This window comes from Pelmatolapia mariae, linkage group LG3_W (assembly GCF_036321145.2).
Source record: "Pelmatolapia mariae isolate MD_Pm_ZW linkage group LG3_W, Pm_UMD_F_2, whole genome shotgun sequence".
Classification (NCBI taxonomy): domain Eukaryota; kingdom Metazoa; phylum Chordata; class Actinopteri; order Cichliformes; family Cichlidae; genus Pelmatolapia; species Pelmatolapia mariae.
The window spans coordinates 76,902,185-77,190,542 of NC_086229.1; the positions used below are offsets into that span (position 1 = coordinate 76,902,185).

At 41.7% G+C, this 288,358-nt stretch overlaps 8 protein-coding genes across 11 annotated transcripts; 5 read left to right on the plus strand and 3 right to left on the minus strand.

Moving 5' to 3' along the window:
- Nucleotides 1-12,535: 12,535 nt before the first annotated feature.
- Nucleotides 12,536-17,133, plus strand: si:dkey-19b23.8 (uncharacterized). Its single transcript, XM_063469928.1, has 3 exons — nt 12,536-12,747; nt 14,395-15,105; nt 15,322-17,133. The coding sequence occupies exons 1-3, from the start codon at nt 12,732-12,734 to the stop codon at nt 15,405-15,407; spliced, it is 813 nt and encodes a 270-aa protein (XP_063325998.1). The 5' UTR covers nt 12,536-12,731; the 3' UTR covers nt 15,408-17,133.
- Nucleotides 17,134-17,239: 106 nt separating this feature from the next.
- On the minus strand, nt 17,240-21,371 carry si:dkey-19b23.7 (uncharacterized). Its single transcript, XM_063469927.1, has 8 exons — nt 21,165-21,371; nt 20,773-20,844; nt 20,623-20,694; nt 19,336-19,529; nt 19,029-19,098; nt 18,748-18,913; nt 18,285-18,482; nt 17,240-18,109 (listed from the first exon to the last, which is right to left on the minus strand). Exons 1-8 carry the CDS (start codon nt 21,177-21,179, stop codon nt 17,994-17,996), a joined length of 903 nt encoding a protein of 300 aa, XP_063325997.1. The 5' UTR covers nt 21,180-21,371; the 3' UTR covers nt 17,240-17,993.
- Nucleotides 21,372-21,934: 563 nt separating this feature from the next.
- Nucleotides 21,935-28,597, minus strand: man2b2 (mannosidase, alpha, class 2B, member 2). Of its 2 annotated transcripts, none has more exons than XM_063469921.1 (19): nt 28,374-28,597; nt 28,133-28,279; nt 27,889-27,994; nt 27,542-27,714; nt 27,335-27,450; nt 27,054-27,231; nt 26,303-26,501; nt 25,983-26,173; nt 25,661-25,832; nt 25,368-25,504; nt 24,256-24,509; nt 23,958-24,149; nt 23,574-23,817; nt 23,384-23,494; nt 23,104-23,296; nt 22,734-22,880; nt 22,532-22,644; nt 22,301-22,418; nt 21,935-22,204 (listed from the first exon to the last, which is right to left on the minus strand). In XM_063469921.1, the coding sequence occupies exons 1-19, from the start codon at nt 28,506-28,508 to the stop codon at nt 22,104-22,106; spliced, it is 3,027 nt and encodes a 1,008-aa protein (XP_063325991.1). In that variant the 5' UTR covers nt 28,509-28,597; the 3' UTR covers nt 21,935-22,103. The 2 variants fall into 2 exon arrangements, with proteins under 2 accessions (XP_063325991.1, XP_063325992.1); XM_063469922.1 differs by having other exon boundaries at nt 25,368-25,507.
- Nucleotides 28,598-28,634: 37 nt separating this feature from the next.
- smim20 (small integral membrane protein 20) lies at nt 28,635-30,235 on the plus strand. Its single transcript, XM_063469930.1, has 3 exons — nt 28,635-28,845; nt 29,377-29,433; nt 30,049-30,235. Exons 1-3 carry the CDS (start codon nt 28,737-28,739, stop codon nt 30,090-30,092), a joined length of 210 nt encoding a protein of 69 aa, XP_063326000.1. The 5' UTR covers nt 28,635-28,736; the 3' UTR covers nt 30,093-30,235.
- A 26,904-nt stretch (nt 30,236-57,139) lies between these two features.
- On the plus strand, nt 57,140-122,167 carry rbpjb (recombination signal binding protein for immunoglobulin kappa J region b). 2 transcript variants are annotated; one of them, XM_063469923.2, is made up of 11 exons: nt 57,140-57,207; nt 99,002-99,040; nt 107,147-107,242; nt 111,516-111,681; nt 111,940-112,114; nt 113,559-113,696; nt 113,986-114,098; nt 115,380-115,520; nt 115,765-115,920; nt 116,022-116,125; nt 117,772-122,167. In XM_063469923.2, exons 1-11 carry the CDS (start codon nt 57,170-57,172, stop codon nt 118,094-118,096), a joined length of 1,491 nt encoding a protein of 496 aa, XP_063325993.1. In that variant the 5' UTR covers nt 57,140-57,169; the 3' UTR covers nt 118,097-122,167. The 2 variants fall into 2 exon arrangements, with proteins under 2 accessions (XP_063325993.1, XP_063325996.1); XM_063469926.1 differs by lacking the exon at nt 57,140-57,207 and adding an exon at nt 69,341-69,554.
- Nucleotides 122,168-124,615: 2,448 nt separating this feature from the next.
- Nucleotides 124,616-131,599, minus strand: cckar (cholecystokinin A receptor). Of its 2 annotated transcripts, none has more exons than XM_063469934.1 (6): nt 131,484-131,599; nt 131,215-131,354; nt 130,380-130,631; nt 127,230-127,491; nt 126,652-126,779; nt 124,616-126,396 (listed from the first exon to the last, which is right to left on the minus strand). In XM_063469934.1, exons 2-6 carry the CDS (start codon nt 131,339-131,341, stop codon nt 125,807-125,809), a joined length of 1,359 nt encoding a protein of 452 aa, XP_063326004.1. In that variant the 5' UTR covers nt 131,342-131,354; nt 131,484-131,599; the 3' UTR covers nt 124,616-125,806. The 2 variants fall into 2 exon arrangements, with proteins under 2 accessions (XP_063326004.1, XP_063326002.1); XM_063469932.1 differs by having other exon boundaries at nt 131,215-131,403.
- Nucleotides 131,600-133,941: 2,342 nt separating this feature from the next.
- On the plus strand, nt 133,942-162,761 carry tbc1d19 (TBC1 domain family, member 19). Its single transcript, XM_063469931.1, has 21 exons — nt 133,942-134,134; nt 134,269-134,341; nt 134,452-134,497; nt 139,804-139,879; nt 140,000-140,074; nt 140,443-140,506; nt 141,282-141,328; nt 141,418-141,528; nt 143,839-143,911; nt 144,557-144,595; nt 148,357-148,469; nt 151,193-151,267; nt 151,357-151,419; nt 154,101-154,185; nt 154,600-154,644; nt 156,209-156,241; nt 156,347-156,456; nt 156,552-156,643; nt 160,273-160,388; nt 160,497-160,567; nt 161,680-162,761. The coding sequence occupies exons 1-21, from the start codon at nt 134,039-134,041 to the stop codon at nt 161,752-161,754; spliced, it is 1,578 nt and encodes a 525-aa protein (XP_063326001.1). The 5' UTR covers nt 133,942-134,038; the 3' UTR covers nt 161,755-162,761.
- A 2,453-nt stretch (nt 162,762-165,214) lies between these two features.
- On the plus strand, nt 165,215-224,475 carry stim2b (stromal interaction molecule 2b). The gene is made up of 12 exons (XM_063469935.1): nt 165,215-166,464; nt 190,954-191,084; nt 209,429-209,540; nt 211,759-211,870; nt 214,207-214,322; nt 214,433-214,610; nt 215,939-216,116; nt 216,781-216,942; nt 218,531-218,631; nt 219,339-219,577; nt 219,677-219,866; nt 222,142-224,475. Exons 1-12 carry the CDS (start codon nt 166,332-166,334, stop codon nt 222,755-222,757), a joined length of 2,268 nt encoding a protein of 755 aa, XP_063326005.1. The 5' UTR covers nt 165,215-166,331; the 3' UTR covers nt 222,758-224,475.
- Nucleotides 224,476-288,358: the final 63,883 nt, after the last annotated feature.

Consider the following 288,358-nt stretch of genomic DNA (forward strand, 5'->3'; position numbering starts at 1 on the left):
TGTTTTGGTTGCTAGCAGACTGCCACAGCCGACCTGACTAGCCTGCAAAAAACTCTCCATTTGCTCACTGAGCTGTAGTGAAACTTGAAAAAGTCTTTAGTCTTTATTTACGGTTCATATCGCACTTTTCACAGTGTCAGTACTGCTTACTGAATAGTTTGTGAACATTTGGACACCAATCGGTGTATTTCATGTAAGCTACATGTGGCTGTGGCAATCTGCCACCAAAGCAGATTGCGGCAGCACCTCCTTGCAACTAATTTCATGGAGGCAACAGCAAACAGTTGTGAAATATACACTTTTTCCTAGTGACCAGCGTTTAGTCGGGGCTCCCTGACCACCTGTAGGCCTGTTGACTGAGGCTTTAGCAATGTATAGCACACAAACGCTTGCTAACTGCAAGGAGGATGCTAGATGGTTGCTGTCTGGTCTCTAGGCCTGAGTGACATCTCTTAAACTCCACTGGTGGCATGAACACCATTTTTCCAAAAACAAATCCCCTCATTAGGTTTACATAACAGTGACTCACAGCTTGTCCTGCTCATTAAACCATTTAACTCTTTGTCGTCCTTGAAGAGGCTGCTCACATCGAAATGACGTTTGTCATCATAAGACAAGGATGATCACTCAGACCAACTGTATGTGGTAACGTGCTTCCCTGTAAGGAGATAAGTGAAAACAATCTGCTAAAAGTACCACCCCACCCCACAGCATAACACAGTCACAAGATACCCTCGCTGCAGGAGTCAGGCTGTTTTTTTTAATTTGTAGCTGTCAATGCAGACATTTGAAACATTTTCCATTTTCACTTCACCTCCTTCAAGCTCAAAGTCAAGCAAATCTAAATATGATGTCATACAATAACTATAACAAAGGTCAATCAAAAAAAAGGAACAAAAAGAGGAACATTTTTGGTTATGACCAGTGAATGACCAGTAAAAAAAACAAAACAAAAAAACAGGGGCTGCACAGAATTTCATAACTGATCTGCTGATGGATCATCAAAGGGATGTAATGCACTAATACACAATGAGCACTCACTGAAAGCTCCTTCCTCTTCAACGAAATCCTTCTACTGACATATTACTGCCATATTGTGTTACATTGTGCCACATTATGCCAAACAGTCCTTTCCAAACAATGACATAAGTAGAGATGGTTGCATTGATTTTGCAGATATTTTTAGATAAAGTGTCAAAGACATATTTCCGGGAAGTTGTTTAATTTGGGCGATATCCAGAACATGTCTATCATAATAGCTGGCGCCAAGCTACAATAAGGGTTTGATCTCTTATGACCTCATTTTAAACAAGTGATGCTGAGGTACAATTTCATATGGGAACAATGTAATTATTATATTGGTTTATGCTAAAATTTGAATAAAATGTATCCATTTGTTTTCCACTTTATTGATTTATACATTATAGCTATTCTTTAACATCTTCGTGTGTTGGGGGTAAAACTATTTATGCATTCACTCATGATAATCCTAAACTGAACCTAACTTTATATATGTTGTTTAAGAAAACAAAGTAAATAGGCTTTGATGTCTGTAAGAATCATTATTTTCTTTGATGCCAGATTGGCAGGACGTGGAGGAATCACTTAAAAACTAGTATTACAAACTCTGATTGCACAGGGTAGAGTTGGTATCATCATCAATGATGACTTTGACCTCACAGAACTAATCTGGAGGTCTTGTTGAAGCTATTTTTATTGTCTGTCTACAGAAAAGAAACAAGGGAAGGTAAGTATTTAACAGCAGTTATAGTGCATCCAGCATCCGTCTGGCCACTCTACCATACAGGGTTGATTGTTGGAGTGCTGCAGACATGGTTGTCCTTCTGGAAGGTTCTCCTATCTCCACAGAGCAACGCTGGCGCTCTGTCAGAGTGACCACTGGGTTCTTAGTCACCTCTCTGACTAAGAGCCTTCTACCTCGATGCTCAGATTGGCTGAGTGGTGGTTCCAAACATCTTCCACCGAGGCCACGGTGCTAATTGGCCACCTTCAGTGCTGCAGAAACGTTTCTCTACACTTCCACAGATCTGTGCCTCAATACAATCCTGTCTTGGAGATCCACAGACAATCCCTTGGACTTCATGGCTCGACTTCATGTGCTCTAACATTCACTGTCAGCTATGAGACCTTGTATAGACAGATGTTTGCCTTTTTAAATCATTTCCAAACATTAGAATTTATTACAGGTTGACTCTAATCAAGATGTAGAAACATCTGACAGATGATGAGGGGAAACAGGAAGCCCCTGAGCTCACTTCTGTGTGCCATGCCAAAGGCTGTGGATACTTATGTACATGTTATATCTTGTTTTATACTTTTAATACATTTACAAGAATATTATGCCAACTTTTATCACATTATGGGGTATTGTGTGTAAAATTCTGAGGTGAAAAATTTATTTAATCCATTGTTGAATAAGTCTGTAACAAGTGAATGCTATACTATACTTTCCTGATGCGCTGTATCTACTTCTCCAAGGTGATTACTGTGGAAAAGTACCACCTTTTATGGCAAATACACCTTTTGAGAAAGTTAAAAACGGTCATTCTTTTTAACTGGTAAAATTGTACCATTTTTAATAGGGACATGATGCAAAGTGATGGTGTTAACCGTCACTCGCTGTCATCCAGCAGTCGCAAGCACTAGAAGAACCCAAGGTCTTCTGTTTAGAATAATGAATAGAAGACGTCTTACATAACACTGACATTATTCACACCCCTGAATAAAAAGAAAATTGATGGCATTTTTATGCCAACTTCAGAAGGTCAATATGGAAAAAGCTTTACAGTCAAGTTCTGTTAGCGTCATTACACAACCGTTTTAAGAGGAAGGGAAGCATTAAAAATGGTTTCTAATGGGGCATTAAATATGTTGTAAGTTGTTTAAAGATGTCATGAACTCAGACAGTATCCTGTTCAGGGTGTAACAACACCTTTCAGTGATAGTAGCCAGGACAGGCTACAGCTACAAATCTAGAAGCAGGTGGGTTTTGACAGAAACTATTCTTGGCTTTGAGGTAAGCGACTGAAGCAATGAGGGTGCAGGATACAGGAGGGTTATTGACATATGACATGGTAGTACTTTGCTAGGGTTACCTAGGCAACTGGAACTTGCATATCTGCTAGTGTCCAGCCATCAGCTTTAAAGATAAACGCAACAAATGAATCGTTCGCTGTGTAGATGTGTCTTTAAGGGCAAAAGTATGTTAAGGCAGTGTGTGATAATCCCATCTTCATTCTCACCAGATTCATCCCTGTCTTACTGATATTTTGAGAAATCAGACTGTGACTCGTGAGGTTCAATTATTTTAGCGCACTGCTTCTGCATTTTGGTTTAGCTTTGGTTAAATTCTGTCACGTTTTGTTCCTCTGACTTTATATTGACCTAATTTCAGGATCAGACGATTTTTTTTAAATAAAACCTTATAACTGAAGGAGGTTGTACTTTCTTTTTTCCATGACTGTATACGTATAAGGCTTTAAGCCTCAACGAGTTGTGATAAACATGGTAACTTTTTAAAAACATCATCGGTCTTATGGTCTAGAATTCAAAACGGTTATCACAAAGATAGCTGGATGTGTTTTTCTATAAATGTGTTCATATTTTGTTTCCTGTTTCCGGTGACCGATGACTTCATTGCTCACTCATGTGGTTTGGATGGGTGGATCTTGAGAAAAGGGCAAAGAGTTCTTCCTGCATAAGAGAAAATTTTGGTCAGGCCCAATCTCTCTCACACACACACACACACACACACACACACACACACACACACACGCACACACACACACACACACGCACACAGGCCTTATGAACTAAACATCATGATTGCCTGTCAATACTAGCTGTTTCCCCCGTCCTCCCCCATCTTCATATCTGGGACTTCAGATCTGGAATTGATCTTTTAATCCAGCTCTAAGGAAGGAAGTGAAGCTCGTTCAAAAATGTTTACTTTAACAGTTCAAACGTGGGTCTTAACCATGTGACCTGGATTACTTTTGATTTAATTTAGCCATTGTTTCAAACAGTAAGACAAACAATAGCTTGATGAAATCAAATTGTCCCAGTACACTGGAATTCAGTTACAGTCCACTCACAAATAACGGTAGCCAGCACAGGAAGCCACCTCCTCTTCCTGTTTAGTCTAAATTCTGATTGGTCCCTGAGTTTAAGAGCATTTCCATAACAAAGCAGTCAACACCATATTCATCAAGTTCTAAAAAAGAGAAAAATAAGCAACGGACGCGGCTGAAATAAAGACAAAACAAAAGAGGAACCAGAGATTAAACCTGCCTCCTTCAGCTTCCATAAACTCCATTTTTGGACTTTTTGTGTGTGTGTTTTCAAAATAAGTGCCCTCAATAATAAGCTCATGAGAAGGAAAGCAAAGCCCAGTTCAGGGAAGGTACTGTGATAAAACCTATTCAAGTGGCTCTGTGTCTTTGTGGTGCTTATCATGAATAGGTCACTGAGAAGTGTCTAAAAAGACTCAAGTTTTATTTTTTCTGGGATGTTACATAACTGGCTAATCTCTCTTTTTGGTATAAAGTTTCATGGTGGACCAAAATGCACAAGAAAGTCTTGAAAATACACCTCATGATATGAGGAATTCCCCCAGACAAACCCATCTTCCTGTCTGACCTAGGGGAGTTAAGCTTAATCTGCATGAGTTTTTTCAGACTGAGCAGGGAAGAAAAAGGAAATGACATCATCAGCAGACTGATGTAACCCTCATGTAAAAGATTACTAGGTGAGTAAAAAGCAGACATGGTGTCATTTCTTCTGCTCCACACGGGCCCATTAAAATGCCTTATTAGGACATCTGTGTCGGAGCGGTCAGCTGGCAGATGTTGGTTTTTGTTGTCACTTGTTTTTTTTCGGTCTGCCTATCTTTCATAACATCCCTCACACAGCCCTGAGTCATGTGATTCCTGTGAAGGTCAGGCCACTTGGCTACTTTCTCGCCGTGGGACTCAGGCCTAGTGGGATGTTCGGTAGAAGATTAAACAATAGCCCTGCAGGTTCATTTTCGGGAAATGATAAATAGACAACTAGCTTTCCTGTAAATCAGAGAAAGAAAGGGATTTATTACTCTGGCATGCCTCCATGCCGCTGTCCAGGTACAGTAAGATGCAATTATAGCTCCGGGTTTCACATGGTAAGCTGCTGGCAAACCCTAAATCTGTGCTGTTAGTCTGGGATAAATTACAGCTTTCAGTCCCAACACAAACAACTAAGTGTTATTTATAGACCTGAGTCTCATATGTCTAGTCCAGTGATAACTCTCCTTTAAACCTCCCAGCTTCCCTTTCTGATTCCAGGTCTGTCAAGAGGTACATTTCCTCTCACCCTTTCAGCCTTAATTAAAGGTCAAAACCGAGGTCAACAGAGTTTACAGTCAGCAGCAGCATACGTATAAATGTGTTGCTAATGTAAACATGCTTCAAGTATTGAGACTATTCCAACTGGCCCTGCTGTCAAAATGTTAAGCAGTCTCTCATGTTTGCACACAAAGGTAAACCTGATAAGACTTTGAAACAACAAACTCTCAGAATTTGTTTGTTGTTGCTAATTTATGCAGCTTTTACAGTGCACTAAAAATGCCCACGAATACAAATATAACACGCCACAGCATTTGAACCACTTGCCTGAAATTGTGTAAGCCCCTGCCTCTTTTTTTTAAAGGCTTGATGCTTTTTTAAGACGTTTACACAGGACTCCCAGGTCTAACATTTAAAATTAGCATGTCATGTTAGCATTTGTCTCAAAGCACTACTGTGTTTTCAGGTGAGAGTGTAGCCCTACATATAGGCACAGTTCTCACAATGAAAGAGTTAAGATACTGATATTTAGCAATAATGTTTACCGTTTCTAACTATCTTAGTTATGTTTGTTAGCATGCTAACATTTGCTAAATAGCACAAGTGCTACATCACAGAGTAGCATGTAGTGGAATAAGATGATTTTGGAGCTTGGATTTAATAATGAAACGGCTAGATTTAATGGTTTTGAAGCATCTGTACATCTTTATTATCAATGACTATGTGAGATATATGACTTGGTTATTGGATAAACAAGCTGCAGTAAGTTAATAAATTTCAATCTGGCTTTTATAGAGCTCACTGCAATGAACCAGCTCTTCTTATAGTCTCCAATCAGCTCTGCTGATATTAGACTGGACCCCAGCATTTGATACTGTTGATCATTAAACTGTGCTCAATTGGCTGACGTACTGGGTGTATGAGGGTCAGCTTTTGAGTGGTTCTAATCATATCTGTCTCACAATTTTTTCCTGTAGCTGCTCCTAAGTTCTCTTCCACTTCTCTTGTCTATGGTGTGCCACAAGCTTCTGTTTTGGGGCTTCTACTCTCTCTGTTACATCTGCTCCTTCTTCAGCATATTTGGAGCGCTTTTAAAGACATTTTTTATCACTGCTGTGCAGATGACATTCGATTGTATATCTTTTTTAAGTCCCCAGATGTGCTTAGACTCTATTACAAGTTATAACTATCTCCTGCTTAATAAAGAGAAAACAGAAGTCATTGTTTGTGATCCCAAATGAATTATGCCTTAATCTTGTTCTCCTTGCTACATTTGCTAAATCTTCTTTAAGAAATTTGGGATAACCACTATTGCTTGAGTTCTATTGTATCTTGCTCTGAAATGGAAAAACTGTTATTCGTGCCTTTATTTTGCCATTCTTCATATTGTAATTTATTGCTCACCTGTCTTAACAAAGCTTCCTTGGAATGTCTGCAGGTTATAAAAGTCCTTTTAGAAACAAGTTTTGCCACATTGGTAGCCATCTTGGTAATGTCTTTATGTTATTTGGGCAGCTCTTTTTAATTCTTATTTAAATTTCATTGGTTAGTAGGACAGGGAACAACTTGTAGAGACTGACCAGTCAAATCTGACCCATACATTGCTGGCACTGTCCCAAAATAAGATTTTAAGAAGACCTTTCCTCCTGGGTGTTATAATGCCATGTGAGTCTTTAGAAATTTCTCTGATGTTATGCTACATAAAAACTATATTTAATTGCATTGTGGCATTAACCTAGCAAACACCCTGCTATTTTCACAGACTACAAACAGTAAAAATCAGCTCCATAAACATCCTGCATTTCCATTAAAGCTTGCATGAGGCATATCTTAACTACAAACACACTGACTTACATAAGCTAAGTAACATCCTGAGGACATTACCTCTCCCTTAAAACCTAGAGTATGGGTGTTCGCTTCAGGCCACAAAAAAAAAGGAAGAACTAAACAAAGAAAAAGGATTTGTGTGAGATTAAATAGATTTTCAACTGGCTATACAACAAATATACAGTATTTTAGCCTCCTCAGACTATACATTTGTGGTGTCTCAATCCTTGTCATATGCTGAAACACCCCATTTCTTCTCTTCCTTCTTCTTAAACCATTTCCTTTAGTTTTGGTTAAATAACAGTAAAACCTGACTGTGAAGCCAGACTGTAAAACAAAGCCCCACCAGTAACTTCTTTTGAAATACAGAGCCACTTCCTTCTGAAACCAGAGGCCTGTTTCACTTGTCCAGGAAGGTGTGACCTGAAGCAGATAAAGGATTTGTACCTCTTGATTAAATCACTCTGAGTGAAAGAGCGCCTCTCGTCATTTGATTTTGTCAAACCCATAAAAGTATGTAAATAACTGTTGGACTAATTTCTTCACTTTTATTGCGCCACAGAAATGCTGTGTTATTTATATTTTTCATGAGTAAAGTTAGGCCATATTACTGATACTAATTACCTTTCCAAATATGTGATCACTGTAGTTTTGTAATAAAAAAATGTATTTAATATTTGTATTGAATTTATGGTTTTGTTTTTGTTGTCGTTATTGCATTAGGACGTTGTGACCTACATAGGTTTTAGGTTTGTATCTTTTACGTTATATTAATCTTTTATGGTTTAATTTTATACCAACCAGGACTTCTGACTCAGGCTCTTTTCATAATTTTGTTTCAGTAGCAAAACATAAGGGGACAACTGGTCGTGCTGTTTATGTATTAGCCTATCAAAGCACATGTCCGAGCTAACAGTACATTTACACATATAATAATGTAAAAGAACGGTGTGTGTGACGGTGTGCATGAAGAAATCTGAAATAATCACGGTTATTTACAAATGTCGTCTTATCAGTGTCTACAAATTGCTGATCATGTCTTAACGTGCCAGTATTAATGTCTAGTCATGCTTGTTGCAGTCAGTTCTCACCAAATGAGCAAAGGTTAGAACCAACACCTCACCTTTCCATACCTAGCTTTAGTTTTGTTATTGTTTGCTTTTAGAAAAATATGTTTTATTGTTATTGGCTCCATGTACAGAAAGTACGAGATAATTGAAATTCAGCTTCTCTCTCACCTTAATATAAAAAGAAGACTGAAGAAAAAATAAATGACGCTTAAGGGAATATATAAAAATCAAACCTATGTACAATAGTGTCAGTAGTGCAAGTGCAGTAGCAGACATGTGCATGGACAGTAGTGGAAACGACCAACAGCAGCAGGAATGGCAGTGATGCAAATGGTTGCAGTAAAGTGCCAAAGACAGTCGGCAGCGTTAAAAGATTTGAATGTGTTGATTCCTTATGGAGTCCATAATGTACAAGCATACTCGCTATAACCCTCCACTTCACAGGCACATCATTTAGAGCAGCTATTCTAACATCAAAGAATACAAGCTATTGTTTTCTCCGTGCCATGACCCAGCCCATTCTCAAAACAACTCAAGAATGACAAAGTTATGTAAGGCGTCTCTGATGCAATTACAAAACATCACTGTGCCTTACTTGATCACACTCGTCAAACGGGACACTTGTCATACCATACATGGACAAAAAATCTACCCCTATCATGTTGTCTATTGTAGCTGATGTTTCGCAACACAACAGACCGACCCATAAATCTACAGTTACCATTTCTGTTTTCATAACTCCACACCTCAACCAACTTCCCCTTACAGGTGAACTCGTTTATCACTGAACACAGTTTACCAATGCGTGTGCCGCTCGAGTAAGAAAGCGGGCAGAAAAAGGCACTGCTGTCACACTCTGACATGATGCTTGCATTTGGATAAAATGGATTTGGGAGATTTTTTGGAAGCATACAATGCGATTCCTGGTCAAGGACTTAGCAACAAGTTGCAAACGACAAATGTGATACAAAGTAACAGACACAAGATACAATATATTTCCTTAAATGTAAGTATAATGTAAATACAGAAGCTCTAAGTTAAATGTATTAATGCCATTGAAATTTTGTCTTATATAGACTTTTGTAACAACCAAATAAATAAATAAACAAATAATTTGGTAGGCTAATTAAAATTCTCTGCAACCATATTTTGAATTACTCCCCCAGTAAAAAGATGTCAGTGGTACCTTTTGTGCTCTATGCTACTATTGATTGCTTTAGTGAAGTATTTTTAAGAAGACTTAGAGTCTACCACCATAATAATGGCTCTGTGGGCCTTCATAGGAGTATTAAATGCAAATGTTAGCATGTTAACATCCCACCAGTGGCAATACCACTAATATTTTGCATTTACAGAATATATTTTAGAAGTCATACTGAACACATTCATTTTGCAATTACTGAATTAAAAATTCTTCCCTCCTAAATAATCCTCAATCAACTCAAAGTGGTATTACTGCAAACTGGAAGTGTTTACGAACCACAACAACTCAACCAAGTGTCGTTTATGTCAAGGTGAGATGCATAATGCATAAAAGTTGCCAATGCTCTGCTGAGTCAGCACTCCAAACCCGCTCTGGGATTAACATCAGCATTAAAGGTGAGCACCGGGGGATTCTTGTTGTGGGTTTTCATGCCTGAGTAGTTCTTGTATTTGTAATTTGCAGGTGGCCCAGTGATTTTGTCCATATCCTCCACATGAACTTGAAGGTACTAAATAAAAAGCTGTCTTCAGTAAATTTCACAGAAATCTATTCAGCAGCTTTATGGATTTATTAAAGAGAGTTAGAGTATCAAAACTTGGAACACTGAGTCACTGAGCATTATATTTCATATCTCTGGGTCATGTCAGCGCATTATTTTGTTTCAGTATATCTTGTACCTGGAGGGTTTCAGCCTTGACGCCAGACTAACAGGTAGGTTACATCAGGCCAGTGTGATGCTCAGCATCTGACAAGGATCGTTTTAAGGTAAAAGTTCACAGCATTCTTTTTAGCGTTCTTTTTATAGTGCTTGCTGCGATAGAGGCTGGAGGAACCACTATCGCTTCAATGGGACTCACAGATAGCAAACTGGAATGCAGCCTTCATTGTTGACCGCTGCAGATAGGCATCAATAAATGGCATTTGATTTAGAGCACTTGGAAAAAGGAGAACTGGCCATAACACAGCTCTACCATGAATGGATTCAGGTTTACAGTGTAATTTTACTTCCTTAAAAATGTTCTGTTTACCGAGTTTCCAACTACAGAGATGGTCTATCTATCGTCTTTATGAGGCTGCATGACAACCAGGACAGAGGTTACAAACAATCCTGTAAATAAGAGGGCAACTCTCATAACAATTTGTTCCCAGTGACCACAGAAACCTGTTCTTTGGAACGAAGCCTGATTTTGAGTTTCAGGTTCACTGGAACTGGAATGGCCTTCAGGTCTGGGTCACTCATTATCCATTTCTATAGTTTCTTTTTCCCCCCCCTTCTCTGCAACTTGTCTGTCTTGTCTTATTGGAAGTGCAAATTCCTGAATCCTGTCTTGGCTCAGCTGTGAAGAGTGCTGACTTTGACCATTCGAGCAGCTGCTTTGTTAATGAAGTGTTGCAGTATCTTGGACTGCCCGTTCTCCTGAGGATGCCTTTGTTTGCCAACAATGACTTATAATTACCCCTTCAAAGACTCGCTAATTGGTTTCAGTCACAAGTAGGAGTCGGGGGATTTGAAATAAGAGGCGCCAACTGGTTTCTGAATAACTGGGTGTGCCTGTATCCGCCAGAGCCGCTGGTAATCATGTGGCTAATTGTAAAATCTAAAGAATAATTTGTCTTTGACTGCTGGGGATTGTCATGCTTTGTGTGGTGCCCCAGCCTCTCAACTGGAGGACCAAAGAAGCAGTCTCTCCAATGCAACATGGTGCAACATGCCTTTACATGCTCAAGGACTGCAGCTGCACCCCTTCCTACAGGACGTCTTGGATGGATGCTGAGTCTGTTCTCCCGGTGTAACATACGTAGGTGGGTGGGTGCATGTCTGAGATGATCCATTATGTCACCAGAGCCCTAAGAATAGTTTCAGTGTGTCCCGCTAAGGTACTGAGGCAAGTGTGACGTCCAGAACTTAGCTGTTGTTGGGCCAAACCCAGCAGAAACAGAGGCCTACTGTTTCACAGCGTCAGGCACACCCAGCCGCACACACACACAAATGTACGGACACATGGAACCGTTTAAAGTTTTCCTCTGCCACTGTTCGAAATGCCCCCAGAATAAACACCCAGAGCAGATCTGAACCAGCGAGGCCAACGATCCTCATTAGAGAGAGGCTGTGACGCAATGCGATGGTAATGAAAGGTAGTGGGTTTCAGATGTTTGCTCAGTGTGGTATTGCACATGTGGTTAAATAAAGAAATGTGAAACTGCTGGAGGAGCACGGTGACATGAAATATCACAACTTTTTCTTTTTTTAGTTTCACAAGTCCCTATTTTTGGAGTGAGGAAATGACAAGAAATAAAGCAAGTCTTCATCTTCTTCTTCTCCTTGGATCATCTAGCTCCATATCAACCTCTGTCACACCAGCTGTCTGCGTGTCCTCATTCACCTCTTCTAGATTTCAGCAAATGAAAAAAGCAAGACTGACAAAAATAAAATAAAAGTTTTAAAAAAAAACTTGCTAGAACAAGCTGTGTGAAATACCTATTTCAAACTGAATATCTATGCATGTTTGACCTTTACTTGGACAAAATGAGCTCTCTAAAAGTGAGAACCTGGACCAAAAAGGGAAATTTAGATCATCAGATCATTAATTTCCACATTTCGTTACTAAATGTGCAGGATTATGTTTGCATGATAACCAACTGGGTCAGTAGATCAGGTTGCCTGGTTAAATAACGCTGGTTTTGATTAGTCTGTGAACTGTAGAGCTTTTTTATTATTATTGTTTTCACCCATATTCTAAATACTGTGAAAATATTATTATTTCTGGGGAAGCGTGTGTAAAAATGACAATACTTCCCGTTGTGAGAAAATATAAAAGAAAATCCAGGGTACTTGAACGCCCTGATACTACAGTGAAAATGTAAATAAGTCATAAATTAAGACAACAGTTCCAGTAAGTGAAACCGGGTCTATTGTTGCCCGCCCCGTCTTGCCTGTAAATCCCTCTCTCTTATAAATCATCGCTACTGCCCTCTAGCCCAGCACCCCCGCTCTAATGCTCGGACGCAAACGCTCGTCCGCGTGTGACGTGCTCGCGCCTGCGCTGTTTAAAAACGGCCGTCCCACGGGCGCTCGCCTCATCCAACGTTTCAGAGAGCAGAGAAGAGAGGTGTGAGTCAGTCAGCCAGCCAGCCAGTTCTCTAACCGCACAGAGTTCACGCAGAAAGGAGCTTCGGAGTTGCTTTGCGGTTACAGACAGCCGCACAGTTCTGTGCAGGATTGCGGAGTTCCACCTGCCCGAGATCACGGGACGCTACGGTTCACCTGAGCAGCGCCAAAACGTCGTTTGCATGAAACTGAAGCCAGGTAAGTTTCACGTCCTAACAAGTAATTTGGTTGTCTAATAGCGCTCTAAACGATATATAAAAACAACAATTTGATAAGTGTTGAAACTCTGCTGGGAATATCTGCTGAGCAAATATGGGAGGGTTTTCTCACAGCGTTTAGCAAGTTTTTAGCCCAAGTTTGGAGACACGTCGGGTGTAGCCGAACCCCGCTGCAAAATCAGGGCTTTTAGAGTTATTTCGTTTTTCTAATAATATTCGCCTCGCTGGCTAACTTTGAGTTATTTTCAATCATCTTTGTATTTTGGTTGTTAATTCGGCTTGGATGTATTGAGCGAACAACTGAAGCAATTGCTTACTCAGTCTTTTGTACAAAATAAGGAAAAATGCAAGCATCACAAAGCCTACGTGCCCTTTATTTTGAATGGAAAGTTATTCCGGGCATCTATGAACGTGTTCTGCGTGAAATAACCAGGCTCACATGCTCAGGGTAAATGTAAACAAAATGTTCTGTCCACTTCCAGAGATATTTGCATGAGCTATTTTTATATTTGCGTGCACGAGAAAACGACAGTGTATTCTGATGCACATGAAGTGCTACCTGGATGGAAATTTGGGATTACATTTCTCTGATTGTGCGTCAGAGACTTCGGTTAAATGCAAAACTGCCTGTCCTGCCTGTGAGTGTCTCGTGTGTGTGTGTGTGTGTGTGTGTGTGTGTGTGTGTGTGTGTGTGTGTGTGTGTGTGTGTGTTGACCCACACAATTAACTGTACCTGTCCATGTGTGCACTGGTCATATGTAACTGTACCAAAACCTGCAGGTTTGGGCTCTACCCTGGCTGTACTGTAGGCTGAACCTGCAGCTCTTTCATGAGATGACACACTTTCATAAGCATTTCATTGTGTTGCGGGAAAAGTGCTTAGGTGGGGGGGATGCAAAGCTGTTTCCTGCGCAGGGGTTTGAGCAACAATGGCCACCACCTTAGAACAGTCGGCGGTTCTCTGTGCGAGTCACTTCTGAGGAGGGAGCTAGGATGTTGAAAGAATGGCCAAGAAAAGGGAGAGGAAAAAATATAAGAAGCAACACAATGGAGAGCAGGCAGCTCTGTCGGTTTGTAGGATAGGAGAGACAATGGGTGGCCAGATGTGGTTGCATAAGACTTTTTTATTTTTTATTTTTCTGCAAGGTCACAAAAGCCTTTAAGTCCTCCCAGAAGTGGTGAAATTAAGTTTGCAATGCAGAGTTCGTTTTGAACATGGCCCTAGTGTTTGCCTATGTCACTTTAGCTTTTTTACAGTAATCTTCCATTCGTTCTGGCACGTTTCCAGTTCCATCATTGTGTTTGTTTGTTTCTTAAGAGTACAGTGACAGCAAAGCCCAAGGCAAACCTGTCTGTAAATATTTAATGGGTGCTGTCTGTCTGTAGGGACTGAATACTTCACTGACTGTGCAACTTCTGTAACCAAACCTGTTTGGTGACTTTGTCTGTTTCCCATTTGCGAGTTGTGATGACTTGTCTTTTTTTGCATCATAAGTGTAACCTTGTTTTTGTTACTTAATTTATTAGAAAGTACATAGCCTCTCATTTTGCCTGATTTATCCCCTACTCTGCTTATCGGTCGTCTCTGGATCTGCTAACGTCACCGTCTTCGTCTGCCTCATTTCAGATAAAAGCAGTGGATGCAGCCACGCTCCATTTAAAGGAGGGTGGAAGATTGGGAGACGCGCTGACGAGAACCCGATTACGACTAAAAGTTCCAAGCCCAGCCTGAAACGCATCATGTCCCTCAGCACCTTCCACCTCATGCAGACCCTGAAGAACTCCCCCGCCGAGCTGCGGCGCAGATTCCGCCGCGACCGGACGGAGTCCTTGTCCCACGGCGACCCTCTGTTCAAAGTGCACTACCTGGGGACGGAGAAGATCTTTTCTCTGGACCGGGAGCAAGCAGAGGAGGCCATTTCTCACTTGCTGGAGGGTATAGCGAACGGGAAGAAGCTCAGGAAGGATCACGCCCTTGTCGTGCGGCCCAGATACGTCGAGGTCAAGGAGCTGAGCACGGGTCGGCAGCTCACAAAGACCTACCTGCAGGACATTGCGTACTGTGCCGCCGATACCAACCGACCCAACGTCTTCTTGTACATCTGCAAGCACCGCGGGCAGCAGCTGCAGTGTCGGGTATTCTGGTGCAGCCGTGCGGAGCGGGCGCGGGACATGACCGCCTGTCTGGGACTTTCCTTCCAGCGGGCGATGAGCGACTGGCAGCAGACCGGCGTGGCCACAATGCCATCGGGAGAGGTGAAAGGAAAACTTGCAGAAGACTCATCCAATTCTACAGTCAAAGCAAAGAGCTCCACGCTGCCAGCCGGTTTGGGAAAAGGTGAGAATTCAACACTGCCACATAAAGTTGAACCAGGAAGACTTTAAACTCAAGCTAGCCTTATTTGGTGCCAACTTACCCAAACAATCACACAATGTGCTACTCTCAGATAATGACAACCTAGGCCTGTCTAGAGGTTGGCTTTCACTGTTAATAATTCAGCTGCAGTAGCCAAGCCAACATCCCTGACTCTCTCCTTTTCCTTTTCCTTCACAGTTCGCTGGAAGAAGAGAGGCTCTGTATCCCGCAGCCCCATGAGAGCAATCACCAGGAGAGGATCGTCCTCCGACAGTTTGAACTGAAACCTGTTCTTTTTTTACATTTTTTTTGTTTCAAGTCTGTCAGATGTGGGACCACTTTATTAACCCGATGACAACCTCGTTGAAGGGAAGAGACTGAAAAATACAATGAAGACCACAGTGGATGTTAATGAGACATGAGAAAGGTTCATATTTGGATATAAGGACTGGTCATGGGTGGATGCTGCCGTAATCAGTGAGGACCTGGAGATAGAAGATTGTTTTTCTTTTTGACTCGGCAGAGTTGCCTTTGGACTTTTGCAAGTGCAGAGTCCAACACGGCACAAGATACTGAACTGTGACTGGCCGCAAGGCTGTTTGAGGACTAGACTGGGACATACCCAAACTGTCTGTAATGGGTTTTTAATTTTGTTTTTGGGCTTGTTTGAAGTTCTGTTTGATGCTGAAGCCACCAAAGACTTTGATCTGCTGGAAAGAGACAGTTAAACTAACCAAGTACCTGCTCTTGGCTAAACAGTCCACCAGCAAAACTGGAAAAACACCACGAGAATCTGGAAGTCTCTTTTTTTTCTTTTTCAAGATTTATTTATATTTAAGTGACACATGTGACAGAGTCATGAAGTAGTGTTATTTTCTTTTTCAGCCTGTTCCATTAATGAGCTTCTGTTTTTTTTTTTGTTTTTTTTCTACTTTTGTAGTTGGATGAACAAATTTAAGACGACAAAGACAATGCGGGCATGTCATACCAAAGAAAAGTTGCTTTTTTTTTTTTCTTTCTTTCTTTCTTTCCCCCACCAAGTCTGTGATATGCATAATTAGTCTGAGCACATTCTAGTCCTTTTTAAGATGATCTCACTCAGGAAATTGAAGTTTTATTGATATGAGGTCAGTTTTCAGTGTAATGCATGCTGGAGGGAAAATGGACATTATCAGAATAGAGGTGTTAATAATAATAATAATAATAATAATTAAAAAAAAAAAAAGTCTCTGCTTAACCTGCAAAACAAAAAAAGGTCCTAATTGTCTTTAGCAATAAATAATTTGCATTTATGTGAGGGGCGGGGAAGCCTCAGCAGTGACTTGCGGGTTTGTTTGTGTCCCACACTGGGAACACTGTGTTCCTGTGTGAAGCCTGCGTGAGGAATGCCGGGCCATGCACCTGCATTCCAAATGGGGGGGAAACTTGAGATGAGGGGTGGCGGCGCCTTTCTTTCCTAGAAAAACCCCAAATTCTTCTTGTCCATCCGTGACTTTGCATATTGAGCAGCCTTGTCGGTAAACAGCACGGCGTGCTTTTTTTAAATTGCTCCTTCACATTAATAAAAGCCATAAAAGGTGCCAGAGTCCATTTAGAGTGACCGTTCTGGTCACACACGTGTGCCGTGTTGCATAACTTGTGCCATGGTGGTAATTTCTATCTCTAGGTTTACAAACATGAGAGACAGGAGGATAGTTGGTGAAGCCAGAGGTTACTGTTAACTCCATTTTCTGTTTTCTGACCAAAACTAAGCTACAAATGTCTTTTCTTTTTAAATAGGGAAGGTATTATTATTATATTTTTTTTTCCTGACTGATGTGCCACCAGGTTGTTATCAGTTAATTTTAACATGATGTACCTGACTTTTTAACTACAAACGGCACAAGCCTCATCTCAGAAAAGGCGTCGATGTGCCCGCTTTTAAGATGTATTTAACAAGTGTTCTGTTTTTATGTTGTCGTACATATTTAAATATGTATTTTATGGAATATTAAAAGTTTTTATAAAGCATTTGTTTGCCTGTGCATTTTGTACTCGTACTACTCTGACCCTCGATTAATCATTCTGTTTCCAGGCTTCCAGTTTTAAAATGCTATATTTGGTCTGAAGAAAACAGATTTAAGTATGTGGGGGTGGGTGGAGAGGAAGAGATCGAAGGTTTTAGGGGTTACGGGGCAGCACATTTGGAGGTCCTGGGATTTATTTAGAATTTTAGTCATGTGACTCATTTCCCAGGGTTTCTCTATTTCTCTAGTTCTTTCACATTGTTAAAGTCTGACACCTGCAACCAAAGGTGATTAATCTCCATCTGCATGGGTTACTGCAGCGTGTGAGCACTTCATGCCTCACTTTGGGGGGGGGGAAAAGTGAAGAAGTCCATATATTTTGGACTTAACTGTAATGTTTTAAACATTTTCCTAATGATACAGAGCTCCCCGATAGCCTGCTTCTGCTTCCTTCCTATTTTGTACCATGGCATGATTTACAGTTCAAAATTATCCTTATTTCTCTCATACTAGGCTTCGTGCAGCCCCTCAGCTCATCGTCTGTACCAACAAAATACTTTAGCCCCTCCCCCTTTAAGCCATCTTTCTCTTGATTGGCTGCCCCATGCAAACAGAAGCACCAAGCACTTAGAGCACTCTGATTTCTGAGCGTTTGGCTCACAAGGATTACTAGTCCATAAGGTGGTCTCCTCATCTGAAGGATGTTTAGCATGAGCATCCACCAGTGTAACAGTGTCTGTGTAAACATAAGCATCAAAGACTCCCTTTAGACCTATCTGCTGTATTTTTGTTCCTACATTAATAAAAGGCCAGCTAGGGGGATTTTATCTTGATGTAGCTCACAGTGTATACAAACAATCAGAATCACTCTTCTGCAGAAGAGCCGTGCACCGCGGCGCTGCCGGAGCTCTCTCTAAGTCGCTGTAACTCGAGCAGGGAGTGTACATGAAGACGCCTGAGAGGCTTCACCTCTTCCACCACTGAAAGGAAGAAAAAAAAAAAAAACATCATCACGGACACTCAGCAATGCTCTTAAATGATTATGTATCCAAGCTAAGTATGTTAGGAGAAAGGCTTCAGGTTTCATGCCTTTAAAATATAGCTAAACAGCACCACCTGCTGGTATAGTAAACCAAGCGTGATAAAGGTTCGCACCTTTATCATAATGCAACTCGTCCCGGTTGCCGTAAACCACGTACATCTCCAGGAAGTTAAGGAGAGCTCCCGTGACGAGAAAGCGTTCGGCGAGAGGAAGACTTTTGATGTAACGCATGTCCAGGGCGAACGGGTTGGACGGACAGGGAACGGTGCAGAGACACACCAGCTCACTGACAATGTCCCACACACGAATTGCTGACAAAGGACAAAAGAAAGAAAAGTTTTATGTTTTTATTGTAAGATGTCATGCACTGCACATAAACATATATGCATTAACCAAAGCACTAGCAGCCTTTTTCCACGGCCCTAATCCACCGTGAATACTAATCTCCGCGAGGCTCGAGCTGCAGCACAGACACATCTGCATCTGATTTAGCTCATGGAAAATGGTGTAATTATTGAATCAGTGCACTGAAACAATAACTTTCTCCTGTTAGGATTCCACACATTGTTTCCATACCTCGCGTCTGCCAGTCTGCAATGGACTTGAGTTTCATGGGCGTGTCTTTGACCATCGAATCTGTGCCGCCGATGTTGACTAGGCGCTCGTGATTGGAGCGTATCCACGCGTAGGGGCGTCCGTATTTGACGTAGCCGGCCAATAGAAACAGAGTGCAGTTCACCTCCTGTTAGAGGGGGACAAAGTGTGGGCTGCAAGGCTGAGTGAGCAATTTAAATAACAGAGGCAAGAGAAGAACGCTTATACTGGCTTCTGCACATCGCCTCCTTGCAGGTACTTACGGGTACTGCTATCTCCCTTTCACTGGGAGATGCTGGGAGAAGATGCTCCTCGATGCAGGCCTCCCCCTGACTGCAGAAAGAGCTTGAATGATTTATCAGTTTCATGCAAACTTGGAGAGCCAGTAGGAAGTTCCTACACATACTTCCACATCTAAATCCTCTTACATGTATTATCTTTTACCCAGTTAGGAGGAGATTACTTTCCACAATGCACAATAAAAAATACTGCAATTCTTAAAATGCCTCAAACAACCCAAGCACATACGTGTTACTATCCACACGCACACACAAACTTGCAGTCAATCACCTGGCAGTCTGTGGCTGTGTCTTGGTATGTGACTGGGAGCCTCGTGGGCCCGGAGGCTCCCCGGGCAGGGGGGAGCTGCTACGGCTGGCCAGACTGGGAGAGCTGCTGCTGGGAGAGACATCACTGCTGTTACAGCTGCTGGTAGAGGAGTAGGAGGAGGCTCTGGACACCATAAAGCCTGGGGAACGCCAACCCTGCGAACGAAAATAAAGGGAAGGGGAGAGAAAGCTGCTGTAGAAGTCATAGATGTGCCCTAGATAAGACAGTGAGATTGGGAGGTGTGTGAATGTTTCACTTGGACTGTACTGCCAAAAGTATTTACTCACCCATCCAAACCATTGAATTTTGTAAAAATCGAGCACCTAGACATGCAGACTGCTTCTATAAACATCTGTGAAAGAATGGGTCACTCTCAGATCAGCGAATTCCAGCTTTGTACTGTGATAGGATGTCACCTGTGCAACCAGGCCAATTGTGATATTTCCACACTACTAAATATTCCACAGTCAAGTGTTAGTGGTATTATAACAAAGTGGAAGTGGAAGAGCGGGTTCAACGAGTGACCTCCGCACATAGTCAACAACTTTCTGCAGAGTTAAGATGTGTTCTGTGGAGTGGCGATTCACGCTTCTCCGTCTGGCAATCTGATGGAAGAGTCTGAGGTTGGCGATTGCCAGGAGATGGTACTCGATGGTGTCTGACTGCACTGTGCCAAATGTAAAATTTGGTGTAGGGGATTATGGTGTGGGCTCGGCCCCTTAGTTCCAGTGAAAGGAACTCTTAATGCTTCAGCATACCAAGATATTTTGGACAATTTCATGCTTCCAACTTTGTGGGAACAGTTTGAGGATGGCCCCTTCATGTCCCAACATGACTGCACACCAGTGCATGAAGCAAGGTCCATAAAGACATGGATGAGAGAGTTTGGTGTGGAAGAACTTGACTGGCCTGCACAGAGTCCTGACCTTAACCCGACAGAATACCGTTGGGGTTAATCAGAGCGGAGACTGTGAGCCAGGCCTTTTCCTCCAACATCAGTGTCTGACCTCACAAATGTGCATCAGGAAGAACGGTCAAAAATTCCCATAAACACTCCTGAACCTTGTGGAAAGCCTTCCCAGAAGAGTTGAAGGTGTTATAGCTGCAAAGGGTGGGTTGACATCATTTTAAATGCTAGGGCTTAAGAATGGGATGTCACTCAAGTTCATATGCGTGTGAAGACAGATGAGCAAATACCTTTTGGCAGTATAGTGTATATAATCACCCAGTTTCTCTACAGAAACTCACCAGATCCTCATTAACAACTGTCAGCAGCAACTCCTCTTTCCCCCTGAGCCATGGCTGGAAGTATTTAAAACCCTGCAAAGGAAGCAACGTGATTTTGTGATTTTGCGAGAGATGAGCAGAGCGTGCACGCACATGCTGGTGTGGCCAAACCTGCAAGGATCCGAGCAAAGCAAGGTCACCGAGGAAGTGCTGCAGTTTCCTCTTCTGCTCCCTCTCTCGTTTCTGTTCACACATGCACACAGACAGCACAGCGATCTGAACATAACGATAAAAATGACGGCACCACTCCAGCGGGCATCAGCACCCTCTCCCTGCCTAGTATCATAGCAACACTTGCAACGCCTCCTCCTCATCCTGCAGGAGCACCCTGCACCCCCATCAATAACAGTGACAATAAACCCTCCGTTTGTGAAATGAGTCAAAGCACGGACACACGCTGAGAACAAAGAGTGGCATGCTGATATAAAAATGGATCGGGCTGCTCTAAAATCGCACTGATTCACAAACCCCTCACAGCTCATCATGAGGTAAACGGTACTCACACCGGAGCTGCTCATCTTAGGCCAAACTGCGGGCGTCGTCGTCTCCCTCACAGGCGCGCATGCTGTGTTTCTATAAGCTGCTGCATGTCAGCATTGAGCCGTGTATTCTGCTGCTTAACGCCACTTCGTTTCTGGATGAACGCTTACAGACTCGCACAAAGAGCCTCGGCTTTCAGCGGGTGTTGCCTTTATTGGTCCGTCAGTAGCATCAAGTTGGGGGTAAATGGGGGAACTGAAGCCCCTAGCGGCCGTATCGCCGTACTGCAAGTAAGCTATAACTTTATAGAACTGATGCTTGAAACACAAAAATAAATAAATATGAAGAAAATGTTTTTGACTTAGCTCAGTGGTCAGTTCATTAGGTACACCCTTTCGACTGCTTGTTAATATATATATATAAGTATCTAATTAGCCAATCACATGGCAGCAACAGAATACATTTAGACATGCAGTTATGGTCATGGTGAGCTGCTGAAGTTCAAACTGAGAATCTAAAGGGGATTTAAGTGACTCTAAACATGCCACGGTTGTTGGTCAGAACTGCTGATCTGTAGAGGCCTGAAAAGCACTGGACATTTTCTCTGGAAGGAAATATTTTGTTGATGCCAGAAGTCAGAGGAAAACACACAACAGCAGGCTACAGGACTTAATGTGTGTGCCTATAATGAATGAATGAATTAGAGTATATGATGGGCCTGGGAGGCAAAGAAGTCACCATCAGGTGACTTTATGTAAGAGTGAAGTCAGACATTTGAATCAAAACCATCATTTTATTCCGATTCAACAGGCACAGCAAATTCACATCTGATCAACAAATCAACACATGTGCAAAAAGAGCATTAGTGAACAGTGCAGCAAAGGATAAAGAGGCTTTATATTGTGCTGCTGTGATTTATCTAAAGCTTGGTGATCTTCACAGAAGACAAAGGAAAGCTGAGCCTAAAAGTTCCTGGAGACAAAGTGAACAAAGAAGGTCCTGATCTCTTTGGGGGAGATGGTCACAGTGAAATCATCATCTTGTCTCCGCTGCTGTTTGTTGTCTAAAGGAGAGAGAAAGTAAAAATGGGTAAAGGGATTATTTTTGTTTTGTTTTTCATAAAAACTGAATCAGTTCAGATATAATCTGTGTTTCTCACCTTTTTCCAAGTTATCTGCAGTTTTCCACTTCCACCTCTGCAGACTGGCGATATCCCAGGTCCCTGTCAGAGAACGCTCCTCCACACCCTTCACTTCGCCCATGCCTTGCAGAGCTTCCTGTTCACCATTGTAAAAAAACAAAATAAACAAGAGTCAAAAAAAGAAAAAAGAAAAAAAGGAAAATCCCAACTTTTTCATTTGTCAGTATGAAGTTTTCCTTTTATCTGCACCTTTAAGTTTATGGTGACTGGCTTCGAAAGCTCGGGGTCCTCTCCCTCTTCGAAGAGATGCATAATTCTCAACAGGATCCGATCATAGTCTGGCTGCGAGTGCAAATCTTTACCTGGATGTAGGCCACACGGAAATTAAATCAAACAGTGGAAATCTGTAAAATAGTAAATAAAAACTAGCCCACAGTTTCTCACAGCTGACCTGACTGTATGTGGCTGAGGTGAACGCTGTGATTGGAGCAGTAGTTCCACCCGGGGATGCTGAGGCTGAGCAGGTGGAGGTTGGGCGGCAGAACAACCGAACGCAACGGAGAACCACGCTTGGGCTCCTTCACCTGCCAGGGCTTCTCTGTGTGTACAAGAGTTAGAGAAGTGGTGTGAAAGGTTGAAATTAAGCTGCTTGTATGGACATTTTACTGATGTGACAATGAAAACCACAGATGAGGATGATGACTCGCAGGGTTGTAGTAGTGGTCAGATGTTTATATCCACTCATCATAGGCATGAATGTCATGGTAATTTGGGAATTAGCATGACATTCAGGCCCACCACTGTATGTGGTAAACACTTACGAGGCTGGTCTATGGGCATGACGACAGGTCTGTGCTGCAGCTGCACTGCCTCCCTTTGGTACAGCTTCGAGGTGGCGCTCACAGAGCCCAGCATCATCCACAGCGTGGGCCTCACAACAGAGCTGTCATTTAGAGTCAGGTTGTACCCGAGGTTCCACTGCAAGTTGTTCCAAAGCCGGCGATGGAGCATAACCTGGAGCAGAAGACGAGATGTTAGGTTGCCTTCTGGGTGAAGGGGCTGCACAGCCAGCTTGTTTGCACGTCTTTTTGTTTTCTATACCTCCAGTTGTCCGTCAGTTTGGCTCGACACACCGTGAGCTCTGTCGCTGACGAGCACCAGCCTGCTGAGGTCATCCTCAATGTAAGCCGTGCGCACCATAGGGAAGTAGTTCTGCAAAACGTGTCATATATAGATTATTTGACATGTTGCACTAAAATGTCTCAAGAAAGGCATTCCTGAAAACACCCACTCGTGCTAAAGTGTTGTTTGTGAATTTCCTGTATGTCCTCTTCATCATCTGATAGCCATTGTCGTCCGAGTACAGAGTCCTGTTGTTCTTCACTGAGGTGCTGGTCCTGAGTACAACCTCTGTGTTGAGGCTGAGTGGGCCCAGAGAGTAGGTCTGCTCCAGCCTGTGACACGGTAGCTTGGTCCCAAAGCATTCTGGGACACGAGTGGTAATTGAGTAGGCGTAGTCTTTATCACTCTCCTCTCTAGAACATGGAAGATTTCAAAATGTGAGCATGATCATAACAACTAGTGGTAGTTTTAGCAGTAAGAGAAGAGCAAGATAACTCCCATAACAAAAAATATAACCTAAATGGATGATAAACTACTTGTCACTGCTGCTCACCTGTAGAAGTACTGCCTGATCTCAGTGACAATCTTCCCTGGGATTATCTCCATTTCCACAGCCTTGTAAGCCCGCACAGCTGAACCATTAGCGCTGAAGATATAGTTATCAGAAATTGGCCCTGCTTTTACGTCTCCATTGGCATCATATTCCCAGAAATCCTGTGTGATCATTACTCTCCTTTTCTCCTCACTGCCGTGGATGAAAAGAGTTGCAGAAACGCGTGAAAACAACTTCTGTTCATTGAAGTATGACAGCTGAACAAGAGGAATGGACTGATGGAGGCTTAAACTCTTACAGATAGGTGATGCTGTGCAGTAGATTGGTGTCCTGGTCGAACAGGAGTTCGTAACATTGGCTGAAAACAGGAAGTAGTCGCCTCCCTGCTTTCGCCCGGTCCTTCACACCGCGTCTCTCAAATGAAACGGCTTTAGCTTCATAAGCCTTGGAATTCTCTGGGAATTTAATTAAGTATTTACTGTACTGAAGGCCTCCAAGTTCCACCACGATGAAAAGGTCGTAGGTCGCATTGGAGTGTGCTGACCCCTGGATCTGAAAGAGAGAGGGGAAGAGTTGAGATTAATACGTACAAATGCAGATAAAACTGCTCATTTAGGAAAAATGAATCACTTGACTCTTAGTTGGTCTGATATAATTAAAGAGGACTTGATGGCTAATGCTACCAACTTTAGCTATGTAGATGCTTCTATACTTGCTGATACACTGTGCTTTAGCATTGTTTACTATCAAGATATGGTACTGTACAAAAGTGTTGAGTCATCCCTCTTTTTTTTTTCTTTTTTTTTTTTAAATAGATACATTGTATCTGACAATTTTCACACCAATGCTTGTTTATTAAGCCACTGACCTATAAATCATTTCAGCATAAAAGACATCTAACTTAGCGAATGAAACAGTGTTTCGTCTGCACATAACAGACAATTTAGCACAGAACCAGCAGCCTGTCAGAAAAAACACATAATTTTTTTCCCCATTTTTTTAGCTGAGTCCATGATAAATGCCAAAGATAACACATAAAGTAGTATTTTTGCATCAACAAGATGATCCCAAAGAGATATTAGCAGAAAACCTATCTCAGCATGATATCTCAGTACATCCTTAAAGAACTTGAGGAAACTGAATAAATGCAGGATAAAGGCCTTAAAAGCTATAAGCAGCAGATGAAGAGTATCTGAGAATCATAACCTTAAGAAATATGCAAAACCCCCAGTAAAGACCTTTTAGAGCACCTGAGAGATCAGGACCAGCAGGTACTCCATCTATTATAAAAGTGATGATACTCCCCATCATATACTGCATTTTCATGCATGTTTGCACATTTCTGTAAATCTCTGCATATATTTCCCATTCACCTATCAACATATAAAGAAACCATCAAAACAACAGTACCTGCGCAGGGACGGGCTGTCCATCATCATCAAACACGGCTGCGCTCGGCTGCGTCACGGTTACGTTGACGATTGTGGTGATGTTCCACGCCAAAGGGTTATAAACGATGACATGCTGCTCCAAAGCCTGATCAACATCTGCTACAGAGCAAATCGATGAGCAGTTTACTTCCTTCTTGACTTTTACATGCGAAGACATGCACTGGCTAAAGTGCTCTGTTTAGCTCAGTTAATTATTATAAAAACAATTTTTGTTAAAGTGAAAGCACTGCAGAAATATCAGATTATTGAAACCTTTTGTAGGGTAGCGCTCGCCAAGGATGCTGGGACTCTCGAGGTTGTGGGGCAGCAGAAAGAGAGCAGCTAGGAGCTCCTCTGCTCCCATCATGGCCTGCAGGAGATGCTGCAGGTACATGTCAGCCACTTTGGGAGACTCCGTGCCAGTGATGCCATCATGATGCTGCACCTGGAATACCACACCACTCCAAACTGAATGTTCGAACTTAATTACAGAGAAGTATTTAGCATGATGATTGCTTTGCCTTCTAATCCGTATATATTTATTGGACCTTCAATGTTATGCAGTATTTGTTATTTCACTATTTTTCAGGAGTACCTCAGAAACAGCCCAGCGCAGCGCTCTGAGTTTGTCCAGGGCCCAGTCCTTGGCCACAGGTCCATCTGGGAAGCTGATTCGGTAGCGGGTGAAGAGGGTCTCTGCTGCGTACAGCCTGGAGCTGGCCTGTCGTGCCACGCCTTTGAGGACGTTTCTGGAGGCGTAAAACCCCGTCCACGCCTGGTAGGGCTCTAAAAAGTGCGACACATTTCCAATTTACATGAAGTTTGTACGAGACAGCGTGTCGTGTGTTCAAATACACAGTACTCTATATGAAGAGCACCTCTTCACGGTTTTGTGTTAGGATATCGATTTCTTACCAGTTGAATATGGCAGGAAGTCTTCACTCCCACGCACCTCCCAGGTTAGATTTGATTGGTAGATGGCCTGGAAGTATTCACTCAGAGTGGCGTACTGGACTGTTACCCCAAACTCTTTGCTGTTCTGGTTGATGTACTTCATCAGAGGGTCCATGTTGTTAAACTGTACTGATGAGTTGTAGAACTGCTTGTCACAGCCCTAAAACATAACGGTCGCACATGTGACTGGGCTGTTTCACAAAACTATCACCCAAACCTTAGATACGTTTACCATAGACTGTATATAAAAGATGGACACTTCCACAGTAGAGTCCTACTTTGAAACTTTGTTTTGAAGTTTCCCATTTTTTCTTTGTAACAGATCATTATTTGGAAAAGAGAGTGAAGCGGTAAGTCATCAGCTAACAATTTCTAGCTTGATTAGGGTCATAGTCTCTCTGAACAAATAAAAGATTGCTTCTTTTATGGTTTATTGGTGCAGATACCCACACCAAGCAACATTATTTCTCAGATAACATCTTTAAAAACAACAAAAGAAGTTCTTTAGTTTTGTATTGCAAGCTTTAAATATGCTTCTAATCCAAAGTTTGACATTTCTACAAAGAGGTTTGTAAGAATTTACTCACTTTTTGGAGCTCGCCTTTTTGGGGGTTTTTGGGGAACTGCATTTCATTCATCCCTTAAGGTTGTTACTTGGATTTGATACAAGATGGATGGATGGGTGGATGATTTACAGTTCTTTTTGACTTACCCATGGCCAAAGCACATGATTAGTTCTAAACCACGCTGCTCTCTGCTTGATGTTCTCCACCATGGTCTTGGCGTAAGCATGGACTGTCTCCTTGGTCACAGGTAGGCTCATGTTGGGGTAAATTCCATCTTTAGGTGGGTCCGGAAACAAGGCAACTCCATTCCAATAGAAACCAGACCTGAGACATGAGAGGAAGAACAAGAATAGTTATTAAAGATATACCGTATTAATGACGACCACAAATGTAACATAAAGCAGCAGAGAAGCTAAAAATGAAGCACCGGTTGGAGAATGGCAGGTAGGATGGAGTGCAATAGCTGAACTGGTCCATGGTGTGAGTGAAGATCTCTTGCTGTGATTTCAAAGAGGGAGAGCCTCGCCATACAAACTGCAGTTTCTGTGTTAGAAAACATAAAACTAGATTAGCTATAAATATTTGGACCACAGATTGAGACGACCATGTGACTGTTGTTCTTATGTTGCGCTACCTTGTTTTTCTGCATGGTATCCTTAAGGTCATAGTCAATGCGAGAGATGAGATGTGCATTGAATCCAGCCAGGGCAAACAGTACAGGGGTGGTGGCAGAGGCTCCGAAAGGATCCACATGCCATGAGAACTGAGGACGCACCCCAAAGGTCTCATACAGGAAGCCGTGACCCTCTGAAACATCAGGGAGGTTCTCGGTTACTATATACTGTGGATTTTTCCTTCCCGCTGTCACCAAGCGCTTACTTATATGCTGTCACTTGATCATTGGTTTGTTCACATTTTTAGAACCACTGTAAGTTATTGCTGCAGCTGTGGACTGAAGGAGCAGGAAGTGTGTGGCATTACCCATCATCTGCAAGATGTCATCGTCCAGGTCAGTTACAGCCTCATCGTGCATCACTTGACCTCCGATGATGAACTCAAGACGACCTTCTTTGATAAGCTGTCGTACCTGGAGAGAAAGAGAGATGTGTTTGCACAAAAAAACCCACAGCAGGGTTAATTTGAGAGAAAACAGCTTGGATGTTTAATTTCTGGGGCGTTATCGTGTGCCTTCCATTGTCACGTAGCCGTGAATACATGTCCTCACCTGTTTCTTTTGTGTGACCGAGGCCACGGTGTCCCACCAGAGACGGAAAAACTCCTGCTCCACAGCGATGAACCTGCGCTCTTTAACCTTTGACAGCTCCTCAGTCACACTGCTGTACACATTAGCTGCATAGGCGTGCATACTCTCCTGCACTCACATTTATAAACACATTTACCCAGATTAAAGCCGAATCTGCGCGTTATATGCATCTCAAGTTTTTAGCCGGGTTAAAGACACCTACCTGGATAGTGTACACCCAGCCAACATCCATGTGACTGTGAGGGATCACAAATGTCTGAATCGGCTCTTCTTGCCCTGCCACTCCATGCGAGAACCAGCAGCAAACAGCAAACACGACAGCCGCTACAAATCCCATCTTTGAATCCCATACGAGAGAAGACGGCTTAGATAACTTGGCTGACTTCCTTATTATTGTTGTGCTGCGGCATGTGACTCTGACGACGGAAGCCCAGACACGCCAAACCGCCGACTTGTCGTGTCGCCTTTTTTTAAAGGCACCAGTGACCTTTTCACCGGAAGCAGTCAGTGTAAACAGTGCGCACGTTTGGAGGTGAGAGCGATATTTTTCTACCCAGCAGAGAAAATGTCTAAAAACACGAGAATAATGTTGGTGTTTGGAGGGTTTGTGACGGCGGTTGCTGCCGCGTTTTACCCCATATTTTTTTACCCCCTCACACACAAAGACGAGTACAGTAAGTAGGCTTTCTTTGCTTTCATTTAGTTACACAATTAGTTTAGAAAGCCTGGCCTAATGTCGTTTATAATTCTCCTTAGTTACGGCTGAGCTAAATGTCATTGTACTCCACAAATGATAAGCAGTCCGTGTAGGTTTGTTTAGCTTAGCTAGCATAAAGAGTGCCATTGAGGTAACTCATTTAATCTAACCCATATATTCAGTTAGAGCGCCTGTTAGAGTCAAAGGTGATCATGAACATTATTTGACTTGAATAAATCCAGCTACTACGTTTATTACTACTACATTTCTTCCCTGTTTTAAAAGGAGTTATGTCAGCTAAGACAAACATAGTCCTTATCAGGTACATGGAGAGCTGTCGTCTTGACATACATGGGACATGAAGACAGTACAGACTGGTAATAACCAGCTGTAGTGTTTAAAAAAAAAAAAAAAAAGGAAATTGTTTATATCAATGACTTTAGCTGCAAGTTGGTGGTTTTTTTCCCATACATTTACCTAAATTGCTCTGTTATTCTGTCCTTGCTAGGAGAAGTCCAAAAGGTGAATCGGGCAGGGATCAACCAGGCAGATGTGCAGCCGGCAGGTAAGTGTGCTTTGTAGATTTGATCTGTTATTAGCTTGTTTGTACAGCTTGCATACTGTACATACAAATTCATGAATTACAACATATATCTTAAGGGTAAAGGGGATTGCTATTGTTATATTTGCTCCTCATTTCTTTATATTTTGCAACAAAAATGGGAAATGTCTTCAGTAAGTCATTGTGCAAACGTACATGATAGTACAGTATATAAAGGCAAAAACAAAGTTTGTACAATCCTACTGAGTTCGAAAGTCACTATTTGGTATGACCACCTTTATTCTTCATCAAAGCCTGAACTCTCTTAAGGAATACAGTTTTATTTATATAGCACTAAATCACAACAGCAGTCGCCTCAAGTTAGCTTTCTTGTCATTTCTTTAAGTAGTCTTCAGGAATAGTTCTCCAGGCTTCTTGAAGGACATTTAAAGCTCTTCTTTGGATGTTTCTGCCTTTTGTTCTGTTGTCTGTTAAGATGATCTCACACTGCTTCAGCAATGTTGAGGTCCAGCGTCTGGGGAGGCCAATCCATGACTGATAGACTGATACAGTCTATATATGTGTGTGATTATTATTAATGAGAGCTCTCTGTCTCTGTGTCTCTTTTTTTGTCTGAAGGTATGAAGATATGGTCTGATCCATTCAAGCCTGCGAGCAAATGATGACCACAGTGACCCCTTCACTGAGACGCTGCTGCAGACTCTGAGTACAGAGTGTCTTTTTGATATGTGTTTGGTGTGTGTGAGTGAATGACTGTTGAGTGATAAGTTACCTGTTAAATAAACTATAATCGACTACTTAAGAACCCAAACGTGGATATCTTTTTATTATATTGTGTTTAGACGGAGGACGGCTAGCTACACAGAAGCACAGATACAAAACAATGGCTGTTTTGTTTTTACCCTAAATTCAACCTAGAGCCACCTGCTGGTCTCCTGTTGCCCACATGAGGGCGCACCACTCCTGTGTGTTCCCGCTAAAGGCAGTGGACTGTGTAATGTCTTGTTTGTGCATCTGAGATATTTTGGAAAAACCATTGTATTTCCAAAAAAGCTTTGCTCTGGTATGAAGCCTGTAGGAAATTATAATAAAATGCAGTGGTTTGTTTACCCATCTCATTCACAGGAATCCCTTTTGACATTTTATTTTGATTTAGTTGATGTGAGAGTCATTAAATCGGTTCAGCAGATGAGGGACAATGTCCAGCAATGTGCGGTATCATCTTCCAAAATGGAAACAGTAGAGACAGAGTTATTCCAGGACACATCACACTGTATTATCATTTCCCTGTCACGCAGGCGGGGTTTAACTGTTGCTGTTTAAATGACATGTGACTGGCTATGTTTTGCCCATAGGCTGAAAGGACAGGGCACAGCTCCACGATCGTCTTGTTCAAATCCTACTCGATGTGATCCAGACTGGCTTTACGAGTCAACGGGTGCTGTAAAAGCAGAGAATTCCAAAACTACCATTTTTTTCCCCCTCCTGTACTTTTGTGGTTTCCTGACATTGACCAGCATCCCCCTTTCAGAGTTTGGTCCATCAAAGTCCTTCTGGAAGAAAGATAGATTAAGAAAGAACTAAAGCATGTGTTTATGGTCCTTCAGAGATGGGGCATATTTAAAGTTGCCCTTAAATCTTTCACAGTCCTCGATGTAGCCTGTACTTTCGAGCTTTTAGGGCCATTCGCGAGGCCCGCTGCCAGCAAAACTGACAGCGCAGGCCAGCAACGGCCACTCTCCTTCACAACCCCCAAATCAACAAGCCCCATTGTTTATGAGAGGTTGTTATTGTTGGGCTGCATTCAGAAACAAGAGAAAACTCAAGAGCCCGGCTGTGCAGAGGCGTCCAAAGTAAAGAGAGCGAAAGGAGTGAGGGGGTGGTTAAGGAAAAACGAAAAGCAGAAATTCCTCTCATTCCCCACTGGTGTTTTCCAGATTCCTCAAGCGACAGCTCCTCGGCTGTGCGAGTGAAGTAAGCAGGCAGAGGGGGAAATTGAAGCAAACGGCGAGAGGAAGAGAACCACATTCTTGAGGGGACGCGTCACCTACACGCAGAATAGAAAGACACTCGATCTCTGTTTCTCGCCTGGCAGTGTGTAACAGGTTGTGCAGCATGGCCCTCAGCTCTTTCAGCCTTGCCTTTCCATGAATCAGATTTCATTTCAGTTGCTCCTGAGGTCTCCTTTTTTTTTCTGTAGAGGCCCTCAGAGTCTGTACCAGGCTTTTATGGCTGCTTGTTGTGGAGTCCTCTTTATGCTGCCCTTATCCCATGATAGACACCCTTCTCTATAAAACGTTCAGCAGGGTCACAGCGCACTATTAACCAACATGAACTCAACAATGTCGCCTCTGCAGTGCTTTTACTATCCCGCTATTAACCCATCACACAAATCTCTCTCGGCTATTGAGGGGGTTTAGGAAAGTGGTGGCACGCCGTCGGCCGCTCTGAGCACTTTGTTAAGCCTGAGTTTGAGAGCGACCGATAATTGGCCAAGGTTTCTAACTAACTGCCATGGGAACAAGGGTCGACAGACAGGTCAAGGGGTTGCAGAAGCAGCAGCAGCAGTGTTTGGGAAAGGGTGGAGAAGTATGTAAAATACGAGCAGCGAACACCTCGTACTATATCGAGTGTGGAAAACCGGAGCAAGAACATCAGAAAGCTCTCAGAGCCTTGCGATGGCATATATGACGACACGACTGGTATTTGTTTCTCTTTCAGGAAGTGTGACATTTTGGGAAGACGACTCCTGTTAAATGTTTCTCGGTTAATGCAATACACGAGTAAACAAAGACGCTTACAACTCAGTCGAACCTCCTTGCAACTAGGAAAAATCGATGGTTGCACAGTGATTGCCTGAATTTGTTTAGATTCGGCAAATTGCAAATAGCTGCAGCACCCAACTGACTGCCCAAAGGTTGAGCATGCAACAGCCTCAACCTCTGGATGACCATTTTTGGAAGAGGTCAACTGGTGGGAGGCAACCTGTCTCCAGACAATTGGAGTCCAAGTTGGACTGACTGTTATCACTCTCAGACAGACTGGTAAATGATTGCCAGTAATTGCTTTTTAATTCATAAATACAGATTGCCAACACATTGCGATCAGTCTGAGTTTGTCTGCAACAAGTCTCTCTGCAACAGGGGACTTGACTTGATTAGTTAGCAACTGGTCGTATTCTGATTATATTCCTATATGAAAGCATGTTTGGAGCAACAACTCTCTATCTGAGAAGGAACTGCTTAATGACTGTTTCAGTTCTACGAGGTTCTGGTTGGAATCTGAAGTAGACAACAACAGATTTGTGGTTTTCACCTATTTTCCTCAGTTAATTGTTTTATTATCACAAACAGATTGCATGTAATTGTCAACTTGATCCCATTCAGTCTCACACTGAAGGCAGACCGGCTCCATTTTTATCACCATTTTGACACGGGTCACTTTGAAGATGGCAGCTGACTGCGAGAGGTTGCAGACCTGGTTGGCATCTTCAAAGCAACTATTTCAATGGCAACTCTCAAGTTCATTGCACATGGTCGCAGTAATTTTGGTCGTACCAAGGTGTCCGCTACCTGATTTGCCTAGTATGACTGTAACAAGTTACACATTCTGTGAAACTGTACCATGGATTTCTTTTGAATACCCTTTGATAGCTTTTGCAAACTATGTTCTTATTAATTATTGTGAGCAAATTCTGAGTTGAAGTGCTGCTGTACAGCTCAGGCTGGAATATATCAACTGGTTTCTGTATTAACACAGTAACTAAACTTATGGCAAGTTATTTCTTTCATTTAAGACCCATTCAGTTACAGTCACACCAAGTTAGCATTGCACTCCTTTTGTTGCATTCACAATTTATTGTGAACAAAAACAAAAACCAGCCATGTTGATTAAACAGATGAATGATCTTCACCAGGGTGTGGAGAATTTGGTGACTTTGGTGGTGCTAATGTAGCTTCAAAAACTCAAGCAGGGATGATTAGCAGGCTGCAGAGGTCTGATAAATTTAAAGAAAAAATGCCTTCAGCTGCAGCTGCATTACACAAAGCATTTAATGAGCAGCTAACAAACTTCTCGCTCATATATACAGTTGTACACCCAAACTGGAACATCAGGGATCAAAGAAATAACAATGGCTTGAGGCTGCCTCTGAAAGTAAAGGGTTCTCCGTGGACTTCCATGTTAAATGCCCCAAATTTCTATTAGAAACAAGCGTATTTACAGCCTGGTGGAAATATTGGTTTTGATTCACTAGCTATTTTTGGTTGAGTCCAAAAAATAAAAAAATTAATTTGTTAGCTAAGTTTTAGCAAGCTAGCTTTAGCCACAGTCCTCCATCTTTTCATCCAACACCCACAGGGAATGAGTCCAACCTATTGCCAGCTATGCGGACCAAGCTCTTGAAACAGTTGTATAAGGATCAAATGGGTCATAGCAACAGGCCAGACACCCCATACTCCTACAGAACACTCCAAGTCTACAAAACACATGTAGACTGGTTGGGAAAACTCCCATGGACCCTCAAGTATCCTTCAGAGGGTAAGGAGCTGGTCCAGTGTTCTGTAACTTTAGATACTCCTGTATATGAGGTTTGACTAACGGACAGACTCTCTTTTCCAGCACGGTGGCATAGACTTTCCCAGAGAGGCTTAAGAGTCTGATCCCCCTATAGTTGGAGCACACCTTCCGGTCCCTCTTCTTGAAGACGGGAACCACCACCCCAGTCTGCCAATCCTTACGTGACTGCTATTTCCCATGGCAAACTGGTCCGTCACCCAGGACCAATTTGCCATGGGAGACCCTACCAGGGGGCAAGAAGCTCCCCAACAGCATAGCCCCTGGCACGCATCCTCCCTGGGACACACAATGAAGTTTTCCTTTATTGCCCAAATCCCTCCAGGACAGAAATGTGGCACTTTCCATATGTAGGTAATGGTAGTGTACACTGCACCCAGATCAGTTGAGCAGTTACTAAATTTCACCAAAGATGGCGCCAAATGTGAAAGGACAAGAATCTCCTTGTCAGATTATCACTTAAAAATAAATGTAACACACACTGGTACAAAAATACCCCCACAGTTAGCTTTATCGCACAAAATAAACAGCATCTACATTTCACATACGCCGCTAAGCCTCGTAAAACAATGTACCCGAGTGCTGTCTGCATTCTTGGGTCAGCAGGCGCACGGCTGTGGAAACAGATAGTAAGTCTGAAGCAACGTCTAGGAGAAAAGACGCAGGCCCGGCCCACAGCAGGCCGGCAGAGCAAACTGTCCCATGGACCCCAAGACCTGTGAGCTAGTGTTACGTTTATTGTATGCAGGAGTGTATATGTATGTGTGTGCATGCATCTTTCAAGAAAGAAAGCGAAGAAGTTCAGCTAAGAGGAACCCAGAATCCCCCTGAGACTAAACTGTGGTTGTGGAACTTACTGGAACTCCAAACATCGTGTGTGTGCTTTTGTATTATGTTCTTTTTTGCCCCAAGCAGGACCACAAATAGATAATTATGGTTTGTTTTAGGTTGCATCCCCTTTGCCCAGTCGTGAAGGCATTGCAGTTCATTGCTGCGGTGTGTCAGTTCTTAGTTAAAAGGGGAAGGTGGGGTTGTGCGCAGAGAGCCAATGGTAAAATAGAGATGATGCAAAGATGCATTGTCTTTGCATCATGTGTGCTTCTTGTTTCCTGCTGCAATCTTACAGGAACTGGTTATCAACAGACTGCATGGCCGTTTGGCCACCCAGCAGTGCACGTGTGAAAACATGTTCTGTGGTTTTTGCCACTTGCAGTCTGTTATTAGCCGAACTCATTACAAACATTCATGTAGTAATTAGTAACAGTTACATTTTGTGGCATGGTAATTTTCACATTATTCAGAGTAGTCATTAGCACAATTCATGTTTTCAACTTAAACGGCACTTCAGTCATCCTGAGCTTTTTTTTTTAACATAATGACGAGTTTTAGCCATGTTTAAAAACAGTGTGTGCCTCCAACCTGACCCCTCCTTAGAAAGACACCATTTTTAACTTCAGTATATTTAATGAACCCATGCACAATTTAATCTTTGTATCAGTGACAGCCCTGAAAAGTACATAAGGGTTGGTGGAAATCTGGTGCTTTTGATTTGTCTTATTGTTTCCAGCAGTTTTTGAGGCCCCGTAAAGTGAGTGTTGAGGCATGACATTTTCAGAGCTCACAGTTTCTCAGCTCTGCTACAAACTGCAACCAAATCAATTTTACATCCACTTTAACTGTCACAGTCCAAAGCAAAAAATCTTGTTTGTTTTTTTTTCAGAACTTTTATTTATTTTTCTGTAATCAGCAAGAAGGTCGTGGGTTTGAATCCACTATCTTCACGTGTAATTTCTATGTGGAGTTTGCATATTTTCCCTGTGTTTGTGTGGGTTTTCTCCGGGTACTCCAGCTTCCTCTCACAGTACAGTTAGTAGGGTTAGGTTAATTTGTGATTCTAAATTGCCAATAGGTGTGAATGTGTTGTGTGTTAGTCCTGCAACAGACTGGTGACCTCTCCAGGGTGTACCCCGCTTCTCAGCCCATTGTATAAGTGGAAGAAACTGGCTCGATGGATGGGTGGACCAGCTTTGAGCATCCGTATCATTGGATGAATAACAGTTTCAATGGCAAAACTGCACTAATTCAATATCAGGGATGATCTCTTATCCAATAATTCACCAGTGACAACTTCAAAAAGCATTTTGGAGCAAAGCTTCGAGGGTACATTTCACCATGTGGGGATAGCTGACTTGTCTAAACAACGCTCCCTAGAGTATGAATCTGCATAAACCTGTGATCCATCCACCCATTTATTTTCTTAACTGCTTATGAGATTTAGGGTTCACAAAGAATTTGCAAACATAAACTGACATTACTGTGAATTATCTTCATGCCACTTTTATACCACATGTTACATTAAACAAGCTCATGAAGATGGTAATATGGTGGTAATAAAGGCTGCTTTACTGCTGTAATTTAATGTAACATGGTCAGCAGCGATACTCAGGGAGGCCGCGTTGTTTAAACGCTCAGTTGGCACTAAGAGGTCTAAAGTGTGCCAAGAAAATATCCCCCACACCATCACACTACCAGCAGCCTGAACTGTTGATACAAGGCAGCATGGATCCAAGTTTTCATGTTGTTTATCTGACTCTACCATCTGAATGTTGCGGCAGAAATCGAGACTCATCAGACCAGGCAACGTTTTTCCAATCTTCTGTTGTCCAGTGTTGGTCATCCTGTTTGAACTGTAGCTTTAGTTTCCTGTTCTGAGCTGACAGGACTGGTACCCAGTGTGGTCCTCTGCTTCTGTAGCTCGTCTGCTTCAAGGTTCAATGTGCTGTGCGTTCAGAGATGCTCTTCTGCATACCTTGATTGCAATGAGTGGTTTATTGGGTGGCTGTAGCTCAGGTGGCAGAGCAGGTCAGCCACTAACCAGAAGGTCGGTGGTTCGATCCCAGGCTGCTCCAGGCTGCATGCCAAATAACCTTGGGCAAGATACTAACCCCATGTTTGCCTACTGGTGGTGGTCAGAGGGCCCGGTGGCGCCAGTGTCCGGCAGCCTCGCCTCTGTCAGTGCGCCCCAGGGCAGCTGTGGCTACAATGTAGCTTGCCATCACCAGTGAATGGGTGAATGACTGAATGTAGTGTGAAGCGCTTTGGGGTCCTTAGGGACTGAGTAAAGCGCTATACAAATGCAGGCCATTTACTATTTATTTAGTTACTGCTGCCTTCCTATTCCTAGTCTGTCCATTCTCCTTTGATCAGCATTTTAACTGCCCCGCACTGGATATTTTCTCTTTTTCAGATGATTCTGTGTAAACATGTACATGTGGGAAAATCCCTGCAGATCAGCAGTTTCTGAAATACTTACAGTAACAACCATGCTACGTTTAAATTCACTTAAATTATGCTTCTTCCCCATTCTGATGTTTAGTTTGAACTTCAGCAGGTTTTCTTGACCATGTCTCCCTGCCTGCCCTGAGTTTCTGCCATGTGATTGGCTGATTAGATAGTTGCATAAACAAGCAGTTGAACAGCTGTACTTAATAAAGTGACTGTGAATGTACAGTTTTGTTTTATTGGCTAATATCCCCTGTTGCAAGTGTATGCAAGTCCAGTCGTATACAATTAGCTGATGTTTTGCTTGTTTTTGGATGTGTAAAACTGTAAAAATGACAAAACACGAAAGCCTGCAAAGATTGCTGACTTACTGTGGGTCTCCGGGGGTTAAAGAAACACCAGTTGAACTTCGTAATCCTCATAGTTTAACTCATTTGGGTCTTCTTTCTTCATGGCTCTTCAGACAGGCAGTGGATGTGATTAAGCAACACCTCTGAAATGAGGTAAGTAGGAAATTCTCAAATGCGGCTCGAAGAGTGCCAAAAGCCCGCCGCTTTGGCTCCTGTTAACATATGGATCAGTGGAGGAAATGTTTAAGCAATTAATTATAAGTTTAAGGTTGGAAAAAATAAGCAAATTTCTTTTATAACATCTCTTTTTTTTTCAGAGGAGAGGAAAATCTTTGTTATGGACAGACCTCATCATCGCAGGCCATCTTTTCCTCTTTTGTAGCCCCATGTTCCGTCTGTTGATGTGGAAGCAAAATGCTGAAAACCACAATTACATTTAAATCAGTCAAACTGTCTGATTAACAGAAAACCGCACACACGCACACACCGCTTGAAATGTTACTGTCACCCATCCTAAACACACACCATTACGGCATCGCAGTCTGAGCCCGTGTGAGGCTCGGCCGTCAATCAAAGCATATAGCAGGTTTCCGTCTTCGAGTCCCAAATATGATCTTCAGTATTTCTTATGCAGTAAAGCAGCGGGCCCACTGTTGACTTAGGCAAGGTTACTGACAAAGAGGGCCAGAGCTGTAAGCAATCATGCTGTTCTTCCAAGCCTCTCGGAAAGGTTCGGAAAAGAGAAAAGAGGGAGGGTGATTTATAAGGAACCTCAATATTTGACACACTCGTTTGTGAAAATAAGTCTGCAGCCTATCAAAGCCATCGCTTACATTAAAAAACCCATGGAAAGCTCTTTTGAAACTACTTTGTTTTTTTTTAACTGGGCAGGCCAGTTTTCATTCATATTTCCTGGCACGGCACTTTACTCCCTCTCCATCTGAGGGACTATATCAAAATAAACAGCTTAACCCCGAGACGGCATTTAAAAATTATATTGTGAACAATACAGAAGGTATGCCGTTTCACAGAGCCCGCTTAACAGCATGTAATGCAATAAAGCTCGATTAAAAATGTGTAATATTATGATCTAATATAACACACTGAGTCTTGTTTTAGTTGGAGATGCCGTGCAACGGGACCGAGTGACTCATAGTGCTGAAAATATTCACAATACCCTCTTATTTTTTCTTAATATTCAGCTATAGGAACTGGGTCTTATTATTAGTGGTTTACACACAATGTTAATTAATTCAAGGAGTCAAACTTCTATGCATACGAGTCACTGTATTAAAGTGAATTAAATCGTTTTAATGGATATTAAATAACCGCAGGGGCGTGCGGTGAGTCATATTTGGAGTGTATTTTCATTTTAGTGTAAATGGTGTGTGGGTGAGCAGACAAGATCCTGCCCCTGTGCTCCCCGTGGGTTTTCATTAGGGCCTTGTGGATGACAACAGAATATATGACTTGGCTTCGTATGGGAATCCTGGGAAAGTCATGGAATTTTGGACATCTTGACGGAACACAGGCACTCCGGTCTTGGCCCATTCCCCCGTGGAGATGGAGGAAAGAGGAGGAATCCTTCTGCAGTGTGCGTTTGCGTCCTTGTGCGCATATACGGTGGCCCTTAAGGAGATCCTTATGGAGCTGACCCAGAATAATGACAGGTTTACAGCACAGCACCAAGCAGCAGGCCCACATGTGGCTGATATCAAACAAAGAGCAGGAACGCGCTGACGCAACCAAGTCGATCATCCCGATGATGATTAGAAAGGCCGGTGATCTGTATTACTGCCCAGGTACAGGATCTACTGTGTCTGTTTAATGCATTTATCTTCCTTTAGTCACAAAAATCTGCAAGCCTCGTAAAAAGACAATCTTCCATCTCTAAGGATTCACTCAGTCTCTTAAATTTTGGAACAACCATGATTTAGATTTTTAACTACTTCAATTTTCCAAGTCAAGTCACATTTTATTTATACGGTGCATTTTAAAAGAGTGGTTTACAGGGACACTCATTTGTAAATCAAGGTGACCAAGAACCCAATTACAAATATGGGATTCACATAAAGAGACAACATAATACAAATAACATTTGAAAAGATATAAAAATAAAAACACAGCTAAAGTCTAATAATGATTAGAAAACAGTCAAACCACGAGGGACCTCAGACCTAACTCTTTACCCCTTGAAAGCCTACTAGGAATAACTCTTGAATCTCTGTTCTGACATGAGTGGTTTCTATCATATTTCAGTCCTGCTGTCAGAACAAAGTAAATGTGTTTGCATCACTAGTTAATGAGAGTGGTCTCTGCCCATGCAGCTACACTTGGAAACACCTTGATAGATACTGAGGTGTCAAAACTGTGTAAACCACAGAGGAGATCGCTGAATGCAGTTAGGTCCTTAGAGCTGTTTTAAAGTCGTCAATCCACTGAGTGCGTGTCCTAATTTGTGCCCAGTTGTCATTCTGGCACGCCATGAAATAAGTTTCTAAATGTCATTGTTGCACATTCTGCCATGTGGTGACACGGAAACTTCTGTAGCACCTCCTTTTGCATCTTTCACTTCACAACTAAAAATAAAGTGTGACTTTAAGTTTCACATCTGTGCTTGTAGGGCTTTAGACCTGAAAGTTCATTTGATAAGTCAAACTGAAGTCACAAAACTAAGGACATTTCAGCTGAGTGCTGTGAAAGTCCTTCTATTGTACTTAAAGCCCAAAGGCTGGAGACTATGTCTTGCATTAACATGTCTTTTCCAGGAACTCTATGCCTTAAGAACCAGTGTAGTTTTTTGCCAGGTTTTCAGAGTTATTTGTTACGTATTGATCCCAGTATGATTCTGTGTTATTGGTGAGATATCGTGCGTTATAATCATGATGGGCAGAATCTGTGGGCTGCATCTGCGAATACTCGTCTGTCCCGTCGTAGCCCCTCCCGGAGCCACTGATGTCATCAGTTTCCAGCAAATTTGCGGCGTGTGCTGGCGGTTTGGCATCGGCGTCTTCAGCGGAAAGGCATTTAACAGCTTTCAGGTTCTGCAGCGCTACAGCTTTTCTAGAAAAGAGGAAGATGAGACTCATCTCGGACCCGTCTTTAATTGCGGTGACTTGATGTGAACGCATCTGTCGGGACTTGAAAGCCTTGAAACTCGACTTGAGTGTTGCCATTGCAAGAGCTGCAGCTTGAATGATTTTGTCATCGGGGATTCGCGATGTAAAAGCAGAAAGATTATTGCTAGGTTTGATGCTCGTTTCAAACTCTTCATGAGTAACTTTAGCTTCAGCTCATCCCAAATCGTTTTTAAATTGAATAAGACTTGTTCTTGGCCGCAACCACCTATGACTTGATGCGGTTCATAAGAATTTGAGACTGCAAAGAAGTGATTCATAACATAGATATGACTTGAGGCTTGTCTTGGACAGTCTTGAAGTCAGTCTTCTACTTAAGACTGACTTCACAAAACTAGACACCTCACTTGGACTTATCTCAGATGAGTCCAGACAGTACTTGAAGGCTTTTTTTAATAAAGAGCTCTCTTAGGATGTGCTATTAGAAGAGACCTTCAGAGAGACTCTGCATGTTATGCTTTCCCAATAGTCAAGCCACCAAGGACAGGTTCATAAATTTTAATTCAAGCCTGTGGAAATCCTATTATTGGATCCTTTCAAATCACTTTAAAGCCTTGGAAAGGCTTCACTTTCCACAACTGCCGAAGAACTTCATTATTTCCTTCATTTGTTCGCCTGTACGTGCAACGGAGGGTCAAAAATAAACCATGGTCATGTCATGTGCATAACCCTAAACCCAACCACAAGATTAAATAGCACCCATATGTCCTGATGTCAGTAGGAAATTTGCAAAAACGATTGAATTGCATGTGTAAACCTCATCCTCATATTCTGTCCAAAGGGTATACTTCTGCTATTTAATGCCATCCACAGAAGAAAGCCACCCTGACATGAAAGCAGAATCATATCCCACCTGAGCTACAAATGATCTCTCCCTTTGGGCTATGAGCTTACTTTGTGGTCTCCCATTTCCCTGCTCCCTGTTCTCGTCATCCATCCATGCCTCCGTCTGAGCTCCATTCAGAGAGAGAAGCAAACCACATGTTTCAGGGAGGAATCCTCAACGGGCAGCATCCCAGGCCAAAGTACCTCCAGTTCTCCTGCCCCCTGGCATCACTTAATTCTACCCTGTCATTAAGGACAAGGCTGGATGATTTGTGTTGGAACGCAGCCCTTTATTAGAGCAGGATGGGTGCAGAGAGGGGGAACAGAGGAATGATGTCACCTCAGGTCGGGGCTGGAAGTGGGTCGAGACCTGCGGCGGCAGGATCGGTGTTGTCTTTGGGCTCCATTGCAGGAAAAGATGCCGCATTTGTCTGCGTGGATGGAGATGGAATGATGTGGAATATGGAGAACAAGACTGTGTAATTTGATATGTGTGTATTTGATCTGTATCTGAGTGAATGTGTGTCTTTTTCTGTATTGCGGGCACGCAAGTGTGTGCATGTTGTGTGCGTGTGTGTGTTTTTGCTACTCTGTGTGTGCAAAAGCATGTGGTTGGAAAAGTATAGGCTGTTTTATGTTGCGTTCGTTCTTTGTTTCAGTGTTTCTTTAGTGGGCGGATGGTTGAATGAATCATTTGGACAGAGGCTGAGGTATCAGAAAGTGTGGTTTGGCTCTGGGGGAGAAAGGGGGAGACAAGAGAGAAGGAAAACCAACTTGTACTTGTGGCTTCTGGAGTCCTAATGTGCACTACTGCACAGTGATGTGTGTCTGCCTCCCGCTACCTACTGCATGTCGTGTGGAACGTATCACACAAACCACAGACAGCAAAGACTGAAACTAATTATGCAAAGCATTTCTGTGCAAGTATAATGGTTAGAACTGTTGGCCAATGTTAACTTTATATGAAACTTGTTACGTTAGAGGCAATCTATTGCGTTAGTGCGTTACTGGGAGAAGTACCTCAGTAGAGTACTTTTTTAATTAACAAAAATGAACATCTCCTATCCAGTTAGCCATCATATGTTAGTTACAGTTAAGGCGAAAAGTTTACACCCACCGATCGTGAATGGTAATTTGGGGTTTTTAAAGATTTTTTTTGAATTGTTCTTTTTCCAGGGTGGAATGATTGTACGACATACATCTTTAATGACTTTAAAAAACAAGAATTGAGTGCACAAATTTGAATATATTCTGGATTTTCTCCAATCCACACAAGCTCAAGGATATACATACACCCCCACTAATATTTGTTCCACTTTCGGTAGTCATCGACAAGCTTCAGGAATAATTCTGGCGGGATATTTGACCACTCTTCCTGGCAGAATTGGTAGAGTTCATTTTAATTGGTTGGTTTTCTGGCACAGATCAAGATTATAAGCATAATCCACAATTTCTTTAATAGGTTTTAGGTCGGGGCTTTGGGAAGACCATTCCAGAGGTTTAATAGCCCATTTCTAAAGAACTGCAGATTCAGACCGCAAGCAAGACTCCTCGCCTTCAAAGTAAAAGCTCCGCTTTTTGAAATGTGTTGGTTGCAGCAGTAAGCCAAAACTTTTACTTTGACCTTGAATGTTGTAAGTTTCTGGTTTGCATGACACGTTTTGCTTTTTTCCCCTCAAGTTTGACTATTGCATAGAGATCAAATGCAGAGTGTTTGAAGACAAGTCGGCGCCTTCCATGTAAGCTATGGGTGGCCGCAACAATCTGCTAGCGACTTAAGCGATCACAAGGAGGTTTTTGGTACAGCACCCTCTTTGCCACCAATTTAATCGAGAGTCAGCCAGTGATCACTCACAACGGCTTGGGGAATACACATTTTTCCCTTGTGACCAATGGTGCCATGATGGTTGCTAACCAGGCCTGTGCAGCTAAGGCCTTAATAGAACTAAAATCTAGTCAATTATATTTTCGAGCTGTAGCACTGGCATCAGTCCGCTTCTCAATAGGCATAGCTTCAAAATTTCACCTGACAGACGCTGATGGACACTTAATATTACCCTGGAATGAAAAAGTACAAATGTTTTCAGGCTGACATCTATTCAAACATGAACAACGGGGATGTAAGTTCTTTCTCTATTCTTTTTTTTTTTTTTTACTATTCTACCAAAACTCTTGATATAGTGCTAACACTTAGCCTTGCATATCCACCATTTTTTTTCTCTAGGCGACCTCCAACTCTGAACACAGTCAGTTTTTACTTTTCGATTATAAATTTTGAATTCATCTTTTGCCAAGCCAAGAACTCTGAATTTGATTATTTTAGAGTAAAGTCTGTGGGCCAAAAACAGTTTGAGTCATGCCCCATCCCCCAGGAAAGTGTTTCATTCAAGTGGAATTGCAACATTCATGGATGCAACAGTTCAATCAGCCTCTTTCTGTTAGGTCTGAATCCACGGGCACACTCTTCATACGACTGTAACATATTTACTAGAGTCTGCTCGACATTTAAAAAATGTAAGACCAATACCGTTCAGACTTATGTCTGAAAGCCTTATGTTTATTTATACAATACCAATGGACTTGCACATAGCTAATATTCGTCCACGGCTAAGGTCTACTATCTATACATATAGCACTGTTATTTGTGGTTTTAATTTATCCGCCATTATAAATGCAGATAAATATGGAAGCGTAGTTCCACCACTGGAAAAATAAATCCAAATTTCAAGTTATTTTAAATATTTTTACTCAAAATTTCAAAATATTTCTAAGTAAGCCGAAATTCTCTGTATGTGTGTTTCCTAACTCTTCCTAGACACATTAATCAGTCTTGATGACACTCAGTATATAAACTGCCTAGGGTACAAGGATTATTAACATCTTTGTAGCTTTTAGGCTCTATATTTATATATTTAATGTAGAAACAGATCTGAAAATGGATTTATCTACGTTACATATGCGAACGTTGTTGACATTATTTGTATCATAAGTGTACGTTGTTGACGTGGCGCCTACCTTACATGTATATGTACATTGTGAACGTTACACCTGCGATACGTCTACGTTACGTGCATGTTGTTAACATTACATGTATGTTACGTGTACATTGTTTGTAAATAAGTTTTGCTAAACACGTTAAGCCCCTGCAGGCTAGTTTTTCTGTGAAATAAATCAAATGACTATCCTCTTTTCCCCAGCAGTAGACTTATCTGTTCACCTTTGTTGTTGCTACAGTTGTCAGTTGCTTTTGCAGGGAAACCACGTCATTGCTGCATAAGGATGATGCATCTTTTGACTCTGAGCCATCTTTCAGAGCGAGCAATCAGATTAACCGTAAATGGAGCACAGACAATTTAACGTCAAGGCCAACTTGATGGCTCTTTTAATGGCCTAGAGATGAAACACATCCTTACTGTGAAGCGCACTTTTGTTGGCCAGCTTTACCGGTACTCACAGCCAACTGTGGCTTTTGAACCAGGAACTTCACTTTTACACGAACATTTTTAAGCCGCTCCACTGAGCCAGCGGTTACATATGTACCCCTCTCGTATTAGCACATTCATTTCAAATGTAAACTGCTAAGGAAGTGGACTTGCTGTGCACTCTCAGTGTTATTTCACATATTTATTGCAACTTTTTATTATCTCTGCCTCCAATAATATTTAGATGGAAGGGGACTGATAGGAGCAGAGTTCCAATAACAGAGATTAAGTGCTCTGGGGGTGATTGTGCAGCGTTTTTGAGGAGAGAGCCGTCTGCCTAAGTAAACTCAGCCCAACACTGAGGAACTGCGCTCTGGAACGTGGTGGTGTAACCCGAGCACTGGTTTGGGAATAGCCCAAGGGAACTAGGCTCACTTTTCCAAAAGCCTCTATCTCCTGCGATATGTAGCGTGATTTGAGGAGAAGTGAGCAGTGTGTGTGTGTGCATGCATGTGTAACAGGGGAGGTGGATGGAGGGCTTACGGAACGGCTAAGTCAGGAAAACAAGCCTCAGGAAACCTTATACTGCACTCTGGCACCGACACAGACGTTCTTTCTTTCTCTCTCTCGCTGTCTCACGCTTTCTTTCTGTCTCTCCGTCAGCCTGCCTGTCTTGCTGAACCTCTTCTCTGCCATTTTCTGCACTACAGGAAAGCAGGGTGAGAGCAACAGCAGAGAGACAACAAATATTTGACACTTGGTGCTGTTGAAACCTTTGTCATATGTCAGCTTTTTCTTTTGCCCTTTACTTTTTCTTACATCGATATGGAGTCTTTGGGAAGAAGAAAAATAAAAGTTCAATCAAAACATGAGATAATTCCCAACGTAGCATAAGGTAGAGATCATATGGACACGTGATGGATAAGCAGTCATCCTTCTTATGCTTTATTCAATTTTACTTGAAGAATAGTAGCAGTAGGTGTGCATAGTTGCCAAAAAAAACTGGCATATGGATGTCCAACAAGCCTTGTATTCATGTCTGACAGTGAAATTTTACAAGGAAGTCGAGCATCAGTTCAATTCAACTGAATTTTATCTATATAGCAACAAATCTGAACAGTAGTCGCCTTAAGGTGGTTTAACTTGTAAGGTAAAGACCCTACAACAATACAGCAAAAACCCCAACAATCAGATGACCCCCTACGAGCAAGCGCTTGGCGACAATGCGAAGAAAAAACTCCCTTTTAACAGGAAGAAACCGACTAACCTCATTTTGTGCATTTGTGTCTCCCCATCGGGGACTCTCACATTGACTTTTATCGAACGGAAAAAGTTGACGCTCATCCTCCATCTTCAGTTTGCTAATGTGTTTCTATTAACCTAAATATAGCTCTTTAGCTAGCAAACAGCTAACATGCTATATGCCAGCTGGCCTAACTTCAGTAATCTTTCAGACACTGCTGCTGTTTAGCTCTCCGTCTTCATTTATGTCCAAAGTCATAGCCTAGCTCAACATTTTAGTTTTTTAGAAACTCCTCAGTCAGAATATGGTATCTCGTCTTTCAACAGAAACTAGCAAGCTAACTTCAAGCTCGTAAATCCTTTTTTTCGTGGATAGCATGACGTTAAATTTTATCCTAACAACTGGGATAGCATCCACACCAAACATTTTAACTCCCAGTGATTTGGTTGAGTGTTAAAATAGGAGAAGAAGTTAAACGTGAAAATGACGTCAAACTTAAAAATGTTTTTTTAGGGCTTTTTGTCAGCGTAAAAAAAAAACAGGGCTAAAAGACATTAAAACCTGAAGTTAAGGAGTAGTGCAGGCTTGCTCGATTGATTAATTGGTGTTAAAAAAAATAATAACATTAAAAATTTAAAGAACCTGCAAGTTTTTACAAAGTGTTTCCCTCTGGATCTAATGGGTTTGTTATTTCTGTGCTTATCTTTTCCCAGCCTTTTATCCTTCTCAAATTTCCTGCTTTATCTCTTCCTCTCGCCCTCTTGTCATCTCTCTATTGCCTCAATTAAAAAATACTTTGTATGTTATCAAACCACTAATGTAAACCACATTAGCTACCTCTCTTTCCCTCTTTGTCTCAGTCTGTTGTCCTCTCGGCCTCTCAAGCACACACGCACACTTCTCCCTCCTGTGCTCCTTTATCTTATCCCTTTTCCACTATGCTTAAAGCACTTGTCTGTGTCTGTCACACCCCCCCCCCCCCCCCCACACACACACACACACCCCTTCCTCTTTCCACTGCTTTTCCATTCCTTTCTCTATCTTTTCTCTCTATTCCTCCCCTTTCTCTATCTCTGGAACCCTCACTCCACCTCCCACTACAACAAGCACACCAATGTATAACCCACCCACACCTCCCCTTTCCTTTCTTTCCATGTGTTTGCTGCCATCTTTTTTCCTTACCCCAAACCTTCTCGACACATCATTCTCCCCGTCTTTCTGTTTCCTCCTGTCGTTATCAGCCTCTGTTTTTCTGTGTCTCTCTCCGTCTCCACCTTATCAGCTTGTCCTCTCTCTGCTCTATACAGCTCTTCCCTCCGTTTCCCCCTTTTTTTTTTATCCTTCCCTCTCCAGCTCTCTCACTGTTTTCCTCAGTGTGTCTGTGGGGGCAGCGAGTGGTCAGGCCTGCCCGCAGGCATCAACAGCACAGGGCCACAGCCTCGAGCGATGTGTGTGTGTGTGTGTGTCTGCGAGGATGATTGGCACTCTGCCCAGACCCACCTCCTGTGGTGAAACTCTTTTTCTTTGCAGTCTGGACTGCTGCCCAGATTGACCCTCACAAGCTCACGCACACATACAGACATGCAAACACATTCACAGATAAGCTGAGTGGCACACAGATGTGGGACCTTATTTCACACTGTGACACACACACACACACACATTGACTGTAGAGCAAGAAGCTAAAGGTTTATAGTTTATCACTAAGAAAACCTCAATCAAGATCGCACTGACATTTTTTAACATTTTATATTAAAAACTACAGAATTGCACAAAAGTCTCGCGCTAGCTCACATTTCTTTATATGCTAGGAAAATGTAACAAAAGGTGCAGTGATCTACTGAAAAGCATGTGCAAACATAGACGAAATACAGTATATCAAGGCAAAAACTGAGTTTCTAGAAATCCAAGGAGCTTGAAAGTCAATATTTGGTGTGACCGCCTTTATTCTCCAACACAGCCTGAACTCTGTTAGTCAAGCTTTCTTGTCATTTCTTTAAGCAGTCTTCGGGAATAGTTCTCCAGGAAGGACATTCAAAGATCTTCTTTGGATGTTTCTGCCTTTTGTTCTGTTCTCTGTCAAGATGAGACTCTGCTTTAATAATGTTAAGGTCTGCGATGGCCAATCCATGACTGACAGAGTTACACTGTGTGTTTTTCTATCAGGGTATGTTTTTACTGCACTGATATTCAAGCTAAAACGCAAAAGACACTGTTGCCAATCTAATAATTTCAAGATGGTATTACATAGTGGATCAAAATCTAATGGTACTTTTCTCCATTTATAATTCCATCAGTTTTAACAGAGCCTCCACTATGCTTTGCTGCGACTGATTTTCAGTCCAGTTCTTGTGTGATTTGACATACCCTGTTTCCCTTCCTTGGGAGTGGCTTTTTGACAGCCATGCATACACTGAGACCATTTCTGATGAGGCTTCAGTGAACAGTAGAGTCAACTGAAGGGCCAGATCCTTTTTCCTGTTTCTTAAGGACATGACTTTCGGATACTGTTCATCTGCTGTAAATAGTTTTTAGGCCTGACACTTCTTTTTTACTCCACTTGTCCAGTTTCCTCAAATTTTTTAAGGACACATGGCATATCTCAGCAAGGTGTACAAAATTTTAGCTGAGATATGCCATGCTGATAGTACTTAGGGAATATTTGCAAAAAAATCATTTTATGACTGTCAAACTGTGCTATCTTTGGCAGCGTTCATGAATTCAGCTAAAGAAATGAGAACAAATAATGCAGTTTTGTGAAAGTCTGCTAGTGACAAAGTACCGAAAGATACAAATATGTCTTTGCTAAGTTAGGGAGCCTTTTTGTGCCTGAATGATTCATTTGTTGGTGTTAACTGGCTTAACAGACAAAAAATCATTCCTGTGAAAAAGGTCAGGTACAGGGACTGGACTGGAAATGAGAGAAAAGGAAACTAGTATCCAAACAAAAACTTCGAAAGACCTCCAGAAAAGCAGAACTATTGCTCAAGAGCACTTTAAAATATTACAAGAAAGCCTGGCTCCTTGGAATCAATATCAAAAGAAATGAGCGGTGACTCAAGATTTTTGCACATTACTGTAAAAATGGAGCCTTTGAACAGAGTTTTCCTCAAAGGTAAGAAGTGTGGCTTACTTTACATGTTTACACAGGGTGTGGTTCAACATTTACATTATTCATATGTGCATGTTTGAGAGTTTTCTTGACAGCCAGTGTTTGTTTCCATGCTGCATACAAGGTGCGGCCAAGGTATTGTCAGAAACCAAACTTCATTTAAATTTGGCCACAATCCTCAGCACTCCCTGTGTATTTTGATGCGCACTGGATCCCTGCCACTGCGTCATGTTGTAACTCACACGCGTTTTGTCTTTGTTAAAGATGACCAAGTCAATTCCAGGAGTCAAGTTTAATGAGCAAGGAGGGTGGGAGTGATGATTTTGTTGGTGTGGCCAAAAAAGTCCTGCCTTTTCATTGACACACACATGCACACTGTTTAACTGGTTTGCGGTAAATGTTCTGGCAAAGGTTACAGCAGAAGTCAGCATTTCAAGTCTGGCCCTAGGTGGTTGTTCATGTTCGTGTTTCATGTTGCACAGCCAAGAAGGAAAAAACCCCAACAAGCACACTGCCAGCCTGATGCACCAGAACCTTTTGATTATATCTTTTATAATAATTTTATGGTGTTTGAATTAAATTGCATTGTATCTGCAAAAAAGTGAAAAGCTCTTCTTTATAAGTAAGAATTCCACCCTCAAATAAATACCATTCATCTGAAACCACCAGTGATTTCCCAAGTGTTACTGTCCAGTTAAGGATTCTTCCAAAGATTTCAATTGCTGTTTTCTGAGTGAACGTCTTGGCCTTATTTGTGGTAAAAACTAAGGTTCAAAATGCTTTATGTGCCTTGGAAATTGCTAACTTTAAAAATAATCGCCTACATTTTCCTGAATGCATTTAAAACCCAAAGTGAGAGGGCATAACAAGAGCAAATGTGTTAAAAGCAACTTTCTGGTTTGAAGTTTTCCAGTTATGTTTGCATATTGGATTCTGTTATATTGCCAGTTCTACCAATTCTTAAAAGAAAAAAAAAAACCCTTCCATTTACTATATAGGTGGATAAATGACTAAATATCAAAGATGCCCTCTTTGTATTCATTTAAAACCATCTCATCTGTCTTCATTTGTGTCATCTAAGGATTTAAATATAGCTTACAACATGCAGTCATATAAAAAAGAAAGTACCTTATTTTTTGGATCATAAGGCACACTAAGCGAAACAGAACAGTCAGATAAGTCAAACTTTACTCAACTCATTCTTCTTGCTTCCTCCACTTCTGTACCATTGATTCATTAATGTTGAATTCTCTCGCAGCTGCTCTATTCCCGTGTTGTTGCAGTATATTAATGACTAACCTCGTATTGTGGATGGATTACCTCAGTTGTTCTCCTGACTGAAGTTTGGTCCGTTTACAGCATCCTGCCATGCGATTGCATTTGTCCCTAACCATCAGGAAACCTCACGTTAACTTTTGTCGAGTCGAAAAAAGTTAGCACTCATCCTCCAGCTTCACTGTGTTTATGTTATGCTAACATAGCTGTGTCGCTAGCGATCACGTAGCACATCGTTATATACCAGCTAGGCCAACTTCAGTAACCCTACAAATGTCACTGCTGTTTAGTTTTCTGTCTTCATTTATGTTGGAAGCGATGGCAGAGCTGTACGTTTTAATTTTTTCAGAAATCTCTCAGTCAGAACATGCTATATCAGGTTTAGGTAGAAACTAGCGAGCTAACTTCATGCTAACTTCTAACTCCGTTACAGCCGTAGCCTTAATGCTCCGACAATCCATTAAGCGGTGCAGCTTCGTAGCTTACCAAAGTTGTACTAAAACATTTTTTGCCAGAATTTTGAGCGCCATGTACTACATAAAATCGGTTCGAGGTCAGTAAGCATAACCAGAATTCATTCATAACGTGCACCGGATTATAAGGCACACTGTCGATTTTTGACAAAATTAAAGGATTTTAAGTGTGCCTTATAGTCAGAAAAATACGGTACACCTCTTTCAGTCCTGCATATACAGTGTTGGGAAGGTTACTTTTAAAATGTATTCCATTACAGATTACAGAATACATGCCCCAAAATGTATTCTGTAACGTATTCCGTTACGTTACTCAATGAGAGTAACGTATTCTGAATACTTTGGATTACTTAATATATTATCATGCTTTTTACAACTACATGAATGTACTATTGCTGTGATTTATTACTGTTACTGAAGGTCCACGGCTCCGAACCGTAGTAAAGGGACCTCTGGCTAAAACGTCGGGTTCGTGTCGGGCTCGTAGCTGAAAACGAGCTTTACTTTGTTGTCTGGGTCGACTTTGCTTGCGAGAGACAGAGAGAGGCGTTGAAAGGCTGCTCCAACGGAACTTATTGTTTCGGAGGAAAACACGAACACAGTGTACAGTCGAGTCTTAATAGCTTACTTACAACTGGGCTCGTCAGGCACTCTTCTTGGCTGCAGTGATTATTATTATATTTACATGCTTCCAGCTCCCGTTTTTGCTCGATGACAACTCGTACTTTTCCTTTTTCTCCCTCCTCGCGCTCACAGACACATAACGGGTATGGCAGTCCATTCTCCCTGCAGCACCGACTACACTGCCCATGAGGCTACATTCTGTAGCATTCTTAGCACAACAACAACAACAAAAAGGCGCTCTCTCACCCAGGAAACACGCAGAGAGAGAGCGTCACCCTGTAACCATGGCAACCGTAACGCTGCCGCCTGGAACAACAGAACATAGCTGTCAAACAAACCCAAACAGTCCTGACCCGCGAGAATATGAAACAGGAAAGTACCGCCGTGTAATCCATTTATTTCAACAAAGTAACTGTATTCTGAATACCACCTTTTTAAACGGTAACTGTAACGGAATACAGTTACTCATATTTTGTATTTTAAATACGTAACGGCGGTACATGTATTCCATTACTCCCCAACACTGTGCATATATTACACCATGTCTATACTTATTTAACATGAGCTGAGACAACATGCAGAATCAGTGTGTGGAAAAACTACATACAGCCTTACTGCTACTTACCCTCTTCCAAATAAGTAAGTATAAGTAGCAGCCAGTTGCTGCTAATCAAATTCACTTAATTAACTGATAATCAATAAGTATGCTTGCCTGTGTAAATGCAGAGGTTTTGAAAGTTTTCTGGTCTGGAGCATTCGGGTTTGTGTTAACACAAAGACAAGAAGGAAAAACATCAGCAATGATGTTGCAACAGTGTCTGCCCATCAATCCAGGAAGGGCTGTAAGGTCTTTTTCAAACACTTTGAAGTCCATCATTCTGAAGTCGAAAACATTCATGACAGCAGCGAATCTTCTCGGGAGTGGACATCCCAGCAAATTCACGTCAAGGTCAGAGAAACAAAAGCTACATCTGAGACTACAGGCCTCAGTTAGCACGTTAAATATTGAAGTTCATGACAGCACACTTCAAAAAAGCCTGAACAAATATGGCTTTTTGGAAGGGTTTCAGGATAAAACCTCTTCTCTTTAAAAAGAACATGGCAGCACAGACTAGGTTTGCAAACCACAAGACTTCTGGAGCAATGTGCTTTGGTAGACAGGACCAAAGTATAGATGTTTGCACCAGCAAAACACAGCACAAATACCTCATAACAACTGTCAGTGAGGATTTTGGGCTTGTTTTGCACCCACAGGACCTGGGCACCTTTGAGTCGACCATGAATCCTCTGTATACCAAAGTATTCGAAAGGCCTTGGCTGAAAGTGGGTCATGCAACAGGACAATGATCCCAATCAATGACTGAAAAAGGAAAGAACTGAGGTGCTGCAATGGTCCAGTAAATGTCCAGACCTCATCCTGACTGAAATCCTGTTATGGGACCTGAGTTTTATATGCAGTAAAAAATAAAATGTGTCTGCTATCAACCTTCATCACAGTAAGTTCTCTACGGTTTTTCAATATCGACCCCTTAAGTGAAAAAAAAGGTTTTCTGTCAAACATCACACTAACTAAACTTGAAGCATTGCGATGTGATATTGATTTTCTGTGTGTAAACAGGAAATTCACTAAACCGCACTACAATATAAGCGTTACTAAATTCTTCTTAACGTGTCAGAGTCGATTCTTTTTTCTTCAGCATAAAAGTTAACAGAGCAACGCCTCCAAGCAGAAATCATACGAGGAGAAGCTTGTATTTTATCAGTCCTCTGGCACATGTTGCACAGCTGTGTCACTCTTTCCGTGTCACGGTCAGATAGCATGTGGCTGCTGGCCTCCACTCTCCTGTAGCTGCTGCTCGAGGCCTTCGAGGCAGACTCTAAAACGCAAAAAGCAGTTCTGTTTAGTCTTTCTGTCTGCTGCAGCCTTGGCGCTGCTTTCTATTTCGTCCCAGTCGCTCTTTTCGTTGCTCCGTATTCGTTCGCATTAGTTAATACTCGTTACACTTGTTTACACATAGAAAGATGGAGAGATAGACTGAGAGCTCCTGCAACTTATCCCAGATGCTTTCCCCAGCTGTAGTGCAAACGAAGGCCGGCGTCAGGCCACTAGCAACCTCGGCTGCTTGTTCCCTGACACTTGGATGCCAGCTCCTCTGTGGTTTCAGCCAATGAGCTCACCCCTCTTGAAAATAACAACAGTGACATCACCGTTTTGGCTCATCACAGCTCCCACCCAGTGAGGAGTCCAAGGTAACCCACAGCGCAGGGAGCAAGAGACTGAAAATGAATGGAAAGGGAAAAAAAGAGGGGGAAATGTTTTTTTTTATTTAAAGGTAATAAGGTTGGTTTTATAGGCAGAAGAAAGGGAAGGAAAAGGGAGAGGCCAGACTGAGGACAGACAACGGAGATATATAAATAGATACACATTTCTCTGGTGACCTAAAATGATGTTTTGGTTCACTCCTTGTCTGCTTGTATTAACATTACATTTTTCTTGGAGAGGGTTTATTTCCAGATCATCTAGACTTTTACTTGCCTGTCGTTCTGTCTTCTTTCCTCCCTTTTTTTTAAAATTGCTAGCATAATATGCACACAGCAGCTGCTGTTCACGACTCTTTCTGAAGCTGATCTTTTGACCTTTCAACATTGACCTAAGCTGGAGTCCCCATCCCCCCCCCCCCCACACACTTTCATTGTTATAGCAGTAAGCCTCAGTCAGACCACCTGACCCACATTTAAAAGGACACTGATCCGAAGTGTGTAAGCAAAGTTACATTGTGCAATAGAAATGTAAGGATTAAATTGCGAAAGGGTAAAACTGGGCTTCATAAGGGGTTAGACCACACTACACTCCATCTATCAATGACTGTATGTGAGTTGTCAATAAAGGAACCAATAAATGATTTAATATCTGACAAGAAAATCTTACTGGTTTATCATGTGTGCAGATGAGCCATCTAAGGCCCCGCTCACTAAGACCTAGACAGTATGAGTATTTTCCCTAATTAGCTGGCGGCTGCTTGCCGGAAATCAAAGTGAAATCGATCCCTAAAGCCACGGTCATGTAGGCCTAGTGACTGGTCAGTGATTCCCACCCCTACTCCCCAGGCAACCGCAGTTCCCTAGGGTGTAGTCCCCAACTAGTTGGCAAGTGGTTGCTGGAGGTTGCTAGGTAGAATTACTCATACTCAGCAAAGAGGTCAAGGTATCTGAGAGTGAAGTAAGCAAAGCACTAAAAATGAATGGTGCTGCTCTGGTCGCTAGCAGATATCCAGAGTTGCCCCGAGTTTGTACAGAAGATGTTGACTTACCTGCAAACACTTTTCAGCTACTACAAAACGCAGCCTTTCAAAATGTGTTGGTTGCAGTGGTAAAGAGGCAGTTTGCAAAGAAAACGCCAACGTCTCACCAAGCAGTTGCAAAACTGTGAAAAGCGCAACACAAACCGTAAATGGAGCCGGTTAACCTTCAAAGTCAACCTTTTGAAACATTGTGGTTTCCGGTTTAGGCACAACTTTTAGTTTGAAGGTGAACATTCTCGGTTTCTGGTTTACGTTGCAATTTTCCAAGTTTCACCACAGTTCGGTGGTCTGTAATATTTCACGCAAATCGGAATCTTTCATGCAAACACGCTGAGAGAACAAGAAACCACTCGCTGAATGGATGAGTAATGCACATTTTTCCTGTTCAATTTCATATAAATGTAAATTAATTTAAACAGCAACAAATCACAATTAACAGTCATCAGGCTGCCAGGTGTTTGTGAACCAGCGTGTTTCAGGAGTTGTGTCCCTTTGTAGAGGTATTTGCTTACTGGGTGGGTGGGGGGTTCAAACATGCTCCTGTGTAGTCCTCTAAAGTCCCAACTGCTTGATGTTGTTGATGCTGTATCAGTTGAATGCTGCCAAGTTGGCTGGAATACTGAAATAACCTCACAAAGTGGCTGTAGTGGACACTTTTCATTGTTTTTAACACTCGGTTTCACTTCAGCTTTTTGTACATTATAACTTTGGTCTTCTCAGCAGCTTGCTGATGGACCAGTAAGCAAGAGTAACCCACACAGCGGTTGTACCAGATGCTTTTGACACAGCCCCCAACTGACAATATATGCTGTCTGCAAGCAGACGGGCAGTCCAAAGCTACCCACGGAGGAACAGCTTTACAGATTTAGCCTGAGGGATGAATAAGATGCAATATCATAGACCAGTAGAGTGCACAGTGGAAGGAGGTCTGAGCAAATGGATGAATCAACAAAACATTGGACTTTGACACAAGAGACCACTGTTTGTTTCTTGTCTCAAACCAACAGTCAGTGCTCGTTATGAAAACTGAGCACCATACATCGGTGTAACCCTAACATGCTTGTTTAAATACAGGCCAGAATATTTCCCTTTCCCATGTCTTTTTTTTTTTTTTTTTGTGGCTAAACCAGTTTGGACCATAGAAAAATATAAAAGTCTCATCTTTCGACAGCCATTTGCAGTGGTTTTAGAGTTCACGAACAAATGTTGTGGCTATATATACATATATGTATATATAGTGGAGTGTGTAGACAAATTAGGTATATTGTCAAATTTAGCTTAACATCCATCTAAACCAGGAAACTGCAGTGTTACTATCTGAACAAAATATTTAAAGATGCTAATATCAGATGCTTCAATCAGAAAAAGGTTAACTGTTGCCTTTTTTTTAGACTGTGCCTTTTAACGCTAACAGCTACTACATATCAAAACCACATACATCGAAGCATATTCTCCCAGTCCGTTGGCCTCAGCCCATACTTGATTATGTTGCAGGCTTCACAAAGGAAGTCAAGTGGGACCATATTCGATCTTGGTAAAGCTTGAGGATTTCTCCAAGATGCCCGCCAACGTGATTTGAATCACCAACCTTGCAGTCACAACCTCACTTCATTAACCTTGAGAGGGTTAATGTCACCCTCTCCACGCAGTGATGTCATGTTCGGTGATGGGGGCGTGGGTGGCAGGGCGCTCTAGAGGGGATCTGTGTGTGCGTGTGTGTGTTTGAACTTAGTAGTAGAGGAAAGGAGGAGGAGGGGGATCCTATTTGTTTGTTTTGCCCTCCAGACGTGTCCGAGAGCAGATTAAAGGATTTAGCTTTGGGGGGTGGCAGGAGGGTTTTAAACCCCCCACTATCTACATGCATTGGCTGATGAACACTCACACACCCCGAGGAGGTCAAAGAAATCAGGAAGTTTTCTTTTGTTTGAGATAAAAGCATCAGAGGCCGGAGATGGATAGCTGGATAGATGCACGGTTAGGGTAGATGAAAATGGTTAGGAGATGAGGTGCTAGAGTTTCATCGCCATCTGATCTTCTCTTATTTAACCCCAAACCCATCTTTAAGCACCAACAGAATTAGGATCCCAAAGTCTTGTAGTTCTGCACGCTCTCGTATGCGATGGCTTTGTTGGTGAATGGGAACTCCCGTGACAGCAGGTAAATATTGTCTTCTTATTACTTCATATATTTTAATTTTACTTTAGACTGCTGTTTAAAGGACTATAATTTGTTATGCTCGCTCTAAAATGTCTTTCTGAGAGCTGTAGTCACATATAGTCTATTTAGGCCAGCTGATTAATTGACTAATAACTGCCACCACACATATGTTGCAGGCTTTGTCCTTACTGTAAAATGAATGCAAAGCACCTCACCACCACCGCCACCTCCACGCAGCGCCAGCCTGCCACGCGCACATGCAGGCTGTGTATGTAATTTTCTGTGGGCTTCAGAGGAAGGGGGTGTGGTTGGGAAGGGAGAGGCGACGAAGGGGGGGCGCAAAGGGCAAACAAACGAATGAACGCCAAGCTCAAATTCAACCGCAGGTTGGCGAGGCTGAGCCCGGGGACTACCATGGTGTGGCTCTTTTGTAATGTATATCAAGTTCACCAAGGGCCTTTTCATCTGACAGGCCATTGTTAAGGAGCACTAGCCAGCGTTCCACTCCCCTCTTAACCCCACCCACCCGACACGGGAGCAGGTTGGCTTGCAATTGTTTTATGGAAATGCACGCGGGCCTGGCCGGGTGTCTGTCAGGCGAGGACGGCAAGGGTGGGGTGGGGTTTGATTTTGTGTCTGTGGATGTGTGTGTGTGTGTCTGAGTGTGAGTAGGTGGGGGGGTTAGCGAGGGGCAGTGGGGGTGGATGTGACGCCGACCCCAGCGAACGCCCCTGACCCCGAGCAGATGGCGAGGCAGGGTCTCTCCGCTGAGCCAGAATTAATAGCGTGTGCCATGTCACATTGTCTGAGACAGGCCTGACTAAAACTCCACCCCCCCCCCCACTTCCATCCTGATTTTTGCACCCCCTCCACCCCACACACACACACACATATCTGTTTGTATATCTGCTTCACCATTTCTTTCTGCTTGCCCCCCTCCTCTTCCTTAAATGTCCCCTCCACCCTGTTCTCCTTCTGGATCTTTTTTTTAAATTTTTTTTACCTCCAACACATCACTCGTCTCTTCCTCCTCCACCCACCCATCATCCACAATCTTCTCCAGCTTCCCCACAGAGTGCTTACTCTTCCAGGCACTCGTTTGCTCATTCATTCACTCATTCATTTATTCACGTGCGCCTCATTCATCCCTCTTTTTAACAGACACTCATTCACAGGTTTGCCCACTCGCCGAGGCTTTATTGGAGGACAATTAAGGCACCTGCGTTTCTAAAGCTCCCCCACTGAATGCCTGCCACCCCATTTCCTCACCCGTCTGTTCACACTACTACTACTGTTCCCTCGCTCGCTTGTTCTAATATCCGGCCTCGCTCGCTAATGTACAGTGTCGCTGGCTCGGCCCAATCGCTCGCCGTCATTCAGTCACGCCATATAAATGCAGGCAGAGGATCACTTCCATTTATGCTGAGGCCACTGAAAGCTTTTCAAAGATGCATCCCAAAGTGAATACATCTGAAAGTGTTGGTATCAAATTGCCCTGCAGATGGGAGAAGTGGTGATTTATGACTGCCGTGTGATGGATTTATGAGAATCTTGATTTACTGGTGCATAAAAACATTTTCGCAGTGAAAATCTACTTGCAGGTGTTGCACCAAGTGGCCTTCACGGGGCCAAAATGGGGTTTAGCAATTTTATTATGTATTGCAAACACGCACATTGCTCCAAGCGTGAGGCTGTCTTATCAGACCTTATCTACTTTGTTTTGTCATGCTGTACACATAAAAAAGGTTTCACCCCTCTTTTGGTCAAAGGTGTTATCTTGGACCGTTCCCCAGCTGGTTGCTGAGTAGTTGTAAACCCCAGTCACGGCTCGCCAGGCGCAGCATGCTTGTAAAATGTGTATTTACAGTAAACAGTCTTTATTTGATGTTTTTGACTCCAGCCAGACAGCTTCCCAGTTGTCTTCCTTCCGCTCATGTCCTGCCGTCACTGAAATGGGGAAGATCGTGATTACTAAATTCAACACAGCTGCCCTGCCAGCCTTCCCGGCACTGCCCCTCGAGTCCGCTGCACCACCCCTTCCCTGCAGCGGAGTCAAAGACCACACCTCTGCCACAGTAGTGCTGGAAGTTAATGTCTGTCACTTGGTGAAATCTGTCATAAAAAGGGTCCTGCACCAAAAACCTTGTTGCAACAACGACCGTTAATATTTGCCTTGAAAGTAAAAGTTGAGCCTTTTTAAAAATGTCGTTTGCAGCGGTTTTTACTCTGAAGGCAAACGCGCTCTGTTTCCAGTTTGTGTTGTGTTTTTATCAGTTTCACTATTGCTTGGCGAGCAGTTGGTGAGCGTTTGCAGACAAGGCAGCATCTTCCATGCAAACTACTGGTGACCATGGCAACCTGTTAGTGACTAAAGCAATCGTAAGGAGGTTTTTTCCTCTTTGCAATTTAATTTCTCATCAGCGGGTTGCCGAATAATCACTTTTCCATAGAGACCAGTGACTATAAGGGGGTCAGTGACCAGTTTCTATGCCTGCATGATTCGGCCTTAGAAATCAATGAGTACCACCATCTCCAAACCATCATAGCAGGTCTCATTACCTCTAAACCGAAAACAAGACTTAGCACTGAAGTCATCATGTTGACTGTTTATTGTGAAAATGATAACACCCTTTTTGGTTTAGTGTGAGCATGCTAAAATTAGCTCATTCGCACTAAACACAAAGTGCAGCTGGTGCTGCTGGAATTTTAATAGATTTGAAGGCATTGAAGTTGATGCTAGTCCATGCAGCAGTTGTTAAAACAGAGTCTAAAGCTGCTCGACTTACAGACCGACTGACCCGCATTGCCTTCCATGGAGCCGTGCCACTACGTTGGCTAAAATCCACACCCATGCCGTGCTGCCTGTCAGAATGCGGATGTTCACTATCTAGTGTGTGGGTGTGGAACGATCACAAATATTTGCAGGGTCTTTCTCTTTCTCTCTCTTCTCTCCTGGAGCAGCAGGGTGGCTGCCAGGAATTGGACAGAGGGTCAGGGGTATGATCATCCCCCCCTCCGTTCCTAATCACCAGTCCTCTTCCTGCCCCTCAGCTCCTCTCCAACCCCTGCCTCCATTCTCTCTATCGGCCCCCAGACGGATAGCTGGGAGATGGAGGAGGGAGGGAGAAAGGAGCACAGGGTCACGGCCCCAGCGGTGCAGCCACTTGGCCAGAGATTGTTTGTGAGTGTGCGCATTTGGATGCTCCATGTGTGGGCGTGTGTGCAGCTTGCACTGACTGTATCACCTCTTCCTTTTTGTGTGTCAGAGATTTTTTTTTTCCAGCTTAATTTTTGCGGACAAGGCAGGCGCTGCAAAATGTTTTCTGATGTGCGAATACATTTGTGCGAGCGTTCGTGTGGAGACAGAGAAGAAGAGAGAGAGAGTGTGGGCGTCAAGGAGGCAAAGGTCAAGGTTTGAGAGGTTCACTTGGCTGAGGTTTGTTCCCTCCAAAACCCCCACCAGCCAAATATGCTGCAGTTAACAAAGTAAAGCTGTCTGTCTAAACACGATCTACTAAACAATTGCAATACTAGCCCAGACTTTTTTAAGTCATGTAAATATACAATATATCATGTTTTACAAGTTCACGAGTGCACGAGGAAGAGGAAGCTGGGAGCAAACGTACACGGATATTCGTTTAAGAATCACTGGAGCAACTGATATTTTTCGTCTTGCAGAAACAATCCATTTGAGATGTCCTCAACAAACAAAAAATGCACTTCTTTGAGGTTTGGGCTGAGCTGAGCAAGAGTACTTTGTGCCCACTAATAACTGTCTATCAATCTTTTTGTCATGATATAATACCGCCTGTCACTTGCTCTTGTTAAAGAAACATTAACATTGTGTATTGTAACATTATCGGGCTGCTTCTGCTATGAGCCTTCACCACGCTTTGGCCTTAGAAGTCTTAACTGACGAGGGCGGCAGGCCAAGCTAAACGAGTCACGGTCCTAGTTTACTGAATGTGAATATATCCCGGGAGGTTTTTCACAAAGTGGAGAGCCTTACTTTTGTTGGAAGCTTCTATTGTTATGACATTTTTGACCCTGTTCCTGATTAGTCTCTTAAGGGTTTGCATTTTGGAGACGTTTCGGCTCTTTTTCTGGCAAAGAACGTCGCTGGCTTTGGCCTAGCCGACTGTGATACTGGATCCGTAGGCTCAGAAGATGGTGTTTCAACCACATCCTGACAACAAACAAAGTAGCTCGTGTTGAAGTTAGAGTATTTTTGCAGCATATACTCCTTACATCTTCCATAAATCATGCTTTTGATCCACGCGAGGGGGTCAAGAAGAGATTCGTTTCGGGGCTGCACGCATCGATTCAGATTTTCTGAGGTGGAACGCGGCCGTCACTCACATCCATAGAAGCTTTGCATCGCAGCTAAATCGCCAAAGAAGGTGTTGTTTGGATGTTTATGATGAACATCCTGACATTTGAAACAATTAAGTTGAGCTATTTGAGATTTCTGACTCCTATTTTGATTTGTGAGTCATTCATTGAAAGTTTTTATGACTTATTACAACACACACGCTATATTATTACACACACTTTTGGGTTCCTGGCTGTCGTCTCTTTACTTAACAGCTCCTCTTGAGGAACAAGGATTTATGCTTAATAAAACGGCTTATGGGAGTCTCAGCGGTAGTTGTTGAGGGGCTGAATTGCAGTACACATTTACTTTCCTCACTAACAGTCCCTTAGCTAGACTGAGAGCTGGAACCGGCAACCTTTAGGAAGCCTGCTTGGCTGACTTTGTAGGATCTTGTGCTTGTAATCCCTAAAAGAGCAACTAAAATGTCAGCTTACTATCTTTATTTCCAAGAATGATATGATAGGGTAAATATTTATCCCAAAGAGATGGAAATTGGATATGGTTAGCTGAGCTTAGCATGACCAGAAATAGGGGAAACAGCTAGCATGCCATTTTATCCACACAGGACAAGTATATTCCTGTCACTGATTAGCTTTTCCTGCTATAGTTTACCATTTTTCCAGCTTGCTGAATGATAATATATGATGATGTTTCAATCTTCTCAGTAGAGGTGAACCAGTCAGTTAGCTTAGCTTAGCATGAAGACTGGAAAAGGGAGGAGAGGCCAGGTAGACACTCAGTAAATGCAAAGCTTCTCAAGAAATAGTCTGAGGATTAGCAGGATTAGAGGCTTAGTGAGGCAGTTTCAGGTATACCTGTGGGTTTTGTGAAGGTGGTTCACTTCTTATTGGGATACATCAGAATGTAAAAGAAGCCAGGTCAAATATATACTGGGTATGCTGACAATGCGACATTATTACATTTCAGTTCTTGCATAGATTGAACATCCATCCATCCATTTGCTGTGGCCACAGCCGTCTCAGCAGAGACCTTACACCAACCTCTCCCCAGGCACTTTCTCCAACTCTTCCATGGAGTCATCAAGGCACTCCCAAGCCAACCAAGAAATGCAATCTGTCCAGCATATCCTGGGGCTCGTCTGGCACCTCCTCCTAGTAGGACATCCCTAAAACACCTCACCTAGTATGTGCACAGCAAGCATCCTAGTCATATGCCCACACCACCATAAATTATTCATTTGATGGTTCCTAAAAGACCGAGGTCTTTACACTGAGGGCAACTGTGGCTCAGGTGATAGAGTGGGTCTACCAATAAGGAGGCTGATGGATTGATCCCCAGCTCTTCCAGTCCATCTGCCAAAATATCCTTGGGCAAGATACTAGATGCTACTATTCGGGAAAGATCAGGTTTCCTCCAATTTTTCTATCCGATAGAAAGCGTGACTGGGTGAATGAGACATGAGGGGGGCTCACATTGGTGCAGCTTGCAGCCGACAGTGAAGCAGCAGGAATGAGAATTAGCGCCTCGAATCAGTGACAAAAAAGGCAGAATGTCCCCAGAGTGATCTGCCTTAAGTGGAGGAGTTTAAGTATCTTGAAGTCTTGTTCTTGAATGATGATGCGGAAAGTGTAACAATCTGTTGTGGCAAAGACAGAGATGAGAACGACTGCTAAGCTGTATTTAAAATACAGATTAAAAATGTGTTCAATGCTAATTAGACTGGTTGTTATATAGCCACCCTTATTTTTGTACTAAGCTTTTGGTTGATGGACTTTACACTGTTAGAATGAGGTAGACTAGTTATTATCACCATTAACGTTAGCCTTTTAGCTAAATGAAGCTAACTAAATGCTATTTTCAGACAACCGTGTGAGATCGGAACAACTTTCCTTTATTAGTACGCATACTTAGGATCCTTTTATGCTTGAGGAAAACTTTAAAGGTGTGTAAAAGTGAAAAGAACTTGCAGGTGATTGAAAAAACTTTTTTCCCTCCTTAGGCATATGAACAAATAACTCTACATGATGAATGAGCCACATTTTCTGTTGAACGTAGCCTACAGTAGCCTGACCGTTCCCATTATGTCCTATTTAGGCTGCTGCAGAACTCCCTCAGCATTATTCTGAGTAGCAATAATATGTCATTATAAAATGTGTTTCATATACAGAAAAGGGCAAAATATATGTTTGGATGCTTTGATTAAACCCATTGGCATGCATCAATATTCCGAATATTCCCCTCTGACATTGTCACGTTTTCCACCAGACAGTCTTGACTTTCCATAACATAATGCATTCGGCATGTTTTCAGAGCTCACAGTCAGCTCTGCTTTTTTAATCAAAGCACAATACCCCGAGGCAAATGCTGATTTAAAAAGATGGCGACAAGAAACAAAGCCAAGCCGGCCCAGAGCGAGGCTCACATAACTTTTTATGAGAAAGCCTTCCCTCTGGTGAAAACAAGAATGAAATCCGCTGTGCGCGACCCACAACAAGATGATCATCAAAGTGCCATGGCTGCAACGGTGATGTAACTCCTCAGGTAACGGAGCAAATGCGCTATTTTTGCTGATAACCATCACACTAATGGATTTATGGGTCTTTGTGACTGTGTCATGCTTGTGAAAGTCTGTAATCTAGCTCTATTACAGCATGTGCGAGAGGATAATTAATGAATACGCGCTGTGGATTTCTGTGATCGCTCTTCATTATAAATTGGGAATGTGATCAGTTATCAGACAAACAATAGATCATAAAGGCTCTTATTAAACCCATAAGCCCTGGATTGTGTTTCTTAAAGCAGTGGTGTAAGTCAATCATATAACATTTCTTTTCTCCTTTTTTTTCCCTATGTGATATCCAAGCTGTGGGTTAAGGAAGTGTCAGAGCTGCCAGATAGCGTGCCTGTGCAGTTCTCGCCCCACATACGTTTGGCAGCTTGAACTCGCCGTGAACCGTTCAGAGTCCAGGAAAGGGGAAACGTCTCTTTCCTCATGCCTCCCATTCGCCTCTTTCTTTCAGAAGAGCGGGCTTGCAAAACAGGCCCTTCAGCTCCCTTGACAGTCTGCAAACTTATCACCCTGTCGTTCTCTGCAAAAAGCAGTCGGGCACTGCGATGTCTTTGGGACCTAATTGTAATGACAGTCATGTGATAAAAGTGAGGAGGCTTTGAGTGGAAGGGCGAGAGGGGGAGAGAAGGCGCGCCCCTTACTCGGACACATCGTCCTTCCCATTTGTCAAACTGTCTGCCCTCGTCCGCCCCAGGCTTTTCCCATGAGGCCTCGGCAGCGAGACAGATGGACCTGACGGATGGACGAATAGACAGGGAAGCCCTTTTCTTGCTGTGAACTCAGACTCACACGAGCCAGAGTTGATCAGTTTGTAATTTTTATTCTTGCGATAACGCACAGATGAGTTTGTTTACAGCAGTAAGTGGACTTTTCCTGCAACCGAGTCCATCCTTCATGTCCGCATCCATCAGCTCGCGTGTCTTACATCTGACCCAGTGTCTCTCGGCCCACCTTCCTCTGTCTGTCGCTGCTTTGCACTTCTACTGTGCTGTAGCGTGTCAGGAAGTTTCACCACCCCGGCTGTAATGACTAAGTCAAAGAGTTGCTCGTCAGGAAGCTCGATCTGCACTTCCCTAATTGGTTCACTTTCTCTCTCGCGCTTTGTTCGACTCTTCACATCTGCTGATAAAAATCATTTCCCTATTTTATGGCTTCTTCTTTTTTTTTTCTTATAAGTGTTAGTAGGGCTTCAGCTTAGTAGGATAAGCTGGATGTGAAAATTGGCCAAACTCACAGAACAATAACACGTTAATTTTGCAATTTCAGCTCAGTACTCAAAGGAAGGGGAATTATGAGACTTTACTGTCGATTGGTGCAACACCACCCTTCAGCCCAAACCGTTCAGACTGCGGCGCTGATGGGATGATGTACGAGTTAGTGGCGTTTCCGCTGGGGACTAGGATTTCTCTCGCCCTCTATCTCAATCTGTCTTTCATTCTGAGCCACAAGCTTAAAGCAGTCAAGTGCGGGGATTTATAGACCTGAGGCTTACGGCTTAGTCATGATTGCCTGAATTGGCCCTGGCTCTGGTAAAATAAATGGTTTTTCACTCCTAATGAGAGAACGGGACATGGAGGGGAAGGAGGAAATTGAAATGATGAAGAAAAATGATCAAGAATCCGAAGCTTGGAGCAAGAGAGAAACATGTATATGACAGGAAAAAGCCTTAAAATTGTGTTTGCAAGTGGCCTTTTAAATCGAGTTACATTTAAAGAGAACCAGGAAAGGTCAAAGTTCAGACTTCGAAGTTTTGGAATTGCTAATACCACTAAAATGTAAAAGTGAAGTAGCTTCTTCTCTTTTTCTATTTGACTCCTATTTTCTCTGAAAACTGTAGTTGCTCTTTTTTTTTTTTTTCTTTTTTTTTTTTTTAGCTTTTTTTCCTTTTACTGTGTTCAGCTGTAAAACATTTGAGGAAACTTTATGCTTCCCCATTCAGCTCTGAGTGTAACTGGAGGTTCTCGGATGGCTATAAAAAAAAAAAGAAGGAAAGGAAAAATGGTTGAGGGCAGGATGAGGTCCTCGTCTCTGAGGTCTCTGCGTCTTCATAGAGCGGGCTGCAGGCCAGGCACACTCTATGCAACTCTTTAACTCGCCCTCCTTTTTTCTCTTTCTCTCTGGCAGAACAGTGAAGCTCCGTAAAAATGAATTATGCATATGAAAGATATGAAATGGGTAGATTTATACAGTGTACGCTGGGGGATATCACATCTGCTACTTTACACAGAGAATCTGTTTGGTGGTGCTGCGCACTGACACTGATAGGTTATCTGTCACGGACAGAGGTGAGCAAAAACTGCTATTTCATGCGCTCACACTTTGTTGATTTCTTCTTGATTCGTATCATATCTCACAGTGAGCGGAATAGTTTGATATTTTGGAAACTGTTTGCTTTAACAGTTCATTGAAAAGATACCACGCTCATGTTCCTGTGCTGCCTCTGTAGCTGGAGCCAGCAGCCGGTTAGCTTAGCGCAGAATAAAGACTGTCTAAGAGACTCATATAATGCAGGTACTGAGGACTTTATATCGCCAATGTCACCAATTTAGTGTCCTATCAACAACCCGTTTCGTGATGTCACAGTGGCCTTTGACTGACAGACTGTATATAAAAGATGGTGGTAGCCAACACAGCATCACCAACTGACTCTGAAGCCTCAGTTTTAGCATTTGGACATCATAGTGGAGCCAGACAGCCTAGCGTGGTCAGAAGTGTGCATTCACATAAAAAATACAGATATCTGCTAATCAGCAGGCAGAAATAACATATCACTGATATATAAAAGGTCTTGGGTGGTCTTTCAGTAAAATTAAGTGCACAGCAAGATGTATTATTTGTCAGGTAATTACCATAAAAAATACTTCAAAAATCACCACTGCAGAGGTAAAGCCCAGCATGCAGATGCTGTCAGTCTAAGCAAGCGTGCTCCTAGCAATGTCAAGTCTTAATAAAATTTAAAAAGGTGAGCTATAAAGGTAGCGCTGAGATTTGGTGGTTAGCACTGTTGCCCTACAGTGAGATGGTCCTCTCTGTGTGGAGTTTGCATAGTTTTCCTGAACCGTCCTGAGCCAGAAGTACCGGGAGAACTACATCTAATGTGGAGGAGTAGTGGCACTATACCAAGCTCTGCCTCCTGGACTCAAGTGTTAAGCTCTGATTATATTTTTCACACCGTGAACCAATCCACTACTGTCACTTTGGTTTGAGTGATGCAAGGTTCATCATTAAACGCGGAGTGCAATGGTTTGAGTGGAAGTGGATGTCCATGTCTGTGTCAACAATAGAACATAATCAACGTTTTAGCCCTGCAACAGACCGGCGGCCTATCCAGGGTGTATCCCGCCTCTCACTTCATGACTTTTGGTTGCCAGACTCCAGGGGTCTGGCAACCCTGAACTGGATGGAGGACATGGACGGATGAATCCATTCACTTTCTTTCCAAACTGCTTAGACTACCATGACCTGGATGACTGAGAACCTATACAGACATGTTTATGTCTCCTGCAACGTCTGACATCTTAACGTTTAACTAACTCACGTTTGAAGCCTGCCTCAAGTGGCCATTTGAGGAAATGCACTTGTTTGCAATTCTTCATTTCAAAACAACTTAAAAATCCCTCAAAAACTAATGTTAAGTTGATATTTTAATCAATAAAAAACAACTAACTGTAAAAACTCAAATATAAAAAGATGAACATATTTCCCAATATATTAAATTACCCATCTGTCATTACCCATATATTTGAATACCTTAACAAACAATTGCCAGATGGATTATTTACTGACCTTTTTGACAAATAAAAAAAAAATTAAATATTAATTTGGATATATGAGTTTTAATCTGTATCATATTTGCGACATTCAGATTTTTATTTTTTTTTGGGTGGGGTGGGGTGGGGGGGTGTCATACTGACAATTCCAAAAGCCTCAAAAACTGACAAAAAAGTGTATTGAAAGAGATACACTTGACATTACAAGGTTAAGAAAAAGCTTTAAGCTTAAGTTTAAACTAGTTTCCTTAAAAATATTATGTGCATTTACACATAACAGCAAATCTCCCAAATATCCCTTTGGTGTTTGTCTATTTTTTTTCTTCTTTTTGATCTTCTTCATTCACCCAAGAGCCACTTTTTCCACACAAAACAGCCAGAGGCAGATCACTCACACAACATCTAACAACCGAAAGCATTGACTTGCCATCGGTGTGGTCTCAGAAGCCTTCGTTTCCTCTTTGAAGTTGGAAAAATTCCCACCAGAAGTCACTTGTTAGCTGAACAAAGATCCCAAACAGATTTAAATGAAGGCTGTATGGGCACAAACACACATGGGGATGGGGACCTACATGAAGGTTTATGGCTCTTAGACCCCCTCCCAGATAAACAAGAATGGCTTGACCTGTTTGTTGTGGGGATGGTATAACACACAAACTGTTGGAAATGCACTTGAGGGAGGGGTGGAGTAGGGGCAGAGGCAGACAAGAAAAAAAAAAGCGGGGGGGCTAATAAAGCTTATGCCACATTTGCAAGCATGATCATTCTAAATAATAGCCTCCTTTGTATTTTGGGCTGAGGTTTGGTGTGGAGGGTGGTCATGGGACTGCCCAGTGTGATAGCAATGCACTAATCTTCTCTGTATGGCCCATTCGCATGTGTTCACGCAATTGTTTCCACATTCTAAACAGGGACTGTAATGTCACCCAAGGGAATTGTATATTTGGGACGTAGAAACCCTCCATTAATTTCTACTCCCATTTAAAGTCAGGGTACCCTTGCAGGCTCGTCACTTCTCATGTTTGCTGTCTGCAGTCAGCTGGGGAGCATATATGGATGACATTTTGGCTTGTAATTGCACACAGCTGTAAACGCAGAGACTCCACATAGAGACAGGATGCCTACAACAAAATGCGCGTGAGCCTGGGAAAACAAAAATCAAGGCTTTCCTCACCACTAACGTTTTTCCCCCTCTCAAACCAATCGGTGCCGTAATTTATTACCCGGTAAACACGTGGGAATAGTATTTCAGCGCCACAAGATAAACAAGTACTCGATTTCACGCATATCTCGCGATAGGGGACGCTCCCTCTGTGCTCGCCTATTGTGAGAGTTTTCCAATTCTCGCGTGAATTCGGAAGTTTCCCACGCCTGTTGTTGTGGCGTCTGCCCTTTTCGCTCACTCTCTCTCTTTCAGTGAGTGTGTGTGTGTGTGTGTGTGTGTGTGAGAGAGAGAGAGAGAGTGTGTATGTGTTGCTGTTACCCGCCGCCTCCCCTTTTTTTCTCTCCGTCTTCCTCACCCACCCCCTTTTCTCTCCGTCTCCCTCGTCCCTACACCTCCAGTCCTGCTCCTGTTGTCTCGGCGGATTGTTGGGCTGTGGGAGAGAAGGGGATATCGCGAGTATTGGAGTTTTGGTGAGAGTTTGTGGAAGATGGCGCCTGTTGTGACAGGGTGAGTCTGAGATTCGGGGCGGTGGGGAGCGGAGTTGATAAGAATATAACTTATTGCCATGAAATAGCTCACTTTTAACCCACGCGTTGTATCACCGGGCACACTGCACGTCCTCTGGCCGATGGTTTAGTACCCAGAAGCCGTTTCTTTGTGTCAGTGTCTTTGCGTGCGAGTGTTTTCCCCCCTCTTTGACCAGTTACTTGCTTGAGCTGACTGTTGCTGCAGTGTTTTGTGAGCTAGCCCCTCTGCTAAGCGATACTTCACCCCCGGTGGTCCTTTTCTCCCAGACAACGGCGAACTGTTAGCTGCCAGGCTAAACAGCTAGACATGTTTGCGGGAGTAATTTGACGCCGATATTGCCGTTTTGTTTGAACCCCACCGACCGGGCTCACACTGAGAGCTCTCGTTTTAATTCCTCGCCCTGTATTTGTTTTCGAAACGTGCTCAACATCCAGCTAGCCGGGGCAGCACGCTTACGAATCGGGACTCACGACTCAACGCGGCTAGCTGTCCGATAGTGGACGCTAGCTAGCGGTGTTTGACTGAAACACGTTGCGGTTTTTGTGGCCAAACTGTTCGTTTAGCATCGGTTTTTAAAACACCGTTGGCGCCGTGGTTTTCGCTTAATACGGCGTGTTAGCCGTCAATATTGAAGCTACCCCCCACACATACATATACACACACACACACAGTGTATAGCATGTACTTTTATGACTTCAGCTCTCTCCAAGAAGTGTAACACTGTTGTATTTACTACATAAACAGCGACGTGGCTCTTATGAAAACCTAGTTCTCAAATGTGGAGTGCATCTAAGGACAAAATGCACAGCTCATGGCCATGTGTTTTTTAACCCCATCATCGCTGAAAAAAATTGTCTATTTTTCTCCAGTTAACCCGAGTGATCGGTCTAGTTTGTCTTATTTATCATATCTGTGTGACAGCTGCGACTTTTTGCTAATCTGCAACGACAGCCCTAAATATTAGACGCCCATCTTCTTAAAGTCATAAAGCGTTGTGTGTAACAGTCAAATGTAATGTTTTTGTATTTCCACCTTGAAAATTTGTACATTTCCTAGTTTTATAACTGGGTATAGTTGGCGAGGATTGAATAATTGCAGCATCTCCATGCTTTTAATAGGAAATGTGACTTGCTTAACATTTTCAAACATCCATTGATCTGAATGTCGCTGCTTGTTTTGTCATCACTCATCAGCACTGTGTGACCGTGTTAATTCAATGTAAATGGGCTGTAGACCAGGTGGTGCTGTGTATAACTGAGCCGATTGGCTTTTCTACTCTGGTCAGGCTTTAGAATAAATCCTGATTAAAATTATTTGGCTTCACATTAGCTAGACACAACCTTTTTTTTTTGTGGGTCTGGTTGGCTGCTGCACTGTGCAGGCAGTAATCCCCACAGACTAGGCACAGTGGGTGACAGACATTTGCAGGGCTTGCTGGAGGTGTGTGTGTGGTGGTGGTGGGGGGGGGGGGGGGTGCTGCTGCTGTTGCTGTGTATGTTCATTTGGGGTTTTCCAGCAGAAGTGAACTGATTTTAGTTGGGGCGGGGGCAGAGAGGGAGGGGGCAGGCAAGAGGGCAGGCGGGTCAGGTCTGGGTGGCTGGCCACCTGTCCAGATGATATCTCCAGATTCGTGTGTGTGTGTGTTTTTCTGCTAGTGGGAGGGGAGGGAGCCAGTGTGTGCGAGAAGGATGGGGTGGGTGCGTGAGAGGTTCAACAGAAAATTAAAGTGCCATAAGGCCATTTTTTTTCCTTTTTTTTTTTTTTTTCAGCTAGTGGCAGACCTTGTTCATTGTAACGGTCGGAGGGGCACCAGTGAGCCTAAACACACCCTGTTACCCTAGTATATGGTTTGTGTGGTTCTGGTTTTAAACTGGGAGGGGCTCTGTAACCACACAGTTGTTAATAGTATCACAGCTCCTCTGCTGTGTTGTACAAAGGCTGCAGACAAAGATTTCTTTGACTTTGCTATTGTAGTCTCTAAAGGTGGATGCTGAGTTGTTAGGGGGCGGGCTGAATGTATGTGCCAGAAAACAAGCATCTGTGTTGGGCTTTCAGTGCATGTCTCATTTAGCTCTGGTGATTATCAGATACATTAGAAAACACATGATAAATTATTCACAATTTATCTATCAGATCTCAGGCAGGCTTGAAAAATGTCCGAGAACAGTTTGTAATTTCCTCCTAGACAAAGATGAGGAGCTGCGGTCAGCTTGAATTCGTGTCATTTACAGCCTATTCGATTCCTGATAATAAAGAGGTCCATTGATGAAGTTCCCTGCAACATGTCCTTTACCTTAGTTCCCCTTGATCTGCTTTCTAAGCTAAACATGCAGCATTAAAACATTATGAATAGTTTGTGGAGCACCTTGATGGGGTTTTCTTTATATGTTAATGCACGTTAACTACACATTAACTAGGTTATACATCGATTTGCTAAGCTAATGGTTGTTTTCATTGTTGACTAATTTGTTGATTAAATCAATCAATACTTCAGTTCATCATTTTGTCTGTGAACATGGTTTTTCCTGTGCATGTAAGAAAAAAAAATTGGCACCCTTGAAGGTTTTTGTTTTTTTGGCCTTCCACCAAAGAAAAATCGTGGGCTTTTTTGTTTGTTTGTTTGTGAGGTTTAATTTGCTGAAGGTTTTTATTTATGGTCAGAATTGCCACAAAAATGCGCAGACTTCTACACTCACAGAAAACACAGACCATCAGCCTTGACTGTATATGCTGACTTGTGTCATCAGTGCCCCCAAAGCCCATTTTGAGCTAACAAAAAAGCCCCATATGATGTAAATTTATAACTAAATATGTAAAATAAGGCCAAATGAAAATGCCTTAAGTTGTTCTGCCTTTTGTGTTTATGAATAGAGATTTAAGCAGCAACTTTTAACAGTGCACACAATCTTCTCCCCTGGTTTAACACACTCATATATTGCAACCACAACACAAATTGGCTGAAAAAAAAAACAAAACTCTTGAGCCTTCCTTTTTATGTATTAGAAGAGAAAAAAACCCACAGCCATGGTCATATATGGCGTTGCTTTCGTAATCCCCCCCCCCCCCGCCACAGAAACTGATTGTGATGGCTGAAAGAGCAGCACTGTTCACCTGGGATGATAAAAGCATGAATCACTTATTTCAACACTGCTCTGCCTTTGCTGTGTGCCCCAGGGGGACGAGATTCCATTTAGCTCACCCCCCCCACTCCTCGTCTGTCCCCCTGCCAAAAAAAAAAAAGAAAAAAAGAGAGGAGTCTTTCAGGCCAAAAGCCAAGCGTCTCTGTGCTGGTGTAATGATAGTACTGAGCCTGTCTTTGAGGCGCAAACTTGTGTTCTTGTATTTGTTTGGATGAGCGTGTGCTTTGAGCTCCGGGGCTGCGTTCATCCAGTTTAATGTGCACGTTTGAAGGGTGTACCTAGACATTAAAGTTGATCTGTGTGTGTGCATGTGCATCCACTCCCCAGGGTCCTCTCCTCTTCCCTGCTTCCTTTCATAAAAGGACAGATTCAGAGAGAGCAGCAGATGTCGAAGCGCTGACCTTTATGGTGGCAAAGGCTCGGGCTAGAGTTAAAAGACATGCCGAATCACCCCCCCTCCCTGCTCCACACTTCTACCCCACACTCACGCACACACCCCTCAAAGCAGCAGCAGCCCCATGTCCACCTGCGTGTGCACACACACTCAAAGGCAGAGCGCTCCTAGATAGGTTAACACTGGAGAGGATACTGGAGAGAGCTACCTGATCTGTAAGCCACCTCAGGATCCTGCAGCCTCCGCAGCTGCCTCCTATCCACCCAGAGCTGTGAAAATCTTCAAAGTGTGTGGCATTTGGGGGTTACGAGCCAGGGGAGGGGGGCGTGAAGCTTCACAGAAGTCACAAGCAAAAGCACCAAAGCAAATGTGCCACAGCCAGGCATCTTTAGGGGAGGATTTATTTCTTGTGCACAGTAGCCTATTGTTTTGGAAGTTCATACATATCCATTACTTCACATGATTGAAATATTCCCCGAAGCCTATAGTTTCTTTGAGAGTTCAGATTTGGCTTGTTTGTTTCGAAGGACCGCGGGTTGCTTAAAAGCCCCACACGCCCTGCTTGACTCAGTGTCTTCATTCTCTTGTTTCCCTATTCAGGCTGTTTGTGTGCGTCTGTCTCGGGGGAGCAACCACAGGAGACACCCAGGGGGATAGAAATGCACATTTTTTCGTAATTTGGCCTGGATCGCTGCCAAGTCAGCCGTCCTCCTTCTTGGTCTTCAGCCACGAGCATAAGTGTGCACAAACTAGATATGCCAGCATAACACCCCCTCCACTTCCTTTCTGCTTATTCTAAGTGGCTGTATGTGTTTTAATGACCTTTTTTAACATGGGTGCATGGCTGGAAGGGAAAAAAAAGCCTGATAACAGAGTTGGCTGCTTCATGCAAAACCACAGCACGAGGGGGATTTATTTACTTGTAGAAGGCGTGCATTAGTCTGAGCTTTTTTTTTTTTTTTTTTTTTTTAAATCTCTGGCATTTCCCAAAAATCTCGCTGCTGTTTGGTTCAGCAAGGATGAGACAGATCGTTCTGATGTAAGTTTTGAAAAGATCCCTGCCCTCATATTTGATAGAGGCCCAGCTCTTCTTGGTAGTGTTGTTGTTGTTCTTGGCCTCTGCTTCATGTCTTAGCTAAGACTAGCAAGAGAACCAAAAAGCTAAGACGAGGCGAACGCGACAAGCGGCGGTACATACTCCTCTGCCGATTCTGGTTTTGGAGCGCTTCTTTCTCACTTCCAGGAGAGTTTCCTCAGACCCGGAGTTTGCCTTTCCCTGCCCCTTGTTCCTTTGCTGTTTGTTGTGATTACACCCATGCCAAGGGAATGGTGGTTTCTACTGTGTCAGCACTTTTTGCCCCCGCTGTCCGTCCACATTCAGGATGTTTCATTCAGAAAACACGAGCTGATTCCCCCTGTCTGACTCCTGTTTGCTTTCTCTCTGATTCAGTGAGCAAACCATTGCCCACTTTCTAAGCAGGAGCAGCTGAACCCGAGAGGAAAAAATATTAGACTGAAGGCTGTAACGATTGTGTATTTGCTTCTCTCTGCCTTTTTGTTTTTCTTCCATAAAAGGAGATAAAAGCAACAGAGCAGTTGTGATATGCTGCTGTAGATTTCAGGACAATTACTAGAGAGATTTATTTTCTTTATTCTGTTGACTCAGGTAATTGGCCTTTGACTATCATATGTAGTTTGTGGGGCTCAGAAGCATTGTTTTCGGAGCTTTCTGTTCTCAGATGACCGCACTCGGCTGTTTCATCCATTCGGAGGAAGGGTAGAAATATACACAGGATCTCCCGTGTTGGGAAAGCCCCCAGTGAAGCCGCCTCCCACAGCTGTAAGCAACTGCCACTATTTCTGTATTAGATAAGAAGGGAGTGGCAAGCAGTAAGTCAGCCTGTAGTAAACCTTCTACAAACAAATGTTGGTTTATTCTTGGGTTTATGATGCAAGGTCCGCTGATAGCCACACAGCGGTATCTAACTCGTGCCTGTGCTGGATACAAACACTGCTTTTTGGCTTTGATTGATGCTCGCAAGTCTGTTTTGAACAAGCAGTTTAACAGACCAACATCGGTTTATGTTCAGGGATGCATCTGTTTTTGTTTTTGTACTGTCAGTGATGAAGTTTGTATGTACCATGAGCTAATCATGCTTATTGTGCTTATTTTTTGCAAGTCATTTCATTGCATGACTTGCAACACGTGTTTGTTATAGGTTTGTCCGACCGTTCGATGAGATGATTAAATGTTGCTGTCCAATGTGGCAGCAGAATGTAGGTTGGCTCATATAAACACTTGACTGGAGTAATGCGTAACAGGCTGCCAGTGAACACTGTAAATTTGATTGTATGAATTGAATATTGATTAAAAAAAAATTATGACATTTGCATGTGATGAAGAATAAATGTGTGTGTGTGTGTGTGTGTGTTTGGGGGGGGGGGGGGGGGAGAGAAAGGAATAAGCAGCACTACACTACCGGTGGCTCTGTGTCCTCGATAGCGGCACAGAATTTTAACCCAGATTTCCACTTGAAAGGTTAGTAGACCCAACGATGCTGGGGCGTTAACAGAGCTTCATTAGCTCTGTGGTGTAGGCGGAGGTGCGGGTCTCGCTGTGCAAGACTTCTGATATGCCACTCCCAATGTTCGAGCGAGAGAGAGAGGTGTACGATCGAGACTGCTGTAATTGGTGAACATAAGCAACTGAAACAAATCATGTAAAGCCATAACATCTGTGTCATTTGTTTTCTTGCTTGTTTGTTTTTTTTGTTTTTATTTTGTCGTTCTTGGTTCTTTTACATGTGTGAATAGGTTACAGTAAGCTGACTGCATGCATGAGCTAGGTTAGTGATTGTAGTTTGTCTGAAAAGACAAATCTCTGATGCTTGGATATGATGTGGGTGTAATGGGTTTGATTTGGTGTGGGGTTTATTTGGCTGGAAAGGGTCTGCAACATTGCTACAATAGTCTATAGCCTCGTCCTTAGCTTTGCTCTGTTTCAGTTTGTTTTCCATTACATTTGAGTACCACCTTGATGTGGGTCAAGACGTTATAGCAAGGCAGCCTGAAAGTCTGTGACGTCATTTGTACACGACACAAACGCAGCACATGAACAGATGACATGGAGGTGATGGTATACCTGCTAATTGGTCTATAGCTTTTTGTCAGACTGTTTACAAAAAAAAAAAAGGGTGGCTAAAAGAAGAGAGCCAGTGATGCTAGCTGTGGGATGTGTAGCCATGTCCCTCATTGCTGGGTTTGAGTTGTGTGAAGGAGTCGAAGTCATGACCCATCCAGTGACATCACTCCCTACCACCTAATGGAAAGCCCTAAAAAACGAGTAGTCGAATAGGTGCTAGTGGGAATAAAGCCATATGCAGCTAAGGGAGCTACCTGGATGGCTTAGTTGCTAGCAGTGCTACGAAATATTGGCTACACTGTTTGCACATTGTACGATCCAGCCTCACACCTGCTTTGGACTTGGTGGCTGGAAGGTTTTAGGCTGGCTGATGTCCAATCTGATAGCGATGGGCATTTGTGCTCTCACATGCACATGTATCTGATAAGTCCTAGAAAAGTTCAGGGCTTTGACGCACATGATGAATGTGTTACATTCGACAGATAAATTTGATGTGTGTGTGGAGTGAGATGTATTTTGAAAGTGCCTAATTTCAGCAACATGTAAAAATAAGGTTGGATCACTGAAGCTTGTGATTGTTTCATATGTCTCTTAAAGACACTCAGTATTTATTTATGAACGAAGTTTAACCTCATCCGTTAGACTGTGCTCCACTGTGACTGTTTTCGGGTGTGTTTTCTTACTCTTTCTCTAACAGGCAAGTTTAGAGAAAGTTTTATTTTCTCCATTTTTAATAAATTAGTATATCGATCTCCAGGAGCATCCCTAGTACGTTTTTGTGTTTTTCAACCAGAATATTTCTGCAAACCGGCCTTTAGAGAAACAACCAGGCAAGTGATGGCAGGCCTGGAGAGATGAGCAGTCTGCGCACCCCCCCCCCCCCCCCCCCCCCCCCCTCTGTGAAGGAGAGAGCGAGGGAGCAAACAGTGCAAGTAATCAAGTGTCAGGAAAATAACAGAGACTGGGGATCTGGGATTCCAGGAAAGACAAACTGTTATCTCCAAATGTTTCTTTGCATTGTCCGATTGTTTGACTGAGGCTGCTGGAGAGTTTTACTGAAGAATCTGCCTGGTGGCATTCCTGTGGCTGTTGACGTCAGGAGGTTTTGGCCTTTGCTTGGAATCACAATGAAGTAATGGACATGTGTATCGTATTCTGGATCGGTCTATTGATTGTGGTTTAGGAAACAATGCTTTTTTTTTTTTTTGGTCTGGTTCATGTTGTGGTCGATCATCTTGCACTTGTGGCTGCAGTTTCAAGTCCTCCACCGTTGCCATCATAATGGAAGCACTGCTGAAGAAAGTATGTGAGGTTTCCCATGAGCTCATGGAAGGAAGCTAACTCGTTTTTTGTTTTTTCTTTTAAAATCTACGGATTTATTTAAAAAGTCACCAGCAAAGTTTCCCCAACTTATCACTACTGGATTCTTTGGAATTGAACCTCAATGAGCCCAACCTGAACACCAGTTGCTCTTAAATAAACCAGACTCTGCTTCATCATGAACCACTCTCTACCAGCAACTAATGAATTCCACACTGTTAATATTTTTTTAATCAGAAAGTCGTAAAAGTAAATAATTTTTGTCCAGTGTGTGTTTGTGTGTGCGGCTGGCTTAGATTCTTGTGTCACATGCTTTTAATGACAGCGCTGCCTATTTTGGGAAGATGTCATGTTTTGAAGAGGAACAAGTAGCAGGAACAACGTCCCCTTTCCCCAACACGACAGCAGCAGCGAAACCAGACGGCAGACTGGAGCTGACAAAGTCATTGCTGTACTGCTAACGTACACACAAGCACACTGAGGTTTCTCCGTTTTGTTCAGTTTGCAGCGGATCATCTCACAGCCTGTGAGCTAAAGGTCATGTCTCGCTCTCCCTCGGTCTCTGGTTCTGCCAGGAATTCTATTTTTTCCTCTTGTTGCAGCGCAGTAAAGTCCTTTGGGTGGTTTTTGAGGCAAGGGCAGGGCAAGAAGACAGTGGTTAGTTTGCCTGAGCTGATAAATGCCCAGAAACTGAGCTTAATTTTGGACCGTCCCAATTTAAAAGGCAGACATGTATGCTGAAGACATACAGCCCTGTTTTTGATCACAGATTACTCATTTAAATCAGCTTACAACGAAAACACCAAATAGCTTAAGGTGTTGACTGGACGAAAAAAGACATTTATAGAAAACATGTAGCTTTATAGGAAGCTAACAATGAGAATGATTGAGCAGGTTTGATTTGTAATTCATCTTTTGCCTTAAGAGATGCTAACTGGTCATTTTGTGCCAGTGTTTGAGCTTCATGTTAAATGTTTGCATTACATGCAATGTGTGTGTGCAGTTTAACGCCGCGGTGTTCCTGCACAAAGCCTCGCTGTAGTGCAAGCCAAGCTTGAGATGTTTTTGCAAATGTTTTAGTAACAAGGCCACTCGACCTGTTTTATGGTGAGGCGACAGGGAAAGGGTGCACGCTCAGAGAAAAAAACAAAACAAGTAGCGTTCGAGTCGGCTCCACGTTACGAAACGCCAGGCTCTGTTGGGGGTTTCGTACGCTTCAGGGTGAAATGCAAAAATATTAAAAGTTTGTTCTGTGCGATCGGTGTCTGGTTAAGATGAATGATATTGAAATTATTCAGCACGTAGGTAACAGGCTGCCGTAGTTGTGAAATGGGACACCTGTGACGGCAAGCATCTGCAGAAATCTCCTCTCTAGTTGATGAATGTGCCCTGGGCTTTGTGGAATAAAATAAATAATGCATCCAAAATGAAAATGGAAACATTCGTGATGTTTTCAGGAATTTTTGAAAGATTCAAGAGGTATTCTGAAATATTTTGAAGCATATATTGTCTTGGTTACCTTATTGTTTTGTGTACGTAAAGGTTGATTGTGCCTCCTCCCAGTCTTTGGTGTGTTAGGTGAATGTGTAAACCACTATACCAGGAATGGCAAACTCATTTTAGATCGTGGGCCACATACCTCCCACTTTGATCTTATTGGGGTCTTTATCAATTGGATAAGCTTTAAAACTGATGAGAATACAGTTAAAAGTTCAAAATCTATGCACTTATTTCTGAAGATGTCCAGAAGGTGGCTGGATTGGAGTCTTATCTTTAACGCCGCTACACTACACTACAGAAATAAACATCCAGGTGTATCCTGGTGTAGTAGTTAACACATTTGGCTAATGGTTGAGGTTATTTGCCATCATGTCTTACCTTTAACCTCCTAAGACCCGAACTCTTCCATGGCATGCATTTTTAATTTCTCTTTGATATTTGGGCTGATTGGGACCCGATGAATGTAAAAACAAAGAATTACCAGATTTTTTTTTTTTTTTTTTACCTGATTTTTATTTCTGAGTAAAATTAGAGCCACATATGAGGATATTCGTCTAAAATTTCAATAGAACAGTGGCAGTATAATGTCCTCATAAGTGGATATCATGCCCTTGTAGAACAAAATTTAGTATTTTGGTCTAAACAACCCAAAATGTGATGTCCACATATGTGGACACCAGGTCCTAGGAGGCTAAAATTAAAAGAGCTGAACTTTTAACCTTGAGCATAAGCCGGTTTGTTTGTTCCGTCCAGCTTCAAGCACCAGTGCAAGTACGTGCTTTTTAAAAAAACAAAAGGAGCCGAGTCTCTGACAGTTCACACATATAAACTGCATCAAGTTTCGTTCTCACAGCAGCCAGTGTGGTTAACGTCCTTGACCAGATCAGCTACCTGCACATACATTAGTACTGCTGCAGCTGATCTCCACTCCTCACTATACCTCCTCCCTGGGTTCCCATTCGTTCCAGCAGTGAGTCATCAGCTCAGCAGAGGGGGAGAAGGGAGCGGGAAAGGGTGGTTCATTCAGGGTTCAAGTGTCCCTTGCCTCGTCCCCTCTCTTCTCATTCCTGACAGTCTCCCCGAAGCACATGACCTGTTTCAACCCCAAACCCCAGCCGCTCTTTGTGGTTTCTCTAGGCTGTAGTCACACTTGTCACTTCTGTGGATTTTCTTTCTTTTTCTTTTTTCTTTTTTTTTTGCTATCAATGTCTAATTCTGTGAGATCATTTTCCTCTACATCTTTGCGTTTGGCCTATTTTATTTATTTTTGTTGTTTTTCCTTTTTGATGTGGCTGTGCACATGTATATGTGCTATTTCTATTCTCCACCATTTGTTTAAACCTAAAAACTTGTGTGGTTTAAATGTGACGTGATTGGGTGCTTGCGTTGGCATAAACTTTCCCTTCTATTTTCTTGTGTTTCGAGAAATTGCTTTAATAGCAGCCACACAGACCTGGACAGTGGGGGGGGAAAAGAAAATCATGTCGAAATGATCGCGCTCTTATTAGGATTGTGCAAGAACGTAAGTGTTCATTGTAATCCAAAGATGTTATCTGCTCTTTTGTTTTGCTGCACAGTGACAGCAACATTTTTACTGAGCTGCAGGTGAAGATGCACGGTTAAGTGTTGAATTTCATTCACGCATTGGCCTGACATCTTTTACGCTCTGTTCGACATCTTTGCAGTGCTTCACAGCTTTTGACTTTAGTGTTTCCTGCCCAATCTTTCTTCCTGAATAGAGATCACTGATGACTTTTGGCCTTAAAATGTGCATCAGTTCTCTTTACCTTTACCAGCTACACTCTTGTTCCTACTCCACATCTGCCCTGTGCTCACACTGATCTTAACAAGCAACCTTCAGTTTGCCTCAGTGTCTCAGCTCCTGTCTCGCTCTTTCACACGCTGTTGAAAAGTGTTCCCGCAGAGCTCAGTGAGCTTCATAATTTTAAGATTTTGTGTCTTAATTGGGCCATTTTGTTTTTGTTTGGAAACAGTGGGACAGTGCTCTGTCACATGCCTCATAGATTTAAACGTTTAGTGCAAGGATTTCCATTAAGGCAGTCATCATTGAGGGTAGGACTAGAGATCAGTGCTTATTTGGCACTTTTAAAGATCACACTAATTGCTTAAAATGCCAAAATCTGGCCCTGCTTCTTCGAGCAAGCCTTGAGACTGAACACAGCACTCACACTAGCCAAGTTAGCTGCATTTGAGGGTTCGGATTGGTGCTGGCACAGTATGGATTTCCTAGCTTGTTTTTTAAGAACTGTTAACTAAGTATTAACTAACTGTATTTCTGTACCCTGCTGTTGTTCATTTAAATTTACTTGAAAGGAAGACGGTTTGGTTAACAAGCAAAAAATAAGTCCAATAAAAGACCAATAAAATCAATCAATATCTGTTTTTACCTCAAGTTCTCCTGGAGATGGACGGTAAATTCACTGGTTCTTATGTAGTGATTTTCACTCAGAAACACTTTATACAACATGTCTCAGTCACCCATTCATACAAGACCTCTATGCCTAAGTGTTTTCTATCTAACCTTCACAACTTGGGCTTCAGTATATTTCCCAAGGCATGCAGACGGGAACAAACCTTCTGATTAGTTGATGCCCTGCTCTACTACCTGAACTACTGCTGTTCATTTATGTTTCCTTATAGGCATCACTGTTGTGCATGAAGGTGGTTTCCCATGATTCAGTGCTCATACTCTGGTATAGCTTATATGACTTTGTCATCATGCTGGAAGTGGAATTTTTCTCGCACCCCCTGCAACAGCGTAGCAGGAACTGCACGTACGCTCAGCTGTTTGTCTGTATGTGGTACAATGGATGGATAGGGCTGTGTTGATAGAGTAACAGCCGCCGGGTGGTTGAACAACCTTTCATGCAAAAAATCCTGCTATTTCCTTAATGCACATCTGACCTAAGATATTTAACCTTCTGCTCTGTAGCACTGAGTTTCCTATTGACTTTTGAAACCAAGGCAAATGAATTACTTGTTAGATCCACTGTAACTGGGCAGAAGTGTCCTCAGTTTAGGACGCATGGTTATCTGAGGACTGGGTGAAGGCAGGTGGCAGGCAGTATAGAGGAGACCAAGGAGACTTCACTTAAGATAGAACGAGCTTTAAGGTTTTTTGTAAGTTTGAGTGAGTACTGGTTGGCTCCGCAGCACTCACTGGAAACTTCATTACTTTGTTTTCAGGCCTTTATTATATATGCAATAATGTAATGGAGTATGTATTTTCTCAGTATGTTCCAGCGCGTGTGCCAGATTACCCTCATTAAAGCTGTACAGTTGGTGTGCAAGTAAGTGTACGTCTGGATGTCTTATTGATTGTGTGCCAGGCCAAGAGGAGTTTAAAAAAAAAAAAAGCCTGTCCAGAAAGCTCCATATGGAGCATTGATGTTGGAGAGTGCGGTCAAGAAGGAGAGAGATGGAAGGGAGGGAAAATGAAGGGAGGGAGGAAACGAGAGACACGACGAGAAGGCCTTTTCTTTGGCTTTTCTGCCTCTGTCATTAAGCTCTCCCATGTCAGAGACAGATGGAGCTGGTGCCTTGTGTGTATATGTGCATGCAAGCACTTGCCATTGCAGGCTGATGTGATCCACCCAAATGCACAAACACACACACGCACAAACACACACACTACTGAGCCCTGCCCTTGATTCTGCCCCCAGCGGGGCGTCTCAGGGCAGCTAGCAGACTTCTGCCATCTGCAGTAAGTCAGCCTTGAGGGTCGGACAGCTCATCAGCAGTCAGATAACTTAGTCAGGTCTGCATGCATCTGCTCACGCAACATAAAGGTTTTTCTTTCTTTATTTTTTTGTGGTTTTTGATCACACTTTAATCTTCTTTGTTGATGAAGTAGCAGTTTGAGTAATTTTTACTTTTGGGGGTTTTCCACACAACCTCTATCACCTTCACATTGTGCCAGTCTGTTTAAAGACAATAGATTAGCTGAAGAGTGTGTACAGAATTTGATGAAGCAATGCCTGAGATGCTGTTTTGCACGAGTGTGAAAATGTCTGCTGTCGACAGCAAGGAAAACATTATTTGTGCTGCCTACCCAGCCAGCTCCCTCTCCCAAAACAGATGGAGTATTTCCAGTAGTGAGAATGAGAGTGAAGCAGAATATCTGCTGTGGTGTGTCAGGGAGGGCATCCTTGGACAGTTTTTTATTTATTTATTTGTTTTAAACCAAATCTTCTGGCATTATGTGAAATATGAGTTAAGTGCTTCGTCTCGGCTGCCATCACAGCAACAGTTTTTTGTTGTTGTTTTTTTTGTTTTTTATTCAATGATTGAATATATGCATGTGTGTTATATCCATGTTATGGGCCACAGACAGAATAAAACAGTGTAGTGAAGGCAAAAGACTGATTTTAATGCTTGATTAGTGTTATAACTGTGCAACACTGTTTGTGACATCAACATGCAGGTATTTTTTTTTTAGTAGGCTCCCAGGACTAATGTAGCCGGCAGGTATGAATTTCCACATTTCTCCCTTAACTTTAGTTCCCTCCACACCTCTATACGCATCCACTTGCTTGGTGAGACTTGTTGTTTCCAACCATTTTTCGTCTCTGTCTGGTCTTGAAGTTTTGAAAGCGTGTCGTTTATAGGTAACAAGGAGCACAGTTTCTCAGTCTCAGCCTGTTCTTGTCTTTCAGATGGTGCTGATTTATTTATTTTTGGCTGGGCTTCACTACGTTTACTAACTTCAGAGCATGTTTGAACTCCTCACAAGTCTTTTATAATTCTTTTAGTAGTCTAGCTTGGTAACTGTAGCCCATAATTTTTCTTTAGTTATTGTGTCTGGCATGTGTCAATGCAGTAGTTGGCAGGTGTTGACTAATGCAGGTCTTGGGAAATTAATAAATAAATAATTTGGCATTTCAACTGAAGACCAGTTATGTGCACAAGTAATTATGTGATTACATGAGTTCAACTAAAATCTAATGAGAGAATTGGGATTCAGATTCCAACTCAGTTCTACGTCAGAAGATCCTGATGGATGGTTTTGGCCAGATCGCCCACTCTTATTGCTAGTTTCCCTCTGCCCTCACGCATGAACTCGAACACCTTTTCCACCTCAACGGATGAACGCACGACCTGCTCTGCTAGACTGACACAGGTGTGTGTTCACGACAAAGGCTCCATTCAGTATGACTGATGCTTTACTTTTTTTTTCTTTTGGAAAGTTTTTTGGCACTAATCAGATGAGATCAAATCCAAATCGACCGTGTTTGTGCCTGATTTGTATTGGCAGCACCTTAGATGTCAGAGTCACATGATGGCAGAAGTGTGTGTGGTAAAAAATGTTTCAGTTTGAGTCCCAGAGCAAGTTAAAGAGGAGGCGCGTCACCTGTAACATTTTGGCAATATGCCATGTGGTATCTATCACCTACAGCATGGCGGCAGGGAGTAAACAGCTTATTGTTGACGCTTGACTGTAGCAGTAAGAATAACAGGATTTTTTTCCATGATTCCTTTTTTCAGTCGCATAAATTGAAAATGTGCTGAAATATAAAAATTATTAAACTTTAAAAAAAAAGACATAATGAAAAATGAATCTTATTACCTTTACACCCCTAGTGTACCCCATCAATACTTTGAGTTGTCACAATACTGGTATTTTAAACTTGATACGGACACCCAGGAAAATACTCAATACCATTTTCAATACCACAGGGAAAATTTTAACCCTGGAGATTTAACAAAATAAGTATTTTTAAAATTAGATTTAGAGGTTTCTTTCATTTTATGAATTATTTATTTAATGGCATTACAGATCGTTAAGGTAAAATATGTTATTTAGTAAATGCTAAAATAAAGAAGTTATAAAAATGAAAGAACTGATCACTGCGTGTGTTTTAAAACTGACCTCACAGCTGGCAGAAACAAAATAAGAAACACATTTTAATTAGGGCTGCCACGATTAGTCGACTAGTCACGATTACGTCGACTATCAAAATCGTCGACGACTGATTTAATAGTCGACGCGTCGTTTGAAGCTTTGTATCACAAAAGACGCAGGAATAAGTAGTAGGATTTAAGAGTGTAATAACAGACTGAAACAGAAGATGGCAGCACTGCATGTACAAGGATGCCAGCTGCCGTTAAACCCCGAAGAAGAAGAAGCTGTGTCCCAGAATTCATAGCGCAGCCCAGCTCAGTTGTCAACAATGGCGGCAGCTAGTTAGTTTTAATATTACTGTTATTATTCTTTCTGGGTCACAAAATAAACATTTAACATATTTTCAGGCGAGAATGTAACTGTGTAAACCTCAAATATCTGCTCAGTTTATCAAGACACCACATATTTTCAAAAGCGCTCCGACGTTTTCGGAGACGTCTGTTAACCACTAGCTCGATAGCTAGCCAGGGGAAAGGCTCACTTGAGCCCGTGAGAACACCGGACTCCCAGCAAATCGTTTTCAAACCCACCGCAGTCTTTCGCTACTCAGGTTAAACATACCTAAGTCACTTAGATAACTCAAAAATGTTATTGTTTGGCTTTTTTTAGTATTTTATTTGTTCCTGAGTAAATCGGTTTGGCTGAGATTAAAGTTATAGTTTTTACACAGCTAAATAAATGTCAAGCAGACAACTGGTTATCAGAAGTGTGAGATGCTCGAGAATATACTCCGGTGTCCCGTTATAGTTTAGATAGCAAGGAGTTTATTAAACTTCACCGAAACAATCGGCAAATTTCATTAAAATTTAATAAACTATCATCTTGTCTTTATTTTTAGTTAGCACATACTTTAAACACTTAAAGCTGTAAGCTAATGATAGTTATATAAGAGCAGATGCATGCTGGTGCAATAAGCTGTACGTTTTACGTCCAATGGATGCATGATCTGATTAGTCGACTAATCGCAAAAATAATCGGTGACTAGTCGACTATCAAAATAATCGTTTGTGGCAGCCCTAATTTTAATGAATTATTCTCAAAATAGAAAAGTTAAAGTTTATCATCTTGTCTTTATATCTTTAGCTTTTGCTCTTCAGTCCTGAAACCTGTCTCGTTCGGCTGCTCCGCTCTGGATTTCGCTCTTTATTTTTCTGGATTCATTCTCCGCACTCGGCACTCTCCGCTCAGTTCAGCTATGCTTCTCCTGCTGCTCCGCACAGGCAGCAACCCGCCCGGTTTTCCATGTGTCTATTGGTAAATGTAGCTATTGGGTAATTGCTTATAGTTTGAGGGCTAAAGTTCTCATGTGTGCCAGCTAGGTTAACATTTATGGTGAGTGTTTAATGCTTAAATGTTGTGGAAACTGAAGCTTGAAAGCTTTTGAAATTCCTCCTGAAGTGTTCAGTGTTATGAACGTTACCTACTTCAGCTGTTATTGAGGGGGAGGAAATGTGCGTCTGTCTGGAGGCGGCAAAGAGGGCACCATTTGTATCGATACTGTTGCAAATGCATCTTCATTTAATATTCATTTTAGTCATGATTAATATCGTTCAACCTTTTTTTTTTTTTTCTTTCTTGTTTAGCATGCATTGTGCATTTTTAAACACAATTTTTGAGAGGGGAAAACCCTGAAGACCAGCTACATCTAGTAACACTTTTCAGAGAACAGTTGTATTTTCATTTCATTGAAGTATATAGTATCTTGCTGTATTTCAGGAACAAATATTTAAATCACGTGAATGTTGGAATTGAAGCATCATGAAAAAAATTAAAGAAGTGAAAGTATCTGCAAGCCGTTCACTGAATCTGTTTATAAAACTGCTGATGCCTCTCGTCTTGCTCTTTTTCCATTCCAGCTTTTAGCTTGTGTTTGACCTTTTGTTTTTTTAAAAAAGGTATTAGGACCAACTTTGCACACAAAGACTATTTTTCCCCCCACGTAGGAGCCCTTAAAAATCAGTTAAAATCAGCTTTCTCCAAGCTTATCAGTTGCATCAATGCAGGCATGTTTTTCTGACTGTTGCACATTGCAAAATGATCACGGCAAACTTGTGGCACACCACAGTCACATGCATGCCTTTCTACCACTGTTTCTACAATGTGTTCAGGCTTACATGAGTGTGCAGTTGCACTGATGATGAGAACCTGTGTTGTCCTGCACCGATAATCAAAGCAACAGGAGAATCTACAAAGAATAAATCATGCAAGTGGAATAGGGCTGCAACGATTTGATTAATTTGAATCATTAGATTTATAAAAGATCCTCAACACACATGCTTTGCTTTGATGCAGAGCTGTTTCTATAATCACAGTCAAACCACCTGGTCAGCAACTCTGTCATGAAGAAAAGCGAAGATTGTAGCTACTCCATCCTCCGCCATTTGTTTTATGCAGGGAAAAATCTGCAGTAAGCCTCCAGAGGTTAAATTAAAATATGCAGATGAGCTGTTAACTTGTCTGACAGCTGTTCTGTTTTATATGGAAGATACCTGCAGCAAACAGGGGTGAGTCTAAAGGGGGACATGGGGTCTACTAGACCATATTAATTTCAAGACTTTCATAATATTATTCAGATTTAAAGTGCAAAAATATAAAATATTGTGTTAACTAAACTGCTTCTATATTTAAAAATTAGAAGCTTTTTTTCACAAGCCAGTAAAAATGTACGTGGGCCAGTAAAACTCTGAGGCACTGACCTGAGGGTTGTTAGGTTGGACATTAAATTATTATTAATTAACGCCCACACCATCATAACGTCTCGTTTTCAGCAGCGCGGAAACTTTGCATCAAAGCACAGGGCAAACTTTAGAATGCTGATATGCTTGCTTCTCTTTATTGCAGCCACCACATCCCTCTTTAAAGGCTTACAGACACAAAATCATTTGTTCAGTAGCACACTTAAACATGCAGACACACATGCACAAAAACTCTTAAACATGAACACACACCAAATCTGCCGCATCCAGGAGATAAAACACTGTCAAAACTCATTGTGCCTATTATTGTCAGAAAGCTTTCCAGGAAGACAAAGTAAAGGTAATTTTTTTTCCTCTTTATTTCTCACTAATAAGACAAAAGTATTTCTTAACCGATTAATTGGTGGTATAATCTATAGATTACTGGATTACTAAACTAATCGTTAGCTGCAGCCCTAAAGTGGAATCCATAGTTCTTTTTCTACATAGTCTGTAGACTCATGCTCTGGTTGTTTGCAGATTTCTGCTTAACAAATGTTGTAAGAAAGAGAAAAGGAGTTGCATCCACCTGTGGACCATGTTTTTAGCCTCGTTTCGAGCAGGGTTCATATATTTGGTGTCACTCAGAGGGCCCGTGGCTACAGAGACCAGTGGAAGCTGTGAGGTAGCAAGGTGTTGAAAATGAGGTGTACAGCCACTCCATGGAGTTGTGATATCTGCTATCAGCCCTCAGGCTGGGAAACCAGGCACCTTTTTTATAGGCCTAATCCCTCATCTTATCCCTCCTGTCTCCTTCATGCTACTGTCGGGTGTGCTCTGTGTTCAGCGGCTGAAAGGTGTAAATGCAAGTACATACATAGATTCAGACATGTGGTTTCATATTCACACATGGCCTCTATCAGAGTGTACTCGGCCACAAGTGTGGCAGATGTGTGAAAAGCAGCTTAATTAGGTGCGGATTGAAATGCGCACTTGGTAAGTACAGGGTGACTTAGTCGTAAGAAATTGCTTTTAATGAAATGTCTGGGAAAAAAATTGTGATTGGAACACCTTTTTAATTATGTTGCAGTCTGCAATTAACAGGGGAAGCCTCGTGCTTCTGCTTGGAAAGTAGAGAGCAGTTTGAGGGCAGACCCGTCATTGTTTGGTAGTATAATGTGGATCAGGCCACGTCCACATGCACCAGCGCACCAACACCCTGCCTTCTAGTTGACCCCAGAGGCTACACCTTAACTTTTGACCTCGATCACATGAATGATGGCGTCTGGCGTCTGTATGTTGTGTTTCGGTCCCCGGGGAAGCGAGTGGGTCTACAGAAGGCAGATGTGCGCGCTTGTATCTGTGCATGTTTCTCTCTGAAATGTAGACAAAATATGGAAGTTCTCGACTAGCGATGTCATCATTTCCACAGCATCGGAGCTGAAGTTTAAATGACGCCGGAGTGATTTGTATTGTAAATTTTGGAGATTTTACGAGACATGCTGTGTCTTCATTAGCAGCCGCATAAGCTGGAGCAGCACAGAAACCCCCGTCACTGTTGATTGTTTTTAAAAGGAGCATCTACAGTAAATGCATTCATTTGAAGGGCATATGAGTTGCAGATTGCTAAGGCTTCTTTATAATCTAGCAGTGTCACCTGCACAGTCATTTTATATCTGCTTCTTACTCATCTAACCAGTGACCTTGTGGTAAGGAAATGGAAGAAAATATCCTGCAACTGATGTTGTCGTCGTCAGCGCCGACGCTTTCTGCGCTGTTTTTGTCAACGTTGGTTCAGAAAACAGCAACGGGACCTGTTGTCAGCAGGCTTAACTTTTCAGTAGTGCTGGGTTTCCTTTGAAGGAGAAGGTTTTTTCCTTCGCCACTATGATTTCATGTTGCAATTGCAATTAAGACTGTATATAGTCATTATATTTATAGTTATATGAGCTTCACCTCCTTAAAATGCTACAAAAAAACATGTTGTGAGGCCGGGGAGCTAAATCCACATGTCTCGGGTGATTTGGGTTTTGTTTTATATCTGGTGTGTGTGTGTGTGTGTGTGTGTGTGTGTGTGTGTGTGTGTGTGTGTGTGTGTGTGTGTGTGTGTGTGTTGCAACACTTCTAATCATGTTATCTAGAAAAGCTGCTCTCAGTGCCTTTTCCTGACCGCAGATATCACTCTCCATCAGTATTATGTGAGAAATTTTTAGCTCTCGTGTGTATATAACGTGGCGCTGCTTGGCTTGATAAGATGCACCACCTTCGTCTGGTGTTGCAGTACTTCTCTGCTGAAAGCAGCAACTTCTTCTTCTGCTGAACTTTGTCACTTCCTTCTAGGGATGCTTGAAAACAAGCAGGTCTGAAATGTCAACGAACAGCAAAATATTGGCATAACAGTTTGAGGACTGCAAATATCACTTGTTGAAGGGCATATAGTCTGAAAAATGTCTCCTTTTTAGAATCAGGACTTGAAATTGCTATAAAATGGAGTCTTCTTACTACATGTGTGTTTCCAAGGACTGGAGAAGTTTGAGGAACAGAAAATGCAACTTTCCTCTTGCTTGATTTGTCGTATCAGATACATGCCTGAGCAACAGAGCAAAAAGCATGTGTGTGTTTTTGGATGTGTGTTTTCAATCGAGCACACACCGAGGCCGTGTCGGGGTGTGCATTTCGTGTCTCTTCTGAGCCTTCGGGTGTTGATGTGTTTCTTTTTTTTTCGTTCCTTCCTCAGCACTGTTTGGACTGTCAGTCACAGCTGTCAAACACATCCCCGTCTGAACGGCAGGCGGAGTTCACACTCTCAATCAGCCCCCCGTTGCGTGCGCATGTGTCGATGTGTGTTAACGTGCGCTCGCGTGCTAGCATGCGGAGGCGGGTGGTCGATCCTCTATTCATAGTAACTGCCAACCCTCTCTGTCACCAATACCTCATATGTCATGCTACCTGTCAGAGAAGGATGGGAGACAACCGCCCCGTTTCCCCACCACGCTCCACCCAGAGGTTAATTTTATTCAAGAGGAATTACAGATGTGTTCTTCAGAGTAGTGATTCATCAAGAAAAGCACCCCCCAATTAAAATGTTGATGCCAGCTGCAGACTGGGGGGAGGTTTAATATTTTTTTAGAGAAGCTACAACCAGCAATTATGGTGTTTGATGAATCAATTTAACCTATTGGCTCTAAAGTTGCATTAGAGAGTCATTTAATGGGAGTGGATGAATGGTTTGGCTTCTGTTCTTGTAGCATTTCGATTTGCGTCGAATAAAGTGACTCAAATACTTGATTCAATCAGATTTTTAGGTTTCATGTCTTGATGTCAGCTGTCACTTGTCCATATTTGAGAAACGTGCATGCTTTTGTATTAGCGATGGTTGCTATGACTTGTGTGCATACGTTGTGTGGAGGAGGCCCGAGGGGAGGTTTAGGAGGAGTTTCACTCTGCGTCTTAAGTCGTGTCTGCTGTTGGTTAGAGGTGCTGGGTTTTAATAAGCTACCACAAGAATACGGTCTGCCACCCTGTCTCTGCTCTTGTGTTCACCCTCTGAGAAATTAAAGTGTCAGTCTGGTGTCAGTTTGTGAATATTTGTGGCCATCTGTGTGCACTCTGAGTCAGCCTGAATGACAAAGAGGTGCTTTTGGGAATTAGTGATATAAACAAATGATATTGGCAGTATTGGGGAAAAACCTTTTTGTCCTTTTTTTTTTTTCTTTTTTCCTTCTTCCTTTCGGTACGGTTTTGCTCCAAACACTATTAAGAACAATTCGTTTGGTGAACCTAATCCATCACTGGAAAGGTGAAGCTTGACAGTCTTTGGTTTGCAAAGCTGCATAAGAACGGAAATACCCAAACTATTCTGCTGCGTTCCCTTCAGCATCCCAGATTAATGCATGCGTTGGTTCAGGCAAACAAACAGGTGACATGACAGAAGGGAGCATTCCTCTAACTTTGTGCTCCTCAGATTTTTCTCTGTCAAAAACTTTCAGCCGGTAGCTATCTGCTGTGCTGTCAGGACCCTCATTCTGTCACTCACAAGCCAGTGAAGCCAACAGACGGCGCAAAGCGAGATGCTTCTGGTAGTCTGGTGGTAGTAGAAAATGCAATAGAAAAGAAATGCTGATGTCAGACTCGGTGTATTTTTGATACTGAGAATGTGCGGTTGTATTAAGTCGGCCTTTATCTTGAGAAAAAACCCACAATTGTGGTAAACTACGCAACAACTGTGCATGCAGTTGTAGTTAAAATGTGGCTGTGCATTATTTAATATATACAGAGGGGGTGGGGGTGGGAGGAGAGTGCAGCAAATTAAGAGGAAGAAGTGTGGGGGGGAACCTTTTTGTTTGTGATTTTTCTCCCAGTGACAACACCATAAAATTCAGAATCTGAAAACAAACTGCCCTTAAAACTTGATTACAAAAATCTTTTTTTTCCCTTCTAAAAATATCAATGTCAAGTGTATGCTACAATTTTGAAACCAGGGCTGTGGTTAATATACATCATCTTTGACTCATCTGCCTTTTGTTTCCACTTAGAATGATTTAGACTGTAAGAAATTCTGACAGTATGATGAAGTGTGTTTAGATTGCTCTTTGTTTAAAAAAAAAAAAGTCAGAAAGAGTTTGAGTTAACCAAAAAGAATAAAAAACCCACAAACACCATCAAATTCTCAAGTTTGGAGAACCAAAAATGGGAAGTGATGGGCATTTGCTTTCTTGAAAATTCATTTTTCTCTCAAAAACGTTGGCAAATAAATTACTAGAATTGCTTCACAGACGTGTCACAATACCTGAAATTTAGAAGTCTGTGACAGTAGGGTTGCACACTTCTCAGTACCCACAAAAACCCATTAATTATTCCATGCATGTAATCCTAAATTCATTTTATTTAAAATATTAATTTCATAGTTTTATGAGAAGACGGACTGAAATGTTAGGGTGGTTGCTGTGTAGCCTGCTATCGTTACTATGAGGTATAAAGTTAGTTATATTATGTTTGCTTGAGCATTTGGATAACCTTAGCTACTGCAAAATTTAGCCTATAGAACGTAGCTGATTTCACAAAGTCTGTGCCAGCTGTGCCAAACAAATTGGAAACCACGTTCTTCCTACAATACTAAACTGAAAACCCAAGTCCCATAATATTTTCAGATTTAGTGTCAGTCCTGACTAACTCCATGCCTGCTTAGCATGATTATCCCTCATCCTCTGTCTGTCTTTTCAAAATATGGAATTAAAAACATTCTCTTGTTGTACTTCTCATTAATTGATTATTACTGAATTACATATTACATATACATACAGACCAAGACCCAAAAGGCACCAATAGTACACCTTTGTAAGCTGACAGAGACATCACTCATGCTTTCCATTGGAACTCCAGAGTAAGGGCATAGCCTTGCACTGCACACTTGTAAATAGACTCACTGTCCCTGCTCATATCTATTCACTGCCCTTGGCACACTAACCCATAAGTAACTATGCCAAGGTAAGCTACTAGCAAGTTGGCTTAGCATTTTAATGGGCCTATCAGGTTCCTAATAGGATATGGCCACAATACAAAGGGCCATTACAGGGTTTATAAACACACATGTTAAAAGACTGAAAAAGGGGAGGAAACAGGGAAAATATTGGTGCTTGCAGCAAGTGGGAACCAAATGATTGAGGAAGATAAAAGTTTGGCTTTAACGAGTGTGTTTTAAGACAAATTTAGAAAGGAGAGCCACATCTGGAAGCAAAGGTGACATAACAAAACATGGGTTTGAGTTTGCAGCACATTTAAATGGATTGCAACAGACAAATGATAAAGCCAAACCAGACTTTTTTGCACTATTGCTTTGAAATTCTCTGATTGTCTTGAGGTATGAATCACATGCAGCCCTGTCTCTTACAGAGTTGCACTTTCGTCGCTTCCTAAAAACCCAATTTCAGGGGGGGGGGGGGTTCCTGCTGGAGCAGCAATGACTAAAAGACAGCCCCGGGTCACAAAATCTTTGTTGGTTGGTTGTCAACTTTCCTTCACCATTTTTGCCCTAATAAGCATTTGCTAGTATGACCTCACTCCTTCCTGGCTAACTGTATCTCCTCCACCGCATCCACCTTCAGTGACGGCTTAATGAGGTTTTTTTTTTCTTCTAAGGCTACCAACCTACCTGTCTGCGGCTGGCTATTTAGCAGTAACTCAACTTTCAAATGTCCCATTTAAACTGCTTATGAAACCCTGTGTCTCGTCATATTCATAGGAAAGTGTTAGAGGAGGAGGAAGAAATCAGACAAAATTCTTACTCATTCCTTAGGTCATGAAGTCCAAAGGAAAAGATGAGACATATTTTTATGTTTAGTAGCTTCTTGTCTAGCACCCCGAGGAGATGCAAAGTGCATTAAAATGCAGACGCAAAGTGAGGCAAACCAGCTGAACAGGAATGATGAACGCAGTTAAGCATGCAACATTAATAAGTGAATGAAAACTATTCAAGAAAGGCTCAAGTGTAGCTAAAAATCTAATCTCTGTGCACTCTGAGGATTCGCTTTTGATGGGGTTCAGGTTGCTTTTTGTGCTACCCTTGAGTCACCAAAGCGCGAACTGAACTTTGATGAACTTTGGCACGAAATGAGACATCTGACTGTAGGCAAGCCTACCCGAAAACTGCAGCTGCAACAGTCAGCATGCCTTTCTTTTGCCATTGCAGCTCTACCTTTTGTGGTTTCCTGTGCTAGGTCTTTTCTTGTTGGTGTTTTGTGTCTCGAGTGATTCTGTGGAGGTGAATGGAAATGTGGACTGTGGTTTTTCACAGAACTTGCTAACTCTTTAACAATTGACCGCCTTGATCTCTGTGCTCTACTTTGCAGTAAAATCAGTCTTGCCATCCACAATGTTTGCATATAACCCCAATGAAGAATCAGAATGTGCGAGAATAGAGATCAGTGCGTATTGTAAATTATGTCTATAATAAATTTTGCAGGCTTTACTTTCATTTGATAGTAGTGAATTCAATGCACACACACAAAAAAACTAAGTGCAGACATAGAAAAGAAAGGAAGCAGTCTTTATTTTCTTCTTCCATCCATCCACCTCTAAATCCTTAAATTTGATCTCCTCGCCCTCTTTCCTCTATGCACCATCCTCTCGGTGTTGCTCGCCTCTCCTGTAATCTCCCCTACACTTTCCCCGTATTGTTCCTTCCTCGCTTGGTTCCTGCTTGCAGTGGTTCGGGTTAGGTTTGGAAGCAGGGGGAGAGAACAGAGAGCCGTCTGGAATCCATTAGTTTGTTGAGGCATCAGTGTTTCACTGTGGGAACCTTATTGATTGCCCTCCTTTATAATTATTCCACCTCCACTCGCTCCGTCTGTCTCTGGCACAGATCATGCTTTCAGTTTCTCTCCCGTTCTCCTGCCCTTCATCCCCTCTTCCCCTTGCCTTTTTTTGTTTTGTTTTTTCGTGCTATTTTTATCCATCTCTTTGTGGCATCATGACTACTTTTCTAAAAGTTGCACCCAAGGCTTGCATGCTAAAACCCCTAACCAGTTGAGTGACACAGTATCTCTGTGTTTACTGATGCTATCTACGATGTAGTGACATACTTACAGGCAGCATGCAAAGCTACCACATCCTACACGAGAATAAAAATCCTAATCGCCATTTTTTTTTTTTTTTTTTTTTTCGTAGACACACTGGGCACTTTTATATAACTGCCTTTTAATAACTTAATATGTAGATCTGCAGACATAAGCACTTAAACCCAGACAGTTTTGTGATAGCAGATATGTTTATGTTTGAATGTTTGACCAACCATTTGCCTTTCAGACTCATTCTCATGTGTGTGACGGTGAACCGATTCTTTCTTTTTGGGTTATGGTCCTACAAAATGGGATATTTTAACGATGTGTCCTTGGTCTCTGTGAAATTTAGTTTGCACATTCTGATTCTTGGGGTTTAAATTTAAATAAAACTTCAGCCTTGAGTCAATAAATAGAAAACCGACACTGTTTTCAAGCTCTTATTTCACTGAGCTGTGCACAAAACTCTGATGCTTCCAAACCGCTCTATTACAGTATAACTGTAGCTAACCGGACTCCATTGAGATCACTTGATTCGCTGGTAATTAAGCCACACATTATAAAGAGTATGCAGCGTTTTTCATTTGAGAAACTGTTCAGAGAATATTGAAGCCTTTTGTGTGGAAGAAAACACAAAAAAGTGTAATTTCCTGACCACCAACACCCGCTCTTGTAAAACAGAAGGTGGTCTGAATGTTGGATTCTTACTTAATTGTATTTTTTTACTTTATTTTTTTGCCACCCACTATTTTTTGATTTAGCACTTGTAATTCTGACGATTTCACGCTGCTTCACATCCAGACCCTTATTATGATCGTTTACAGAGGCTCCATCCAACCCGAGTACACAGGATCCGAGTCGTAATGGTCAGTCTCAGACAAATGGCTTTTCTTTGTGCTCCCACTGAGGTTGTAAGGTGTAGGTGCAATCAAGCACACGTATCCATGCCGACTGTTTCTACCGTATTGTGCAAAAGTCTTGGGCCACACACCCCTTTTTTTTTCTTCTTTTTTTTCCCTTTTTTCTAAAGCATGTTTTTGAGCGATACCCCTAGGCTTTCTCTACATCTGTCAAAGTTTTTCTTTGGATCTTGGCTGCTTTTTCACTCATTTTCAGTCCAGTCCTTATAGCTGACCAATTTCAACCAGTAGTGTAATGTTAACATACTTAACTCTGACCTGTTTAATCAGAGTTTAATTAGAGAAGCGCACCGAACTCGACAGACAAACCAGTGTTGTGTCTACAACTTGGCAAAGTTGTCTTGAGATACAGCCTGTCACAAAACCACATCATTTGTTCCCCTTTTTTTACATGTTTTCATTGGTTAGCAGTGACTTATTATCCTAAAGAGATTTTGTTCCTTGCAGATTTAGATTTTTTTTTTTTTTTTTTTTTAGTCCTGAGGAGAATAGTGAAACAGTTTCTCTGTATTGCGTGTAAAAGGCTCGACGTGTTGCTTTACAAGCATAAAAGAAATAAGTTGACCATGAAACCGTCACACTCAGCTGAGATATGTTGTAACTTTACACCCCATCGTCGTACATGTGGTTGTTTGCGGTGGTTTCCTCGCTACATCTATTACTAAGAGTTTGAGTATGACTCAGTGACAGTATATTGATTCATCAGTTTTCCAGCACACTGAATTTGACTTCAAGTCAGCTTTCAACATTTGGGGCAGAAACTTTAGTGACTGGTAGCATGTGACGTCTTCATAATCACGGAAATTTGAGGATTTAAAAGTCGGGTCATGAACCTTAAGCTGAGGGCAAAAAATGGTTACCTGACTGATCCTGTAATCTTCTTCTTTTGTTGCGTTGGGGTTTAAACTGTGCAGAACAGCCCTCTCAGCACAAACTCACGTCACTTTGTTTCGTTTGGGTAGAATAAACGATCTATCCATCTCAGTCATGATTCACCCAACAGTTTGAGTTAAATTCAGGCTTTGTGTCATGACAGATGTTTGCAAAATCACCTCGGCTCGAGAATAAATATACAATTCACAAATTCTTCCTTCTCTGTTCACCATGCTGTCTTCTGTTAATATTCATTGTTTTAAGCGCACACACCTTAAAAGCTTGGACTGTGCCCTTAGTTTATTTATGATGAACTGTATGTGTTTTAATTAGCGAGTTTAGCTGCTGCCTACCAGCCAGCCAGCCCCAGCTGGGTCCTCAAAGCGCCATTTATTTGCTTCTCCTGTTATTCTATCAGAGGACCTGCTGACTGAACTGCAACCACAGCGTCTTACACGGCTGCTACCCACAGCAGGCCCTGTTCTACTTTCAGAGTTTATCCACATAGAACCTGCAACAGGACAGGATAATGGCAATGTGGAGCACAAAAACGTTTTAATAACAAAGGACTGATATGAGTCTTGCTCACTGTCCTAAGACAGAGGTAGATGTAGTAGTTGTAGTAGTAGTAGAGGTTTGATATTCTTTCATGCTTTTGACTCAGAGGGTTAAGCACTTCCTCCATGTTTGTTCTGTTTCTTTTTCTTGTTACGGATGTTTTGAGTTGGTGTGTAATTGAGTGATGACTCCATACATGGAGGGGGGGGAAAAATCATCAATCAATCAACCAAACGAGCCATTTCAAAAACTCGTTCAGTCCAGCTCTTGTTTCATTATGGTCCTTGGCTGACTCACATTAACTAAGCACGTTTACCTTCTCTGCTTATTTTTACCGTTTCCCTGAAGAATCAATGAACCGTCAGTATAACGGAGACCTTTTAACCTGAGGAGTGCCATGCCTCGGAGCGGTCTTTCTTTACAAAATTGCAGGCAGAATGTCGGTGCGTTCAGCTAAAATGCTTTTCAATCTGTATTTTTGCACACTCTGAATACTTTAGAATAATTTGCATTCACAGGAGAAATTAAAAAGATCAGTTTTCTTGTTGAAATTCACGCCTTTTGCTGTTAATTCAGAAATACCAATGAAGTAATTAAATTGGTGCAGTACCTCGTATTTTAAAATGAGAATTTCTGTCCCTGTGGTTTGTAATTTTTAAATCGCTGCAATATGCCTTCAGCACCAGTGGATTGGAGGCACTGCCAAAAAAATTCATCAAGTCAGATGTTCTTGTTCAGGTTTTACAATTCAGATTTGCAAACACAAAGCCAGAGAGCTGCTTTTGTATTATTGTGTGTGTGTGTGTGTGTTGGGTTTTTGTTTCTTTCATTTTTGTTTTTTGTCTTTGGGGTGTGTGTTTTGCTATCAATAGGATCTTCACGACTACATCAATGTGTTATTTTAAGATTATAGCTTATAGTAACACAGATAATAGAGATAAATATGGTTAGGGCTTCTCTGAGCACCATTTAAAATCTCTGTAATCTCAAACCCTTCACGCCTGTTTGTTGAGCGTGTTGGCCATTGAAGAACCGTTGTTTGTTCAGCTGCTGAACTTGAGTTTCTGAAATTCAGTAGTAATACTAAATATACCGATTAGCTGATCTGAACCCAGTGGGTTTTTTCCCCATTGATGTTCAACGTGTTTCAACACGACGGCAATTAGTTTGAACAAAATTCATTTGCTTTAACCTGAAAACACAAAATCGTATTTTCACGGCAAACAAGCGGCGCGACGTTTGGCACGTCCTCTGTTTGAACACACTGCCATTACACGCTGCCAAGGCCACGCTGCTTTTTATGTGCGTTTGTACATGTGCTGGTTTTTTTTTTTTTTTTTTTTTGCAATGCACTGTTTACTCTGCGTGTGTTCGTGGTTGATAACCAACCCACTCATGTTTTCTTCTCACTTTGTGTCTTTGCAGGAAGTTCGGGGAGTGCCCTCAGCCACAGCGCCTAACAAGGTGAGTGTGCACACGCACTCGTGGTCCCTTTAGAGCTTGTTTTGTTGTCATAGTGCTGGGTTTTGTGTGTACCTTTGTTTATGTGTGCCGTTGTGTTCTTGTGAACACCTATTCTAGGGACCCGCCCCTCCCGAAGGTATTTGCTACCTGTTTTTTGTTTGTTTGTTTTCTAGATTTGATTTTGTTTTGATTATTACTATTTTGGACACTTCATTCTCAAAAGAATGAAAGTATAGAGACCCTCTGAAGTATCCCTAATATGTGGCTTACTAATACCACTCTGGGATTACCAATAAAAAAGAAAACTTTGCAATAAAAAACATCAAAAACTACACAATTTTTTCCACCCTGTTGTTTAACTCCATGCCCCTCCCCTTTTTTCTTAAAAAGATAAGCTTAAAGCTACTTCAAATCATTGATGATTACTTATAAACTCAAATGGTGAAGCATAAGAGGCGCACACTTGACACTAAGGTTGGGTGATTTGCTTCACCCAAACCTAGTGTTGGGTGATTACATTAGTGGGTGGATATCAGCTGCAAGGCTCTAAAGTTATTAAGTGATTTATTTCTCTTTTCTTTTTTACTTAGACCGTTAGTTCTGCTTATTCATCCAGTTTTTTTTTCTTTTCATTCTTTAGCCTGTTTTCTCTTGCTAGATCATGATTATGACTGGTCTGTGTAGCCACTACACACACGACACACACACACACACACGACACACGCACATTACCTTCAAAGCGTGCAGAAGTCCAAGCATGAACTTTGTACACGCGCTGGTGCACGCCCATACCCGTCTGTTTTGCAAGTGTTGATTGTACATTGAGGGTACATGTGTAACTGTGGCGTTGCAGAAACAGTTAAAAATGAAACTCATCATGTGACAGTGTCAACTTAATGCATCAGTGGGGATGTTAGTTAAAAAACCTCCTTAGTTGACGAGCTATCACTATTAACACGAACGATTCTCGACATTGTCCACTGGCACATCTCCAACTGACACCATGTGAATAATAAATACCTCGCTTTTCTCTTTAACAGGAACTTTTTTGTTTTTAACTACGATTTCCACCCCTAATTTTTATAAGCGTTTTAATAATTTTATATTCACCAGTAGATTTGCCACATAAAATTTGTTGAGGCAGCAAGGAGCTCATTTCAGGCTGTGATCTCCAGAAGCGGAGACATAGGATTAGAAATGCGTCTCTAACAACCGCTGCTGACGAGCTGCAACGTTGTTGTTTATACAACAATAGCGTACGACATGTGCAGCTTTACTGTGGAGTCCTGCACAGCTGCTTTCTGTTGACCCCAGCTTTGCTGTATTACCTCATTTTTGTTCTGCTATTGATCGCTCATTACTTAGATCTCTGCAGACTCTCCTCCTTTGGGACTGTTTTAATGTGCTTGTGTTGAAATGAACTGTGCTATTTTTGCCGTTGTTTGTGGAGAAACATGCTAGAGAAGCAATAAATAACCCTTTCTGAGGCCTCACGGTCCAAATGTGCGCTCTCTGCGCTGTACTCGTCTTACTGTGTGTAGCTTTTTTGACGAGCCGTACTGCAAGTTTTTGATTATTGTGTTCTTCTTAAGTTTGCTCCAAGTTACTTGGAGTAACATTTGGGTGAATCCAGACCGTTGATGGATGATGTGGGTTGCTTTTTAGGGATTGTGTGTGTGTGCGCACGCACTTGTTTGCTTATTGGTGTTTGCTGTTCTGAATAACAAAGACTGTATGTGTGTGTGTCGCTCGGCTTTTGCGCGTGGCACTCAGCGGGGAAAATGAGGGGGTTGCGTGTTGCCTGGAACAGCATAGCGTGGTTTTGGAAAAAGGGGCCCCTGCACCTTTTGATGTGTCCCCCTCTTTATTCATGTGCTGCCAGTCCGCTGGCTCGCACTGGCCCTTCGATTCGTCTGATGGTTTTTGATGGCCAGAAATATGACCAACACAAAACACTCTTTAACAAACAGCCGAAAGGCACAACAGAGCTCGTTTAGTTCATGTGACTATGGTTATGGTCTTTGTTGGCCTGTCAATCTGCCGTAGAGTCTTCGTGTCCGCAGGTTTTCTTTGGGTGCTGCTCTAAAATTTTGCAGCATCCCGCAGGAGCTTTTTATGGCAGCCAAACCTCCAGGTCCTAGAGGTTCACACTGTCAGGGAGGCTACTCAACTGGAACAAACGCTTCTAGGGTTCAGACACATCCACTTGCACAAATTTACACAAACGGACTCAACATGAGAATACAGGCTGGGTTGCCAAGTTTACTGGCAACTAATTTACTGGTTATTTGAAAATAACAAGCAAAGAAACAGAAAATGGATCACTTTACACATTCAGTCTATAAAGTATAAATTTCCAAATATAAAAATTTGGAAATTAGTCATAAGGGAGTACAGTCTAATGGGCACGTAGAGTTTGACTTAAAGCACTTTAAAAACCAATACTGATTTTGATATTTGGTGATTGTAACAATTCAAGGTATGGGCCAATATGTTTATTTTCTTTCAGACACAAAAACAAAAGCCGTTTCCCTAACATTTTTTGCCATTCATCAGTTGTTATAAAATGCTGATATCAACATATCTGCAGGAACTGTATTGTCAATAGCATAAATGAGCCATTTCAAACTGTTAATCACAGCTACAATTAGAAGAAGAAGCAGGTATTTATTTATTTGACTTCACTGGTCACAGTGGGTTGATCTGCCTGTTTGATTCACCGTATGTTTTAGGATCAGATTATACCTGCCATACCATATGTACCAACACTGAGGGCGCGAGTACCCACTGCAATATTCTCCTGCGTGATCGGTGACGTCACTCAAGCAACGACATCAGCGCTGTTTTAATTCGGATTCTGTTTGCATATTTTAATTTTCTTTAATTTTGTCGTTGATGCAGAAATGTCAAAGCGGAGGATTTACTCTGTTTACCGCGTGGCAAATGACCAGAGCTGAGATGAGTGCAAGCTGTGGCAATATCCCACAGTAGTCAGCAATTTTCCATTTTTGTGTGAGTGTGTTAGAGGCTTACACGGCTCATCCAGGAGGTCAGACATCAAACAGTGAGGGGTGTGTGTGTGAAGGCCACGTCTCCTAGCCTTGTAAAAGGAGGCTAAAGTGGCTGTTTGTTAATGCTTTAACCCAAAGCCCCACACTACAATTGTGTGTAATCTACCTTTTGTGGTGCACAAGGTGCAAACTAATTACTGTCTGATCATCTTAATTGAGCTGTTTCACCGCGCATGTGTGTATTAATGTGCCCCCACCCCTCTGCTCTTCGTGTGCGTGTGTTTGAGTGTGTTCACAGGGGGTCCTGTGACAGTGCTGCTCTGCTGAAGACGCTGTGGCAGATGTACGGGGCAGATGCCTGTCTGCTCTGCTGCATCTGTAGCCTGACTTAACCTCACCCCTTCTCTCTCTCTCTCACTCACACACACACACACACACACACACACACACACACACACCCCATATCGCCTGCTGTTAAAGATACGCCTCTTTTTATAAATCTGTCTGGCACATTTTTGTCTCACCTCTCAAGCGTGTCTTCTTTTGTTTCGTATGTTCCGATTTTTTTTCTTTTGCCCGATCTCCTCCCCTCACGTTTTATTTCTGACCCCTCTCCTTCTTTTCACTCGCTGTCGCCGACTGCCTTTTAGCACATTTTTTGGACCTAAATAAAGCCCGTCAGAAATTAAACCTGCAGCTCAGATGCTGTTACTTTTCTGTGTGAGTGTGTGATGTAGACTCTTATCTGTGGTTATTGGTTTTATTACATGTGGGCGTACTCGGTTTAATTGAAGTGACCCTCGTTTCCTGTCTCTGCATGAATGAAGGGCTGATTTTTTTTTTTTTTTTTTTTTTGTTACCCCCAGTTTTTTTAATCCCTCAAATACAAATGAACACAGTGTAATGTTTTGAAATTTGGTCTTACCTTACTCGTATTTTGATTTGCACAGGAATTTCATGCATCTGCTGCGTGCTAGTCTTGCACAGGAAGTAGAGCTGATTCTGGTCACAGTCTCTCTCACTTCTCCTTCCGTCTCCAGCGCTCAGACGGAGTCTGTGTGGCGTGCGTGCGCTCGTGTTTCACTCTGTATAAGCCACAAATGATTACTCAAGACGGCCCTGTCGTGTTAGGGTGAATGTGTTAGATCAAAGCCACGTCTTTATCGATATCGTTGCGAGACGTACGAGTACGAGTCATTTAAGAGACGGGAATCTCGTTACTCTCCTGCTGCCACCTGCATTTTGTAGCACGAAAAAGATTTTGGAAGCATGTCCCGTTTCCATTGTCTTTATTATTAATACACACATGGGCATAGCTGTTTGTGTATAAAAGAAAAAAAAATATTTCTGGCACCTCTATATGTGACACCTCTGTTTGGAACGAAATGTATGTTAGGCAGTAAATATCATATTGAATTGTCTGTTTTATGCTTCAGTAAGAAGAAAAAAAAAATATTTTATTACACCCGTATTCCTTCAGGGGGGGAAGTCCAAACCTTTTGGGTGGGGTGACAGGAAAAACCCTGTTGACACATTACTGAAGACTGAATAATAATGCACAGGGTAATGGTGCAATATAGAGAACAAATGCACAAATACTGCTTTAATCCATTTTTAGGGGTTTTCCCCTCTGATACACAGCTCCTGCGTAAAGTCCTGATGTTTCTGGTTCACTGCATCGTGATAGTCATCTGTCATCTTTTTTTGATGTCTTTTGCATCATTTTATACTCGTCTCCCCCGAAATCCTTCGAGACATATTTGGTATCTTTATAAAGCTCTTGTTCCCCGCTAGATTTTCATATAAAATTCTGCGGGTTTGAACAAAGCTTGGCTACACAGCACAAGTTTGGATCGATGGACCCAGTGTTGGGGACTTTTGTGTTGTTGTTTTTTTTTTTTCTTTTTTTCCATCTGATCATAGGATATTCAGTTTCACATGATTGCTGCCACATGTGGTGCATCTTTGTTATCTATTCAGTGGTTGTTTGGAGGCGCTCTGAAGTGAAAATCAGCATGCATAAAGAGCCGCTGTGAGTCAAAGCGCGATCGTGTGCCAAAGCATTTGTGTCTTGATGGGGAATGGTCTCTCCCCAACTCAGCCACAGTGGTCTGGAAGGGTTTGGTGAGCGCTGAAACGGTGTCAACCACAAGCCGAGGCTGTCGCACGACACTTAACAAACACTAGCATTACATTTTGTGGTCGTGCAGTAACTACGTGCCATTGTATTTAAATATTTGATCAAACTGCTTCCCTTTTTTATGAGCGTGACCCCAACTCTGAGGCTGGCTGATGTAACGTTTCTTTTTTTTTTATTTGGTGTTTTATTTCCTTTTGTCAGGAGGACAAGAACTGATTCCAAAATGTTGACAACATAAGCTTCAAAATGAGTGACGGAGCCCAAAGATCTCATTAAATATGGCACCGAATGCATGGTCTGAGTGGACCTTTATAGTCGTGCTGCTCTTATCAAACATATAAGGAGGTCAGCACATGCATAGATGATCTTTGTAAACCCAAAGACAAGGATTTGTGTTTTGTTTTCTCTACTCATGACTCTGTATGAGATCAGTGAGAGATGATGTCACTTACATGGTCTTATACATATTGTTTTCTGTTTGCAAGGTGCAGCCAATCAGAAGGAAGCTGGTTTAGCAGGAGGGGGATGGCAGATAAAACTACCTGGGTGTGCACCCAGGCCATTATTAAAGATAAACATAGATTATTTTAAGTGTGACTTATACAAAGCTTCTCCATTAGTGAGTACAAGATTAAAAAAAACAGAGCTGAAAATGGGGATAAAGCATCATTTAAAGATGTTCTCTGATTTATTTAGGTGCTTGAAGCTAACACTGTTGGATGTTTTAAAGGTTATGTAAAACTGATAGGTTTAGTTTAATATCAGAAGCCATTAAAGAGGTTGTGTTCCTGTGTTATAGAAGTTTCTCATGTGTACTTTGCTCAAGGTGTCTGCCATATTGGACACGATGCGTCCTCTGGTCACCGACTGGTTGGGGAGTGGCTCCTGGAGGCTGCTGGCTGTGACTGGGTGAAATGACAAACAGGGTGAATGCACCAAAAATCTTGTTGTGACTGCGTTGGTCCCTCGCAGATCGCCACAGCAGCCTGTAGTTTACATGTAAGCATATGAAGTCGCTGAGCGGTAGTATAAACTAAAAACCTGCAGAAATGTAAAATCCGTCCTCAGAGTAAAAGTTGTATCTTTTGAAATGTACGGACTACAGCAGTAAGGCACAACTACGGCTCTGAGTAGCTGGAAACTACGGCCAGCTGTGGCAGTCTGCTATCAATCAACACAATCGCACGGAGATTTTCACCATCTGGTCTGTGAATACACTCTTCTTCCATCACTGGTGTTTGGCAGACGGTTGCAGAGCAGTCTCTAGGCAGACAAGCTAAGATCCCGCTGTTAGGGGGCCACATGATTGCCAAACTGAAACTGTTCATGCATTTTACTTGTCGCTCCAAATTGTATATCTTTATCTTTTTTTTGTGAATGACTTGATCTAAACGTTTAGGGTCTTTAGGACATGCATAAGATGCAAACCATCTTTTAGAAGCCTCCTCTAAGTCAGGGGTCCCCAATCCCAGTCCGCGAGGGCCGGTGTCCCTGCAGGTTGTAGATCTCACCCTGGGTCAACACACCTGAATCACATGATTAGTTCATTACCAGGCCTCTGGAGAACTTCAAGACATGCTGAGACACCGGCCCTCGTGGACTGGGATTGGGGACCCCTGCTCTAAGTGGTAACTGCCCTAACCCTGTATAAATGGGATGAAATAAATGTGATTCATACTGTGTGTGTGTCATCCTTCCTGTGGGAGCAGTAGGTCACAGGCAGTATCAGAGGTGTGACATGTGCCCTGCAGGGTCTGACATCAGCAGGCCTGGACTGTGTTTTCTCTCCATAATCAATCAGAGCTTTGAGCACAGGAGTCCCCCTCCACTCCACCCGCCGGGGTTAGAGTGTGTGTGTGTGTGAGAGACACCAGTGACGATTTCATTCACTTCCCAGAGAAGGGTTACGTCCTTTAATAACGTAATCACATTCTAAATGCATCCGTGCGGAGAAGTCCAACGTTTTAATGAAACCACTGTTTTCCACAGAGTCGAACTGGAGTCGTACGCACTCCCCCGTCCACCCCGGCTTGATATCATTTTCTCCATGTGGTGTTGAAGTGATGTCAGGCTGCTGCAGATCAGTTAAACGGCCTCATCTGTGTGGAATTCCAGGATCGTACCTCTATTAGTCTCATTTATAGCTGCTGGCGATCAGTAATTTAGAGAAAACAGATTTTTAGTGTTGCAGTGAGACTGAAATAATCAGAAAAATAATTGCCTTATCATGCTTTCTCCTCTTCTTCTGTATCGCCCAATCCCCCAAATGCCCCTGTGTCCCGCACACACACTGAGGAGGCCCCTTGCTTTTCATAACAAAGGGCATGTCTAAGCCGAGTGTGCGGCCTAGTATAACGTGCTAGAGTGAAAAGCCGTGTGTGTGTTTGAATGGGAAGCCCTGTGAGGATCCCCTGGCGTGTCAGGTGTCACTGACATCTGTGCATGTGTAGCGATCGGGTCAAAGTATGTTGCTCTCCATGCGCATGACGTGCTTTAATTGTGCGTCTAAGCCCGATCTTTCACCTCCGCGCCTCTCAGTCGAGCAAGCTTTCGGCTCGCGCCTGTGAAGGGGGGGGGTTGGGGGTGTAGTGGGAGGTGAGAAGTTTTGGCAGAGTTGACAGAAGTAATCGGAGCACGGCCCTTGCAACATTTTTGACACGACATGAGGAATCTTTGGTGATGAGCTCAGCTCTGTTTTTGTTTTTTTGGCTCTGGTGTTTTCTTGCTCCCCCCTTAAACCTCGGATGGACCCAGGGAGAGCACAGCTTCTCTGCTAGCATATTGTGGAGGCTGTGGCTTTTCAGAGGTCGCTGCAAGTGTACTGCATGTGCATGTATACACAAGGAGGGTGGCCTCCTCTTAAGTCTTCTGTGAAGTTGCACTCACGTCACTTCCTCTTTCAGATTAGAAAATAGCTGGTTTAATTTATCTCTCTTCTTTTTTCTCTTCCTGCAGAGAAGCGATGAGGAATTACCTGAAGGAGCGAGGAGACCAAACTGTCATGATCCTACACGCAAAAGTTGCACAGAAATCCTATGGCAATGAGAAAAGGTGAGTTTAATATGAAATGGGAGCTTCTTGTCTAATACACGTTTTTTCAGGTTTTGGGAATCCTTAAAAGATTTTGGTCTTGAATCTTAAAGCAAATCTATTAATGCCGGTCAGTGTTTTTCACCCTCACAGTAACACATCACACAATTTATTCTTTAGCAGCCCCTGCTACATTTTATCCTGGAGTCTGCAGTTGTTTAGACACGTAGGACTTTGTGGGGGAGGATTTTTGTTTTATTTGAATATTTTAGTGGTCTGGCTCCTTGAGAACGTCTCACTAAATAACTGACGATCGCTGGATGGCCCTTCACGTGACCAGAAATGCTCATCATTGTCATCACTGCCATTGTATGGATTTCACCATGCAGTGTATTTGTGATCATCCAGTCTCTCATTGGTTTCTGTTTTTAAGTTGTCAGCTTGGTGGTTTTGTTTGGTTTCAAAGAAGAAAATGACGACTGTAAATCGCTCTGACCAGCCCTTTTTAAAGCTCATCAGTCCGCTGAATGTTTAACCCCTTCTTACAAACATAAAATCATAAACAACACGCTGAGATTGTGTGACACACCACGCAAACAAACAGACTTTTCAAATTTCCAGCTTCACTGTCTGCAGACGTGTCTCAAAAGATGTGAGAAAAATACGCTGGGCACAGCCACACACGCCTGTGGGTGAGATCTGGGTGGTCAGCAGTGTTGGTCAAGTTACTTGAAAATAGTAATTAGTGGATTACTTATCAAAGAAAGTAATTCTGTTACTTTACTGATTACTTATTTTCAAAAGTAATTAGTTTATTACTTAGTTTAAAAAAAAACATGACACACAACCTGAATATGTTATAAAGCAATAGACCTTTCAGCCTGCTGCATGGTCGTACTCTCTGCCGCACTCCATGTTATCCATTGTTGATCTGCACACTTCGATGTCGCACACTCGTACGTCATTGTCGTGAGACACTCTCACAAACAAAATCAGGGTTTAGTAATGCAGTTTGCTTATGGGAAAGTAACAGTAATCTAATTACCTTTTTCCAAAGTAATCCTTTACTTTACTCGATACTTGGAAAAAGTAATCGGATTACAGTTACTTTGTGTGTGTGTGTGTGTGTTTTAACACGTTACTGCCCATCTCCGGTAGCCATCCGGCTAAATTTACTTCCTTAGTGATGCTGGCGGCTTCTCGTCTTCAGCCCGTGGCGATAATGCTGCTTAGATTGCGATCGGTCGACAGTTCTTGTAAACGCAGTGTATTTTTCCTCAGAAGTTTGATTATTTATAAACGTGCTGCAAGCACTTATTTATCTGTTTGCATCACAATAATTCAAAGAACGGACACAGTTTAACATCAAGTTAAAGATTTAGAGAAAAAAAGCAAAAAAAAAAAAAGTTCTTAAATTTTAAAGAGGTTTTTTAAAAAAAATAAAAAAAAAACGAAAAAGAAATTTGGATTTTTTGTTTGTTTGTTTGTTTTTTTAGCCTGTAGCTGAGCCACAGTTTCCAGGCTTTATGTTAAAAAGCTCTTTCTGATTACGTCCCCACTGGTTGAAGACACCTGTGGCCCAGAGGAATTTATACTGTCCTCTAATCTATATTCAACTATTGTGGCAAACACAGGTAGTGTACATTAGTCAAGAGGGGTCGGGCGAAAGAGGGGACAAACAAAAGCACATTCCTCAGCACGGTGCCTCTGTGCTGAGTGGCTGTGTTGACCCCTCTGACCTCCGATATCTGTGAAGGTCAAAAAAGGAAGCGAGAGGCGACCTTTTACACGAGGCCACGTAAAAACCGCAGAGAGCCGGAAGAAGAAGGAGCTGCGACGGAGAGCTACGAGAATAAAAGAGGAAGAGGAGGAGGGGGCGTCTCGCAGCACCGTGAAGCCTTTCGGTGTGGGCTTTCACGGGCGAGCGCACATGTGACAACCTAATGTTGTCATTTTCATGCGGTACCTGATGCTGCTGGTTAAACGCAGGGTGATAGCTCGCCATCGTAACACTTTTTTTTTTTTCCCCATTTTTAGATCTGTTCCTCTTAGCTCATCTTCCTCGGGCCCTTCCTGTAACTATGCACTCACCTTTTTATCTCTCACTTAGAAGCATATTTTTATAGCTCTCCTCCACACCTCATGCGCATTTTGCAACTCTCCTGAGCCCCCCTATCCTCCTCCTCCCCACCACTCGGTTTCTTGGCCAAGGTGCAGCGCTGCTTGCGATCTCATCAGGGCCTATCTCTTGGTAAATCGGCTGTTGCACGCCAACTCCCAGACACCTCTGAGAGTTGGAGCGCAACAGAAGACAGAGCGAGGGAGAGAGATAGGAAAAGAGGTTGAGACGAATTCTTCTGAGGACTTTTTTAGCCATCTCGTCCAGTTAAAGTGACAGCGAAGAGAAACATTCAAACACTTCTGTAACACATTTAATGCTGCTCTTTTGTGCATTGAGGTTGAACTTTTTCAGGTGATAAGCAACTCCCAAAGGCCGTGCTCAGATGTAGCTGCAGGTATTTGTTTAAACATCCTCCTGGCCTGCAAAAGGCTGCGTTCATGTTTTGCGTCAGACCGCTTAATTCCTCCTTTTTTGTGCCTTAAAAAGAGAGAGCGCCCCAGAAAAAAACCCCCAAAAGTGGACGCACTGAGAATGTTAATGTGCCGTCTCCCTCTTTCTAAGCTGCCTCTCTCGCTGTCTGAGCTTTTTATAGGAGGTGAAAGTAGACAAACACCCACAGAGACAGACACTGGTGTTGCGAAATAGGTCGCTTTCCAGTTCCACACTGACGCACATGAATTTATTTGAAGTGTGTGCTCGTTCCGTAATGAGTGGATTTCTCTTTTAACAAAGCTGAACTTGCGAGTTATTTCAAGGGAGTTCTTGTTTTCACAGTAGTAACGTGCGTTTGAAAGGAGAAGAGAAGTAAAATGAGACCTTTTTAAAAATGGGGGAAGGAAAGTTAGGTTTCATTCAAAATGCTGCTTCTCGTTTCTTGACAGATCATTTAAGTTCTGGACCGATCACGGTAACATCTGCAGAATGAAGCGTGACAGCCTTTAGATAGATGTTTTACTGTAGCTGTACACAACAGCTTGTTGACCCGGGAGTTGGACTCCAGCTGGAGCTTGGTGCAAGAGTGCCATCTTCTGGTTCAAATTAGGAAGTGCACATTCAGGTCTTTTCTGTTCTTTCTCTTATCCTCCTCTCTTTTTATTTCCCCACATTTACACCTATCATCTGCTTGTTAAACCACTTAACATCGACCTATGACTCTTTCCAGCCTAAAAACGCCCCTAAATCAAGGAACGAACCAGAGTTTCTGACAACGTGGCAAAGAACTAATTTTAACATTATATCTTCAGACACTTCATTATTAGCAGACTGTCACAAAACGCACCGTTTTTCCATTCCTTTAGTTAGATCTACAAAAAGTTCCAAATATAATTAAATATAATTTTTATACAAGTTCAGGACAAAAGAAGCAACAGATCTAAAAACCACCTACAGCAGATGAACAGTATCTGAAAGTCATGAGATTCAGAAATGGGGGGAAAATCCAGCATTGCCAGAAACAGGACCTGAGAGACGCATGTGGCTCTTCATTAAAGCCTTATCAGAAATGGACTCAGTGGAAGTGTCAAGAAGCCGTTCATAAGGAAGGGAAACGGGATGAAAGGCTGAGGTGTGCCACAATACCCAAGAACTCGACTAAAACTCGGTGACAACACATCTGATTGGATCTTTTTTTTGGTTCCAGTCATCGTGTATATTGTGCAGAGGTCAGGAAAGATGTACAACCGTGAGTGTTTACAGCTGTAAGACACAGTGGAGGCTGTGTCATTGTCTGGGCTGCATTTCAGTCAGTGGTGTTGGAGATCTTGTTAAGATCAGAATTATGAACCGAGAAAAGTACCGTCAGATTTTGATCCACCATGTAAAATCATCTGGAAAGCATCTGATTGGCAGCAGCTTCATTTTTCAGCATGACAGTGATCCCAAACACACTGCCAGTGCAGTAAAAGCATACATGGATAGAAAAATGCAAAGTGAAGCACCTTCAGGCATATTGAGACTTCCCCTGGGCCCAGACCTCAACATTATTGAAGCAGTGTGGGATCATCTTCACAGAGACGAGAATAAAAGACAGAAACATTTAAAGAAGAGCTCTGGTGCTTCTCTCAACAAATCTCTGTCTCAAAAAATCACCACAAAAACAAATTTACTTTGTTTCATCACCTCTAAAGATGTAAATGCTGGCGATTATAGCTGCACGTGTGTCGTGTGTTCCAGGTTCTTCTGCCCTCCTCCCTGTGTGTACCTGATGGGCAGCGGCTGGAAGAAAAAGAAGGACCAGATGGAGCGAGACGGCTGCTCCGACCAGGAGTCGCAGCCTTGTGCCTTCATCGGCATCGGCAACAGCGACCAAGAAATGCAACAGCTCAACTTAGAGGGAAAGGTACAACACGCACCCACCCACACACATACTGTCACTCTGTCACTTACCTTGGCACAGGAACATGAAGTTACTCAGCAGAAGCTGCCATAGCCGCGCGGTATAGCCTCCAGGTACCCTGCAGTAAAGAAACAGGAAATCTGTCACATGCCTCCAGCACATTTGGAGCTTGTTTTTCTGCTGTAGTCTGATTAATATGCTTAATATGCATTAACAGAAATGAATCTGATTGTTTCTTTCTTTTTCTGCCTCCTGATTCAGAATTATTGCACAGCCAAAACCTTGTACATATCCGACTCTGACAAGAGAAAGCACTTCATGTTGTCTGTCAAGATGTTCTACGGCAACAGCGCGGACATCGGCGTCTTCCTCAGCAAGAGGATCAAAGTCATCTCCAAGCCCTCCAAAAAGAAGCAGTCCCTCAAAAATGCTGACTGTGAGTCATTTGTGATAAGTTTACAGAGCTTCGCTGTGAGTGTTTACCTTTTAGATTCACTCTTCGTGTCAAATCAGTGTGTAGCTCAGTCTGCCAGAGCTGTAAATTTAAACCCTGACAACAGCCTTAAACATATTAACATGCGCTTAACACACCATCATGATTTACTGCATAACCAGCTAGAGTGTTTCACGGGTCTCTCTTTTGGTTGGCACGCTCGAGCCGCAAAATCATTCAAGATATTCGGTACAGCGGTACAGACCACGGCCCGGACGTGCCGGCCTCGTACCCTGACATCTGTTTGTAAACTGGCTCTCTCTGTGAGGCTCTCGGCACTTTTGCAGTTTATTTTATGGTTTGTTTTCAGGCCTGTCAGTGTTGTAAGTTAATACTGATGTAAACTGAAAACGTCCCGCTGTTGCTGCTTTACACTCGGAGCAATGCCTTAGGTAACTGGCAGGATGCTTTTACTGTGAAGACTTGATTGCATTTACCACAGAGTCAGCAGAGCTTCATTAGCAGCTCAGGGAAAAGTACTTTGATTCTCACTGCAGCTGGAAAACATTGGATTGGTTGTATCTCATCTAAGATTCACTTACCCTGTAAAAGTATGGATCAGCTGGAGTGAACATGCCTTTACTAACACATGTGTGTAGATGGGATTTTTTGGGGGGGCGGGGGTATGTTTAGACGAAGTAAGAGCGTAAATGAGACCAAAATCTAACCAGAGTCCAGGCAGAAAGACTGCTTTGATACAAAAGACTAGAAGTGAAGACAAGAATAGAGGTTAAAACCTTGGATGAATGTTGAACAGGAGAAGGAGGCACGTAGAAGACATAGTTTTGTTTTTACAGTATTTAAGCACCAATGGGCGTCTCCCCAATTCCTGCACCAAAACATTTGACAGTAAATAAGGTTGGACTTTTTTTCTTCTTTAGGGAGCCAATAAGAAGGCACATGTGGGGGTTTTCTGAGCCATTATGAGGCTATTGAGAAAAAGCTTAAAGCCTTGATTAAAGCTTAAATTAAGCTGCTGATTTGCATTATTTCCATCTTGCACTGAAATGTAAACAATGTTTGAATTTGTGACTTCTAAATTCACTTTTCTACTTGTTTTATTCTTGCATATTTTATAACCTTAGTTTGTTCATTACTTTTAAAAATATGCTTAGATTTTTATGATTTAATGTAATATTTTTGTAAAATAAAGTGTTTTGAGCTAATCGTTTAGTCGATCAATACTATTTCTAACCACCAGAGGGCAGTGTAGTGAAAATGGAGTGTCCAGTAACCCAGTTATGTCACATGTGGCACACCTGTGCCACACACAGGACTTGTCCTGCCAGCTTGCAGAAGTCTTATCTCAGCTGACCTGAGAGCAACATGTTGTTTTTGGGGCATTATGTAACCGGCTGTGTCTCCACGCTTTCGTCTCCGCCCACAGTGTGCATTGCATCGGGGACCAAGGTGGCACTGTTCAACCGACTGCGCTCCCAAACAGTCAGCACGCGGTATCTACACGTGGAGGGTGGCAACTTTCACGCCAGCTCCCAACAGTGGGGCGCTTTCTACATCCACCTGTGTGAGTCTCCATCAGGTTTCATATCTGTTACACAAGCTTCTGATCATTCACGAGAACAGCGATGCAGTTTGACAGCCTGTCACCTTGTCTACATGTCACCCTCTCACTGTTCATTGTAGTCATAGCTTTGTTCTTTGTTGTAGTAATTACACATGTGATTCATCACAGACAAAGAAAGTGACGGGCCGATTGATAGATTGAATGTTGGCTTTAGTGTATAAACCACAGTGAGGCGTGTGGGCAGCTGGTTGCAGCATTGACTGCCTGTTCCTGTGCTTGGTGTTTGCAGTGGACGATGAGGAGTCAGAAGGAGAGGAGTTCACTGTGAGAGACGGTTATATCCACTACGGCCAGACGGTCAAGCTGGTCTGCTCCGTCACCGGCATGGCCCTGCCCAGACTGGTAACAATCACACCGTTTCACAAAAATGACACAATATGAAACTGTAATGCAAGGATGGACGAATCCAGTTTTTTTCTGGTTAACATACTTAAGGTATCGAATCACATGAAAGTGAACTGGACCAACCAACTAGTCTAAAACTAAGAGAAACGCGGAGATAATCGAATAAATGTGAGAGCTGTTTAATAGACCATATCAAAAACTGTCCAAACAACAGTATTTGAAACCATTAATCACATTCTTCAGTGATGAGTCATGTAACACTGCGGCACGTCGCATCGTGCATATTGAAGATGGCACGTTATGCTTCAAACAGACATGAAGAAGAAGAAAAAACACACTTAGAATAAACTGGCTACTACAAAAGATGTTCACTTATTATTAAAATATGACAAATTAAGGGTCACCTCTGTGTTTTAATCTGGACCTCGAGACAGATAGGAGCATTTGTTCAGCAGATTTCCCCGATCTAGAGGGACCTTAAAAACTACTAATGAAATCTTAAAATTGGTTTGCAAACTGACAGCCAATACGTGGTATCACTAGCAAGTGCCAACTAATGACCGTGCTGCAGCGTTTTGGACCAGCTGCTGTTGGCTAAAGCAATGACAGACTGACGTCCGAATACAGAGCGTTACTTTGATCGAGGCGAGATGAAATCGAGGCATGGATAGCTCAGTCTCAAAGTCTCTGAACCAGAGGAAAGGTTTCCCCTTTGCAGGTGACCGGAGATGAAAGAAGCTCGTTCCAACAACATCATTAATTTGTTTATCAAAAGTTAGATTCATGTCAAAGATCACTCCCAAGAGTTTTATAACTCCTTAAAAGGGCCGCGGTCATAGAGGTTAGCAGCACCAAACGCAGTGACCCCTCTTTTCTGTTTAAGTTAATAAAATTTAAACCTACCTTTGTGACGTATCCACAGTAAAACTCGGCAAATGCTGAACGTGAAATAGCAGAAAGCCTTTTTAATACTGAGTTTTTCTGAAAGGAGCAGCCTGATGTTTATTCCATATTACTCATGTTTTGACTGAACCTCTCGTGACATTGTTTTCTTTTCTTCTGTCTTTTCTGCTTGTGTCTTGTCCCCCTCCTCCTTTATCTCCCTGCTCATGCAGTCCTGCATTTCATTCCCCTTTGCTTCCAGATCACTGTAATTTTTTCCTTAATTCAGTTTCTTTCTTGTTTTATGCACTTAATTTTCTCCAACACTCACCCTGCGCTATTCCTTTTTCCCCATTGTTCAGTCGGCTAATCTGTTCCCCTCTCATGTCCTTTCAGATCATCCGGAAGGTGGACAAGCAGACGGCGCTGCTGGACGCCGATGACCCCGTCTCCCAGCTCCACAAGTGTGCCTTCTACCTGAAGGACACAGAGCGCATGTACCTGTGCCTTTCCCAAGAAAGGATCATTCAGTTTCAAGTCAGTGTCACTCTTATATCTCTACGCATCATTTCAGGGTTGCGGTCGTGTCACCCTCAGATTAAGTCAATCATACTATTCACAGATGACTGAGGATGATTGCTGTAGCGTTCTGAAAAAGGCTCCAGGCAGCCTGACTTGACATTGAATTTGAGTTCAGTTCTTCTACTATGCCTGGCTTATTTTCCTGTGGGTAGATGTTTTGGTCAAGTTGTCTTGGGTCTCACCCCCCCCCCTCCACCAGGCCACTCCATGCCCAAAGGAACCAAACAAGGAGATGATCAACGACGGCGCCTCCTGGACAATCATCAGCACAGACAAGGCCGAATACACCTTCTACGAGGGCATGGGCCCCGTCCACTCGCCTGTCACCCCGGTGCCTGTGGTGGAGAGCTTACAGGTATACGGAAGAGACAATTTTGGTTTTTACAATTCCCCCCCCTCTAACAGGACATTTCACCTGCACTACATCCCAGGTTTATTTATCTTGTTTGTCTGCAGCTAAACGGCGGCGGGGATGTCGCCATGCTGGAGCTGACGGGACAGAACTTCACTCCAAATCTGCGGGTCTGGTTCGGAGACGTTGAGGCTGAGACCATGTACAGGTGGGGCTTTGCTGGGATTCACTGGGATGTGCTTTGTGTCTTCCTCACCATTCTGCTGCTTTTTGAACATGTTCTAGGGTGCCAGGTTAAGTGAAGGGGGGGAAAAGAAACCACTGTGGCTAGATTTTTTCTTTTTATCCCAAGATTGTTGTTCATTATGAATAATCTAATACTGTAGTTACTGAGAGTTTTGGTTTGCTAATTTCCACCTTTATTTATGGCGTTCACTAGAGTTGCTTTGCATGATTCAAAGTTTGAAATAATCCTCACTTGTTCTATTCCTGACCGTGGTGCAGCCCCTCATTGTAAAACAAGCCACTGTCCCTCCCTTTAAGCCAGTTGTCTTTTGATTGGCTGCCCCCCGTAAACCACAGCAGGTGGGCGGGACTTTTGTGCTCATAGACAGAGCTGTGCTTCAGGTGGTGGAGCAGGTCACGTACTAATCAGAACATTGGTGGTTCAATCCCCGTCTGCTCCTGTATGCTTCAAAGAGCCTTCCGCAAGATACTAACTCCAAGTTCTTATCAGAAGAAAGCACTTACATAGAAAGTGTGTGAGGGTGAATGAGGCAAGTGTAAAGCCATTTGAGTGCTCGGAGTAGAAAAGAACCAGTCCTCTTACCATTTACCTTTCAGCTGTGTACCTGAGATGGACACATTAGGAGTATCCCATTTCACTGATGTCATACAGAGCCCCTATAGTAGGGAAAAAAACAGCTGAGGTTTTAGAGCAGTCTGATCATCAGAGAGAAAGAGCCATCCATCTCTTTTCCTCTGCTTATTTAATTCAGAGCTGTGGGAACAATGAATTTCTTGTAAATACACTGTCCTCATGTTTTGAGAGTCAGGCTCATATTAAACATGGCCAATGTTTAATATATGAGCATATATGATGGATTCAGTTAAAGAACAAAGTGTTTACTCTCTTGCTCTTAATACTTGTTATTAGTGGCAACTTCAGACTAGTTAATATAATTTGCCCATTTTGTGTTAGCTGTATGTATTTAATAGACAATATACCACACATACCTTGTAAAATCCACCTTTCTTAACTTATCCTGTCATGTTGAGTTTCTCCGAGCGACTGATCTACATGTGTTTATCACTGCCACCCACCAAGCATGACACACTTGCAGTACAGGAACATCAAAGTGACCACCTACCTACCTCAGTGCAGGTCTACCAAGCCTCCGACCCATGCACTCTGTGGATGTGTCTAAACATGTACCGAGGTCCCTGCACTGCTTGGGTATATATTTAGACTTATAGGTGATAAAGTTGGGCAGCAGGGAATTTGTCAGCTGATATATTACTCACTGTACATTATGCCTTGTGTGAGCTGGAGAATCTGTAAACAGCACTGCTTTATGGCAGTAATGGGTTTGTTATGGTTTGGTCATGTTTGCTGAATTAACCAGGAATCCCAAAATGGTTTTATGAGTTGATTTTCAGTGTTATGTTTCTTATATGTAAAAACCCAATTTTCCAAAATCCACAGAGAGCTGATTTCCTGAAGCGTAAGCTCCTTGTGACTCACTGATTTGGTCTAATCCTTATAAAGTCAAAGTAAAAACGAATAGAAGCTCCACCCTAACTCCAGACGGAGTCTTCCCTGCAGTATGACTCCATCATCGTGTCTCCCTGCAGGTGTGCCGAAAGCATGCTGTGCGTGGTGCCCGACATCTCCGCCTTCCGCGAGGGCTGGCGCTGGGTGCGGCAGCCCGTCCAGGTGCCCGTCACGTTGGTGAGGAACGACGGCATCATCTACTCCACCACACTGACCTTCACCTACACGCCGGAGCCGGGACCGAGGCCACACTGCAGCGCCGCCGGCGCGATCCTGCGGGCCAGCAACTCGAGCCTGCTCAGCAACAGCAGCCAGGAGGCCGGCTCCAGCGTCTACGGCTCCAACAGCACTTCCAACGCAGGAGTCACATCTTCTTCCTCCACCGCCGCAGCCGTGGTCTCCTAACGCACACATGGGGGGGGGGCACTCATACAATATGCCTTGAGAGCAAATATACCCTGAGGTATATGAAGACTATAGGAAATAAACAAAACTGACTCACTCTAAAAGTGCTGCGTTCATTTTGGATACAAAGAAGCTGCAAAGGAAAACAAAACAAAAGAATCGGTGGGACAGAGGAGCCCTACGCAGGGGGAAATCTGAAGGAGTGACATCACAACATTGTCAGCTGATGGGAATAAACGTATATAAAGTGCTCCTTGACACGCCTCCCCACCCCAGCCCCCCCACTCTCTTCTCCTGTGGTTACTTTAGGGACCTGCCTGTCCAGTTCTGGTGTTGGGAATGAGTGAATTCCTGCAGGCTCAGAGCACCAGCACCTTTCTACAGCTGTGAGGACGGAAACCACAACAACAGTACATCCACCGTGTGCATCCCACCTCCCCTTTATCCTCCCCGCTCCGTTTTTATTTTTATTTTTTTGTAATTATTCCTTTTAGTTTCTCACATTCACGTCTGAAACCCTTATCAGGGGTGGGGGCGGGGGTGGTTTGGATGTGTTGTTGTTGGAGGGAGTGCAAGGATGCAGAGGGACACACATAAAACGTGACGATAACATAGTTTTTATGGACCAAGGATCTTGTATAAGCTTTAGTAAAGGTACATTTTTCTCCATACCTTTTTTGTATTAAACATATAGTACACTTTTGTTACCAAATAGTTTCTATTCTTCCTCTGAGCTTGGGCTTTGTTTTTATTTTTATTTTTTTCTCCCCTTCGAGGTCCAAAATCCCAACCTGTATGTTATTGTGACCTTACTTCAAACGCCTTTTTTGGGGGGTTTCATTTTGATATACTTGCTTCTTCTTTTTGGGGAAAAGTCTGAAGTCTTGGGTTGGGGTTTTTTTTGTTTTGTTTTTTAGATTTTACATAAGCAAAGGTCGTTTTTTTTTTTTTGTTGTTGTTTTTTTTCTGTTTTTTTGCTTTTGAAAGGGGACAAACCTCAGAGGGCCTATTTTTTATCATTGGTTTTTAATGAAGTCTTTAAGAAAAAAAAAAAAAGAAAAGCTTTAAGCAACGCCTCTGCCTTGCCTGCAATACTCTGTGTGCGCTGTGTCTCCTGGAAAGTATACACATCAGTACATGTCACACGGAGCCATAGCAACATCTGCAGAACATGAAAGCGGTCTTCTGCGAGAGCAAATCCGTCTGCCGCTTTCAAACTAATGTACCGAGCGTAGTCTTCGACTTCAAAGGATAGCCTTAGTACTGTATATTCTTACTGTGTACACAGGTAAGCCAGTCACATATCTGATAATATCCTTTATCTGTCACTGCTAACGTATCCAATAATGTAGTGTCTCAAAACTTGCACCTAGCAAAGGTGTCTTCCAGTCCGTGCTGTAGTTCTGGTGGCATTTATCTCCAAAAAAAGGAAAAAAACAACAGAGGGGGGAAAAAAGACACTTTTCAATTTGATGTGGCCTTACTGAAAACTTCAAATAGAAGAAGAAGAAAAAAACACTTCAGTTTTCTTATATGCTGTTTACTCACCTTGGGAGAACCTGTGCATAGCACAAAAGCAAGCTGACGCCTCGCTTCTCTGCTGTTTGGAGCTCATCGCCGCGGCTCTCCAACCACCTTCCCCGTGCAGAGCAGCCTTCTGAAGGGAGCCTTCATTCCCAGTGTACAAGTACAATAACCCACTTTTTTTTCTTTTTTTTTAAAAACTCCCACGCTGGTGCCCGGCACCTTCTCACTTTTTGGTACAACGTCTCACGAGCGCTGTAAGCTCTTTTTCAGCCTTCTTCTTCTTTTTCTTTAAAAAAAAAAAAAAAAAAGTCCTGTGGTTTAATGTGTTGGCAGAGCAAGCGTGTGTACATTGTGAACTCACTGTCCGAGTAGTTGCACTCATACATGTTCGATGGCGAGACCTGTAGGAGTTATAAAGGCCTTCTAAATGTGTATTACTGAAAATGTGCATTTCCAAAACATAACAGCAATATTGTACAGGTCATCTCATCAGTTTTTGTTTTCGTTTCGGGTTTTGTCCGCCTGAGCACTAGTTCACCAGCCAGCAAATATATATGTGTATGTGTGTGTGTGTCTTTCATATACAGTCGCTGTAATCGGTGTATTGAGTCAGACTCGCTCCACGTCCTCTCCGAGAAAAAGGAAAAAAACAACTTTTATTGGTGTGGGTTTTTTTTTTTTTTTTTTTTTAAATGTCTTCCACCGGGATCTAAACGTCTGATAAATGTGGATAAAAGATTCAAAGGCAATACTTGTGATCGCAGTATTACAGTACAACTGTATACAAAGAACAATACTGTGACTTGAATGTGTGCTTAATGAAGTATTTCAGTTTTTCTTATTTGCGCCCTCGAAACAGGAACACACAGACTCGTTTGGCCCTGCCCACGCTTCCATGTAAAAAAATAAAAATATTAATAAGAGAAAAGTTTAAATTATGCCCCTCCCCCTTCTCCCCCCATTTTGCCGTTCTTGCCCACCTGTGTGTCGTTAATGTTAAATGTTTTATATTGTAATATTGATATTTTTTAAATTATTGGTACAAAGTTTCCCCTTGTCTTATGTCCACACACAAAAAAAGAATTAAAAACGGAAAAAAAAAAACTAGAAAAGTGCATTATTGGCCGTGCTGCCTGAGTCTGGCTGCTTCCTGTTTGTTCTGGAAACGTGGAGGAAGTCGAAGAAGGTGCTGCAGCCGCCGCGTAGCATCAAAACCCAACATTTGGCGCTTCTTCTTCTGCAGCGTGTCGAGCTGCAGGTCGACCCCTCCCCGCCCCAAAGCCCTTTATTCTGCAGGATGGAGGTCACGAAATCTGAACTGTAGATTTGTAACTTCTTTTCTTTGTCTTCGAGCTCTAAATTCAGTGTCAGCATAGCATCGCCTCGCCTCCGCCGCTTTAGGCTAACCGCCCGTCCTCCTCCTTCCTCCCCTTTGGCTACAGAGCAGCTTCGCCACTTTTGTTGTAAACTAACACACACAAAAAAGGGGTGATGCACGCTTTTCTCCGAAAATGTGTCGCCTTGACAATCCGAGCTGGTTTACAGTTTTATTATTTTTTTTCTCTCTCTTAAAACATCTGGAGTTTTAAGGGACAAAGGGAGGATACAGCGTAACCAGATAAGAGGGGTCATTTTAAAAAAAGAAAAATGTTACATGCCTTCTTTAAAGAAAAAACAAAACTTTCGATAAAGCTTTTTCACGAGGAAAAAAAGCAACAAACCACCATCTCATTGTTTGTTTTACAGATCTTTTTCACTTTGTGTTTGTGTATGTGTCTGGTCTTTTTTTTTTTTTTTTTTTACACCTCCAAAAGCAGCTGTTTTTGTTTTGTTTTTTTAATAATGAGCTCTGAACAATGTATGTATCCTCTAATATGCCAAATGTCTTTTATAATGTAGTTTTCATGCACTGCTAAACAAAAACAGGGCAGAGTGAGAGGCAGCTTTAAACAGACTTTTGTTTTTGTGTTTAAGAAAAAAAAGTTTAAAAAAAAGGAGTGTGGAGCCCTTTCTCTGTCGCACTCAGCCTTACTTCTCCTCAAGACTTATTCGGCTGTTTGCACTACAGAGCGCTAACTTTTCTATTTCTCTCACACGTTTCATCCTCACTCACATTTTCCTCGCCTTTATTTTCTTCTTTTCCCGCCTTTTAACACGCAGCCTGTTGTGCTTAGCTTGCAGATCACCTTTTATTTATCATTTCTTCCTCTTCTTCTTCCTCACACCCCTCCACTATCTTCCACTTCTCTCACTGTATCTGTGTATTATTCTAGTAAAAATGGTAAGCAGAGGTGTCATTGTGGTAGTATACTCAGTGCTCAAAGGGTTGCTGATGGTAGAAACCTGTGCCGTTTGTAACATTTAGCAATAACGTCAAAAACAAAGGGGACGGTTCTTTTTTTTGTTTTTTATAACATAACGTTAGTTTGTTTTTTGTACATATTGCAGCTCCAGATCATTGCTCAAATCTGTATGTCATTAAAAGAAGAAAAAAAAATGAGAAAAAAACTTGCAATATTGGCATAAAAATGAGAAATAAAAAAAAGTGATGTAAAATCTCACTTTGTGTGGGTTTTTTATGACGATTCTTTGATTATTTTTAGTTTGAATTATGATTGTAGCTGAAGAGAAGAAATAACCCATTATTGACATTTATTTATTTATTTATTTGGTGTGTAAACAACAGCGTCCGATGATGCTTCAACATCTGGTGGCTGCAAGGTGACGGCAGGTGGGGAGGTTTGGGCATTTACCAAGCCCAAATGGAGCTCTTATCTGATGAACTCCCAGCGGATCGTCTTTCCTTTAAGTCCTCTGTCATTAAAGCTGTTAAAAGCTCTGAGTCGCTTCGCTGAAGTGTGCGCACGCACTGACTTTATATGGTCGATGGATCGCAGATTTGCAGGAGATCACAACATCTTCCACCAAAGCCAAACTCAGGTGTATATTACAAAGCAATAAAAATCACTGGAATCACTTTTGTACATTCAGGTCTGAACCCATTACCTCGATGTTGAACAAAACACACAGCCATTGCACTTTAAAAGTAAGAATTTACAGTGGAACATTAGGGCTATATTTACAGTGAATAAGCTGCTACATCAGTGCTGCTATATTTAACATTTACCTGGAAATTGGTTGGATAATGCCAGGAACTGGCCCTTTTAAGAGGAGCTGCAGGTGTGTTGAGTCCCAGAAAAGATAAGGCCTCTGCGTGCCCGCGAGGTGGGTCAAGGACGGCAGCAGAGCCGTTTGTGTTGGGATTGAGTTATGGCTGATCTGCAGCGTGGGGATCAGACGACACATAAAATGTTGTTTTCAAGCACAAGTTTACACAGCTAGGTGCTTAAAATTCCTAAATATCGATATTATAGCTCATTTCGAGCCTGTTTACACTTGGTTTGAAATGCATCTTGGGCAATCGGGTCACAAGCGGACAGTGTTATATACATGCGTAAACAACCACAGAGATGTGATCACTCAGACCCCTTGCCTTGGTGGTCCGGGACACATTAGGCAACGTGCTTTTTGTAGTGTAATAGTTAATGTTTCCTGGTGTGTGCCCAGCGAGGACGTCATTGATGCAGGATGTGGTGGTAGCAACTGACCTTGTCCTGGCTGATGTCAATTGCCGGAAAACCCCATACAAGCATATTGTTTATTGAAAAACATTTCAATTTCATCCAGACTGGCGCTTGTCTAGTGCTTTGACCTTCTTGAGCAAGGGTGGGCAATTAATTTCCCCAAGGGGCTACATGGTAAACTGAGACTGTTGCGGAGGGCCCAGTTTGTCATGTGGCCCCTTGGGAAAATTAATTGTCCACCCCTGCTCTAGTGGGACTCGTGGAGCTAGTAACAAACTGAACTGAAGTGGTTAGCTGAACACCTTGAAGATGCATAATAGGTGTTAACAGCAACGTGTCTCTGCTATCCACTTGTTTGATTCATTGAAATGCATCTTATAACCAAGTGCAAATAGGGGGTTTGTTTTTTCTCAATGTCTTTTAGAGGTGCTTGTCACAAGCATCGAGCTAAACATCAAGCAAAATGAGCTAAGCATCTTTGCGTTAGCTCATTTAGTAAAACCTAAAACCCGAAATAAGGACCGTAGTTTTCTTCCTGCTGGGCATACTCTCAGAGCTATTGTTTAGTTCTAATGTTACACCCGTGCATTAGAGCTCAGAAACTTTAAACTGCCAACACTTAAACATTAAAGGTTACTCGGTGTCTTTGGCTCAGATTCCGCCTAATAAAGCCGACATGGTAATCACCAGCTCAAAGTAAAATTAATTTTATTGATTGATTAGGTATTCTTGGCTTTGTAAAACTGATTAGATAAGTTTGAAATTCAATCTGTGGTGTAATAGCTAAAGTCTCACTAATAGAGGGAATTTTGGTAGCAAATTAGGAACAAGTAAAAAATTATAAATTTTTCACATCGTTTGAATATGAATACATGTAAATTCCAGTGGGAAGGTACAATTTGTGCAGCTGTAACAATACAGTTGGACTTTAGTGACATTAAGCTTTAAAGGTTACATAAATAAAATACATTCCTTCAGCAGAGAATTTGTCACACTAATGGACTGTAAAAAAAAACATGACGCTCCCAGCCAGTTTTAAATTAAAGCTCTGAACATAACCTGTCCCAGACAAGGTTATAAGTTGTCGTGGAAATATAGTCAGACTAAACAAAAAAAACAAAGAGCATCTTGCTAACTTGTTATACACCCTTCTAATCTTCAAACTATACTTGTAGCTTGAACTTTTTTGTTTATGTATATATAAAATCTGGAGTTGCATGTTAAATTTTTTGTGTCATTTCCCGTAACAGGCTAGCTATACAGAAATCATCGCACTAGAGTTTGCATTGAAATAGCTTAACACAAATAGCATAATTGCAAAACAAACAATAAAATGTTTTTACATTTGTATTTGTACATGTGAATTACATATAAAAGCAGCAAAATATTAGTGACCTTTAGAGCCAATAATAGTAGGATTCTTCGTATTGATAGAGTATCTTTTACCTGCCATTAATAGCTTTATTTTACATTTCCCGCCATTAATAGCATTTTCCCGCCTTTTCCTTCCATTAAAAGCTTTATTCCACTTTCCCGCCCTAAATAGCATTTTTAATGTTCTTCCCACCATTAAGAGCGTTATTTCAGTTTTTCCTGCCATTAATAGCTCTGTTTTACATTTCCCACCAATAGTGTTTTCTAGATTTTCCCGCCATTAATAGCTTTATTTCACTTTTCTTGCCATTAATAACATTGCTAATTGCTAAGCTAGCCACTTTCCAGCTCCAGATGACATCCAGGTTAAATGTTTTCTTTAAGTCGGCGTTTACTTATGTTTAAAAACTTGCTGTTGCACAACAATTTTAACGATATTAATAATACAAAGAATAACACATATTAAAAGCTTTAGAAAGCACATTTGGATACATTACAAAATAACTGGAAATCAGTGGTTGTCATTTATAAATAAAAGCTAAAGCACATTTGTTTAGTTTCTCATTTGTCATTTTATAAAAGATAGATGGGGTTTTATTTATTTATTTATGCTTAAAGGTCATGTTGGCTTAAAAGGTCATTTTTCACCATTGTAATTTATTCAGACTAACATCATTAAATCTTTAGATAAGCTATTTAAAAAAAGGTAAAACTTTATTGAACTATCAGTGCATCAATTAACCCATTTAAAATTATAAAAATTGACCTCTCTTTGGCACTGCGTGTTATTTGAAAAGCTGCCCACCTAGTGCACGTGGATCAAATGAAGCATGTGTAAATACTGTTAGGTTACTGTACAGTTCAGAAGCAGTTTTAAGCGTGTATAAAACAAAAGCAAGTAAAATGAGAACTGATTCTCTGCTTCATCAGAACTTTGCACTTCTTCGACAAGCTTGTGGGCCCTAAAAGCAAGTATGAACAGGCATCAGTCGGCCACTCTGCAAGCTATATAGAAACATTTATGATAAAGTCACAGCTGATTAGCTGTGACTTTACGGACGGCACACCCCATCTGCTCCACAGTCTCTGCCTACTTGTCACATTAAAATAGTGCTCAGTCTCGTAAGCACTGTGACAGCTTTTCACAAAAACAACAAACCACAGCTCTCCATCATATGCTTGCACTTGGGCCAGTACACTAGGTGCACAGACGGATCAATCCGACTTAAGTCAGCTCACTCCAGGCTGATGCACGGATGCCCGTGTAGGTGAAGCGTGTGCTGGTTCCACTTGGTGACGTATGACCATTCTGCTCAGGGCTCTTGGGCCCCTCTCGCGGTCTGCCGGCTTCCCCTTGGGTTAGTCTGCTTCCAGCTGACCTCGTCAAGCCGCTACTGCCTCCGCCACCCCTCCTGAAACACCTGCAGCAGGAGAAGGTGGCCAGCATACCCTGGCGGAAGCGCTTGTTCATGAAACAGTAAATGATGGGATTGACGCAGGCTGAGGTGTAGGAGAGCAGGTGGATGAAGGAGATCGGCGCGCCAGTGAGACGGTAGGCCGAACGCCGGTCGAAAGCTTGCCATGCATTGACCACAAAGACGGGGGTCCAGCACAGGAAGAAGAGACACACAATGACCAGCAGCATTCGGATAACACGTTTCTTAGCCATCAGGTTGGACGTGGAGCTGCCGCTGCCACACACGCGGCCCACCATGGAGCTACCGGTGTTCATCGTCAAACTCTTCTTTTTGGACGGCTGCAGGTAACAGCCATCACTGTCACCTGGCTTAATGCTGCTAGTGCTGGACTGTCTGTCTGCAAGGGAAGATAATTATAAACTGATTTATCACTAGCATAAAAAAGAAGTTCAAAGCCGCCAATTCCATCATTGAGACAGTGAAGCAGTCCCCCCCAAAAACCCCACGTATTCAGAAACTTTAACTAGAGTGCCCCAATGTTAAAGTAAAGAAGATAAAATTCATGTTAATCAGATCTTTGCTTTTAACTGTTAACATTCAAAATAACCACATTTTAAAACCTTTTGTTACTTTCTGTGCTCAGGTATCATACCTCTGCCAACTTTCCTGTTGGACATCTCAAACTTGATGCCCCGGTAGAGCTCTATTGAGATGAGTCCATAGGCTGTCATCATGACGATCCCAGGGATAAGGAAGAGCAGCAACAATAGGGACACATACCTGGAAAGAAAGATATTTTGAGTGGGGTGAGAGAATCCATGAGCTTCACACATACCTCAAATGTTTCTCTTACTGTTTGTGCTTAGTGAATACCAGAACCCCCTCATCAGTCAGTTCTACACTATTTTATATATTTAATTGCTTAATTGTTGAGCGTTTAAATTTTAAATCTTCCTGTGCAGCATTTGTCTTGACTGATTAACAACATTAGCAGCAACTGAAAAATGAAAACTTTTACTTTGAAGAGTCAAATCTGTGTCTCGCATAAAGATCTTCCCAAAAGGTCGTCTCTCGCCAGCAGCACCAAGCTGGGAAAATCAATAAAGTGCCCATCTGAAATTAGCAAAGGGCTATTTTTTGCTACCTCTCAGGCCAAGTACATCCAAGTGTGAAGATGCCTCAGAAGGACAGTTTAGCAGTGCACTTTTTGGGGGTTTTTTTTCAGCTCACCAGGACTGCTGGATGATGTCGTTGGGCCACACCAGGCGGCACATGTGCCCGGTGCTGTTGTTGAGCCGGGTGAAGGGCTTGAGGGTGCTAAAAATGGGGTAGGGCAGCATCAGTATAAAAGACCCCAACCAGGTGGCAGTGATGACCTTGGCAGCGTGGGATTTTGTCTGCCACGCCCTGGAGGTGAGGGGGTTGCAAATGGCACTGTAGCGCTCCAGGGAGATGGCTACCAGGTTAAAGGTGGAGACGCTCACAGAGACACCTGCAGAGGTCAGAAAATCCACACTGCTGAGTTCTGATTGGCTGAAACTTCATTCATTACATCATCATTACAGACTAATGTAGAACACTGCATTTTTTCTAATGTGTTACATTTGTTTATAAACAGGATTATCAGACAAACCAGCAGCAGCTGTGTGACGCTGTCATATCAGCAGCTTGATTAATCTGTGCCGTGAAGAATTAAAGCAACTCTCATATCTGAGCATAAAATATTGAAAGTATGTGTTTGTGTGTTTTACAGAATAGTCATTGGAAATTGTTTGGCTTTACCACCACATATAAAACCACAACAAGTGCATTCACTCTTTAAAACGAAATTACAACCAAAAGACCATTAACCTAGCTTAGCATAAAAAATGAAACATTATAAAAAGAGGACAGCTTTACCCCACGCCCATCTATATTTATTAAATCTGCAAATTTAGAAAATTATATATTTAAAAAATGGCCTCAAAATGACTCATATGATAATTTACACTTTGGTCTTATTATGTTTACATCTCTCTTCACTTTACTTGTCTCCTCTGCCTTGTGTCCGCTTTGCCAGGACACACAGAGGCGAGCAGAGAAAGACCAGATAGTGAAACAGAGAGCAGAGGAGTGTGGCTCCCAAGCGTCTTAGACCTGCACTCTTTTTAGCCAGCAGGGGGCGACTCCTCTGGTTGAACCCAGTTTTGTCAAAATGAAACAAATACATGTGAAGTAAGAACTGAACTTTAGGCATCTGTAATCCTTTGACTGCCAATTCTCACTTCATCCACAGACCTGCTTTGCATTTTTTAGAAAGATGCCGCCGCAGCACTAATCGTCTGTTAATAAGTGTTAATCGTCATCTTCCTCTCCTCCCCCGTGTGCTGCATCTCCCAGAAAAACATCCTCACAACATGTCACTGTGTTTACAGTAATGTTGCTGCACACGTTAATGCTCCACCACATTAAATTTAACTGCTGAGCTGCGACAGAGCACATCCTGCGCTGCCTGTCAGGGCGGCAGTATTGGCGCGCTCAGAAACAACAACAGGATGCACAAACACACTTGAAATAGCTGCTTTGTGCAATCCGAGAGGACACACAAACAGACAAATGATGCAACAATCCTGGGAGAGCTTTGTGATTTTGAGGAAAGAGCTAAATGAAAAATTAAACTCACATTTCCTTGCGGACGTGTAATTGGATGAAAATGAAATATTAGCAGTAGATACAACATCGGTAATGAATGCACCTTATTACAGAGCTCGCAGCGAGAAAATGTGATTCACATGTCTGATGGGACTGACTCATCTCCTTTGAAGCTGTCAGTATGGAAGTTTTCAAATGCCCGAATAAAGATAAATGAAACTCTGAAAGGAAGTGACACAGAAGGACAAACTGAGGCAGCGAGTCTTAAAAAGCAAAAAACTCCAAAGAAAAAAACCCCATTTATGTTGCTTTTTGTTGAAAGTACTTGAAAATATTTTGATTGTGACTTTTGAAAAATGTTTAAATCTTCCATAGATTGTGGCATCTGCTGTTAACTGCATGGAAATGATAAAACTTTGGTGTCTAAACTTTTTGACTGTAAAACAAACAAACAAGAAACAGGAAGCCCCCAAACACTCACTGATGCCATTCGGCACCACAAACCACAGATCTACCTGTGGGGCTTTGCAGTCTGTGCAACGCGCAGCCCTCTCTATCTTTAGACCCTTGTTTCCGGTTTGGGAATCCATCCTCCATAACAGAGACCTCAAGTCTCCATAACAGAGACCTGACGTCTGGTGATGGTGATGAGCTAAATTACTGGAAGCAGATGCATCATGGTCTTCAGCTGTGTAGCCTCAGTGGTATAAATTGAGGCTGTGCAGTCCAGAGGGGGTGGATGAATGTTACATTTGATGTCACTGATCCTTTCAGACTTGTGTTGGCTGGTTGGATGCAAAAAACAAAAAGCCATGTGATTATGCAAGGTTGCAATTGTTTTTTGCACCTCATCATGATTGGTTTAAGAACTCGCAATAGATGTGGGCGGAACGATCCAAATATCGATAGTATCGATACCACCGCTATCAGATCGATACTTTGCATCTTTACTCTAAATTCAGTATGTAGCCCATGAGCTGTGTTGTATAAAACTACACCTCTAACATGCACTGTGGAAAATGTCTGAAGTATAAATGAAAGTCTTTTTAATGGTCATTAAAACGTGTTTAGATTTTGTAAGGTGAGCTGCCTTCCTAGTTTAAAAGTTTCAGTATCGGTGTTGGTATCGCCAATAATGTCCTTGCATTTACTTGATATCTGACCGATACCAAAATTACTGCTCGTTATTGCACAGCCTTAACTATCGATGATATCCCAGAAACCTGCTGGTGCATGCATGAACGCAAATTCCGCCTTCAAATTTCTTTTCTGAATTCATCTTATAATACACCCTGTTTTTATCTATTTTTATATTTATACTGACAAACTCATTAAAAAAAAAAAGCTCCACTCTCATGTTCAGCATGTCTGAACATCTCTGAGCCACGCTGTTTTTAGCTGACTCTCGTTAAAGCTCCGGGAGGATTTGAAAATGCAGGGAAATGAACCGGGCTCTGGACATGCCCTCGGATTACTTTAATTAGCATCGGTATGATTCCATTACCAACACAATTCAAAACACGATAATAACTCACAGAGCTGGGGAACTGTGTCATGTTTGTGTGGCATGTTAGGAAGCCTTGAACTGGAGGCCAGATGTGCACTGGTGTGAAACTTTATTTAGTTCATTTAGACGCATTTTAACATATTTTAACTGATTAAATCAACTAAAATAGTCATGTTTTAACAATAACAACAATAAACAACTTGGGTTGTCGATTAATATGAAGAATCGCGGAGGACACGTACCCATGAAATACATCACCAGCTTGCATATGCCGTTGCCGAAGATGAAGTCCCTCATGAGGTTGGGGATAAGGGTGAAGGGGATGCAGACTAGGGACACCATCAGGTCGCTGACCGCCAGAGACAGCAGGAACAGGTTGGTGACAGTCCTCATACGCCGGTTCCTGACCAGGACGGCGATGATGAGGCTGTTCCCCAGCACGCTGAGGAGGAAGATGAGGCTGTAGAGGGCGATCCGCACTGTCTGGTTGATGTCTGTGGAAGTGGGGCACAGTACGAGTTTACACGCACACAGATACCAGTTTCTACATTTATTTAAATGAATGCACAGCCCGTATGCTAAAATCCCCCATAATGTTTATAAAATAGCCACTCATATGCACTCAGGCTGTAACCACAGAGAGGTTGGAGCCAGAGAGACCTGGAATATCTTCAGGATTTGTATTCAGTTTAGGGGTTTTAGCCTCAACAACGTCGTCACTGATGCGTCTTTGGTCTCTATTTAAGTCCACAAAGTGCACAAAGATAGTTCAGTTCATTTGACATATGCGGACTCAGTGAGCAGTGACAGCATTATGTGTCACTACTCACATACAGCGGACTACATTGGCTTTGAGAAGGACCTGAGCCATATGCGTAATGCGCACTGACGCACGAAAAATGCCCAAAGCAGTCGCTCTTACGGTACAAGCCCGAGTAGAATCAACGCTGTTTGAGCCACTAAATAAATAATAATAAGAAAAAAAAGAAACATCGGACTTTTGAATGGAGTGGTCTAAAATTGCACAAGATGTTCCTCGGCATTTTGCTGCTTTAAAGGCAGATAAAGTCGCTGTACCTTTGGGTTCTGGTAAGACGTCTTGCTCGCTCTCGCACTCGGAAATATTCTTGATCCCAAAACTGCACAAAATCCTGTTGAGGTCCGTTGAGTTTATCAGCATGTCGTGGATTGTAAACGTCTCCATTTCGCAGTTTCTCCTATAGCCTCGAGTAGAAATCAGTCATATGAACATCAACCGGAATGCTCCTTCGAGAAAAGAAAAATGCTCCAGGGTATTTGCACGGAGAAATACTAAGTATCCATAGTGATTTTATTATTATTATTACCTTATTTTAACGAGGCAATAAAAAGTAGAGGGGATGACGATAATAAGAGCAGGACTGCTCTCTACAAGTTCCCGTGCGCTCTCGGCGTGGCGCGCTGCGCTCCTCTGGTGCTCCACATTTCCAACTCCTGACAGCATGTGGAAGGGTCTCGCTCTTGAAAGCTCACCCCGCCTCTGTGGACCCCCCCTCCTCCTTTTCTTTAAATCACCACGTGTCAAACCATGGCACTGATAGAGAGAGAGGGAGAGATAAGACGGGCTGATAGATTATATTCCGGCTAATTTAGAAGAAGGTTGAAGCCAAAACGTCAAAAATTCAAATGCACCGAACTGCAGTCCTTCACCTGCCGTGGGCTATCCATATATCCCACGACCCCCCGCCCGAATTTCACCGTGGAATTGCAAGACTGGAGAAGCTCTTTTACCTTTTACTCTAGTTTGAGTTGTTCTGACGGGTGGAGGAGCAGGCTGTCGTTATCGCCAGCTCCAATATTTAGAAGTCAGTCACACTGACTGTTGTTTCACTCCCTCACACGAGAAGAGCCAAGTCATAATTATAGTCTTGGGAGTTGTTTGATGAAATCCTTAAAAGAGGGAGCGAGAGAGAGAGAGAGAGAGAGAGAGAGAGAGAGAGAGAGAGAGAGAGAGAGAGAGAACCCTCTCGGGAAAAAAGCTGTTCACGGTTCTCAGAAACAGTTGGTGGTGTTTTGGGTGGGTTTCTGCTGTAATCTGTTATTATTTAAAGCCGCTTCGACACAAAGAGGTGTGAGGCCCTTTGTGCCAAAAAGGGCCTCACACCCCGTTTAGTCTGGTTACAGCAGCACCTGCAAAACAAACAAACAAAGGAAATGAAGAGCAGAGAACTAATAGGCTATCTCAGGTGCATCTGGCCAGATGTGAGACCACAGCTAATAACATGAAGATTTTTTTCTATTTCACCTCCAGTTAAACAGATGCAGTTATATCATTTGGGTCATTTCCAGTTATCCTCCAGAATCATGAGCCTCGGCAGTTTATTAATGGAGCGCATTCAAAAACATCACATGCAGAGCAGGTTTGCTTAGTCTGGACAGAGATGCTCGTTTATTACAAACTCAAACACGTGTAAATCATCTGTAATGTGATAGTAATACATGACGTATCACTGTGTGAGAAGCTTTATAATGGCTTTATTTCATGTTTGGTAATCTATAGAAATCCTAACAAGCAACATTTTATTTTATTTTTGTTTTTATTGTTTTTAAGTTTCAGTTTTATTCTCATTATTTTAAAAAGTGTTTGTCTTTTAATTTTTTTTTTAAATTAATTTTAGAAATCTTTTGTCATCAGTGAGATTTCAGAACCTCACGCAGTGTAAACACTTTGCTCACACACAAGGCATAGTTTGTGTGAATTCCTGTTTGGGCCTCAGGGGGGTTTATTGGGGTGGGGCGTATTCCTGTGAAGAACTGCTGACGCGATTCAGTCAAAGTCAGCTAGACAAGTCCTAACCTGAATAAGAAAACATTTTAAACCCATGACGTTTTAATGTTTCTTTTTGTTTTGTTTTGTTTTCCAGACAATTAAATAACCACAAACCAATCACAAAAAGAAGAAGAACCAGTTTTCCACTTCTCAGTAAGGCTATAATAAGTATCCATGCAAAATAGTGCTTCACACTTGATAAACACCTTAGACTTACTCAGTTATGATAACTGTGTATTGATGATACAAGTACCTGGTATACCACAGGTCAATGGCATCCATGATAAAGATGCACAAAGGTCAGCTGCAGAGAGACCCTTCACTGTGTGCAGGAAAGTGTTGGAGATTTTCTATCACTCGGTTGTGGTGAGTGCAGTGTACTTTGCTGCGGTCTGCTGAGGGAACAGCATTAGAGTTGGTGACACGAGCTGATTAAATAAAGTGATCAGGAAGGCTGGCTGTGATTGGCTGCAAACCAGATACTTTTGAAGCAGTAGTGGAGAGGAAGAGGAGGTGACTGGACAAACTGGATACTCCTGACCATCCAGACTCAGCTCCACTGCAACAAGGAAATGTTTATATCTACGTGGCAAAAAATATTCTGCCTCACTATTATTATTATTATTATTATTACATTTAATCATTAGAGTTGCTAAGCTAAGGTTTGTTTGTGTTTACAGGCTCGATATCTGGATAATATCTTACATTTCTCTCTCTATACTTAAATCTATATTTTTGATAGTACAATAAAAAAATAAGTTTCGAGTTATCAAGCCAAAATTTGGAGATATTAACTAGAAATTTTGACATTTGGATGGGAAAAAAGAAGTTTTTCAGAAACAAGCCTCCATAATTTGTTCTAAAAAGGAGAGGTGATATAAAGAAAAAAGAAAGCAAAGGTACCCTCAGAATTATTTTCTGAGGTCGGAACTAAAGTGTGTGGTTCTTGTTTCCCCTGCAGACACGCAGCCCGTCCTCAGTTGCTAAGTAACCTCTGCAGGGGGCGGCTGCTGGATGCTGACAGTTTAGCCGCAGTGAAGCGAGCCGCTCGGCTTCAGACGCATAACTGAACGGGCTTTGACCAGAAGGAGGATGGACGAGGGCATCGAGCTGTCTCTGACCATCGCTCAGATCATCCAGCGGCTCAGAGGAAGCCATTTACACTCTCAGATAGAGAGGCAAGCCAAAGTGAGTGAGCTAGCATGTGGCTAACGACACGGTGCTTCTGCTTCTAGCTCACCTTTAGCTAAAACCACAGCATCCAGGCCACATCATTTCTAAGAATGTGAAGCATTGATTCCCCATGTCCCCATTGTTTTCAGGAGTGTTTACACCAGCCTGACGTAAAACTGGAGTCTCTGAAAGAGGACGTCCGCAGTTTTCTCAAAACATCAGGTAGCAAGCTGCAAGAAATCTCTTCTCACAAAGTCATAATTAAGCTGTTGTCTCTTGTCTGTTTAGTGATAATAATATAACATATAATAACAAATTCCAATGTTTTCCAGGCTGGGAAAGAAAGCTGCAGAATGCAGTGTACAGAGAGCTGCACATGTAAGTGACATTTGGTGTAAAGCTGTCGATGCATGAAGAAGCACTACACACTACACACACACAAACACACACACACACACAAACACACACAGTAGGGTTGAATTTACTCAAGCGTGACAGTCATTGTGTTTGGGCTTTCTCAGCCTCAAAATGATTCAAAGCTAGTTTTGTGTCATGCTTGTGTTTGGTGTCACTCTATAAAAACTCACCATGGCTTCAAGCATTCCATCCATGTGTAACATTCGCACTTAATTTGAATATTTTTTTGTATCGAATTTGAACTTTTTCCCCAGATGAATTTTACCTTTTCTTGTATATAATAAAAAAAACAGAACTATTTTATCGTTTTTTTTTTCTAAATTGGGGATTTCATTTACTTTAGCTTAAAATACATTAAAAAACAAAAAAAAACAAACAAACAAACAAAATGCCTCCAGAAAACAGCAGATGTGTAAGTGTAAAAATCAGATAGAGCGTCCTCCATGCGGGCCAGTCATGCTTATCTGTGTAGTCACCTGTCAAAGGCTCGTTGTGAGCCAGGAAAAATCTCTGCATTCATAAATTAAATAATGTTAGGCTGTCAAAATAAACATTTACATGTACTAATAGCCTCTGCGAGGATCTCTGTGCATTTCAGTTTAGATGGAAACTGAATGCTTACACATTAGGCATGGAAAATTTGTAAACCTCCTCTCATGATTAGTTTATTAGATATAGTGGAAATTTTAATTTGTTTTGTCTCCTAGCAAACTAAAGATGCACGGCTCGATCTGCTGAATCACTGCTGTGTATTGCTGGCTAATATCAGCCTACTGATGGTTGCTGGTAGGCTTCAAAGCGGTTATTGCTTTTTCTATGGAAGATTCATTTTCCTTGACAGAAAAGTAGGAATAAACAAAAATAAAGTTTCCCCAGATTCTATAGTTAAACTTTGGTATCTGCATATGACAGCAAATATGGGACATATGAAAATCTGTCTTCATCATTGTGACAAAGTGGGTGAGAACACCACTTGTCTTTATTCTTAGTTAACATTCTTGTTTGATTTAACCATATTTCACATGTAATCTGCAATAGGCAAACATCTACTATCCCGGGTTTGTTTATGTTTTGCACTTTTACAGATTATATAATATAACATCTTGGTTTACATCAATTGCTACAAGTTTAAGTTAACATGTTCTTTATTTCAACTGTTGATTTGTATTGTTTAGAACTTACCTTACCTACCTGTCTTCTAGCAACAAAAGGAGGAAATGTAGTTTTACTTCCTGTTTTATACCTTCTGGGTTCGTCTGAGGTCACAGGAAGAGACCAAGTGCAGGAGGGGAAGAACGCTTGTAATTTAATAAAGTTGATTTTAGAGTGTTTATGAAGAAATAGATTTATTGTTGTAGTCTGTACTGATTACACCATAGAGTTTATTTTGTTAGTAAAGAGTAGTAGTAGATGTTTGAATATAATTATGTTCATCTTACCTACCTACTGAATGGAATAGTCCAGTGGAGAAATTGTTTGGTTAAGTGGACTATTTAAGCAGAAGAACTCAGGTGTATGGAAGGAAAGGTTCAGGTCAGTGTAGCCGTGTGCAGTTTGACCTTAATTTCTGTTAATTTAAGTTCAGTTATGTTTATTTGAACTGAGTTATTTATAGAGTTGAGTTTTTTTATTTGTTTCTTTGTAAATATTGTTTGGGTCACACAATGGTGAATAAATCACTTGCTACACTGGACAGCATCAGTCTCCTGCACTTCTTTGACCGCTTAAGTCAAGTCCTACCACAATCATCATTATCAGGTACACAGAGGATGCTGTAAAGCACAGGGAGACACATGAATGTAGTCAGGAGTCAGGACACAATCACTCTGTATATCTACAGAGTGAAAAGCCATCAAATACAAATTATTTTATTCATCATGATTGTTAAATTTGATTTATTGACGTCTTTGAGTAAAATTTCTTGTGATGTCTGTGTATATGGCTGCTTGACGAACACCCCACAATGCAGTAGGGCATGTTTCTTTATTCTAGATTATATGATTGATTACGAGTACCTCCAGTGAAGGAGATGTTGGCATTAGGAAACTGCTTCAGAAGAGCTGGGCAACCTAGACCAGAAATCCTGTCTTTGTATCTTTTGGCTTGATGGCGCCAAAAACTATTTCCCTGTTTAAAAATGTAGTATACCGAATATCCCAATATCTTGTAAAGGTGTTGCTAACTTCTAATGGAAAGTACAGTGGTGGTTTAAAGTTAACATCCACTAATCATGGGAATTAATCTCATGGGAATTTTGGGTTTCAATGACCTCTTTGAACTGTTCTTTTCCAGGTTCGTATGATTTTACAGCATACATCTTAGAATACTTTAAAACAAAAAGTGGGTGTACAAGTTTGAATTTATTTTTAATTTGATCTAATCTGCTATGGAAGCCCGTTTCTGGCACACACAAAAAAGTATCCATAACTCGAAATTTCGAGTTATCTTTATCAAAATTTTGACTTATAACTCTAAAATTTCAACTTATTTTCTCAAAATTTTGAGTTAATAAGTCAAAATTTCAAGTTTGCACTGCCAATCAGTAATCTACGTGAATAACGTAATTTCCTTGTTACCTGGAATCTGAAGCCCTCAGCTACAAATGCTGCAGCTAAGCCACCAGTATTACAGCCAGTCATGTATGCACAAATTGCTGATTATTTTCGGCGTGGCTTCACAAATGATGAAATCCTTGTGTTATTAACTGAATCACATGGCGTTACTATCAGCAAACGTACTCTTGAAAGTGCCAATATGTTTGATCTGGTTTTGAGTGTGCATTCCTCTACGCTAGATCCTTCCGGGTAACAAGAAAATGACGTAGATTACTGATTGGCAGCGCTAACTCGAAATTTTGAGTTACTTTTTTTGTTTTTTAATTTTGAGTTAATAAATTGAAATTTCGAGTTAATAAGTCAAAATTTCGAGAAAAGAACTCAAAATTTTGAGTTATGGATACTTTTTCTTTTTTTTACTGGCGAAAACGGGCTTCCATAAATCCACACAGGGTCAAAGTATGCCTGCAGGCTCAAATATATACAAATATATACACGCACTCACTTAATCTTTTAAAAAGTTCTCCTAAAGGTTCTACAGTGTCTTTTAACTTGACAAACCCAAGGCCTATTAACAAATGATCACTGGTTGATCATTGTAGTCAACCAGTGATTGTGATCGACTACAACTCGTCACTTCTCTTGGTAGCATACAAAGGATTTATTTGACACCACTCGATGGATTGAACAATACGCAGAGCACTGGGAAAGTCCAAGGAACTCAGTGAAGATTTGAGGAGGAGAATTGTAGATTTAGACAAGTTGGGAAAGTCTCTTAGAGCTCACCTTCAAGTTCAACTGAAATTAGGAGCTACATGCGTAGACAGGCCACATACTTTCTGGAGAAAAGTTTTTGCCATCAAATCTGTGGACTACGCTTAAAAGCCAAGAAACCAAGAAATTTAAATGAGATCTACCAGTTCTGCCAAGAAGAGCGATCAAATATCAGCCAGAATTATACCTGAAGCTTGTTAATGACTACAAAAAGCATCTGGTCAAGGTGCAAATTGCTAAGACACCAGTGCTGTTCTTTAAACTTCACCTATATTCACAAGTAGACTGAAGTAACAAGTACCTTCATTCACAGTTGATCGGCTCATTCATGTATATGTCAGCTGCTTTGCAATAAAATAAATGCAAAGTGTTTGCAGGGCAGTGATGGCAACCTTCTTTTGTGAAGAGTAGCAAATGTTTTCAAGAATAGTCGGGTAAAGTCTTTGAAGTCTTTGGCAAGTCTTTGAAACACATTAGGGGGATAGAGATGATCTATATAAGACTTAATGTAAACAGAGAGCTGATTATAGAAGGAGACAAGGTTGGATCAAATTAAGGTGAGGCTGACAGTCACAAAGGAAGGATGTCAGGCAGATGAAGACAAAACACCATCGGGGAATCAGAGGGAAGACAAACACAAGAAGTCAAGGCAGAGAAAGACGCACAAGGACAAACAATTACCAAAACACAACAGGAAGCAGTTACAAGAAAAATTAGAGAAATCATGAAAAAAAAGAGAGTCCAAGAGACAGTGGGAAAATGATCAAAATCGAAACAAGTAGGAGACTCAATAAAATCCAGCACCATGACAAGGGTTTGTACAGAAAGTCGCTGCTTTGTCGACTTTTTTTTTTTTTTTAAAGAAAAGGTTTCTAAATAAGTTGGAAATGATGAAAACGTGTGAGTGAGTGGATCCAGGTTTACTTGCAGAAGCAGAGGGAGAACGGGGTCAGGAGCGTGCAGTGACTCACAACAACACGGGCACGGCTTTATGGAAGAGACTGGTTACGTAACCCAACATCAGACTGCGTTAATGTTATAGATTCATATCATTCTACACCTTGTTTACACATAAATACAACACGCACAATATAATAACACAATATAATAAAGCTGGTACACTACTATCTATTTAAAGGTGATGAATGCAGGGTTTTTTTATTTGGTAGAAATGTTGCTCTCTCCTGCACAAGTTTGGCTCATCTGCCTTTCCCTCTTAGTGTTATTGCTTTACCTTTAAAAAATTGTTTGGTTTTTAAACACTGAAATTGTACCTAAAAAGCCATTGTTACCTGAACATTAAAGAGTAACAATCCTTCCAATGCTATCCACATTTATGCACTCTTTTTATCTGAAATCTCCGTTTGGCTGGAGGCCTTTTTGTCTCTTCCGTAAAAAGCTCGGAAACGTGTGCTGCACTCACTTATCTCGAAGAGCACCGGACTGTCTTTGCTCTCCTTAGGCTCAGTCTGAAACAAGGACTTAATACTTTGCTTTTAGAGGGTGACATATAACAGTGACTAATGGCTTCTTCTTCTGGCGCTATGTGCTCTTATAGGTGTTTAGATTGGGGTGAACGTTGTTTAACGCTCTGAGACCTTGAATCATTCGGCATGCCCTGAGCAGGCTTAGCTGGAGTGTGTGTGTGGGTGTGTGTGACAGTTGTGCATTTGGAGATGTCTTCTGACTCATCTGATCTCCATTTGTGGGGCTCTAATGGAGACTGACTGCCTGCTTTTTGTAAAGGGGAAAAAAAAGTAAGATTTCCCTTTTGTTTGACGGTTTCCTCCTTTCAGCTGTGTTTCTTTTCAAAATAAGATGCTCTTTGTGCCATGACCGGCTTCATTTTCCCCAAAGCTGTCAGTGTTTTGTTCAAAACACTGGTGTTATTTGTGTGTCAGTCAGCAACGTTGTCTTACTTGCATTTGCTTATTCCAGCCAGCTGCCCCCGAGGCATCCCCCGGCTCCCCCGGAGCATCTCAAAGAGCCGCTGGCCTACATGCGCAAGGCACAGGTCGGCCCGTCTGCTTTTATTTCCTCACTTTCTCTACTTCTCCCTGACTCCTATCATTTTTCTCTGCCAAATTCACTTTTAAATCACTAAGGTGTGTGCATGTGTGTGTCTCTTACACAGGCCAGCTGGGAGAAGCGTGTCCTCAAAAGCCTGAACAGCATGAGCACAGAGCTTGGAGTGCCTCTGGCTCACATGGTAACTAAAACATTGTCAATCACAGCCAAGTTTATAGATTGTTGGGTTTTTTGTTTTTGTATTGCAACATCTTTTCTAGAGAAAAGCGCTTAACCCCCCAAAAAATATTACAAATTGAAAACCCTGCATCATTTTAACCCTGAGCCGACTGAGCTATGAGCTGCGGCTAAACCCGAGCAGCTTTTTTAACTGACGATATCCAGACTGTGTTGTTTGGAGTCTGTTTATCAGTTTTTTACTGTTTGCTTCTGCACAGGCATGATTGTATTTATGACTTATTATTTCGAAAGCAATACTGATGTGACATTTTTAAGACAGGATGTGCGGCATTTGTTTGTTGAAATCTTGTCTTTCCGCCTGCTCCACAGAGGCCCGCGGCGGAGCAGAAGGAGCTCACCAACAAATGGAACGAGATGGGCACAGATGAACCAGGTCTCAAGACACTACCCAGGAGATTTGGCCTCGAGCAATCTGCCTTTTATGATAGATTAGTGTTGATGCGTCCAGGCGCTGCTGTATTTATCGCCAGCTTAGCGCATCTCAAAACCAGATCTGCCACTTCCATGTTTGCTTCCTAAGCCGTGCTAATGCAGCCAAGGCTTTCTAAGGCACTCGGGCTCTGTAACATCTGCATAGCACACAGTGTAGCTTTTTGCAGAATACACGCTGGAATTGTGCTGCCAAGCCTCCTCATAGAGGACTGAGCCTGTGCTATGAATTAATTTTTGTTGTTTAAGAAGAGTTTTTATTGTTGTCAGAAGATACGTACCACTTTGACTTCAGGCCACCGCGTTTACAAAGAACACCCTAATCTGGTGTCCTAACAGTGCTATCAGTGCTCAGTGGTGTATAATAACATTTAGGATGTGCCGTCTTTCGGCTGTAAACATTTTGGATTGTGAATCTAGAAGCTGTCCAGACTCCTCGTAGGGAGATAACCAGCAGCACCCCTTCCTCTCGTCCAAAGCCTTAATGCGGCCTTGTTCTGAGGATGACACGGCACTGGAATTTACTGCCATGCTATGAAGATGGTGGACAGAAGTTCCACTTAGAGCTGGCCTTTAATGTGCATAGATGTGTGTTTAAGTTGAAGTTGATAAATTAAGTTCGCAAAGAAATGGCTTTTTTGACTCTTGTGTGCGTGTCTCCACTGGTTGCTGTTACATAACGCATTGTAAAGATTGTTTACGTGTTTATATCGCTGCAGATTTGAGTCGCTTCAGGCCTGTCTATGCTCCGAAAGACTTTCTGGAAGTAAGCACATTCCTCGCTGCTCAGGTTTGTTTGTTACTGCTATTATCAGGATTGAACTCCATTATGTTACATAAATGCTGTCTAAACAGGTCCTAATCGGTTTGCGGAACCCCAACCACGATAGCAGCGAGGACATCAGCGCCAGGAGTCACTGGGGACTCATCCAGGTTCCTCTCAATGTCAGGGACATCCCACACCTGGTAGGGATCTGGGTTCTTCCCCACTTCACTTCACATGTTTGTGGGTCATAGGGATTTGGAAAAAGTTGTTCTTCTGAGCGGGATCAGACACCAGCAGCTTATTCAAAGGATAGCTAACATCACTCCAATTCCTAAGTCTCTGGCTGCCAGTTTAAAGGCTTATTAGCTGTTTCTCAACCTGAATATCACTGATATTCTACAGCAGTGTCACCCAGAGAGGCCTCTTAGCTCAGTGGTAGTGGTGCCCAGAGGAAACTCTGAACAAGGGGAAATAGCTTTTTGTCATTACGCAGCAGTGAAACTCCCTGACTGCTGTTCAAGGTCCTGTTAAAATGTATTAATAATGAATTTAAATGTTGCTGTTATTTTTGCACTATTTTATCCATAGACTGTATGTTAAAAGGAATAAAGCCTGTGGGTGTAAAACATGAGGCCACTGCGGACGTATTTTAACCCTAAATTGTTTTTAATGACTAGCAAGGGGCGACTCCTCAGGTTACCAAGCGACCAGACTTTTTTTTTTTTTAAAGCTCTCTTGCGCAATAGTTCTCCAGGCTTTCCGAAGGTGTGTCAAAGTTTCTTTTTGGAAATTGTCTATTTGGAGGGAATAAAGCCATCTGTAAAACACGGTGGAGGCTCTGGCGTCAGTGGTGTTGGAGATCAACATTGGTGAAATTATTATTGCAGAAAGGTGCCATCAGATTTTGAACCACCATGCAGTACCATCTGGAAAGCATCTGATTGGCAATGGCTTCATTTTTCAGCCTGACAATAATCACATGCATAGAAAAACAGGAGCTGGTCATTATCAAGTGTTAACTTCTAGCGCAGCGATGCCCAACCCCCGGACCACGGACTGGTCCGTGAGTCATTTGGTACCAGGCCGTGAGAGTTGAGACTTAGGTTTGAAATTTATGGTTTTCAGTAGGGCTGGGCGATATGGCCTAAAATTCATATCGCGATATAATTTGAAGCATGTGCGATAACGATATATATCACGATATATTCTTTTCTTCTGTATAACGTATTTTCCACACTATAAGGCACACTTAAAATCCTTTAATTTTCTCAAAAATCTAGAGTGTGCCTTATGTATGAATTCTGGTTGTGCTCACTGACCTTGAACCGATTTTGGCGTGTAGAAATCTGTTAAAAATTGTTTTAGTACAACTTTGGTAAGCCTGCTGATGGACTGCTTGATGGATTGTCAGAGCATTACGGCTGCCGTAGTGAGGAGTAATCTGGGTCCAAAACTCCGTCCCTTCAGGTCCCAAAGTCAAACGAACACTGAGAGTTAAAAACAGTCTAAATTCTTTCATCCTTAATTAAATCATCAGCGTTGCTGCTTTATCGGGTGTAACAATTAAGTTTAACATCCATGCATCCATGAAAACAGAATTTATTAAATTTAACGGAGTTGGAAGTTAACAGGAAGTTAGCTCGCTAGTTTATACCTAAACATTTCATACCATGTTCTGACTGAGAGATTTTTGAAACTAATTAAAACGTACAGCTCTGCTACCACTTCCAACATAAATGAAGACAGAAAACTAAACAGCAGTGGCGTTTGCAGGGTTACCGAAGTTGGACTACCTGGTATATAATGTTGTGCTACGCGATTGCTAGCCACACAGCTATGTTAGCATAACATTAGCACAGTGAAGCTGGAGGATGAACGGCAACTTTTTTTCCACTCAATAAAAGTTAACGTGAGGGATTCTGGTGGTTAGGGACACATGCAATCGCATAGCAGGATGCTATACACGGGCCAAACTTCAGTCAGGAGAACATAATTTACTGATGATAATGGTTGTAGCTGCTGTGATACTTTCTACCAAAACAGGCGCAGCTTGATGACATCATCAACATGCGCTATCGCGATAGAGCGATATAGTCAAAATCTCTATCGTTGGCCAAATCTATATCGTTTCTATCGTATATCGTTTATATCGCCCACCCCTAGTTTTCAGGGTTTTTATCGGTTTTATCGTTAACTCGGTTTCCCTGGGTCTTTTCCCGTGTGTTATGAATAAATCTTCTTTTTTTTGGTACTGGTACTGGTTTTATTTTGTTGGGGACCGCTGTTCTAGCGTGTTAGAAATAAACACTGTTCTTGCCTTATAAGCAACATATGAAGAAGTCATGGGTGTCTCAATAATGTCTCTTAATATATTTTTTTCTTTAAAGTTTTGTGTTTAGTAATAAAAACGTCTTGCATTGTGTTGAGGTAGAAGTGTATTCTTTGAACTGAAAGAAGAATAGATTTGACATTTATTCATGCGTTTTGTGTCTGTTGTGTTAAACTCTCAGAGAGAGGCCTACTCAGAGCTGAACCTGACCAGTGGACAGATGGGGATTGATGACCACGCACTCATCCATCCAGGTATTACTCCTTTCTTGGAAGGAGAAGGATGAGAAGACTGATAACAGATACTTAGCTTGGTAGTTATCATGCCCTAAAAGACATGTTCAAACTGTAACGATAACATGCTGGTGGTTGTACAGTAGCTTAAGTTTATGGCACACATATGTGAGAGTGCCATCAATGTTTTCATCTGACCCTCAGGAAAAGAAGCTCCCTGTTACAGCGCTGTGTCAGCCGTTTAGCAGAATCAGAGGCTCATTAGTTTTAAAAACTTTCAGAGGACTTTTTGTCCTATAAAATACATAATTTGTAGGCAAGCTTAGATCTGAATAATTACAATTATCACTCAGCAGCATTTTAATACCAGACTTAAACACATTTCTGGTTGTGATTAAGAAAGAATACTTTAGAATAAATGTGTTTACCTAATGAACAGAGGGCTTTAATGGTGTATATACCACAGGGACTTCATATCAGTCCTTGTTCCTTACTTGTGCCACAAGGGCCGTCTGGGCTTTCTCAAACAACATCTCGGTGAAGGCCACGTATTGACATTGTTACACTTTGGTGTTCAGGCTTGAAATAGAATCCAGCATGTCTGTTTGTAAATCGAGCAGATAGCACCACTGATGGATCTGTTCTTTCTTTCTCGTTCCTGTACAGACTTGTTTGAAAACGAGTATGTGCAAATCGGAAAAAAAGGTCAGTGTTTGGTTCTTGTTTTTATTCCTAATTTTTTTTTGTGGAAATGGTTTGTTGAGTTCTATTTTCTTCATGAGATTTTGTTCATTGTACACTAAATTACCAAAAGTATTTACTCACCCATCCAAAATCACTGTATTCAGGTGTTCTAATGAACACTTCCATGACCACATGTGTATAAAATCAAGCACCTAGGCGCACTATACACCTCACCTAGGTTGAGGTGTACAGTGCGCTGAGGTCGCCCACTTTTGCAGAATCAATAGTGATGGACCAACAAACTTCATGCGGCCTTTGATTAGCTCAAGAACTGTGCATAGAGAGCTTCGTGGAATGGGTTTCCATGGCTCAGCAGCTGCATCCAAGCCTGACGTCACTAAGTGCAATGCAAAGAGTCAGATGAAGTGGTGTAACGTCAGTGTGGAGTGACTGACCCTTATTTGTCTGGCAATGGGATGGACGATTGCCAGACGGGTTTTGGCGGTTGCCAGGAGACCGGTACTTGTCTGAATGCACTCTGCCAAGTGTAAGGTTTGGTGTAGGGGTCATTTTAGACAATTTCACGCTCCCAACTTTGTGTGAACAGTTCGGGGATGGTCCCTTCCAATATGACTGCACACCAGTGCACAAAGCAAGGTCCATAAAGACATGGATGAGTGAGTTTGGTGTGGAACAACTTGACTGGCCTGCACAGAGTCCTGACCTCAACCCAATAGAACACCTTTTTGGATGAATTAGAGTGGAGGCTGTGAGCCAAGCCTCATCCAACATCAGTGTCTGACCTCCAAATGTGCTTCTGGAAGAATGGTCAAAAATTTCCATAAACACTCCTAAACCTTTCGAAATGTTTTCCCAGAAGAGTTGAAGCTGCAGTGGGTGGACCGACATCATATTAAACCACATCGACTAAGAATGGGATGACCCTCAGAGTTCATTTATGCGCGTGAAGGCAGACTAGCGAATACTTTTGGCAATGTAGTGTAAATCCACGTCCTATTGGTCAAGAATGTACTAGTTTGTTTGTCTTTTGGGAAGGGAAGGAAGGAAATACATGTCCTTTCAATGAATATAACATGAAATTTCTCTTAAGAAAACAACAAAAAACAAGGATATTTGCTGTAAATGCCCATTTTTGCCCATACATTCCTCTATGCTAAGTACAAATACGTAGCAGCTTAAGTGTCCTAACAGAGGCAACCAGGAATGTCATTACCTCATCATTTTTTAAGACTTGTAAAGGATAACTCCAAATAAGACACAGAAACTTGATGAGCAGACAGTCTTGTTTCTAATTTTTGTATTTAAGAGCCTTTTTATGGAGATCTTTTCAAAACTAATCTAATTATATCAACTGCGACCCATTTATGGAAGCCCCAAAATAGACACAAGTGTTACAAGCAGAAAGTGTGATGCAGAAAGAGTACTGAGAAGTAGTGCTGTGAGATATTGTATAATTTGGTACTGATCCAATACCAAGAGAAAATACAGGGCTAGTACTGCCACTACTAATATTGATACTTTTAACCTACAACCTGTGCCTGTCTCTAAAGGCTGTCTCTAAAAAATAATTTATTTAACACGTTTCAATGGGCTACATATGGAACATAGAGGAGAGAAATCATGTATCCATCCTATCTCAGTAGTACTGATCCAGTACCAATACCAGCGTTGTATCAACAATATCGATAATTGGATCGATGCGCCCACCTCTAACGGGAAGTATTTGTGTGACTCAGTGAATGACTGCCACCTCTGAGTGGAAGCACGAGCATTCAGATTGGTAACACTTTAACTGTTAGCTCGTTGCTCTGTAACAACACCACCTATATCATGGGCAAAATCAGATATCAGCCAACAAGAGTCTTACAAACACAGGCAGTACTTTATTTACACAACCACGACCCTCGATCTACAGTTCGCCTCTGTGCCTAAGCTGCAACTCGTGGTCCAGACGAAGGAGTAAGTGCACTCGAATAGGAAATTTAGGAAACGAGGAGCGTGTTCGTTTATGTTATGACTGGCCAGCACCTTAAGTCAAGAGCTGTGTGTTTTTGGCTCCTGTCACAACAGAGATTTAGGGCAGAATGGGGAAGTTGAAGAGTTTGTTTCCAGCATGTGCCTGAGTGATTTCTTGGAAAGCTATGCAGGAATTATGGGAATGTCTTTGTTAATATTTTTGATGTTTATACATTTTTTTGAGGGGGAAAACATCCTCCACACTCAGTCTTTTCATTTTTGTGCTACTTGTCGAGGATTCTTGCTGAATTCTCAATAAATGTTGAATATTTTGAATATCTTTGTATACAGTCGTGAGCCACCCTTCATTTATTTGTTTTTGCTAGGACAATAGGAGTTTCTGCCTCACATACAGGGAACTACAGTATCTAAGGTAGAAACAGAGTTTGTAAGACGCTTTATAAAGGTGTTTATTATTATTATACCTTTAATATTACCTTTATTCTTGTTAGTTTTGACCGGATCTCCTGACCTTCTCCGCACATACTGACAATGATTTTTGGATTTATTGCTTCATCAGACCTGTTGTCACTGACTTTCAGTCCAGTTCTTGTGTAATTTAGCATACCTCAGCCTTTTTTCCTATTTCCTTTCCTTATGAATGGCGTCTTGACAGCCAGCCTTCCCCTGAGACCAGTTGATGAGGCTTCAGTGAACAGTAGATGGATCAACTCTTTCACGTCCTGTGTCAGGTCTTTGCTGGATTTCTTCAAGCTCTTTCAGGACATGACTTTCAGATACTTTTCATCTGCTTTAGTTGTTTTTTTTTAGGCCTGCCACTCTTTTCTTCTCTAGTTGTTCATATACATACATGTGTTCTTCCTCCACTCTACTGTTTTACCTTTATATAGCCAATTGAAAAAGAAAGTAGACCCTCTTTTAATTCTAAGGTTTTAGGTATGAGGACTAAAACGTATCTTCTGGTCCTTAGGAGGACTTGAATGAATTTAAATACAGCACAACAGCAGATGTTACACTGTCATTATTTAACAGTAACTAAGCCATTTCCAAATGATCTGAAGTCCATCATTCAGCAGTGAGAAAGATTATTCACAAGTGGAAAACATTCATGACAGCAGCAGATCTTCCCAGGAGTGGACGCCCCAAGGCTGCAAATAACTAGAGAAATCCTCTTCTCTATAAAAAGAACATATCAGCACGGCTTAGGTTTGTAAAGGTGCATCTAAACAAACTTATGGAACAATGTTCTTTGGACAGATGAGACCAACGTGCAGATGTTTGGACAGCATATCGGCTCAATCGCCTCATAACATCTGTCAGCACGGTGGTGGAGTTGTGATCATTTGGGCTTGGCCACAAATAACATTTGTGTATTTACACTGAATGTTAAGACGTACTCTTACAGGAATTACAAATGATCACAAATCCAACTCCTGTGTAGAAGAAGAATACATCATTTGAAATTCTCGCTTCTGGAATATGACTAATTTTTTTATGTAATCCATTATTATCTCTTGTATTCATCTGTCATTTAGTCTGTCAAATGTCAGAAATGTGTCACAGTTAACCAAAGAAAAACACTGACTTCTTAATAATCAAATGTTTTATCATCAGGGTTCAGAAGCAGATTTTTGTGATTTTTTTGTTTTTTTTCACTTCATTAATGTTTTTTTTAACCCTCTTTCTGAATGGGGAATAGCCAGGCGAAGGAAGCCTGGTCCTAAGGTGAATAACAGCTGTGTTATGCACCCATTCTCTCTTTTGTCTTCATCTCTCTTGTGTAGTGGTTATGGAGGAGGATAGTGCAGCAGCACAGCAGTACAGCAGGCAGGGCTGCCCCACCGGGCTCCGGGCAGACCTGTGGGCCCTCATCCTTAACGCCACGAACCAGCCACAGGTATAATACACTGTGCACACTCTCACACACACACACACAGGCGGAGTTGCACTCTGGTGGCCACCGTCAGCTGGCTGTGTTTGCTGTAGAGCAGCCGTGCACACACAGCTGCAGTGATTCCCAGAGGGCATGTTTACTACAAGGTGAAATTTTCAGCTGCGTCCATATTCATGCTTAACGGTTTGGAGCTGAGGGGCCGTTGGGCCTCAGGTGTATTCGTTTCCCTGGAGAACGGCACCAGGATTAAACACTTTGCATCCTTGCACTTATACCGTGCACTAAAAACCAACACATGATGTATAACACCAACTGAACTGCAATTTCTACACTAGACAATCTGTGCATTCACTGGTGTGCTGCTTATCGGCTCGCTGTGACTGTTTGTACAAACGTTAACATAATCAGATGCTGGGGGGTGTAGCACAGTTAGCCCAAACAGCGTGGCTGCCTGTGTGTGTGGCAGAGGTCTGTGTAAACGCTGCAATCCAGAGTCTCATGTTGGTGCCAAGTTGCAAAAACAATGCTTGTGATTAGGAGATTGATTCGTTAGAGAGAGCTATGTGGGCAAACCTGCTGAGGTCTGGAGAGTGTTAGCACGGCTCTGGATACCACAAGGGCAAACACATTAAACAGTCACAGTTGGTTAGTTACAGATAGGATAAATGTGGCTGGTGCAAAATTGTCTGCATTGTGTATATTATGAATTAGAATTATCTTTCAGTAGATCTAATATGAAGACTGTAATCTCTTCAGTCAAATGACTTGTGTGTTGCTTTGATAAATGTTAAATAGTCCCAATCTAATTTTGAAAACAAGTTTGGGACGCGGTATAATTAAACGTGAACTGAATAATGCAAAGTGCAAATCATTTAAATCTTATATGTAACTGAAGAAGAGTACACATTAGCATTGTAAACAGTTGTTAACAAGATCTGTGATGGTGTGGTGGCACATTTAGTGCAAATGGCACACGTTCAAACTGTGGAGGTATCACTGATGCTGAAATATAGACATTTACAGGCCATTTTATTAGGCACACCTGTTCAACTTCTGTAAATCTCGAATCTCTTTAATTTCTGCCAATCATACGGCAACGGCTCAATGCATTTAGGCAGCAGATGTGATCGAGATGACCTGCTGATGTTCAAACCAAGCATCAGAATGAGGAAGAAGGGTGATTTAAGTAATTTTAAATGTTGCATGGTTGTTGGTGCCAGATGAGCTGGTCTGATTATTTCAGAACCTGATGATTTTCTAGGAGTTTCCCCACACAAACATAGCTAGGATTTGGAAGAATTTGTCTGAAAAAGAGAAAATATCAAGTGATTGGCAGTTCTCTGCCTTTGGATGTCAGCGGAGAATGGACAGACTGCTTTGAGCTGACAGGAAGACAAAAGCAACTCTACAGTCACCAGATCTCAGTTTAACAGAGAGCACCTTTGGGATGTGCTGGTGAGCTGTGTGGTGCTGTCATGTTAATACGGACTAAAATCTCTGGGCAATGTTTCCAGCACCTTGTTCTTCCCCTGAAGGGAGGAAGTGTGCAATCAGTTTGTTTGTTTTGTCTGTTTGTTAGCAGTCTAGCTTTCAAAGTTTTCAAGATATAATTTTCAAATTTTGTGTGAGGGTAGATGCCAATAACAGCTCGAGCTGATTTCGTTTTGCTGAAATTCTCTTCAAGGTCAGAGTAAAAACTTTGTATTACCCACAGTGTTTTTTGGATCATCTTCACAACAGTATATTGTGCCTTGGCGGACATGATTACCTAGGTGGGCTAAACATTTGACCAAGGTCAAAGTTGATCTTGAGCGCTAACACTACTCAGCACTATTGAGTAATATATCATATTATGGGGCACAGAGAGAGCTTATTATTTTTTCAATATGACGCTCTACAAGGTGACGCCATAGCAGGCTGACATCATCATAAAAACATCATAAAACATCAAAGTTTGGCATTTATTTACAACAAAACAAACCGGTATACACAACACACTTTGATTCAGCAGCATGTATGATGGATGTTTAAAACAGCAGGACTTTGTAGTAAAAGCCAGGCTGCATCCCTGCTTCTGAATAGGGATCCTCAGCTTCCTGAGTGCTGGTCATAAACATGCTCGTTTTAACACAGTGGGATATTTCTTAATTGTTTTATCCTTTATTTTTAAAGTTTTGTAGAGTGGTGTCCATATCAGAGCTATTTCACTATCCACAAATCTAACCTGTAAAGTGAACTGCTGTGACCCATGTTTCCACTCCATACCAGCAGGATATATAAACTTGAAGTATTTTAGCAGAAGTTGTCTGAGCTGTCTTTTGCTGACGCTGTCCATATTACCGCAGTGTTTTCGGTGTCTTCGCTCAGCTGTCAAAATCACAGAAACGTCTGTTTTTGCTCTCACATCCACACTGCCGATCATTGTGTAGGTGCTCTTTCTTTGGTCCATTTATGATAACCTGTCTCAAACCGGAGGCGCGCTTGATTTTAACCATGCGGTCGGAAACACGTCACCTCTGCGTGAAGCCTCGTTCAAACCTGCTGTAGTCACAGACAGAGAAAGTGCATAAAGTTGACTTAGAGGGATCTGTTAAAGAGAGTGAGGTATATTTTAAATAATAAATGGGGGGGAATATTCCCGTTACGTTTGCGATGCAATTTATGGAATCTGGATGTGAAACCGCCTGAAAGTTGACATTAAACATGTTGGCTCTCTGCTGTTTCAGGATGTGATGCATTATGAACAGTTGAAGGCAGGAGTCATACAGCATAACCTGCTGGTGGACAACCTTATCTATAAGGTAAGTTACATTGTCACTGTGCTCATCAATAATCTGTAACGTTACTTCATTCTGAAATCATTTTAATTTCAAAACGTCCTCTCCGACAGGATGTGAAGCTCACCGCCAGTAATGACGACTACTACTTTGTGTTTGAAGATTTCCTCTATCAGGTAGGCTCTCTTCTCCTCTCCTCTCAGTTTACTTACCACACCAGGAGCTTTTTAAAAAATGTTGTGACCTGAGCTCAAATATTAATGAAGTGCTTGCTTGGAACTTGTTACTGTTTAGCATTTCAGCATAGTTAAAACTTTGTATCTGTTGACATGTTTCTAACTTCTATCAACAAAGTTAAAGGCTTGAAACCTGCTCGTGGCCTCCCTTATCAATTTGTTACACTTATTTTGTTGTACAGTTCAGTTGTTTACACTGTTACAGATTAAACAAAGTCACTGTTGTGTCTTCCATATTCCTGTGAGATAAGAGCTTCTACGTCACCCAGAAACCAATTGGCTCAAACATTAAAACTCGTTTTAGCTTACTGTCACTTAATAGCAACGCTCATCTTTATCTGCCTTACTTGTTCAGCCCAGATGCGGATATGACCTTGTATTAATAGCTTCACTGGCACTCACTGCTCGGTTTCTCTTTAGTGCTCAGCTGATAAACACTTGCATGTACTGGGCAACCGGTTTATTCAGCGACTGTTTGCCCATCATGCTCACTAATGCTAAACCGATGAACACATAGGTGTAACATGAACAAAGCTACAGTATTCCTGTCAATGTTGACTAATGTTAAACTCACTAGGCACTGAAAGAATCCACGTATTGTTACTCTTGAGCAGCTACATAAGCAGAAATTACTTCTTGAGAACACGCAAGTTTAGAGTTTTCCAGAAATGTTATGCCATATTATAAAAAAGCCACACAATGAAACACTGTCAGTCTTGGATTAGTCTCCCCAGAGACTGGAACTGAACATTATTGAAGCAGCGTGGCATCATCTCGACAGAGAACAGAACAAAAGGCAGAAACTTCCAAAAAAGAGCTTTAAATGTCCTTCAAGATGGCTGGAGAGCTATTCCTGTAGACTACTTTGTCACAGTCTGGCAGTGGCAGACTGTATGGATTGACGAAAAGGCTTGCAGACTCCAAGGAACAGGGAACAAAACTTGAATGTTAACAAAAAGCGAGCCGTTTAATGAGGCAGGTAACAAAGGTACAAACAAAGGGCAAGGCAAACTGAAGCAAAACTAACATTAACCTAAACTGGGTGAACTAAAAATAAGCATGAAAAAACCCTCAATATGAAACTCGGCCTGGATGCAACAATACCTGAAACATGACGTGAACAACAGACAACCTGACCCCAAACAAAGGAGGACTTAAGTACACAGAGAGATAACGAAGGGATGGGGAACAGGTGGGAACACAGCTGGGACAAATCAAACCTAACAAAACAAGGGGAAGCAAAACTAGATGCACTGCACATAGGACAGGGACCTTCACAATAAAACAGGAAACAGCATGGAACGCAGACATAGCAACACAAACTTGACAACATACAACACGCAGCATGAAACATAAATGGTGAGGGAAACTTAGATACAGGGGTAGAAAACACAAGGAATCTAATAAACAAATGAACTTAGCTAACCTAATGAACTTAAACATAAACATCAAAATAAACTAAAACTTAAAACGCTGGGTCAACAGACCCAGGAACGTGACATACTTAAAGAAACAACAAGAAAGCTCAGAGTTCAGGCTGTGTTGAAGAATAAAGGTGGTCATACCAAACTCTGTTTTTGCCTTCATATACTGTATTTCCATGTATATTTGGAGGTTCAGTAAATCAGTGCAACTATTTCCCATTTTCATTGTAAGATATAAAGAAGTGAGGGTTGTCTCGAGACATTTGTACAGAACTTTAAATCCACATCAGGTCTTTTGGATAAACATATATTCACGTGACATTGTTAAAGTCATTAAATCAATATTTAATACAAAAATGTAATTGTCTTGATTTGAGTTTGGATGTTTTTTATGCTTCAGTCAAAGACTTTCCACCACAGCACTGTTCTGATCATACAATGTGACTGCATTGATAAGACTGCTTTATTGTCTGTGTGTAGAAATGGTGACGGTATGAAAGCTGATTATATAGAAGTCTCAAAAACTCACAAAACTCATATCATCTAATGTGATAGACGTGGCATTAGAGGGTTAAAAATGGCTAAAATGCATTTGAATTAGACCTGAGAAGTAGTCCCACAGTGACATCCCGTCAAATAATCTCAAAGGTCAAGCAAACCACGATTCGCTGCAGTCCTCATCTGCCTTCAGTCTTAAGTTAATTGTACGAATTTCTGCTGGTTTCATCTTTTCTCTAGAGATTATTTTTCCGCGCTGATGTAATTCAGCTTAAGTGGCTAGAGGAAATGAAATTTGTTCGCAGAAATATACAGAAGTTGGACTGTAATGGAAAGATCTCTCACTCATACGGTCCTTTTGTGAAACAAGCAGCCACTTAAGGCTCGGTAACTGCCTGCTTCAGTACATCCTGAAACCCTGACCCCAGATGTTCTGCTTTAATAGATTTCTTACCCAAGAGGAATCAGGGCCACTCAAGGCCATCACCAGCACAGAGCAGATAAGAGTATTAACTGCTGTCTGTTGTCAGGCGGGGATACTGTTACATATTAGGAACATATCCTATATACATCCCTCATGAAATTTAAGCATTGCAAACCTTAAATCCACTATGTGATACTATCATTTTTAATCAGTTCATGAAAATGTGTCTGACTCCGTGTGCGCAGTGTTTAACTCCACCCCTTTTGTTCTCCCAGGTGTTGTTGTGTTTCTCCCGTGACACGGCTGTCCTGGAGCACTTCAAATACAACAGTGCCACACCTCCCAAGTCATACATCCAAGGTGAGATTATTAGCTAAGGACAAATATACACAGTTACGCATCTCTTCATGGCACGAGGCCAGAGGAATGCCACTTCACACGTATAACATGGGTTCTAATACACCGATGACTTTGCATGTTAGCTGTGTTTATTTCTTTGAACCTGACCTAAGATGAGTGTGGGATGCCGAGGGGTGAGCATGTCTGTATGGTCAGGAGTCTGTATTTTTCAGGTCATTTGAATAATGCCATTATTGAAAAACAAATCAAAACACTGTTAAATGTATTTTCACTAAAATCCTGGTGATTTTATTTTCAAGAAAGTCAAAATCTCTTTGGTAGCTGCTACAATTTTTTATTTCCATGATAAGCCTTGCATGTGGTTAAAATGACTAAAAGATTAGAAGCTAATGTCATTGCTTGTCTGTCTCACAGGGAAAGTGGGAGATGAGGAGTGTGCTGTTGTTTATCCTCCCAATGGTGAGCTTTAATATTATTTCACATGTTCTGGTAGTGTTATTTCTCTGTTCAGCAATATTTTATGTAACAGGCCAAATATCTGTTGAGGGAGTGATTAACTAGAAGAATAAAAAATGAATAACTGAAGACGGGATTTCAACATATACCTGTGGTAAAGATAACAGCGATAATTACAAGTGAAAATATGATATAATGTTACAAAATGTACATGTAATAATATCCTAAACAACCCAGCCATGCCTAAATGTATTTTATTACACTTCTTCCTTTAAGTCACTACCTTATGTAGACTCAGCTCATCTACATGTTAAATTAGAGAAAAGTAAGATGGCTTTGCTAATGGGATTAACTTTCCTGTAGCAGAGTACACAGTTTTACCTAGCAACCAGTGGTTGTCATGGGTCACTGACCAGTCTCTAGGCCTGCATTCGGCCAGTAAAATTGTTTTCACTGCTAGCAGCCACTCACAAATAGCCAATGAAGACACGTTTTTACCTCTTGTCCAGTGGTTGCCACATGGTTGCCAACTGGTCTCTAGCCCCCCCTGTGATTGAGACCTAAGCCGATTATGTTAAGCACTACAACATGGATCCACTATTTCCAGCGTATTCCTCCATGATATTTTGTACAAACTGAGTACAGTGGTCCCTCGTTTATCGCGTGAGTTACGTTCCAAAAATAAACTGCGATAAACATTCTCAAAGTTCAAACCTTCGTAGAAAAATAAGTCTTATATAGAATTAAACCAAAGGCACCCGCGGTTGCCTTTGACGGTGCAAAATGTTTCGTCGACATTGTTGTGTTTGTTGGGGAGAAAACTTACAAACATACAGTACAGCACTTCAGAGTCACACTGCTAGCGATCGAAGATTTATTTAAATTTGACAAGCTGAACGCATTCTGTACTGTACAGGAGACACGGCATGAGATTGATTCACAATGGTCTACAGCCAATCAGGACGCAAAACACAATGCGCTGTACTACAAAAAAAAAGCATGCAAAATTGCACCAAAAATAATCCGCGAAACAGCGAGACTGCGAATGGTGAACCGCGTTATAGCGAGGGGTAGTGTGTTTAGGAATTTACCAGTGATGTGTTCATCAGTTTTTGTGGTTTTTTTACTGTTTGTGTTATTAGGAACTGTAGTGAAATACAAAGTACTTTTGGATGTTTAAACTTCCTTATATACTTTGTCAGTGTTATACATTCTGGCAACGGTGTGTACTCTTATTTAGCATGGCAGCTAGGCTCACATTGCCCTGATCTCTAACCTATAAATCCATGAAAATAAAGATGATTGGCGCCATTTATTTATCAAACCATCTCTATATAGTTTAATATTATCGTCACTGAATGCTTTTCTTTGCGTTTAACCGTAGATTAAAAATCTTATATCATCACAGGCGGAATGGGGACAGAAGCACAGCATTTACACAATTATTCACACATTCAGACAAAAAAAGTTTACCTGGAGTCTAAAGTCAATATCGCTTGTCACGCTGAAAACGTAACTGATGTTTATGTGTAAGAAATGTACTGACTTGCACATCTTTTTTGAACAGGTGTGATTCCTTTTCATGGCTTTTCAATGTATGGTGAGTATGTTCGTGAAAATGAGCGGCACTCTTGCTGCTTTTTCCAGAAGTGAGACAGTATAAGCAGGATGTGACAGGGAGTGTGTATTTGAATTTCTCCCACAGTTGCGCCTTTGTGTTTCTTGTACAATGAGCCTTCCAAACTGTACAACGTATTCAGGGAAATGTACATCCGATACTTCTTCAGACTGCACTCCATTTCCTCCCACCCCTCGGTAAGATTTTGTGTTTGCTAAAAGTCAACATCCAAACGTTCTCTTCTTCTGTCTTCATGCGTGTACTTGATGTGGTTTCTCGTGTGCTCCTGCAGGGTATACTGTCTTTGTGCCTGCAGTTCGAGCGGCTGCTTCAGACCCACCTGCCGCAGCTCTTCTACCACCTGCGACAGATTGGGGTGCAGCCGTGAGTAGCCTTCACACTCCACACTGTGGTCCAGTGTATCTCACCAGGAACATGCGGCTAGCAATGCTATTGAATAATTAGCTTAGAATAACTTCCTGTCCAATCAATCCCCGCTGTATCCAGTCCAAAACCAGTTTAAAAGTGTGCTTGGGATCATTGTCCCATTGGTTAGTTTTAACGATCTAGTGGTTGCCTGTCCTCTTCTTTCATTATGCCATCCACTTTGTGCAATATACCAGTACCGCTAGCAGCGGAACAGCCCCAAAGCATTGTGTTACCACCACCATGCTTGACAGCTGCTGCAGTCTTCTCACCTTTACTCTTTCAAACATACTTCTTGTCAAACATACATCTTGTTGTGGCTAATTGTTTGTGTAGCTCAGGGGGTAGAGCAGATCATCTGCTAGTTGGAATGTCGGTGGTTTGATCCCTGGCTGCTAGTGTCTGCATGCCAAATATCCTTGGGCAATATCCACAAATCATCCATCGGAGTGTGAATGTTAGATGCACTTATGTAGAAAAAGCTTTGAAAAAAGTGCTTGTGTGAATGGGTGAATAAGGCAAGTTTTTTAAAGTGCTTTGAGAAAGAGTAGAAAAGTACTATATAAGAACTAGTCCGTTTACTAAATAGCTCAATCTTTGTCTTGTCTGACCATAATATTTTTCTCCAGAAGGCAATTGACTTGTCCAGCTGCAAATTTCAATCAAGTTTGAAGCTTCTTTTTTATAGCGTTATTTTTGTGCCACTATTCTGAGCGCACGTAAAAAAAATTTGAGCGCACGTAAAAAAAAAAATTTGCAGGTGCAAGTGTTGCATTTTGAGGAGAAATTTATTTTGAGCAAAGAAAAGCTACATTTGAATGAACAAAATTCATTGCTGCGTGCAAAAAATGTATTTCAGTGTTTGCTATTATCCATACACACACACACACAATAGCAGCCCCTCTCGCTCAGGTTTTGCATTTGCGCTCGCTCGCAATGTGTTGCTTGCGCTCTCGACATTTCTGCCCGTGCGCGTTCAACTCTTTCTGCACACCGTTATATTTGTGCCACAAAACCAGCCAATCACAGACTTGGATGCAAAAAAATCTGATTGGCTGTTTTGGTCTCCAATCAGCTCGAAATTACAAAATGCAATATCCCAGAATCCATTTCGTCCAAAACTCAAACGAGGCAGTGGCGGAGGAACACAGAGTGACGGAGTTTGAATTATTACTCTTTCTGGGTCACAAAATAAACTTTTAAGATATTTTCATGCGAGAATGGTGCTGTGTAAACTTCAAATATCTGCTCGATTTATCAAGACATCACATATTTACAGTATTTGCCATACTTTTTTGGTGGGTACCCTCTGAGTCCTTGAGGAGATAAAACTGGCCACACTGTGGACAGGAATGCTGGTGTACCAGCATTTTCCAATTCATGGCAGGCTTGACCTTTGGTGGTTCCTGGGTTGTTCCTGAACATCCTGACCAATTTCTTCATCTGAGGATTACACTTTTGGTCTTCTTCCAGACCCACATCAGAAAAACTTGTACTTGAACTCAGAAAAACTTGTTTGAACTGATGATCTTGGAATCTGCAGTTGTTTAGAAATCCAACAGACTTTCGCAAATTGTGTAAATCTACCATTGTCTTTCTTGGATCTCCATAGAGTTATTGCACTTTCCCAAAGTTCTGAGTATTGGTCAATCCAATAAGTGCTGTCCAATAAATCCTTTTTATATTGCAAAGAGAAACTACCAGTTGTAGTCAGTCAAGATTACTAATGAGAAGTTAACAGACCTTGTCAAGTTAAGATACTCTTGAACCTTAAGCACCACTTATGAAAAGTTAAGTGAGTGTTTGAAGTATATATTTAAGCCAATATCTGTACTATTGACCCTGTGAGAATTAGAGTGCATCCAGTTCTTGTTTTTTTAAAGTCGTTAAAGGTGGAATGATTGTATACTGTACAATCATTCCACCTTGGAAAAGGAATAATTCAAAGAAATCCTTAAAATCCCCAAATTAACATGACATTCATGCCCATAATGATTGTATTTAAACTTCATGCATTCAGTCTTAGTTGCTTTATGAAGCATGACAACTGGCATTAAAAGATGGAGCATCACATTTAATTTTCCCCGCTTAGCCTGAAAAGCTCGGGGTATTGTTGTCACCCTGCCGGCTGGTTGGGTCGGCACTGGGCGATGTGAACATGATAGTATAAGACTGAAACAACATAGGATTTTCAAATGAAGTGGATCTACTAAAAATCTCAGGTAAGTTCAAATGTCTATGACATTGATCTTGAGATCAAGGTCAGAGGTCAAGTTGAATGAAAATCTTGCATGCTGCATGTTTAAGGTATGCAGCTAAAATACTAGTAATGCGTCTTTTCATTTTATGACCACCCAGCAAAAATGGCTTCAAAAAAGGGTTTCATTTACAAACAACCCAGCACTTTAGGATGGAAAAAAGGAGTCTGAGATTTGGTTGTGCTGGCCCACAGAATATCTAATCTGGCGTGCATATTTAAACACAGGATCTAAAAAGCTTTTTAAGGTTTATTATGACAATGTTGGTTTAGTAGATTTAACAAATGGAGGGTGAATGGGTGGATGGATGATTTTCTCTATACATTCAGATAAGGACAAACAGTTACAATTAAGAAACAAACCAAGTCACAGTGCTATCATGCTACTGAAACGTGTGTCACTAATGCATCCACCGCCTTAGCATTTCCATTTCTTTAAAGTTAATACATGGCTCTGGTGTAACACAACCATACATGTGAGTGATGAAATATCTATTTAGACCTCATGGTAATTACATATAAGGTTAAACAGTCTTCTTAATGTAAGGGGTCTTTGTTCTCAGCCTGGTGGTGAGGAGGTAAAAGCCTACCAGGCCAAAGGGGTGGAGTCATAAAGACTCCTGGGTATTTCCAACAGATTGACAGGATATGATGTATACTGGTGTGGGGAAGTTGGAAAGGGGTTTTAACAGTATATGTAATAACTATTCTGATTAGTCACTCCAGGCACTTGGGTTTCAGTGTTATTTCCATGGCAATATAACATAAAAAAAACTATAATTCTTACCATCACAAAAAGTGACAGTGTTTTTAGTGGTTTTTACTTATTATGATTTTAGTATTTATTATTCCTGGTTCTTACGTAGACATTTTCCTTTGAATTGATATAGTAAATAAAGTCACTAAGGCTCATATGCACCTCATTAACCTCTACAGAGACCTGGTAATTGTCTTCTAGAGCTTGTACTTCCATGAGATTTGTGCCATCTACAGATTGTACTGCCAGGAGCTGAGTGGTAGCTCTGGCGGCCACCGGTTTTTTGGTTGTTTTTTTTTTGGTCTAGTATTCTTGTCTGTTCCCGTTTCGGCCATCAACATTCGATGTTTGCCTATTCGTGTGGTATAAAGACTTATAGTTATCAGCTACTCCCATCTAGTGTTGAATTACTGGAATTACAGTCTTAGTACTGATTCAGGGATCCTTTAAAAACCACTTACGATTAGTACGGTACAAGATGCTGGTATTTTACCCTGAGTTGCTTGCTAATATGACACATTTGCACAACTGCAGTCATAAAATCAGTTTACAAACAGATGTTTTTGTCTCCAGGTTGCGTCTAGCCTTTAAGTGGATGGTACGGGCCTTTTCTGGCTACCTTTCCACCGATCAGCTGCTTCTTCTTTGGGATCGAATCCTTGGATATGATTCACTGGAGGTAGTTGCAGGTAAACAACTGTAACATGCTTGTCTTGTCTTTTTTTTTTTAATTGTAATACCCTCCATGCTTGAGTCTGATTAGTTCTTCCTATCCAACTCCCATCCTTCTATTCCAGTTCTAGCAGCTGCTGTGTTTGCCTTCCGGGCCGAGAACCTGATGGAAGTGACGTCGCTGGCTTCAGCCGAGGTACATGTGCCTGTTATACTTGACTTGTACTTGTGTGTGTGCATTTGAAACTTCTGACTTCAGTCCCTCTCCCTGTCCTCCTCACATACTCCTGGAAGGCTGTAAATAGCCTCTGATGATCATTCAGTACCAGTAACCCAGTCATCTGAATGCAGATGTCTGTAAAAACCCCGACACTTAAGAACCCTCACCCTCTTACCCCACCCTGTGCACAGCACACCAACTTCTTCATCCAAATCCCAGCAGCACTTAAAAGGAGATTTTGTCATTAATTTCAGTTACTGCTGGAGGTCTTGTAACAAAAGATCAGCTGCAGAATCATCATCACAGCTTTGAATTAGTCAAATAAACAGCTAAAAGATGAAGAAGTGCAGCCTGCTGTGACTCCTGCACTGTCGCTCGTGTTGCCCCGTTACACTAAATGCAGGTCTTTAGCATGTCTTGATGCATTCTCAATCATCCAGGAAAGTAAATCTCTTAAAGTTGAATCTGTTCATCTGGACGTAGCGTTTTGTGGGAGAAACGTTACTTGGATGAGTGACGAAACGTTTCTCCCACAAAACGCTACGTCCAGATGAACAGATTCAACTTTTGGAGAGGTCTTTAGCATGTTTGTACTGTACGCTCCGTCCGCTCCCGAAACCAGGAGCAGACCATACAGTGACTCCCCTCCCTCCATCCACCCTCCCTCCAAGGGGTGAGGCTGGGGTTAAACTATAATATGATGCATGAGACCGGTACTATTTGCTTGCTCATTTACCACCTGCCCCAGTAGGGACAAGATATCATAACACACTGCTCCTTATATTATATATTTAGAACCTTGGGGCCTGCATTGAAATGGTAAACCTTCTCTCTAAACATGATATGCTCCCTAAATTTAATCTCTCACTGACTCCCAAAAGGACAGGGTGGGGAACGGTGTACTCTTAAGCAAGGATTGTCGGTTCCCAAGGATCCTGCGTCATCATTATTATGCGTGTCGGATCTGTGTGGTTGCATTTTCTTGTCTGTTGAGAAGTGGGGCGGGGGAGAGGGTGTGCTTCACACAGGTGAGATGGGGAATGAGGTCAGAATTCTTATTTGTGTTTTCTTTGACAAACTCACTGCAGGCTGTCCTCGCTGACCTTTCAACTCTGAAGGTCATGCCGCTCATCCAGGTCTTTCTGTTTGCCACCACCATGTGAGGAACGCTGACACGGCAGCACGGGCCGTGTTACGCGCATTCCATCGCCGGGAGGGATAAAATGCCACTTAGCTACTACGCCACACCCGCACCGACATGATTAACGGTCCGATTAACAGATGGTTCAATTCCACACCGCATCTCGCACCGCATCCCAAGGAGAAAGTCGAAGCCACCTTTAGCACATATGCACCGTAAACTGTAAATATCGTGTTATGAGATGCTGTACAGTATATAAGCATAGACTACAAACTAGTAAAAGGCTAAGCTGGCCTCCTTAAGCCATATGCTCTGCAGGGAAGAAGACACACACGCACACACTCGCAGGCAGCAGCGGTTGGATCAGCTCATTAGTAGACGTGTTGCACGAAGCAGCGATTGTATTGCGAGAGAGAATAACAGTAACGTCTCCAAGCTTGGCTAATGAAACGTTAATTAGCGCATGCAATTTATTCCGCTCTGTGGCTCCTGCTTGTTACGACGCTATTAAATAATGCCGATGCAGATGAACGAGGAGACCGGGACGCCCCCAGTCTGCACCAGCATGTTGAAAGAAAGCCACAAACTGAATTACGCTGTTGCTCATATATACAGTAATTAGAAGCTGCTGCGTACGTACATGGTTTATTGTATAAGGAAGGAAATGTCTTCAAGCAACTTAAAGAAGTCCAGACGCTTTTCTTTGCAAACTCCTTTGACTACGATGACCTGGATGACTGAGAACCTTCACAGACAAGGAAGGAAATGCAAATCACTGCACCCTTAAGAGACGTTTAGCGCCTTCAGTGCCAGTATTTAATTTACACCATTGTCTGTGTTTTATTATTGTATTTAAATTTTAAATAATGTATTTAATTCCTGAATGTATTCAATTATTTATGCAGTTTTTTTTTTAATTCAGTCAAATCCATTTTTGTCTGTACTTGGGTCAAAGTATTCTCTGCCAGTCAGTGTCAAGATCGTGTTTTTGGTGTTTTTTCTGCACCAGTTTTCAAATAAAATCTAATTTTGGTGAGTTTCTTCCTCTGTGATCCTGTAAAGTCGTGAATTATGTCGACCTCTGTGGGGTTCCTGCTTCTTTGGGACCAGTTATTTGGACATGCCGTACTGTAATCTGGACTCTCACCATAAGTCATTTGCAGAGAGGGCAGAATGGGAAAGTGACCAGGAAGCAGCACCGAGGGACCCGGTTGCTCTCCCTCCTCCTACATGCGGCATCTGCTCCATTTCTCCTTGGTTGCTGGCTACTCTCCTCCCCTCTCCCTCCCTCCGCGGGCTCGTATCGAATTATGCTGTTCTTCTCTTTCGTCTCCTGCTCTCCTGGCCTCCGCTGCATCTGCCACCTGTTTACTAGGACTCCCACGGCTCACTCTTTTATCAGCCGTTACACCTCCTTTGGCCTCCCGCAAGTCTGTTACTCTTGACGAGCATCACCTGCTGCTGTAGCTCGCTCACGCAGCAGTTCCTCCTGGTGGCTGAAGTGTTTCATTGCAGGGCGGCGTGTCTTGTGTCCGTCAACACTGAGGCTGGCCGCCGCTGAAAGATTTCTTGTTGAGAGCCGTATCAAGTACAGTGGGCTTAATAAGTGTTTGGACAGCAGCATGAATTGGCTCTGTGCTCTTGTTACTGCTGATATGAAATGACTCAACATTTATGGGGTTAGAGTTTTAGGCCATGGCCACTAAAACAGCCTGCCTTACATTCCACTGTGCTAGACCGCTTGGATCACAATTCCATACAATAAAAATCTTATTTATAATCCTGATGGAATGTAAAATGCATGTCACAGTTTTCTGACAACAAAAAGAGGAATGAGCGTAAAATCAACCAGCAATGAAAGAGTATGATATGCAGAAGCATGTCATTCTGAGTAAATGTGGAAATAGTATACTGGGAAAAATAACATGGAATAATAAAGGTCTAATCTTTTGTTACAATCAATCTTTTGCAACAGATAAAGTTTTTTAGGAGTGCTTTTGTTGCGCTCACTTTCACCAGCCAGGTTTTTGGGTGAAAATACTCGTGAATAAGACGGGGTTTTGTTCTCAGCATATCTATACCCATACATCTCCAAAAACGATTGAAGCTCCCCAGGAGTGGCCGGCCAGCCAGAACCCAGAAAGGCATCTAAAGAACTGCAGGCCTCGCTTGCCTCAGTTAAGTTCAGAGTTCATCATTCATCAATAAGAAAGAGACTGGGCAAAAATGGCATCCATGGAAGAGAATCAATCACTGCTGACCACAAAGGCTCATCTCACATTTACCAAAAAACATCTTGATGATCTCAGAGACTTTTGGGTAAATATTCTGTGGACTGATGAGACAAAAGTTAAACTTTTAGAAAGTCTGGGTCCCGTTACATCTAGCATAGAACTAGCGCAGCATTTCATTAAAGAACATAACACCCTAACAGTTAAACATGGTGGTAGTGTGATGGTCTAGACCTGCTTTGTTGCTTCATGTCAGCTTGTAGTTCTTACTGCCAAGTTTAAGGGTAATTACTTTTTCACACAAAGCTGGGTAGGTTTGGATAATTTTCCTTTAATAAATAGGATCATCATCAGGTATTTTCCTTTGTATGATATTAAAATATGTTTGATGATCTGAATCATATAAATGTGACAAATATGAGAAAAAAACAAATACTTTATGCCAGTGCGTTTTCTAAAATTTAACCTTTACTTGTTCATCTTAAACTTTTGCATGGGATTATCAGGGTGCTTTCATATACTCTCTGTGGGAAAAGTACATTAAAAAGCAAATATAAACTCGACTTAAATCAACTTTTGGTTGGTTCACGTTGGTCAATGGAGTGTCTCCAGTCAATAAAGATGAATAAATGAAATGCTTCTGTTACAATATTTAGTTTTGCTTCTGTTACAATATTTAGTTTTGCAGTACATTTTTGTGGATAAATGTACTGATGAATGTAGATAATCGTTAATAAAATGCCCAAAACAGAAGTAGCAGCCACTTTCCTCTTAGTAAAGCACCGAGTTTACTCGTAATAAACCCAGTATAATTCCTTAACATCGCTTTGTTTCCCGCGCTAAACATCCTTAAAAGAGACAAAAAAAAAAGATGCCGTGGGAGGCATCCAATCAGAGTCTGCCATGTTGGGACACCGCAACCAATGAGAGCGCTCAGCACGGAGGAAAACTTGGCTGTGCCTGGAGAACAATGAGGCGGGCATCACCGCGACGAGAAAAACCCCGAAGTTTCTTTGGAGGGCTCCTCCGTGGCCACCCTTAAGCTGCCCGAGGGAGTGAGTGTAACGAGCGGCTACCTCTGCGTGTAACACCGGGGTGGTGCAACCGGGTGGCGGTGCTCGCCTTGGCTCGACAAGCTTCGCTGAATTTCCCTAAAAACAAAAACAAATCCCTCCCGTGGTGACCTGCACGCGGCAGTAGTTGGGGCAAATTAAAACCCCCTCACCCCCCCTCGTTGCTTCCTCTCCCGGCACTCCTCCTCTCTCTCCCTCCTCCTCCTCCGGCTCCTGATGTCAAACCATTTTGCATACCGACTTCCGCCCCGCTCGGCTTCCCTTCCTACTGGTCTGCATCAGCCGGCGAGCAGCTGATATGACAGGAGGGGGATACAGTATCGCGCCGAGCCATGAGAAGCTGACTTAAAAACTTCATTTGGAAAGTAGGCGGATGTCGTGTGCGACAGATACCGGCCGGAGAAGGACTAAGGGACAGGAAACGGAGCAAGAAGAGGCGCATATATATTTATATTTACATCTAATATTTTTACTTGATGCAGTGGGATTTGCTGCTTTCGTGTGAAGAGGCGAACCTACGAGACACTGCGAGTTCAATATGCTGAGGCTGTCCCCGGTGTTTGTGTACTATACGTGGAAGTACAGAGACTATTTTCTTCCAACTCACTGCTCCACGTAAGGATTTAACAGAGCACTTGGTATTAACTGTAGCTCCCGGATATCCTCGGCTGCTACCATTTTTTGAGTCTGGTTTTGTTTTGGATAGGGAATTCCTACACATAGGCTGCATGTGCTTCCCTCTAATACACAACCTGGTCGTGTTTGGTAGCTAACACATATACATACATAAATATATATTTTTGAATGCATAGATTTGGATATGGGGTTCTCATTTGTCCTGCCTCCCAGCAGACACCCCTCTGAAACAGCCAGTAAAGCCATTAGAGGCTATTAAAGTGATTTATTTATTTTTTATTTTTTAGAAGAAGGGCTTCTTTCAGGGTAGTTTGGCGAACAATGAACTATTATTTCGTAGGCTTTTTCCACGCTCCTGTGAGGTTTTGTGCCGGCAGTCAGTGACTGGCTCCTGTTTTTAGCTGTTAGCCGGTAGTCCACTGCAGGTTTATTATTATTATTGTTATCTTTTGAACTTCAGGTGCCTCTTTTTGTCGTGACACCACATATTTAAAAAAGACTAGATTTTTATTTTTACTGGTTTTTTTTAATCGTTGGCAGTGTTCACCAGTCTGTCTTTTTTTTTTTCCTGGGGTATTCCCCCCACCACCACCTGTGATTTAAATCTCCATCTACACTGTCAGTCCCACGGATTACTAGATTTTCACCTCATTTCCACAATGAGTTACATCCACAGGGTAGTGAATGTATTGCTACGTGGACTCGTCATCTATGCGGTACTCGGCTTGGAGTGCTCTTACTCGAATGATCTACCCAGCCGCTCGTCTGATGCTCAAAACGTAGCCACCACAGGTAAGCGCAGTCCATGTCGGACACAAGTATCTCTAATTTATTTACGCATGTACAGTGTTACCCCCCACACTCACCCCTCCCCTCCCTCTGTCTCCCTTTGGGAAAGCCGAGGAATGCCCTGCGCAGCAGCCTAATGGAAGTGATGCATCTTATGTCGACTGTCACCTCTCTGTCTCTTTCTCTGTTTCTCTTTTTTGAATTCCTCTCCTTTTTGTTTATTGCTGAGGAATGCGTGACATGACAGGAATGCAGGCTGCACTCACATCCGTGCCATCAAGGCTGCTGTGATGACATGACAGGTGCCCTTATGGTGTTATAATGCACAGCATACCTCTATAATGCTGTGTGTTTTGAGCCAGGTTGATCATTTCCAGAAGGCCACAGGTGACTAAACCCTCCCCAGCTAAACTGTACTGTTGACATAACCTTATTAGAGCAGGATTTCCATCTATTTGCATCCAGGCAATATTTTGAACCAGGCCCTTTTTTATACACCACACTGTCCTGAACTGACAGCATTATAAAAAAGCCTTGTACTTTTTCCTTCTCTGTTTGTTAGAGTTACCTTGACACAAGGACTGAAAGGGATGCTGAAGCTAATAAGCAGCACCTGGCCCTGTTTTAGGGCCTTTATAGTCGAGTTTAAAACGATACACCGGTTGGTTTGACTGCATACCTCTGTAACGACATAACTCTTTGTGTCTGGAGGCACTTGACATACAGGTAAATATATATGTATATAGGTGTTTGCTAAGCAATCATATGGTTATGTTTGAGCAAATATACATTTCAGTGTTATGTAACCGACCTCACTGAATCTGAAGCCTCGTGTTGGAGAGCAAATTAGTACAGTATAAGCTACAGTAGAAGATATTTAGTGGTGGTTAGTGTTGGATTACTAAGGGGGTGGATCACTTCTTTTATTGTTCTTTGTGTAGTGCTTTCACTGGGGAACCCCTTGGAACCTAATAGTTATGTAAGTGACAATGATCTGAGTGCAGTATTATACTGAAGGCATCTGGTGAATTATACCTGGATACGTTTATATAGATACTTTATTTTGTGGTGTCCTTGCTAATGTATCGGGACATCCCAGCATAGATTTGTTTATGGCTGTGTGCTGAGCCTTGACAGTTTGTGGTAAGTCTCTGTTGACTGAACTGAGCATTTAAAGGAGTATTTCAACATTTTTAGACGCATCCTTTTTCACTCTCTTGAGTGGGACCTGTTGCCAGGCAATCGGTGGAAAGTCGAGGAAGTTACAGTCCGCGGCCAAGAAATAGTTGGGTGCTTTTACAGGCCACTTTTGTACACATTTAATCAAGGAAGATACAATGTGTTAATTGGGCTTTAGAGGTGCTGGTGGATGGATTATGTCACCGTTGGACTGACTCAGTTTGTTTGTTTCCATTATGCAGGCTTCATGTGAAGCTATGAGCTAACAGGCTGCTGGCTGACAGATGAGAGTGGGATAACTGTTTCCTCCTAATTTTCTGCAGAAAAAACACACATGCATTCAGATAAAGGACAAATTTAAGCAGATATTTCTTTATCTGGTTAAGTGAACAAGCTCAGGCATGTATTAATGGTTTGACTAACAATCAACCAAGTCATTCTAGACCAACAAAACAAAATATTTGAATAAAGTATATTTGTTGGGAAACCTCTGGAGCATGTATATGGTCAGGGCAATCAAAGTTAATCGATGTTTTGTCACCTGGACTATCTTCAGACTTCTTAAGCCTGCTCAAATGAGCTTTGTCATCAGAACTCTAACAAGTTTTGCACCCTACCGGTAACACAAAACAGTTCAAATCAAATGCTCTTTACAGGAATTAGCTTTGAAAAGACTGTTTATTCCCATTTCCAGCACTCATGATATGAGTTGACAGTCAATTGGCTGACAAATAGGAATCAACCTTAATCCTAACTCTTGGCAAAAAATATACAGGAATTTCCACAAATGTCCAACTATTCCTTAAACTTAGTCTGGTAACATGAGCGTCCAAAGGCATGAACAACAGATTTGACTGAAAAATAAACTCAGTCATATCTCTCTTGAAGTTTTGCAGTCCTGTCGCTGCTAACTACATGGCATTAACTTGTCCACCACAGTAATTCTACATGCTAAACTATAATTTTGGTATGCATAATTTTGTTATGCTACGGTTCAGCAGTTTGTTTAACTGCTTATAGTAAAAATAGTATAAAAAGGTATAACATTGGCTCACTAACCCAGCAGTAAAATTTTCTTAAAGTTAGCTAAAAGTCATGAACTAGTAATCAGATCAGAGAAGCTAAGGCTACTGAGGTTTTGCAGATATGTGACCATTAACCATGAGATGCAGTCGTACAGGTATAACCTTCTAAAATGAAAATGGGTATTTCCCAACCAGTTGGCACATGGTTGCTTGCAGTCATTATGAAATTGACTTCTAAAGCCTTAGTGGTGCAGCCCTAGAAACTATTTAGTGACCCCTGCCAACCATGGGTTGCTAGGGAAAAATATGTATTGCTCGACTGGTTGGAGAAAACCTCCTTGGGATTGCTTCAGTCCTTAGCAGATTGTTGTAAATTCTAGGATGGAAGATGGTGACATGTCTGCAAACACTTGCTAGCTATTATTTGAGGTCTATTTACAGGGAAATTACAGGATTGTACCATTTCAGAGATGGGGGTTAGGATTCTTGCCCTACATATCTGATAATCCTTATCAGATATGTAGGGCATAATACCAAATACCAAAACTTAAGCATATCATTTTACAGCTAATATTTGATGTTTTGTTACACTTTGTAGCCTTAAACTCCACCCTAGTTTAGTTATATTCCTCACTTGCATCTTCTGACATACCCTCACAGGTAGATTTTAAAGTGGAAAGTTGTCTCTGAGCCAAATATTAGCATTAATTGTTATTACAGTTCTTTAATCGCATGAAGCTTAATTTCAAATGTTAGTTTTTGGGCTTTGTCTTTGACCTTTTGCATTTAGGGACGTTTGCACAAACTCAAAATGAGCTCTGTGCTATGTTAACAGAACACTGCTAGGCGCTTCAATTGAAAACACACAAAAAGCCTCATAAATAAAGGCCAATAGACTAATTTATATCTTTATTTTATCTGGTGCATCCGTGCATGTCTGTAAAACCTGCTGAAGGTAATAAACCTTGCCCCAGACAGCTGTTAAGCATTTGTGACTGTTTACAAGTGTCAAGCTGCTCCTGAAAAATCAACCAGGGGTTTTACAGTATATTGATTAATAAGGCAAAAGCACAGTGGTCCTGTTCCACAACAGCATGACAGTGTAAATATCAGCTCTATCTTCCCATGAACAAGAAAACGAATGAATGTAGAGATGGTGGTGACAGGAAACAAAACCACACTGCTAACCATTTCCCACTCAGTACTGTGGAAAGGTCAGCTTTTCATTGAAAGGTCAGCTTTCCATGAAGGTGGCCTTTCGATAGTCTAAGCTGAGGGAAAGCACATGCTATATAGTATTGCACCTTTTCACCTTACTGGTTCTTCGAAACCATTAATAATGCATTTGTCATTCACCCATTTACACACACTAACGGTGGCAAAGCTACTGTGCAAACTACTTGCCTGCCAGTGGAAATAACTTTAGCTTCAGCCTCTTTCCCAAGAATATCTTAGGATGTGGAGAGGCTTGGGATGAAACTGCTAGGCTGACAATTGGTAGACAACCCGCTGTTTTCCCTGAGGCATGACCTATCTCAGTTTCTATTTGTATGTTTAACAAGTCCCTCAAATGTCTTGTTTTTAATGTATTTTTAATGACTATTTAAAATGCTTAGATGCAAAACAAAGGTGCATCACATTTTATTCTTATGATAGCTTTGCTTGCTAACATATTGTAACATTTGTAGTTTCCATGGAAGATGCCTAGTTGTCTGAAAACACTAACTATTAACTGAGCGGTCGTAAAACTAAAAAGTGCATCTTCCACGCGATCTACTGCAGCAGTCCGTTTGCAGCCAGCAACCACTCACAAGCCAGTTGGGAAATAAACTTTTTCCTCCTAGTGATGTTTGTCAAATGGTCAGCGTCCGCTCTCTAGGGCTGTGTGACTGTGACCAGATTCCCATTTCGAGCCCAGAAGGAGACGTGAGCGACCGCAGTAATCCGGTTGTTTGGGGAATGCTCGTTTTCCCTCATGACGGCTGTTTGCCATCTAGTCACTCGAGCGACGCAGTCTCGTGAGACTGGGGCCAGATTCACTTGACCCGTTGTCACCATGATCGTTACAAATGCAAAATGGAAAAACTGTAGTTTAGCATTAAGGCACTCCAAAAGTTTGTTTAGGGAAGTGACTCATTAAATATATAACCACTTACACTGTACATATTGTCCTAGCATGTTATTACATAAAAAGGTTTTTACTACTTATATTTGTCGAGGCATATATAAAGCCTGTGCCTAAAGCCTTTAGTGTTTTCTATCAGCAGTGGTGAATTGCTTTTTTTGTGTCTTTAATTGAGGATTTAAACAAGTCTGCTATTTTTAAACTGTTCCAGTGTGGAGGTAGGTAGTCCAAAAGGTTCGGGTTTAACTTCTGATGGGCCAGAGATGGGTTCCTTGGAGATTTGTGATTCCCAAAGACAAACCCAGAGGAACTCAGGGAGTAGAAATTGATTTGACAGTGACGGTGGTTAAGTGTGCAGTTTATCATGAGCATATATTTAATAGCTCGTGAGCATATTTGTGTACCAGGAACCAGGTGTTTTCATATTTAGCGCCAGCATCTTTGTTGAAGTTTATAATTACGTGATTTTAAAGTTACTAATGAACTTGTATCAAAAGACAAAAAGAGGAGATGAAACTAGGCCTGAACTAGTAATCACTAACAGTGGTGTTGCAGATAACCAGGGACACACAAATTGAGTTGAAGGTCATAGTGAACAATGGTTTTTGTGACGCATTTGTCTTTAAAATGAGTAAAAGTAGTACAGCGTCCTGCAGTGCTTTGTTTGTAAAACAACACCTTTTTCCTCATTGTTGGCCTTTTCAGCTATGAGGAGAATCTGGTGTGTTATAAATCTATCCAAAATCAGCATGTTTTTCTAACACAGGCCAAATCCACACCAGGTCTAAACAATAGGAGTCATAAATCATCACTGGAAGCAAACTGGGTATAGATTTTTGGAAAGTCAGCAGAAGATGCAGTAAAAATGGAAGAGGTGTTTGCGAGTACACTCTGTAGAGCGGTATAGTGAACGTGGTCTACCCTTGTTTTAATAGTTTTGTGTATTTAGCGTGTTGGTGTTTCACCAAACAAAACCCTTCCTTGTGCCTGCAAGGAACATCCAGTGTTGAAGTAATGTGGCTGCTCGCTGATAGCTGAATCTGATACAGGAATCCCATTTAGTGTAGACTTTTTTCCAACCTACAGATTGAGGTTAATTACTGACTTGGATGTATTGAAGCAATTGTGATTAGATCTCTCTCACGCCCAAAGCTTCGCCAAGTTTGGAGAAAGTTTGCTCCGTATCACTTTGCTTATATGGCTAAATCAGAGGTGACATTGGTTATCTCAGAGCTCAGTGGCTGCATTGTTAAAGAGATTTGTTTGGAAAGGAGGTTCGGCATTTGCCTATCTTGCCAGTGCTGGCTCAAGTGCTGCGGCAAGCATGACAGTTTGCATTTTATACTGCTTCCACCGCTGCCGGCTGGCCCCTGCTCTATCAGACTAACACACACACGCACACTCGAGGAAAGACGGTCGAATTTGGGGGTTGTTCAGGGGGCTGATGACAAAATATCAGCGTGAATGTGAAATAAGTCACAATGTTCCTCTGTGGAGTACAGCTCAACACGCAAAGCCATTTCCATTTTTTGACAAGAACAGACTGTTCTGGAGGGTTTCTCTGGGCCAAAAAAAAAAGAAGTTAAGTAGTACTGTTACCAGCCCACATAGTGCACTGATAGATTTCCACCAAAATGATCCTTTGAACAATTCCCATTTCCGTACTGCACTAATCAAAACTTGTATGATGGAAATGGATCAAATGACTGTGTGTAATGTAAAAGTTGCTCACTCTGAAGTTCCTACAAGTCACCAGCTGGATTTAACTAAGCTAATTAAGACCCTTACATTGGATATTTACTTCAGTCAGTATGTTTCAGCCGGCAACAGGTTATTTAACAGGTTATTTGTCTTAAACAGCCGTGTCAGAAGATACACAGTTGTGTAAAATGTGTTACTCTGAGAAGGGTCAATTTATTGCCTTGCATCAAGCAAAAGAAAACACCATCTTTGAAGAAGAAATATGGCTGATGGTGAGATCATTTAAATGTTTAAAATAAAACAAAAAATAAAAATCAGCAGTATAACTCACTAGACTCAATTTCGGAGCTTTTCCACTCACACACGCAAACTCCAGGGATTTGGACTAAACAGCTGTGAAACCTTAAGAGAACCACTTATCAGTGAGACTAACTGGGAACAAAGGGGCCGGTTTGCCTGATTTTTTTTTCCCAGTATGGTATGGACATATTCCAAGATAAAAATGCAAGGTTTAGTTTGGCTCAGATTGCAAAAGAGTGGTTCAGGAAGCAAGAGAAATCCTTTTCACACATGGATTAGCTACCAAAGAGTCCACACCTTAATCCCACTGGGAATCTTTGGGATGTGCTGGAGAAGCCTGCACGATGGTCCCACCACTAACACAAGAGCTTTGAGATAACACAGTGCAACTCTGGATGGAAATAAATGCTGGGACATTGCAGCAGCAACAAACAAACCAACAAACCTCAATGCGATCAAGTGTGACGTTTTCAGCTCTTAGTTTTGATGCCATGTTGGCACACACCAAACCAGAGAAAGTTAACAACTAGGCGGGCTCTGCAGAGCACAGTGTGTTTACCAATTAGGCATTACTAACTTAGCTTTGTGCCAACGACAAGGCCAATTTGCACCTCTTTAACTGGATCAACAGTGTTGACGAGATATACCGGTTTTGGAGGGAAGGCGCTTGTTTACTCCAGTGAGGCAGTAAGCAGGTATTCTAACAGCAGCACTATGTATGGCATGTTGCCAATACTGTTTTCTGATAGTGCTGAAATACTTATCACTTTAACATCTTATTAAAACATTTTTTTAAGTGTATTACTGTTGTTCACAGCGTTGTATTTTCCCATCTGTGTTGTGTTTACAGCATGTATTTGGTGTGAAATCGCTTTGCCAAAAAAAACAACAACACATGGGTGTGGTCATAGGTAACACCTCATCTCAGTCACAAAGCCACAGTTGCGGCACTGCTCTGACACAAGTTGCTTCTTTGGCTTTTCCCAAAAGTGGGCAACTGCTGCCTGTCTCAGTTGGGGGCTTTAGGGTGGTGATCCAACCTAATGAGGCCTTTCACCAAACAAACAGACCCCTCGAGCGCATTTAAAATTTTATCCACCGTGCTTCCTGTTGTGGCTGTGGCTTTAGAGCGAACCTTTTTTATGATTGTGCCCGTCGCTAGAAGTCTGAGCCGGACGATTTGCTCTAGCGTGCCCGCTGTCACCAGCAGTGGTGGAGAACAGACTGGACTTGAGTGTAGAAACAATCAATGCCCTGATTCACTGGAATCAGGGCATTGTTAAGCTGCTATTTCCTGTCAACTTTACTACCAATTATTGTTTTTTCTTAGATTTCTGTGTCTAAGTCATCATTAAAATTCCTCTTATTGCATATTAATGACCTTCTCTGAATAATCTCTGCTTTTTCATTTCAGTATCCTGTAACGTGGAGATGAGGCTGAAACAAACCTTTGTTTCACAGTCTCGACTCGCTAATGCACACACCAGTACGTTCCAGATAATTCATTCATAAGCAGACAACACTGGTTGACTGTAAGCTGATTCACTTGTGCAGAAAGCGCCTTGGTGGAAGATGTAGGTCACTGTACTCAGCTGTACAGTGTTTCCCGTTGCGAGTGGCCTACAGTAGCAGAACTGTGCCCTCTCCCATCCCACAGGGGGCTATTGTTGTCCCCCGGCACCACACTTCAAGGTGTTGATCCTCTAGCTGGCATTACATGAGCTGTTGGCTGGGTGACCCCTGTGTGACAGATGCAACAGGCATCACTACAAGCCAACAAGCAAAGAAAAAAAAAAGCACAAACACTGATGTGCATAGGCAAACGTGTAGGAAAACAAATTTCTAGGTTCCCCTTTTATATCTCACTTCCTCTGTTTTCTCCTGCTGTTGTCGTGTAGTGAGATTTAGACTGTAGTGAAATGGTTAGAGGCTTTACAGCAAACTCTAAAAAGCATCTGTTTTAACCTCAAAGCCAAACGCTTGCTTGTTCTGATTGACTTTACCTTAAAAATCCTCGTGAAACAACATGAAAGGCAGTTTCACCTCCATGCTTTCGAGAATAAAAGGCTGAGAGCCTCGTTCTATTATGGGACTGTGCTGTGATAATACTTGTCGCCTTAATACAGGAAGAGGTCAATGCTGTGACCTTCACAGATGCCTAAACTTGTCCCTGTAGTTTTCTCACCATTACAAGTTTTGCATGAAAAGTTTTTCATTATTTCATTGAAAAGTTACTGGTGGAAGTTACACACAGTTACTTCCTGTTTAGACCTGAAGAAGTTGGAGCCTTTATGCATTAGCAGCAGAGTTCCCAATAAAAAAAAATCAGTGTAAATGCATCTCTATATATATTTAAGAAGTATTTAAAGTTAGATATTGGACGTCAGAAGCACTCCCCTCTGATTTCAGGGACTTTCCCTCGGTGGAGGGCATGTGATGTGGTGGTGGCTTCGGCGCGAGGGGGCAAAGAGCGGTGTGGATTTCTTTGGTATGCTGCCCCCTCGCAAGTCTGCCTCCACCGACATTCGTGCTCTGACCTGTGCTCATAGCAAAAAATGATTCACAGTTAGAAACCAAGCGTAACGGGTAGACTTAGATGCAAATCTGGAAATCATACGGGTGCCTGCTTGAGCACCTTTCAGCTTTTATTTCTGCCATCTCTTGCTTCCTGTTTTCTCCACTATTACCCTAATCAGCCATAACATCACCTACTGGTGCCTCATGCTGTGTAGGCCCTCTGTCTTGCTGCGTGTTGCATGGATGGATTGTAAAATAGGAAGCACGGTCAAGCACCTCTGCAGCACCCTTTTGCTCTTTGAAGTATTTTAGCATCTTTTAGCTTGTTTTGGATTTTTCCTCCACTCTCACTGCTCTTATCAGCATTGTTTTATTATGCAACTTTATTATGTAAGATCGAAATCAAGTTTCTCCCACAACTCGAATAATAAAAGGTATAGAGTTCAAGCAAGCAGTTGAACTATGTTTTTACCCTTCATTTCTTGGTTGGGTCGTGCTAAGCTGGATGCTAATCTGTCTTGGCCTTACAAACGGCAGCATGTCCGGACTAACAGGTGACTTCTTTGGAGCCTATTTGGATTTCCTTTGATGTGGTCTGCGATGGCCCCAGTTCGTATTACACATCAAAGAGCTTGGTAGGAACTAAATCACTTACATGTGGTGGCTTCTTCTGGATCTACAGTACCAAATGGGTGAGTGGTTAGCTAGGGTGTAGGCCTTCAGTCAGTGTATTATTTGGTCTGAGACTGTTGCCTCTCTCTTTTGTTCTGAGAGGCGTGCAGTTTGTGTCAGACGAAACTGGCAAGCTGAGGCACGTGAGCGAGGAGTAGTAAGTGGTTATGCTGGTGTAACGAAAAACACATGGCTAGCTTCCTTAGTGTGATATCCAAGGTAGCCTTTTAGCCTTATAATTGCTGATGGCCAATATATTTGTTCTGTTGCCAGCCCTAATGCTCTGCAACATGTGTTATAGACGGTGTTTGTACTTAAAACTGAGGAATCGGCTGACAAACCAACTGAAGAAACCATGAAAGTTATTTTTTTTCTGCTTGAGATCACACTTTCCCCCACAGAACTCAAGGCATACAGTTTATATATCTGATAGGCCAGTATCAGGTGACGACTGGCTCTGTTTAGAAGTATATTCCTGCAAGTTAGAAATGCATCATGTAAAACAGCGTCAGGTTTGATGGCTGGCGTTTATCTGATGTGTTCAGTCAAGTCTGAGGACCTTGTGTCTTTGATCCAGTGATTATATTATAGTTTGATTGCTTATTCAGAGATTGGTGAGAGAGCTCAACTCATTTCCAGAGAAAGGAGTACTCCTCTCCTTTCCTGGAACAAGTGGGGTAAAAACAACAACGACTGTCAGTAATCTGCAGAAATTTTATCAGCTCAGAATTTGATAATCGGTACCTCCCCAGTAAATGTCAGATAACACGAAAAGAAATCAAATAGATAAACTCATTTTCACATACACCAAGTCCAGCTATGTGAATCAGATACTGGACCAGTGTCCTATGTTGAATCTATACTTTTAGTTTTGTCTGTGTGTTACACCACATGCAAAAACTCCGGCTCTTTATCCAAACTGGGAACGTGTGCTAAATAACTTTGCTGCTGTCTGCAGTGTCTCACTTATTCTTGGTGTCCGAACTTGCATCTGTATTTAGAAATGCTGAAGAAAGAGAAGAAAAAAAAGAGAGAGAAAAAAAAGTAAAACAATCAGAGTCCTGTCAGACAGGAAGGCAGAGGACATACACAGGATGCTGGCCGAGAGCCAAACCTGATGTCTGCTGTCAGATACAAATCTTCCAGCTGAGACATGGCCGCGCTGCTGCGGTGACAGAAGAGCCCCGCAGCATTAATCTGCCGCTTTTCAGAGTGAAACTAAAAGCGTGCGTGTCATTTTGCATCGTGCGTGCAAACCCTGCAGTTTATCAAAACAAACCAGCATTTAAGGTGGCTGTAAAACTTTTGAACAGGATGTTTCAGTGTTCCTTTCATTCACAATAATGTCACGTAAACTCCGTCTCATCCGAGCGTGTGCAATGGCCAAAGCTAAGTTGCAGGAATGTGAGCTCCGTCGAGATGAGGACGAGTATTGCACAGAGTGTTAAACTGCTGTATGTTACATTCAATTCAATTCAATTTTATTTATATAACGCCAAATCACAACAACAGTCGCCTCAAGGCACTTTATATTGTAAGGTAGACCCCACAATAATACATACAGAGAAAACCCAACAATCATATGACCCCCTATGAGCAAGCACTTTGGCGACAGTGGGAAGGAAAAACTCCCTTTTAATAGGAAGAAACCTCCGGCAGAACCAGGCTCAGGGAGGGGCGGGGCCATCTGCTGCGACCGGTTGGAGTGAGACTCATGCTCTTACATTGATGCCACACCTTTATTGAGCTCATCTTTACAAACAGGTGCTTGAGCTGAGTACATCGTGTTTGAATAAAACCACTAATGAATGCTCGATGTCAGTATTTACTTGTTTGTAGTGAAACATTTTACTCACTTGTGTACACACACCTGAGAATGGCTCGAATTTCCACGAGAAGTAACATGATGAAGGTGTTGGTGGAGCAAGGTTCTGGGGGCTTTCTGTGTGTAGTTTGCATGTTCTCCCTGGGATGGCGTGGGCTTCCTTTGGATACTCCAGCTTCCTGCGGCAGTCGCCCCAAGTCGTCCTTGTTAATTGGTTAATTGGTTATTCTAAATTGGTCGCAGGTGTGGATGTGGAGTTGCCCTGCGTTTTGCTCCGTGACAGCGGGGAAGGACTTCAGCCCACATGACCTTAAAGTTGGATCAGCTGTAAAAAATGGATGTATGTTTTTTTGAAATTAAGAAGACGATTAGGTCAGATCAGATGATTTTTTTTTTAGGTCTGATTATATCTGATTCTATTCTGGTGTGACTTAAAATCGGGTATCTAGATTTTCTCTCTGACTCTTTGTGAGCTCTGTATCTAAATTCCTCAGTTGATCGCTCAGCTTTGATCATCAGATTCTGGTGCTGTTTACTTGTGCAGATCTAGTTCTTTCTTGGTGTTATTTTGTTACATTAATTTTCTTTCTGTGATGAGGTCAGAGAACATGGTGTACCATACCTAAATGAAGTGCTTCTCAAAACTCCACTGGGAAAGTCTTAACCCCCAGTTTTCCATCCCTTAGGCCATGTCACAGACCCAGGAACACTTAATCCCAACTGGGATTATGCGGGATGCATCTTTTGCACGCTGGTGTGCACGACTTGGATCATTGTGATCGTTGTGATTGGTCACCTTATGCACACATTCTATGCTTCATCCGGGCAAACAGTCAACGTTATATCCAGAGGAGCGTGTCTGAAGCCGGGCCAGCTAATTAGGCCAGCGCTCGGCCTTTTGTCTTTTCCGTCTCTCCTTTTTTCTTTTCTTCTTCAGGCCGGCTCCATGTATCACACGTCTCGTGTTTGGGGCTGTTATTCAAACATTCCACGAACGCCGGGGCGCAAGTAGCGTCTCCTTTTCTGGAAGTTTTCCTCTAGTTTTCTTCCCCCCCTTTATCTGTCCTCTTTTTTTTGAGCTGTGACCTAAGCAGAGGATTACTGATGCCCATTAAGGTGGCTCATGTGGGTCCATCCCAAACATAAGTGGAAATGAGGTTCAGAAGGTCAAAGACAAAAGGTCTCCTCATCCATCTTATTGAATCAAAGATAAAAAAGTGAAAGTCTTTCGCAAAACTGAAGTTGCAGAGTGTACAGTGCTGTGCAAAAGTCTAGAGCCATTCCTCATTTCTTTATATATATATTTATATTTATATCTTGTGGAATAGAAGAAGTGTCGGCCTTAAAAAATTACCCACAGGAGATGAAACGTATCTGAAAGTCATGTCCTTGAGAAACAGGAAACAGACATCCAGGACCTGAAAGATGCATCTGGCCCTTCAGTTGATCCACTTACTGTTCATTGAAGCTTCCTCAGAAATTGTCTCAGTGGAAGTGTGGTTGTCAAGAAGCCATCATTAAAGAAAAGAAAACAGGAGAAAAGACGGAGGTAGGCCAAACTACACAAGAACTGCACTGAAAGTCAGTGACAACAGGTTTGATGACCTTCAGGCTGTGCTAAAGAACAAATGTGATCAACCCAAATATTGATTTTCAAGCTAATTAGAATTGCCATATATATTTCCATGTATGACTGCACATGCTTCAAAAAATCGCTGCGCTTATTTCCCATTTTCCAAGCAAAATATAAATAAATGACTTGTGGACGGTACTGTAGTTTTCTTCTGTGTTACTTTCAAACAACACTGGCTCTCGGTAGGCAAACAATGCCGCACAGCAATGCTAGTGACAAAAGAAAACAAAACAGAAGAGCTTTATTGTACCAAAAACAAAAAAATAGACTTTATTTAAAAGATGGATGTGTCCGCTGAGTTTAAAAAGTAAAATCTGCATTATATCTAGTGGCCAAGCTTGATTGCATAGACATCTATATTAATAACAATGGTACTGGTCGCTCGATTTGTGAGAACAGGAAACACTTTCCTGATGAGCTTATGTTCCCTAATGCTAGTTTTAAGTCTTGTTAAATACAACATTATATTAATTTGGCAAATTATCTCATTTAGAGTGAAAAGACAATGAAGTAGGGTTTGCTTCACGGCTGTCTTGTGGGGTTTTTTTTACTCAAATTCACCTTTTTATGATGTTTGAACCATGATGGCGACGACCTAAACTCTCAGCTGGCGTCTTAAGAATGGAGCTCCACAAACCAGTAGGTGATGTCACGATCTCTGTGTCCATCTTTTATGTACAGTCTGCTCAGTCAGTCTGCAGATGTGCATGTTGGAGTTTTGCACTTGCGGCATTGCTTCACTGCACCCATGCTTATCCACCTCCACCTGTGTATTGCACCATCTTTTGTTTCCATTGCTTCGTGCGGGTGGATCGAGCTGCGGTTCAGACATGTTAAACGCCTTTAGCCGGGACAGCGTGGAGCTTAGTGTGAGGTTTTCCAAGAATTCGTCGAGGCTACATGTGTAACTCCTTTTTTGTGTAAGCAGCTCGTGAACAATCCGAGTCATCCTTAAAAAAAAAAGAAAGAAAAAGCTTGTCACTCACTTGTCACTCCGTACCGGGAAACGAGTTAATTATACATTCATGTGTGGCACTTTACTTTGTGTTTGTCTGCCATGCCCAAGGCACCCACAGGAATGTGAAGGCACACCTGTCAACAAAACATCAGCTCAAACATAACAAAAGCCTCAGAGCCTGAGAAATAAATATTGCTCTTACTTTGCCAGGGGAAAAAAAAGTAGTAGAGAGAAAGTCTTGTTTAATTATGGTATCTAGTTTATTGTTTATCCGATTCATTCCCCTCCTGCTGGCCAAATCTCAATTTTAAAGTGCTTGTTGAGTAAGAGAGGTAGGTTTTTAAGTGCATGTCTGCGATGCGTTCATTTTAACAGCTTGTGCAATGAGAGAGTAACACACGAATACTTTCTGTATCTTGTTTCTTCCTCTTAACTAACCTCCTCTCTTCCTCTATCTGGACTAGTGGGTGGCATTTGTAGGCAGCTAATGATATTTGTGTCTTATTAATGGCTGCTGATGAGCTGAAATGGTAGACTCTCCAGAAGCTTTATTTACTTGCCTTTAATACTGACCCGTCAGCTTGACTTATGACACTGCCATATGGGCAGTGGATACAGGGGACATGCCTGGTACACACTGACATCACATTGCTCCTTGCTTTTATACATTTTGAGCTTCTAATAGGTGTGTTTACCTGTGCACAAAAATACATGGTAATAAAAGGGTTCGCAGGGCGGGGTCAGACATAAGGAGGCGCCCCTTGCAAGCAAGCAAAGGCTGCCTGCAGAAGTTCACAGCTGCACAAGACATTAATAAAATAGAGGAACTTATAAGGGTATTCTTAACATGTCATTTATCATCCACATGGTCAAGGCATGCATCGTAAATGTGTGAAAGCTGATAAGAGTTTGGTACGTTGCCAGCGGATCAGCTGAAATTGCCGTAGCAGGTTTCTGTACGGAGGAAGGTGCATGCATGCACTTAACAGAATGGCCAGAGAGCCGAGCGACACCCAAGCAGGAGGTCACCTGAACTCGTTTTGTAACTGGTGTTGTTAACGCTGGAGCAACGGGGTCATGTACATGTAGCGAAATATGAGAGCAGAAAGAAACTGGTTAAGCAAGACTTATGCTGAAGTGTCCACGAGCAAGATGGGTGTCCACGCAGGCTGTGGGGAAGCTGGCTTTCTCCTGGAAATCAAAATTATGAGAGGGTTTTATTTCATTGTTCTCCAGTCTATCTGGGATCTTTTTGGGTCAAAATAACAGAAATATATATTTTTAAAAAAACATGTTTCCTGGGAAAAAAAGTGAAATCCAAACTCCACCAGTTGCCCCATCCTGATATTCTGCTAGCTTATCTACAGAAGCTCCAGTAAATGTTATCTACATCTGAATTTATTGACTCAGTTGCAGAGTGGTGATATCTTGCAGACAAACAAACCTTATGTTTACACTCAGTGTTTCCCATCAAATGTTGTTTGTATTCTTGAAGCCCTACAGACAATTATCCCCCCTGTTTTTCAGTGTCTTACTCTCTCCTTAGTTGCCTTTCTTTGTAAAAGTGTTTGCACTTTATTGAGGTTAAGTTCACATTTATTGAACAGTTTCTATATTTGGAAATTGATCGTAACTTTTGCATCATCGCTGACACACTTGACGATTTTAAATCACGTATATTTAAATGTTCTTCTTAAATTTTCTTTCTTCTTTGGGATTGTTAGTAAATGGTTAAAGGTGCTTTAAAATGAAACAGCAAACTGCAATTTTGGGCATCCAAGTAAAAAAAAATTTGCACTTAATTTAGTGCAGCGTGTAGTACGGGTGGGACCAAATCAATCATTATATTGTGTCGCTTCCTTTTGCACTATATTAAAAATACGCTGGTGGCAACTATCATTATTAAAACATGGAGCTATTTCACTCATCAGAACCACTGTTATTGTCATGGTCCTGAGTCTATGGACTCAGTGGTTTTAGTTTTGATTATTATCTTATGTTTCAGGTTAATTCTTGTTAGGATTTCCTTGTTCTTAGGTTTGGTTTCTGTTTTGTATTCTGAGCTCCTTCTGTTCTGCGTCTCTGTGCCTGCCCTGGTCCCACGTCTCTGTGTTCCTTCCCTGTTGCCATGTCTGATGTCTTGTTTTAAGCTCTTGTCTCTGCATACCTGTTGTATTTCCTGTTTTACTTTGACAGTCCCTGTCCTCTGTGTAGTGTGTCTGGTTTTGCTTCGCTTTGTCTCGTCAGCTCTGATTTCTCCCAGCTGTGTTTCCCACCTGTCTCCCATTCCCTGATTGCTCCTGTGTGTATATAAGCCCCGTGTTTTCTTCTGCTTGTTACTGGTCCGTCTGTGTTACCTCCATGTGTTCCACCCTGTATGTTTTCCTGTGAGTTATGCTTTCAGATTTGTTGGTTAGATTGTCCCAGTTTAGGTTTGTTCTTAGTTTCCACCTGTCCCATCTCTGCTCTGTCTGAATTATCACCTCATGTAAATAAAGCTCACTCATTGCATCGTCAGTGCCTGCGATTGGGTCCTTTTCCCTTTAACCCCACATGACTGCTGCCTGCAGCAGTGACAGTTATATCATTTATAGCCCAACTGATGTAAGACTTTTAACACCAATGCTGATATTTTGGTGATTTTTTTTTTTGGCCAACTGGGAAGTTGTCCCCTGGTGGACAAACGATGCAACATCAACAATCATAACATGGTTGAAGGGTGTTTCTCCTGTCTCTTCTTTACCTTAATCTTTATGTATCGGCCATTATACGTACTGATAAATTGTCATATCGGCCACTGAATCGGGCTCTTTCTATGACTCTTATCAGCAAAATTAACCGAAAGGGGACAAAAGTTTAACTAAGTCACAGCACAGAAGAAATTCACAGGGGGATGATGTGCAACCTGAGAGCTGAGGTATGACCTGGCAGTAATGAAACTGAACAATGATAAAGACACACTGACGTGAATAAATACATCATTAATGCTGTTCTCGTATGTTAATACTATTTAATCTCATGTTACACAGATACTGTGATGTGTCGTAGATGATTGCTGTGTCGTGTTACAGTTATTGTGGGCAGTGCGTCCTGAGATGCTCATATTGTTAGTTACTGCGTGATTCTCATGCTCACAATAAGGTAAGCAGGGAGCTGGACTCGTGCTCTTTTTCAGCTGTGCTTGACACAGCACAAGCTTCACGTGACTGGAGGGCAGGGTGGCTCACTCGGGTATAAAGTGGATGCAGGTTTATGCTAATTCAGATTTTGCCAGGTTATTATCACAGAAGTATCTGCTGTAGTTGTTTAGGGAGTCATATTCTATGACTTATCATTCACCTCTAGTAGTTGCATGCAACGCAAAGTGTTGGCCTTGCAGTAAGGCGCAGTTTAGGCAAACATTTTAACTAAATGTGTCTCAGTTAGGTTTATTAGCGTCTCCTCAGCCTTTGTCATCTGAGTATCTGAGATGACAGGAGGCTGCGACGTGAAGAGGTGCACAAGTGAGCTCGCTCTCGTCTGCTTTAGCACGCGCCATGTTTGCTCTCAAGCCTCCTTCCCCGTTACTTGATTGCGCCATTCAGACACATCGCTGTCTGCTTGAATAAGCCTTGGCCGAGATGTGTGTCTGTACTCCAGAGAGAAAGGGAGGCGTCAGCGTGTGAGCGCAGGACGTGGCTGAGGACGCCGAAAAATCTCAAGCAGTTTGTGGGAAAGAAGAGGCCGCTTCAGCCCCCCTTTGGCTCCCCAGAGTCAAATGTCAGGCCCATCACGTCCTGCTATCTTAATTCCCCATTGCCTCTGCACACACCCAACCAGCTCCCAGATACTCTTACACTGAATCTTGGCTTCCTCATCCAAGACCGGGTTTGACCTGTCTCTCAGGTAGAGATCTCACTCTGGGCTACGAGGTGCTGACGTGACGCACCGCTGGTACTCTGAGCCCACTCCTGTGTAACTGAACTAAAGCCTGTCTGCAGAGATGAGAAGTGTAAGAACTAAATATTGATTGTTATGTATTTCACATGTTTTAAGTGTAATCCTCAAGGGCTTAAAGGGCCATGTTGTGATATGCAGTCTGGTCCGTGTATAAGCAGACACTCTCTATTAGCTCCCCTTCTTTACATCAGCCTCTCGTCCTTATTTATTTGTCAAGAAATCTGCAGCTCTCTGCCAGATCCACATCTTCAGTGAAAACAAATGTGTGTGTTTAGAGCTACGATATCTTAAGACAGCCAGGCGCTTCATTTTTTTTGGCAAACGCTGCTTAAACAGTGGATTTGTGGGTGACTATTTTAAGCTGTGGAATCAAACACACTATGACAGCTGCACAAAGATGTATGTGGGATTGACTCAAATCAAGTGGTGCAGCGCTGTGACTCATTTTTTTTTTTTTTTTTTGTGCAACGATAGAGGTCAATGGGACAGATGAGTAATACTTATAGCCATTATAGCTGAGGCATTATTTGGAACTGCATGTGAGGATGCAAGGTGGTCTGAATTGGACAGATCGGGCGTTGAACAGACGTTTTTCAGACTTTATGTCTGACTGAGCCAGTTTTAAGAATAGATTCTGTACAGGCCGCGTGTCCTGCCTCCTATAGACTCCACCTGGATTTCCAGTATGGGGAAAATGTCTTACACATGAAGTTTTCTGCAGTGAGGATGATTTCAGACCACGCCTGGACCCTTTTCACTCTGATTTAGTCCAAAAGCATCAGGCGAAAACAGCTTTTGTTAAGATTTGCTATTCACACAATGCTCAGTAGGTTATAAAAGTAGCTATCTTGATGGATCGTGTGCATTAATAGAGAACAAACTCCTGCCTCTGCACTGATCTCAGGTGAATAAAAGCATAGGAGAACAGAAAGGCTTGTCAAAGCTCTCATATTAGCACATGAAAAGATTACAGGGGCTTAAAGATCAGCGAGTAAAGCTGTTTTTATTTTTTCTGTAGGAGACATGTTTGTCTAACATTTGAACAGACCACACACCCAGAATTCAGCGGGATGAGGTCGGGCGCATCGATTCGAGCGTTTAAACACAAAAGGCCAAATGTCACAGGGATCGAGTTCAAGGAAGTTCCCACCTCACCCCACAGCTCCCACGGCAAACACATCGAACATCACAATCACACACTCCTCTCTGTCTGCTTCTCCCGCCACTGACTTCACATGTTTTTTTGTCAACATGAAACAACACCCTGTTAATGTCATGCATATAGCGAGCAGGGAAAAAAAGGTGTTGGAAAATCACTTTAAAGCGAGCAGCTGACAGATAAATGCTTTAGCTATCAAGTTCTTTTGAAGTACCCCCCCACACACCCACCCACCCCCACGGTGACAGCTTGCACACATTTTGTGAGTTATATCAAAGCAAATTACTGTACAGCCGCTTTCCTGCTCATCTGTGTTTGTGTGTGCTTAACATCTGTGTGTGTTTGAGCATGGGAGACCTCTGCCATTGTTGAGCGTTTACATCCTGACAGCCGGGAGCCTGATAGGTTAAAAATAACCCAGAGCTTTCCAATTTTGTCATCTTTCGGGACCGCTTGTCCCGGCTGTTTTTAATTTGAATTTTTTTTTAGCAAGCGTCCCCCCGGAACGCTCAGGGGGGTCACCAATGGCCACTTCCCGTCACATGGTTTCTCATTGTAGTGCTAACAACTATCCTCAAACGTACTCAGAAATAGGGAAGAAAAGGCCTGCGCTGTCACATTTCTGGATATCTCAGCAGGTGGGATAGCTTAAATCCTGAGTGTGAATGACAGCTTTTTTAAATTTCTTCTTTTGTTTTATCTTGGAAGCATCTTTTACTTTATGCAGGGGACAGAATTAGGCCAGTAGTACTTATAGAGGGAATGAAAACCAACATCACAGACAGTAAAAGGGTGCTGCTGTCAGTTCCGACATTCCTGTAAAAGAAAGAATTCCGGCTAAACCGCGGCTCGTGTTTTGCTTCTTTCTCTGCATATAAAAGTCAAGTCTTTTTGGGTTCCTTTAAATAACCAAACAGCAAACTAGATGTGCATGCTATGCAAACAGCAGACTATGTAAACTTTTCTGGCAAGCTAAGCAAATGCATTATGTAACTTGTTCTGGAGCATCAGATGGCTTTTGACCGAGCACAGGCGCACAGACGCTGCCGAAACGAGGCTTATCTAAAGCAGCCTCGTTCACACTGATATTACTTCCTGTCACTGACAGATACGCTTCTTCATCTACTGTCTTTGTTATGGGGACGGAAGTGGTTTGGAGTATTTTGTGGTTCTCTTTGTTCCTGTTTTTTTTACACGGCCTTTAGGGGAATCCTAGTAAAGTCCAGTTCCTGATTGGTGCACACCGTGTTGTCAGAAAGAAAGTTGCAAGTGATTTTTCTATTTGGAGCACATCAGTCAAAACAAAAGTTCAGTTCAAGTTTGCCCAGCCCTGTCACTGTATCGTGTTGAGAGGTGGAGATTTTAAAGCCTCTGTGGTTTCACTCCCTCAAACCAGTCCGCTGTATCTGTTTGCACAAGAACAAATGATCACGGTGTTATCTAACCTCTGGCGGCGTATCGCTCCCTTCTGCCAATCGTGAGGCCACTCGCAGCCCTCTGCCAGTGCTGGTTCCTTCGCTCGACACGTTCATCCATACCCAGTGTCCTCTCATCCAAACTTAGCCCCGGGCATGCGTCCAATCAAATGCCTCTCTTTGCTTCTTCTGTAGATTGCCAAGTGGCAGTTCTATAACTAACGTGTCAAGTCTGGCTTTAGTAAACAGATCTGACATCAAAAACCCACAGAAAATATCACATGGCTGCCTGCGAGATGTACATGCTCATCAGGGTGCTTTAAAAAAGTGGAACCTGCAGTTCTAATGGGGCGAGTTCACGCAAACATACACGCCTTTCCTCTGGTCTCGCAAGTGTTTATGAAGCGGCATTAATGTGTTAGTGAGTTATTGTCACAAAGGTGGCTTTCTTTTAACCGGCTTGACTGCGATGGGAACCTGTGCTGAACGCAGCCTGCTCCAGGGCAGGTTATGTAATTAGTCAGAAGCTGCATTTTTCTGTTTCTGTGAACGCGATCCAAGCGCACCACAATTTTTTTTCAGCTGAGAGAAAACATTTTGGATGAAATTCTGCAGAAAGCACATGAATGCGCTCACCAGACACTTTGTTAGGTACATGTTTCTGGTGCAGGATTGGGCCCTTTTTGCCTCCAGAGCTGCTTTAATTCTTTATGGCACAGATTCAAAAAGGTGCTGGAAACATTCCTGAGAGATTTTGCTCCATATTCACATGACAGCGTCACACAGCTGCTGCAGATTTGTCCGTTTCACATCCATGATTCGAATCTTTCGTTCCACCTCGTTCCCTAAGGTGTTCTAGTTGATAGAGATCTGGTGACTGTGGAGGCCATTTGAGTACAGAGTACAGGTACATTGTCATGTTCAACAAAACAGTTTGCGATGAGCTGAGCTTTGTGGCATGGTGTGTTATCCTGCTGGAAGCAGCCATCAAAAGATGGGCACACTGTGGTCATAAAAGGATGGACATGGTCAGCAGCAACACTCAGGCAGGCGAACGTGTTTAAATGATACTCAGTTCACAGCAGAGGACCCAAAGTGTGCCAAGAAATATCCCTCACACCTCCAAGACCAGCCTGAACTGCTGATATGAGGCAAGTTGAATCCATGCTTTCACGTTGTTTACGCCATATTCTGACACTACCACCTGAATGGCCCAGCAGAAGTTGAGACCATGCGAACTGTAGCCTCATGTTACTGGCGTGGTCTTCTGATCCTGTACCCCATCTGCTTCAAGCTTCAATGTGTTGTGCTTTCAGAAGGCTCTTCCGTACTTTGCTTGTAACAAGTGGTTTGTTTTTTTTTTAGTTACTGTTCTCTTCCTGTGTGTGTGTGTGTGTGTGTGTGTGTGTGTGTGTGTGTGTGTGTGTGTGTGTGTGTGTGTGTGTGTGTGTGTGTGTGTGTGTGTGTGTGTGTGAAAATCTCAGTCCAGCCTGCCTAGCACCAACAACCAAAGCCACTTAAATTTCCTTTCTTTGTCATTCTGATGCTTGGTTTGGTCGTCTTGACGATTCCTACATGTCTAGATGAGCTGGTGCCACATGATTGGCTGATTAAATACTTGCGCTAAGGAGCAGCTGAAGAGGAGTACCTAATTGCCAGTGAGGGAATGTAAAGTGAATTAAAAAAGTGAATTAACTTCCGCGTCTCCTGCAGTGTGAGCTCTAAATTTACTTGTTGAGCTTCATGTTTAAATGGATCCAGTTTAGCAGATCTACTGTGCAGCAGCATTAAATGTGCATTTAGTGGTGAAATAAATATTTTAACTCGTGAACTGACAGCATTTTCCCCTCTGGCATTTCTCTCGTCTTTTTGCTGTTAGCATTTTTTGATATTCTCATAACTCTCCGTGAGCCATTCCTCTGATGTAGGCGGGACTCGGTCCGTTCATTTTGTGCAGAACAAGAGTCAAATGATGCATCAAACACCAACACCCTCTTTTGTATGAGCACACAGCCTGAAGGGTTAACTAAAAAAGCTGAAAACCTTGTCATGATACTCATTATCCCCGACTGAGTTTCCAGACTTTGTCAAGCTGTCTGTGTCAAACACTCTTTGCAGTTCGTGCTTTTTAACTATTTGCTGTACACTGATTTAGTTCGAGTTTCCCAGCTGCAGAGATTTCCATCTTCCCTTGGCTATAGTGGAACAAGTTGGCTCCTGTGGCACTCAAAATGCAAGAAGTACGTTTGAAAAGCTCAGCAGCAATTCCTCTTAAGAAATCACGCCCTTGTTAACAATCAGATAAAACTCAGAAACCTCACGGGTGTTTTCACGTACACCAGGTACTATTTTTCTTTCTGCCGAGCTACACCTGCAACCCGCATCGCCTAGCAGAAAGACACGTGCATCTACCCATGACGAGAAGCTCGTGACAGCGTGACGAGACGAGATGTTTGCGTGGGATGTTTTTCTTTTCTTAAACGTGCTGAACATGTAACATCTTTACTGACCGGCTGACACGCTTTCACATGTCGACTGATTCTTGTCCTAGCGTTAAAAATAAAGAAGACTTTTGAACTTGTGCTTCACGCCTTGAGAACATTGCTACAGTTTGTGCATGCGTTTTCCTTTTTTGGTCGTCGGGTAAATGCACGGAGCAATTAAACATTCAAAATGAATCATTTTCGAGGTGTGCGGTTGTCCGAGTTGCCCAGCTGTGCATTCAAAAGCAGCGTGTCCATTGGCTCACAGGGAAGAGCTATTATTAGCCGTATAATGTGATTTCTAACCGCCTCTTGTTTGCATTCTGTGAAGCCGTTGCGGTGGCGGTCGTGTACATGCACTCGGAAACGCCGCCTGTTGCCAAGAACACTTAAAAACCTGATGCATGTGTTTGGGTGTGTGTCTGTCTCGCTGTTGTATTGTTGGCCTTCAGTGCTGTGTAGCTCTATAAACAGCAGGGAGCATCATCATTTGTTAGGCCTTGACTTGGATTCAGTTGTTTTTTTACAATCTAAGTGTTTTAAAAAAATGCTCTGTCTTTGTGGTTTACAGAGGGATGTCTTTGCACTTGTGATGTATGCATTTGTCTTTTTTTTGTGCGCTTGTTCACGAGCCGTGGTTTCTGTGGTTGTACACATCTGCCTCTGTGTGTGTGGTTTTGTGGCTCCATTGAGACAGTTTGGCTCATAGCCAGCTCAAACTGTCCATCGCTAGGAAGGCTGGAAGTAATGGGCTCATTTCCCCCTTTGGGACGGGACAGGGCTGAATAAAAACAAGAGACAGAGGGGGAATGTCTGGGGACGCTGCAGGAATGATAACAGCACGCGACAGAGTCCGGCAGGACCGCCGATTTGCCTGCGTGCTGCTGTGACAAAAACACAGAGACGCTTTGGACATCGTCACCTCAGCGTTTGTAATAATTGAGCTATCGAAGTCTTTAATTAAACAAACACTAATGAGCACGTGGGGGATTCTCCTGTAGTGCGCTTTCACGTCGCGTGTCCATTTCAAACACGAAAGTGGAGCTGATTTTAATAAATGCCTGGAGCGTGGGTGTGGTCGGGACTGTGAGAGCAGGTGACACCATGTAAACACATGCTGTCAGAGACTTTATTATCATAACCCTGCATTAGCATATCACCGCATACCCATCCAGCTACATCTTAAGCTTCTTTGTTTCATAACCAGTCAGCAAATAAAATCTAAATGCTATAAGAACGTCGTTCCTCTCTGAGAATATAAAAATAACCGCCCGGTCTCTGTTCGCTCTTTTTTACTACATGACATCCCGGTGTGCTCTTTGTTTTGTTGGCACTGTAACCTACATTCTGCTGCATGTGCTGTCTCCATGTGCCAAGTATGCAGCGAGTGAGCAACATAGCAGAAATTCCTTGAAAGCCTGGGTAGCGTTTAGTAGAGCTGGTTTTACGAATGCTCGCAGGTGTACCTTTCACCTGTTTATACTCAGACGAGAGTACAGCTTTTGTTAATCTCAAACTTTCCCTTCTCATCTCTATTTTTCTGTTTTGTTTTGTTCTGCAGACCCCTGTCTCATAGTGATGCCGCCGTGCATGGGCGAGGCCGACCGCTTCAGTTTGGAGGCGTTGCGACACATCCACAAACAGCTGGACGATGACAACGACGGGGGGATAGAGGTCAACGAGAGCGTGGAGGTGAGCTCGGGGCATACACTTTTGTGATTCGGGCGGTTACGATGAATCTCAGAAGATGAGTAAGCAGAAAGTGAGCTATGAAGAGGGCGAAGAGTTGAAAGGTGGCAGGTCCAGATGACATACCTGTGGAGGTTTGGAGGTGACGCGGAGAGAGGGCAGTGGACTCGACCAGATCGTTTAACACAGCTGATCTGTACTAACTACAGAGGGATAAGGGTGATGACGTGAAGCTGCAAGGGTGGAGGTAGCGAAGGTGGATGAATTATAATACCTGGGGTAACCCATCCAAAGCAGCGGACAGTTCACTAGACAGGTGGACATGAGAATTCAGAAAGGGTGCAGCAGGTGGAGATGAGTGTCAGGGGTGATTTGTGACAGAGGGTAAGCAGCAGGAGTGAAGGGGAAGGTTTAAAGGGACAGCTCAGGCTGAGGATGTTGGAGACAACGTTGGAGATGTGAGGCTGAGATTGTTTGCACGTGTGCAGTGGTGGGATAGTGGATATATTGGACAAGGGGTGTTAAAGATGGAGGTGTCAGGCAGAAGGTAAAGAGGAAGACCACAGAGGAGATTCATGGATGTAGTGAAGGAGGACATGCAGAGCGTTGGTGCGACAGAGGAGGATGTTAGGGTTTGGCTGAGGTGGAGCCAGATGATCCGCTGTGTCCCATAAGTGTAGGTGAGCTGTTCCACACAGTCATAGTGAAAACATTTGATTTACAACAGGTTGAGTCCTAGTCTCCATCTTCTTTTTATATATTTTGTCCTCAGCACATCTCCTTTACTAAAATAATAAAAAAAATCCAGTTTTCTGATTCAATTACTGCTTTGCTGTAACTTTTGTGACCTCTCTGACTATAAAGTAATATGGCAGGAGCTAGGCTGATAACAATGAAAACACATTTTATAGCACAATAAGCTGCTGCGGTTACACAATTATTATACCTAATTTGCATTTCTGTGAAGAAGATTTCACAAAGTGTATTTTGCCCTCTGAAACACACCCTGTTGTTTAACAGGCCACCCAAATGGTTAAAATTGACCTATTTTTATAAATGCAACTTGCTCCAACTGATTACTGAAAGCTGGCAAATCTGAGTAAATGTTTAGTTTACAAAGCTAAGAGTGAATAAAAGCTTGTGGCATTGGATCAGTCAAAGGCAATAAGTCATCAGAGGAGACGGCCAAGTCAGCATTCCTAACATAGAGACACATCATCAAAGACGCACACGACTCTTTACTTACAGTTTCATACGACTTGTGATGTGATTTATCGTTAAACATGTTAAAACTGTTCATATTTATAGTTTTATCGAGAGTGTGCGATGACTCTTTTTGCTTTTTGAGGTTAAACTAAAAGCGTTTAGAGCTCCAGAAAGTCGTTTGGAAAAGTTTTACTTCTGAGTAAATAAGCTGATGCTCCGGATAGTTGAAGAGGTGAAAGTATCACCAGTACTGTAGTGTGTGTTTATGCATGGATGGTGTGTGTGCAGGAGGGTATGGCTGACATCTGAGATCACGCTGACCTGGTGTGCCCTGTGGGTCTCTTGGTAATCAGCCACCTCCTTACATTCAAAAGCAACCACTTGGGACTGCAGTCACATTTTCTGTGCGTGTGTGTGTGCATGTGTGTGTGTGTGTGCATGTGTGTGTGCATGTGTGTTTGCTGGCAGAGACGTTTTTAACTGCCTGAGAAGTGCTGGTGTGAGAAACCGTTTATACCCCACAGCCCTGCGGTGGCGCCTCAGTAAAGGGCCGGATGCTGTGTGAATCCAGTCTAAAGACCTCCGAGGGCTGGAGTGTCGGAACTGGACCTCAGCCCACACGGAGGAGCTGTGTGTCCGTCTGTGTGTGGATTACAGACGCCTGCGTGTACAGTATATGAGTGTGATACTGAATGTCACCATGCTTAGTATCACCTTTTGGCTCAGTAAAGGCAGTGGCTGATCGTTTCTTTCATGTTGTTTTTGGCTGTTTATTTGTTACCTAATATTTTCGAACCTTTCCTCTGGTCTCCTGAGATGTATGGAGCCGGGTTTCAAAGCAGGGCAGATTTTTATTTTATCAAATTAGTGGCTGTCCATCAGTTGGCTCTATGAAAGACGAGCAGGAGACTGTGACTGAAAAAAGTGACTTGTCTTTTTTCGGCCTCATCAAAATCCGGCTCACATCACGTTCTGACCTTTATGACCACAGACGCACTGGACGCGTAAAATATTTTATACATCAAAAATATTTTTCATACAAAGAGCATTTATTTTTTCAAATCGAGCGAGGTTTTTCCAATTTTTCAAATCCAAATCAACAAATCTGACCAATCAGACCACTGCAGAACCAAGTTAGTTGGTGCTTTACAAAGGTAAAACAGTGCAGTAGTGCAGGTAAATGAGAAAATATAGTACTCATTGCAATTCTTATTCTGAGAGCACAAGTCCATTCACACAAACAACTGTGGCTACATGGACTGAATCTTAGGCTACATCTACACTAATCTGAGTTTTTTAAATGGACTAACAATGAGGTGGATTTGTTGCTGCGAGTAACACAAAAGTACAAAGTTGCAAAAGCGAGTGAGAATTAAGGAATTTGAAGAAAAGCTATCTGGAGCATGTACAAACTGTCATTAATCTTTAATAGGGCTGTCAAGATTCAGAGCAAACAAAACAACTGCTGTATAATGCCCTCTTTCATCTTAGTTTAATTGGTCACATGACTGCATCACATGACTAAAATGCATTGCTTTAAAAAGTCTCTGTTTACGCAGTCCACACTGCGCTGCGAAAACGGCATTTTCAAATGTATTCACTTTGGAGAGCATTTTCAAAAAGCTCCATTTTCCTTGACCAAAAACGCCGTCTCAGTGTGGACGGTGTGTGCTTTCAAACGAAAATGTATTAGTGTGGACATGGCCTTATGTAACGCTTTTCTATTCAGTTGAGCACTCCAAGTGTTTTCCTACTACAGGTCTCACTCACACATTCAGAAATCACTTTTATCTATCCCTCAGAGCTTTCCAGCATTTACACACACACTCACGCTTTGATGGAAGCATTGGGGGCAACTTGGCGTTCAGTACCTTGCCCAAGGATACTTGAGTATGTGGACTGTGGGAGTCTGGGATCAATCCACTGATCTTCCAGTTGGCAGACAACACGCTTTACTGTCTGAGCAGCACTAGCTAGTGTACTCATAAGCACCAGAAAGCTGGTTACTCAATGGGAGGGACCACTAAGAAATTTCAGCCACTCATCGGAAGCTGACAGGAGTAGCAGTGTGGTCTTCTGCTGCTCCTGTCAGCTCCTGCTTCAAGATTCAACATGTTGTGGGATCGATGTCTGTAAACCCTACAGGTGACTGTGTGGGAAAAGCCAAGCAGCAGATGAGGAGTTGATGAATTACCCAGACCAGACCACTTGGCGCCAACAACCACTTGCTTAAATAATCTTAATTACTTATTTTGATGCTCAGTTTGAATTACAGCATGTCGTCTTCCCCATGTCTACATGCCTAAATGCACCGAGTTGCAGGAAACCGGCTGATTAGATATAAAAGTGAGCAGGTGTACCTAATAAAGAGTCCAGGGACTGCCGTGTGCTAAATAAATGTGCACCCAGAGAAGGAAGTGAGACACAGTGTTTGTGTTTTTCAAAGTTTGGTCTGGTCCGGCAGATTGCTCTGCAGTGAGTGGGGCCGACAGGGCCGAGCCTTTAACCTCAGCCTACACAAAAACACACTGCAGGATCATAGGCTGCTCTCAGGCTTATATAGGCTTAGTAGGCACGGATGTAGCGCTATTAATGACGCACAATGTTAAGTTGTGACTTGTTTCGTAGGTTATGTATCCACAGCTCCCACAGTGGAAGTTTAATATACATTTATATAAGTGACTGCGCAACAGGACAAAAGAATCTGTAACTTTTAAGGTGGAATTTTTACCTGTGTGTCTCTCAGTGAGTCAACATCATGAGTAATTAAAACGTGAATGACATTCAGCTGGATCATGGTAACTCCATGTTAGTTATTTCCTGAGAAGGACGGCAACCCCACGTGTGCCCCAGTGATCCCACAAAACCTTTAAAATGTAATCTAAAATTCAGATGTGAAATAGTAACTATGTAATAATAATGAAATTCTGTGTGTCTTTTGGATCTTGTTGTTAGTTTTTCTGAAATATTTATGATGAACTGAAGCCTGGTAAGTCTGTATTCATGCAAAAGGGATTAGAAAGAGAGCTCTTAATGTAATAAATGGTAATTAATACAACTGTATTTATGATGTGAAAGTTTGGTTTAGGGGTTTGTGGGCTACGGTTAGCCATTCGATCCCCTTTTGTGGCATGTGGGACGACTGGTCGCATTATACCAGCAGTTTGATTTACAGTCAGGCTCTTTCTAGCAGTGATGAGCTGAAAGGAGTGACACAGTTAAGAGGCAGACTGACGTGTGGGGTCAGCTCACATCTGGCCTTTGGCAATCAAGACCTAATCACACTCTTGCCCCTTTGCCACCTGGCTGACACCCTACACCCTCTGTGGCACTTCCTCCTTTCCCTCTTTCCCGCTACCTTTATCCCAGTAAGTTGACATTTATCATGTCATGACCACGAGCATGATATTTGTTTTTCATGACAAAGATTTCAAGAGAATCTTAAGGTGGAAGTCAAGTTCAAATGAAGTCATCTTTCCACAGAGACGATGATGTATGTGACAGTGACGCAAGTGGCTTAGTGGTCATGTTTTCCTGTGTCTATATATTTTATAGAAAACATGAGAAAACCTGTCTTTAAGGCAGATATGATGGAGGATAGCTTTCCCAAGTGACATCTGTGTTGAGCCCATTTATTTTACACACATAATCCTCTATTCAAGCTCTATTGGCTGTTCGTATATTAACATCGCTCAAACCTTAAGCATGTTTACACGTTGTGTAAATATGATCTTCACATCATTTAGAGAAAGAAATTAATGCTTAACAAGGCAAGGCCGTGACAAGCCTGGAGAACTATTCCCGGAGACTAAAGAAATGACGAGAAAGAAATAAAAGTGGGCAAACTTTCAAGCTCGTTAGTTTGTACAAACTCTGTTTTTGCCTTATATACTGTATTTCCATGCACATGTTTCAGTAAACTGCTGTCCCTCCTATTTCCCATTTCCCGAGCAAAATATAAAGAAATGAAGGGGTCTTTTGCACGCTTTTGCATTTCAGTTGCCCACATTTGAAAAAGCTAAATATTTCCATTACATAGTAAAGCTTTGTTTCACTTCCCTAGCATGATCTGAATGTCATTACAGCGTGATTCTGAAAGTATGAAGGCGATCTTTTCACACAGTTGTCGGTTGCCTGGCAGCACTGAAACATGGACCTGTTTCACCTTTAAAATTCTTCTGTAACTTAACTACAATCACTGTCGCTATGGAAGATGGAAATGAATCCACAGAGACATATTAACACTGACCGCACGTCATATCACCACACAAGTAATAAAACATGCACACGCAAACACACACACGCACACATGCAGATCATACACAGTCTTCGCCTGTATTTGAGTACAGATTGAGCTTTTTTTTCTCATTTTGACCACAATCTCAATGTCTGCCTCACTTAATATCTAGTTTTTAATACATAAGTTACCACCTTAAATGTACTGTCAGCACGCGGTGATAGAGGAGTGAGAGCAAACAAGGAAGTATAGAGGCCAACATATCTCTGTTCCCTTTGCATTGGCAGCGTTCACTTGACGTGTCACGTCACAAAGATATCAACCAGGATGTTGAACAAAAAAAGGCTTGGGCTGCTCTGAAAGTTCACTTTAAGAGAGGAGAGTCATAAATAATTGTCACGACAGGGTGAAAATTTACCAGGATTCAATCCAACTTTATTTATATAGCGCCAAATCTACTGTCGCCTCAAGGTGCTTCATATTGTAAGGTAAAGACTCCACAATAGAGAGAGAATCCCACCAATCAAAGCATTTTTATCATCATCATGTTTGAAGTTGTTTCATATATAATATATTTATAATCTGCACTCCCGTAATGTGGGTCTCAGGTTTTTCTTTCCTCCCTCTCTCGTTATCCTAAATATATACCATTAATATATATATAGAAACCCATAAGTGTCACAGTAATATTTTTTTACAGTCTTCTAAAAGCATTTGAAATTTGACGAGTTAAACATAATCCCGTCTCTTATTACGCCGCGAGTCTGGGTCTTGTCGGGTGGTTTTGAGTGACGTTTCGGAGTCTGTTTCTGAGATCAGTCACCGGGGACGGCAGGTGCACGTCTTCGCCTTCAGGGTGCTGAGCTGCGTGCTGCTCGACTGCCAAGGGGACGTTCGACTGGATCATGTTGCATCACTTGAAATCACATGGACACAACCCAGATCACAGCAAGGGGCGATGAGGTGGTGCTACTGTGTGCGTGCTTTATTAGTTCCTGACAGGCCGTGCATAATAACTTAGCAGCAAAATTAGGCTTGCCTGTGAGAAGCCTATACCAATATAAGCGTACATTATATATTTATTATTTGTGATGAGGCTGCTATGATGAGAAGAAACTTGAGGAGGAGCCTCATGGAACATGGAGGGTATGGTATATCTATAAAAAGAAGCTTCTTGAAGGTTTGTTGACTTGTCTGGGAATGCCTTAGAGGGAACATTCAAATGAGATTTTAGTCACAAGTCCAAGCTTTGAAAGAGGACAGAGTTTGTGCATTAAGGTGTTAGCTGCAGTGCAGCAATTAACATGTACCCCTTCTAATTATCTCTTGGTACTACAACATTGCCAGAAGTGTCAGTACTTGGCAACTGCAAAGTGATTGCACACTCTTTCTTTATATTTGGGCTGGTATATTTATTTTGACCTGAATCAGGCTGGCAGTTTCCCCTTACGTCTGAGAGCTATGCTAAGCAAAGCTAATCAGTGCTGGTTCTAGCTGCGTGTTTAATATGTAAATACAATAAAAGGTAATGTTCGTGCTGATCTCTCTTTAAGCAGTTAAGCATATTTGTTCCTAAGATACTTCTTCTACTTACTTTCCCTAAGATAAGATATCTCCCCTTGCAGGCAAACTCAATTTTAGATCTCCACATGTTAGCTACTGCATTGATGAAGCGCACAGTAACAGCACAATTACCCAAGCATGTTTTTGATGGTGGGACGAATCGCAGAACCAAGACAAAACCATGGAATAAATAGAAAAGATGTACACAGCCACCTAATGTCATTTACTGGTTTCTGTTTCCCAGTCTTCCCCTTTGATGCTAACATTGAGCCTAGCATTAGCTTTTTGGGTGCTGCCGTCTTGGTTTCTTGGTTGTTTAAACTAATGTTACAGAAAACAAGAATATTAATTAAAAGCCTCCAAGGTCAAAATAAGTAAAACCACAAGGAGAAATGTGTCATCTGTGAGGTTAGCAGTGCTAAAACTATGCTAAAACACATTTTTATCAGCTGTTAATGTTACATGTGTTATAGCATTGTTTGATGTTAATAGCTCTCTATGTGTGGTCAGAGGCTCAACAAGTTGTAAATGCTGGCAAATAGCAGTGGCTAGTGAGTCAGTCACGGTTAAATGCTGCATTCACCATTTCCGCCACCTCTCTATTTGAGATAACCCTAACCTGATGATATTCATGCTGTGTAAGCAAACAGTCCACTATATCAAAGTGTAATAATAGGAGTAGACAAATTGAGACAGTGACTTTTTCTGAAAGTTTATTTAAGAAAGGCTCTTGTCACATAGGCCTAGAAATCAATTCACGACTCCATGGCAACCACCAACCGCTGGGGAAAAATGTGTATTTCCTGATCCGGCAGCAGTTCCTAGGTGAAAGGAGGAATATGGTGTTACACCGGAAAACTCTTTCAGGTTGTTTTGGTCGCTAGCAGATTGCTGCAGTTGCCTGAGTGGAAACAAAACTGTGAGTTCAACACAGTCTGGAAACACAGACTTTTTCCTTTAGAGTAAATGCTGCGACTTTTGAAACTTGCTGATTGCAGTGTTAAGGCTCAGGAAGAGGTTGCCGAGCGTTTGCAGACAAGTTGGAGTCTTCCATGCAAACTGTGGGAGACTGTAGAAATGTGCTAGCAACCAACTAGAATCACAGCAATCACAGGGAGCACTCTCTTTGTGACTGAGTTCACATGGTGACAACCAGCAACTTCCAGCAATCGCTCATCAAACGGTCAGGAAATAATCATCTTCCCTTAGTGATGGGAGGTTGCCGGGGGGGTCGCCGACCGGTTTCTAGCCCTGTGTGACACAAGCCTTAATTTTTACCAAAGCAGGTTATGTAGACGCAGAGATGCAAATCCCTCCTGGGCTGCATCAGGAACAGCATCCAGTGTAAAATAAATACATAATAATAAAATCTGCTAACTCAAACTACCTCCTGTGGTGACTCCTTGTGAATACGGATGTTTTAGTCTGGTGATCGATGGAGATATTGCCATTGAGGTTGTTGTGGAAGTTTTTCCCACTTAAATAAAGCCTGCAGACGAGCGGTGAGCGGTAGCTAACATTCTTTAATCCGGACACACAAAGACAACGGACAACCAAGCTTGATGGAGAGCCTGCATGACCACGGGGCAGGGTCAGCAGAGTCTCACTGAGAGTAGTGTGTCTCTCAGTTAAATACTTTCTCCATGAACAAAAGGCAGTACACAGCTGTTTCACACCTTCCCAGAGTCCTTGCAGAGACAAAAGACTCTTCCTGTGAAGTGGTCTGCCTCCCCCAACTTCCTAACTAGACCCCCACCATTTGTCTTACAGTATGGGTGTCAGACATGTTAAAATCCAGTGGCACCAAGGCATTACAATAAAATAATGTGATTAATACATAAGTGAAAGAAATTCCTATACAATCCCACCCTTTGATTCTCAAATCAAGAATCACATTAAAACCAGAATTTCTTTCCCGACATTCTGTATATCACATCAACATTATTTTACACTTAAAGGAGTTTCACACTGTGTATCCTAACTTCACTGGTCTCCCACCACCCTTTGTTCATCTTTAAACTTCCCCCCAATCTAAGCTCTCACATGCTAATGGCAACAACAATGATACAGAGGAAAGGTCTTTTCCAGAGTGTCAAAGTACTTTGCATGGCAAAGTGAAAAAGCATTAGATGGTCATTCTCAGTTCCCGATCATGGCTCCTGGTGTCTGTGCCATTGACAGAGTTGTAATTCCAACGCTGATCTCCCTCTGTGCTGTCACCTTTGGAGCTTGGCATGCTCTCTCCATCCCTCGATTTCTGTTCCAACGCGGCTGTAGATTTAAGGCAGAGCACGTCGTACACCTTAGTTGTCTTCCTCAACGTCAACGTAGAAACTTTTCATTTTATTTTAAGATTTTGCTGTTCAAAGTCTCCTCGTGACAATCTTTTGGAAGCCCAGTGGTGCAGCCCACTGTCGTTTGTCTCCTGTCCTGCAGATGATCCCTGCTTCTCACTGGTCCTGTTGAAGCGTTCTGTCCCGGTCGTGGTCTGTATCTGCGTCAATCCTTCCATATCCCTCATGTCACGGTTTCTGCAATTTAAAAATGAAAGCTTCCACGGAAAACCCTCTTTTGCCCTATGTCAGCTTAGCACAATTAGACATGCACAATGAAGTTGTGCATTGTCTCTTAAAAATTCCCAGGGATTCTCCCCTGAAGTAGCTTCACTCCAGGCCCTGTCGTAAGAAAACATTAGCCAGTGGTGTGTCCTGCTGTAAATCATGTGATTGGATCATATGATTAACCCTTTGCTGTGGAAAAATAGATGTTAGCGCAGCGCATCTGTATGCACACTTTCCCACAGTGACCTCTGCACTGTAAACAATACAAGGTCATGAATAACACACTGCTGGTAAATTCACAAAGGCACAGAAAGTGGCAGTTAAAAGGTTAAGTCAGCACGGCCCAAAGGTCATGCATCCTGTTACTGTCATCTTTCTGCTCCTGTAAAAAGAAACATACATACATCCACCCTTTTGTCAGGTCAAGGTGGAGGTGCAATCTTGCATTCTGGTGTCAAGTCAGTCAAGCTTTTGTCAGTCCAGTCAGTCCCCATTTTTTATTTGCTGACAGTAGAACCCTTCGTGACGCAATAAGTTTCTACTGCCAGCAATGACGTCATTTCAAAAAAGAAAAAAGAATTTAGACTGGATTACCTCGCTGAATCCTTTTTGGCTATTTGGTCTTCATGAGCTTCATTGTCTGTGTTTGTGTTAGTAGGATTAATGCATTTTTCTGTTTGTGTAATTTTGTGTACCTCTCCTCTTTGCGGTGCTCCAGACACTTTTCAATTCTCCACGCAAGGCAGTCATTTTCTTCCCAGTTTCCTAAACCCAAATTTCATTCCCACACTAAAACAGCCATGTTCTCCCTGCTCCTTCCACTGTGGTCTCATCTCTCCCCCTTGCAGCAGTCCAGTGAGAGTCAGTTGTCTTTCAGCTTTGTCCTGTGTTTTCCACTGTCTCATTTTGCCATTTTGCTCCAAAAGTGGCAAATGTCCAACTCCGGCAGTCTTTTCAAAAGTCCATTCACACACAGTGAAGTTGCAGCTCGTTGGAAATGCACATCCATCCATCCAGTCATGATGATGCCATTTTTCTCCTTGCTGTCGCTGTCTTGCACAGCTGTTTGCTGCTGCTGCTGCTGGACCTTTTCTTCACTGCTCAGGGTGCTGCTGTGAGCTCTTGAGATCCATCTCGTTGTTCTGGAACTGCATTTCTTGTCTTCAGGGAGAGATTCTTGGAGCTTGTGTTCTCAGGGTGACAAAGACATGGAAGTTAAGCTGTAAAACAATTCAGCCAGAACTTGGCTTGAGTGTTTCTAATGGTGTTGACCTATAATTTTTCCCGACTGCTGAACGTGGAAAATTGATCCGGGTCTGCTCTTCACCTGCAAGTGACACACTGAGACATTTTGATCATTCTTCTCATTGCTTAAAACAACACGTCTCCCCTCTCTGGTTCTGAAGTCCCCTTTCTTAAAAACCCAGAGAGATTGTAGTTGTTCTACACTGAAAATCACTAAACCCTCTTCCTATTTTTGCTTATTTTCATCAAGTCTGCTAAAAAATAAATTTTTGTGTGTCCATCCTAGGGGAGCTGGTGGTCTGCAGTACCACCCTCTCCCGCTAGTTGGAAACAACTTTTGCACACATTTCTACACTCCTCTCTTTTTTTTTTTTTTTTCTTGTTTTCCCTGTTTTTGTTCCCCATTTTCAACATTTTTTTTAACCCCATTTTCACTGTTTTTACACACACAATCTTTTCCCACACAACCATTCTCTACAATCTTACACACCACACATTTACTCAGTTCTTACCATACAGTCACGCATTGAGTTTTGTCCCTGGCCGCCTGGTGGAAGGCCTGCCGCTCTACTGGATCTAGATCCCATTTTACTACACGAGGCGTCCCCCGTGAGGCCCTTGCCTTCTACGGACCAAGGAACGAACACCGCCACTCCGTGCACTATAGTATGCAGAAATGGACTCCGACAGTGTACCCGAACCGCTGTCCCTGTGACGTACTTGGACCGAACACAGGTCTGGGCCGGCTTCTCCCCAACAGCGCGCTCGAGCCAATGTCCTTGTGATGGACCGTACCCAACACAAGCCTGGGGCCTCAAACCACCAGGATTTTCCTCCCGGAGACTCGAACTCCGGGGGCGGCCAGCGTTCCCCCCCTCGGCCAGACAAAAAACTCCTCATGACTGTATACAAAGTTAGCTACAACTCACCCATCTGCAGGAGTCCCCTCAAAGTTGATGGTCTCGGTGGTGGCTGAAACACGCGGCTCCGTGACTCCTCCATTTCCTTTGCTTCAACAGCTGGTAGGACAAAGGTACCTTTTCCCTCAGGGGTGATCAGCCCATCCCCGGAACCGTTGTTCAGCGACCACACGGACCACCCTGCTCACAGCGCCATTCTGTTGTGGAAGTTTTTCCCACTTAAATAAAGCCTGCAGACGAGCGGTGAGCGGTAGCTAACATTCTTTAATCCGGACACACAAAGACAACGGACAACCAAGCTTGATGGAGAGCCTGCATGACCACGGGGCAGGGTCAGCAGAGTCTCACTGAGAGTAGTGTGTCTCTCAGTTAAATACTTTCTCCATGAACAAAAGGCAGTACACAGCTGTTTCACACCTTCCCAGAGTCCTTGCAGAGACAAAAGACTCTTCCTGTGAAGTGGTCTGCCTCCCCCAACTTCCTAACTAGACCCCCACCATTTGTCTTACAGTATGGGTGTCAGACATGTTAAAATCCAGTGGCACCAAGGCATTACAATAAAATAATGTGATTAATACATAAGTGAAAGAAATTCCTATACAAGGTGCAAATGGTTCTTAAGTTAAGGGCAGTGATGGAAAAAAAATATTGGCAGCATAAAGCAGTATGATGTTGTAGAAAATGTCCTGAGGAGATTGAAGATGCTGGATGGGGGGGGGGTCAGTACACAGAAGGTATGGTTTGTCCTCTTGGTACCGGTGAGGCGAGACAAAAAGCATTGTCTGAATCTCACATAAAGAGAGTTGCAGGAATAGAGGCATTAGCTAATAGAAGCTTGTAAAAGGGCTTCTGATCTCCCAAAGTAAGGTTTTATTTTTGCTGTCGACCTGATGTGAACGGAAAAAAAAACCCTACTGCTAATGACAGAACAGAAAGTTCAGACCTCGGCTGTTCTAAGAATAACTTGATAAAACCCGAAGAGCATGTGACATGATCTCCGAAAACACGTTTTAAAAACTGTCAACCCAGAGTACAATGTAATGCGAAAGGACACCCACTTTGATCTTGAGCGAGGTAACAAGCCTGACTGCACCACTCCCACAAAAAAAGAGATGAAAAAGATTTTTATCATGGGAGCTACAGTTTCACGAAAGTCTGCCCAGCTGTCATGTGAGATAAATCAGGTGTACCTCCTGGTAGTTCACGTTATAATGAATTGCAGCCAAGTGCACCTCACCTTTTGTTCCAAATCTGCGACATATTAATAATAATTAATCAACTTAATTATCCTCCTTTTGCAGACTCACAAACTAATGACTTTCATTAACGCTGAGGTATGCTGTTGATTAAAAATATCATCACTCCGGGTTATGGTGATAGATAAGTGATGGATGTAATAACTTCCAGTAATATTAGATAAGCAGATGAGGACAGATGGATTGATACAGTAGATATTTGGGGGGGTGAATAGAGTCTAGACTGTTTAGAGAAAGCAGAGACTCATGGGAAGTATGTCGCCAACTCCCCCCAATCTGGAATCTGATATAGAAGAAATCTGTCTTTGTTTGCTGTGTGCGTGTTGGCCTCGCTCTGAACATGTGCCACTCTCTGTCTGTGTATGTACACGTGTTGTCGTATTTTCAGGACCGAGGCTGTCTATCCCTGGAAACATAAAGGACGTTTAATCACTTTGCAGAAATTTATTCTGCAAGCTACACACTGTGTCTGTAACTATCACGGCTATCGGGCTATCTTAACTGTTAACCACAGAAGCCACAAAGACCTATCATTGCATTCATGCCTCTTAGCTTACTTTATATGGTCCCATAAAGCAAAGGCAAAGCTGCTTTTCAACATATGCAAAGAGGCCCTGCTAGTCTGCCTGCAATTAGTTTCATGCTGCAGCAGTGCAACCAATTGCTGTTGCTTTTAATATAACACTCGAGCAGCTATTTGTCTTATACAGTTGTTCATTTACCAATGCTAATGTGTTACTTGTAGCATGTGAGTGTTTAGCTGCTTGTTGTTGAGCAAATGTGGCCATCAGGATATCTCTCAAGGTCCGCAACAGAAAGAATGTCTCCTTATTCGCCGTCCTTTGTCTTTTCTTATCTGTGGTGAAATGTCCTTGAAGTTCACATCTTTGCCAGCACCACTTCATATTTTTCTTTTTATAAAGTGAGCATTAAAAGGCTTTTTGAGACACTAATTTAGACTAGCGTTGCACACATTGGGGTCCCTCCAGTGACTCAGCAGGCCGTCAGTTCCTTTAGCTGGTGCCCGGTGTTACGTCAGTAAGAAGACAAATTTGCATTTCTATTGTGAAAGAAGAACATGGCAAACGTTCTCAGAGGATTTTTGTTCTCAACTGATGCAGTGAAACTGCCTTTCAGAAGCAAATTCGAATCCTTTGATACGTGCAGACACAGGCAGCAACACGTGAACTGCCAAGATTTTAGATACAGTGTAAACTGTAGTTTGTAGATTTGTTACTCTTAAAATGAAATTCCACTGATTATAATTTGAATAGTCTGTGCTGTTCCATGATTCTTTCATTAATGAAACCAAATAATTGGACTGGATTCTGAAAGCTTTCCCTCTCTTTTTAGGTCACCCGATAATTCAATTTCTGACCAAATACATGCAGAACTAACGACACATCCATCGGGTGCATCTGCACTTTGTAATAAGTCCAAACACATAGGATGGAAATTTTCCTAAAACTGACTTGTCCTGCTAGACCTCAGTTCAGTGTTTGATTATTATTACAGAGATTATTATTACAGAGAGGATGCTGTAGGTATTAAAGGTACTGCAGTGCAGTGGTTTGAATCATATTTATGTAATAGACTTGATTTTGTTCATGTAATACACTAAGGTTAATTATGGAGTTCCACACGGTTCTATGCTAGGGCCACTTCTGTTTGCATTACACATGCTTCCCTTGTGCAAAATTATTCAAATACCCAGCTTTATCTATTCAAACCAGATGACACACACCAATTAGTTAGTCTGCAGGAATGTCTCAGACATAAAGACCTGAATGACCTCTAAGTTCCTGCTTCTAAAGATAAAACTTAGGTCACTGTTCTCAACCCTAAGTTATTGTATTTAGGAGACAGACAACCTCTCTACTTTTTAAGGCTTAAATCAAGAATCAAGAATCAATCAAGAAAGCTTTATTTGTCACATGCAAGTTGCCCTGCAGCGAAATGGAACAAAAATGGAATAAAACTTTCCTTTTTGATAAAGCTTTTGGTTAGAGCTGGATCGAGTAACCCTGAATCCTCCCTTAGTTATGCTGCTGAGATCTTCCTATGATGCACTCACCTTTTTAATCACTATGTGTTTATATGACAGAGGTGTGGCGACCAGAAGCCACAGAAAGCCAACGACTTCAAATGATAACGAACTATCTGCTGTTGGCGTGAAGCAGTTGGATCCCAATTTCAACTTTCCTCAGCTTCAATTCAAGAAAGCCGCTACCAACGAGAGCAAAGGATGTTGCTGACTGGCATGTGACAGTTTGGTTAAAAACGTGAAGAGTGTTACCTAGTCAACCAGATCCCAGAATGTCCGTCGGTGACCAACTGTCGGCTATAAATCGATATACGACAAAACAAATCTGATCATTTTGAGCATTACAAAAAACGACATTACCGCTAAGCAGTGGTATTTGATTGCATAGTGGTCATCACTGTTCATTTTTAATTTAGTTTTAGTCGTAGACTTTTGAGAAAAACATTTTGTTTTGGTGATAATTAAGCGATCTAAATCTTTTTAGTCTAGTTTTAGTGGCCTAAATCTCATAAAATTGTAGCAGACTAAATCTAAAGTTGATTAATTTGACTAAAATATGTAGTGTAATAGTTTGTCGTAGTTTTCCCAAGAAAAGCGTCTATTTTTCCTTGATTTCACTGGCATATTTTTCATGAGAAATGGGGAGCATAAGAGCTAGTTATACCGTTTCCCAATGGCGCGTCTAGCCTTACTGTACGAGGAGATTTCTTCTGATTGGATCACTTCCAAACCATCAAACCTTTCCACACAACTTAATTAGTTCTGGATCTTGTTTCTCCTGAATATTTTCATCTTGTTTTTATTTGCTGACAAAAGTGTTGATGCATTTCATCACAGTTTTTGTGCTCATTAGCTTTTTTAAGCCCATCAGCGATGGGGTCTTGTCGCGGGCCAGCAGGCACGTGGACACCCAAGTTTGTCAAAGCTATAGCTTGAAAACGAAGCAACACAGGATTTTCAAATTGGTACAATACAGGTGCAGCTACTCCTGGTGACCTCAAGGTCAAGTTCAGATTTCAGCATTTCTGAATATCACATTATCATCTTGTTTTCGTCAGAAAATGAAGGTCATTGATAAAACGTGGTGGCCATGTTCCCCTGCTCAGCTGTAAGAACTACAGCCACGGACCCTGATTCGTGTCTCGATTAATGCGCTGAGTCACACACCAGGTTTGTGTGTGAAGGTCGGATCAAGCTTCTGAATAAACACACCAGTTGACGCACTTTAATCTCACATGTATTGACACAGTCAAACGCAGGAAGAGGCCATAAACATGAAAATTTTATGGCCTCTGTTTCTTTTTTATTTTTTAAATTACAAGTCTACATTAACACCCTCTCTGTATCATGTCTTGTTCCTCTGCTTTTCATGCCAGTTATCCACTGTGTGTTAAGAGATGTATGACTTTGTGTTGACAAAAGAAGCGATTCGGTCACTTTACTCAAGTTAGTGGATTCGAATATATGAGCGCACGCAGACACGAACCGCGCAGAGGGCTTTCAGAAAAGACTTAAAAATGATCTTTCTCCTGTGACAGCGGGAATGCTGGAAACATTTGTAGCAGACAGCCTCTCAACAACAGACAGCTTTTATGTATTCAATGTCAAACTCACAGCGCTCCTTCAGACTCTCTGAGCACGCTACAGAGACGCGTGAAAGTGCCAGTTGATTTTGGCGATGGATTCCCGTGTGCGCCTATACGTCTGTGTCACACGTGCACATCGTTCAAGATGTGTCATTAAATGCTTTTAGGACTTCTTCAAAGGAATGTGCAGTCGAGCGGTAATGACAACAGCTGTCTTGGTGCGAGCACATGATATTTTTTCTAGTTGTTTTAGAGACTGGGTGTGCTGTTTTATCCTTATCAAGTCAGATGTGAAGCTCATTGATCTGTAATTATGATTCATAACTGTGGGAAATGTCAAAACACCCTCAGCTGCTGCTCAAACATTCAGTCCTACATGATTAGAAGTACCATTGTCTGCTGCTGCTGCTGCTGCTGCTGCTGGTGGGGCAGTTTTGTGCTTCTTGCTCCGTCGTCAGAAGGAGGCTCTGAACTTGCGGTACATTTTATTTACCTCAGACATGTACAGACAGTTTTTCTAGAATTGCGAACAGTACATTGAGCTCCCTGCAGATTACACCTAAGCTGAAAACTCAGGAACTTTTAATTCTACAGCTCGGGCATCTTTACCACTAATTGCATGAGCTAAGCTTCTCTTTATCTGTCCCTTAACCGCAGTTAACTGCATCGAGGTGCAGACGTGTCTGTTCCTGCTGTTCTTAATCTAAATTTGATTGCATGCATAAACAAAAAAAATCCTTTAGGTGTTTTTGCTTAACATACCTGCATAAAGTTAGATGCTTCTTTTATTCATTTTTAGATCTGAATTGAGTAATACATTCGTTGTTATAAGCAGACCTTTTCTGTGACCTGTTTCCAACTTTTTTGATGCAAAACAGGCGATACACAAAAGACGGTGGACAAGTGAAGTGCACAGTCCCTGTCTTCCATTACAAGATTTTAGGTTTTAGTCACATACAGATAGCTTGTAAATGTGTTGTTGTGGTTCTTGATATTGCCTTAAATCTATCAAAACAACTCTACACCTTATTCAAATGAGTCTAGGAAACACTCACAGCAATTTATAAACGTCACGTTTGCAGGTAAGCATGATGCAATAGGACCGAGCTTTACTGTGTGATATAAAAGGCTAATTACCTATCAGAAACAACGATGTTTGGGTTAGATAGAAAATCAGGTTTTTCATCAATGCCAAGGCCACACACACATACAAATATTGTTCCAAGATGAGTGCTTTGAGGTGTTTTGTAGTCAGCCATGATCCTTGTTGATGCCACCGGTGTTCTGGCAATTCTTTGTGGGTTTGTTTGCTACGGCTCATACTCCACAGGGGCATTTTTAGTTTTAGTCTACCAAAGGAGGACAGCTGGAAGCTGAAAGCACACACACAGGTGGAAGTGGCGCCTCTGCCATGGGTCTATTTCTCCTTTCAAAGTCCTTAAAAGGAAGAAAGCTGAGCAAAAAGAAAGTGTGTGTCTGTGTGTGTATCTGTGTGTGTGTGTGTGATCCAAATCCAGACTTTTAGGCAAAGCCAACTCTCTGCGGCTCCCTCTGTCAAAACCACACATGGACATACAAAGACAAGCACAGCCATCTGCATCCCCCCTGGAGATCTTAGTGAAAAACACTTGTTTTAAAATGTTCTCTGCAAAAAAGCCTACAAATACATCCATCAGGATGATTCTGAAAATCTGTTGGAACTCACTTGTCTTTCTCTCTCTTTTCCTAGTTCATAATAGAAGATATGAAGCAGCAGCAAACCAACAAACACAGCAACCTGCACCGTGAAGACCAGCACATCACTGTGGAGGAGCTGTGGAGGGGCTGGAAAACCTCTGAAGGTAAAAAGCAAGCAGGTTGACTGAATTAATGTTATTAAAAACAAAAAAATCCGCATAACTGTCCCGCATGAGATGGTTGGTACTTTGACACATGTAGGGAGGCTTGCTATAAATGATACCTGTACTATAATTATAGTGGAGATAACAGGGAGTGAGCAGTTAAACAAGGAAGCACTTAAAAAAATAAACAACCTATTTATCGGGAAGACGATATATACCAGTTTCCTGCAGGGAAACAGGAAGACAATCCCTAAACAAGTGTCTGTTTTTATAGCACTCAACAGTAATCGTGCATGTTCACTCCTGGAGCTTCCTGTTTCAGAAATTAATTCAAATTCAATTCAGTTTAATAATATAGTGCCAAATCACAACAACAGAGAAAACCCTAACAATCACATGACCCCCGCTGGGCAACATTTGGTGACAGTGGGAAGGAAAAACTCCCTTTAACAGGAAGAACTCGCAGCAGAACAAGGATCGGGGAGGGGCGGCCATCTGCTATCGTTGGGGATGAGGGGAGGGGGACAGGATAAAAACCACGTCTATATTTATCCTTTATGTTTCATAAAATCCTTAAGCAAAGATTTTTTAATCTTGAACCGAGTCTTGAAAAAGAAAGAAATTAAAAATATGCTGAAAGTAGAAGACGGTGTACATGGGAAGGAACTGCTCATCCCATAATGCATTGCAAATTGCAGATTCCACAGCAGCTGACTTCCAGCCTTCTTGAATTTGCTCATTCTCATTTTTATGTATTGTATAATAACAGTTTTGAATATATGCTGTAGTTTGTGATGTCTGAAGTTTCAAGCTCACTAAGCAATCTGATGCTTGTGGGTTCAGTCGACAGCGACCTCCACCAAATGGAGAAGTTGCTGTTTCAGTTTAGGAATGTGGGTAGTGTGGTTTTTTCCTCACAATTTCAAGAATAAACCATGTTTTTGTTACAACATACTGTTGTTTCACAGTGTCGTAGCTAATAGTCATAATCAAAACCGCTACGGAGAATGAAATGCTACTTCCACTATAGCAGCGCTGTAGCTTTATATGGTAATATAATAATACCCAGAACCTTCTTCTTTTGAGATGACTGTGCTAACCACTGCAGTCAAAAATGACTTTAAACAACTTTATGATTCTCTGAGAAGTCAGACGGACTTCATCAAAAAGCCAGGACTGAAGGAGCGAGCAAACACTTACTGACATTTACTCAAAGAAAGCAAAGCGTGAGCTTTTACTCACTCTGCAGAATGTGGAGAAAGTGAAATGAGAGTTTAAGTAAACGCACTTCCATTCAAGAAACCCAGCTGAAATTCGGAGTCGTTTCAGTCATCCTGTTTTTGTAATACTGTAATTATCAGGTTCTCAGGGGCAGTAGAAAAAAGTAACGATTTGCCTGTTGAAATGTCCTTGTAAATGGCAAAGTGAAGCTGTGTTTATGCCACTGTGTCTCATCTCCTCTTTAATTCCTTTTTTATAACCCGTGACATATGTGGTTTATCTGCAGCCCCCAATCTGTCTTTCTCAGCTTGTTTGTGCCTGTTTGTTTATCTATTTGTGTATCTGTGCAGCTAACTGGGTTTTAGTACAAGTTCTTTGCGTGCACTCATGCTTGAAGCAAAAAATAAACTTCCTAGATTTTTGTTGTTTAAATGCTTCATGGGTCTTGGTAAAATAAAATGTAGGTAATGCCTGAAGCTTGGTGTCTTATCCTGAATCATTTTTCCCACCGTTGCGTCTCTTCATTTACTCACCACAAACTTAGTGTATGTCCCAACATAACTCTGGGACTGGCTGTGGCCCAGAAAGTAGATCCTCCTCCAGTGTACATTTTGAGGTGTCCCAGGGAAAGGACACCGAACCCTAAAAAATGCTGTAATAGCACTTCGAGTGCTCAATAAGAGTGGAAAGCTGTGCATTATAAATACCAGTGTGTTTACCGTAACAGCAAAATGATGCAACGGCAATTAATCTCAACCTGGTAATGAAACATGTACTCATTTACCCGTCACACAGGGAGGGTTTGTGTGCAACGAGTGCTTTTAACTTTGATACTTAAACCAGACTGAGAGTGCTGTCGCGCTTTGGGGAATTTTGGAGGAATGCAGAGGAGCAGATAACGAGCAGTAAATCATCTTAGTTACTGATCTGTGTGTGTGTGCTTTCAAAGATAACAAAAACATCTTCATTTTTCTGCTCCCCTCTTTGTTTTTATCAGTCCACAACTGGACCATGGAGGACACAGTGTGGTGGCTGAAGGAGTCGGTGGAGCTACCGCAGTATGAGAAGAACTTCCGGGACTTTCGGGTCACGGGGAACACTTTACCTCGGTCAGTACCGCTCACCTCAATCAAACGTATTTTTCTTTTCCTGGAGCAACAACATAATAACACGACATGTGTGGGAATTTGCAGTGTGCCCCTGTTCTGGTTCACATGTAAATTGAATCTTTTCTTTGGCATTTGCTTCTATTGAACACACTGTTTGTGCTACAGCATCTGAAAGCAGCCTTAACTTTCATTAGTCTGTTCAATGCTGCCCACTGCTGGTTGTAAAAGGCAACACAGGCAATAATAGCACAACTTAAGAGCCCTTCTTTTGCTCTTGAATGAGAAAACTTTCCAAGAATTGTAGGTTTTTTCTTTTCAAAGCCAGGTCATGAAGTCAAACATGCAGCAGTACCCAAAAATCTATGAATGCTCTTGAACTTAGAGTGATGTCCCTGACTTCTCACGATCTGCTGTGAACCTAATCGTAGGTCGGTGGCTCAGTCTTTTAAAAGTGCTCCCAGGATATGAAAAATTCCTGCACGCAGCACAGTGAAGATGAAATTTAATGAGCGTCGACATTACAGAAAAATATTCAGATGGACTATGACTCACTGCACTCTGTATTTACGGCATGAGTAGACCGGAGGATGGTGGGTGGCAGGTTATTGAAGAGCTTCATGTTACGCCACAGAGCTTATAGGAGCTGACTCATGAAGTGATGTCACAGCGAGAGGGGTAGGGTTTCATCAGCCTGCCATGTTGTCTGCGCCGATTAAGATGGTGGCGGCGGTGGTGTGAAGAAGGCGTCCTGGGAGACGTCGGTGTAGAGAAGGATTGAAGTCTTTTTCTGTCACCAGGTCGAGTGTGTTTGAGCTGAGAGTGTATCACTAACTCTGTTACACTCACAGGCTGCGTAAGAGATGCACGCAAAGTCACAAACTGGTTTCAGCATTTTGAAGCCTCAGCGTTCGCTACATTTTGGCTGTAGGCATGTTGGTTTTTATGGAGCTAATGCTAGCTAGCTTTCTTAGTAATCTGTGCCCATAAACTAGAAGTAACGACAAATTAAACACACCATTATATAAGTCAGATAAATGCATTAAAGGTTCCACCCAAACAGCTGCCCCCTCTCTGAGCCTGGCTCTGATGGAGGTTTCTTCCTGTTAAAAGGGAGTTTTTCCTTCCCACTGTCGCCAAGTGCTGTATAGGGTATCGACTCATTGTTGGGGGTTTGGTTCTAATATTGTAGGGTCATTACCTTAGTTTAAAGCACCTTTCAGTTCAGTTTAGTTTTTCTTATTTAGCACCACATTCATAACAACAGTTGCCTCAAAGCACTTCATATATTAAAAAGAAATCCAAACAGTCAGATGACTGCTTATGAGCAGCACTTGGCGACAGTGGGAAGGAAAAACTCAATTTTTACAGGAAGAAAACTCTGGTACAACCAGGCTCAGGTAGGGGGAGCCATCTGCTGCCATGGCTTCAAAAAAGAGGTGAGGTGAGGGGCCCAAAGACACACTGTGACAGAGAGAGGCAGGGTTTAATAATTACAAAGACGACCTTTAAGGTAACTGTTGTTGTGAAATGGAACTGAACCCTAACAGCACCAGTAGCACAAACACAGATGGTGATTAGCTACACATGCCCGTGTCAGCCCACCTGTCAGTCGAAGCTATTTCTAACTCCAGTATCCAGATAGATTAAAATAAAAAGTTATAGACATAAAGGGAGGAAGCTATCTATGGAGGTCAAGGCTGTCTTGTTTATCTGGCTGTAAATATGTTTTTTAAAGTTGAGCTTTTTAACATGGGGGTCTTATGGGGGAACGAGCTGGGCTAAAGTGGCCGGCCAGTTTTTTGCTGTTTTCATGTTGTTTCTTTATGCTGTCTCGTCTAGTGTGATGTTACTTAGCTGAGTCGCTGTTAGGAGCTGCTGTGGTAATGGGTAACGTTTGTGTTGTTAGGATGAGGTCATGTGAACTCAGAGTCATTATAGTTTGTATTGATTTTATTTCATTTTTAATGTTTCTCTTCAGTTCAGTGTAGTTTTGCCTGTTCCTGTTGTTTAAAGCTGCTTGTCTAAGGTTTAGTTTTTATGCAGAGTGCGTTTGTGTGATGTTTAAGAACTGCAATGCAAACACAGCTTCTTGCAAAATGCATGAGTCACACTCATGTGAACGCCCCGGTCTCAATAAACATGTGCATCACGTGTCCCTCTGAATGTTTCGTTAATGTTGTGCAGGTAACAAATTGACAAAGACTAAAACAAACAGCAGTTCTTATATTTCCTTGTATGATGTTTAAAATGTGTTGTTTTTTGCCACGTTTGGTTTTAGTTCGCTTTAAAAACTTTGTTTAGCATTCAGTCCTGTTTTTTCTTCTCCCCTGTTTTAGAATAGCGGCAAATGAACCGTCGTTTATGTCGATGCAGCTGAAGATATTAGACCAGCGGCATAAACAAAAACTAAACCTAAAGGCGCTCGATGCAGTGCTGTTCGGCCCCCCGCTACGTAAGTATAAAGCCGCGTGTCATCACATTTCATGAATATCAGTGGAAAATGAGCTTAAAGAAAATGTATGAAACCACCACTCTTTCTCCTGCTCGTCCTTCCCCGCACAGGTCCGCAACATAACTGGATGAAAGACTTCGTCCTGATGGTGTCCATTGTGATCGGTGTCGGGGGTTGCTGGTTTGCTTACGTGCAGAACAAGTCCAGCAAGGTGCACATCTCACAGATGATGAAGGATCTGGAGAGCTTGCAACATGCTGAGCAAAGCTTGTTAGACCTGCAGAGTCGGTAAGAGAGGGACGTGTATTAGACTTAGATGAAATACTGATTTAATGGTCACGTGCTGCCGTTCTCCTTTCACAGAGAACAGCAGCACGGTGGTGCAGCAGTTAGCAGTGACACCTCTGTGGGCTGAGGCATGTTCCTCTCTCTGTCCTGGCTTTGTATCACTTAAAGACTTGTTATCACTTGTTTTCATCATGCAATGACTTCAATACAACAACGATTTCACCTTAGTTGAACACCTTAACTATCGAACTGGTAAGCTGCACTAATTAAAGCCTGAACCATGAAACAATTGTCAGAAAATCAGAGAGAAACATGAGGATGTACTTAATTCTTTGTCATCTAGAGCAGGTGAAATCCAGACTTTGTTTTCAAATCATTTAAAACTTTAACCGCCTACAGCAGCTGTTCCCACAGTCAAGAGTGCTACGGCCCATGGGGATTAGCCAAAATTCACTCTAATCAAAATACAAAAGAAAGTGATGCATTCCCTTCAAAATTTTATTCCAAAAACATAAACAACACAGCCTGTTGGCTATAAATTTCTTATGGTACCAAGTAATAGGCAAAGTGTTTCAAGGTCACCTGCTGCTGGGACACAAACTTCAGTAGAAATCAGTCAATTTAGGTCCGAGTAATGAGTAATTTCACAAACTAACCACCTCCTGTTACCAGTTTTAATCCACTTTTTATATAAATAAATATTTTAAATATAGTGAATTTCTGTTATTACTGTGGCCTACCTGCAGTACCTTTGTGGTCCACCGGGGGGCTCCAGCTCACACTTGGAATTCATTGCCCTACAGTACTTATAAAGTACTTCTAAGCATACAAATACCCCCATTTCTTCTTCTTCTTCAGTGGGCTGTGTTCTTACCCTCCATCCCAACCACATGAACCCTCTGCATCTCCTCCATCACCACATCCATGACTCTCCTCTGTTCTTCTTTCCCTCCTGCACGCAGCTCCACCTTCAGCATCTTTTACTCAGTATATCCACCATCCCTCCTCTGCACATGTCCAAACCATCTCAGCCTTTCTTGATTCCCAATGAAAATCTTCACATCTTCAGCTTAGCCTCCTGTGTTTTTCTGTCACAAATCACTCCTAAAACTCGTCTCCACCCGCTCCACCATGCCAGCACTCTCTCTTTCACCTGTCATGTGCACCATTCATTGCTTTGAATGGTTGGCCCCAGGTGTTTTAAACTCCTCCACTTTCACTACTACCCCTCTTCTCCATCTTCCCACCCGTCTCCCTCGCATTTAAGAAACAGCAGTCTATTCCAGGATGTTTCCGCCTCACTGTGTATCCTTCCCGTCCTCTTCCAGACTCGAAAAGGCTCAAGAAGAGAACCGGACAGTTGCTGTGGAGAAGCAGAACCTCGAACTGAAAATGAGGGATGAGATTGACGGGGCTAAGAAGGAGGCTCACAGGCTCCGAGAGCTGCGAGAGGGCGCCGAATGTGAGCTGAGCCGGCTCAAATATGCCGAGGAGGAGCTTGTACAGGTACGGCTCGTTGCCTCTAACTCCTGCTCGCAAACAGATTTATTGTTAGTCAGAGTGAGGGAAACACAACCATAAACCTGCTACTATTGGCTGTTGGCTACGATGTAATTTCAGTTTCTATGACGCCATAAGGAATATCCAGTGTATTCACATATACAACAGTCACATTTATTATCATTATGTAAATACTGAATTGTATATTCGATTCAGAGCATGAAATAAATGATAGAGGCGAATATCTGGGACATCACAATATACGGATGTAAATGTATTCATTACTGTGGCGCAAACACCTTGAAATGAAAGGATTAATTTCATATTTTCCGCATTAAATTTTCATTTCTTCCATAAAACACCTACTTTGCATATCCTCGAGATTGCCTCATTTCCCCTCACATGAAAATACAGCACCGATATATCTCCCTGTAATGAGTTCTCTCCGTGCAGGCGAGCCAGGATTGGGCTCATTTACACACGGCGAACGCAGGACTTAAACAGTAAATGGAGTTCATTTGAAATTCGCTGAACGCTAACCTTCACTTACTGATGTGTTTGATCGATATCCTGTGGGAAAGGGTGCCTTTTTTTGTTTGTTTGTTTGTTTGTTTGTTTTTTGGCAGCGAATCTGATTGGACTCTTGCGTATCGCGCTCTTCCCCGTGTAGGTACGGAAAGCTCTGAAGCGAGCGGAGAAGGAGATGCAGTCGGAGCGCTCGGTGCCCGAAGCTCTTCAGAAGTGGCTCCAGCTCACGCACGAAGTGGAAGTTCAATACTACAACATCAAGAAGCAGAGCGCCGAAAATCAGCTGTGCGTCGCCAAAGACGAGGTAACCGGCTAATTTTTGATAGGTTACTGCCAAGCCTCCAAAGATTACACGAGAAGGACACGAGGTTCTGGACAGAGAGCAGAAGCTGCTGCTGTGAGGGCTTTATCTGTTTGCATGTAACCACTAAGCTCTCCAAAGGTTACGTGCTGTGATTTGGCATGATTTCATACATCTCATGAAGTGTTAACGTTTGGAAATTACTAAAAGATCAGCACTGGCAGAGATTTTAAAACATTAAAAGAAGGCCTTGCTGCCTGTTTGGATTACTTAAAGGAATGCTGTTGGGGAGAAAAAGACATTTATATTATTGAACTGCAAGTCTGACTGCACAGGACACACTACTACTACTACTAAACTACTACCATTTCACCAGGGGACTTTTGTATATCTCTTTATTGCAGTGGCCCTGAGAGTTCAAACGGAGTCCAACTAAAGAAAGCACCTCCAATCAGAAACAACGCTGAAAAAGCTAAAGAGGAAAAAATCATGAAAGGAAACAAACGTGTTTTTGGGGCGACGATAACCTGACGGACCAGCTGAGGAAGTGACAAGCTAACAGTAAACAGCTAATAGCAAACATGTATCTACAGTATTATATAAATAATGTGATTGAAACGCATACTAGCCCACAGCAACACTAATGAATCCTCTGCTTCTTTTAAGCGTGTCTCAGTGCGATGTGTCACATTCTGGTTCCTGTCAGTTCTACAGCTGGTCCGTCAAGTCACTGTGTCCCCGGAAACGCTTGCTAGCTATTTGCTAGTGGGTTTTTTTGAGCTGCAGTGCGTTTGACCTCTCAGGGCCACCGTACTTCACCTCAAGCGCTCTTACAGAGAAGTCTCATCAGTGCGTTGCATCCTAGCAGGCGCGTAACTACTTTTGCCTGGTAAATAGTGAAGAAATACAACCAAATTATTCAGCACATTTTTCTTTGTCATCTGCATCTGGCAGAACCTCATAATGGACTGGAGCTGAAGATCCTCTCCGTTAGATGCAAATAGACATCAGTGAATGAGTTTACATCAGCTACATTAATCTGGCTTACAGCAGAGAAAGATTTAGTGCAGTGATCAGACGTTTTAGGTAAAGATGCTGTTTTTTGGGTTTTTTTTTGTTTCCACTCAATTTAACAAAAACTTGGGAGGGAGTTTATGTTCTATCATATTAGCTTCTCTTAATCGGCTTCCTGCTCTTTTTTCAGCTGCTTCCTTTAGCTTGTCTCATCTCTGTCTCATCCTATCCCCAACATCCTCCTCTGTCACAGCAACTCTCCTTCATTACATCCAGGAATCTCTTCTGTGGTCCGTTTTGGTCCATTTTATCCACTATCCCTCCGCTGCACATGTCCAAACCATCTCAGCCTTGCTTCTTTAACTTTACCTCCTCCGACTCACTGCTAAGACCAGAATTTGATGTAAATGTCATCTTTTTTCTTTCTCACATGTCTGGGGTGTATATTTACATCACATGGTGTATAAAGTCCTTTGAGATGATGGTTGTTCTGAACTATCAATATTAAAAAGAAAATTTAGCTGATGTGAAGCTGAAATTCCAGCCAAAGTAACTCTCTATTTTTTCCCCATTTCAGGCAGAGAAAATAAAAAAGAAGAGAGGTTCTGTGTTTGGGACTCTTCACGTAGCCCACAGCTCGTCACTGGATGAGGTGGACCACAAGATACTAGAAGCAAAGTAAGAAAGACAGACTCTAATGTGCAGATTACAATAAGAAATATCACCTGATATAGATTTATAAGGAGGCATTTATAACACAGGTGCTGCACGCTTCATGACGTGATCATAAAGGTAATTTAACAGCTAAAAGTAAACACAGGAAGACAGGATTTGTTTCAGCCAGGTGTGATCTGGCAGTCAGGTGTACAGACAGGATGTCAGTGAGGCTTTCCGTGCCTTTTTACACCAACGATGACTTTATCCTTGGCAGCTTTGCTTTGTGTGGGGATTAAATACTTTTGCTTGAGCCATCAGAGCGCTCAATGCATTTAAGAAAAACAGCTCTACAATGTCAAGTTCTTGCCTGCTTGTGTGTTTTTTGCTTGTTTTGTCTTTTTTTACCACATAAAGCTTTTACGTTCATGGGTCAATAAACACAATGAGATGTATTTAATATATTCAGAGCTCTTGGAGAAGCTAGGTAGCGCCACTGAGGTAAACAATTCATCTGTGTTCAAAAGAGGAAGATCACGCATGAGAACAGAGTGAAAGTGTTAGACACAAGTCCAAATCCGTAAACCCTGATGGATCAAAGCAAAGTTGGCATCTTACTGAGTCTGACTGGAGAATGTTGATCAGTAATCTGAAGCAGAATAGGCTCAGTGTTTGCATGCTTTTCTAATTTAACTGAGTCTGACTTATTAATTTGTTCGTCATAACTTTAGGAAAGCCCTGTCGGAGGTAACAGCGTGCCTGAGGGAGCGGCTCCACCGCTGGCAGCAGATCGAGAAGCTCTGCGGCTTCCCTGTTGTCAATAATTCGGGTTTGCCGAGCCTGACCGCCAGCCTTTACTCAGACCACAGCTGGGTGGTGATGCCGCGAGTCTCGGTTCCCCCCTACCCCATCGCGGGAGGAGTGGACGACCTGGACGAGGACACGCCTCCCATCATTCCACAGTTCACAGGTGAGCGAGGCGGCAGAGCGCGCCGACACTTTGTAGCCGCAAAAGTGGCACGGCATAAATATTAACGTCTCCGTTTGCCTCTCCTCGTTCCTCCTCCAGGGACTACGTTGATTCGGCCCGCACTGACACGCAACAGCAGCATGTGCCGTTCCCGCCGGAGCCTGCTGAGCTCCCCGCAGTCCACGCTGATGTCTGCAGACCCAGACCTGCTGTCCATGGCGAGCTCGTCCCTCTCCTATCGCCCCGAGGCGGACGACGACGTTATCATGTTCAACTCTGAGCGAAGGGGGTATGTGTGGCGATGTGTTTGTGTGTGTGTGTGAAGTTTTTAGTTTGCAAAAGGACTCAAAAGAGAAACATTTTACAAACTTTTTTCAGGTTCTTCGTGTCATTTTAGCTCCTAAGAATAGGATTTCATGCGCTAATGTTTCAAACACATACATTTCCTTCTGCTGTTAGTTGCCGTAGCACCTCTTTTCCGACCTCTGTTCAGCACCTCATTAAAATACCCCGGCTGCTCTGATCAGTCAGCGGGTCTAGCAAAATCTAGTTTTGGTTATGTAACAACATCACAGCATTCAGCCCTTTGTTTGAACCACAGACAGACCAAGAGCAAAGGAGCGGCTCGGCCTCGCTGAAGGATTCAGTGGAACTCGAGACATTTTCAGGATCATTTGTCTGTCAGCAAAATAACTCAGAACCTGTCCAGCGGCATTTAGAGAGACTTGATGGTAGAGGCTGAACCTGACTGAAGGAAGAATACTTTACAGGAGTTTTAAACTTCTGTGTCAAATCTACGCCGTAGTTAGGTCTTAACCTAACACCTCTCACGTCCACCTGTTCAGTACTTGAAATTCCTTCTGTGGACTTGTGGCTGCTTTTAACCGGAGCGTTTGAATTTATCAGTGAGAGAATAACAATATTCACATTAATATAAGGAATAACAATCATAGTGTCAAATATAAAGACTCTCATATATTTGCTGAAACTATAAGAATGTACCAAAGAGGTAAACTTGAGGGGCAAGCATGAATGCTGGCAACGGTGTCGGCTACTTCCCTTCAGTTAGCCTCTACAAAGATTCACCACAGTCGAAATGAGCCGTCAAACGTCGGTGGGATACAGAAACGTTTGTTTGAACTGCAGATTATGTCCATAGACCTGGAAATGCTGAAATTGCTCTTTTTTTTGGTTCCAAATAGTGTTTAAAGTCTTAAAAGTTGCTGTTATTGTTTGTTTTGGTTTTTTAATTCAGAGCTCTCCCGTGGATATACAAGCCACATTAGCAGTGCAACATGCGAGCACCAATGATTTTAGTAATGGATTTGGAGGGCAGCCAGAAACACAACATTTGCTCTGTGTTCTCTGAGGCGGATACAGAGTTAGCAGTAGGGGCTCCAAAGAGCAAGTAACTGTGGCAGACTGTGAGGTACCGCCTTGTTTTATTTTATCAGGGTGTGCTACAGTAGCAGCTAGGTGCATGTGTTACATAGTGATGCCGGTAGGTCGCAGGACAAAAGCCTGGAATTCAAAATAAAGTGTTACAGGGAGTTCAAGTTCTATGTTTTCTGTGAGAGAGAATAAATCCCAGATGAGGACTGTGGAATTGTAACATCAAGGAAAGGAAAAAATACACCAACATGTGATATCCCAGCAGACATTTCTACGCTGAATAACCGTCGGCTGGTGGTCTTTCCTCAACATTTAGTTACGGCTGAAAAATGGTTCCAAAAGTTGAACTTGTGTCACAGACGTGGAGTCGAGGTACTTCTTAAACGGTGGCTGGACATCCCAGATAGAGAAGGGTTGTGTTCAGTAAATATTTTCTCTTATCTCTAACTGATAAAAGAATTAATAAAAAATAACAAGAAGGAAAAAAGTCGCAACTCATTAGTGACTTAGTCTGACACTTGTGGGTGCAGCATTTCTGTACAACCTCTTTTCCAGTAACACCAACTCGGCTCACCTGACTTGTCTTTTAGGGGTTTCCATTAGATGGTAGTAGCTGGGAGCCAATAATCTGATTTATATTTCTCACTTTGTCAGAGACAGTTTGTAAGAGACCCGACTTTTACTCTGCACTCAAACAACGTCGACATCCGTCCGTCTGCGGTTCGGTTCTTGGGGTCTGAAACCCCCGACACCACCTGCTAGTTTAGACCAGGAAAATCAAAATGATGGTGGAGTTTCTATCATGTGCTGGGATGTTCACTTTAAATCTGGCAAGAAATATTTGTCATTAGGAAAATGCAAAAATGAAAATAAAAGCGTCTGATCCAGGATCACAGAATGTTCTCAGGAGCGTCTTCTCTCAGATGATTTTAGCATCGCTGGAAGACGAGAGAGTGGATATTTAAGACGATTCAGTGCCGTGTCGTCCAGTCGTAGAGCAGAGACAAAGACAATGAGTCCATCAGGTGATCAGGCAGCAGAGAGGGGAAGTGACTGAACATGCATGCAGGCACATTTAGAGAAAGGCTAACTTTAAAATAGCACATATAGAAGATGTTTTTTCAGTGTTGTTTATCAGTCTGTGACCCACCTTGTCTGCTCTCCTTTATTAGAGAGGCGTCCCAGGAGGGCAGCTCCGACACAGACTCTCTGAGCTCAGTGGGCCGCAAGTCGCTGCACAACCCCTGCTCAGCAGCCTCGGAGATCCCCTACCGCAAGATCTCCCGCGAGGAGCTGCTGTTGTTCACCCAGACCGCAGAGCGCCCTGCATCCACCACCTCCACCACCCACACCAGCAGCAGCAGCAGTCTCAGGGACTCCACGCCTCCTCCTCTGCCACCCACCCCGGTCACCACACCTTCAGGCCCGCCCTCCACCTCGCCTTCCCCGGCCTTGGAGCACCATCAGTTTGCACAAAGAGGCTCGCCCGACCTCACCCGCATCGTACCCGAGTCCCAGAGCGGACCGCAGGGGACCGTGACCTCTCCGACGGGCAAGGGCATGTACAACGGCATCCTGGAGAAGTCCTACAGCTTCGGCCAGCTGCCGGCAAGCATGCTGCCTAATGTGGGGCGTCACCCGTCTCTTACCTCCCTGGACTCAGAGGGCCGGAGTCTGGGAAGGGATTACAAGCTCCAGAGCATGTCCTCCCAGGACTCCTGCGACAACGGAGAGAAAATCAGGCGCGCGTCCTCTAAAATCAAAAACATATTTAAAAAGAAAAAATAAAACTTGAGTGTGTCTGTGTGTGTGTGTGTGAGAGAGAAAATCAAATCTTAAAAAGTTGTTTTAGCCCTAATATTAAAACAATGGACGTCAATGTAAGCTAAAACATGTCATTTTCTCTCTTAAGTTCTTCTTTTCGTCATCAAAGATGGAATGTAGCTCAGTCTGGGTGCCTTTAAACGCCTCCCCAGGCTGATAGCCTTATTTTTCAACAATGCCTTTTTATTTAGTCACTCACAGGGAAACCTGCAAAAGGTCAAGTCAGCGAAAAGGTCAAAGGTCATACTTGTTCACTGTCTTCTCTTAATTTTATCCCGAGTTTGAACCAAAAAGCCACTCATGTCAAAGGATGTAAAAGGTGCAGTCTGTGTATGTTTAGTGTTTCACTGTCGATGTTGAGCACAGAGAGAGAGAGAAGGGAGGGGGGGCCTCGCTGTTCGTACTGGGACGCTCGCTTTCAGTGGCGACAGCGGCACACGAGCAAAGCCCAGAAAAAACAAAAGGTTGTGCAAACCGTACTTTGTCCGATTCCTTTCTCGCACGCCCCAACTTACTTCTTTCCGATCAAATGATGGATTGCATCTTGCAAAGTGTTTGAATCCTAAACATGTGTACTTGACTAATTTCCTTTGATGGGGGGGAAAAAAACAAAAAAAATCCTGCTAAAAGTTTGTTGCACTACTGCTTTCCTGCTGTTCTGGGAAACAGCCGCTGCTCGCGGAGGACATTTGGAAATCGACACACAGAGATGAGAAGAATGCACGGGCAGCTGCACTGAGGATGCAAGCACATAATGCCAGAGCCAAAATTATGTGATCGGTCCCAGTGCCACTGTTTATGCTCGTCTCCGTATATAAATATATATATATATGCGTACTTTGTTTTCACTTTATTATGTTCTTACAAATGTTTTTAAATGGATTAACGGTGGGAATGGCGATGATTTGATCTTAATGAATATGCAGACTTAACTCACACCAGTCACTTTCCCTGTACTCTAGCCTCCCCGTTATTACTTGATTACCTGCTTCCTGTAGCCATAAATAAACGTTAAACGTACATTTCTGTTTCCAAACTTCTAGATTTTTGGTCAGATTGGCTTTAAACATTCATGCTGTATTTAAGGATGCACAAGACAGTCGCTATCAGCGTTCACAGACACTACACAGCGAGGATCATCTGTTTAGGAGAACAAAAACAACGATAAAATAAGAGACTTTCTGATCTGGATCTGATCAGTACACCAATCCCCGCCTCTCTCTCCCCGCTACCCCAACCGCCACCACCACACACTAAGCTCGAAGGTGACCCACGCAATACGGTCCCGCTCCTCACCTCTGGGCCCGCAACCGAGCGCACTGATGTCAAAGAGCTCCTGCTTCACACTGTGATTTCTGGCTTCTTCCCCTTCATCCCGGACCTGGCTGTCACTGCTGCAACTCAACTCGACCGGGCACGTGCCTGGCAAACGTGATGGGGCCGGGGGACGATGCCACGCACGAGGTTGCGTCTCGAGTGTCAGCACGGCACAGTGAAGCGAGTGTTTTTAAATAAATATATGTTTGGAAGCTTGTGGACGACGGAGCACACGATGAAGGAAGACAGGCCTGCGAGAGGAGGAGGACACGAATGTTTACGAGACATTAGGTTTTTTTTGGAGAACATTTTCTGTGTGAATATTTGTATACAGTAGAAGAATTAATAAATAAATTTAAAAAATGGAGGCATCGGAGATGTTTCAGTGTCTTGTTTGCAGCAGCACTTCATGCTTGTTTTGTCTGCGTTTCATAAAAACCCATTAGAGAAGGTGCTATGAGATTATTTGCTCGTTTTCTGTAATTGTGACCAAAAAAAGAGGACAGATCGAACAGAAATATTAAACTGATTTGCAATCCGTAAACGTTACAAATTAAGCTCAGTTCACCTGATATAAAGAGTACTAAATCATTGGGTTTTTTAGCAGGTTTTCTGATATTGCAGACACTTTAATAAATGTATAACCAATAAAAAATAAACAGCTTCTCAAACTTAAGAATGCTGGATATAAAAGCTTATACTAAGACAGATCAGCCACTCTGACACCAGAGCCATTTAATTCCCCATACTGATGCTCAGTTTGACCTTCAGCAGGTCATCCTGATCATATCTGCATGCCTAAGTGCAAGTTGCTGACGTGTGATTGGTTGGATTAGATATTTGCCTTAACGAGTGGTGAATAGCTATGCCTAATAAAGTGGCTGATAGGTGTATGAGTCTGTCTAATGTGTCTTTTGTCCTGTCTCCCCTTACCCCCAATCGGTCGTGGCAGATGGCTGCCCCTCCTTGTGCCTGGTTCTGCTGGAGGTTTCTTCCTGTTAAAAGGGAGTTTTTCTTTCCCACTGTCGCCAAAGTGCTTCCTCGTCTGATTGTAGTTGTTTCTTTCTAATATTATAGGTTTTTTAATCTTACAATATACTGTTTTGAATTGGTGCGATATACATAAAACTTAACTGAATCACACGTCACACAGGACAAAAACCAAAAATCCTACCTATCACTATGAATAATGGAGGTTTCAAGCTTGTTTTAAAAACAAGAGCAGATGGAACAAGCAGGCTGTATCGCTGCTACCTGATCGAAGCACCTGGAGCTCAAAAAGTAAGATATGCTAACTTTCTATAATGATGGATTTTTGAAATCAATTAATACGGATGATGAAGGTCAGGAAGGATGGCATCAGTGTCATTTAGTGCCTGAGAGTGTTTCTCTTGATCAGCTGATGGTTGAAATGATCAATTATCCCCCCCCCCCCCCCCCCCCCCAAAAAAAAAAACCTTTGCTGAACTAAATCGCACCAGCATTTTGAAAGTCTTCAACATAGTTCTAAACCCACCCAGCTGAGCTAAAAGTTTGACTTGTGACTTTCCACAGGAAACAAACCTCCCTGATCCAGCTTTTTTGAAGTCCTACATCCTCCTCACAGCGGTACACAGAAGTGCAGGGTGGGGTGGGGAATATCATTCTGACACCCCCATTTGTCTTGCGAGTCGGGAAACGGTGAAACACAGAAGAAAAGCATGCATGATTGCTTTATCAATATAAAGTGAACGTAATGAAACTTGCGTTGATGGTTCATCAATTTGGCACACCAGGAGAGGAGCGGGGACGTCTGCTGGTGATGAATGTGTTGTTTGGGTGCTACTGTACACAGTAACAAATCCCAGCCTTTCACACAGGCGTGCCTTTTCTTTCTTTCTTATTTTTTAAGCCCCCGCCCGGTGGGATGCAGTTGCTGCTACACCCACATGGTGTCAGCAGAGCACCAGGAGAGAAAACCCTCAGGAGCCACTCCCTAACGGTGAAGTCTGCTGAGTGTCAGTGCAGGCTGGTGAATGCTGTGAAGGACCAGAGTCAGGCTTGTTTCTTTTGTCAGATGGAGCACGCACAGAGAGACACAGAGGAAGCTCCAGACCCTGTGAATGTGTTTTGATCTAACAGCTAATCTGATCATCTTTTAGTTCACTGTAATTTGGTATAGAAGATTGATTCTGCACTCACTCTGCGAAAATTGGCTTCCTATACGGATATAGTGCCAAATTACATTTCTTGTAATAAGTGTAGAAGCTAGATGCAGTTCAGAAGCTTCAAATTGCATGTTTGCAGTAAAGTATTACCCCTGTTCCAAAGGTGCACCGATACTCGACTAGCTGCCCAGCAACAAAACAGGAAAACACCTGGAAACTAACTTCTTATTAATGAGAAGATGAGAGGTGAGCCGATGAATGAGGACAGATACACTGACAACAGTTTCCCAGTAAGATCTCTGTGCTGGTATGTCTCGACCTGGGCAGTTTAGCAGTGCTGCAGAATACACAGGTGTTATGCAAAAGAATGTGCACAACAGCTGTGCATGTGTGAATATGTAATATGTGTACGTGTCCACATACTTTTGAACATGCATGCTTGTGGATGCACGATGCAGAACCAAACCTTTGAGACAAATCTGGAGCGAGATGAGGTCAAAAGTATGTGGACATTATTTTTTAAAGCCATTTTTACTTCTCAAAGATTCACTCCCAAATCGTGGCATTGCTCAAACACAGGAGGCTAGGTCATCTATTCCCGCACCTCCACAATATTTAAAGCGGTGCATGACTCAGCTCGTAGTTTCTTTTCTTTGCTCCTTAAATATTGCTGCATTCAGCTGCTTCTTTGTCCCATATTGTCTTCCTACTTTCCTCCTCTCTGCTTCCTCTGTATCCTCGCAGGAGCACTGCAGGTTGGGGGGGACACATTGCGGATATTTATGGCCCCCCAAGATCGGCACTGCAGTGTTGTAATTGGCCCCACAATGACGCTAATGCTCAGGAAGAGGAGTGTTGTGTATGGGAGCAGAAAGTGATGCAATGCTCTGGCAGAAGATGGCAGATCCTCCCTTTAATGAATGCTGTTAGAAAAGGTAATGAATAGACGGAGGGCTTAAAGGCACACATACGTAAAGGGAATGTGTATCAGCGAGGCTTTTACCCAACCTGCCACTGTGCTATATCTCTCCCTCCTCACTCTACCATTCCTCTCTGCCAAAATCAGCCTCTCTCCTTTCTTTATCCCCATCACTCAACTCTCTCTCCCTCTCTCGTTTGGATCCCATTCCATTGCGGTGTAATGGGTTTATTAGTGTGGTTAATGCACTGTGACCTACTGGGGCTTGCCGTCTACCTTTTTCCATCCACGGAGAGAGGAAAAAAAAAAAGGTTGAATGTTTTTTAAAAGGGAAGCAGAAACAGGAATGAGCTATAAAAGGGGCAGCATTAAAGGAAGGGAGAAAGCCCGTTTTTAGGAACAAACTCACAGTAAAGAATGAAGTAAATGAAGACAAACTAACAGAAATTGTTCATCACTTCGCCAAATCCAGAAAAAAGGAAAACAGAAGCTGTGAATGCCGGGTGCCAGTGCAGCTTTGCGCACACTCTCGACCATTATACTCGACAGCAGCAGAGAGACGTCCTAAACAGCCTGGGATAGTCAAAATTGATGGCTGCCGTGTTTACCCAGACTGAGGCAGACAAAGTCAGCTTTGGAACCAGACGTGCTCACTGCAAATTAATGTTTCTGCTCCAAAACTCTGCGAGAGAGACCTGCAACCAGTTTGTGGTATAATGAAGCCATTTCAGGTGGGACCGTGGTGTTCTTCTGTCACCAAGAGTGGAGCCAAAACAGATTTAGAGAGCGGAAAGGCTTCACCTGCAAGGGGGTTCGGGTTCATACAATTACAGCTATCAGAGCACATTTTCAGGATCTAGAATTTAATTCAGTTCAAATTTAGTTCAATTCCATTATGCCACAATAATACAGAGAAAATCTGAAAAATGAAATAACCTGCTATCAGCAAGCACTTGGCAACAGTGGGAAGGAAAAACTCAATTTTAACAGGAAGAAACCTTTGGCAAAACCAGGTTTAGGGAGGGGCGGCCATCTGCTGTGATGAGTTGGTGATGAGGGCTGGGAGACAGAACAAAAGACACATCGCACACAGAAATATTTTTACCTGGTTCTGCCAGAGGTTTCTTCCTTTTTAAAGTGAGTTTTTCCTTCCCACTATCGCCAAGTGCTTGCTCATAGAGGTAGCCTGATTGTTGGAGGTTCGCCTTATAATAGAAAGCACCCTGTGGTGACTAAAACTGAATTGAATGGAAATAACTATCAAAAAGTGAATTATTATTAACTCGGAAGGTATCATTTGTAGTGACAAACTCTTTAGGGAACTGTTAACCGAATCTGCAGTTTGTACTTTTTTGTCTTTTAGCTCATAGTTTTGGTATCGCCACCTTCAACTTTCCTATTTTGACTGACTCTCTCCAAAGTTAGCACCATTTTTTCCAGCACATAGTCCGCATAAAAACACAGCCATGTCCTAAATCAGCCCACTATTTGTGGACCATTTTGAAGCCAAAAGTTTAGCCCAAGAGGTGGATCTGAATTAAGACTCGGGGACACTTGTAGGCTAACAAAATGACAAATAAGGTGGGCCCATCTAAATTATACCCATGGTTTTAGTCTAATTAGGACCATAACTGTCGAAAAGAACATCCTGCTGAATTAAAAAAGCCTCGAAGCTTCACCCTTATGTTACAGCCACACTAGGAAAAAACAGTGGTTGGAGACCATTGCATGATCCAAATTATGCGACTGTAAGCAATGAACTTGTGGTCTTGCTGCCCTTGAAAGAACCGGTTCAAATCGATGACTATATATGACCACTTGCAGTCAGCTGCAGTTTTCAAAGCATCTGCAATTGAATGAGGTCAAGCCGGCAATTAAATCCAATCTGTTTGTCCTTCCTGGTTTGGTGAGGTTCCTATCTGTTATCGTAGTTGTATTATTATCCAGACCATGGATTTGTTTAGACTGACAAAAGCTCTTGGACGAAAGGTGAAACACCTTCACAACTAAGTCCACTTCCCTTTGTTTCAACCTCTTAAGACTACTATGACCTGTATGACCGAGAATCTATGCAAACAAGGCAGATTAGAAGTGTCCATAAACTGCTGTGTTCAGGGGCCTTGCTCATTTGTTGCCACTGCTGTTCTCCTCTTTACATTAAAAGGGATTTTTTTCTTTCCAAATGCTGCCAAGTGCATGCTCAGAGGGGGTAATCTGATTGTAGGGTTTCTTTCTAATATTGTAGTATTTACCTTACAGAATGAAGCTCCTTGAAATGGAGCTATATAAGTAAACCTGAATTGAATCTTTGTTTCCTCAGACTTCTCTGTTGCTCGTCTGGAGCCAGGACCTTCGAAAACCTTGCCCCCTTATTCCACTACTTTCTATGGCGTTGGTACATCGGCTCCTCCACTTATCAGAAATAAACAGGGAGCAAAATTTGCTCAAGTAGCTTAATCAGTATTCATATCACTGCTCAGAATCACTCAGATACCAAGTCCAAACTCGGATTTGGGTTATTAAATATAAGATCCCTCTCAAATGAGAAATCTGATCACTGAAAAAGAATTAGATTTAATGTTTCTTTGTTGAAGCCTGGCTTAGAGAGGATGGTGCGGCAGTTAGAAATGAAATCTGTCCCCAGATTTGAGTGTTTTTCAAGCTGCAAGACAAGATCAGAAGGTGATAGCGTTGCAATTCTCCACTGAAACCAACTTGTATTCAAAATGATGAACCTTGGTACTTTTAGTTCATTTGAATACTTTGCAGTTGATTTGCAAATTAAACCAAGTGTCCTCATTATCGCAATTTATAGTCCACCAAAGCAAGACACTAATTTCCTTCCACAATTTTCAGGATTAATGGCACTCATTACACATCTCTATGACACAACCCTATTGGATGGAGGTTTTACTATTCATATAAACAACAGCAATGGCCTAAAAGTCAACACCATTTTGAACCCAAATGAAAACTCTGACTTTACGCAGCATGGTATCGAACCTTCTCATAACCTTGGTGAGACACTTGATCTGGTCATTAGCCAAGATCACCAGCGTTTAAGTCTCTGCTGCTGCTGTAGGTGACCATTATGCTGTGTTTTTTGATGCTGTTTTATCTGCAACCAAATATGATAGTTTAGAGTCAAGAAACAAGTCTTTAGATAGCACTTATTAGATATTGATAGCATTTATTAAATATTCATTTGCACGTATGAGTTTTAATTTGTATCAAGTTTTCTACATGAGGCTTTATTTGCAATTAATTGCTTAAAATGTATTGAGCAATTTATTTAGGTTTTTCAGGGGGTTAAAAACTCACAAAACCCATGTATCAGATATGATACACTACACATCGACAGGTTAAATCGTCCCCATGGCTGAAAAATACTGTCTGCAACCTCAAAGGGGTCTGCAGAAGGCTTCTAGTTGTGCTTTTTTCTGTCTCCTCTCAGCAGAGAAGTCCATCGTCTAGCCTATAAAGATTCTGTCTCTTTAGGACAAAGCTACCAGCAAAGCAAGAGGAGAATACCATCCAAAGAACTCACTGTTGACAATGGAAGTATCCCCAGAGTATTGCTCACTACAATCAAACGATTTCTAAATCCATCTACAGATGAGGTACATCAAGACCCCTGATAAATGATAAATGTGAGGAATTTTTTCATCTTTTTTTGAACTATAAGATTTCAGGCATTAGACAAAAAAATGATCTCAAACTCGCAGCATTCTCACAGTTTACCTTGTGAGTAACCACCAATTTTAAGTCATTTTTCTGTGTGCCGTCAGAGGGATAGTGCAAACCTTCCACCTCACTTTTTCTCATTCATTTTCTGAAACACATTCTGTATCTCTGAGCTCGTCACAATCATCGTTAAAGCATCATGTGAGACTTTTAAAACAGCCGTAATTAAACTTTTACACTTACTACTTTTACAGCAATCAAACTTGGACACAAATATATCGAGTAATCACAGACCAATATCAAACCTTCCATTTTTTTTAGTAAAGTATTAGAAAAAGCTGTATTTATGCAAATCAATGATATCCTAAGGTAAAATTACACCCCTGCTAGGTTCCAGTCTGGTGATAGAGCAAATCGCAGGACAGTGAATTCTCTCACCAAGATCGTTAGCAGAGTTATTATAGTTTAGTATTTTCTAATTTTTTTTTCATTTGGACTTTTTGGTTTTAATTCTGTTTAGTTTCAGTTAGTTCCCAGAGTGGATTTTATTATTTCACTTTAGTTTTTGATTAGTTTCAGTGTCACTTTTACTCTTTTTAAATTATTATTTCATAGTATTTGCTACTGTGGTTATGCAGATGATACACGGCTATATGTTTCTGTAGAGGCAGTGATGCTTTGACTAAACTCTATTACTGTATTTAATTGGCAGTAATGTAATATCAAATATTATCTATTCATAAGTTTGAGACATTAGCAATGAGTGTAAAACCACAAGTTAAAAGTTTGGGTCTTTTTATTATTCAGATTTGAGCTTTAAAGCTCATATTAAAGACAGCCTCTTCTATCTCATGAATATTACCAAAATACAACCCGTCCTGACTCATTTTCAGCCATCTTAATTGCTACAGAGCTCTTTTTGCTGGATGATCAGTAGGTTGCTGCTTAACCTGAATTCTGCCTTGGTTAACAACTAAAAGGAATATCAGAGAGCACATCAGTCGAGGTTTAGCAGAGCTACTCTTGCTTCCAGTATCCTGCAGAACTGATCTTAAAATACTCTTACTTGTATATAAAATCTTACACAGTCTCGGACCTTCTCATACTTCTGAAACTCTGCTAACCTCTTACATATCCAGTACTCCCCACAAAGGAAATTTGTGCCATACCCACTAAGCTAAGTCACAATTAATAGTCTGGTAGATTCTTCTTCATGTTTGTCGTCTGCTTCTGTTGCTTCCAAGGTTGTTTCTTTTTTCGTATGTCTGTTTGCGTTTCTGTATGATGTATTTTCATTCAAGGATTATCTGTATGTCTGTGGCTGCGTATGTATATCTGATGGGCTCTGAGTAAGTGACTTTGTTTCTTAATGTGTTTTTATACCTGCGAGGCCCTTTGAACCTCTCGATGTAATATTAGGTTACACAAATAAAATGGGATTGAACTCAATTTTAAATACAGTCTATGTTCGAACAACAGGCTGCAAGTGTCATTATACACTTCCTGCCCCACACTACAAAGCACTGAGTCACCTTAAAAGCTGGATTTCTTTTTTCAGTTGCCTAGCTGGCAGAAAACATGATACACAGTGCTGTGATAAAGTATCCCCCCCGGTTTCTTTTCTTTAAAAAAAAAAAATCAAAGATAACCCAACTAAATACAAAATTCAGTGTTTAAATAATGATTTCATTTAATAAGGGAGGAAATAAATCCAAACCTACCTGGCCCTGTGTGAAAAATTAAGTGAAGTAAGCTAAAAGATCTCAAAAAGCAACACATCATGCCACAATCTAAAGAAACAGCTGGGAAACAAGCTCATTGACATCCATCAGTCAGGGTTACAAAGCCATTTATAATGCTTTGGGAATCACGGTTAGAGTGATTATCCACAAATGAAGAAAACTTGGGGCACCTTCCCAGGCTGAACTTTTTGGAAGCTTTGAGTCTCGTTACATCGGGTGTAAAACGAACAAAGCATCTCATTAAAGTAACTGAAGGAATCATTAATTCTGCTCTCCATCAGAAAAACCTGAAGGAGAATGTCTGTCCATCAGTCGTACCTTGAAGCTCAAAACTCATAGTCTGGATTTCTGACCTAAAGCAGGCTGTTCATGCTGGAAAATCCTCCTATGTGGCTGAATTACAAACAATTCTGCAAAGAAGAGTGATGTGGAAAGCTCATTGCCAGTTATCACAAATGCATGATTGCAGTTTGTGCTTCCAAGGATGGCTCAACCAGTTATCGGGTTTATGGGGCAAATACTTTCTCACACAGGGCCATGCAGGTCTGGATCATTTCTCCTCCTTAATAAAACTAATCATCATTTAACAACTGCATTTCTTGTGTTATCGTTTTAATATTAAAATCTGTTTTACTTTTTCTCAGCACTGTGTAACACAACTGCAGCGTTGCGTTGTCTCTACTGATATGGATTTGATGAAATACAAGTAAAAAATTATTCCACCACAAAGTCGGCTAAATTTGGTTGAACAATCAGACGAGAAGTCTCAATATAAATAACAGTCTTCAGGCTAAATGAGAAAGTTATCAGTTCTGTTCTAGCTACATGTTAAAATTTTAGTAAATTTAACTTAAAACTGAAATAACCCTAATATAACTCAGATTAAACCAACTGAATCATGCTGACTGGGACAGAACAGTGAATAAATAATGCAGAGAAGATCCAGCACCACTAACACTTCTGCTTAGAAGCTGAAAGCTAAGGAAAATATGGCTTAGATAAGGTTGTCATGCTGGAAAAAAAGAAAAGAGAGAGGAAAATCCTCCAAACCAGTATTCCCCATAATACCACGGACATATTTGTTGAACTACAAGAAGGTTCCAGATACTATAAATGTCTCTACACAGTTAGTGTATAAGAAAATCTAATCAAATGAGATATTTCATCAGAGCAGCACATTACACGTGTCGTTCACACACATAGCAGGTAGATCCCAGGGAACAAATATTCAGCTTGAATTTCATCTTTAATTTCTAGCAAAGGTAGGCCTGATTAAAATGCTGCTAAAAATAATCTCGCTACACTTGAGCGCTGCATGCATCTTTTTATTAAGCAATTATAGAGTTTAATTTGTTGGCCCTAAAGCAGCTGAAAGAGATCAAAGACCTCATTAATAAACATGAACAAATTGTAAAAAATGTTTGTTGGAACCGGAGCAGTCTGAATGTCTTTTGACATGAATGACACTGCTCTGATTGATTTGGTGTGATTAAGCAGAGCTTAATCAGATTTGCATAGGCGATCACAGCAGTCGCATCAGCTGCATATTAGTCCTCCACACCTATCAGCTGACACAAATAAGCAGCGTGACTTCATCGTGCAGGATAACCCTGAGAGGCCCAGTGCTCTCTCTCCCCCCGTTATTTCTAATTAACCATGTGCACATGCTTTGGCTCTAAAGTAGTCTGATTTATGCAGCGCTCCAGTTCCTGAAACACTTGTGAGGACAAAGGTGGGTCAGTTTGATCCCAAACTGCTTTCAGGATCAGGAGTTTGTTCCATACTTGATAGAAATTAAGATTCTATACTTATGTTTTCAAAAAACTACACCATTTGGACAATGGGGGGATTGAACTTTAATAAATGAAGAGCAGTGAATCGAATGCACACTATGAGATAAAATATTTCACGGTTGAAGGAAAGATGCATATCTGTGGGTGAAAACCTTGCATTGCATTAGCTTATTGTTGACTAGACAACTTTAAGGATGTGAAGGCCATAAACGAGTCAATCAAACAAAAAAGCAATAGAGACACATTACAATGCAATTTAACCCTGTAAGACCCAACCCACCAAAAAATAGAAAGAAAATTGAGATTTCTTGGAACTGAGATGTTTAGTAACCCCTATAACAAAATCCACACTTTTTCTTGCTATATCATGTTGTGTATGATATATTTCTATTATCTATTTATCATATCTTTTGTGTAGTGCATTTGATACATTGGGCGTTTTTGGAAACTTTTTGTTAATAACAATGTTAATTTTAGACAAACAGAAGAGTTTAGTCCATAATATTTTGAAATTATGGCAAGTATTGATCATGTTGATGAAATAGAGGTCTCAGAAACTCATGTATCAAATATGATACAAAGGGCATTATAGGGTTAAAATGGGAAATAGAGCTTCAAACAGCATTAATGCACTAAACAAGCATTAGAAGTTATTTAGCTCCGGTACTAATTTATTGAAATGCAGTGGCAAATAGCATTTTATCTGTTCATCCATCCCTTTGACATCCATCCAAAATCCATCCATGTGTCCAAGGTGTTACTGAAGTTAGTGTATGTACAGGTCAGCCAAAAGCCCAGGTTTGGCTGGCGATGGAATTCCATCTTGTAGAACTTAACGATGAAGATGGTGGCGGTGCACGTAACCATCAGCAAAACTGTGAAACTTGTAATCTTTACTGTCATCGTCGTGTATCTGTGAGATGCAAAAGACCCACAATAAACAAACAGGAATTGCTTGTGATACATCAGTGACTTGCTAAGCAGCTGCTTTCCTGAATTTTCCAACTACTTCTACTGGAACGCAATCAGCTTGGGGGTTGACTCCGTTCTCTAACATCTGACTTCTGAGGTAAGTAGAATACAGCATAAACCAATGGTTTCTAACATTTTTTCTACTCTTGGCTCTACTGGATACTAAAATACTAATGCTAAAATAGCAACAAATAAAAATAAAACTTACTATTTGACCTAATTTGGTCAATAAAACGAAACAAAACAAAAAGCTAACAAAACTGCCCACCTACTGTTAAAATCTTTTGTTTGCAAGGGGCAACCAATCAAAACAAAGTTGAAGTTAAAGGGCTTATTTCAGTCAGTGGATAAATGGAAGAGCTGCACCAAGGCCCTTAACAAGATAAATAAGGATAATCTTGAACTGTGAACCATGCAAAGCAGCTCAAGTCCAAGAGCTGAAAATAAGCATAACAAGTCTCCTTTAATGCTGTTTCTCATGACTATTTATTGCTTGCTGCTCTGATCCTGTTCCTACGTCCCTCCAGCTAGACCAACTGAAGCATTTCAGCGTTTCAGCTGATGCCTAAATGTAGACTTTTTGCCTGTCACCCTAAATTACATTTGATAGTTACAGTCCAGCTCTTTAAGTGATGCTGCAACTTACAGAGAAAGCCCCAAGCAAGTATCAAAAAGCAGCTACTAGCAAGGAAGTATGGTATTCTAATAGGTGTCAAGATCTTTTCCGGCGCAATTACCTTGTTGTTATCGTCAACACCGTGTCAGACGACATGAAGTCCAAACAGAGTTAGTGTTGAGTCATGGTGAGGTCTAACAGATGTGACATCCAGTACCACAGACTGACTGCAGCACCTATTAGATTAACAAGGCAAATTCCACTTAGAAGCTCAGCATCTCCCAGTGTGGGTTTGAAAAAATGCCAGAGGATGTTTCTTTGACAGGCCGGTCGCTCGCCTGAAAGGAGTTTTATTCTTCACTGCCACTTTGCTTAATTGATATATTCTGGGCACTTAGCGGGACATTTTTCAGGTTGACCTGTGGTTAAAAACAAGCTGAAATGCCCATTACTCAGTTTGAAAAAACGATTCAGGTCCGTTAAGCTCTTTTTGGTGTGCCAAAGCTTAAGCACATATTTTAAATATTAATTTTCTCTGCACTGTTGTCACTTGTATTTCATTAAAAAAGCATTTGGTGCTGGTATAAAGACAAAAAGGGCCCTCTTTTGCATTACGTTTGACAATAAGTAAAGCAACTGATATTTATAGTAATAGAAATGTACTTGTTTCAGTGTGCATTTGTAATGGTGTAATGGTCTGTCAGTTTATGCTGTACATTTCTTCTTCTGTGTTAATAGCTGTAGTATTAAATGCCTAAATGCTTTTGAACAACCAGTGGCTGTACCAATGGGCGACCACACAACGAGTGGTAAAAGGCACAGACACTATAAAAAATGGGCGTAGCCACCATGACATCACCCACTGCTAGGTCGAGTGAAAAATCCAAAAGTTAGTTTCTATGGATGAAATGGTGGAGAGCTAATTTATCAGCTAACGCTAGCTAGCTTAGTTCATAGCTGTATGCAGCTACAGCGACGTCCACCACTGGTTTATGAGGCCTCATTTTGAAGCCTTGAAATGAGCATTTTTACCTTCACCACCTTGGTTGCAAAAATCAATTGTGATGAGTCTGACTGTAAACTCGCATCCTTGCTGTTAGCCAGTTGTTTAGCCAATGATTGTGGAGTTTCATGCAACAGATTCATCTCCATTTGGAAATATAGCTTGAACAAGATTTCCAAAATAGACTTAACTTTTATTCAATATGACCCAAAATAAGTGACTGAACCAAGCAGAGCCATTGTTGTTTGCTAGGTCTCATCCAGTACATTTCTGACTGAAATGATTTTATGGGTTTAGACCTCTATAGGACCGCCATCTAGTGGTCCTTAGATAGAATGCAGGTTTAAGGTACTTCCACATTTGGCTTTATTTTCTGGCTACTTCCATTTCCTATACTATCTCTGGCTTGGTAAGCAAGCTGCTTACATAAACTATATGGGTGCAATGCAGGGATACAAATATTGGATAATTAATGCCTTAATGGTAGAATTTCACTCACCGCAACTGATGCACAGACATCTAGGATGGTATGTGCCACACAAAATGACATAATATTAGTCAATAATCCACTACAAATAATCCTGAAACCACCAGTAGCATATAGTCACCAGTCAGCACATATTCAATACTGTAGGTCCAGTTTAATGAGTCTAAGTACTGGATGAGGCCAAGTAAACACCAATGGCTCTGCTTGGTCCATAGGCTAAAAATTCACAGAGGGTGCCTCCAATTAGCATCCATCACCATTATGTTATAAAATATTCAAACACCAATATTAAAAATGTGTTAACACTCTGGTATTTGGCCCCATCAAAGCCAGTAGAGCTGTACACCACACCCTGCTCTGCTAGCAAAACCCAGAAAATTATGTGATGCTATTGAAGTTACATTATTCGAGGGACTCTCCCCCGACATTTAATGTTAGAATAGCCGAATTTGGTAATTTTGCATTATTTTTCCTATTTTGCGCTCCATTCACCACCATCACAAGAATTATGCGTACAGCTTGCAACAGCTGGAGTCAGGTGGGCTCCCCTTAGGGAGGTCAGGCCTCTCCTACTGTTACTGCAAACACATTGCCACCACTGTATTTGAAAGTCTGTCAGCCCTCACAGGCCCCGAGCAGTCGCCTGCATTGCCTGGTAGCAAGCAGCACATTTGGGCACAACTGTAGATTGCTGTGGCCACACCCCTAACTTAATGATCCAGGATGATGAGTTATCAAAAACAGTCTCTGCTAGTGCTCTGTGATACTGCAACTTATGGTATGATCCAATACCGATATCGCAAGTATCGATCTGATACCAGTACCATTGTTGGTATCGATACTATTCATATTACTTAAATTATCCACAGTTCTAAACATGCTTTTTGATGCTGTAAAGTTGGACATCTTAACCTGTGAAAGCATGGGGATTGACTCCTTTGTGAAGCACCGGAGGCTGCCCTTAGGGCAGAAACAGTTAGGTGGAGTAATCATAACTCATAGAAATGGATTTACATCAGGTAACATCCACTGTTTGTACAACTGCTCTGTCACATTTTAACAACACACTGAATTGTAATCATCTTCTGACCTTTATCAGTAATTATAAAAGAATGACTTTAACAGCTATTCAAGTTTTAATCAACTGAGAGTTGCATTTAAAAAAAACTATTCCGTGTGAGTCCTGATGAGTCTAAATTGCTGTCATGCCTGCATAAACAAATGATAAGAGTGAGTGACCATAAAAAAAAAATTGCATTTGTCCCACAGCGGTTTGGTAGGCAGAGGAAAAAAAATTAACAAGACATAATTTTGAGCCTGACCGCTCTTTTCAAACATTTCCTTGCTCCATCACTGTGAATAACAAATTCCATTTTTTTCTCTGTTTACACTGCGAGAATGCTTCCCTGTGTGAAACGAAACAAGAAGACTTTTTCTTTTAGCGTGCTGTGTGTGGGTGTGGGTGTCAGAATTATAACTTATGTGTTTTATGTTTTTCTTGCTTTGTGTTATGACTGAGAAGCTATAAATAAAATGTTCAAACGAGCATGCTGTGAAAATGTGCCGTGCTTTGCCAGCTCTCGCTGAGAAATAAGGATTCCTTGTTAATACTACTACACTGTCTGTAAGTTGAAGTATCATACATGTTGTTACAGTAACTCCTGAGCTGGAGTTGTGTGGCTTAACCCTCGCGTAGGAGTGAGCTGGAGAACTCAGCGGCACTTTAACTGTGTGACATTGCTACAGTGACCTGGATCCCATTATGAGTCCCTCCTGATACGTGGAGGGAATCTGTGGGGTTTTAGTTTAATTTACTTAAGTTGATGAAACACACTGAAACGAGTCAAAAGATAAAAAGAGAACAAAAATAAATAAATAAATAAATAAAAAAAAGGAAGAGAAAATTTGAGCAGATGAGATAAAGACCTAAAACGTGCTTAATAAAAATTCACTCCTAATGATTTTTAAAATTCCTGCGGGAGCCTCGGCTCGGGTTCATCGGCGCACTCGGTTACAGCGCTGCCCCCAACCTGAAACTAAAACAAATTCAACTTTTTTTTTTTGCAAATCTCATCTGACCTCGGTGTTCGCAACTCAACAAAAAGTATTAGAATTTCTTTGACAGCAGGAGATCTGAGCGGGTGAGAGGAAGGATAGAAAAATGAAATGTGAAAAGGAGAGCGCCATGAGAGAGAAACACACGGGATGAAAGAATCGCAACAAAACAAGAGAACCAGCGGGGTGCCAAGGTCACCTGAATTTGAGAGTGGCTGACTTTTTTTTTTTTTTTTTTTTGTGGAGACAGCACTGGAGTGGCTCGTGTGCAGGACTGAAACAGAAGACAAAACACACATACACGATTTGTATTTTTTTTTTATGGCTAGTAAGTGTTTTCAAAAGAAATCATACATTTGTGAAAACGCGCGCCGCTTTTAAGTCAAAATTCTTACATTATTTAAAACGTAGCTATTTTCATCAACCACCCCTCCCCCTCCTTTTCTCCCCTCTTCATAACTTTTCCCCTCCTTTATTTTTTCTTTATTTAATTTAATTTTATTTTTATAACTCTAAGAAATCCAATCATTTCTATGAGTGTCAAACCCCAAGCTTGATCTCTCAAACAAAGGCGGGCGAATTTGATTTGAGTGAATTCAGGAGCTTTGCGCCGATGAATAAAACATTTCTTCTCCTTGATGTTACCCGGACTTATCAAGTCACAGATTCCCCCTTTGAGCTCTGCGGTGACACAGTATAGGAACCCCTGTGCAGGATGAAACAGAAAAGATGAAGTTTCTTACTGTATATCTTCAGCTCTGGGTACGAGGAGAGATAACCGCACAATGTGAAGATATACAGGTAGGGGCAACGCATGCAGGAGGGTGCCTTTAGATCAGTTTTTTTGATGAATGATGCATTGCACGGAAAAAGAAAAACAGAAAGAAAGAAAGAGAAAGAAAGCCAATCTTAGGTTTCATCTGCCATGTACAACTTTCAATTGTGCAAAAATTGGATGTGTGTAGATTGAGGTGACTGTGTGGGAGTTTTTTACTCCCCTTATAGCCACAGTTCCACAAGCTTTGTGATTAGTGACCGTATGCGTGACATTCATATTTAAGTTTGCTGGAGGCTGCTTTGGAGACGTATTAGTAACCGAAATGAGATTTACTTTTTAAAGTAATCAATCAGAAATGTAGTTAACAGCTTTGGATGCAGGAATTCAAAGTACGCCCACACGCGATTATTCAAACTGATTTTTTTTTTTTATCCTCACTGTAGCACATTTGTCAGCGATGCGGTACTGTAGGTGGTCAAATTGCTGCTAAGTCGTTTAACAACTGATGGAAACTGCAGAGAAATAATATTCTCACTGGATCTCACCCATTTCACACCAATCCTTCCAAAAGTCTTGAAAACTGAAAGGAAGCTGCTTTTATTTTTAAGCTAGATGTGATGCAACAAGTACAAACACTCATTAACACTTCCACTCGCAAAGTGTTAAGGATCAGTGTTTGGAGTGTTTTAATGTGTTCAATATTTTAGTAGTAATTACTGTCTCTTTGTGTTTTTATTTTCAGCAGAGCCACCCAGAGTTCAGTCAGTGCCACCTTTATTTGTCTGCCAGCTGGTCAGTCTCCCACTTCATGCATTTTCATAAAGTCTTGTGCTCCCCAGAGGATTAACGCTACTGGTTTGTACCATCCTTTACCTTTTCCTCTACAATCATAATGTTTGTGATTGCGTGGTTTTCAGCTCTTGCAATTTTTGGCACCAGACACCCACTTTCAGTCTCCGTATCATGCTGCACAAATAAATCTGACGCCTAATAAAAGTGAAGCCTCAAGGCCCTTCTTTCATGAAAAAAATATAAAGGTTACGCAGGCTGTTTCTGGCACACAGTCTACAAACAAAACTCCTTTCATGTATGTTGAGTTTTGCTCCAAGTTACAGTTTTATAATATGATCACAATGAAAACTGAGTTTGTTACGGGCTAGATTAATGAGACTTATTAATAAATAATCTGGGTTGTTGCTTACAGCTGTTTGAAGGAGTCTTTCTTCTGACTTTATTACATACCAACATCTTTCATAGCCTACAGCAGAAGGATCCATATGAGCACAGGCACCTGAGAGTAAAGCTAGAGTTTTGCTATGACACTTTTTTTTTTCATAATCTTTTTTTTTTTTTTTTTTTTTAATTTAAATAATGAACTAGCTCCTGTAATCATGCTGTCCACATTTATGGAGGTATCCTATATTAATGACAAATTTTTCTGATAATTTCTCATGACATGCTTCTGCTGCCTAGTAGGAAGGAACGTGTTGGAACTATCTGAAAAATGATTGTACAGTTGCTGAAATGCCAGACCGATTTGTGAAAGGTTGACTTGGGCTAGCAAAACTTTGATATAATATATTGTATGATCCTTTATAGAGAGAAAGAGTTGTTAGTGAAGGTTTTTCATGCCTACAGATTCAACATTTTTAAAATGTGTACCATTAAACTACTAAAGTATTTCATTTTACTCCACAGAAGTTTAAATGTTTCTGACACAGTGAAAATAGTTTGAGATTGGACAAAGATGCATCAAAATACAATACCAATATGCACAGGCTGAGGTATAAAATACCTCCACTCTTACTTTCAGTAGATGGCAGACTTGCCCTGTGCAGGTTTCCAGACTTGCACTAAACCAGCTCTACCCTGAAATTATTAACAGCTCCCATATCCACTCCAACACTATGTGTGTGTAAGAGAGAGAACACAGAGAAAGAGTTCAACATGTTTTCCTCACACATTGCATTTATTTTTTTATTTTGTCTGGTCAGACACACCAGTAAACACTGCAAGGTTCATAAATCATTGCAGCTTTTAAATTGTCCTTGTCTCAAATTTCTGCCTCGGGAGATCATTAAAACTTCATTTATCCATATTATCTCACAACAGCTCAAGTCTAACAAGTGTCAAAGTGTCAAAACGTGAATATTTGTTCACCTTTATAAAAGGGTTTTCCTGCATTTGTGAATCATCTTTCTGGTTTACACAAAGGAGTATCTACACACCATAGCTAGGTTGTCTAGATAAGGAGAAACACAGACATCAGATTGACTTTGCTGCTCAGTCTTACTGATTAAGACAACATCATCAAATCAAGTCAGGATAGGCGCTTGGCACAAATCAAATCATCCTGGTGATTAGTTGACCGAACTAAGTGCCAGAGGTGCAATGGGGAGCAAACAAAGAAGCTTTGACTGATTCTGTGAGACACATTTTAATTTAAACAGTGCCCCAAAGGTAAAAGGAATGGATAAATCTCAGTAGCATAGACGATGCAGGATACAGTGTTAAGTGGTGGCTCCTGTAGGGACTTCAATACTTGCAACTGCACAACAAAACCTGCATTTAGTTCGGTCAAAAGTTTTATATTTTCATTAGTGGTATTTTATTTTTGGCAGCATGACTCATACCTCCCTGCTCATCCATATGGATAGATGGAAAGCTGAAGACCACCAGCATAGCTCAATGGCAAATGATGCGACACTGAGTTACATCTAAGTCATAAATATAAAAGAACTGGGGTGGAAGTGGGTTGCAAAGCAGCCTGCAGACTCACAGCAAATGCAGGCAACTAAAACAACTTCCAGCAAGCAATCTGAGGAAAATTTTAAGACTCTGCCCTTCTCTGTGTTAAGCTGACCCGGCTAAATAGAAGGCTCTATAGTATCACATTAACAATTACAGATAAAAAAAAAAACTAAAAAAAAATATAGAAGCATGGTGTGACAGCGTAGCTATAGAGATTGACAGACCACATGACTTTCACGCATTGCATGCCGGGAACCCGTGGCAAAACAATCAAAGTACCGCATCAAATGCAAGCATTTGCAGCACCGCAAAACGTTCATTCGCTGGTTTCAATACCTTCTTGCTTTTTCTTTGCCCCCCAAAAGAGGAATGTACAAAACGAAGGAGAATAATGCCGGACCGTACAAAGACAGACTCGACGAAAAGGAAAAGAAAAGATACGAGGAAAGAAAATCAAAGGAGTGAAGGGGTTAGACCTTTACCAGCACACAGAGTGGAGAAAAGACGTCAGCGTGCTGCCCAACTTTCACCTCAGATTTATAATTATACGGTTCTTGGAGTGAGTGCATACACTCATGAAGTTTAGTAACTTCAGGTCACTGCAACAAGCCCAGGTACAGTTTACCGACGGATGGGTACAGGACCTTGAAATGCACCGTGCAGAACGAAAGACCATGGTACGAACAAAGGTAAGTTTACCAGTCTCACAAATCGTCTTCATAAATACACATTCGTTAACCGTTTATTAATAGGAACTTTGAGCTCAACGGTAATTAATTAGTAGTGGAAATAATTTCTGGTAGGCATTACAGAAATGTAGCAGTGACAATAATATTGTATGTTGTAATGGTACTGGGCAATTAGTGATACAAAACAACTGTTTTACCCTGTGAATAAAAGTATATGTTTTTGTCAATGTACCATGGTAATAACAGAAGCGAAACGCAATATTCTGTCAGGACAATTCACTATTTATGCACAATAAACAAAGGAGCATAGCGCGACAATTTCTGTTCAGCGCCAGACTTGCTTGTAACCTATATCACCAATTATGTTGTGAAAAATGACGTATTAACTACTACAAAACACTGACCTTTGTGGGAATGCTTGGAGCATTCTGGAGTGTTCTGGGACGTTATATTTGGTCTTTGAATGGCTGCAATCCAGGCCATCCGTCGGCTCTTTGTTACTTCGGAAACATGGCTCGAACAATTCCTCTTCCACGACGTAATCCGATAACAACCGATCTCTTTACCAGTCGGCTTCCCGTGGCTGTCATGCGACCAGCTATTGCAGTTAATAATACAACAGCTTCTTGCCATTTTTTGTGTTTCTTTTTATCGCTGTGTAACTGATTTCAATTGAAAGCCTGCGTGCGCTAGTACCTCTTGCCACGAGTTCACAGAATCCTTTGCGGTTTTACCCCTGAATGACGTCACATTTTCAATCTCTATTCCTAAGATTTTTGTTCGGCTTAATGTTTTAATATTGATAAATATTTCAACCTTGTTTCTACAAAGCTTATCTTTTGTCAGTTACTTATTTGCATAGCTCAAAATACTGTACTATAATGCAGTGGCATTCTCTCAGGGCAAGCAAGGTAAGCACTGCTTGCCCTGTGAAATCTAAAACTAGACGTCAATTCAAGCATACCAAAGTGAATGTTGAGCAAACATCAAACACTCGATCATCTTGTGGCCACAGTTGACTTTTGTCTCCAGAAGCTAGCTGTAGTGCAAGCCACCAGAATCTATAGTTTCTATAATTTGCATAGGTGCATGGATTTGTCAGTGTCCTGTTAACAAAGGCTTAGATGTAGCAAACTAAGATGTCAGTAGTGTTTTCTGGTAGTTTGCTCGTGCGTTATAGATAAACCTTTTTTCTTTAATGGGAAATTGATGGCAGTTTCCCGTGTGGGAGAACAACTGCGTGGGAGAACAACTGCCCCCGGCTTTGCTTTCACTGCTCAGAGATAAGTTACAATTTGCGTGCATCATACACATGGGCAGATATGTGTGAAAACAGCGACAGCATTGGTAAGTAAACAAGAAAATTAGACTGTGATTTATCAACAGATGAGTTCTCTCATACTTTGGCCAACGTGTGTCATGTAGAGAAGTTATAATGCATTATGAAGAAACTTTTAATAACTCCTTTTAGCACATTTCCAATGAAACCCTTCATAAAGACGCCTCAGATCACAAAAGGGGTCATCGGCTCTTACAGTGCTGGTTTTAAATCATGAATAGGCGACAGCACAGTGTCTATATATATAATACCAACGTTCAGTGTTGACACAGTGGTAAAGCTTTGGAAAGAGCACATTACAAAGTTTGTATAGGCTGAAGTACTCCTACAGACAACTAAACAAAATATGATACATAAATATGATACATATCATACACTGGAAATTCACCTTTAAAGTTAAAAAATACTGCTTGAATAACAACTGTAATTCTACTTCTACGAACAGAAGTGCTTTCCTTTAGCTTTCAAGTGTTTAGTATTCAAAGCTATGTTTTGACCTTACATTTTTTCATATGTATGTGTTTTTGCATGTGCGTATGTGTAGTACACACTGTATTTTTCATGGTGCACACCTGAAAATTATCACTGCTCACACAAATCAGGACTTCTTACTGTAGTGTATGAAGTGAAAAATGTTCTGCCGAAAATGTACCACTCCTGACCAGTCGTTGTGTTTAGCATTTCCTTTGACTGAGCTGGGATTGGATGTTGGTTGCACCAAAAGACTGCACCACACTTGAAGCCTGTGTGAAAAATGGGAAAAGTGTTCTGCTTTTCATGAACTCATGAACTAGTAAGGCAGTCAAGGAATTCATGTTAACATTGGGTCCTATGCTGCTGAATATTTTTGAATAATCCAATGCAAGTAGAAAGCTTTCTGTATAGCTTAACTGGTAAAGCGTGACAGTAAGACTAGTCGGGGTAGTGGTTTGATTCCCCCTGTGGTCGGGCGTGATAAAACTGTACATGTGTATGCATGGCAGCAAGACGTGATAAAAGCAGCTACCAAATGATATGTGAAGTGAATGCTAATCATCACCAAACAGCAGCAATACATCTAAGGGTTCTGCAGTTTGGTATCAATGTCTCTTGACTTGCACAGCAACTGTAGATCAGTGTAGTTATAATACAGCCCTGGCCCTTGTTCAAGGTAAAATATCAGCCTGATTAGTCCTGTCAAAAATACAGCTGCTACATGGTCCATTCATGTACCCTTTGGTGACGACAGAGAATGAGAGGAGGACAAAAGAAGAGAAGAGTGGTTTAAAAGACAAAAAGGAAAAGTGCAAGAGGAGAAAATTTAAAGTGCCGATGAGCTTGAGCGGCTGTGTTTCAGAAAAGTAACGTGTTAAAGAAGAAAAGAAAAAAGTCTGAGTTTTGTGGTATAGGAGAGAAGACGGAAAGAAGGTGTGAATGAATGATGAGAAACAAGATGAACAATGGTCCTTTGAAAAAGTAAGACATTAATGAAAACCATTGTAAATGTCAAATTGCCTTTCTGGAGTTAAGAGCCTATTTCAAAAATTTAAGCTGAAAGAGTATGAAGTGTAAAAGGTGAATAGCGAGGAAGAATAGGCCTAAGATCAGACTGACTGCGAGTTAATGACAGGAAATCGTAACAGGAACAAAGAGGTCGAGAGGCAGTGCTGCCTTATATTGCCTCAAGTATCTCCAAAGAGTCCAGCATACTTATATTTAACAACCCTCTGTGTGAGCAGTCATGTTTGTACCATGCCCTTTCTAACAGGAGCAGAGGGGAAAGCATCAAAGCTGCTCTAGTTGGCATAATGGCACATCTAACCTTACGGGCCAAGGAGATGGTCTACGGCCTCATAGGCTACATAGGCCTAGAAAGTGGCCAGCATCCCTCTGGCAACCGTTGGTCGCTAGGGATAAAATGTAGACCAGACCAGTTGGTTAATGGTTGCTGGCTGTCAGGTACAATCAGTAGAAAAGATAGTGCTACACCAGAATTTTGCACAGATTCACACGGTTGCTCATAATTTGCACAGAAGACGCCAACCTGTCTGCAAAATCTCGCCATTTTCTCTCCAGGCTCCAATGAAACATGAAAGAAATGCCATGCAAACTGGAAACAGAGAACATTCAGCTTGAAGGTAAAAGTTGTGCTCAGAGCAGTTCATGAAATAGTTGTGAAAAATGAAAGTTTCTTGCATCACTGAACAAGAATTTGTAAGTAATGCGTTTCAACAAGAGTCATACATTGTGTAAGAAGCATCTATTCTTTGTTGAAAAAGCAGAGAGCTGTCAACATGGCAACCAGAGTTTACAAAGACATGGCTACTATTGTGTTTTAACCCAAGCCCTAATATTTTTTCTGAAGCTGAGTAGTTTTTCATCTCTAAACCTAACCAAGTAACATATGTGTAGTTACTCCACACATATAAAAAAAATGCAGTGAGCACTGTGTGTATTCAAATAGCTTTTGTGTTGTAGCCATTTAGAAGTTATGCTCTTACATTTTTCTGTGTCTCTGTTTATTTGTCTGGAGCTTGTTACCGTGTGTGCACTGTGTTACCGCACTTGCTCTCCATTATTCCCATAAAGCCAGCCCTTAAATCATTCAGGAAGCCTATTCAATTTCAAAAGTGAGTACCGCTGAGGTAATTTAGGGGCTCGTGTATTGACCGACTGAGGATTTCTACATCCTGCCTCTTCCTGTGATTCACGTCTCCGATCTGATCAGCAGAAGACACTCAGCTGAAGACTTAAAATATAAAAAAAGATCTATCACATACTGTGTTATCAGATCTATTAAAATGAGATTATCTGTCTAATGAGTTGGATTTTCTTTATTTTTAGCAAAGCATATTAAGATGATGTCACAGACTGTATATACTGTTAGAGAATACCGATTTAAATCCTTAAATTGAATGTTTTGGTTATCGCCATTTTATTTTTTGTTTTTTTATAGTTAAATGCGGATAAGGTAGTGCTAGCTTGCCTGGTTAGCAAGGTCATCATTTATTTATTGTGTTTTTATTTGGAAGTTGGAGACTGACAGGAAAGAATGAGTCGCTAATGAACTCTTTCCGCCTCTGAGTACCACAGAGTGCTGAGCAACCCTGACTGAGAGACCCAGTGCTGAATGGCTAATATTTGATAACCAAAGGTTAGCCCTGCTTTATCATTGGTTCTACTCTAAATAACCAAATGAACGCTGTAATGAACACTTAAAACTAGTGACTGAGACCAACAAACTCGTCTGGTCAGTTTTTATAGAGGTCTTAAGTCATGTGACAGCTAACCACCTGACATTATCTCATCCAATATTTAAGATGTGGGACAATATAAGGTTAAATGAAAAAGTTATTGCTCACACTGATCTGCAACCACTGGTCACAGAGAAAAATAAGCATTCCCGACAGTTTTCTGGTGCTAGTGGTTGCTGGAGGTTGTCGGTAGTTGCTGTGCAATCGATTGCTAAAGTACCATTCATGTAGACCAAGTAACCGGTCAGTGACCCCCCCCCGCTAAACACTGGTTGAAAACGTTCTTGCAATTGCTTTTGTTGCAAGCAGGTTGACACCAACTCATATGCAAATACTACTCTACAAACTGAAACTGTGAAAACTGCAACACAAAGGAAAGTAGTGACTCAGCAGTAGTAAAACTTGGCTAGTTTTTAGAGTTCGCAGACAAGTTAGCATCTTCCACGCAAACTACAGGTAATCGTGAAAATGTGCTGCAGGAGGTATTTAGTGCAGCACTATCTTCGTGGTCAATTTCACCAAGCAAAGATAATCAACCTCCAGAAACCACTTGCCAAACATCAGAGACAACTCTTGACCAGTTTGTGAACGACGACCCTGCGAGAAACCTCTTTAAGGCAAGTTTGAGGCACTTCTGCACTCTCTTCACATGTAAAAACTTTGAACACATTTTATATCCATTTGCTAAGAATAATTCACAAACACCACTGAAGTGGCGAGGCTCTTTAAATCCACAGTCAAGCGGATAGTTTCATAACTACCTGAGATCACAGTCTGCAAAGGTGGAGGATGAAAACAGACATCCTATTCAACTAGATGTACTGTTCCACCTCTGTCTGTGCAGCGAATTGTCATTACTGACATCTGAGTTCCTGAGTGTATATGTATCCCACTGGTTTGATGAAAGACAAGTAATGTAACGCCACTCCTCGAGAAGGATGACATCTTCATAAGTTGGACTGCTACAATTGTCAAAGAGCATTTGAAGTCTGAGAACTTTTAGGATGTCACGCCTTTGAATTTTCTACCCAGCAGACATTTTGTTCTGAAGTGCTCCTTCCTGATTTGTACCCTGAACTCTGATGATCACTAATGTCAACTGTGAATTTGAACCTGCTCATGCTCCAGAGTTTCGAGTCCTTCAGTCCTTTGTGGATATTGCTTTGCAGTAACCAGCATTTAGTATTACTCTGGGCATTTGCTGCTGTTCTGTTCATCACAACTCCCCCCTCTCTGGTGGCATCTGCTTGACTCTCAGTTCTCATCATCTTTGCAACTCTTTTCAGCAGCATATTGCACTTTATACAATAATGGCTGAACTGTGGACTGTGATAAAATGTTGTTGTCCATGAAATATTCAACACTGGCATTCAACTCTTCACCCAGTTTGGCAACATTTTTTGGAAATAACATGGGTGAAATTAGTTTTTGGCCTACACACAATCCTTTTCTAAGGCTGTTAGCTCTGGCTAAAAGGAGATCCAAATTCACGACCATCTAACAATCACAGATAAAGTAACACAAAAACACCCCACCACATGTTTATATGCTCATGAATATATGCCAATCGTCTAATTTTAAGTACCTTTTTATTACACGATCTTAAAACAATGAACAATTATTATTCACTCTTCCACTAGAAAACATGTTACCCTGTGTTGTGTTGTGTGTTATTATACAACTTATTATTATATGCCTTTTATTTTTAAAGTACATTTAGAAAACTTGGAATTTTTCTCATTGATCAACATACCAATGAAAGAGAGTATTCTGCTCTAATTAAGCGCTTCTAATGAGTGTGTTTCAACTGGAATTCATCTCCAAATGCCACATAAACAGCTCTACAGTATATAAAAACGCCAGGTTATAAAAGATAAAAAATATATATAAGGTGGATTTACTAGAATGCTAGAACCAGTCTGTACCTTGTGCTGTCATACTTGCTGTGTTCCTTGACTTAAATTAAAATGGTCTCATAGTTTGTACAGAATAATAAAAAATACTTCTATTATCATTATTGTCTACGCTATCTGTTTTTCTCCTGTGGTCCTGTGTTTTTTATGTAGTTTCTTTGCATCCATTTTTTCATTTAAATGCTACAAAAAACTAGTTTTCCCCTCATAACAACTCTGTCTGTGGTAATTTGTTTAATTTATAACTCATCCTTGTGCGTAGCTGAGTTGTGGGTGTGGCAACATTTCCTCGTTTTTCTGATCTCGTCATTTAGGGACGTGTTGGGTGCCCGGAATTGTAATATGTTGACGATTTGTCACCTAGCGTAAAATATTGCGCTTTGTGAGTGAGAACATGTTGTGATAATGTAGTTAGAGTTCATGGCTACTCCATTTAGCAGAGTTCGGAGACTCAGCTATTGTCAATTAGCACTAATTAGCAGGGACAAAGCGTTGGTGTGGTGAACCTCTCCAGTTTATGGATGTAGCCTCCTAACCTAGCATGATAGCGCTAGCTAAAAAGTTGGCGCTTGTCAAAATGTGGTTATGTTCGGCTTCAGAAAGCGAACACGGCAGCAGGAAAATTGCTAATGCTAAGGCTTCAAAGTGCAGTATCTAAAACCAGTGGCTCTGTCCAGCTTTAATATTAAAACTTGAATTTAAGTTTTCCATTTGTTGCTATTCACCTGAACTTGTCTGCTTTTAGTTCCCTGCTCTGATATGTCATATTGAATATCAAGCTAAAAATGAATGCATGTGGTCTATGGGCAGAAATCTGTGAAAACAGAAACTGAATTTGAATAAGTTAAATTTGAATTTGAATTGCTCGGATTGAATCTGAATTGTAACTTGAATAAATGCTTTTAAAAACTGAATTTGAATTAGCCTAATTTGAAATTCAATTTATTGGTTTGAAAATGATCATCACTAAATTGAAATTGAATTTTATATTTTGAAAATGAATTCATTTGCTTTGAAACTGCATTTTATCCTTTAAAAATTTAGTTCTCGAATAATTTCAGATTCACTTCTCACCATTCAATTTCAGTTCCAAAATTCAGTTTTTTGGGACTTACATCCGGTTCCGGTTCAAGAGTAATGAGCGATTAATAGAACTACGTTTTACTAGCGGACCGAAAGTGTTACTGACGGGAATCTACAGCATCTTGAGCTGACTTCAGAAGTCATTCGTCATGTCGAATGACCAGCGGATAAACTCTCAGGTTGGTAATAAATGTATTACATGTATAAGAACAAGCGTCATGTTAACAAATGATAGCCGTACAGTAACTTTTATGCAGCTGTTAGCTAAAAACGAAAATTTAGCGTAGTTTGCCTTGGATTCAGCTTTGACAAACAAATATGATCGACTGTTTCTAGTAGAATTCCAAAGTTGTCATCTTGTACCCTCTCAGAGCCCTGTATGCTTGCAGAGACCCCTACAGTAGGGAAACAGGCAAATCGGTGTCCAAGCCTTTGTATTTGAGCTTTATTTATGTCTTACACAGCATCCCAACTCTTTAGCTAACTTAATAACTTTAGATAAAGTGAATAGTTAGTCTAATTCATTAGTGCAGCATTACTGGATCACCTCTGTTTGAAGTGATATGATATGTGACTATCACTATGTTTAACTACCATAATAATTCTTAGGGTACTGAGTGCATGCTTACTTAGGTTTTTTTTTTTTTTTTTTAACATACTGCTCCATTGCTATGTTTGACAGGCTGAAGTTGTCAGGTTACCTCCTAAATCGACCATCTTTTACAGGTGTTTTGTGCCAGAAATGGAGTGTCCACTGAAGACTGAAGATACTGAATCTCTACGCCTTGCCATTGATCCCTCTTGTGCCTTCATCTAGACAAGAGACATTAACTTAACCACTCTCACATGCTCTGTACCTACACCACCTTCCCTGACAGTTGTAGCTTGGCTCATCTGAGGGTGAAATTATAAGAATGTGTTATTTTGCAAAGTGCTCTCTAGGGTTCCTAAATAAAATATGGCATTGAGGTCATTTCTTTTGAATTAATCCCTTCTTCTGAAATATAAGAACCTCTCCTGGTTTTAATGGCACTTTGGATTTCCTTACTTTCTGTTCCACTTCCAAACCCAAATAGATGCTGACAAGCTGACACAGTAACATGGAAGAGGGAAAGAAGTTGGAAAGGACTACTACAAATAAACCTAATGCCTAACAATGAAAAATGTAAAATAAGAACAACAATAATAATAAAGATAAAAGATGAAGTAACAAGTTTTTAGTTTTTTGTTTATTCTGTGACATGTGATGACAAACACCATAATGGAAGGCCTTTGTCATCACATGCTTAAACTCATCATATATTTTTGCATATGCTGAACAGGCAGTCAGACATGCTGTAACTGTGGGGTAGAAAACTGCATGAACACCAAACGGCAGGGGTCTCAAACTCCAATTCTAGAGGGCAGCTGTCCTGCAACTTTTCCATGTGTCCCTGTTGCAACACATCTAGTAGGTCTTTAGCAAGACTATAGAACTTGACTGCATGCTGAGTTGGCAATTCAGCCATTTGATTCATGTTATAGCAGCTCATGAGTGAATGAACATGGTGCAATAAAAGTATTTTTAGAAGTATATGTTTCCAAATACATATATTTACTTGAGTAGGGTTAGAGGTTGCCACCTCTGAAGTTTCTCTTCTCTTCTGGCAGGACAGGAATGTGGCCTTGTCCTGTGAGACACCGTAAGGATGTACTTAGAGTAGAACTGGACTGTCACCGGCCTCAGGCTCTTCACCTTTTCAAAGACAAAGCAGTCATTTAGATAAAATATTAGATATTGTTTACCTGTAAAATACACAAAGAGAATTTAGAAATGTAATTATTGTCAAGAGTTAACAAGCACTGATAGTGTAATCTACAGCTGTGGCCAAACGTTTAGAGAATGAGAAGTGTTGTTTGTTTATTTACAAAGTTTGCTGTTTCAGTGATAGTTGTATATCATATTATATCACTTCAAACTGAGGCGATCCAGTAATGCTGCACTAATGAATTAGACTAACTATTCACTTTAGCTAAAGTTATTAAGTTAGCTAAAGAGTTGGGATGCTGTGTAAGACATAAATAAAGCTAAAATACAAAGGTTTGGACACCGTTTTGCATGTTTCCCTACTGTAGGGGTCTCTGCAAGCATACAAGGCTCTGAGAGGGTACAAGATGACAACTTTGGAATTCTACTAGAAACAGTCGATCATATTTGTTTGTCAAAGCTGAATCCAGGGCAAACTACGCTAAATTAGCATTTTTAGCTAACAGCTACAATAAGCATAAAAGTTACTGTACGGCTATCATTTGTTAACATGACGCTTGTTCTTATACATGTAATACATTTATTACCAACCTGAGAGTTTATCCGCTGGTCATTCGACATGACGAATGACTTCTGAAGTCAGCTCAAGATGCTGTAGATTCCCGTCAGTAACACTTTCGGTCCGCTAGTAAAACGTAGTTCTATTAATCTGCGCTCATTACTCTTGAACCGGAACCGGATGTAAGTCCCAAAAAACTGAATTTTGGAACTGAAATTGAATTGTAGAACTGAAACTGAATGGTGAGAAGTGAATCTGAAATTATTCGAGAGCTAAATTTTTAAAGGATAAAATGCAGTTTCAAAGCAAATGAATTCATTTTCAAAATATAAAATTCAATTTCAATTTAGTGATGATCATTTTCAAACCAATAAATTGAATTTCAAATTAGGCTAATTCAAATTCAGTTTTTAAAAGCATTTATTCAAGTTACAATTCAGATTCAATCCGAGCAATTCAAATTTAACTTATTCAAATTCAGTTTCTGTTTTCACAGATTTCTGCCCATAGTGGTCACTCTAACCTACAGAACATGAAATCACTGTTTAATCGCAGTTTAACATCTTTTATATATTCATTGGGGGTTCCTTTGACCTTAGGATGGTGTTAACATCCGTACCAGTGTGATGTATATTAGGCACGATTAAATGAAAAATACTCTGATTCTGACATGACAGACAACCCGGTGCTGGCTGAAGGAACATGTCCCGGCCTCGTCTCACCTGCCCTTTTCTCTGCTGTACTGTCAAAATCTCTAATTAAATAGGACGGCATACACACAAACTTGGCCTCAGCTTGACTGTTACCTGAGGAATAATTAAATAAATATGTATGGTTTAATGTAATGACACATCACTATTTTACACATCTAATTATAAAAAAAAAACGAAGCAGTGAATGTGTATCCAAAATGTGTGATTAGAAATCCCCCCAAGTTTTATTTTTTTATACATTATAACTGAATATATTTATCATGTTACACTGGTAATAAGAAAATCATTGTACAAGAACACTTTCAAGAAGACAAGGCGGAGAAAATGACAAAACGCAGGTCGCAGCAGCAGGGTACAGTAGCCATCTAATGGTACAAGACAGGTCAAGACAGATTACACAGAACATGACATGAGATGATCTATTGCACTCTGCTACTTTTTTTTTGAAAAGTGCCTTTCAAGAGGTATGGCCTTGAGAAACTTCTCTCATCTATACTACAACACCGAGATTAGTTACTGAGATGTGTACAAAAAGGGCTTTCTCTTATAGATCGCGGCTCATCAGCGTCATTAATTTTCATGGTGACCGATGGCAAAGACTGATGATGGAGGGTAAACTGGGCCATCTGGAAACAGGTGCTTTCTGTGCTGGTGGATAGCGTCCTGTCGGGTAAAAAAAAAAGCATTCACTCTGAATTCATTCCTCTAGTAACGTTAAAAATAGATAACACTTTTGTTTCAGTCTGCAACGCTGAAATGTGTTCGTGATAAGGAATTATCTTATGCACAAAACCCAGCAGAACAGCAAAATGCCATTGCCGCAAGCTTGTTTTGTGACTTAGAAACGAGCTACTTTATGAGTGAGCCGACCGAGCTAATATCTAATAGCTCTAAATGCTGCCGTTGTCAGAGAGGACATTAATAAGGAGGGGAACTAGATGAAAACACAGATGAGAAAAAATAAATTGGTAAAAAATGTAAGTGGAGGGACCAAGAAGCATGACAAAAAGATGGACTCTCTGGTGGATGGAGAGCAGTGAAAAGACAAAGAACCATGAGACGAAACATATATAAAGGGAGCGTGAAGGGGGCAGTCTGGTGACAGAGAGGGATGGCGGCAGCAGTGGAAGAACAAAGTTTGTACACGAGATAGAGAGAGAAGAAAGGAGGATGTGACAATCAAGAAGCAACTGTGCTCATGCAAGAAATACATACATCATCCTGATAGAAGAGAGAGACACAGATAGGGAACTGTTTAACCCAGCACAATGATGCTTTCCACTCAAGAGGGGTTGACATTTATCAAGCACAATACTGAAAGACCTGAGGACATTAGTGACTGATAATACCGTGTATTTCACCGAACGAGATCCTTTTAAGGACATTTAGGACATTGTCTCGTCAGTCTTTTTAGCTTGGAAAAATCCTGTTGGCATTTGTTCGCCGCGCTGCCGGGTGTGATAATAGAAAGGTTGTGCCATTCTTACAAGCACAAGGACAGCAGACTGTAGCACTTGCGGCCAGATTTAGCCGAAATCACCAGGTTGTTTGTGGTTTTCGGGCCTCAATGAGGCACTTCACCCCCTGGAAACACAGTCGTGTGATAAAACTGGGCTGTCTATATAGTGGAACGATTTTTAATAATAATTTAAAATATTAGTTTTTAAAAGTGTAGTATATGACCAGAGAAAGCAGAGGAAAAGAATTGCTATCACTTAAAAGGGGAAAGTCAACTAAAATGCTTTGCAATCTGTTGTTTTTGAAGCAGCTTCTAGACCAGCGGTCCCCAACCCCCGGACTGGTACCAGGCCGCGAGAGTTGAGGCTCGGGTGTAAAATTGATGGTTTTCAGGGTTTTTATCATTGACTCTGTTTCCCTGTGTCTTTTCCCCTGTTGTAATATTGTCTTATTTTGAAAGAAATATTTACACATTACCATAGCGACCAGGCAGAGAGGAGGATGTTACTCTCAATGTTGTTGGCGCATTTCAGGAGGACACTGCTAATAAAGATATACAATTACACAGTGAATTCGTGTTTATTATTATATTTATAAAATACCACAGTTTTTGTCTTCATTGTGTAGTTTTATTTTGTTGTATTTAACCGCGACACCTTAAAGGCCGGTCCGTGAAATTATTGTCTGACAATAAACCGGTCCGTGGCACAAAAAAGGGTTGGGGACCTCTGCTCTAGACCTTAACTTCTGCTAAGTTTGATCACTGCGTGTGTTGAGGTTGACTGATTAAAAACATGAAAGCACAGGTGATTATTTAAAATAGAAACAAGACTTTAAAATTCTTTAAAATTCCTATTTTGAATGCACAGGAAAAACAGCCGTAAATACACTTTTTTTTAAATGATAAAAGTGTGATGGAAATCAGTGAAGCTGCCCTTGGATTTCCACTCCAAGTAAGTGTCCAACATTTCGTTTCACTCTCACAGGGTTAGAAATTTTTAGATTGTTAACGCGAGTTCCAGTTTAATCTGTGGAAAATGCTTGAGGTTGAAAATGTGGAAAGAAAGCCAACGAGAAGGAAACTGTATGAACGTCAGCTGTTGTCGTATTTGGCCCAAACGGGTCTTGTTTAAGTCAAAGAATAATGATGAGAGCATCAAGAAGGGTAAAACTACACTCAAGTGACCTATTTTGAAATGTATTCATACCACACAGTTTGGAAAGCTGGATTCTGTGAATCTTTATCTTCTTTTCCCCACACAGAACAATTCAATCAGCAGTTTCTACACAGTGTAATCAGTACTTTCTGGGGAGACGGAATGGGTCAACGCATGACCTTTCTGTTGTGGGACGGCCTCCGATGGTCAGGCGGGACTCTTATTAAATGCCGAGACAAAATGTGAGTGGGAAATGCTGAGTTCTGTTTTTCTTTGCGCTTGTTGTTTTCATTGTCTCTCTCACTTCAAACATATGGCCGCAGGGATCTAATTAAGGCAGCCCCAGTGTTTCCTCCGAGTTAAATCTGTAACTTTAAGGTAATCGTCACAGATGCAATCAAATGCGCTGGCTTTAGCTGAACAGCCTTGACTCCCAAATACATTTTCCTCATTATCTGTGTACAGTGAGGTAGACGTCTACACTTGGGTGTTACCTCTACTGGGAACTGGGGTGGTCTGCTCCCCTCATGTTTGTGCTTTCACTTCGAGTTTTCTCTGTAAGTATAAGTTGCCTTCAGTTGCTGCAGGCATACACTAAAAAAATACATAAATTTGCTCTCATAAACACAAAGTAATCATTTTGAGTAAAATGCAACTGAAATACATAAAATAAATCTGGTTTATTTATTAAACTGATTGTATGCCAATCAAGTCAATTTTATTTGACCAGTTTCTTATGAAGTTATGTAACAAGTTAAATGGAAAATGTATTTTTGTGCCACGGACCAGTTTAATGTCAGACAATAATTTCACGGACCGGCCTTTAAGGTGACGCGGATAAATACAACAAAATAAAATGATACAACCAAGACGAAAACTGTGGTATTTTATAAATATAATAATAAATGCGAATTCACTGTGTAATTGTGTGACTTTATTAGCAGCGTCCTCCTGAAATGTGACAACAACATTGAGAGTAACATCCTCCTCTCTGCCCCTTAATGCTCTCTGGTCGCTATGGTAACGCGTAAATATTTCTTTCAAAATAAGACACACACGGGAAAAGACCCAGGGAAACCGAGTAAATGATAAAAACCCTGAAAACCATTAATTTCACACCCGAGCCTCAACTCTCGCGGCCCGGTACCAAACGACTCACGGTCCGGTACCGGTCCATGGCCCATGCGTTGGGGACCGCTGCACTAGGGTCCCAATACGTAAACTTTGTCATCAGTCCGTGTGGACGTCTGCGGACCTACTTGGTTTTTGTGATTCGCCCATAGAGAATTTATATTAAAATGCACCAACTACACTTTCTACCCAGGCGGTGGTCTTTAAGCATACATCAAAATATTTTAACAGGAAGGACTCCTCGACCTTCAGGTTTACAGCTGTCTGTGTATAATTTAGCCTTTAACGCATTAAAATTACAAATCAGTGTTAAAACCTTTGAAAATGTTTTACAAAGAACTAAAGTAGTTTTTCTCCTGCAGCTGGCTAAAGTCTAGTAATTTCACAGACAATCACTTTCTATTTATTGTTCTTTAAAGCCTTAAAATGCACACTTCCATGGCAATATTTCCTGGATGTTATATGTCACTAAATATACAGATAATCATGGTAAATGTCACTGAAGGCTGTGTCTTACTGACATTTCAAATATACTATTAAAGGCTAATGCGCATTTTACATACTTCCAGAACAAAAGCCTTTCAGTGACCTTTGTTGGCGGATCTTCCTCCTTTTTGTCTCTCGCTGGTCTTCATCAGACCCGGTAATCTACGTCCTGGCATAATAATGAATCAGAGCATGTTTGATAGTAACTGACATACACGAGGAGCTTCCCTTTTCTTCGAAGTCTTTTTGACGTGCTGAAGACGTTTTAGCCCTCTTCCTCTCAGGGAAACCTCTGAGACATATTTTGATTATCTCTGACAACATTTTACTTGTAGCTGACTCCGCTAAGAATTTCTATTCATTAGCCCACTTTCTCGTAACAAAAGTACAACTCCGACTGACTCTTCCATTGAAGCTTTGATTATATCCTTGCAAATTATGCTGCCAGCAGTTTAAAAAAAAGTGCTGGATTCAACTTCTATTCTAACAATGTCATAAATCTAATTGCAGTCAACCTTGCAATGCTTAAGTTTTCAACTGTGGTGTGTAGGCTACAAATAATTTTACTAATTTTGGCATGATTTCAGTTTCCTCATCATTTATTAACATCAAATTAGTTTTTACTGTGTTCATTAAAATGCAGCCTTTCTGAGTCTTTAGAAAGTTGCCAATTAGCCCGTGTAGTTCTGCTTCGATAAAGCATTTCAGATTACTTTCATTTGGCTTGTGCAGAGCTTCTGACCTATTTCTTTTTTAAAGAACAGGTGGAAACTGCTAAATTGGTTTAAAATCTTACTTAGTAATCTTTGAACCTGAGGAAATTGAAAATCATTTGCCAGGTAGAAACACGCAGTACAGTATATACAACAATATCACCTTGCCAGACGCTTTTTTATCGCACAGTTAGTTCAAGGCCTAAACATCCCTCTCCTTTTCACATTTATCTCTCAAATGCTCTTTAATCTTCTTCCCTTCATCTGCATCTGTGATTAAAGAGATTCCTGGATTTGGTAGATAAATAAACAGACACTTGGATGCTTCGCTTGGAAATGCGTTTGGTGGATTTTGAAACTAATTCCAACTCTTGTTTTTTTCGTTTTACTCTCCAGCTGCTCTACACAACATCGCAAGTTCAACACAATGGCCCTAATATACTACAGGATAGCAGTTAACACTGTAAGCTCTGAAAGTGAGTTCATTTCGCCAAGTGACATTTCCAAAATCTCCTTTAGAGAGCCCTAATTTTCACACCGATAAGTAGACAACTCTAACCCACCATGTGAGCCCAGTCTTCCTGAGCTGTAATGAGTTTAAGTCCCTTTCTGGCCAACTGTGCTGTCTCATTGTTTGATAGCAGTGTTATCCACACTCACTTACCCTTTCTCTTAGGCACTACAGGGCCTCAGGGACTCAGCTCGTTCTCTGTGTTTACCAATTCCCACAACCTAGCCAGGACTCTTGGGGCGCCTCTTGGAAATTACATTCCATAAGGTCCCCGAGACTATTTGGCTGGGTGGTAATAATTGCAAGGCAGGAAAAATCCTGAAGTGCAACTTCACACACATACACACACACTAAATGAAATGCTAGTGGGTAGATATATGCGATATATACTGGTTTTAACTTCAGCTGGACAGGATGTTGTGTTATTCTGTGGCTCACAAAGAGAACATTGCACTGAAGCAGTGTTTTATATGTGCGTCTGATTTTTGGAAACATGTAACCCCCTTTCACGGTTAATTTAAATGACGACAGAACAAACAAAGCTCATTTCACATTCACAAGTTCATCAAGATCAAGCTAATTAAATACATCTAAAAGGTCTTTTTTCAAACAAGGAAAAGGTGTCCCTATGGAGCTGACATCAAAGTTGTATGATATTTCTTCATAACGTCTTCTGAATATCCAGTGTTGATATCCACAGTAAGAAGCTTTAGGATTGGCAAGCACACAGCTCAACTGACAACAACTTTTAAACTGAAATGATGCAGTAATTAATCACGGGTTGAATTCTTGCACCTGCTTTGCACATGCACATTGAGTGCTCTGTACTCTTAGCCACACAAATCTCATATAATCACACGTCTGTCTAAGGAAGTGGATTTGCAGACATGTGGTCCTATTCCCCTGCAATACAGCAGTGATCTGCATGTCTGCCAGATGCATCAAGTAGCTGTACTAGATGAATTTGGCTATAGATAGATGGATAGCATAAAGAGCTATTAACATTCAATACAAATGTTTAGCCCTGTGACAGACTGGCGAGCTGTCTAGAATTTATCTCACGGTTTGCCTTTTGACAGCTGGGATGAGCTCCTGTCCCCCAGTGATCCTGAAAAGGACAAAAATGGATGGATGGAAGAGTTGTGTTTATGGCCACCGTAGCTATTCTAGTCCAATATTCACTTTCATTTTAGCTTACCCTGCCAACTGACTATAAGTATGAGTAACTCCTTGTTTCCCCAGGCAGAGAATAACTATTATGAGCTGTGCTGTGCTCTATTTTGGTGACTACAAGGTTTTGATGGAAATGTCTGACTCTTTACCTTCACTATATCACTATATCTCAGTTTGAAAACTTCCATTAGTACCCTTCTACCTAAAGAATCAACACAGTTACCGCAAATTTCTTTGGCTACATTTCCATGATGTCAATCTCTTCTTCCCAAGGTGCTCCATTGGATTGAAATCAGGTGAATCTGAAGCCCATTTAAATACAATGAACTTTATGTCATGTTCAAGAATCGAATTTGGGTTTATTTGACCTTATGGCATGGCACAAAAAAAGCAGCCATCAAAAGTTGGCTTCACTATCACCAACAGCATGAATCTTGGCTACAAAGCAGGATTGATTCATGGTTTCATGTGGGGTTTTTTCCCCAGTTTTTTTCTTAGTGAGTCCATGTAAATTGTAGCCTCAGTTTTCTGATCTTAGCTGACGCACCAGGTTTTGAGTATTTAAAAGTAGAATGGGAGACAGAGCCTTCAGGTTTCAGGCCCCTTTTCTGTGGAACCAGCTCCCAGTTTGGATTCGGGAGACAGACACCCTCTGTACCTTTAGGATTAGGCTTAAAACTTTCCTTTTTGATAAAGCATATAGTTAGAGCTGGATCCTTACTTTGTTATGCTGCAATAAACCTTGCAATAACCCCATGATTCACGGAGTGTTACTTTTTCACTCACTATGTGTTAATACACCTCTCTGCATTTCATTTTTACTTATTATTAATCTCTGGCTCTCTTGCACAGCGCGTCTTAGTCCTCAACCGGTCGTGGCAGATGGCCGCTCCTCCCTGAGGGTTCTGGTTCTGCTGGAGGTTACTTCCTGCTAAAAAGAGAGTTTTTCCTTCCCACTGTCGCCAAAGTGCTTGTTCAAAGGGAGTCATATGACTGTTTGGGTTACCTTATAGTATATAGCGCCTTGGGGCAACTGTTGTGATTTGGCTCTATATAAATGAAACTGAAATGAACTGTAGCCCATCTGCTTCGAGGTCTGACATGCTGCACATTCAGAGGTGCTGTTCTGCATACTTTGATTGTAACAAGTGGTTATTTGAGCTACTGTTGCCTTCCTATCAGCACGAAGCACTGTAGTGATTGTCCCCTGAACTCTGACAACAACGAGACTCATTGTGACTACAAGTAGTCACATAGTGTCACATACTGCGAAAGACACTCTCACGTCAGCTTTAATGTGGGATGTATACATAACCATTTACAAAAAACTAGAATTATAGGAAGCACTGATCTGATACCCTGCATTTTTAAGGCTGAATAAGTTTTTCCACTACTGTAGACAGTTTAATGGCTAACTTACTCCACCACATTTCCTCACATGAAATGCCAAATGTCTGTCTTTTTGACCTATCTCCCCGCTCTGAAGAACACAATGACTGACTGACAACACGAGCCAAAAGGTGTCAGGGGCGAGGGGCGGGAGAGGGAGGCTGATAGAGCGAGAGGCCATTATTAGACTCATTCTGCATTTTTGGTGGGGAACGTCTCTGGAAATTGGAATTGTGCGACCTGCCAGTGACCGATAGGAGCCCTTTCAGTGAAATAAATAAACCAAAAATAAATAGATAACTTGGGTTATTTTTAAATTAAAACAATCAATCAAAGAGAGGGTGAGGAAAAAAAAAGAAGAGGAAGGCAGAGTGTGCTGAGACTGCCCATTAAGGCAGCAGTGGGGTTGTTATTTCCGCACCTGTGGAAGGACATAACTCAGGCGTGTGAGCAAAGCTGAATATGAATAAAGCCAGGCACGCTGGACACTGGCCATTATCTGCAGCCGACACATACGCAGGGCGTAAGCCGTTGGGAGTGTTTTAATCTCAATCCTGCGACTGTCTGCTCTCGCTGTAACATGTTACGCTGATGATATACATCATGAATTATGCACAGGCCAGGATGCTTCGTCTCTATCCTTCAGCCAGCTGAACCTAAGTTTCCCGGTCATATTTACTAACGTATATGTTAGAATTTTCCAATGAGCAGCACAACACGGATACTAGAATGAGTTCTGGATTTCGAATGAGGTTTTCTGGGATGCTTTTGTGTTTCCCTCTGTGAGGAATGTGTAATCCAGAACAAGCAAAGGGTGCTGGGATCAGTTTCAGCAGATAAAGCTGCATCTACTTTGCTATAATGGAGTCCCATGTGTGACCTTATCACCTTGTCACACATTCGCCATAACAAGGCGGTTGATTTTATTGTAAACAACTGATATTGTTAGTCCCCTCAGCCTCCTGTCCTCTTCATTCAGCGTGGGCCTAATTAAGGCTGGATTTAGATGGTGGCATTTGGGTTTGTGTGGGCTGAATGATGCTTTCTGGTAAATGACCACATCAGCGTGATGATTCCTCACTCTGTCTTACCCCAGCCCCCTCATCCTCATCCTCCACCTTCCATCTTCCTCATATCTTCCCCTCCCTACAGTCTGTCTCCTTCTATTTCCCACCAAGGCTGTGATTCAGCCGGTGATCCATGCAGATGTGAGGGGCCCACACGCTTCGGCCTGTCTAATTGTTATCATATTTTGTCATCTGCGGCCTGTTATTTTAGCCAGCTGTTAGGACGCATATAAATACCCGCTGACGTTTATTGAATGTCAAAGGCCACTGGGCAGCTGATTGATTCTGACCCCTTTTCGGTGATGTCAGAATGTGATTTGTTGCCACATCATGGCAATCTTAAAAAGCTATTTTCTCCGCCAGTGGAAATACTAACTATCACTCTGAGAGGAAAGCGAGACTCGGATAAGTCCAAAATTAAGATTAATGGGCATTTTAGGAAGCCTGCCAGAAACTATGAAGATATTTCTTGGATACATTTAAAATAGAAAAGAGAATGTCACAGACGGCAATAATTAATAGATTTTGGGTAAAACTTTAGAGAAAGGGCAAGGCCTTTGTATTAGCAAAGCTGTGTGTTCAAGCATGTAATAACAGAGAGCTGGAGTTAACAGCACATAAAATAATGGCCCTGTGGATTAGTATCCAGACTTCTCCTGATTTTTCTATATTTTCTTAACTTTCTTTAATTAACATTTGAATATAAAGTAAAGTAAAAAACAAATGTAAGTAACAATCTGTAGTAAAAAAAAATCAAAAATCAAAAATCGATGTTACATGTAAAACACAGAGTCATGATAAAAACTGTTCTTTAACATTTAGCATGCTTAACTGAGGCCTGCAGAGCCTCAAATATAGCTCAGAGACTTTTTTGCAGTTTCTCTGAGCATTGCACAATCTTGGGGTGAATTTTCCTGGGATGTACACTCCTGGGACGAATGGCAGCTGTCTTCAGTACAGTCAATAATCTTTCACACTTTACTGAATGTTGGACTTCAAATTGTGCCCTAATAACCCTTTCAGATTGATGGGCAACAACAATCCGGTCTTTAAGTCTGACGTCATTAGCCGTGTCTGGGCCCAAACTCCGCTGCAGGTCCCAAAGTCACACGATCATTGCGGCATCACTGAGTTAAAACTGTCTAAATTCTTTCATCTTTAATAAAATGATCAGCTTTGCTGCTCTACCAGGTGTAACAACTAAGTTTAACATCCAGGCATCCATGAAAACTGAATTTATGAAATTTAACGGAGTTAGACGTTAGCAGGAAGTTAGCTCGCTAGTTTCCGTGTAAATATAATATAGCATGTTCTGACTGAGAGATTTCTGAAAAAAATCAAGACGTACAGCTCTGCTATCACTTCCGACATAAATGAAGACAGGAAAGTAAACAGCAGTTGATGTTTGTAGGGTTACTGAAGTTGGACTAGCTGGTACATAATGATGTGCTACCTGATCGCTAGCTACACAGCTATGTTAGCATAACATAAACACTGGAGGATGAACGCTAACTTTTTTCCACTCGATAAAAGTTAATGCGAGGATTCCTGAAGGTTCAGGACAAATGCAATCGCATGGCAGGATGCTGTAAACGGGCCAAACTTCAGTCAGGAGAACAACTGAGATAATCCATCCACAATACAAGGTTAGTTATTAATATACTGCTGCATGGGCTGGGCTGTAGTTGCATCATAAGGTTTTAAAAACTGAGCTTTAACATGAACAGCGGTAATAAAAACCGAGAGAGGCTGACAGTGATCACTGACTGTTTTTAGGGCTTGTTGAGATTAAATAGGACGAGATACAAAGTATTAAAACATGTTAAAAAGACAACAGCCTTATTAAGCGCAGTGTAGTTTGGGCCAGGAAGCAAGGTTCATCACGTCATCACTTAAAGACCGGATAGCTTCTCTAAGATCTTTGCTGGTGTTTTTCCTCCTTGGCATTGTGTTAACACACAACAATATCACCAGACGAATAAAAATTCAATTCAAGTCAATCAACATAATGTGCTTTAGTTAACATGAGGGTATATTTATCTAATTTTTAGACCTTCTAAGGATCAGATGATTTTTATTATGATACATAACAAGTTAGACTTTAAAGAGGATCACATAAACACTGTGCACTCATATTCAGTATTTGAAAAGTAGACTAACAGCATTTATTAGTCATCATTTAGTGAACAATGCACAGTACGGTGTTACAATAGATCGGTAGGCAAGGTCAGCACTGACATCACAATGGGAGACAAGCCTCACTTGTTATGTACCACTCAATCCTAAACAATTATTCCTGAGCAGACACTGTATGGATAAAGCCTATTTTTAACTGCAAACACGTTCGGTTTGAGTGGCGTCACAACACCCAATTAATGGTCTGACCTATGTATGCCTGTTCAAGCAAACTGTTATTTTGTTCTCGTACCAAACTTCTCTCAACAATATCGGATTATTTATGACATCAGTCGGCTTGACTCTGACTTTTTTGGGCAAAGTGGAACTTCACTCAAAATTGAATGCACCAACAAAATATGCTGGTCCTAACCCTTCCTTGTTACCAGCTGAATTGACGAATTATATTTTTTGTAACCATGTTGACTGTGCAGTCAACATCTCTGTACAAAACTGTACAAAGGACAAAATCGGGTTTACTGTAAATACCCATTTTGTGTCCGATCGATCTCTACTTTGTGAGCATGGAAACGGAGAGAGCCAAAGTGAGGTCTGACACGCCGATGATGTTTTTGTTCTAATGGACTGAGTAATAGTTGGGAACTGTCCACTAGATGCTTCAAAGTAACCTTTTGCTGTGATAACAGCCCACTCTCACTTACTCTCAACAAGCTTCATAAAGTAGTCACCTGGAATGCTTTTCCAACAGTGTTGAAGGAGTTTCCTCATATGAGCACAAGGATGCTTTTCTTTTACCTCATCCCAAACCATTTCAAGTGGGTTTAGGTTGAGTGATTGCGGGGGCCAGGCTGTCTGATGCAGCACTCAATCACTCCCCCTTTTTGGTCAGATAGCCCTAACACGGAGGTGACGTTAATTGGCAATTGCTGAGGATGGTAACTGTAACAAACTCATCCTCTGCAGAAGAGAGAACTTTTGGTCTTCCTTTTCCTTTGGTGGTCTCCATGAGAGGCAATTACATCACCATGTTAGATTTAGTTTACGAACTGACTGACCCATAAGTCTTTAAATAATGATGGACTGCTGATTGCTTTATTGGTTTGATGATTGATTGATTTAATTTTTTGCCTTATAACCACAATAACAGAAAAAAGCCATTTGCTGCATAGAAACGGCACAATACGAGTTAAATTTCACCAGCTAACAAGCAAAAGTTAAATGCTAACATTGTACGAGTAGTGCAAACAGTTGATATTTTCAACTGTGATGGATTGGTGACCTGTTTGGGGTTTGCCTCGGCTCTGTCCCCCCTGCCACCCTGAATTGGATAAATAGTTAGAAAAATGGATGGCTGGGCTGATACTGTCTTGTTTTGTGGTTGATACTATAAATTGAAATAAATAAAAAAAAGCTGACAGAAGAGACAGTACCATCCATACACATCAGAGAAAGCAAAACTTGAATATCAATATATCAGATTTGGACAATGCAAAGCTAGTTTAACAAAATCCTAACCAGCATGTTAGATGAAGAGTTTCTAAAGCAATCCATCTAAGCGTTTGGGGTGATTTCACTTATAAAGAACAAAAAACGTCAGTAAAACTGTGGTAGGAGGAGCACAAATAACTTTTTAATTCTCGTCAAGGATATTTTTTTGCCTTTTTTGCTTTACTTTAAATCACTATGTGGACAGGTTTCGACCCCAAAATACTTAAGATTAGGAAAGAACATGTCTGCGACATTAATCACATGTTCAAAAGTCTAATTTTCTGGCCACGAGGAATGTAGTTGCATTTGAAGGCGGCTACAGGAGCCCACATTTTACATACACTCATTTATACAACCGCTGGAGTCCCACAACTTTAAAACACAGCTGTGGGTCATAATAACAGCCTGTACAAACAGCCCATGCAGTCATTTTCTGTGCAGGGACAGTGTCCAAATGGTAGGTGACAAAAAGCAGTGACCACTTTGGCAATTGTTTTTCACTTTCTATGTAGTGCCTGAGCAGTTCAGTTATTAAAGCTTAAATCAATGTGGGTAGGGCATTTATTTTCTGTTTCAGAGGTGATGAAAGGAGGGGAAAAAAGACCTACCTTGGAATTACTGACAGGCACTTTATGGACAGAGTTCTATCAGGACTTTGGACAGCTTTGTTTCTTCAGCTTCTTGCCCTTGAAAATATCATTAAGGCCAATCAATTGTGCAGCTGGTTGGAAAACATAGGACAACACAAACTCGGGCAAGCTATTACCCGCGCATCCACCCATGTTGTATCTTTTATCACTTCTTCCTACTCTGAGCGGCAATAAAAGGGGATGACCAAATGACATTTTAGAATATGGATTAATGAGCACAGGAGTTTCGAAAGGAGTGAAGATGACATGGGGGTCAAGCATGTAATGACTGACTTTAAATTCAGCGGTACCCAGCAGGCAAAACCTTGTGTGTGTTTGAGTGCTTGGTTGACTCTTACTTTAAAAAGCTTTCCAAGTTTATTCAGCACCTGCCATTTTTTTTTAACTTGATAGTGGCTTGTGCCTTAATGTCATGTATAAATGTCTGAGTCAGTATTTTACCATGCCAAACACGACAAATATTAAGCAAAGTCACATTTGCTAATGTGCAATTTTTGTTGAAACAGAAGATAATGCATGTGGGATTTTTCATACAAATGTAGTCAAGAGCTAATTGAGTGGGCCAGTGTGCCAGTAGTAGTGGTTAAACCTTCTTTTTTGCATGGTGCTGATAACATTATGCCTCTGTCCTAGTGACCCCATGGTAACTACTGGTCTAATGCAGGGGTGGGCAACTCCAGGCCTCGGGGGTTGGTGTCCTGCAGGTTTTAGACATGTCCTTGATCCAACACAGGCGATTCAAATGGCTAAATTACCTCCACAACATGTCTTGAAGTTCTCCAGAGGCCTGGTAATGAACTATTCATTTGGTTCAGGTGTGTTGACCCACTAAAGCCTGCAGGACACTGGCCCTCAAGGCCTGCAGTTGCCCACCCATGGTCTAATGAGTGGTTGCTGGAGGTTGCTAGGTAAAATCCGTTGCAAAGAAGTTGTTGCTTTTAAAAATCTGCTTGTGATTTCTTTGTTCACTAGTAGATAACCGCAGTCACCAGTAGTTTGTATTGAAGACACCGGCTTAACGATTTGGGCGGTACCAGCATATATTGAAGTTACAAGGTTTACTTTGAAGGTTGAACAGCATGTGGTTTCTGTTTACGTCTCTCATTGAGACGACTCCTGGTGTCCATGACAATCTGTTAGCAACCAAAGCAATCACAAGGAGGTTTCTGGAGCACCAGTCTCCTTGCAACTCTTTTCACCAAGCAACTACTAGCAATCTCCAGCAACCACTCATAACCACTTGCGGAATATAAATGTTTCCCCACACATAGTTGTCGCCAACCAGCATGTGGGCCTATGTGAAAGGGGTGTAAGATGGGTAAGCGACAGAGTCTCCATCTGCTCACTAGTTTAACTGAAAATGACATGTGCATGTCTTTAAGTTCTGATAGGCAATACCATTGTTATCCCTTCCAAGCTTGTATGGACATCAGCCGTCTTACTTTGAAATGAGTCTTCTTGTGTTTTGTGATTATCTGTGCAGCTGCACAGTTAAGTCAGACCATAATATTCAAACTTTAACGTTCTTCTCCAAACTTGAATCACTGTTTGCTCAGAGAGTCAGCTCTAGAGGCGGGTGCTGCCTTTATAGCACCAGAAAAATGGGCCAATCTTCCAGCTGTACCCAGTGCAGGTACGAGGGAGACGAGAGGCAGCCCAGTTGTGCTCGGGAGTCTGCTCCCTCTTCTAACTGTAAGACAGAAGCTTTTATACTCTGTAGAGTAGGATGAAAATAGACACGTGTTAGACAGGAACACTTTAATCTTTCCCTCTCTCCCTCTTTCCTTACTCCTTCTGCCACTGACACACAGCTGAACAACGTCTTGGGATATAGGAGTCTGGGATTTGAAAACCTATATCTGCTCCACGAGACAGAACTGGATCCCGTTCTTCTTTTGTGTTTTGCTGCAGTCATAAATTTTGCATGTAGGAGCACGGGGAGCGCTGCTTACCGAGCGAGCCTCGGCAGGCTGCGTGCCGCGCCAAGAGAGGGTGGCTGGGGCTGCTATTAAATAGCACCACAGTGGTTCTCAGGCTGCTCGGGGAGAAGAAGGCATTTCTGTGGGAGGCAATTGGTGTGCAGCGAGGAGAGTGACCACATGCAATCTGTTCAGCACAGCGGCGCTGGAGGTGCAAGCCAAAGCCTTGTTTGGTATTCAAAGCAGCGGGCTTTAATGCATTGATCCGTGAAGGGACGGGCTACACAGGCAGAGTCGCACACGAGTATAAATCCACAGCCAGCAAGCTTTTAGGTGGTAATAACACTGACCGAAGAGATGCATATGTCTCCATACAAAAGAACCTGAGCAGCAGAGGATGTGTGTTCTTAACCTTAAACGCAGGGGCAAAAAAGTGCAACCGTCATGCATAAACATGCACCGCTCCATGCGATCCTCGCTGGACACACGTGTGCACACAGAAGAGCCAAAAGGATAAAGGTGTCTCTTGCTTTCATGGTGGAGAGGTCTTATTTGTGCTGCTGGAAAAATTAAATGTTTTCTTTTGTGTGTCTGTGTGTGTTACTGCCTGTGTGTGTGTGTGTGTGTGTGAAAGATTCATCAGGAAAAAACTGCCCTGTGCTGTTTCTCTGCTGGTTGCAACTGACATCCCTCCCACACAATCTCCCTCTTTGCTACTATCTCACACACACTCCCCATAATCAAAGCTTTTCTTCTCTCTCTGTCTCTCTTACATGTGCACACACCCACAAACACACACACACCCACAAACACACCAATGTTTGCTCCCGTCCACCTTTCAAAAGCAGAAGAAAGACGAGTGCGGGAGAGGTGAGAGAAGGAGGTCATAATATTCTGTGTGATCCTGCCTTCACATCTTTGCCCTGCCTTCTTCCAGCCTCCCACGGGATCATGGGAAATAAATGACGGCCTTTCCCTTCGCAATAGCTTAGCCATGATCGAAGGTGATGTCAACCTGTCTGCTGGTGAGGGGAGAGTTTGGTGGTCCGTGGATTAGTGTGCCTGGCTGGGTGTTTTAGTTTATGAGCAGCTAGGAAAAATGCTCCATTTTTTTTGTCCACAAATTACCTCCTGGCTCTCCTCTCCTCCCACCCATGCCGGCCTGGCTGGATTTATTGCACCCAGCCAGCACCCAACGCTAAGGATTTACTTAGGAGGGCTCAGTTTCTCTCTTTGGCTGAGTTTTAAAGTAAGCGTTTGTTTTGAGAAGGCGACAGAAATGCAGTAGAAATACAAGAAGAGCATGCAAAAGTTGTCAACGGAAACTGCTGGCCTTCAAATTCAAGTGCAGCTATTTGTGTTGGCCAAATAGACACGTGGATGTTTTTACATAACCTTCTACGCCTTCTGTATAGCCAATCATATTCTTTCTATTTGCACGCTGTACTTGTGGTCTTCTTGTATTCCACCTTCTGCCTATATTGAGCTCATTGTTCAAAATGCCGACCAAAGAACGGAGGTGGAGACAACAAAAAATAAACATGGTGGGTTGACATGTCATAAAGACGTGCCTCTCGAAACTTTATCCACTCCATGTAGTTTAGCACCATGTCTGGATCCCATTGTGTTTTGCTGGGCTTTGTTGCTATGGACACCCCTCACTGCTTTAGGTGGAACTTTATTTAAGACACCCCCACAGACTGACACAGACTATTCACTTTGGCTGTGGTAGAAACCACGAGAACATCGAATCAGACAAAATTTTTTTGTTGAAAAGTCACACACTCTAATATTTTGTTGGACGGCCTTTGGCGGTAAAGATGGTGCACATGTTAATTTTTTTCCATCCAAAGCTGCATTAATTTTTCACCAAGATGATGGTAGAGTCGCTGTTAGGGATTGGAATTAATACTAATTTAGCAATTCGGATTCCATTATCAATTCGATTCCTTATCGATTCTCTTATCTATTCTATTTCTATTTTCGAGGAATAATCTGAACAAGGGTACATAAGGAGCCATGAATGTGGAGCCAAGATTAGCCTCTTACAGGAGATGTTGAAAGACAGAAATCCAGAGACGACACCAGAACAGAAGGGAACACAAAAGAGAACAAGCTACATACTGCTTAACCATAACACAGAGACCACAGGGAGATGAAGGAAAGTGATAAACAATACAAACCAAAACAGAATCCTAAACCGTTCACAGAAACTCAAAACTCTGGGTCCATGACATACTTGTGAGTGCAGTTCATTGGTTTTCTTAACAGCAATTCAGAGCTGTGGAAGTGCTAGAGTGCAGTATTTCCCAAAAATCACAACACTTTGAAGGAACAGCATTTTTAATTGGCTGTTTATTTCTATCTGGAGCCTCATAGCATTGTCTTATTGTGTAGATCACACTTTTTGAGGCGTGAATTAACGTGAGACATACCGTCAGACATACATATGCCTGAATACCAGTGACAGCAACTACTAAAGGCTTTCTGGATAAGCTGAACTGAATAAAGTCGACATAAGGATCAACTCGTCAAGGTCACCGTGGCCTCACACATACATTTTTGGTATATCTATCACTATAACAACGTATCACACAAATGCATAATAGTATATAATAAATAATGACGTTTTGATTATTAATTTAGTTGTCTTTGAATTTGACGTATTGTGTGAGTTAAAGTTAGAACCCTAAGAATATGCTAAAAGGTTACCATGCTCCTGAGAGAAAACTAGACTCCTGCACCTCTCGTGGGAAGTATTTTCAGACTTTAGAAAATATAACCCTCGACGGGAGATGTAGGCCTATCATAGGTTTCTTTTTTCAGACCATATATCAGGTGAGTGGTATAAAAAGTCCATAAAGGTTGATACTGGTTAAGCACGGGGCACTCGCTTGGCAGAGTGTGGCTTGAGTCCCACGTGAAGTCCAAATAAAGCACCGACTTATTTTCTACGAAGTACATGCACATACCCACACTCTTCCAGTGGCAGAAAGTTAGGATTGGGAGGGGAGAGCTGCAGGAGAAAAGCCGTGTATTTCCAAATTCTGGAACTCTTAATCTTCACTAGATTTCTACCTACTGCTGTTTTAATGCACAACTTTAAAACCGTTTTCCATTTTATGAGCAATTCTAGCTTTTGCAGGACAACAGGGAGGGAACTCTGCAATGACCTGAGAGCACTGTGTGCAGCAAGACAAAAAGACACGAGGCCTGATCAACAGGTAAACTTTCACGTGCAAACTCAATCTATGTTGCAAAAACTATTTTTGGAGCTTTCGGAGCATGTTTAACATCACTGCGATGTTTTTTTTTTCACTCTTCAAGTATGTTTAATACTAGAAGAAACACTTATCCATGCTGAAGTTGGGGAAGTGCTGACAAATGGATAAAAGTCCTAATGGAAAAGGGAGAAAAATAAGAGCTACGCTATCTTCATTGCTTCCAGTATGTTTATTAAAACTTTTCTTTCACTCTGTGAACGCACTGGGAGTAGAGAAGTCTGCGCGACACAGCTGCAGCTGTCGCTTTCTTTCAGCTCCCGAAACTATGCTGCCTTCAATCAAACAGCACAAAAGCAGACAGTAAAAAGGATAAAGTCAGAGATGGAAATCCATTCTCCATTCACTATGCACAGCCTGTAGACAGGGGAGGTGCTTGACTTCAGTTCAAGGATTCTCTGCAGACAGCTTGTGAGTAGTTGCTCTATTTTTCCATCCATAATTCTCATCTTTCTATTAGGAGTCGAACAATTTATTAAGATTAGATGTAACTTTAATGATCCCTGTCGGGAAAATGGGTCATTGCACTAGCAAAAAATAGTGTGACAAGAGAACCCACTGAATATTATTAAATACTGGAAACAATGAATGGTTGATTGCCGTGTATAGGCTGAAGCTGAACTCAGATTCCATGCAGTGGGTTTTAGCATTATTCTTGATAGTATGTCGTTTTCATCAGTGATGACAATTTTTGTGCAGTTTATATTTCCGATTATTGTAACTGCAACCTTTAAAATGAAAAAAGAAAAGAAAGAGAGCATAAACTATTAAGTACTGACCACTTTTAACGTGCTGCATCCAGTTTTAGTGTTCTTACTCCAAAAACAGCGGTCATCAGCAGGGGCTAAAGGGATTTGGGAAGTAGGGCTGCAGTGTAGGGAAAAGAATCACTTAGAAATAAGTCACATAATTTGCTGTGTGAGCTCTGGTAGCTATGATATGCTGGCCTTTGCTGCTCCTCTCTATGGATTTAGCTTAAGTTAGCTGAGCTAGCATAGCAGATTTCCAACCCATAAAAGTTACTAAGTTTACTGAATCTAATCAGTGTTATCTTTGGTGATTTAGCCTGATGTCATCTCAGACTGACCACAAAGACCGCAGCCGCTCTGCACAAATCCAGCACTCTGTAAACTTGACCACAATGCTGCTAACCAGATTAGCCTACACTAAACTAGCCTATACTAAACTTCCTAGCACAGTGTTTTTCTTAGAATAACCCATAATTACCATACTGGCTAAAACAAAATCTAGTCCTGAGCATAACCTGGTGTAGAACGCTTGCAACACAAGTCATCACATGATTGTTTGATTAGCTGCAATGTGATAAATGAATTTTAGGAACAGTAACGCCTTACATCACATCACATTACAGAGAAATTTGAGGTGATTACAGAAATAATAGTACTTAGAATCAGACTTTATATATTACGCATGCAAGTGACAAACTTTGCTACTAACAATGAAAGATATAGTGTTGAAATTAGTCAGCGTTAATCTTGTTAAAATGACGTGGGACTGCATGGCATCAACGCGTTAGCGTGGTTAGCTCGTTAGCTCGTTAACGCATTTGGACAGTGCAGTTATGACGTTAACGTCATTTTAACGAGATCAACGCTGACAGCACTAGTTGAAATGTGACATTACAGAAACAAACATTATGCCATACCCTGGAAGACTGGAAGATTTAAGTGGTTTAAAGTAATTAAAAATGTAGTTTTATAACAAGACAATAGTTTTATTTTTTAAAAGCTGACTGTTCTTACAGTTGTTAAGCAATTTTCTAGAGAGTCAGGATTTTTTTTTTTTATAGACAGGTGACAAAATACTGTATGAATCTTCAAAAACAAAAATGGAATCACAACAAATCCAGATGCTTCTATGGAGACCAAAAAGGGTCACTGATTGCTATGAAAAGATGCAAATCATTTGCTGTGACCAACGAAACTAAACACCTGCTACACATCAGATTCATCCAGCAGTGAAGGACTAAATGAGGAAGAATTTCCTCCAGTGGAGACTTGTAGAGCTTGTCCAGAGGACGAAAACTGTGCTTGTCAATAACGAAACTGTTTATGCTACTTGATATCTTGTGGTATATCTCATATCTGCAAGCAGTCCTCTTTTTGGACAGTAGTATACGATCCGACAGATGTTATAGCACAACCAATAACGAATTACGAATGACTGATTTCTTTATTTTGCCCTCGAAGGCTTTCCATACATCTGCGGGTCACTGCTAATGAGATGCCTTCTTTTGGCCAATAGTTTAAAGGTCCTAATGTTGAGGAAAGGTTATTTTTTGCCAGTGCTGAGGTTTATATAACATGTGATGCCTTGAGAATTGTTAATTACAAGGCAACACCCAAAAGTACATACTTTTACTGCCATATCTTTCTGTCAATCAGCACCCATCTGTCCCTTCGGCAGCCCTGGCACCCTCCTTTTACAAACCTCTTCAGTGCCAGCTCATCCCTATCACCGCTCCATCAGACGTCTACCACCGCTCCAGCGAGAAGCCACGGAGCCATCCAAGTGAACCTAATCAATTCCTCCTTCAATGGAGCACAATGCGGCCGTTAAAGCCCCTCGCCCTGCCATCCATCCTGCCGCTGCTCACTGCAGCAGCAGCACGTCCGTCTGCACCACACAGATGGGCCTCTGCTCTGCCATGAAATAAGCTTTGCGCGTGTGCTCTTACATGCCGTGTACTGGTCTGTGTGTGTGTGTGTGAGACGCACAGCAGTGGCAGGTGACAGTGATAAAAATGTGTGATATATTCTTGTGGGCTACAAATGAGAGTCACCATAAGACAAAGTATTGCGGTTTTCCATCCCGCTCCATCAAACTGAAGGTCCCTCTGTTTTTTTTTCCGGATGTGTCAGTCACTCACGCTGACATTAAAGGATAACAAGGATAATATTAATGCTTTTGCACGTTGTTGTGCTTTCCAGTTTTCCTTCAAGCAGTCGGCATAGCTGGAGAAATCAGAGTTTATTTTCTTCCCTTCAGCAGAAACTGCTTGATGCTATTTCATGCTGATACAACCACAGCTCTCACATTTCCTGAGCTGCACAATCGTGATAAAAATGAAAGGAAAGCGTGAACAAAAGCAAACTTAAGTCATCGTCGCCAAATTAATTGTTTTCATGGACAGATCTGGAGCACGCTTTTATTAAAATGCACCAACTAGCAACCGAATAAAAAGTTCTACAAACTCGTACAAACATGATTCTTTCGCCAAAGCGACACTTTGTCTTGTTTTTTTTTCCTCACTGAATTGGTTCCCAGTTAGTATCTCAACTGGAGTTTATGGTTTTTCCAATTGTTGGCTTCTGAAGGGTGCAGATTGCAAGGGAACAACTAGCAAGTTGATGTAAGAGTGTTGAGACATAACTAAGAAATGCAAAAAGAGAAAGAAAGCAAACGCTGGCAAAACGCATTACAACTGGCATCCCATCTGAGGTTTGTCCTTTCCGTGGCAGATCTCCTCTCCGCACCTAAATCAGCGATATGCTGTACGTTAACTTCCACAAACTCAGTAGATTCTCCTCTCCAGGAAGGAGGGAGCCCTGTCACAATTTTTCTGAGAAGCGGGGAGTGCTGTGTAGTTATTTCTCTGCCCAGAAACTGATACATATAATTACAGCAGAGAAACGCAGGGTGAAATAGTGGGGTAGCTGACATGCTGATGTTTACTCTGAACAGCTGCTGTCAGAGAGCAGGGAAACAAGGCGTGGTGTAAATAAGCACAGTGGAAATTAGTCGCTGGAATGCACTTTTTGGGTGTCTGGGGACAGAAAACAGAATCTCACAAAAGAAGAGACAAAAACAAGCATTGGGGAAATGTAATAAAAGCCAAAGAAAGATGGATCCAGAAATACTTTTTTTTTGCTTTAAGAATATTAATTTATTCAATAGTTGACAGAGACGGTAGAAAGACCTGGCAACAAAACAATGTTCCTCGAGTCTAGGGATGATTAGATGTCAAAAAAAAATCCAGCCAAAAACAGCCAGAGAGTTTCGATCGACAAAAATACATTTTACATATTTGAAGAGTTGTTTTTTTTTTTCCAAGCCGTGTCTTATTCTCATAATTGATGCCGGTCTGTTGCCAACTTTGCACTTGCCACCTCAGTAGAGATTCGGACTCCAGAAAAAAGCAGGCAGTAGAAAATTGTTTTGGCCAAAGAGGAAAATGACCTGCAAAAAAATATATTTTTAAATTAAAAAAAAGTCCCAACAGTTTTAATGGAGCTCACAATTTAAACTAAGGGAGGAGCAAGTACTTTTATTTATATAGTAAATTTAAAACCAAAGTGCTTCATGATAAAAAATACAACAACCAATCCTCTTTTTATTGTATTACATATATTTTACATTTATCCTCCTGATAAAGAGCTCCCTACCGTCATAAAGTAATAGATAAACTAATAAATGAAAGAAAAGTAGAGTACAGCAAAGTAAATAAAATAATTCAATAGTGCATTTTCTGTGAAGTAAAACTCTTTTTTATTAGGTTTAATTTGCATTAACTACAGAAACATTTCCTTATCATGTAGAAAAACTGAGACATACTGTTGAAATGACACCTTTTTCATTAAGATATCTGGGATTAAGTGTGCAGTTTAATGTCTTTACACTGACAGACAGTGGCTCTATGTGTCCCACAATATAACACCATTTAAGGCTTTAAACCAGGGGTGTCAAACATAAGGCCCGGGGGCTAAAATAGGCCAGGCAACGACTCCAATCTGGACTGCTGGACAGCTTTAGAAAATATAAAGGATTGCATATATTTTGAACTTTGTATTTTACTTTTTTATTTGTATTTATTTTTTACTATTGATAAAGTCCCCCAATTGGCATTCATAGTACTGTACACCACAGCAATTAACAGATAAACAACTAAATGAGAGAAATTTCTTCACTATTACAGTGATTCTGCAGTAATAAAACAAATAAAAATAGGAAATTTTCTGTGAATTAACAACAACTATACTTTTATACTTTTTATAATAACAAGTCAGCAGAACTTTTCTGCAATTTTACACATTTATCATGTAGTTTTGCCGGTCGGGCCCACTTAAGATCAAACTGGGCTGTGTGTGACCTCACAGTGTAAAATTACTTTAACATCTATGCTTTAAACACAAACAGCATACTGGTTTCTGTAACGCAGTCCCAGTCAGTAATCTGTCTGCAACATTACAGACTAATCCAGTATACAGTGCATTATATTAGTCCAGTCTAGATGTAACAAAAGCGTGTAAGACCCCCTGTGAAGGTAAATGCAAGCCCCCTTCAAACATCCTTTAATGTTCTGGATTCAGCAGCACAGTTAGACATTCTTGGAGCACCTTTGCAATCTAACCTGTTACAAATTAGCATCTTAACTCTACTAAAACTTAAATGAAAGGTTGTTTTGTCTGCCTAATTGCCTTTTACTTTCACTTGGACTCGGTCCATGTGGTGCAAATGTCTGCATAATGGAGGTTTTAGTTTGTCGTGAGTCTCTTTCACACGGAGGAGAAAAGTACAAAGTTAGTTTGTGTCAAAGCGATTTAAATACGCTTTAGCGCTAAAACTCTTACAGTACACTTAACTCCACCTCATGTTCTCATTTCACATGAATAATTTGGCAAAATATTCAAGCTTTTTTTTTTTTACACAGAGTCTCGGCACCCAGTTGTTGTGACTTCAGCATTATTAACGAAGCGGTCACTACATGGCCTTACACCATCGCTTCGCATTGTCTGACCTCAGTGTTTCTTTTGTATCCTCGTGTGCCCTCAGATCGAGTCTGTCAGTTACCCGCCTCACTCAAGGCAAAAAGAAATCAGCAGGCAGCAGAGTGTTTTCCAGCCAAGCTCTCCATCTCTGGAATCGACTCCCTCGTGTGATTAGGGAAGCAAATTCTGTGGAAGCCTTAAAATCCAAACTCGCAATTTATCTGATTTCACTTCCTGGCAGGGGGCAGTTTTACAGTTTCTTCTCTTACCTCAGCTTAGACAGCATTTAATGCCTGAACCTGCTGTTGAGAGCCCGGTAAGGGCTGCCTTTTGGATACTACGTCCCCACGCTCTCAGTCTTCTGCAGTTTGCAGCTGAATGTGTTTGTTCAGAGTGAGGTTTCGTGCGTGCATGTTGGCTTGCTTATCTTTTGTCGGCCTCACATAATTGTACTGACAGTGGATATAGATGCTCCTGCTACCGTATCCACAGCTGTATCCAAAGGCCCTCTCTATCCAATCTTCTTTCTATTTTGTGCAAGACAGTATCCAGGTTATTGCTCTTTTTAGGGCTTTAATAGTTCTTCTAACACACGCTGGTGTCCTTGTGATCCTAATTTGAATTAGCTCGCCTTCTTTTGTCTGTCCTAATAAGATTTTTACCCTTTAATCAAGGAACAGAGGTTTGTTTTGACATGCCTTTGCTACTTTTTCTTTCTCGAGTACTTAATGTTCTTGTTGCATAAGCCAGTGCATAATTTCATGTCATTCATGAATGACTGGTTTGATATTATGTAGGCTGGCTCTGTCTTTTTTTTTTTTTTTTTTTAACAACTTGCAAAGTACCTCTCCTCCTTCTACATGATTTCTGTGGAAAGCACATCGCAGATAGTCTGCAAAACTTTGAAGTAGCCTTGAAACATAAAAAAGGCAAGGTGTAGAAAATGAGGTATTCAGCATGGAGAGTATTGTCGGATATTTCTGTTTTGGAAATCTTGGATCTCCCCTGATCTCTTCTCCCAAATACTGCATGTTTGCAAAACACGTTTGAGAGGAAAAGAAATTAGCTTTAGGTTCTTCAACTTTTTTCTGTGTACTGTATGACAGCTGAAGTGAGGAGGCCAGGGATCACGGTGGGTGCAGAAAGGTTAGTGGAAAGATTAAATGAAGTGCAAAATGTAAGTTGCCCACTCATAAAACATGCACTTGTTGCCGGGAGAGGTTGTCGGGAAAACTAATGAAAAATGCTGTTTTGCAGGTTGAGTTTGAAAGTTCGAAAATTGTGTGTTCTAACTTTTTATTCATGTTATCGATATCATGCTAACAAACTTAATCAGAATGCTTAAATCTAATATAAATTAGACACCAATGATTTGCAAGCCTTCGCCAATCTGTCTGAGAGTGATTGCAGTCAGTCTGACTTAGACAGCAATTCTTTGAAAGTTGGCTGCACCTGTGCAATCACCTTGTGATCTAAAGTGGTCACACAGAGGTTAAGAGTGTTGCACGCTCAACCTCTAATTCTCCTGAACTACTTGGAATCGATCGCCAAATGGGAAAATATTCAATCTAATCACCGGGTAACCATTGATTTTTTTCCTAGTCACAAGGAGGTTGCTATCCTATTTTTGCTGTGGTGTGACTGAGCCATTTCATCTCCCAGTTGGTGTGCGGGTGTACCTCCTCTGTGTGACAGTACATTTTATGATAATTTTGAGAAATGACTAAAATCTATTTCCCATGAATCTGAAGTTTAACATTGTTGAGATAAAAACAATAGTATAGTATTTTCTACACAAATCACAAAAGCTTCCAGGTGACAAATAGATTTAATTTCTTCAAACTGAGAAGTACGAATTATTTAATCATACAGTTTCTTAACTGACTTGTCTGATCACAACATGGTTTTATTATCAACAGTGCTGAGTAAAAAAGCCACTCTAAAACCTGCGTGGAAGCTATTCTACTAATAATTTCAGTGAACTAAACAAAGTGCAGTGCAGTGGGAAATGTTATGAAAAATAGTTGTGAGGAACTAATGAATATAGTTATGGGTATTGCTGGCAAGTTTCTGACAGAGCACAAACACTTAAATAAAAAGTCGTTGCCACCTTTGGGTAAATCAGTCGGTTCAAAAACGTATGAGTGGCTCTATAAAGGTTTGTGAAAGCATGCTATTAAAGAACTGAGGAACTCAAAAGCTCATTATTTTATTTAATTAATCACAAAGGCCAGACGAAATTCTGCAGCAGTGTGGAAGTAAACAAACAGTATGATAAAAACCATGTCGTGTAATTTCAATTTAAAGATTAATGGGTGAATATTAGAACAGAGGTAGAATATCTCGGCCTTACTTTATGATCCCCCCGAGCATCCACAATCATTTCTTAATTTATTGTATTGTATAGTTTATTGCACAGATTCTTCTCATTGTTTTAAAAGCTCGACTAAGGACAGGCACAGCAATTTAGACTATAAACGCTGTGATGTGTGTTCATGTAGGTGCATCGCTGCAAAGTCTTGCAGGTCACTGGTCATAGGCGATCAATCGAAAAAATTACAATTTCTAATAACTGGCTAATCTGTTGTACTGCTTTTAAAAGCAATTAAGAAAACTTGTTTCAACTGCTCCCTTATTCTCAACAGGCTGCTACAATGAGTAGCTGTGCATGTTTGACTTAGCAGATTTTGACGCCCGATCCCTTTCATGACACAATCCTAAAGGGTTTTGTGTCTCCCAGAACTGAACTGGGGATCTTTTGCATAGCTCAAGATTCAGAGCAGATCATCTAATAATCAGAAAGTTGGTGGTTCAATCCCTGGCTGCTCCAGTCTGCATGCCAAATGTCCTTGGGCAAGATACTAACCCCAGGTTGCTCTTTGATGTTTCCATCGGAGTGTGAATGTTAGATTAAGAAGAACAGAAGCTTGTATGAATGGGTGAATGAGGCAAGTTGTGTAAAGTTCCCAGGTAGAGTAGAACCAGTAATAAGATCACTTATAGATGACTGTCAGTCAGCTAAGTTAGTCTTGAATTACCTGGATCCATCTCATCATAAAGACCTTATAGGACCGTATCACTGCATTAGATCTCTTCACTCTGCAGGCTTACTTGTGGTTCCTTCAGCTTTCAGGCCCTTCTTCTGTGGAACCAGCTCCCAGTTTGGATTTTGGGAGGCAGACACCCTCTCTACTTTTATGATCAGCCCTAAAACCTGTTTTGGTAAAGCGTACAGTTAGGGCTGGATCAGGTGACCGCGAATCCTCCCTTAGTTTTGCTGTAATTTTGCTAGGCTGCAGGTGGCTTCCCATGATGCATTGAGTGCTTCTTCTTCACTCTCTATGCATCGAAGAAGAAGAAAGAAGAACAGAAATGTCCTTTATTGTCCCTCATTAGGGATATTCAGGTGTTCCGGCAGCAAAGTGATAGGCCGATGGAGCATGCAGGTTCACACTAAAGTACGAAAAATAAGCGACTGCACAGGGGACATTTACAACATGAGGAAAAAAATATTGTATAGTTATAAAAATGGCATATCCAAATTCAAAGAAATGTGCACCTGAGTAGGATCATCTTTTAAAACATGTCTAGAAAATATAGCTCTTTGTGTATATTTATACTCTCTTGCACAGTGTGTCTTTTGTCCGGTCTCCCTCCCCTCACCCCCTGCGTGAGGGGAGGGAGCGGCCGGGGGGTTATGTCCGAGCTGGTTCTTCCGGTTAAAAGGGAGTTTTTCCTTCCCACTGACGCTAAGTGCTTGCTCACAGGAGGTCATCTGATTGCTGGGTTTTTTCTCTATTATTGTGTCTTTACCTTACAGTATAAAGCACCTTAAGATGACTGTTGTTGTAATTTGGTGCTATATAAATAAAACTGAACTGAATTACACCATAGAGCATGAGTGTTTAAAACCCTTCCTTACCAGCGTCAGCAAATGAAGGAGTAAAGCTGTTAGTTTGATCCAGTGACAGTTAACTGGTAACACATCATGAAGAAGTATTGTTGCTATGGTTACCTGCAGTTTCACACACCTTGCACGCTGAGTTAGAACAGTATAAAAAAGTGAGTATTGGGGCTTTCATTATACGAGCTCAATCATAAGCAAATCCGTAAAAATGCTGCGGTATCACAGCATCTGCAGGTGGAGCAAGTTCACACAGACATCTGCAGACACGATGAGTAATCAGTGAAATGGACCAGTTCAGGATGTGCAGTGTTTCAGAGTGGGAAACCCACCTCAGTGGCTGCCACAGACATCCTGAGAAATAGTAGCAAAGATGGTAAAAGAGAGAATTAGGAGGCAAATGGGGAAAAACTGGGTTTAGCAGAGTAAATGCACAGCATAAGACCTTCTTGTCACGGGAACACAAAGCTCTCCCAGCACGACTTATTCCTCCGCATAAAGGTCTGCTTCTTCCTATTGTGCTTCAGGACTGCTGCGTTTTTACTCCTCACCAACGGTAGCTTTTTCACAACGGCTCCTTGGGAGAATGTAAACAGGGAGATATGTGACATTTTCAACGGTATTACTGCATAATTACTTTCAGTTCGGTGCTCAAAGCCGCCGCTGCATCTTTGAGCCGCTGCCATTTTATCTGTGCTTGCTTACATTTTGAAGTCCTGATGCGGTATCCATATCGCAACCTGCATGTTTAGCTGCACGCGGGCAGATAAATGCCTCCCCAGCTCAACGGTGATTTGTCGAAGCAATTTATGTTTTCGGCGGGAGCCTCGTCTTCCTCTTAAGCGAGCTAAAACGCACAAGAGCGAGTCTCCGTTTTAAAGAGGTTCAGTCAAGAACGTGGTACAACAGGTTAAAGAACAAAGTGCCGCTCGGGGTGCTGAACCTCTCCATTAGGCATTTTCCTAACACTTCTTCTCCTGCACGGGGAAATGTGAAAGCACAAAGCAAAAAGCACAACAATAACAGACAAAGGCCCAAAAAAAGAGTGAAAAAAATCACAATGTGGCCTGTCTTTAATTAGCGGGATTCCTTGTGCCGTAGTTAAATTTGAAACCAGCGTACTGTCGAAAGCATGATAACATATAAGAAAGAAATTATGAGTTTAAGACCTGTGACTGCCTGCCATTAATTTCTTCCAGCCCTTGTGTGCTAAAGGTAAGTATTAAAGATAAGTGGCTTAGCGTGATTACCGTTTAATAACTAAAAGGTGTCATAATTAAATTTCCATCAATCACAGTACTCCGCCTCTAACAAATGTCTGAATCATCGGAATCATTATGCAAATTAATAAGTAATATTCTCTGAATAAATTGGGCTATTAACCAGCGGTACATGCTCTATCTGGTTCAGCTCAGTGGCGCCGGCTTGTGTGTGCCGAATACACGTGTGTTTAACACACACCCGTGTGTTTCATGTAATTGCAAACGAGTACTCCTTAATATATTTTTTCTTGCACCCCCCCCTTGAGGAGCAGCTCAAGCCTACGCCGTCGTGCTTCAGGCTTGCTGCACCACTGAGCTGTGAATGTCAAACACGAGGAAAAAGAAATGCAGGCAAAGTAAATAACAGTGAGGAACATGGTCCTCTGCAACCTTTTCATTAGGAAAAACGGCGAGAGGGAAAAAAAAAAGAAGAAAAAATCAACTGAGCAAAACACCTACAGTCATTACAGCTGGGAAGTTAGAACAGTTATTAGAGCGGAGAAACTTTTAACGCCGCTGACTGAGGTTTCAGGAGCATGAAGGAAGGAAGAGGAGAGAGAGAGAAAAAAAATAGGACAAGAAAATATCAATATGAGATATGAACGATGGTGGGTGCTTACCCCCCCCCCCCCTAAAATGCTGGTGGCGGGAGCCACTCAATATTCATCGATTAGAGACGCTGCGTCGGCGGGAGAGAGCTGACGTGCAGGGAGAATGCTCCTCATCGAGTTCCTCTTGTTTTTCTAACCCTGTGAATTAGTTCTTTTGTCTACAAGGCAATTTATTTCGGAGATAAAACAGCCTGTGGTTAATCCAGAACCCGGCAGAGCCTTTCGCTTTTGTTTTTGTTTTGATTTTGTCTTTACTTATGCGCGGGGTTTAAATTAAGGTAGCGGTAAACTTGCAGTCAGCCTGACCCTGATTGGTTCTGCTCTTGAGCCGAGTTGTCTGGTGAAAAAGCGAAGCGTTGAAAGACAAAACGAGAGGTGGGTGTTGGAGCTGCTTCCCGTCTTTTCAGCAGCGTCCCCTTCACACTCGCAGGTGAACGTGGAGCTGCATCTCAGGTGTGCCTCTTGGGTTTGCTCGCGCCGCTCCCTCGCTGCCATTGACTGTATCATAAGTGGCTCTTTAGCCCACTCAAATGATAATATAAAGTGGCTATATTCAAACCACTTCCACAGCTAAACTCTGTGTAGTGACGGGGAGGGAGGAGGGGGTTAGCGGAGGGCAGGCTCTGCCCAGCAGGTAGCTTCTGCAGGAGGGAACGAATTCAGCCTCGTCTTCCTTTGATTATCGCTGGATGTTTGCGCTCTTTCTGTGGCCGCCAGCTATATTAGCAATCTGCTGCGCCCCTTCCTGACAGACACACAAACAGACATAGGAGGCGAGTACAAATGTACCATAAGAAGCGTACAAGAATATGCACGCACGACAACGCGAGCTGCTCTTAACTGTCTGTCACATGACACTTCTCTTTCTGTCTTATCAGTTGCCGCGTTTCAAAGCAGAGAAGCTTTGCTTTCACATGAAAGGAGGAACTTTCACACCTTCCACCTGCTTCTTTCCCTCTCTCCTGCTCACTCATTCAGCATTATCTCTTGACTGCACTCGTGCCATCTGCTAGATTAATTGATCAAAAAGGCTCCGAATGTTCCTCGATGTTTGATTGAATTTGGGACAGCCGGAGCCTTCGTATTTTTTTTTTTTCCACCCCGGCTTCCCGCACCCCTCTGACACTTTTTCACACACTCCTCGTCTGTCTCTTCTTCACTCTCGTTCTGCCTTTTTCATTGTCGCTCCTCTCTTTTATATTCCTCTCCATTTTAACACCTACACGCTTGGTAATAACCCAGATAGTATATCACACAAGAGGAAAAACGACATTTATGTGCAGAGGGAGGGGGGAAAGCTGCCTGGCCAAACAAAAAAGGAAAAAAAAAAGAGTTTAGTGAACTCTAGAAAAGGCTGAAGATTTTTAGCTTGAGTTTTCTGACATCAAACATTTTTTGTTTTCCTATTAAACGAAGTGTCTAAAGTGCTCTGCCACATTTAGAGGCCCCTTGTTCCTTCCAGTGGAGCATGGTGTAGACACAGGGAGCCCTTCTGGTCAATCAAAACGCCAACAGAGGGCCCCAAATCAAGCAAGAGCTGGGACGCCCATGTGTTTGTGTATTGGCATGTGCATTTGAGCGTATGCTGCTTTCTTTCCTTCTTTTTGCAGCATGTCTGCATGTATGCAAGGGTCAACTGTTCAGCTATTGTTTTCCAGCTAGATAACCCTGCTGCGAGCATCCATGTGGCACAGGGCTCTGCTTTCAAACAGCAAGTCTTGCATCAAGCGGATCTTAGCGTGCGCACCATGCTGGGCTGAGCGGCAGGGCGAGCCCGACACACACAGTATTCATTGATAATTTACATTAAATCTTAGAGTTTTAGCTAATCATCATTCAGGAGCTGGAGAGGACTGAGCAGGTGGTGATTCGGAGAGGTGTTCAAAGCAACGCTGAGTGGTTGTCCTTATGAACACGTTACAGCACTTCTGGGTATGACACCAGCCCAAGCTCCTGCTGTTTTCTCTTAATGTCTAACCTTGTCCAGGCTCTCCTGGGAATTGAATTGCATTAGGTCTCAAGTATGAGGCGGACTGCTGTACTAAGGTTTCCTTTGAAAGCGAGAGCGAACTTACACATTCCACATATCAAATCCAGTGAATATATAGCAATGGCTTGCTCTCTTTTCCCACCACTGCCATGCATAGCATTAGATCATTCTTTTAGCAGCACTATGAGCTTTTTTTCTTTTAGTCCCCCCGAAGAGTTTAAATTGAGCTTGAATTTCTGAAATTGCATGCAGCCTGGAAACACATTCTTTCACAATGCTTTCTACTTCTCTAGATGTGTAGACAAGTTCTTAAAGCTACAATCTGCACAATTTGAAGTTGTTTAATAGAAAAAACAGAGCGTTGTACTGATAAATATTGATTAGTGGGTAATTAGCATCTTCCAACAAACTGACGCATTCTCATTAACTTTGAATTAATTCATTAAAAATACATTGGAGCGGCGAATTGTTTGTGTTGTTTGAGACCGGCCACATACATATGTAGCATACCTTATTAGTTACTTTTAATTTAAAGATCACAAATAGCTCTTTTTAAAACAATATATGACCATTTAACATTTGAACATGTATATTATCTCCTTCTCTTCCTCCAGCCCTTGTCTCGCTCTTCTCTCGTTTCCACCTCAGGTTCTTCCTCCTCACCTCAAGCCTCATTGCCTTGAATTTAAGTCAAAGTTCTAATACACAAAAACGTGTATAACATGCTTATTTATTCCCGATATTGTCAAAACTACTTATTGTCAGCAGATTAGGCGTCCGACTCTCCTGTCTCCAGATCGCTGACAAGGAGTTGGCTAAATAGCATCAATAGCTGGTTATATGCTAAGCTAATTTTAATTGCTAAATTCACACATCCCTGGTTTTATTACATTCTCACATCATATGAAATTTTATTCACCAAGTGTCCGAGTCAGTCTACAGTGTTAGAGCCACTTCAAAGAAAGTTTCATTAGCGTCAGCTAAAACCAGCTAGCAACAGCTAGCAGGGTAACAGAAGAAAAAACAGCAGCGCTTATGGACAGAAAAAGTACGTATATGCTCAACAACTCACCTCAATATCACTCTCATCAGACAGAAGTAAGTTTTACTGACTCATCAACTTGTATCCTCGTCATTTCACCAAGTTTTACAGCCTCCTCTAGAGTAAATAGACGTGAACATATATCGATAGCTAGCAGTTAAATTGCTAGCAGTAAGAAAACAGAAGTGACTGTAATCTACTGACATCTAGTGGTGAGATTTTACACACATTCTCCTTTTAAAACTTTAGTCCTTAAAAGTTATTGTTAATTTGGTGACACCCAGTAGTTCAGGCTGGAAATTCAACTCCACTCGAGCCAAATCTCTTAATGCAAACCAACTATGTAGGCGTGCAATTTAAGGCTGTCTCAGAGTTTTTCTACATGAGCATTCAAAAGAATTCACTGTAATGATATTTGATACCTTCTACAGAAAATATGGAAAAAAGTACAAAAGCAGTAATAGTAAAATTCACCTTTAATTTAGCCCATTTCATTTAAATTGCACAAAGTATGAGTGACAGGAAATTGAGAGAGAGAGAGAGTCTGTACCAATAACTCTCCAAAAGCATACAAAAAGAACAATTTGTCATTTATATTTTTGAATGTAGTTTTTTTTATAACACGTCTATCTTCAGTACTAGTATAGTTATATACTAACTCTCCTAAATATGAACACTGGGTTTTGAAAGTGTTCAAAAGGTATGGGTGCACCCAAAAACTCACCAGTCAAAGCACATATGAATGCACACATGCAGACACTGTTCTCACTCTGTATCTTATTATCTGTTTAAAAGGTATAGGCTGTTTGTTTTGTACGTCAAATGTTCAAATGGATGCTTTTGCTTGATGACTGAATATAAATAGCTTTAGTTTTAGCTTGTTTTTTGTTTGTTTTTGCCTGGCCAGGTCCATAACTCGCATTTATTT

What these genes read in the sequence shown, in the direction of transcription:
- si:dkey-19b23.8 (XM_063469928.1), top strand. An exon ending in GCCAGCCGGTTTGGGAAAAG is followed by an intron (nt 15,106 to 15,321) that starts GTGAGAATTCAA and finishes TTTCCTTCACAG; the next exon opens with TTCGCTGGAAGAAGAGAGGC.
- si:dkey-19b23.7 (XM_063469927.1), bottom strand. An exon ending in ACACAGCCACAGACTGCCAG is followed by an intron (nt 19,099 to 19,335) that starts GTGATTGACTGC and finishes CTCTTTCTGCAG; the next exon opens with TCAGGGGGAGGCCTGCATCG. An exon ending in CGAGTTGCATTATGATAAAG is followed by an intron (nt 18,110 to 18,284) that starts GTGCGAACCTTT and finishes TCTTCCTTTCAG; the next exon opens with TGGTGGAAGAGGTGAAGCCT.
- man2b2 (XM_063469922.1), bottom strand. Translation starts at nt 28,508, where the DNA reads ATGGGATTTGTAGCGGCTGTCGTGTTTGCTGTTTGCTGCTGGTTCTCG. An exon ending in TGCGCTGGGCTGTTTCTGAG is followed by an intron (nt 25,833 to 25,982) that starts GTACTCCTGAAA and finishes GTGGTATTCCAG; the next exon opens with GTGCAGCATCATGATGGCAT. An exon ending in TGCAGATAACTTGGAAAAAG is followed by an intron (nt 22,205 to 22,300) that starts GTGAGAAACACA and finishes TCTCTCCTTTAG; the next exon opens with ACAACAAACAGCAGCGGAGA.
- smim20 (XM_063469930.1), top strand. Translation starts at nt 28,737, where the DNA reads ATGTCTAAAAACACGAGAATAATGTTGGTGTTTGGAGGGTTTGTGACG. An exon ending in CACACACAAAGACGAGTACA is followed by an intron (nt 28,846 to 29,376) that starts GTAAGTAGGCTT and finishes TGTCCTTGCTAG; the next exon opens with GAGAAGTCCAAAAGGTGAAT. An exon ending in GGCAGATGTGCAGCCGGCAG is followed by an intron (nt 29,434 to 30,048) that starts GTAAGTGTGCTT and finishes TTTTGTCTGAAG; the next exon opens with GTATGAAGATATGGTCTGAT.
- rbpjb (XM_063469923.2), top strand. Translation starts at nt 57,170, where the DNA reads ATGGCTTTGTTGGTGAATGGGAACTCCCGTGACAGCAG. An exon ending in GGGAACTCCCGTGACAGCAG is followed by an intron (nt 57,208 to 99,001) that starts GTAAATATTGTC and finishes GTGTCTTTGCAG; the next exon opens with GAAGTTCGGGGAGTGCCCTC. An exon ending in GAGGCTGAGACCATGTACAG is followed by an intron (nt 116,126 to 117,771) that starts GTGGGGCTTTGC and finishes GTCTCCCTGCAG; the next exon opens with GTGTGCCGAAAGCATGCTGT.
- cckar (XM_063469934.1), bottom strand. Translation starts at nt 131,341, where the DNA reads ATGGAGACGTTTACAATCCACGACATGCTGATAAACTCAACGGACCTC. An exon ending in CGTCTTACCAGAACCCAAAG is followed by an intron (nt 130,632 to 131,214) that starts GTACAGCGACTT and finishes CCACTTCCACAG; the next exon opens with ACATCAACCAGACAGTGCGG. An exon ending in GCTGGTGATGTATTTCATGG is followed by an intron (nt 127,492 to 130,379) that starts GTACGTGTCCTC and finishes TGACCTCTGCAG; the next exon opens with GTGTCTCTGTGAGCGTCTCC.
- tbc1d19 (XM_063469931.1), top strand. Translation starts at nt 134,039, where the DNA reads ATGGACGAGGGCATCGAGCTGTCTCTGACCATCGCTCAGATCATCCAG. An exon ending in GTGTACAGAGAGCTGCACAT is followed by an intron (nt 134,498 to 139,803) that starts GTAAGTGACATT and finishes TGCTTATTCCAG; the next exon opens with CCAGCTGCCCCCGAGGCATC. An exon ending in GATGGGCACAGATGAACCAG is followed by an intron (nt 140,507 to 141,281) that starts GTCTCAAGACAC and finishes ATATCGCTGCAG; the next exon opens with ATTTGAGTCGCTTCAGGCCT.
- stim2b (XM_063469935.1), top strand. Translation starts at nt 166,332, where the DNA reads ATGAGTTACATCCACAGGGTAGTGAATGTATTGCTACGTGGACTCGTC. An exon ending in CCGAGGAGGAGCTTGTACAG is followed by an intron (nt 216,117 to 216,780) that starts GTACGGCTCGTT and finishes TTCCCCGTGTAG; the next exon opens with GTACGGAAAGCTCTGAAGCG. An exon ending in CATCATTCCACAGTTCACAG is followed by an intron (nt 219,578 to 219,676) that starts GTGAGCGAGGCG and finishes TTCCTCCTCCAG; the next exon opens with GGACTACGTTGATTCGGCCC.